The sequence below is a fragment of the Tinamus guttatus genome, unplaced genomic scaffold (genome assembly GCF_059628265.1).
Source record: "Tinamus guttatus ecotype Peru unplaced genomic scaffold, ASM5962826v1 Tinamus_guttatus_pri_ptg000602l, whole genome shotgun sequence".
Taxonomy (NCBI): domain Eukaryota; kingdom Metazoa; phylum Chordata; class Aves; order Tinamiformes; family Tinamidae; genus Tinamus; species Tinamus guttatus.
The window spans coordinates 1,139,451-1,427,808 of NW_028289136.1; the positions used below are offsets into that span (position 1 = coordinate 1,139,451).

Genomic DNA, 288,358 nt, shown 5'->3' on the forward strand with positions numbered 1-288,358 from the left:
ACAGCAAAAGGAAGATCAGGGAAAACGTGGGTCCGCTGGTGAACGGGATGGGCACCCTGGTTACGAACAACACCGAAAAAGCAGAGTTGCTCAATGCCTTCTTTCCTTCGGTGTTTACTAAGGGCAGCCCTTTAGAGCCCCAGGCCCTAGGGATAAGAGAAGAAGCCGGGGGAGAGGAAGACTTGCCCTGGGTAGAGGAAGATTGGGTCAGAGAGCACCTAAGGAACCTCGATACCCACAAATCCATGGGCCCTGATGGGATGCACCCCAGAGTACTGTGTGAGCTGGCAGAGGTCATAGCTAAGCTGCTCTCCATCATCTTTGAAAGATCCTGGAGAACGGGGGAGGTGCTGGAGGACTGGAAGAAGGCCAATGTCATGCCAGTCTTCAAAAAAGGCAAGAAGGAGGACCAGGCCACTACAGGCCAGAGAGCCTCACAACATCCCCCTGGGCAAGCTCTGGAAGTGTGGAATAGATGAGTGCACAGTGAGGTGGATTAGGAACTGGCTGGATGGCAGAGCTCAGAGCGTGGTGATCAGCGGTGCAGAGTCTAGTTGGAGGCCTGTAGCTAGCGAGGTCCCTCAGGGGTCAGTCCTTGGTCCAGTCCTGTTCAATTTATTCATCAATGACCTGGATGAAGGCACAGAGTGCTCCCTCAGCAAGTTTGCTGATGACACGAAACTGGGAGGAGTAGCCGATGGCGCTGCCATCCAGAGGGACCTGGACAGACTGGACAACTGCGTGGTGAAAAACCTCATGAAATTCAACAAGGCCAAGTGCAAGGTCCTGCACCTGGGGAGGAATAACCCTAGACACCAGTACAGGCTGGGGACTGACCTTCTGGAGAGCAGCTCTGTGGAGAAAGACCTGGGTGTCATGGTGGATGACAATTTGACCATGAGGCAGCAGTGTGCCCTCGTGGCCAAGAAGGCCAATGGGATCCTGGGGTACATTAAGAAGAGCGTCTCCAGCAGGTGGAGGGAGGTGATCCTGCCCCTCTACTCAGCCCTGATGAGGCCACATCTGGAGTATTGTGTCCAGTTCTGGGCTCCACAGTACAAGAGGGATGTGGAGATACTGGAGAGAGTCCAGCACAGGGCCACAAGGATGATCAGGGGCCTGGAACATCTGCCCTATGAGGAGAGGCTGAGGCAGCTGGGCCTGTTCAGCCTGGAGAAGAGAAGGCTGAGAGGGGATCTGATCAGTGTCTATAAGTACCTGAAGGGAGGCAGTGAGGAGGATGGTGCTGGCCTCTTTTCACTGGTGGCCACCGACAGAACTAGAGGAAATGGCCAGAAACTGAAGCACCAAAAGTTCCACAGGAACTTAAAGAAAAAATTCTTAACAGTGAGGGTGACAGAGCACTGGAACAGGCTGCCCAGAGAGGTTGTGGAGTCTCCTTCTCTGGAGATCTTCAAAACCCGCTTGGACGCAGTCCTGTGCCACGTGCTCTAGGTGACCTTGTGTGTGCAGGGGGGTTGGACTAGATGATCTCTAGAGGTCCCTTCCAACCTTAACCATTCTGTGATTCTATGATTCTATGATGAACCTGGAAACAGAAAGGTCCAAACCAATATTAAGCCACAAGGTGATATCCATCAAAATAACCCCATTTGTTCCAACGCTGATGAGAAGAGGCTGGTGTCCTGTTCTAGTCCTGTGTTAAAAGTAGTTATGGAAGAAAATCCTAAACAGCAAAATAAAGTCTCAATTTATGTGTTATGGATTGTCTTGTTCTCTGCCTTTGTGTACCTCGTCAGTCTACACCCACCTCAGTACCTGTCCAGAAATATTTTCTCTTAGAAATTGAAAGATTTCCATCCAAGGTGTCCTGAATTTTAATTCACGAGACATAGGACAGATCAAAGCTCCAGAGAACACCTCTGCTTTGGATCTCACCAAGCGTCTGGAACGAAACCCTTTCTTTTTCTTCAAACAGATCCAAAACCACAGTGAGCTGGGCAAAAGGAAGGAATCTCTGGCAGGAGAACTACCTAGCAAAGTTTGTCAAAATTATTTTGATGACAGGTGTTAGAAAGGTCTCATGATGGCTGGGACATAAAAGCCTTCTGGGTCAGCAGATTGTGAGAAACTGCTAGGGGAACAGGTTGTCCATAATGTAGAATGTATTTTAGAATTTTATGTTTAAGAAATGACATACAGGAAGGTGGAGTTTCATAGTTCACACAACAGAAAATACTATTTTCTGAGAGCAACCTTGCTGGGGAGGATACCTCCTGCAGAAGGCAGTCCTGCTGAGACTGTCCTCGAGATCTGCAAGCATAGAAGGGAGCTTGAGCTGTCACCTTCGGCAGTGAAATGACTCCATCCACTCTGATACTTCAGTCATCTTCCTCATGAAATGAGAGGGCTGTATCTACACAGACTAGGAAGGGTTGGTCTATACAGATAAAATAGATCTGGGCTTTCCATTCCCAAGACTGGTTTTATCAGGCACGGTGTTGAGGGGCTTATGGTTGGACTAGATCTTGAAGGTCTTTTCCAACCATAACAATTCCATGATTCTAAGACTGACACTGGCTGGGTGCTGGGTTCTAGCAAGTGTTAGAGGTCACTTTGCATGGGAACACTGCCTGGACTAATGTACTAGTCTCCTAGTCATTAGCAACCACATCACGAGCATTGAAGGGTGTTGCTTGTGACACTAGGCCTAATCATAACCAACCAGGCTTTCCAAGCACTTTTTTTGCTTGCCTTGAATGGGCAAAGGTAAATGATCCGGGCAAAGGTAAATCCCAGACAGGAAATGCTCTTTTAAAGAGCCAGTGTCATCTGATACCATTTTTGAACTTGTATCATATATACAAAACTGGCAGGAGACCAACAGCAACCTTTCTGGGAGGTGAAGCATCGAGCCAAGCAACTGGCCACATAGCTGAGTCGCACCTGGAACCTACCCATCTTCATGAGCATGACACTGAACCTCAGCTCTGGCTTGCAGGTATTTATCTAGGGTTTGTGTTCTCAAGGCAGCAGTCTATAGGATGGAAGTTTACCAACCTAAAATAGCAGAAAATTTCAGAAAAAAAAAAGTCATAAAAAACATGTGCTGCAGCTCTGGTTGTGCTAGTATCATTTTAGGACATTTATGCTTCCACTGTTACTGTCTAAAAATCTTCTGCCATGGCAGATGCCAACACTATCTCCTCCTCCAGCAAGGGCAGAGGAAACGTGATGGAGGTGTGGAAGGGGGGCAATTTCACACAACCTGAAAAAGCAACAGAACGAAGGCAAGGAAAGAACAGCAATGAGCATCCACCGAGCACATAAATCCAATGAGGGGAGTTTCTCCAAGTATATATACAACATTAAATGCCAGAAGAGTCATAAAACACTAAAGAATGCCCATGACCTTCAGCTTGGTGTTTTCCTCATCCATGCTGGTCATGGTCAGAGGGTCTCGTATCAGGAGGAGAACATGGAGCCTGCAGAATCCCGCTGCTCCCGAAGCAGCTCCGTCAAACCCGGGCAGGAGAAGCTCCTCCGCCCACGGGCCCAGCCGCGGTCCTGGCGTCGGTGCCCGCGCTCAGCCCCAGGAAGCGGCAGCAGCGGCAGCAGCAGCAGCAATGCGATGCCTGGGGCACCTGCCTGCCTGGCCTCCTTCACAGGGAAGGCTGCGGTGGGTAGAGACGTGGGAGAGATGATGAAATAAGATGGGTCGGGAAGTGGGGCAGAAGTCTGGGAGCTGCTGCAGGGAGAGCGGGGGGCAGGTGCAGGAAGGACACGCACCTCCACGGGGGGCTGCAGCAGGGAGAGCGGGAGACAGACGAGGAGGGTGGAGCAGAAGAGCAGCGAGGATGGGGACGGTAGCGAGTTCCCCAGCAGGGCCTTGCAGGCAGACGCCACCCATGCAGTTTTTCCCCAAAGGAAAGGCAAAAATAAATTGCACCACACAAGCAGATCCGCTCCCGCCTTGCAGAGCGCGGGCGAGGCGGTGCTCTCAGCACCCGCACGCCTGGAGGCTGCCTCACCGCAGCCTCGCCAGGGACATCCAGACCTTCCACCAGAAGCGCTGCCATCTTCCCCTCCTCAATCCCTGCCGTCTCCTCCGCGATTCTGTTCCGCAAAACACAAACAGAACCGGGTGGGATCAGGAGGATGTGAGCAGAAACCGCTGATGCCACAGGAGGGGATGGGGACATCTGCCACTTCAGTCACACGCAGCCCGGCAGTGGCTTCCTCTGCTTAAAGAAAACTCTGCAGCACACGCCAGTACTTACCATTCCACGGAAAAGGGCACAGCTGAGGCTGGCAATTCACCACAGGTTTTGCATGATCTCTTCACTTGCTAAGGCTTTACATTTTGAACAAGTATATACAATTTAAAAGCTCCACCACATGCCAAGCAGTCACTAACCGCAGAATATTACTCCTGTTATTCCTCTCCTTCCTTACTAACAACAACCACCAAAAAGCGATTATTTTTCAAGCAGCAACTGTTTATTATTGGGAAAAACATTAGGACTTTTATCTTTTTCTCTCTTACATATACTTGATTTGAATAAAAATAATTTATTTATTTTATATTACATGAAAATAACCGGAAACTTCTGGAAACAAGAACACTTAGACAAACCTGTTGTTTAGCTGCTGAGATGTAGCACTTGCATGTTTTAACTCAAAGAGAGAAACAATTGCAATTGTCATTCCAGTGAAGAAAATTAATCCATTTATAAAATATTTTGAAGTTTGAGAATGGTATATAGTCACATTAGAAAGTACTCATAGCATGTGAGTTACAGCATATTACCTAAAATATATACTTCTCAGACTTTACAAGGTCAAATATTTTAGACCACATTCCAGTGAAAAAACACTACAAACGTATTACAATCCTTTTAAGGTCCTTATGGAATTAACTTTTATTTCCTTTTGAGGAATTTAAATTTAATATCTCTAGCAACAAAAGATTGCATACAAACTAGCTTGGAGGAGTTTGTTTGCACTAACTTGGAGGACTGCTCTTTCAGCAAAGGATGAAGCACCTTTAGTAGCAACGATCAAGCATCGTCGGTACAGTAGCTGATGAAGAAGCAGATTTTGTGCACAGACTGGTACAATTTTTGTGACAGCTCTGTAAATCTGATAAAAATTACTGCATGTTCAGTAATAAGAAATTAAAGTAATAGGAATTAAAATATGCTTAAGGCTGGGGCAGGAATACGGTTATAAGACAAAGATTCCATTAAGTAATCCAATTCACATTATCTGATAAAAACTTCCAGCATAGAGACTGTTTTCTTCTTCTTCTTTTCCTTTTTAAAACACATGCACCGTACTCTAAGTTCCCTTCCCAGGCTTCCCATGGGTCTGTTTAGCTGAATGTGGGTATAGTTCCTTTTCTTTACAAGGCGAGGGTAATGAACGTCATTCAGCATGACCTGGATGGACTTTATTAAAAAAAAAAAACACACACGCCCCCCCAAAAAACAAATTAAAACTCCCAAAAGTAATTAGCACGTCAAGGTCTCGCTTTAGTGCACAAACTATTACCTGTAGACATCTGCAGCACAAAAATGAGATGGAATTTGCAAAGGTATTTATTTGCACTGAGGACCATATTAAATGCAATGTAATTGTCACGGTCATGGCTGTTTGATAGCCAACGGAAAACCATCCTGCATCGAGGACAAGGGAAAACTCCATCACCACGAGTGCCAAAACTGTGTTCTTGTAACAGCTGAACCCCAGGGGTCAGTTCCCTTTTAAAGGCCACTGAAAACACTGGCTGGTATTGCAGTCTCACAAACAAGCCAAGCCCATCTAAAAAGACACTGTCGAGCCCTTTTAAAAATAAACATTTAATTTCAGTATATTTTGTTTTTTTTTTGTTTCGTTCCTGCCTTCTTTTATTTTTGTAACTGCCTGCTGTTTCCAGCGCCATCTCATTCCTTCCTCCGCCTCTTTCGCCATTTCCCACTTGGCAGATGCTCCCCCACCCCACCCTGCTGCTCCTCAGGGCGCACGAGGCTCTGCCCTGGCCTTGCCGTGTTTCTTTGCCCGTATCCGTAAGGGCAGGGGATTTTCAGCCCTGGAATGTGCTTTAGGAACTAATTGCGTTTTCTTTTACCAAGGAATGCCTTCTTCCACACCGCAGCCGGCTGCAAATATTGTCATTTGAAAGAGAGCAGGTATCAGCTGTACAGTTTAGGAAGATGAGGAGACATTCTCGCCGGACTGCAGTAGTTTTAAGATCAGGTAAAAATCTGGACCTAAACTATGCAATTATGTCTTCCTGTCTAAATTCAGAATTACTTTTAATTTGATGAAGAAATATTCTACTGGTATGAGATCAGAGGTTTTGAAATTATTATGCATATTTATGCCTTACGTATGCTTTACTTCTCTTCTCTACATACATTACTCATTGATTTAATTCACTCAGGAATCTACCATACTGTCAACCAACTACAGCAATCCAGAAACATTTCTTACGTATGGAAGGGGCTTAATCATTAAGCCTACACCTTCCTACAAAGCTTCAATGTTTTTGATTGGTAAAAAGCATTTCTCATTGAAATAATACTGAAGTGGAGCCCAAGACCTCCTCCATTTATAGGCCTGTTAAGTTAATTAACTTCTCGGGACAAAACGCTGATCACACTTAATGACAAGACACACTATCATCTTCAAGACAGCTCCAGTGGCCGCTCTGGTGGGACGACAGTGTATCTGGGGTCCAGCTTGGGTATGAAACCCTGGAAGTTCTTAGAGGCTTCGGTACCAAAAACATCTAAAACTTTCCTATTCATGACAGCAAACCTGAAAACAAAACAGACAGGAGCAAGTGAACAAATTATGCATTTATTTGTACATAAACAGAACTCCTATTAGAAAGGTTTTACCATATGAGAGACTACTCCTATCTTCAAAATACAGGCTTCAGCTTGCACTGTTTATAGACTAAGGTTTTCATCTTGGGCAATAAAAATTAAAAACGTGTACTGGATTATCTGATTAATCCAGATAATCTGATTAATAGGGTAGATTTTTGTAGATATGTTTCACATAATAAAACGTATGGAAAATGGGAAAGGAGAAATTCTCATTCTACCTGTAACACCATCAAAAATCTCTATAAACAAAATATATTTCACTTCTTTTTCATCCAAGCACAGAGGAAACTGCCCTTGCCTACTGATGCCTGTATGGACAATTTTATGCATAATAAAGCATATTTCTATTTCTTTATTTTTCCAAATTGCTGAGTGAAAAGCCCTATGAATAACCAAAGAAACTGATCTAAATCTTAAAAATACTACTACAGAAATTTGCTTCAAATAAAATAAGTGAGCAGCAAGTCATGGAATTTATTTCTCCCCTTCTCTTTCAACTAAAGCAATTTTAGGATTAGCACAAGCACAGGATTAGCAAAAGGCAGCCAAAATTGGACATCTGCACTGATGCCACCCCCCCGTGTCACGTCTGCACGTTGCCTCCTGACATCCCAAGGAAAGATTCCCAGCATGGCTAGTGATAAGTCATCCAATGTCCAGCTAAGAGAGCACCAGGCCAAGGGGTGTGTGGGTTCACTGTGCTCCAGGGACTGGCCTCTGAGCTCACTTCTATTTTTATAGGCTGGACAGAGGGAGACTGATCTTAAAACTGTCCTTCAAGCTACAGCGGGTCATATCGGAAGGACTGAAAGCTGCCTGGCTCCTGGAGTGGACTTTATTCCTAACCTGATCAAAGTCAAGATTTGGGTGTCTTCTTCTGCCTTATTGTCAGTATAATAATGTTGACTTACCAAAATAAATCAATTACGGTAAAGTCTAGTTTAAAATATAAACATTTTAGATCCGCACAGCAAATAAGAATAAAATTTATTCAATAACACAAGGCAGGATAAGTTAATGTTTATAGTAAGTGAAAAAAACAATCTCAATTTTTCCAAGAAAAAAAAATCTCTCCTGTCCCAATAAAAATAGATGTCATATAAAAAACTGCTGAATCTTCAAAATAATTTTATTTTCATGGGATATACTCTGACATTTCTAATAATATTTTTAAACAGGCAGCATCACGTTGCAAACCCAGTACAGCGCTGGTTTCCTCATCTTGTCTAATTGTTTACTTGCTGTTTTACCTATCACTGAAATCTGAAAGCATTCTACCTGTCCAGGTGAACTGAAGGAAATGATTTAGAAAGCTGACCGTGAGCAATGGCATGTGGAGACAAGCCATAACATATCCTTGTTTACTGACCTGCCGTTCGTTAGGCGTAAAAGAAATTTCCAGTAGGAAGGTCGCAGGTTCTGAACTTCCATCACAGCCTGCAAAGAGAAAACTCTGTGAGCACCAGCTGTGGAGGGTCAGGCAAAAGGCACATCCTGCATATCAACTTGCCTCAAAAGTGGCCATTAAAGGATGGTTAGGTAAGATATATACATATATATTTAAAAGAAAAAAATTTCACGATTCATGGACTGAAAGCAACTGGCAACGTACAGCACTCTCAGCAATAAACCAGTCACAGCTGAACTCAGTGACGATATGACAACCAGCAGCGCAGGGTGGCATTTCCACCAGACTGTCTTTCAAGAGTGGTGCTAACTAACTTAGATCTCACTGTTGTGCAGAGAAAACAAAAATAATCCTTGTTATTGCTATTATTGTGCAGTTGTGGGTGCCAATTTTTTCCTGCTATTTTATCTCCCACTCATTCTGTGCTGTGTAATCTATCACTCTGCATACTCATCTTTACATTTTACTACCCCAAATAACGTTAGATAACCCAACCCTTCGTCTTCTCTCCAAGTTCCTTGTAAACACAATGAAGAGCAACCCCCTCAGCATAGATCTGTTTGACAATTGCCCCTTCTTTCCCCTCTGCTAAACCCAAGAATTTATTTCTAGTTTTGGATCCCTATGTTCCAACTCATTACCAAATAATGAACGAAACCCTTCCCACTCTTCTCATAATAACTTAATTTCCTCTTAAGCCTCATGTAATGGACCCTGCAAATAGTATTTTAGAGATTTCAGTACTGCAGTTCTTTGGATACACAAGCACATCTCATGTGCTAAAATATCAGTTCATTTTTGGTGTTAGAATAAGAGATATTCTGAAATATGTGGGAGAGATGAGGAGTTTTCCCTTAGGCATAAGACAGTAAAGATGTGTTCAGGTCTTTTTATATTCTCTTTATAGGGAGATAAAAAGATATTTCATTACGGACTAGAAAATATCCAAAAAACATTCAATGGGACATTTAGGCATTAGAAAGGGCGGAGTGTAGCAGAATAATGCAGAGCAATTTAGTTACTGCTGTAAAGGAACTTTTACAGCTGGTACGTCAGATGGGAATGAAACTGAGGATAAGGACATAGAAAAGACTTGGAAAGAGAAAAAAAAAAAGAAAAAAAAAACCAAGGAAAACTACAGCTTGTTTCAAATTTAAAGCTTTGAATCCTCCCCTCTCAAAATCTCCAGATTCTGTCAAAATACTCAATATTACTTAAAGTTACATGAGAGAGAAAATTTCCTTACTACAGTGTAACGTTAGCATCTTAAAACAGAACAAAACAAAACAAAACTTATGAAACTCCCTAGATTTCTATCCATATTTTGGGTCACTGAATTTGAGATCCTTTCCAAAGCAGTCTGCACTCAGTTGTGTATAAAAAATTTGAGACCTAGGAATGACCTTCCCCATACAGTAACCTTCAAAACCGGGATGTAGGAGTCCTCACTCACCTTGCTTTGCTCACTACATCATAACACCATTTCTACATCACTGTAGCCTTAACTTCCTCACTTTCAGCACCTGACTTACATCAAGAGAACTGTATCTGCTCTTAGAAGGCAACATACTTACTGCCTGAAAGCATATAGATGTGGAAATGGCATAGATGATGCTGTCTGCATGAGGAAAATAGGGAACTTTCCCTGCTTCAATGCCTTTGAAGTAGATAGTCTATCAAAGTAAAAAAAAAAAATACATATATACATACACATATACACTCAACAAACCACAGAAGCAAGTCATAAGTAACTTTTTACTTTTTATCACATTCCCATTTACAAAGTAACACATACTCACATACGCTCACGTGGTTCTGTGTTACGTCCATATTTCAAATGTGATATTGACTGAACTAACTTAAATAACTTAGCCAAGATCTGGAATAAGTGCCCGTAAATGCACCAAAAAGCACTTGGCAAAAGCTTGAGTATTGAAAGGGTAATATGTATCTTAGAGATAAAAAGAGAAAGTGTGTTTTGTCAAATACTTCATTTAAAAAAAGCAAAAAAAGAGTGCAATAGCGAGTCCAATAGAGTGAATATTCACTGTTCTTAAACAGCTTGAAATCACATACTTTTCTTTCTGAGAAAACATGTACAGTTTATTTTCCTGAGCACAGCTTGACCTTCCAAAGCAGCACACGCCTCTTTGGTCAGTTACCCTTGGCTTGCGTAAGATGATAAAAGCAGTTAAAAAAAGAAAAAAAAAAAGAAAGAACACACTGCACTTTTCTTATTGCACTGCAGCCACAATGTCTCAAAGCACAGAGAAAACCATCTGCAATACAAGATAATACTTTGTTTTTAGGAACTTTTAGCAAATTTTAGCAATAGTTTTAAAATTCAATAGGGATAATCAGAGTTGCTTTTATGTAACCATTATGAAAACTACCTTCTGAACTTGAACTAGGACTACAAAGAACAAGAAAAAATAGTGTATTCTCCCTTTTTATGTCTATTTTTTCCTGTTTTTTTATTTAACATTCCTTTTTAAATTTTTTTAAAAAAGAAGTCAGTGGTAGTTGTGAAAGTGGATAAAGGTCATGAAGGAATTCAGCAACGAGCATAGAAATAGAGCTGTGTCAATTTATTTCAGTGGTGGTGTTGTGGAAACGTGATTTCATGGAAAAATCAGAGTGAAACTACAATCTGGCGTGTGATATATATTCAACATATATCCAAAATCTACAATTTTTTTTTTGTCTGGGCTCCTAATTTTAACCACTTTATAGAAATAAGGGAGAAAAGGTCTTTCAAAGGTCTTTCAAACCTGAAAGACCTGGTAGCTTGACTGAGCTTCCCTTCAAAGCTGGGCAGTCCATCAGCTGAAGCACGCTGACAAACAACTGCAGCTACAGACTAAAACCTAAGCTATTTTGAGTTATCTTAAGACTGATGAATGCCAAAATTAGGGAACAAAGGCAGGAAGTTAAGCTGTAGCTTTTGGCTATAAATCTGCAATTAAGGACAAGTTCTGATTTATGTTTCTGGCAGAATGGACAAAATCCACATTCTTGAAACTTTCACATTTAAAAAAAAAATTGCAAAAGCTCCAAAGCAAAGACCTACCAAAAAAGGAAATGGAGAAAACTCAATGGAGTTTTCATGGATCCATGGAGCATGGATCAAAGGATAAGGGATTTTTGAAGAAAGTCACAGAAAGGAGGTGGACAAAGACATGAGACCACAAAGCAGCACATACCTACTCAAATGCACCTCTACTGCTCAATCTGCCCCTACCAGGAATGTTCTGACAAAGCCTGTGAAGTTTGTTGTCTTTTTCTGTCGTGAGAAAACACCTGAAATACAAACTCTGTTGTCAGGGTATTATCTTACCTCTACTAATTTGGAAGCCAGGTACATAGAGATAGTAGTACTTTTGTAAAACATCATAGAAATTCCTGCGAGAGCCCCTGTAATGAGTAGAAAACAAAACTATCATTAAGCTCTGATTTAGTGTGGCTGTTGCACTATGTCAGCAAAGCAGAACTGCACAGGATCGTGGTTTCTGTTGCTACACCAGCATTCAGTGATGATCCTGGCCTGCCTATCAAAGTCTGGCTTATGTCATTCAGCAGAAAAACAGAGGTTCAAAGGTTCCAGTGTGACAGATGTGCAAGTAGCAGTGAAGGGAGCTGTGGCAAAAGGATCCTTCTTTGAGTGGACAAATGCATTTTCTGTTACATGTGACTTGTTACATGTGGCTTGGAAACAAGGGGCACGTTAACATTTGTGCATACAGTAATTTATTATCCTTGAAGCTGAATATAAATGACAGACATATCGTCGAACTAATTTTTCCTTTACAAGTTTAAATGTAACTCTTAATTTGAAACCACTTGAAACACTACTGTTACACTGAGGCAGCCTTACTATACACAGTCCTATTTTCAACAGAGAAGTCTGAAACAGGAATTGCAGGATAAACACCCAGTGTGCTGGGCAGAAACCCTTGCAGAGCCCAACGGGGTCAATATTCACGTTGTATGGACTCACCAGCTACAAGTGCATGGAGCTCATCATCCAGGTTTCGTACCCAGCGCAGAAAGCAGCTCGTGCCCTGCAGCGAAGGGGGAGAAGCGCAGGCCTCGTTACTATCATATACTACGATAATATCTATAATCCACAGTATGCAAAACATTTTGCAGTGTGTTAATTAACAGTTTATATTGTTTCAAAACAAGAGAACAGAGCACTAATTTGAATACATCAGCCAGACATCCCAGCTGAATTCAAATGTGGCCAGAAATGCTCATCTTGACTTCAGAACATCTTCATTTGCTGACTCTTTCCCATGCCAAAATCTGTTTTCAACTACAGAACAAACATCTTGATATTATTCCATACATAGAATAAATTCTGGAAACAGGAAATTACATGAGTCTAAAAAGTTAGAACTGCATATGATTAAAAGTCACACCAAACTGCAGAACAACCTGCTTGTCCATACAACATCAATTCAGAGCTGTTAAGCCCAAATGGATGTAAGTAATTTGTGGCTTTGCCTTCATTAAAATATATTTTCTTTGGAGGCTGCAGGTTACCAAATGATCCACATCATTGTTCCATGTCTGTCACACCCTCTGTATTGCTCTTTCCAGCTGTTCTGGAAATCCACACTTCGCCTACAAATTTTAGCCCTGTTAAATTTCCATTTGCTTCCAAATGGCTTGAAATTTGCTAAGCAGGGTCAGACTCAGGGTTGAGGGCTCGGGATCATGTTATGTAATTCAGTATGATGGCCAGCTTCTCCTTGCATACCATGTTATCCACATTATCCATATTAACCCTACTCATCTTGCTGCCTTCCACTGAGCTCACACCAGTATTTCAACATCTTTCTTGCACAAGTGAGCCCCAAAATGCACACAGGAAAACAGATGTGGTCTTGTTAGTTATTTTACAACCTATATTTTTAATAATTAAATATTCTCCAGTGTCATTAATACACTGCACTTCTGACAATCAGCTTTATTACTCAAACTTGTAATCTTACACAAAAAAAGAAACCAGGCTAAAATCACTGACTTATTTTCCATAAAATGGTGTTTGCTGATATAAAGTAAGAATGGAAGAGAGTTCAAAATATTAGGACTGCAGCTATTGCACAAAGGCAGGTCAGACTGCTTATAAGGATTTTTTTTTAAACAGTCCATAACTGAATTCTGTATCAAGAGCTACATCAGAGTTCTGTATCAGATCTCTGGCTGTGACCCACTGCAGGATTAGGATCTCTGCTGCTCCATATGCTCATCTCAAAGTGAAAAAAATACAGTGTAACTGAAATCCACATAAGTGGAGGGCACACAATGCCATAAACAAATGCCAGAGTGCATGTCACCTTCATAAAACACGTATACCCATAGAGTAAATCATATTTGGCAGTCAGAGTCTTTAAAAGACTTCAAAGTCACCCTCATGTCAGCATTTGCATTTTAAATACTGTTTTCTCTAAAAGCACTTGTCTTAAAGCTTGAACAAAAATCTAATTATTAATAAACTCTGAACAGACCATTGGCACACTGCCACCAAAATGTTTGAACTCAGTACCTTGAAAAATTCTTGTGCCTCAATCTGATGGCAATTAAAGTGAAATTCTGTTTTGTTTATAAGTAAGACTTATTTATTTATTTATTTATTTTCAGTATGCGGTATTTACCTTGAATAATACAGAATTATCTCAACTTTTCAGAAGAAGTGGCAGTGCAAAAATATCAATATCGAACTGCAACAGCCACTTCAGCATTGCAGCATGCAGTACAAGACCCCTTAGAATGTGTGTTTGGCCAGATTCTATTTTGACATAAATAAATACCATTCAATTAACTTCGACAAATGTGGTACTAATGTGCAGTTCACCAACTGTCATCTTATGATGACAGGAGGGCAGATTTACAAGTGGTGAGTGCAATGTCTCCTCAGTTGTACATGATGTATGTTCTGCAATCTCCTGCTATTTAGTGTCAAGTCAGAATTCCAGGCATTTGAGCCAAAATATCTGCAAGCAGCTTCTTGGTGGCAATCCTGCTGCTACTGCAGTCACTAGTTGTATCTGGGCTGAAACATTTTTGTGCAGCAGAAAGTCCCTTTGAAATCTGAGTTCACTTTCTCTGAAATATTCCACATGTCTTGATCTTGAAATCAGGCTGTAAAATCCATCTCATTGACTGAGAAATGATAGAAAAAAACAGAAGAACGAATCATGGAATGGGAGACCAGTTTGCTGCTTGTGATACAGCAGATATCTTCAGTGACATTCTGCAGAATCCAGTAACAATACTAAGTGGCTAGGCCTTTTACCTCTTCTTGATATTTGGAAAATTATAAACAAAACAAAACAAAAAACCAAATCCCCCAAACGCACACTGCACTCGTCATTTACGTGTGTTATACACTTACTTTGTATATACTGACAAAAGATCCCAGAAAAGCTCCAAGCTGGAAATTTTCCTTGTTGTAGAAGAGCGAAAGGAGCCGAGAAGGTTCAGTGAAGAGATGCCTGAAGGTGGACGGGATCCGAAGGCAGCACTGGATCAGGTAACCGATGCTGAACATCCTAACGAAGCCCTAAGGAGACGTGCAAGAAACCACATCTTCAGGAAGAGAGAAAGCCAAAGCACAGGCTGTGCAAGCTCTGGTCACTTGTCTTTGACCCTGAACATTATAAAACCCACCCTGCAGCCCCAAGGGAGAACACATCCTCATCTTCAAACTCAAAACCAGATTTTTTTCTCCAAATTTCCTGTAAAAAGGCAAAGGCAGCAAAATCTGAGACAACTACCTCTCCTTTAAGTTACATAAATATTTGAGAAGGCCTCAAAGGACATAGACTGTTTATCTTCTGCTCCAATATTCTATCCTTCAAAATAACCCTGACGGCTCAATTTCCAGAACTGCTGAAAAGGGATAACGTGGGTTCCCATGAATTTCTCCTACTATTCCACCTTGGATGCACATCTGCTTTTTCACATCATCTCACCAGATTACACAGACTTTTTCATTTCAAATGATTTCCCCCAGTTTCTTGTAACTTCCTGCTAAGCTTCCTATCATTATTCTTCCCCTATGGCTGAACTTCTCTGAGAGGTTTGAAGAAAATCTATCCATTTTTTGGTTAGAAGATACCTTATCTGAAAAGTATCTGAACACTATGCAGTCCTCACTGGCAAATAAGGCAGGTACCCAATGCTCTCGGTTCCTCTAATTCATTTTTTAGAGCATACTCAAAGCTGAGATAATTTCAATTACAGAGATCTTTGGCAGAGGGTTGGATGGAGGAATCTTTCAAATTCAGAAACTAAGTATAATTTTGACTCCTACAGAACATTACAACCCCTCACAAAACTCATACAATCTTTTTTTTTGACTTAAATATTCACTAATAACCATAATAACCATTTCCTGTAGCAACTACTCTTCCTGAATGGATGCCTAAGAATTAGTGCAACTAAGTTGCAAAGTAGTTTAACTAATATGCAACTAATAGTGTTATGTGCAGATGAGGCTGGATGGTACCTCTGTGTTATGGAAGAAACTATAGTGTGCCATTAGATGATCAGTTAGCTAAGTATGAAGAAGGTAGAGTTTTTGTGGAGTCAAAGTTGAGATGACTGTATATTCCTATCTAAAATGAAGAGATAATCTTGTCTCAAGTACACAGTCCTCATCTTCTTTCCCTCTGCCCCCCAAAAATGATGATTATGAAAAATCTGTCATTATTTTAGGAAAAAAAAAGGAAAAAAATCTAAAAAGAGAGTTACGAGCAAAACTCAAACTAAGAGAAGGAGCAACAAGACTCTCTGAATATTTCAGACAGTTGTAGGAAAGGCTGTTTTGTCTGTGTGAGGAGCACTACGACACACTTAGGTTTCACCTGGCAAACATTCAAATATATCTGCAATTTCACTGCAGTATTTTTAAGCAGTAGCCCACTTAGAAGTGCTGAGCTGCAGGATTAAGGCTTTAGCTTTGATGTGTATCCACCAGCACTAAGCAGGTCACAATATTTTCCTCTTTCTCTCAGTAGATCGGCTGGGGAATCCCAATCACACATTTTATAGGTTTTTTTTTTCAGAATCAGGGCCTCAAGTGAAGGAAGTGGAAAAAAATACAGAAAACACAGGATCCTGTAAAAAATACAAGTGATAGAAGTAAACTCTGTATTTCATTTTTGCTGGGAGCCATTTCTCTAGAAGTTCTGAGTTAGCACTCAGACTGGCCAGAGGTAGCAGCCCAATGGAGCTATTTTTCCACAAAACTCACCAAATGTATATATTTGCAGAAACACATTTCTCAAATAGCTAATAATATTGTCAAGATACAACTCGGAAAAGACTATGGGGACACAGTTTCAGCAATATACCAAAACGCACTCCTCCTCTGGGAATATATGCAGACTTATTTAAGGTATTTTCGGTAATTCCCTTTACATTATATGCAGAACTATTAAAATAAAATTTCATGTATGCTTTGTACGCCCATGTTCCTTCAGGTGACAGAATACATGGGCCACAACGATCAAAATCCATATTCTTTTAGATCATTCTAGTCCTCAGGAGCATTGACAGAAAAAAAAGAAAAAAAAATAGTTTTGCCCATTGACAACTAAGAACTAGCTAGATGACTAGCTACTGGCTAATGTTTCTTTGTGAAATCCCAAGAAAGAGGAAGAATACTGTTCAACTGCTTCTGCTAGCATGGAAAGTTCTTTTAAAGCATTAATGAACCTAAACCATCTTAACTATTTAAAATTTGAAGGGTAGTTCATCAAATCAGGTGGTATGCCCACCTATTAAATGCTACACAAAAGGCTATCACGGATTGTGTGAAGTGCATTTAAATATGAAGGAGGAAGGAAAAAAGCATGCAAGGACAACTGAAACATGAATATAATGGGAAAACAAGGTGGTCAGGGGCAAGGGGAAATATGGGACAGATGGGAAGCTTTGGCAATAAGCAGCTCATCAGATCAATCTGGAATTAAAAAGCTCCCTTGCAGAAAGGGAATTTCAAAACATGCTCAATTCATGCCAGTAACCAGTTATTACTGACTGATTCCAGGAACAACTCCAGAGGGAACTGAGTTTTTGTATTTTGGATGTTCAAAAATTCTAATATATCAGCATGAAACAAAATAACAGAAAAAGCAGGAGATTCATAGAGCTGGCTTCCACCCCCTCAATATTTTCCTGATATTCTACTGCTGTCAAGAGTGATATATGCTAAAATACTATACCAAGATGGTACAAGAAGAAATGTTGTTCAAATGTACATCTACTTTCTCTAAAGGGTAACAGCTCCTTAGAGACTTATTTTCTTCATTATTAGTCAGTGCAAGACTTAGTTCAGCTCCATTTCTGAGCGGGATTTTCTTTTCAGCTTCCCCTAGACATGAACAAAACGTGAAAAAAAATGAAGCTGTATAAACAATAGAAAAAGATAGAGGAATGGATGCTTGGAATAGCCCCTTTCTTTCTTTCTTTTTTTTTTCCCTGTTCTTTTCATCATTAACACATCTCCTTCCAAAAAAAAAGGAGGAGAAAGTAATGTGGGGCCACTCAAATTTGAGGAACTCGTAACCTGAGGTCAGATTTGGGTCACTCCACCAATATATTCAACAAGGGTAACTCCTATGTCTTGTTCGCCTCATATTTTAAAGGCTTTTCAAACTTATTATGTTCCATAATGGTACAATCATTTCTCTATCTATAAAATAACAAACACAATTGTTTTTTCCAGGGGAAGATTATGACAGTTTTCTGGGAAGAAGAGGCACCAGTTCCATCAGCTCTATTATTACTACAAAGAAAATCCTAATTTGTTCTAGCTGGCCTTGTAAAATAATACACTGCTAGGAGTGCACTTAGGATCTGACTGCTGAGTATTCAGCACAGATCACATATGGATCCTGCATGGGATTTACAATCAGCTCTGAAAATAAAGTCTGCAACTAACAGTAGTTAAGCGCTAATTACTGAAAATATATATACGTAATCAAATATGATCTAATGAAAAGAAAATGGGAAACAAAAGTGTCCAGAAGGCTTTGAACAGCAAACTCACTGGGTCAGACACTGAACAAGCACAAATCAAACGGAAAGTTTGTGCCCCAAAGATGTTCTGCCCTTAGGAAAAGAATAGGCCAGGAATGAGAGAGAGGGAGTCACGGTGGACGACAAGTTGACCATGAGGCATCAGTGTGCCCTCGTGGCCAAGAAGGCCAATGGGATCCTGGGCTGCATTAAGAAGAGCGTCTCCAGCAGGTCGAGGGAGGTGATCCTGCCCCTCTACTCAGCGATGGTGACGCCACATCTGGGGTATTGTGTCCAGTTCTGGGCTCCACAGTACAAGAGGGATGTGGAGCTGCTGGAGAGAGTCCAGCGCAGGGCCACAAGGATGATCAGGGGCCTGGAACATCTGCCCTATGAGGAGAGGCTGAGGGAGCTGGGCCTGTTCAGCCTGGAGAAGAGAAGGCTGAGAGGGGACCTGAGCAGTGTCTATAAGTACCTCAAGGGAGGCAGTGAGGAGGATGGTGCTGGCCTCTTTTCACTGGTGGCCACCGACAGAACTAGAAGAAACGGCCACAAACTGAAACACCAAAAGTTCCACAGGAACTTAAGGAAAAATTTTTTAACAGTGAGGGTGACAGAGCCCTGGAACAGGCTGCCCAGAGAGGTTGTGGAGTCTCCTTCTCTGGAGATCTTCCAAACCCGCTTGTATGCAGTCCTGTGCCACGTGCTCTAGGTGACCCTGCGTGTGCAGGGGGGTTGGACTAGATGATCTCTAGAGGTCCCTTCCAACCTTAAGCTTTCTAGGGGGTCTGACATTGTGCTGAGAAGCTGAAAACAAAAACCTCATCTGAAGCAGCGGTCAGAATGTTTTGCGAAATATCGGTTTGTAGATAACATCTTCATAACCAGGAACTAAGCTTATATCTAATATATACATTTGCACATGGAATGCTGACTTAGCATGATGGTGGCATGCATATGCAACCACCAGGAATCAAAAGAGAAATCAAATAAAGTTATATAAAAAGTACAAAAATTATAGGGAAACTAATCCAGGCAGTTCTCAAATATTCTGTATCTGTCCTCTGAATACTGTCTTCCTTTAGGCTGAGAGCAGGCTCTTTCTATACTCAGTTATAGTTTACCTAAAAGTTTAAAGTTTTTACCTAAAAGTTTATAAAAGTTTAACTTTTACTAAGTTAAACTATCTTGGCTGATCTTTTGTGTCCCATTAAAAAAAAAAACAAAAACAAAAAACAGAAAACTTTCAAAATAGGAAAACTCTGAACAAAGTAATGGTAAATAAGGTGATGTATGATTCTTCTTACTGTCCCAATACAAAAACGTTTTGTTATTTAAATCCTAATTTTGTTAAATATGTGTCATCATACCTGCATTAGAATGGTAATAAAATTATCCTGAATATTTTGTGAAAGTTGTATTTTACGCTTTCATCCTAAATCAGCAGATTTAAGTACTCTCTCCAATACCATCAATTCCAGGGTGGCTTACGTACAAGCTACACACTGACAGGTTAATGTACTGCAGTGCAAAAAGAGTGAAAATAACTCAAAGCAGCACAATATGACACAGTACATACACATACAAAAAGAGCCACTAAAAATAACTGCTTGATCCCTTCTGATGCTAAATCCTAACCATAGCACTATAAGATAAAAATCCACATATAAATTTTGTTCTAAAATGTTATTCCTCAAAGTAAAAAGTGAATATAAGAAGAAGAATACTTAAGGATCCGAAAATCCTCAAATCCAGCTAAAAATGAGCAAAATATTGAGGAATGAAGATCTGGAGTTTCACTAGCTCCTCAAAAAAAAAGCACAGCAGATGGTACCATTTGCGCCCCCCTAACGCTAGCCAAAACCATCTCCCCTTCCCAATCCTCCTGGGAAAAAAATGTGCTGAGCACGTTAGGAAGGAGGCAGCCACGGCCCATGGGGAGCCCTGCGCCCGGGCAGCAACTGCGGCCGCTCTCTCGTTACCCAAAGCCCTCGAAACGCCCGGGCAGAGGAGCGGCGCGGACGGGCCCGACGCGCAGCCGAGGCTGTTGTGGACAGGCCCCGCGGCCAAGGGCCTCGTCACGCAGCCCAGCGAGTTCCTCGCCCGCGGGTCCCTTCTTCCCACATGTTTAACGCTCTTGGTTTCCTTCAGCAGCACTAGAGAACCCTAACTTCCTCCCAACCTGGGCAATTCTGCTCCCAAGCTTGTCATATTTTCAATAGAAAAAGAATCGGGAACAGGCTCCCTTCTCATATCCTAAGTTTAAGCTTTTTCAGGCTTAAAACATCCACCTTTCCCTTTGCCAGAGCCTGTCAATCCAACATCTTTTGCACTTACTTTAATACAATATGAAATGCAATTATCTTCATAGTGTTTACAGCAGCGATGCCTAGGGCCATGTTTGCACCTGCAAAGAACACAATGAAACACATATTAACTTGTAGCTGTTTTCAATGTAATCAACAGGAGACTTCATAAATATCTCTTGCCTAAAAATACATAAAATGCTATTTTCCAACTTTTCATTTTTTGCGTTACCTACTGAAGGGCCCTGTGAATGTTTACAATGTTATAGAAGTGCAATAAAAACAAACAATACTTCGGTTGTACTGCAGAAATGTCTGCACACTCATTTTGATCCAACCTCTTTTTCTTGCAGTGCTGCACCTATAAATACAAAATTAAACAACAAACTTTCTGCTGCAGCCGACGGGGAAAAACCATGTCACATAACTCCGGTGGAACTGTTCTTCCCAGTCTGTCTCCACTCCATGGTTCTGGAATTGTATTTAGGCAACTATCCATTCCCTGTGCCCTTATACAATTCACTCTACTTTAAGGTTTATTGGAAGGCAACGTAGAAAATACCAATGCATAGAGACTCCCAGCGAGTCTCAATCAAAATCCTTCACTTTTGGGCTAATATACTCCTACTGTATAGATTTTGCTGTGGCTCTTAGTTGGTGCTGAGAATTTAACCTTGAGCACAGGGAAGAGATTGGTTTGCTCTGGTGGGATGTGTGGATTGTGCAGTTGTTATCCCCGCATTATGCAGAATTAAAAGGAAGTAATGTCATACCAGGTCTGAACATTACATTTTGCTGTAGCCAAGCATTTAAGATTTAATACAAAATAAATTACACAATTTCTATACTGTGCCAAATATCTTAGAAGTTTCGAGTCTTGTAATATAAAGTCTAATGGCCATAAATCATCCATGAGGTCAGTCTGTGTAGCAAAAATTGCAAAGAGAATGTGATCGGGTTACAGGCATTTAGACTCAATTATACTGAAAAGAACCATATGGAAGAAAAACCTGTGAGAGCATGAGGACTGAAAATAGGAGTTTTTCTAAATGTCTGAATAGGGAGTTTCAAAAACTTAAAGGAAGAACACTCTTCTCCACCCTTACCCTCTTAGCTCCTTTAGGATATTTAACAAATAGACGGCTTTTTTACTACTCTAATGATATAAATAAGGGGGATTTGAGACAAACAAGATATAAAGAACTCAGTTAAAGGAAACTACATATAGCTGCACCTTTTTTCTTCTGTTGGTACGTCTTTTGCTGTCAAAATCCAGCTTTCCGTGAAAAGCCCGTGCTAATTTCCTTTATATTTTCATTTTAAAAACACAAGCAGTCATGTGATGTAGGCCAGCTTATGGTTGTTCAGCATCTGAACAAGTAATATAAGCCACTACTCTGATAATACAATGCACTCTGAAGTCTTACTTCTCTCCTGCACGTGGGCAGGTAAAGATCTGTTCCTGGATAGGTCAGTGGAAGTGAAGATTCAGATATGACATGATCAGATCCTTGTATTATTTGCTATCCCATCTTCCCTAGAATGAATTCTTCCTCATGGTACACAACATGCTTGAAGCAGACAAATCTTAGACTGAATCTTAGACTGAAATAAGCTACATGAAATAAGCTACATAGGCAGACAAATCTTAGACTGAATAAGCTACATGACGTCCCTTCTTTAAGCTCCTATTGAAAGATGGTAAATTGCACTTGGTAGACAGAGAATAATACCAGTGGAACCAGCTGTGAGGTGGTTTTGCACAATACTGCAGAAGAACCAAATACCCCTCTCCCACTCAAACCTGACCGGACTTACACCCTCTTGGTAGAGAACTGTGCAGTGCAGGTCATGCTGAAGCTCTTCCATGACACACAGCTCAAACTTAGCTTAATTATAGAGTCCATAATTTGCTGTTGACAGCTACTCAGAAAAACAAAATTCAAATCTCTTAAAAGTAAAGTGAACAAAATACTGTCACATACAGTGTAACAACCCATGAAAGTGAGCTAAGTAAAATGATTAGTTATGCTTTGTTTTTCCCTTGTTTTCCTTTGACTCACACTTTATCCATGAGCTTTTTTGTTAGAGCCAGTATGTTCATTGACTGTGAGATTTTTTCACGATGCTTTATCTTCCTATCTGTTCTTGAAAACGCTGTTTCTGGTGAAAATGAGTGAGTGGGGATTTCTTCTTTCCCTACAATGAATCTGAAAGAAAAAAATACCACAGAACAAAACATCAGTTATTCATATAAGATAAAATGTACAATCAAAAATCAATACAACTCTGTTAAGTCTATAAGTCAAGTTTGAAGTTGCAAGTCTGCAAAAGAAAATGTATCCTAAACAGGGGCCAAGTCTTGTGCCTCTTCAAAAAGACCAGTCCACCAACATATATTTATACTTCAGATATGGCCAAAAATGGTTTTGGTATTTTTTAAAAACAGAAGAAGAATGATATTGGGGAAGCCCATCTCTAAGGAAGAACACCGAAGGAAAAAAAAAAAAAAAAGGCACATATCTCAAGTTATTTGCAGCAATAGGAGTCAAATGAATTTTAATTATCAAAATCTTTAATAATCAAAATCTTATTTTAATAAGGTATCTTTTAACATCTTCAAAATGCTTTTTCTCCCATCAGCAGCATCAGCTTTGTTTTGCTTGGCTTTGTCTTCAGCTTTCTTTCTTCACCAGTTGATACCGTCTCCGCACGCAAAGAGGTTCCTGTAACAAGATGTACTGTTTTCCAGCCCTTTGCACTATAATCCGAGTTACGTGGTACTGTGGGAATCTTGTTGAAGGCTGGTGCAGATATAGATAAAATTTTGTCATTCAGCACAGTACAGAATCTCCCAGTAAACTGGTGGCTTCAGAAAGCCCTGATTATGCAGGTTGTCACATGAGCGCTTCATGCCCAGATTTCTAAACTATGGACTGACTGACTTAACTATTGGCACCTTTTATCACATTCCACAGCTGTTTCATGGCTGTAACCTCTCTAAAATACTTTCCACTATCAGCAACAGCAACACTGTTTTGCTTGACATCAGCTTCAGTCCTTTCATCACCTGGAGCTGATGCTGTCCATGCACTTGGCTATCTTGGTGGGATGGGAGCATACAGCAAGGGAAGGACAAGAGTAGGGTCTGTAGACATCACACTACTGACACAGAGCACTAAGCCAGCTGTTTACTACCCAAATGCGTGAGTGACCCCAGGCAGAACCTCACCACAAAGTAAATTCCAGGCAAGACACGCAAGGTTGAGTGGCACAGGGCATCTCAAACGAGTCTGGTGAGACTCCATGCCTGGTCTTGGTGCTGCTCACAGACCTACTGCAATTCATTCACCATTCCGAAAATACTGCAAACAACCTTCAGGTCAAAACACAGGAGTCATTTGCTTCCAGAGGAATACTGGGAATCATGCATCCCAATTTTAGCAAATGGAAAGATTAATGTTCCTTCAAAAGCACTTAACCGTACGTCTGCATTTTCTTTCTGTAATGGTTTCAAATATGAAGATCCTTTTCCTGCCAGCATATTATGCCTGCTTTAAAACATGCACTATATTCCAAAAGTTGGAAAAGTTTCACAATTGCATGTTGGGTGATTTTTTTCCTTAAAAAAACTCTGTTTTCGCATAACACGATTTCCATTATTCAGAATTCCTCAAAATCATCACTTCAGACTATGTACTCAGAGAACCTCTTTTCTTTACTTACTTTAGTGCAGAGTATGTAAATCCTTTCAAGCCATCTTTGCACCTGAAACACAAAAACAACAGTCTTTTCTGTAATGGACTGCTTGCAATGTAAAGTGTTGCACATTAAATATTACGTAGAAGGGCTCTGGAAAAACACCAGTTTCATTCATGGGAATCAGCGGGTCTCTAGCAAGTCTGCAGCAACTTCTGTTGTCACCACAGCCTTGGAACATCTCAGAAATAAAAGGTACATACAGCACAGAAATGCCAGTGCTTCTCTCTTTTATCAAAGGCAATAGTGGAGAAATTTTGGAAGGACGGTGACAGAATCACTAAGGTGGCAATGGAAACCTGTTACTTCAGGGAAAAGAAGTCACGATGGTTTTCTCTGAAACCTAAGTGTTACTGAAAAGAGAGAGTAAAGCTGGACCTAGAAAACACCCCACGGTAAAGAACTGCAGGGAACAGTTATTCTGATTGTGAGAAAAACCGTTCTATGTTGCACGGTGCTGATCTCTGCAATATCTCACTTGAAGAAAATTCTCAAGCTGAAAGTCACTCGTTCAGTCACGTAGCAGCCATTCTGATCCTGAGCTTGATTATATATATCCCCCCGTACATACTGCAGGGTTCCTTATGTGAATAATGACAGTAGTAAAGAGTCTCTGTTTGGCTGGGAAAGCTTTAGGTCATGGACGTTTTTCTGCACAGGATATGATGAATGGGAGGGGAGGTTGCAGCTGCTGCAGATTCTTCCTGCAAGACTTCTCAGAGCCCCAGTGGCACGTTGATAGGAAAGCAAAGAACAGATACTTTTTTTTTTCCCTCTGCTTCTCTCTTTATAGGATTGCAGGGGGAACAGATCACAGTATAAACTGCATTCCTCACACACTACACACTGCGCAAAATAGTAATTAGCATCACTGTTTCAAGAACATTGCACAACAGTTGCGAATCACCGCACCTAAAACACTGATCATATTGTATGTATGATCCATAGGCGTTCAGTGTCACCCTCCCCAAATCCAACTCTTTATTCTATTTTTTATTATTATAGAACATTGTAACCAAATATCCATAAATATTTTATTTTCTAATGATTCTTTACGCATGGAAAACAGAAGCTGAAAGGAAGGTAGACTTAAAACTCCAAATGAAATGAGCTGTACTCAAAATCATGGCATAAATCAGTGAGAAAAACAGAAACAGAACCCAAACGCATAGAGTTTATATACACCCACTTATATTTATATACTACCCCCAGAACCACAGCCCAGCACCATGATTCGTTTTTCAAACATACAATTGAATGAGAATTAAAGGCTCCTCTGAGTAACACGTTATTTCTGCAAGCTGTCAACTCAAGAATAGGTCCTTAGTTTCTACTTTTCTTTTTCATGGGCCTGTAAATTAAAACCATACACCAAGTAAAGTAAAAAGTCACGGGTGTTTCTATAATAATATTGAAAAGAAGAATAATCACAGTGTAAGCATAATTACGTTCCTGCCTTAAACAGTCCAAGGCAATTGCAGTTTTAGTTGGAAGCCTTCAAACAATTATTCCATTATTATACCACCAGATGTCCCTAATCAACTATTACTCAAAGCCTGACCCGATATGACAGAATTCAGGACGGCTGTTGTACAATTCATACAAATTCTCCTCAAAGACACTGCCGATCAAATCATTTCTTCACTAATACTGAAAGCCACAGACATGCGAGTTACTCAAAGATAAAATAATTTCAAGCCTCTAACACTCCTCCAAGAAACATAAGACTCCTAATCCCTGTTCTAGTTACATATTTCAAGTTGTTTCTATGCAGCAAGTATTTGCTGTAATAAGACTTTCACAGTTATTCAGAGATAGATCTATGAGACCCCATGCAAACACACTGAAGTTAAATATGTGATTCAATACAGAAACAACACTAAAGACACAACTCCAATTTTTTTCATATTGGCTTCCTGATCTCTGGTTAGAGCAGAGTAAAATAGTGCTACTTAAATTCATGTTGCTGGCTTCCTAAAATTTCTGGTGCAAAGCACTATGCCAGCTAGTAAGGACGTGAAAATACTGCACAAAAGCAACCCCTGCACTGACTCCAGACACACTTTCTTTTTTTGGAGCGTGCCTGGGTAGCGGGGACGTCACGTAGCCACTGGCTTCAAGTGTAACTCGAAGGCACAAGCGGCTGCATATGGTACATTTCATGAACACCTGGCCACTAATAACTGAACTAAGACTAATGATTTGCCTCATGCAGGCCACTACTAATTGGTAATCATAACTTTTACTCGCTGCTTCATTGCCCATGTGGTGAAAAGTCTGTAGGCTGCGGCTGACCCCCGTGAGCCCCAAGCCAGCGCGGTAAATGCATGTGCCAAACATGCCGGATTCCCACGAGGAGGGAAAAGCTCAGCAACACATTATAGCCTTTAAGCTTTTGAAAACGATGGTCAGACTGGAAAATCAGAGGCGCTGGCTCAGTTGTGCACTGGGTAAAACCTCTCAGTAAATTTCCTACCAGTCTCACCACCCTCAGCGTCCCAGGATGGAAGGTGGAGTTCCAGGAAGGCCCCACTTTTTGCTGAGCAAGCAATGATTTAAAGGGCACCTAATCTGCCTCCAGCTGCCCAGCAGAGAATTTTCCCATCGGAGGGGAATTTGCACCTGGTCCCGAGCCAGCAGAGCCAGCGCCCGGGCCAGCTGTCCCCGTCCAGGCCAGGGTACCTGGCAGCACAGCGGGAACACGCGGACGCCTGCCTCGCCGGGCAAGGCTGCGAGTGGGTCAGAAAACCACAGAATCGAGGAGCCCAGCGATCACTTGGGGTTCCCCAAGCTCCCCCGCCGGCTCTAGCCTGGCCCCTGAGCCGGCACGCGGGGGATGGAAGTTCCCACGCTGAGCCGCGAGGCTCGATGCCAGCAGCTCTGGTCTGGGGTTTTCAGCAGCGCCAGAAGCCCTCTCGAGATCTTCCCCGTGACCAATCGATGGACTTGGCGCAGACCGTCCTCGGAGGCGGCGAGTCGCTCCTCGGAGCTCGTGAGGAGAAAGTGGCTGAGGGCGGCGGCACACGCCTGTCCAACGGCGTTCCCGTATCCCTCAGGCTGTCCTTCGGGACAAGAGCACACGAGCAGCTCCTCTGCGGAGCTGCGGGAGAGCCGCGTGGGAAGGAAAAGCCCCACGGGCAGCAGCACATCCTGCCCACGAGCACGGGGAGGAGGGCAGAGGCTCCGCGCTCCATATCGATGAGACTGGAAGGGCAGATTAAGCATCAGTGCAAAACTGGATTATAAAGAAAGCCACTATTCCAGGACAGAGGCACAATCACTACGGATGAGAGAAAGGGAGGGATTATCAATTCAAGTGTATTAATTGAAGTGTAATTCAAATTTTTGAGACTAACTGGCTTATGTGGTGACTCCGAAATAAAAACACATTTTGAAAATGTTAGTTTTTCAAAAGGCTCTGGGACTAAAACAAGCAATCACTCACCAGTAAGATCTTAGTGAACTTTCCAACTATCTGGACAAGAGGGACCTAAGAAGGACGCTGTCCCTGTGCTAATAACGATGCCCAAGTCCACTGAGCTATTAGTGGTTTATGACAAGGCAGCACAACGGCACTTTGTGCCTAGATTTTCTGAACGGCTTAGAACAAGAACGCTCTGCTCAGATACTTTCCTATTGCATACGCAGTCCCTGCAGAGGCCAACAAGCCTGCTTTAAGGCACCACTTTGGCAAAATAAACAAATAAATGAAATATGGAAAATGGCTAAGAGAGCCTGGCTGCATCCTGCAGACAGCCAGGGCTGGCAGCCCATGCTGAGAAAGGCACGCGGTCTGCGCGGGGCTTCCCGCTACGTAGGAGCAGGAGTCACCACCTGCCTTCCCCTCTCCCGCCGCGTTTCCAGCACCAAGGTGGAGACGTGCTGGGACTCCTCTGCCTCCCCGGGCTTGGAAAGGAGCAGCCGGGCTGCTTAGCTGCAACGAGAGGCCCAGTGACAGCGATGGGCAGAGCAAGTTTTATAGGCGCCCTTGGAACCGGCTGCTTTAATGCGGAATGGGATCACGAGGCACAACTTGTGATTCGGGCAGAGGAAATCCGCAGAGGCAAGTTTAAGATGAAGAAAGGACTTGCAACCACACCTCCTTCCCCGCTGAATTAATCATCTTCTGGCTCAAACATTTATTTTCTTTCCGTCTTTACTCATAGGCCTCCCATCCAGCCTGTGACTATGAGAAAAGAAGTGATTGTAAAAGGTGTTGTTAACAAAAATATCTAATTTTGCATCTATGGACAACATGGAACTTTCCAAAGATATGTTACAAATTAAATTTGAGAACAGGTGAAGTCAGAAAAGTTGTAGCTGAAACATAAAAACTGTACTTCATAATGCACTGCCATGCAGCCAGGATCAAAACACAAGGAAGAGTCTCATTGCTGTGCTTCCAAATCTAACTGGTAGTTCAATTGTGTGTTTGAACAGAAAATGAACGAAAATATACATATATATTTTTTAGACTGCGCTTGATCTACAAAAGTGAACATTCTAAAAAGCTACTTTTGTAACTAGTATATGTATTGAAAGTAAAAGAATATTAAAAAATAGATGAATAAAGACAGCCAAGACAACCCCGTTGGGTGAAGGCGAAATAAGAAGCACATACTTATTTCCACGCTTACACTGAATGCATCATTTATAATATTTAGAAGAAAAGAGTGATTTCAGGTGGCACACAGTACTGCCAACAGCCAGCTAAGGTCCCATCACGCTTTCATGCAAATCCAAGGAATGACACTTTTTTAGAGAAACTCACAGTTCTGGCAAGAAAGTGCCATTGCAGGCATGAAGCAAGCTGTTCACATGAAAGCTAAATTACAATACCTGATCCAGACCTGTGCACCAAAGCTGTTAGCAATCAGCACTTCACGTTGATTGCTAATCAGGTCGCTACTGCCAAGTCGGAAATCAAGATTTCCAGCAATGTTCACCACCTGGCTCCGTCCAGCTCTCATTTGAGGGACTTTGGGAGGGGCATTATTACTTCCAGAAATGTGCATTTTTAAATAAAGAGGATTTCTCTCAGATTTAAAGCCCTTCCAAAACAAAACAAAACGCAATTATTATGTATTATGCATGAGACCCCTCTTTTTAGAGAACAGCAATCACGGTGCTACGGCCTCGAAGCTGGCAGGTGAGTGCACAGCTTTCTGACGCCACCAAGGCCTGGGTGGCCACCCGCCGTGTCCAGAATCCTCCATCCAGCCCCTGTTTCGCACAGCTGGTAGAAGAAGTCGAGATTAATTGAGGAATAAATGAGGAAGTGAAGAATTTATCTGGCTAACTCAATTTGTTTGTTGCATGTTGGAAAGTGATGCCTTTTTTCCGTTACCCAATTTTAACCTTTTAAACCAAGTTTTACAAAAAAAAATCCATAACTCTATGCTATTAAAACATCAAAGATGGTCTCCAAAACAGACACAGAACAAAAACAAACCAGTAAGCAAAGAACAAACTCCAAGGCAGCAAGTCGAGAAGTCAAATGGCCTCTAGGGGCATAAGGACACCAGGAAATAGATCTTCACACATGCACAGAAACATGTTGCCTACCCCCAGCTTTGTGATGGCACCAATTCAATGTTTTACTGCTGTTAAAAAAAAAAAAAAAAAAGTTTGAAATTTACAGATACTTGGTTCAAATAACAGTGACATTTGCAGCAACACTGTGTAACACTGAGAGCTTTGCTGGTTTCACCTACTGCCAAAGTCTTTTCTGGCTTCTTCTATTGCCCCTCTGCAATTGGGGGAAAAAAAATCTGTTCACATTTTTCATGCTATTTACAGATCATTCAACATTTCAGATAGCTAAGCTTACCATAGAGATTAATTCTAGCATTCAAATGAAATGGTACAACATTCACTTTTCCCAAATGGTCCTGGAATTGGATTTGAGGGTAATGTTTGGCCGTTTGCTTTGTTTCAATTGGGAAAAAATGTGATTATGAGGAGACTAGCCGTTAATAGCTTTAGTCTTCTGTGGCCCATTATCCGTATCGCTGGCATTTAATCATATTGGCATATATAATCAGAACAAACTTTCAATGAAATGAGAACCTATAAAAATGTTTTAAAGAAATTAGCAATCATTCTTAATATGCTAAAGTCATTGCTGAGTTAGGTCACAGAGGGAAAATGATATACCCATTTTAGACTAATGAACAATTATTTGAGTTACATGGACTTGAAGAGAGCTTTTGGCTCTGACTGTTATCCAGAACACTCTTGTTTATCACAAAATCACAGAATGGTTCAAAGGGACCTCTGGAGATTATCTAGTCCAACTCCCTTTTATACTATTTTATAACGTAGAGTGTTTGAAAAATCACCCACATGATTGCAAATCAGCCAGATATTGAGCCATAAGTGCTAGGACAAAGCCGTTTGGGTGCTACCATCAAGTTAAATGGCCTCAGTGCGATATCTGTTGGACTGTAAGTCTTTTATTTTTGCATAATGATATTTCTTTTGTCATCGCTGCATCGTGCAAATTTACCTGCTTACCCAGTACTAACACCCCCATCTCTCGCACAGATGTCATGCAATGCAGACTCACCTCTGAGGTTCATAACTTGAAAATACTGCCTCAGAAAACACCAGATTTCAATACTACTCTAGAATTTCAGCCCTTAGTAACTCCCTTGTTGTGCTGTAGGAAAGCACAGGGACAAACTTCATTCTAATGTAGTTATATTATTAAATTACCACATTGCTGTGAAGAATAGATCATATTGTTAGTGCTGCACATTGATGTGTTGCAACATTTGAAATGGTAAACAAACAAACCAACAAACCAAACTGCTCAGAAAGCTTTCAGTGATGTAACGTAAAGGCCAAGATGACAAGACACAGCCCTAGAAGGTCACTTGTGATAGACTTCTGGTCCTGTATAACTCTACAGGTTGCATACATTTGGCTTCTGAACAATATTCAATACTAACACTTCCAATTAACATTTTTAAACAATAAAGACAAACTGCTAAAAAAGAACTCTCCACTTACCAGAAAACAGTCAAGAATTCGCAATCACTAATGAAAACATAAAATGCTTCCAAAACTATGAAAAAAGCGATGTTCTCTAACCATGCAATATGAAAAGCTTTTTGCAATTAAGTAACTTTGTGAAAGAACACAGAATTTGTGAAAATAACTTTCCAAAACAAAATTATTGCTGGGAAGTCAAGCAGTGTTGATATCATTGTTTAATATTTATGACAGCGATAAAATCTCAAGCAATTATTCTCTTCTGTAAATATACAAGTTTTCTGTTTAAAACTACTATGCAATGAAGGCAAAGGGTGGCCATTTCTCAGATTTGCACTGAGAAGGCCACCACGCTCAGAGTTGTGGAAAGCTCTTGACCAGGTTTCAAGAAATTATCAACTTTCTCTGTTTCACTTGGTAGCAAGGTAATTTCTAGTCTCCCCAAGATGCAAAGAATGAGCAAATAAATTTAATACAACTAAAGAAATCAGAAGCCCTAAGCCCATAAGTGCTGAGATCTTGCAATGTCCAGCTAGTCAGACAATTTCTGGCTCTCTATAGGGTGATCTAGATATCTTTTTTGGACTCATACATAGGAGAAAAAAAATCAGAATAAAGATTTATCAAAGCTGAAAGAAGTATAAACCCCATTTTCCAAGCTGGACAAGTAAGATGCTTCACAGGGGAATTATAATAAGCATTTATTGCATTTCTTTCAAGGAATATTTCTCGCACGGAACACTGAAATTAAACCCCACAGCTGGGAGAACGGACACACTTTTTACCACCCGCATCAGCAGCACATACTGCTACTATAACATGCAGAAGCAACATTTAAAAAAAAAAAACTTTTGATGCTTTTCTAACCTACTCTATATATACAAATTATATTTTGCGGTTCTCCAGTGCCATGACAGCAATATGCTAAATATACACATAATTACATGGTTTTCCATTTCTGGACTGCTTCATCAAAATATACATCTACATGCTAGGGAAGTGCCTTTCCTGAAACATATGATTAATCAAGTGTTTAATGTCCGCTGATCAGATTTCAGCACTGTGCTAGTGTTGCCAAGGACACTGAATACTGGGAACTTGTTCCATCCTTGTTCCATCTCCATACCTTGTTCCATCTCCACTCATTTTCATATAAAAAACAACATTTCAATGCAAAAAAACTCAGAAATTCACTAAAGACAAATCTTAACAGTTAAAGAGACTTAGGTGGCCTCTGGGCTTTGTCCATCCGTTAAAAAACAATCTGTATCCATAAAAATCAGAACTTTACAAAAGATGCTTCCTGTTCCTTCTGGAAGTATAAGGATATACCTTGTTAACACAACTTTAAGAGCTAGAGGCAAGGTTTAATTAATAAGAACATGATATAACTAGAGAAAGCAAAAGGTAGTGTGTCGGGAGGGTTTGCAAGTAGAAAACACCTAAAGGGAATACTGAAGTTTGCCACATGCCTGACAAGAAAGGAGCAACTGCAGCTGGGATATGGGTAAAATTAGAGGCTCTCTCCTGATTTCTTTACGCCCTGTTATTCTGTGTTAGAGACAACAATATCCCCAGGAAACTTGTAATGATGTTTAACTCAGATGCTCTCAAATACCCACAGTTTAAAACAGGTACAAACTGAAGCTCAGTATTAAGGAAGGAAGGAAAAGGGGAGATCCTCTCTCTATATTCACTAGCATCCTATTATCAGAAGCCTGTGAGAGAGGTGAGTGAAGATCCAGCCCCCTCACTGCAGTTGGGACCTGAAGGGGCTGAGTTATGTTTCTTACCCCAAAACAAACCTTCTCGTTTTGGTTCTTCAGTTAGGAAGATGTGAAGAAAAAGTCTACCTGAGTGATCCCCAGGGCCTCCACAGTAACGGGCCAGCAAAAGAGACACAACCAGGAAAATAAATCCCCAGCATCCCAATACACCCCTGGTGACACAAGGGACTCCGTTTGGACACACAAGAGAGCATCATATATAGCAGCACCACAAGTGCGAGGACCACAGTGTGATACATTTCAGTAGGAAAGAAAAAAACAACTGCACAAAAGATTTGCACCAAGAACTATTCTTTCACCTCTAACAGCTCTTCGGAGAAAAAGTAAGTCCAGTTTACAGCAATATCCCAGACCTTTGGGCTATTTCTGCAGCCAGTTGTAATTTCTCCGTTCATCTGTCCCTGAGCCAGAGCATGTCCCTTTTCTAACTGCACCTGATGTTGACTCACAGACCACTCTGGATGCTGCAAAGCCATTAAAACAGATTAGACCAGGCTGCTTAATTTTCAATTTGCGCTAATTAGCTGGAGACAAACGCAAGTTTTCATGGCATGTTCTTGGCCTCTTTTTACAACTTTAATGTACTCATCAACATTATGTAAACAGTTTTACAAACTTCGTGTAGCAGATGCCGATTCTTGGCCCTCCACCATTTCAAGTGTTTATCATAAAGTTATAAAGCGTAATTCATGCAGAAGCCAACCATGGAAAGAGTTACTACAGCTCCAAAATATCACCCGTAATCCATCATGAAACTACAGCAATCGCAGAACATTAGTACAGCAATCACAACTCAACTAAACCATGCTAAAAGCTATGCTAGTTCATACGGAGCATGCAAACCAGGCAGCAACTACTAGTTGCATGGTCATTAGGTCTATCAATTAAAGGTAAATTTTTATTCATTATTTGCCACTGGCTGCTGGTGTATAATATTTCTAATAGTATCGTTATACATCTTTCACACACAAGATATTAATAATAGAAGGTAAGAAATAAATGTAGATGAAAGTAGAAGGAATTATAGGTTTATCAAATTAAATAAGTGTAGGTATGTGCAGATTCATGATAACAATTAAATATATACTCACTCAGTTTTCAGATACCCATTTTTAAATAACTTCTAAAAAAAAGGCTCTCCTGAAAAGAGCCTATTAGAATTTTAATTAACGACTTTAAAAAAAAAAAGTGAGGAAGCCATGTTTTGAAATGACGTGTTTCAGCCCATAACGCTGAAAATAAGGGGAGGATTCATGGAAAGGATTAGGATGTTACAAATCATATGGAACATATGAATAGGAGCCTGTTTCTGTGCATCAATAGGGGTTTAATTTCTGAATGAGAAGCTTAAGTTAGGGCACATTCTTTTGTAAAGCATTCCATGGGTTTCCTAGAAGACGCAGACTTTGGTAACATCCTGACTGCTAACTTAGCTCAATAGGTTCTTATAAATCTACTATAAATACTTCAGTTAATGCCCAAAACAGTAAAAGACTGGAATTGATTTTGGAGGGAGACAACGGAAGTAGAAATGAAGTTAATATAGGATAAAAAGAAAAGCCTCTCGTACTCTCCCCACCCCAGGAAGAGCTGATTACAACTGCTCAAGCTGTGAAACACACATCTCAACCACAGCCGCTTGCCACTCGAGCTGCTATCTGAACCCAAGGCTTTCCAAAGGAGGGGAAAAAAAAACCCTGAACAGCTGGACCCCATCCCAGAGATACAGAATAAATCACTTGCGAGGGAATTCCACACTCAAAAGCTCTAATCACTCCTCTCTGCAAGCAGCAAAACAAACAAAAACCAGAAAGGACCCCTGGCCCTGGCTGCTAGTGCAGACTAATTGCAGGGCCCGGGGAGAGGCTCAACAGGAAAGCGGTGCTGAATGGAAGAGCCCCGTAGATCTGCTCCTCCCCAGCACTCCTGCCCCTGTAAGGTCACAACCTTTGGCTCTCGAGTCACCCATGCAAAGGAGGATAAAGAGATTTGCCTCCTTCTGTTAAATCCATGTAGTTATTTGTTACAGTTTTGAGAAACACGGCATTATGCAGGGGGTGCTCTGGTGAGCGATGCTTGCTCCTTGCCAACCAGCAACGGGGTCAACATTCCTGGAGCAAATTGTGAACCTTTAGGGTAGTCCCAGCCTTTCTAAGTTTAGTTTCTTCTGTTTTTACCTGGCAGGAATTCTGTGTAAGAGACAAAATAGATAAAATATTCTTCCATAATTCTTAAACTACACAAATGTGTAGCTTAAGACACTCTTCACCTCTTTTCACCAGAGAAGAACATGAAAAACGTAAAGCTTAACCCTACAGCAAAGACAAGAAAACACCCACACTGAGGGCAACTGCACATGAAAGCCAGAGCAACATCAGAAAGCAGCACAGGCAAAAAAAAGTCTAAGTTTCCCAGGAAAAACACTTTGCTGTCAAATGTAATATTTCTTCTATGGTGTAATTTGCCTGAAATTTGCCAAGTGCGCTGTATAAAAATGATTATCTCACCGAATGAATCACTTTTCATCAACACACTTTTCAATACTGTGAAGCTGTTGTTCTAGAGAAAAAAAATAAATTGTGCATTGTTGACTTATCCATGATGGAGCAAAGGGTGGAGTCGGGGGATAATTTTTTTTTTGCTTTTTTTTTGTATCCATTTGTTATTTTAAGTATAAGCCTTCATAAATGGTAATCTGTGATGAACGTATCTCTTGATGCGCTTGCAATCCATAGCCATTTGAGTCTGGGGAAAAAGGGTCCCACCTCTAAGGTGCAGTATCAGAGCTCTGGACTTCACATGACATTCCGGTGAGTTACTCTGCCTGCTACCTAAAACATTCTGGTCTGTTGTTACGGATTTCCAAACATCAAGAAATTACAAGAAATAGGAGACAGTGCACTCAAGAATCAGCTGTTGAAATTCTGTTTCAAATTAATTAAAAAATAATATTAAACAACTCCATCTACAGCCCCTGATTAGATGGTGGATTTAAGAAGTCAGGACAGCCTCAGGTGCTCTTTTGGTACTGGGCTCGATTTCAATTTAAGAAAGAAATAATCACCTATCAATGCAAATAAAAACAGAATATCAATTTTTGTTTTTACTGAAGTTGGATGTTTTTAATGGAAAGATGGGCCAATGCTTGAAGTAACCTGTCACGCTGAGTTTGTTCTATGTTTTTATTTCCCTGTAGCACTGAGATATTTGCATGCCAACAGCATTTTACTGGTATTTAGTTAACCTGCTAGCATGTCAAAGGAACTGATTAATTTCTCCTCTTCATTATGCTTTTTTACAAAGGAATTTTCCTGTTTCTATTTACAGAAAAAAAAAAAAACTGACACATTGAAAAGGGTGTGCATAGATATGCCTTTTAATAGACCAAAAAAAAGTATTTTAAAAAATCAAGCATCTAAAATGGCATTTCTAACAGGAAAACAAGCCCTAAGCCATTTATGATAAACCATATTCAACTTCTGCAGACATGGACCTACAACAGCCAAACTATTTAAAAATGTTAACATTAAGGCAATAAGTTTTGCTTAAGTTGAAGCAATAAATGATTCCCGGAGCACACTAATGCACCCAGGGATGCGCACAAGGACGGGAGCCCACGAGCGCGACACCGCGTGCTCCCCGTTACCTCAGGCCGCGCGCTCCCCGCCGCCTCACGCGGACCCCGCTCGCCTGTGCTCACCACCTCATCCATCTTGTCTGTGCGGCTGGGACATCTCAAGCAAAACGCAGAACTTTCTGCATCTCCGCAACCTTTACGCTCTTGCGAAGACGACCAAAAGAGGCTACCGGGTGCAAAGGTTACTAGGAAGGCGACCGGCAGATACATAAGAGTGCTCTGGCCCAAGTCTCCCTTCGTTAGGAGACCAGGCTAAAAATGGCTGCAAGGTTAGGATTTCACTTGACAAATATACATGAAGTTTTGCAGTTATCCCCTCTGACAGAAATTATATCTGTTAAAGGATTAACGTGAAAAAGATACACTTAAGAAAAATACAGTCTCTCTGCATCTTATCTTTTTCACGTCTCGTCATCTGTTTTTTTGGCAAGTTTGTATTAACATATGTTCACAATATGATTTTCAGAAGTGGAATATTAAATTCAATACATTATATTTTGAAATTGAGACTCTCATAAATCTGTTGTTTTTACTCCTTTATTTCCCAGATTGCCTCACTACAGGCACAAAGCAGCTTCATTTTAAAACTGACAATGAAACTGAAAATTGCACTACTTGCCACCTAAAATGCACTAAATGAGCAGGCAGTCTTTTAAAGCTTACAGGTTTCTTGTAAACAGACTTACTGCAACCATAGTGACCCTTCACCACAGTTGTGTCTCCTCTTTCCTGAAACATTCAAGCAAACACTACAAAATGACTGTACTAAGCAATAAAAAATTGCAATAGCAACTGCAATAGTTTTTTCACAATTTTTAAAATCAGCACACTGCTTCAAAGGATGCAATAATTTGAGCTGTAAGTACTTTATAAAAAAAAAAAAGAAATTCTGTGTAGGCAAAATATTACCTACCTATGTACCTAAATATAAACTGTCCACATTATATAAATTTCCCTGAGGTCCTTACCCTTCTCAGTTCCCAGTGTTACCTAAGAAGTACAGCACTGCACCAGCATGCTCATTAACTTCTGCATGGATATGTTCATGCTCTAGGTGCCCCTGCTGGAGCAGGCGGGTTGGACTAGATGATCTCTAGAGGTCCCTTCCAACCCCAGCCATTTTGGGATTCTGTGATATATCTAGACAGAATGATTCACTTTACTGGCAACAACATACCTATTTCTACTGCTAGCGGATTGGACTCAAATAATGTTAGAAAGTATGACAGAAAAGAAAAATTGCCACCTTTGTTGCCATTCCTTGTCTACACTGATTGGAAACGCATTAATTCTAGGTTAGAGTAGCTGAGAGACCCCACTCTTCTTACTGAAGCGCTAACTATGCAGCCACAACATGAAAGAAATATTCTAAAGACCATTTTTTCAGATGTTCCACAGCAGATTAGTGCAGATTGACATAGAAATATGGGTGACACAGCAAAGATGAAGATTTGGAATATTCACATTTTCCTCATCTTCAAATGAGGTTGCTACATGACAGAAATATACTACTGTTTTGTTTTTTTCTTCTGTTGATCTGTGAAAATCAGCTTTTTAAGCAGAGAATACATAGTGTTTAAGTCTCTCATTCCATATGGCATTGTGGATATGCATGGAGCTTGACTGAATTTTCCTGAATACCTTCATGGAACACGGCATCCTCAGTACCAATCCTCACCAGCAAAAAAAACAGCTTACCCAGAAGGTAAAGAGTCTGTTGTCTGATCCAGCGCCTTTTCCTTCTTGAGGGACACACTCCAAGCACAGCGGTCTCCAGAGGAAATTAGCTTTATTTTCAGCAAGGCACACTGCATTTCTGCTGGGCAAACCTTTGCTGGGGCACTACCCAAGAAATAGACTTATTTCCCAAGAAAACTTTCTTTAAAGAAGACACGAAGAGAAAGAGACATGAAAAGATAGTCTTCCTTTTCTGCAAGCACTATATCCCGTTGGACACAGGCAGGCAGTTCAAGACTACCCGGACTCTATTTAGATTTAAGAGACATAAAGCATGACTTCAGAGCTGGGTGGTCTGCACAATGTCCAAGAATACACAAACTAACTCATCTTCCATCTTTTTTCTGTTTTCTTTTTCTCAGCTAATAAATTAAGTTCATTTTTGCAATAAATTGACAGTATCTGACAATAATGCTCCTGTACATATACTCCTAGGTATATCACCCATATTCACATGCTTCCTCAAAACAGTGATATCCCATTATTAAAGATATTATTGTAGTTGGAAGAGCTGATAAGAAGTTGGAAGGCCCTGCTTTTATACAACTTCATAAATTGATTCAAAAATTAATTTCAACCATGCCTTAAAAAAAAAGAAGTAAATGTCAACTCTCAATTTGTGGAATTGGTTGTGTGAGGGATATAGATTACATTTTTTGGCTAGATCTGTGCTGAAGCCAGAAGAAATCTGAAAAGAGCAGTCTTAAAACCCTGCCCTGAGTGGCATCTGTAAGGGAAATAAAAATAAAGTAAATAAAATGAGTGACTGATTTGAATTGGGTAACTTAAAAGGAGGTCAGGGCTCAGCTATCAATAAAACTGAGTACTGCCTTACATTGCTGAAGCAACCAACCCATTATCTCTGTAAAAAGTAAAATAAAATACAATAAAATAAAATCTGTGACAAAATCAGATTTTCAGTATAATAAGCAACTGTATAAACTGGTAAAGATCTTTACAGCACATCGATCTTAATCTACACTCCATGAATTCTGTAGCATATCACTAACATTCAGGTGTTTGAGTTGCATCAAATCCTTGTAAGTCGTACAATACTTCTGATTACACATCTCTTAAATGCATCAGTTAGTCTGCGTTTTTATTTTATATTCCCTAGCTCCCAATTATATCTGATTTTCACACAGGGATACACAAATTGTTCATCATGATACAATGAAATATTGATAGGATATTTTGTTTTCCTATACTACAATTAAAAGATATTTGAATACTAAATGTGCTATGTAAATTTAACTTGCTGAGACCAGAATCCATAGCGTGTCATCTTTGACTTTGCAGTAAGAATTCATATTAATCAATTACAAACCCTGCATCCCTGTGTAGACCAAATAATACATTTTAAGAAATGCTGTCACAATCACCTATTTGGGGAAGAAATGGCACAGGGTTGGGGAAGGATAAAATGAAAACCCTATTTCTTCTCCAGGTCTGGCATCCCATACATATACAATTAACCTGAATCTCTCCACCATCAACATTTGCTAACACGATACAGCTCTGAGAGGTCAACCCAAATTGACCAGAGTATCATTTGTTAGTACGACAGACATCCACAATACTCAGGAGCAGATACTCAGCAGTATCGCTGGATATCCAACAATTCCTGTAACTGCCGCAGAGCAGATCAGGAAACACAAAATGTTCTGTCATAAATGGGACTCCTAAATTCAGAACAACATTCGCTGCCCACTCTCATGTCTGCAGCACTGAGGAATTTCCCGGACTCAAAACGAGGAGGATCTACAGCTCCAAAGCTGTTCCCCAGCAGCGGTACCTCCACACGGTATTCTCTGTACTTTCTCACCCTATAACAACTGTGGGTTTAAGTCCTTTTAATGTTTCCTCCCGACCTCCTCCTCTCTGTTCTTCTTTCCTGCCCTCCCTCCCCCAGTTTCCCAGGACGCGCTCTCCAGCACCTGGAGACGCGTCATGTCTGCGGGCAGCTCAGGCCCCGTCCGCGCCCTCGGGCGAGGCCAGGCAGGGCCCGGCCCCTCCGCCGCGCGGACACGACTCCAATGGGCACTGCTGGCTCAACCGCCACGTTTTACTTCCCCCAGTCCGGCCGCTCTGCCAGGTTTTAAGTCACGGAAGGAGCGAGAGCTCTCGTTGGGGAGAAAGACGGAGGTAGGGGAGGTTAGTCAACCACGGTTCGGACCCCGCCGCCAGGCCTCCAGCTGGGGGAAGCGTTGCGTGACAGACTTGGAGTCCTTGATTTACGCTTTGGCATCCTCTAGTAACATTTCTCAGCAGGGCTAGATGAATCATTGATCTGTTCCAGTACAGTAATTTCTATGTATGTTCATAACCTTGGAAGAATCTATATAAAATATGAACGCACATTTAGACAGCACGCTGTTCAGCCAGATAAGTTGCACAACCATTAATGCTGCATTTTAAGTTGTGCAGATACATCCATGGTGTATATTTTCATGGGCATCTTTAAAATAAAATTTATTTTGGAAAAAAAAGACTGTCTCCTAACTCTCAATTTATACTTCTCTTGTGATAAGTATTTCATAAATAAATTCTACTCACTGAGGTTACTCTCAAAACTCCTTGACTTCAAAAATGTTTGATCTAAAGAGATGAATAAAATAAATGTAGTAAGACAGTCCATGAATATTTTTTTCTGAATTCTGCCTGAACCAAACTCAACTTTACCAGATACGAACAGAAAGACTACTCAGATGCAAATGGAAATAACACCAACGGACAAAACTCGGAGACCTCTTGAACAAGTCTCTACCATTGCAGGGTCAGGGGTTCACTAACATCACCACCATCTATCTTAGCTTGCAAACAAAAAGACTTGAAATGAGATAAATAAATAAATAAATAAATAATCCTTTTATTCTCTAGAATGGAAAATGCTCACCAGGAGTTCTTCAGGCATTTGAGAGACTCAGGACAGACTGACTGTCTCCTTAGTGAGTTCTGCAGACAGTTTTCTGTGTTCATAGCCCTGCCGTCCCTCTACATGGTCATCAGCCATAAGAGATATCTCTAAATACCATGCTGAGGTTTACTATGAGGTTACAGAGCATGGAGGGGAAAAAAAAAAGATCTATTTACTCAAGTAAAACATTATCCTCCCTTATATACACCTCAAAGCACTTGAGAATTAAACCAATGTTACCCATATGTTATTAAGCTCAGCAAAATAACTTCTGAAATGCTATGTTTTTCCTTAGTTTCTTGCTTTACAAGCACAACCCAATGACAGGAAAAGTGCCAGCCTGGAGAGCATCGCAGCTTTGAGCAGGAGCCCCCTAGCACAGGTCTAACAGAAGTGCCAGCCGAGTTTGGTGAGAAGGTACTTTTGTCACCCCTAACCTTGATGCAGTGACCGCAAAGGCACACAAAGCACAGCACAACCCTGCAGCATATTCCAGTCAGTGACAAACATGGCCCCTTGATTACTATACGAGCAGGATTTGATCTCCTGTTAGGCAATATTTTAAGAATCTCTCTATAAACACTTTTGGGCTTAGATGCTGCCAGATCATGACTGCTACACTTCAGTGAAACACTGGAATTTCTCACTTTGAACAGCCATGACTTGGGAATGGGCTGACCAGCTCAAAATCCTGGAAGTTTTACAGTCTTTATTTCACTTTGGATAATAATCGCTTTATTTTTCCAATACAGAGATGCTTCATCCTGTTTTGGGAAACTGAGGCCTCTTATGGACATGAATAAGGCTCAGTCCTCTTAACTTATTTTTAAATATCTACATGTGAAAACCTAGCACAAGATCTCTGTTACATTTAAACTGCTTTTCCAGACCACACAATGCTATTCAGAGATCATTAAATTCTCTCTGCATAAAACCAGGCAATTTTGGCAATTTTTTTATACATACAGAATCACTCCAATTGACAGGAGTTTAGCCTTCCTGCTATTTTAAATCAGGATCAGTGTTGATATTTCAGCTGATGTTATGTGGAAAGGAGTACTGAACTTAGCAACTGCATAAACAGTAGTCTATTTGGAAAATAACAAGAGAGCATGAAATATAACATTGGTAAAAATCATCATATGCTCCAATTATCATTTACATTCAACATAATGCTATAAAAGCAAAACCAAAAGCAAAACCAGTAGGACACAGGGATCAAGAAAAAATATATATATATTGGTTTTGAAAGATCAGAATGATCTTAGAGCAGAATGATCTCAGAGTACATGAAAATTCATCTAAAAGATTAGATGAATGGAAAGATCAATTAATCTAATTTAGGAATTTATACATTTACAATAAACAGGGTATTTATACACAGTAAAATTTCTGCTCAAAGTCTCAGTACAGTTTTGAAGTACAAAATACAAGTTTTTAGGGGAAGGAAAAGAGAGGTAACAACTGAAGAGCAAATTGTGTACATAAATTTTTAATACAATTAAGGAAAAAATAAGACAAATTGTTCCACAAACCCAAAACCCAATAAATTCTTGTTGAATTTTCATTCAGTTAAATTACTTTAAAATTTTTAAAGTGAAACATTTTAGATTCAATCTTCAAAATTTGCACTGAAAAGGAACTGAAAGATCAGATGTTCTCACATTGGTGTATAATGCTGATTGAGACAACATTTTAGAACTTTCCAAAAAATATTCATTTTCTATTAATTTTATCCCTCCTGAGCAATTAAGCCTAGGTAAGTTAAGTATGTAGTTAACTTAAGTTGCAGTTACTTAACTTAAGGTGCAGTTAAGTCTAGATAATTGTTTTTCAACACACCTGCACCTGTGTGTGTGAATTGTGCATCAGCACCAGTAATTTTGAACATGAGGTGGCCTGATCAATTTGGATTAATTCTCGGTATGTTTCTCGATTGCAAGTGCAACTGCAAGGGGAGAGCCGTGTATTGGATTTTGCCTAGCCTATATTTTTTAATATGACTTTTTTTTTGCATTTTAAAATTCATATTAGCTGTCTAGGAACCAAGTGAGTCTGGAAAATGGATATACAAGGGAAGGGAAACTTACGGCTAACTTAGTGCATGGTTCCCAAAGATCTTCCCAAAGATGATGAGCACCACATATAGAGACAACAAAAATATGGCAAATGACCATAACTACAGTTTTAGCTTACAATGCCAGCAATGTGTTTCTTATACACCCAAAGGAAAAAGCATGTATATCATACAAGTAAGAAACCTGAGTATTTTATAACTGCACTTTCTGCTCATATTCATCACTTACTTATTAAAAGAACCTAAAGCATTTTGTAACACCCCCAACACAGTTCTGATACCAGTGCAAAGAAGTGAACTGATTTAAAGCAGCACCATAGCCCTAGGTCTTTCTAATCACATTAGTCATGGGACCAGCGCTGCGCGGGGTTTGTACCGATTTAACTCAAACGTGCCCTGCTTCAGCAACGAATCACAGCACACAGCATAAAGTGAGAACTTTTACCACCTTTTCACAATATTATTTCAGCCAGAAATGATAAGTAAAAATGCTCTAAATATTTTAAGAGATCTGAAATACCTAAAGCTAAGTGCTATTTTGACTGCTTACAGCTAGCCTCCATTTGCTAGTATCTGAACACTTCAGCAATCTTACTGAGCTCAAAACTGAGCCTCAAGAGGGGTAATACTGTAATTTAGGTTATATCACGAGTTACATAGAGTGATTGAATAACGTTAGAGTAGGTAAGAAAAAAAGGGATTTCTAAATCCATTCCCCATCACAAAGCAAGATCAAACAACAGATTCTTGTCTGATCTGTACTTTCATCATAGAAGAAATACTTGATCTCCATATTCCTGAGCAAACTGTCCTACTGTTTAGCTATACTTAATATTAGATTTTTTCCCAGCATAGTTATTTCCAACCTGCATTAATCTTGCTTTAATCTAGTATTTCTTCTACTCTTCACCAGAGAAAGAACATGTTCTGCTCCTCTTCTTTCCAGAAGTACTGCATGTATCTGAAAAAAATTATCAGTCTTTTTTTTTATTATTTTTTCCCTAGACTAAACAAACCATTACAAGTGATTTCAAGCCGGCAAAAATAAGGTCTATAAAAGTCTGATCACTCTCATTCTTCTCTGGCTTCTGGCCCATTTGACCACATGCAGCTTTGAAGTTTGGTACTCCAGCTGAGGCTACCAAAGCTCAGCAGAGCAGAATGATAACTTCACGTATGTGCTGCACTCTTCTTTATACGCCATCCCATTACAAGTGCCTTTTTTTTTTCCATATCATGACAATGTTGACTCATGTTCAGGCTCTAACCTTGTTTATAGGCCTTGTTGTGAACAGCTGCTGGCTAGGGACACTCTCCATATTTTGTATTTTGCTTTATGCTTTCTCCCCAAACCGTTCATTTGCCATTACTGAGTTACATCCTATTTGGGGAAACATTTCTCCAATTTGCCAAACTGTTTTGAACTAAAATCTTGCTAAATATATGGATAAAATCAAACTTAGAACCTAAGGTTGATTGGGCCTAACTTAAATAATAACCTGGGTAATGACTTAAGAGTTTTATTCATTTTGTGGATGAAGCAAAGCACCCACAGAAGATAAGGTCCTTCCACTCTGATAATATTATGTTTTTTAACTAGCTTTAGAATCACCTGGTGGACTTTTCTTCTACAGTAGACTTCAAGAGCTTGCTTATGAGACCATCACATAAGAATCGGTCTGAAGACGTACTGAAGGGGAGATATGTGATATCCACTGTTATTTCTGAAGCAACAAACAGGACTGTCCTCAAAGAAGGAAGGTAAATAGTCTTGGCAGTTTATCCTTGACTAATATGCAGGCTGTTACTCAACAACTTGTTTCTCCTAAGTGTCTTCAAAGAGTTCATTTGAGGAACCATTCCAGAATGCTGTGGCACTTGCCTGATTCTGGGCCAAATACTTCTTTAATTGTTTCACTGAAACTAATCAAAGATATTTTCATTTAAGTTTGTACAGAAAAATTTTCTCTCACAGTATACTGACACAGCAGGAATTACTAAATAAAATTCTTTAAGTATTCATCCCACTTTTAAAAATATCATCTCTAACCTTAAGAACATTAATTCTTAATCTTTAAAGTAAGATGTGGGCAATGAATATGACTGATAAAAGTTACCATTTATTCAGGTTTTTCTCACTTATATAATTCTCTTGCTCCTACTGTAAGTGAAATTCAAGCTTCCTAAAACTCAACTGAATTTGACACTGAATTTTTTTAACCACAGTTTCACCTAATGATCAGATGCTAGGTTTGTTATTACTGTTAATAAGAGCATAGTCAGATTTTAAATCTGCTTGATATTATAGTAATCAGATTTGCTTACTCTGTGACAATATTTTTTTTGGCCAAAAAAATACTACAAGAAAACTTTTCCCAATATGTTTTCTAATCATTACATCAAGCACACAAAAGAGAATAAAGAATGTCTCGTTCTTCAGAATATTGGAAACGGCCCGTAAAGTCTCTGTTTCACTGAAGAAGCTGGTTTTATGATGAAGTTTGTTTTTCTGTGAAATTGAGACTTTATGAACTGAAAGTATGTCTGTGAAAATCATCTATGACATAATTTATATACTTCTAACAAAGGAGTGTATAAGGAGTAGGTAAAATGAAGAAGAATGAGGTAATTCAATGTTTATAAAGTACTAGGTATTTGACAGGCTTAAAATTATGTCCAGGATACAATATTTGATACCATTATCCATTAGTATATTTTCCCTGACATTTTATCTTAGGGCCAAAAGCCAAAAGAAAGACCACAAATATCTAACCACAAAGTAGCTCTTATTTTCCTATTCTAGTCAGCAATTAGCTCATAGGAACAGAATTCCAAGTATGTCCAATGCCTATAGTTAAAAATATGCTTGTTTCTAAAATGAAATATAAATGTCATGTGTTAAAAAACATAATTTTAAGGCTGAACTCTAGAAAAATTAGGTTGGTTGACTATTGAAATTGCACAACTGCTACACATAAAATAGTTAATGCACTATTAATTTTATAAATAAGCACCGAAACATGCAGAATGTAATGCAATGTAATGCCATTGCCTTCTACCTTTCATGAAATGGAGATTTTCTACCCTGAGAACTATCAGATCAGAAATCTGTGACCAGTTTGGGACATGTACTTCCTGACTATGGTGGTGCCTGCAAAGACTGCATCTCATTTTTTTTTTTAATTTGTCTTTTCTTCTCTTTCGGTAGCTCTTTTTCAATAACTACAGCTCAGGTTGTCTACAAGACCCGAGCTTGTCCTGTAACAGTTCAACACAAGCAACATTCATAGGACAGGCTGGGATTTCTGGAAATCTAATCCTTCCACTATCTTATCATTTACTTCTTAGATTGCCTCCATCTTCCTAGATGCATTTTGCAAATAATCTGATTATTCTTTATGATTTCATAACTGCTGCTCAAATGGATCTCTTCTTTTTTAATGTCATAAGGATTTTTTTCTTCCTAAATTAAATACACAACTGCATACATATACTCCTCAGCTCAGCAAAACTAGGTAACTATTTTTAATAGAGCAGCAACAAAAACAGGAAGAAGAGACAGGAAACAGTTGGGGAAAAGAAATTAAGGCAAGAGCAGAGAGAGTAAAGAAAACAAAAGAAATAAGAGCAAAAGCATCAAATCACCTTCACTTTCACCGTATTACAAAAGCACAGCTCTAAAATCCTAATTGGCATATAAAATTCTTAAGGAAAACATCGTGCAGGAATTTTAAAAGAAATTTCCTTTTCTCTTTTAGTCCTTCATTGTTCACCTTCTCCCCTTCTCTTCTCCTCTTTTTGTGAAATTGTTTTAAAAGGAAATACTAAGAAACTGAAATTCATGTTCCTACTTTTTCAGAAAGCCAAAATATAATAAAAGTATCAGATTCTGTTGGAAAAGAAAATAAAAGAAATAAATCAACCATGCTAATGTTTATTTGGTTTAAAACTGTACATTTTTATACGGCTACTCTTATACTGCTTCCTCCATTAATTTTCTCACAGCAAGTCTGTATCACATCCCAGTTTTTAAGGGTAAGTTATGGACTGTAAGAGGAATATGGGGAAGATAACCGTGTGATTTAAGAACTGGACTGGATGTCTAGGGCTCGAAGGCACTGTTATTACTCCAACCATAAAGTGAACACAGTGCCTCAAATACATGTGAAGGGATAAATCAATTAATTGCCAAATATATAGAAAACACATGCACAAGAAAGTCTAAAGGAAAATTGTTTTAAATTAAGGCAAAACCACTAACTTTCTGTAGAGTTTGGCAATTAAACATAGGCAGAAGTACAGCTAACAGTTCTGAAGCCACGCAAAAATAAAACCCTCTCCTTGGGTCCTGTGAACGGAGCTTTCCAGCTGGAGGACTAAAGCGGGAGGACGTCTCATCTGCACCGCGCTCCCACTCGGAGACCCTGACACGGAACGCCGGGATCAAAAAGCAAAATGAAATCTGTGGCGCTCCATCACTCGCTCCTCGTCCGACCCGTGACATCCGCCTCGCTCCGAGCGGCGCAGACAACAGGGACAAGGTGCACGCGGGTCCCCCGCGGCCGCGGGCGGTTTATTCCCCCAGCCGGGGAAGCAGAAGCTGTTTCCTCTCCTTTATTTTGCGTTTAAGGCTGACGGGAAGACGCTAAGCGGCCGGTCGGCTGGCAGGACAAAAGGCCTTTGTCACTGGTGAGGCACCTAAGTAGGGGAGGGGACACATTCCTGCCCTGCCGCTGGGGATGCTCTCTGGACAGAGACGCCTGAAATGTTAGACCTCAAAAGCTTCTCCCGTTACTGCAGGTGAACACCTTCCCGGGTCAGCGAGCCACGTATCTGGAGAAGAATCTCCGCTGAAAAGTGATAATGGTGGAAAAATCCTCCCTATTGTCCGGCTGTAATTTTGGCCTCGCTTGGCTGGAGGCCACGCACTTCCTCTCCGGAGGGGTCCATGCAACTGGATCCAACGGCTGCTCAAAGTGGCAAGATCTACTGCGGGCAGGAACAGGCCCACAGAAATTCCCAGGGGTATCCTTAACCCCTGCCCGAGAGTGACCAGGCATGGGAATTGAATTCAATCTCTTCATACGGGATTCAAAAGTTGGTATTTTCTACAAACTTGGTGGTTTAGCAACTGCAATGAGCTATTCATAATAACTGGTCTCTTAACTCCTAAATAAACTAATTATTTCTGCAAAGAATATTTAGTTACGTTTTACAAAGTGAATGCAAGTACCATAATCACTACTCAGCTGGTTTGTACCATGCATACATGGTTTATGGAAATACATATCACACTTTCATCAAAACCTGTTCCTTTGTTCCCATTTAATGGTAAATCTTTCGCAGGACCGAAGCCCTTAATCCACAGCAAACAGAGACACCTGAGTACAGTGTAAACCTGGTTTTGTTCCTGTTTAAAAGCAGAGAAGCCCAAGATGAGAGAATTCACTAACTTTCACTATCAGATTTTCTTCCTGACTTTTGAAAAGTCTCTTACTAAGGAATGGATGCACCAACATATCTCGGTTGGGAAAGCTGCAACCACAAAGAAACTGGTTTGAGAAAGCCAGGAAAGACTGATCAGATTTTTCCTCACTCCCGGGTAAGCTTTTCTACACCAGCAGGGTCAGGAGCAGCGTAAGTGACAACCAGTGGGAATCCTGTGACTGCCTGACCTCCTATCACACAGTTCAGGTTCTTCCTTCGGATCTAGTCTCATTGTAACATCAGTGAAGTGGCTGCCTACATATTTCACCCCACTATTACCTTCTCATCCTCATGGGCAACGTGGAAAACAGTAAGAACTGGGAGTGGAAAATCTCCTTCACCACCAACAAATGGAGTTCAAAGGATTCAAGGTGGTATCCTTCTTAAGAATAAATAAATAAATGAAATAAAAAAGACTGAAGGACAACAGTCACTTTTATTTTGGGGATATCATTCAAGTGTACCAGAATCAAAGCAGCAGAGCTCTGCAAGAGCAGGCTTCCCTACTAGACCAGGGGGGAGTAAAAATGACCAGCTAACTTGCAGATTAGGTGCTTGGATGATGCAATATGCCTTTAAATTAATACTCTCTAGGGAGCTTTAGTAAAATAAAGAACACAGAGCTGAACTACAGCAGTACCAATGCATCCATCCATATTCACCTGCTGCCGCTCCCTTATTTACATTTGGTTGATAGCTCTTGGAAAACCTGTCCCTTCCTCCTTCATTGTGGATGCTGCCTCTCCTTTCTCTCTCTCCTCCTCATGTTTCCTTCTTTCTTCTCTGGTAAAGCAGAATATCTGATACTGAAGGCAGGTGAGGGGGAAGCAGCCAATTTTGGCACTTAGTGTAGCACACTAGTCATCTTGGAGTCCATGTGGAGTCAGGGAGAGCTATTCAAATAAGTGATAGAACAAAAAAAGCCATCGAAAAGAGGGTCTCACTATCCACTATCCTAATCCAAGTGAGTTATCTTGCACTATCGTCACCCAGGTGGGATAAATCCCTGTCCCCCTCCTGCTGTTTCAACCACAGCTGTCAACAACTGACTGTGCCACAGGGAAAATGACACCAATAATTGGTGAGATTTTGCTTTCCTATGACAATTACGGTGCTGATACTTAATACCTGAAAGGCATGGAATTAGACTCTGACTCCACTTGTCTACCCTCTTGTTCCATTCTCAGAAAAAAAAACATAGTTACTTTGTGAGGAAGAGGAAGGGAGAGGCTGGGATGATGGCTCGGTTCCGCGCAATAGCGCGACTCAGGTAAAGGTGGCCTCTAAATGTGAACTTCTATTTGCTCCTTCTAAAAGATGCTTCTCCCCTTTCAAAACTTGCTATCAAAATGAGTGTTTGAGACCCAAGTTATTGACTGTAAACAACCAGACTGCAGATATTTATATTTACTTATCCTTTTGAAACTTGATTGTTTCTTAATTGAACTTAACTGAATTGTAACTTAATTGAAACTTAATGTTAATTGCTCAACTTCGGAAACGCTTGGGTGACACGAAGTCCTTTTCCTGTCGGTCTCACCAAAGGAAACCCATAATTGTTGGGATAATCAACACTTAAAAATTTTCTTCTTCACTCTCTCCTTCCTTCTTCCATTTTCTTTCACAATGCAAAAGCATAAAAGTCATGTATGCAGTATAGTTTAGAAAAATCTGAGAGGGGACCTGATCAGTGTCTAGAAGTACCTCAAGGGAGGCAGTGAGGAGGATGGTGCTGGCCTCTTTTCACTGGTGGCCTCCGACAGAACTAGAGGAAACGGCCAGAAACTGAAGCACCAAAAGTTCCACAGTAACTTAAGGAAAAATTTCTTAACAGTGAGGGTGCCAGAGCACTGGAACAGGCTGCCCAGAGAGGTTGTGGAGTCTCCTTCTCTGGAGATCTTCAAAACCCGCTTGGACGCAGTCCTGTGCCACGTGCTCTAGGTGACCCTGCGTGTGCAGGGGGGTTGGATTAGATGATCTCTAGAGGTCCCTTCCAACCTTAACCATTCTGTGATTCTATGATTCTATGACATAGTTGGGTACACATTTTATATTAAGACCAGGGTCCTCGTGCAGTTATCAACCGAGAGCCATCATCACAGTTCTGCAAAACTCTTGCAACCAAAACCAGAGTAATATTACACGTCATTATACACTTTAGAGGAAAAAATATATATATATATAAAGTGAAGTTCAGTGGAAGTCTGGTCACGGATTATGACAAACAGCAAGAAGGAACATGCTCCATTCGAACAAAGAAGGTGAAATACTTTGCCAAGATTTATTCTACTGCTTATATAAACATAAAGTGATATTATCTTACCTTTTTAAATGTATTTGTATTTGAAGAAAGCATATACAACTCTAAACCTCATGTTCTGCCAAAGCGTCTGCCAACCTGTAAGGTTATCTTCTCATCTACAAATTACTGCTGCAATACTAAGCTCTGCTCCTGCACACACTACATAGAGCTCACTGAGATTTATTTCTAAACTGGCATTCCTTAAACACTGAAGATTTTCACCTGTCAAGCAGATCATCTAAAACACGTCAACAATCGGTTTTCATAGAAGTGACCAACAAAAAGGTGATTTTTAATCACCTTATAATTCACTATCAAAGTGAATGTAATCCTGTAATTGTATAGCTTTTTATCTTCTCATTTATTATTTAATATACAAAAAATCAGAAAATATAAAAGATTATTAAAAGTAACCTTTATAAGAAAGGGAAATAGTATTTGATACAAACTCCTCATAATATAAACTCCAAGCAGCTTTAGCTTGTTCATACTAAAGCAAAAAACAAGAAAAGAATTACAAAGCAATTTTTTTCAGGCATTTGCTTCTGTACAGAAAGGAGCCTAACTGATGAAATGAGAGAGACACTGATAAAGCACTTTTACCATACATTTTAAAAAGAAAATAGAGGCACTTTGAAATATCATATCAAAAATACTTAATAAATTACAGGATATTTGTTTCACTGAGAAAGAAGGGTAAATAGCTGTAATTTAGGAGGCTAGAGTTTCAATAGCGAGATAGTATAAAGGACTACGCAAACAAAAGGACCTTTCTTAAAGCTCTTCAGTGAATTTATACAAGTTTCGATACTCCATATTAACAACAATATATGAAAACAAAAAATACAAAGAATGCGTCTCCATTTTTAGATGCACTTTTCCTTGCATTTTTCATTATCAAATTTTAATCAATATAAATTACTTTAAGAGACCAAGAGCTTTCTGCTCTGAAATATGCAAAGCCTAGGTTATGAAAAACACCACGTTATGCTTTGTGAATCATAGCAATAACTTCTGCCTGCCTAAAATTATTGTTCCAGAAAATAACATTTTAAAATGTAACCCTATAGAGGAGACAGGCACAGAAATTGCTGGATTTTCTAGGTTTGTGTGGGCAGGATATACACGTAGGTGTGTGTGTTCATTTATTGAGAAGAGATTAGAAATGTTGTGGATGTCTTCAGCGACGTGAAAAAGCAGAGCCATTGCGTCCTCTTGTAACAGTACTCTCAGCCACATAACGCCACAGCTTAAAATCCACTACAAAGCTGGTACTAAAACAATATTTATTGAATTACACTTAATAAATATTTATTTTACTCATTATATGCTTCTTCATTTTAATCTATCCAGCAATTCCAGAAAGCCACTCTTGACACCAAATACCATGTCAATTACCATGTTGAATACCAGTCAACTGAAATGACATGAAATCATATCATAATCAAAGTAATTCTGTATTTCCATAACCTTATGCCATGCAAACTGCTATTTTTTATATGAGATGAATTAAAAGAAAATAAATGGAAGCATACTTCCATTATATTCCAAGATATTTTTAAGAATTTAAAAATATCATACATGCCAGGATATGATTCACTAGACATTTCTTGGAGCAAGCAGTAAGTATTAAGTCCCAATAGAATTTAATGCTATGTGAAAATTAAAAAAGAAGCCTGTTTCAATTGTGATTAATTGTACCTATGTGATAAATATATATGATAAATATATACACAGTGGATTGCCTTATACAAACTACTGGGCATTACAGTAATTAGGAGTGCTGCAGAATTTCATCATTGTCAGTAGAACCAAGCAGAAACATTTTGAGACAAAATGGAGGTATAAATTAGCATTAAAATACCACAAAAGGAAGACTGAAGAAAAAACATAACACCAAAATACGCCTCCTCTGTCTGTAAACATAGCATTTCTGCTTAGAAACCTATCATCTGTGTTTCAGCTGTACTTTTTCCTAGTACATTCTTCTATTTTTTGTCTTCTCTCAGGACATCATCTTCTTCCCTCTCTTGCATCACTTCTTTTTCCTTCTCTCTTCCTTTCTATATTGCTCTTCTGAATTTACCTTTCTTCCAGACTAGCTCTTCACTTGAACTATTCCTGGAGTAATTCTTCTTTTTTAGTTCTACTACTTCATTTCTGTAACTTCACTGTTTTCCTCAGAGATTTAGCACTTTCTTTTTCTCTAGCCCTGTGGCAGATGCAAGAATCTGACAGACTTTGGAGGAAACTCCAATAAAAAATGCTGAGCCTGCTTAGTAAAGCTTTTAACTAGTGTAAAATAACTGCCTTTGGGAAGGGCTGAGAGGATAAGGGGTTGCAGGAGAGATGAAGGAATATTTTTGTGACCAGAAAACTTTAGCAATAAGCTGTTTATTTCCCAAAGTCCTCTGAAGGTCCTTACCACTTTCCTGAGTACGCTGCTGTTTTGATTTGACTTTTTTGTTTGCCCTTCTGAGAAAACTGAACCATGAAACATAATTCCAAGAGACATTAGAATGAGATACTGAGAAATTTCATTTTACTAGGAAAAGATTATACAAACAAACTGAGAAATTTCTTATTCTCTCATTGACCAAGATTCATGTATCTGTTACAGTGATATTTTCTACTGGTGTGCATCAAGGGAGAGAGAAAATCATTTTAGAGTTGTGTGCCAAATTGACTTTCTTCCTTTTTATCAAATAACTATTAACTGGAGCACTTTATTTCTTGAAGCAGCATTAATTGAGCTCAACTGGCCCAACTTGTTGAGCTTCAACAAGAAGGCTACACCAAAAGATATCCTGAAATGTGTATCTTAAGTCTTTCATGAAGAAGGTACCTTCAAAGGCTGCAACTTCAATAATCGTTTTTAAGTTATGGGTTCTGTCGAGGTGATCCTAGGCCCTCTGATACACAAACAAAAGTCCATGCTGATGTTGAAGGAGCACTTCTACCTCCTGAATTCACCCCAGCCCCTTAGAGTAGGGGCTGTAGCATCAACACTAGCTACTGGGCACCATGTTAGACACTAATGATCCACCTGGAAAACTCCCTGGAACAGAAACAGTGGCTGTTGGCAGGAATCACCAACTGCAAGAATGCTGGTAGCACAGGCAGGGCAACCAGAAAGAGCCTCTTTGCTTCAAATTTCAGAACTGTGAATAAACCTGGATAAGACAATTGACATGAACTTACATGAATTGATAAGAAAAAAGGAAAGCATACATTTTTAATTCTAATTTAATTGGATGGTTTTGAAATTCAAATTACATAATTTACATGGTAGGAAGAGATGTATGGACTAATTATGGAAGAGACGTACGTGATTTGGGGGACCAACTTTGCTATTGCTCTCAGAACCTTTTTGGACATTTTGGTAGTGCAGCGGAAGGTCAAAAAGCTACCCATGAAATAAGAGTTTTTTCCAGATAAAGCCAAGTAGGGTTTTCTGTTTGTTTTTCAGGTCAGTAAATGGTCTTTAGCAGTAAACAGCCTTTTATAGCCAATGTTAAAATCTTCTGTGCAGCCAAGCGGATTTGGCTTTCAATGAGGTGCTCTTCGGAGACTGCTCTCAAAGTCCTGTAATTCTAACACTGTTTTACGCCAGTTAGATCTGTTTACGATTAGAAAAGGCTGAAGTAATTTGGAGTCCTTGCACAGATGAGCTGCAGCTTCACGGCCATCCCGCTTCTCTTCTGCTTTAGATGGCAGCAGAGGCAGGAAAGGTCTCTGCCCCCGACTCGCTGCAGACTCCTAAAGGGTCCCTCTGAGCGCGGCACAAGGTCCTGTCTAACGACCTCAGTGAGGGGGACAAGACAGTGACAACTCAGAGTCCTAGGCTGGACAAGCAAGACAGGAATTCTGTGCACTGCTGGAATGACTCCTCGGTGCCTCCTCACTGTGTAGCTGCTCTTCTATTATATTTCTGTGACTAGAAATCATGGGAGAATTGCTTTATCTGCGGGCGGCAGAGGCACTGCTTTTCCTGGCATATTAATTTACGGAGTTGTCCAAGCTCACGTGCTGTCACTGCTTTGCTGGTCGGTCCCTATTCCATACATTCTAGAAAAATGTAATGATTTCTACAGGGCAGAGATGTAATTTGCTTGTTTTTTTTTGTTTTTCTAGGAGCACCTTTCATGATGCACTCAAAAAGCACAAGATTATCTTTCTCCAAAGACTTTACTGGCCACTGTCAAAAACAGCTTTTTTCCATTAATTGTTTCATAATATGACAACTATTAATGTGAATCAAAAAGTGGAAGAGAATCAGGAATTCAGTGAGTCCAATCCTTTCACTAAGTGATAACAGCCACATAATCCCAAACCTGTTCTTACAGATCTCCAATGACAGAAAATCTGTAACCCCACCAGAAAGGCTTCCACTGCTTCCTTCAGTGAAGTGAATTCAGGCCTGCTGCAACTTCTTCTTGGAGGAAGAAAAGTCCTGTTCTGTTATTCTTGTCCACTTTATCACTGTAAGAATGAACTACTCTCACCCTCTTCCCAGCAATCTTTAACATACATGAAGACAATTTTTGCTCTCTCTCCCCTGCTTCTTTTTGGTAATCAACCAGAATCAATTCTGTTAAATAAATCCCATTTTCTAGACTCCAGATCATCATCTCTAAGCTCTTGACTATTTCACATTATTCTCAGAGCATAATAATCAAAACAGCACAAGAAAGCACTGAGAACTTTCTAATTTTAAGTATCACCAAAAGACAGCTTTGTGTGAGCGCCCTGCAGCCTCTCATCCTGCTTATGCACCACATTATGGATGTCTCCTCAGACATTACTGACTTCAGCTGGCAGTTTACAACTGCTGCTCTTACCTATTTTTTTTAAGACAAATGCTGCCTTTGTCTTAAAAGGCTTCCCCTTAGCTGCATGTCTCCTATCTTGAACTTGTCCTCACTGAAGAGTTTTGTTTATTCTCGTGTCTCCAACTAGTAGTATCTACCTGAATTCCGATTCTGTTCTCCAAAGAAACTGCGGTCCTACCCAGCAGTTACATGAACACATGTAACAAGCATTTAACTCTGGTGTTACTATGTAAAGAAAATTGGGGAAAAGAAGGTCATTACATAAAATTATTCAACTGAGGACCCAAGTAGGTGCTTGCGAGCCTAGTCCTCTGCCTTTTTGGAGTAACTCTGCAGCCCTGCAGTATGGCATTGGTGTTGCTAGCAAGGGCTGTAACTTGGAACCACCTTTGCAAGGCCTGAGGATTTTCCGACCAGCTCCATCCAGAATTTTCTTCACCTCCTTGCAGTTCTGTTTTACTTGAGCTGTGACAGCAGTTTTTAATTGGCCAGGTGTCTATGGCTAATTTGTTTTTCTTCTATCTTTTATCTAGTACAATCATGGTTTTGCACAGATACCAGTAACAAGCAATTATTTGGTGTAGAAGGAAATATTTAGAGTGCTGACACGGTGATGCAAAGCAGAGCAGTGCGGCCTGGTACGATAGTGGGGCCTGGGGAAGCAGCACAGAGGAGGGCAAGCACACGATGTTACAAAAAAAAGTATTTCAATGTTTTTCTTGAGTGTTAAAATGAGATTAATAGACCCATAACGACCTAGTTCTGTATTTTAATGTCTCTGCTATGATATTAAGCAGAAAGGAAGTAAACACCCATGAAGATTGCTCTAGGAGATACCTATTAATCTGGCCACAGAGGCACAGATTTTAGAAGAGAGCAAGTGGTCTGGAATCCCTTCAGCAGCCAGTGTCACCTGGCAGGTTGGCAAGGAATTCACCAAGTATTTCTGGGCTCTAGTCAGGCCTCATTCAACTTAACACAGTGTCTTGAAAACTCAGAATGGATTTAACCATTTGAATGCTTTAAAACCAAAAATATAAACAGAGGACAATTAGCTACACCTTGAATTACACCTTGAATTATACAGAATTTATCACTTATACGAGAATTTTAGTCGTTTTTGTTCTTTTTCTTCTAAATGACACATAGGCAGGTGTCTAGCATCAACATGACAAGTAAAATTCGCAGAGGTTGCCATGCCATAACTCTGGATAGCAGTAAAAAATAAAACAAAGAGATTGCCAGTATAATGCTCTTAACGGGTGGCTGATGAAAGAAGGAATGCTTTTTAGAAGCTTTTAAAACAATATAATTCCCCCTATCCAGAGCCTGCACTCTTGGCCAATATTCAGAAGTAATTCCAAGGCCATGGAATTACGAAAAACGAAGCTAAAGCTTCTAGAGTTTTGCAATTATCAGGGGATCATATGGCTTTCAGGACCATAAATGGCTACGTGCCACAGAAATCTACCACAGATAATTGTGAGTCAAAGGGCTGTAGTTGGAGGTTACACTAACCAGCACCCCAGCAACCATCCAACTAGCGTTATAATCAAATAATTTAGGGAATCTGGTATTTAAAAGGGAAGAACTGAAGTGTTAAATATCTTTGTTATATAGTTCTTGCAATTCAAGAGAAAAGTTTTAAATGTGTGTCTGTTTGAAAAAGAGAATATTAGTGGTAACTTGTGAAAAAGTCCAAAAAGCAAACTTATTTAAAATTAAAAGGGGGCAGTCACACCTGCGTATCCAATTCTTGATACTACATAAATCTGTCAAATCCCAGTTTCCTATTCTCCAGAATTTATACTGAAAAATGAAAAGTTATCTCCTGACATAAACTATTCAAGAACTTGAATAGTGCAAGGAATTGCAGATTTTCATAGTTTTCATGTAAAGTTATGCAAAGTTAGATATTGAACGTCTAAATTATGAGGTGAGAGGAGGCTTCTTAAATTGCCAGTAAAACCTCCAGTGCATTTAAAGCATTCAACTCAGCATTTCCCTTTTTAGTCCAATTCTGTTTCCAACATTAGTTTCCTAATGACATAAAGCACTTAACTTGAAAGGCTGAAATCAAGAATACAGAGAAGTTTTTTATGAAAACCAAAGTCAAGAAAACTATTAGAAACGCTGTTTAAAATAATCTTTACAATCATAAACATAGATCATCAACATACCTGAAAAAGAACATGAACAGAGCAGCTGTGATGCAGAACAAAAGGACCTACAAGAAGGAGAAAAAACATTGTTACCTGCACAGTCACACTGCTGGTGCACATTCCTGGCTCATGAAGATTTTACAACTGTTAAAATACAAGAGCGATTTCCATTGAAGATGAGATTTGCATAGATTCTTTGGGTCGATCCTGCTTCAGTTTATAAAAATAGGAAATCCCTGGGTAGTGAGATGACAGACACAGCAAAAGATATCACTTTGGATAACCTAGAATTCTCTTTTTTCCCCCACAGGAGGTTTCACATTCCCCATGAGTAATGTATTTTTAAATATAATCAAGTAAAAGATAAATAGAAATGCAGCAAGATTGCACAGAGGATATGAATGACAGTGAGGAGGAACAGAAACTTAAACATTATCCTTCTCTCTTTCCCTTTGATTTATTGAAGCTCACCATTTGATTCAAACTTTTATTTGTCCAAATGGGGAAAGCAGTCGGTTTCCGATGCCTTCACAGACAGCTGCTCCTGCCTAACTCCTTGCAGCCAGCCCTGCTCCCAGCACGCGTGGCCCCCCGGGAACCCTGCACGTCCCTCGGGAGCACCCGCTCGGCAAGTAGCCCTCAGCCCATCCACCCGCTCGGCAAGGGGCCCTCAGCCCATCCACCCGCTCGGCAAGGAGCCCTCAGCCCATCCACCCGCTCGGCAAGGAGCCCTCAGCCCATCCACCCGCTCGGCAAGGGGCCCTCAGCCCATCCACCCGCTCGGCAAGGGGCCCTCAGCCCATCCACCCACTCAGCAAGGAGCCCTCAGCCCATCCACCCGCTCGGCAAGGAGCCCTCAGCCCATCCAGCAGCTCAGCAAGGAGCCCTCAGCCCATCCACCCGCTCGGCAAGGGGCCCTCAGCCCATCCACCCGCTCAGCAAGGGGCCCTCAACCCATCCACCCGCTCAGCAAGGGGCCCTCAGCCCATCCAGCAGCTCAGCAAGGAGCCCTCAGCCCATCCACCCGCTCAGCAAGGAGCCCTCAGCCCATCCACCCACTCGGCAAGGGGCCCTCAGCCCATCCACCCGCTCGGCAAGGAGCCCTCAGCCCATCCACCCGCTCAGCAAGGAGCCCTCAGCCCATCCACCCGCTCAGCAAGGGGCCCTCAGCCCATCCACCCGCTCGGCAAGGAGCCCTCAGCCCATCCACCCGCTCGGCAAGGGGCCCTCAGCCCATCCACCCGCTCAGCAAGGGGCCCTCAGCCCATCCAGCAGCTCCCCAGCCCTGCGAGGGGAACGTTTCCCTTCTCCCTGCCGGTCCCTCAGCTCCCAGCTCCTTGTTCTGGCCTCTTCCTCGTCACCTGCCCACAAATGCTGCGGAAAGCTGATTTTGGAGAGTTTTCTGTCAATGCAAGGAGAACCTTGGAAGGGCTTAAAAGCATCAGAGCAGGCACAGGCAGAAGGGGGACCTCAGTGCCAAGAGCACAAGAGGGATGACGAGGATTTAGACATTTTCCTTGAGGGGGCAACAGGCCATTTTAACAACCCAGGTGCTGCACACGGCTTATCCAGGTACAACCACCCTGTGATTTAAAACTATAATTTGCCTTAATGCTCACTACCTTTGCCAGATAAAGCCTGAGAAAGAAAATATTGTTCCATTCTAGATACAATGGCCCACATTCACATCAAAATTCAGGAGAAAACAGTTACAGAGGAATTGTGTGTGTTTCAAAAACAGTCCAAAAAACACTAACACTTGTCTTCAAGAGCTTGAGAAGTTTGAACACGATAGGATATGGATGACCTGGATAAATGAAATGCAAGAAAATGTTGGCTGGAGCGAGCACTTGAGGGCCATAAACACATGTGGACTAATGGATTAGTTCGGTGCATGTTGATATAGATCCAAAAGTGTGATAAAAGCTTGAACAGGGAAAGTTTCAGGGAAAAAAATCCTACAAGGAGACCACTATGCTTTCCAAAGTCCTCAGGCATGTGACTTTAAATTACGCCAGGCAAGACATTATAACATTTACAGTTTAAACTATCCATTGTTTTTTATTCCTTTTCCTTCACTAGTGCAAGGTTAAAAATCATGCTTTATTAGTCAGGATCAAGTATGTGAACATCTGAAATCATTTTATATGAAATCATTAGGGTAAAGTGAGGACAATGATATATTTCAGTTCAGACTAGAGTGAAAAGTAACAGGAAATAAAAGGTTTGAACCACACAATAGGGCTGGATGGGACATACAGAGGGAGATTAGCCCAACTGCCTGCTTCAGCAGTTAGTTGGAGCAGATTGCTCAGTGCCCTTGACCTGGTGAGTTTTGAGCATCTCCAAGGATGGAGAATCAACAATCTGAGGCTGAACGTGGACAGAATAATTAAATTATATCCCTCTATTCAGACAATCAGAGAATTGTTGAGGTTGGGCAGGACCTCTTGGAGCACTGTCCAGTATCAAATGCAACAGCATCTACATCACCGAGCGACCTGCTCCAGGGTCTCACCCTGCACAAAGCAAAAACTAGGGTTTTGTGTAGTCTGAAAATTTGCTGGAAACTCAGTCTGTGCACTCATCCAGGACATCAATGAGGATATTCCTGGTGCAGCCCTGACCCAGGGCTCCAGCACTGACCTCTAGGTGCCTGGGTCTAGGCTGACCACAACTGCGGAGCCTCACGATGCAGCCGGGCACCTTCCGAACCACCCCACCAGCCACCTATCAGTTTGTCTAAAACCTGCATTCTCCCTGGGAAAGCCTTAGTATTTAATCTTAAAACACTCAGAGAACTTGCTGAATCAGCCCCCACAGTTAGCAGCTGTCTACCAGAACTTAGCAGGCACCTTGAGAGAAATGGGATGCCGAACACCTTGGCTATGGGCAAAAGAACAAACTGGTATCTATCTTCCTAAATGAGAAGTCTGTGGCATATTAGATAGCCAGCCTGTCTAACAGCCAGAACAGTCCAGAATAAATCAAGAGTCAGTTTATAAACACCTAGATAACATAATGATAAGAAACAACCAACAGAGCCAACACATCACTCAAAATGAATCCAATTTTCTCCTTAGAAAGAAGCTGGCACTGTTATTTACCTGAACTTTAATGCACCTTTATGGCAATCTCATTTGCTACTTAACAAAGTGAGCACAGAGCTGGCTGGAAACAGCACAAGAGAAACTCTATCCATTAACAGGTCATTATCAAACTGCAAATGCATTCTAATGGCAGTCACAGAAGAGGCTTCCCTAATCTTGTCTTTTCAGTAATTACTCTAATTATGGAATACAGAGTATGTTATAAAATTTACTGAAATCTTTTAGAAGTTAGGTCTGTGTGCAAAGCAATCAAATTGCCCAAAGTCAACAAGATAAAATTCAATAAAAATAAATGTGAAGCACTTGGCAGGAGAAATCACATACACACACACAGAAAAATATGAAGAAATAACTGCACATGGAATATGAGAGTGTAAGAAGTTTCACGGATCACATATAAATATGCATCAGTAATGTGATGCTGTAAAATAGCATTGCGGGCTATGTTTGGGATTGAAGGAGGTAAGAATATATTAGACTGCATGCCCTGGTACTAGTGACTTTTCCCCTGAAATAGCAGCATTGGGCATTACTGTTAAATAAAAAAGTATAGAAAACAGGGCAATATAAGAAAGGACAACGAAAAAACAGCTGTGCAAAGAATCATTATTAAAGTATTTGCTTTAACTAGGAAAGATAAGGAGTAGCGTGAGACAAGTCTTCCAACAGGCACAAACTAAAATATTTTACCGTGCTAAACATCTCGTTGTCCATCAAACATAGAAAAAGAAAACTGAGCTAAACCTACGGCAAAGACCATTTCGGGTGCATATTAGGAAGAGCTTTCTCTACAGGACAGTGATACCAGATGTTTTAGAGATACTAGAACTAGTGGCCTAGGAGGCTGTTATCCTTTATCAGAAAAGACTCAAACCAGCAGAGGCAAATATCTATTAGAAACGATTTGGATATTCTTGACACTATATCAGTATGGAAGGCAAGTCAAATCCCTCAAGTGTTGCTTCCAGCCCAACATTTATACTATTCAAAGACAGTAAAATGTGAGGCTAAAATGGACTATTTAATACTGCACAGTACAACATGGAGAGCCCAATTATTGTGCTCTCTTCCTATCACAGTACAAAAGGCAAAGAAAGGTCACCGTGTTCCAAAATGAAGGTATCTATTGTCAAAACAAACCTTTTACCAGCTAAACATATACGTATTCAACATAATTTTTATATACCGCCCTCCGTATTTACAATACACAATAGCTATTTTGAGGCAAAGGCCCAAATTTAAGAATAACCATACTAAAATACTAAACCCTATGGAAATGTAATAAAATTTTTGAGTGAATTTAAGCCCCAAAATAGAATCCAGGGAGCAGGCAGACTGCTTTGGGGTTTTCTTGCCCAGTCCATCCCTTTTTGCCTTACAATACAAGGTCAACAAATCACACTTGGCAACATAGAGACCTTGAAGCTTTCCAGCTGTAGAAACAGCTATAGCAAGCAGAAAACCTAAATGTTTCTAATGAGAATGATCTGCTCTAAATGCTTTAAAATATATGTATCTCATTAAAAATATTAAAAGACACAAAACCCCCACAAAACTATGCTACCTCCCATTAGATGTGTTGCTTATACTAAACTTTATCAAAAAAGGAGTAAAGTTGCTGACCAGATTTGGAGGCACATTCTCCAGAAGGGCTGACAAAGCCAGATTTCTTTTCAGGGAAGCTTAACCTCATGTAAACAGTGTCATGAGGCAATACTCAGCCTCATGTTCCCAGTTCTGAGTACAAGAAAAAGTACAAGAAAAATATTATTAAGCACAGGATATAAAATGAGGAGGAGGGAAGAGCTACATAGAACAGTTAGGGTCAGGTAGAGGCCTGCTGAGTAATCTGGAATTTTCTCTCTGTTCACTCTATCATCACATGGTTGCTCTTGCAGACAAGACTACCACGAGGTAGGTAATATTCAGAGTGGAATGAGCAGGGGAGATAACAGACTGATAAGAGAACAGTTTTTCCCTTCTGATATTTGCAGAATGCAAGAAGCCCGTCCTACTCACCCAGCTGCACAGAAGGTTGAAGGTACTTGATTGCATGTGGGTAAGGATAAGATTTGAAAGCTAAAAATCAACAGAGAGAACCAGGGAGTCTTGTTTGTGAGGACATCCGTATGATTGAGACAATAATGAGAAAACAGGAAGCCCTCTTATTTTTTCCAGCCCTTTCAAAAGAAGATTATCCCTCATACTCATCATGTAGCTCCTGAAATATGAAACAGATAATTAGTCATTAAAAAATTCCTTGTGGTACCATCCCCACTTTGACATGTCCTCCAGACTCTCATTGCCAGGGTTTCCCACGCAGCAGAAACCCTGGACATTCAAGCCCACGGCACAGAAACAGTTCAAGATGCCACACGTTTATTTTCTTGTGCCCAAGATGACTCTTCCTCAGGTTTCCTGGACTTTATCACACTCTGCCTGTTGTCTCCTTAACATCCCCCAGCGCTTGACATTCTCAGATGAGCAGAAAATGGGCCGTGATGTTCCAAGCGAAAACGCTGCTCTTCGGGGCTTCGATGGCATCTCCTGTGCAGTCAGAACACGAGCGTGACAGAAGTGCTAAAGTAACAGAACTTGGTAATTTAAAAGAAAACTCACCAAAGATGTGTGTGGTGTATGGAAATGAAGAGAGCAGGAGTGAAGAGGGGCAGATCTGCAGCATTAACTGGCAGGAGTATTTAGAATGTCAGAGCTAAGTTCAACACTGAATAGTGTTAAAACCAACTAACAGAAGACAGGGCTGCTCCAGCTACCGGCACATCAACACTTGGCTTCAAGCGTATTCACGAATGCAAAAACGCCACCTTCTTAATCAAGCTCTTAGCAACTCATGTGAGAGCGGTATCTACACTTACCGATAGGGAAAAGTTACTCTCTTAGTTCTTGAAGCTGTGTGCTACTAAAAGCAAGAACTGTCAGCTCACATATGTGTGAAGAAAATGTTACTAGTGAAAACGATGGAAAATGAGCAGCCTTGTTGACACTTGACCAAAAGCTCTAAAGGAAAGAAGGTGGGCTTGCTATTGGGCATTTGTAATCAGTAACTAATGACTATGGCCGTATTTATAGAAATATTGTTAAGGTTTAATAGTAATATTCACTTGTTTTCTCACATTACTACCGTTTAATTCATATTTTCGGTTTTACAAGCATTTTTTGACCAATATACCTATAATTGGAAGGTTTGTATAGCAGGCGCAAACTTTTACTCCAAAAAATACATGACCCAGACAAAACAGCTATTTCATCTATTTTTTAATCCTTAAAGCAAACCACCTGCTGCTTATCCACATAAAAGAGCCTAGCACTTTCTCTGCTGAGAAAGATTATAAACACTCCATTGACCTTTACGTATCCCGCTGAACAGAAGGAGGGTAGTTGCAATATCTTTTATTAGACCATCTAACACAGAGCTGTAGGAAGACATTCCTTAGTCCTCTCGAGTCTGGATCCCATCCTCACATTCATCTCTTCTCAGACATGAGGAAAGGTTTACATGCCCCAAAAGATTTTTTTTTTCTTTTTCATATATATTACTTGATCTAATTACAAAAATACGAAGCTTGGAATTGTTATTCTGATTACTCTGGAGTCAAATCCTAACCTCTCTTTCTCACACTAACCCAAAACTGTGATCTACTTATTAAATTTATTTTTAAATCACAATCTTTACAATATGTTTTATATTAATAGCAGCTTTAAATTCCTAGGTCAGTAGCAAAAACGAGCTATTTGATTTTCACTATTGCCACTGTTTAAAAGTCATATAATTCCCATGCAGAAACTCTGTTATTGAGTTTCCTTTAAAAAGATATTTTACATTGAAAAGATACTTTTTCTTTGTATAAAAGTGTAGCTCCTTACAAAAAATGGTGATCATTTTCACCAAGTTCAAATTTCTAATAATCCCATATGCCAATTGAACTGATGTGTGCCAGCCATAAGACAGAATCAAATCCGGTGTTACGAATTATGCCACATTTTTCTTTCTTTGTACAGCAAGCTCTATTAAAACACAATATTTCTAACTCTAAAAACATCTCATGTTTTTCTGTACTTGATATCCACTGTATTTTAGATGCTTTTCATGAGCTATCAAAAGCTTTGGTGTCACCTTTTATCACAGCTTTGATGATGAGCATTATGATTACTTTTCTGTTTACACTAGGTATGAAGCAATACCACATTGCTACTGATTCTAAATTGATCTGCTTAAGGAAAACGTATAAAACCAATTAGTCAGGTGCTGGTTGGGCACATTGCCAAGTTAGCAACACCTTCACCACTGCATCTGCTAGAGACTCTGGATTTTTGCTGCCAGCAAGCCTCGAGCACTCTTCAGACAGATAAGATCAACAGAAAGACTAATATGTGTTACTAAACACAGGATTATGGAGATCCGTTTGATCACGATTAAACGATTAGAACTGGCAAATGTAAAACCCGCTGAGCCACGATGGGCTGCACCTGCCAGGGCGACACCACCGGCAAAGAAGGCGAGAGAAAATTAAACCCTCTAATTTTCTAATTCACAAACTCTGTGTGTATCTGCGTGTGCTCACACATAGATACGTGCAGAGAGCACTTCAGCAATCCTTCATTTGCCTTCTCAAAAGCACTTGTCAAGTCTCTCACTGTGCTTCTTATCTTAACTACTGCAGGGGCAGCTGTACCATGTAATGCAACAACTAAACAGCCTTTCTTTAAAATCTTTATGAGAGATGACTGTTGTTCGAGGTAAGACATTAAGAGACTGAAGTACCAGAAGCAACTGTCGAATGGAACAGCCTGTTCTTTTCTAGAAGTCCTGCTGTAAAAAATAAATACCTCCTACCCCTCAAATTACCTGCTATAAACACACTGCTCTTGTAGGATGGCACACAGCCCTCTGATTTCAAATAGTAGCTAAAACAAACAAACAGAAAAACTAAAACCCTACATAACATGTACACAGGGAGAGAAAATAAGGGCAATACCTTGAAGTTACAATGATAACAACTGACTGGGGGCAAGGGGAGGAGGCAGGAAGGTTGTTGATCAAAAATGTGTTCTTGGTTGCAAGAAGGAGAAAGCAGCAGGTTGTGCTCATCAAACAGATGCGAAATACCCAGAATCACCAAAAACAAACAAAAAGTTTTTTTGTAGTGTAAAGCATATTTACATTAAGCAAATTTGTTTTTTTCCATGAGCAAGTGTTTGCATAGTCCTACGGACTCTGTTCAGTAAACGGCTGTGGGGAGCTGCGTGTCTAACTTACAATTTAAAGGGGATAAACAGGGTCGAAGGACATCCTGGCTCCTCACAGGCAGTGCATTTTGAGCTTGCTGTCAGCCGACAGCAGGACCACAACGAAACGTGCCCCGAGTTCACCCCCGTCAATGGCCATGTCTCCACCGTGGCCGCGCGCTCGCGGGATCAAGGGCAGGATTGTGTGAGCACCAAGTTGGGCATAACTCAGATGAATCTTCCTCAACACAAGCTTTTTGTCACCGCCTTTTTTTTTTTTTTTTTCGCTTCCTTCCATTTTGCATTTTTCTGAGTAAAACTAAAGCACAAAGGCCAGACACTGATGTTGTTCCTTATGGTGGAAACAGCAAAGCGTTTCCCGAGCTCATGCACACCAGGCCCCTGCTCTGTTCACACCCCGCCTTGCATGACCAAGGACTCTTCCCTAACACTCTGCCTCAATGCCTTGAAGGTCTCACCTTCAAATACTGAATGAAATGTTCTAGCATGCAATTAGTCCCTAAAACAGGAGGGTTTTCCTTGGAGACACTGCAAATTTTTGGTTTACACACCACGAGGAATGTATTAAATGTGACAGTGCCATGTTTTCGGTTCATTTAGCATTTCCTGACATAGCTCAGCTTTAAGCCCCCCGACCATGACTTTAATACGCAAAGATGGAGATGTGGGGGCTTTTGTGCTCTGGGCTGGCTCCGTTTCTGGAGGCCTCTTGGGAGCCGACGGCACGAACCCAGCAAGGCGAGTCCTGCTGAGTTGGGTCTCGCTGGGTGGAGGTGACCTTTGATGACTTTTGAAATCTTGTTATTATGTTTTAATAAACTACAGCCATTAGGCAGATTTTATAGTTCATTTCATGTGTTCATTCCAGGCAATCTTTGACTGTATTTTTTCAAAAGTCACAGAGGTACTTTTCTAAAAGAAAAACTTCTCTCCATGTCTCCACAGGCCAAGAATTCACCGGTCCAAACTTTTCAAAAGCAAAAAGCATCACAGTCCATAGAGAAATCCACTGTCTTCTTGTAAACCAAAAAGCCTTTTTGGATAAAGCTTTACAGAGCAGAGCATCCAAAAATTCTCCATGAAATAAATTCAAAACATTATACAAATTACTTAGAAGTGTGTGTCCAGCTCAGTCTAAACACCAGGGCTTTTTCTGTCCAAGAAGCCCGTGTGAGACAAACGAGCAGCAGCTCAGCATGTAAAAGCAACTCGGCACGTTCATACTGTGAACATGACTGGGAATGGAGTCCTACGGTCGCGTGTAATCCCTGCTCGGCCGTTTGGAAGCTGAAACGGTCCAACTTTCTCTGGCTTTACATGTCAATGGTCCCTCGTTCGGACAAGGCTAATTGTGGCGAAGACTGGTGCAAGGACCTTTGGTATTTGATCAAGTGCTTTAGAGGCCTCCTGACAGATGAAACAGAAATAATCTGTCCCCTTCTTAACAAAAGTGACGAAGTTGAGCAAAAATTTGGCGAGTATGTTCTTGATGAATAACTTGCAAAAATACTGTTTACAAAAAGATTTAATATAGTGAATAATAGGCAATATCCTTGAGAACAACAAGTGGTTCCTGAAACTAGTTTAAGAGTTTGGTAAGACTAAAAATTGTTATATGCATGTCAGCACTTCTGGGCAACCAACTTGTCATTAATCACGCATTATTTCTCAAGTACTATTTGCAAATGTTAGAAAATTGGAAGAAATTGTGGCTACACCTGAGGGTTACGCTGCCGTTCAGCAGAGCTTTGACAGGCTGCAGAAGTCACAGGGGCCTCGTGAAGTTCAGCAAAGGGCAAAGCCAAGTCCTGCCTGGGAGAATATCCCGGGCAGGGGCAGGGAGACAGCGGGCCCGGGGGCTGGAAGCAGCTCGGCAGATGGGGACCGTGAACGTTGTGGCATCCACCGAGTCACACGTGAGCCAGCAGTGTGCCCTGGTGGTCCAGGTGGCCAACAGATCCTATATACTGGTTCCTATATATCCTATTCATCTCCTATACATCCACCACATGCAAAGGATACTAAAGCTGCAGGGAGAACATTCAGAGTCATTATTACTATGAAGCATACCAAATAGAAACACAACTGACAGATAAATGTTCTGTTTTTCAATGGCCTGTGGAACCTTACAGTCAATACTACACATATTTTACACCTGTAGCTTATATTTGCTGAGAGAAAAAGACAAAATTATGTCAAATAATGCTCTATACGATCTACGCAGCATCCACTGCCCCTGAATACATCACCAAACCTCACAAGCAAAACTTCAAACGATAGAATTACACCTCAGCATTTGTTCTACACATACTGCAGTTTTATCCTTAGCTATTGCAGACATCATCTTTAAACATATAATCCTCCTGGGACTAAATCTTTCCACTTTCCTTTGGAGCAAAACAGGTTTGAAGTGTTTTATCTGCAACCGGCCCATTTAACACCTCCCCAAACTCTACATTACAGAGTTTCCTTTTCCTGAGGTTTTAAGGATTTAAGAACTAGATCCATTTAAGAACTACAATCTGCCAAAGTACTTGCTTTTTAAAAAGTCCAGATTTCTTTTTATATAATGATAGATAAGTGAATAGATACAGATACCTTTAACATATGCTACAGCGTGCAAAAGAGACATGGTATCCACAGACTACGCATGTGAGTGTTTCGTATTGCACAGCTGAATGGCGCAGAATCAGGTTGAAAATGGACATTTTTCATCTATTTTTACACTCTGCAGCCGGGTCCCTGTGATACCAGCGGTAGGATGGCTGCACTTCTTGCTGCCCAGGTGTTCCTGGTGAGTGGGCCAAGTGCTCAGTCCAGGTGAAAGTTTCCTGAATTTCTTTCAGCTTCCACTTGTGCCATCTCTGCTCCCACTTTCTGGCACTTGCTGACACTGTCACGTGTCAAAGATGACTAAGAACCTGAAACTAAGAACTTATCTTATGAGTAAAGACTAAGTGAGCGGGACCTGTTTAGTCTGGAGAAAAGAAGAGATTTGATCAACGTGTTCAAGTGCCTGAGGGGAGAATGTAGGGAGGATGGGGCCAAACTCTTCTCGGTGGTGACCAGTGACAGGACAAGGGGTAATGGGTGCGAGCTGAAACACAGGAGGTTCTATCTCCATGTGAGGAAGAACTTCCTTCCGGTGAGGGTGACAGAGCCCTGGCACAGGCTGCCCACAGAGGCTGTGGAGTCTCCTTCTCTGGAGATCTTCCAAACCTGCCTGGATGCCACCGTGTGCCCTGTGCTCTGGGTGTTCCTGCTGGAGCAGGGGGGTTGGACTAGATGATCTGTAGAAGTCCCTTCCAACCCCAACCATTCTGTGACCCTGTAGCTCTGTGTCCTGCGCTGGCACACAGGGACGCACAGGGAAGCCAAGGCCGGGGCCCGTCCAGCTCCCAGGAAGCGGCGGCCGCTCGCAGGGACGGCGGGTTCCTGTGGCCACAACCAGCACCAGGAGCGAGGTCGGGAACGAGCCCGGCCTGCGCCGCATCCGGGCGCTCTGAACCTAGAAGCTTTGCCGCTCTGATGCTTTCCTGAGCAGAACAGCCATGTGCGCCCTATCCAAACCAAGACACTTTTAAATGGTAGGATTGGAAATCGACTTGGAATACGATTTGAATACTACATCTCTAAATATTAAATCCATATGTAAGCTGAAATTTAAATCTGGTTGCTTTTCCTAAGAGAACATTACAAATGTAGTAAATACTAAAAAAAACAATAATTTTTCTGAGCAGTCTGTGCAGATGTCTCATATTAGACTTCTGAACATGACTCCTGAGCTCATATTACAGGTACCATCCAAGACTTCATTTCCACCATGAGGATTTTTATTTGCCGTTATTTATTCTGGCGCTCATAATCACTGAAGAATTACAAGGCTTGACATTGCCTTAGTATCCAAAAAGGAACTCCAATAAATATTTGTCTTTAAAAGTTTACAGGTGTTGAAATGTTTTCATTACTGCAAAGCACGTGTATTTAAATAAGACTCTAAGTATAAACTTCTGTGCAAAGCAGTGTCATGAAAGCCGCTGTATCCATAACAACCCACAGGAAAATTTTGAATTATCTTAGAATAAGAAGAAATTCTGATAAGCACTAAAAACTGGTGAAGAGACATGTTAAAGGGAGTAGAAAAAAGTATGTGCCTTCATTACTGTCAGAAATGTACAGGAAAGTATCTGGTATTTTTTTTTGACTATTAGAGCAGTCTAAGTATTATTTTAAACCACATATTTAATGATTAGAAAGTGTGAATCGACAAATTTAGGTTTTACTAGAAAAAATTAAATGCCCAAACTTACAGCAAGTTAGTTGCAAGGACTTCAGAAGGTTGAGGTAAGTGGGTAACTGGATGACAGGCAAATGTGAATGAAAGTAACTTGAATCAATGTCAAAAATGTTGTGGTATCATCATGGAAATGAAACTGACAGCTGCCCATCTCTAAAATACCATAGAAGACTAGGAAATTAAGAAAACTATAATGTTTTGCAAGCTGCTATGTAAAGATACTTTGCTGTTATGAAAATCAGTATGAAGATTTTTTCAAGGTTGGAGCTGATAACATCAAGTACAGTATGCTATGTATGATATGTGTAAAAAATAAAACGAAATACTTCTTTCGGAAAGACAGACCTCTATTAAATTCATATCTGTTAGTTCTTTAATATCCACTTAAGATTCATAGTATTTTAGGGTTTTTTTCTTAATGAAAATGAAACCTACATGGAAAAAGGAAATTACAAGAGTTTATAATCAGCAAATAAAATTGTATTTTGGAAGTTACACATATAGTTATGCAAAGAATTGGGAACACAAATTCCCAGAATAAAAAAAAGAACAGTTGCTTTAACACTTAAGTGTTCAAAATATGAAAATGAAGCCCATGAAATTCCTGTGTCTCTAGGGGAGCTGTTTGCTAGCAGACCCAACCAATGCAGCAGGACCCGGCACTCCATGCGGAACCATCTCCTGATGCCCCTGCCTGAATCCAGAGCTGACCTTTCCGTTTTGCTGGGAAAACCTCAGGGTTTTGTGTATATGCGGACAGAAGTACCTTGCAACAGTCAAACAAATGATACTAAGTATAAAATGTAGTATTTTGATCACTACAATGTTTGTTTTCTTTTTTATCTGGATTTTGAAAACAGGGGTACTTCGGTGTTTACTGGTTCGAATAAAAAAAAATAAATTAATTCTAGTTATTTACAAACCACGCATATACACCATGCATTACACAAGCAATCGTATACACAAGTAGAAGCAGAACGATTATATATTTTGCATATATTTTCTACTCGTATCAAAAAACAGCCATGAAGTAATAGGTTTATTCTCCTGGCAACGAGCATTTTGGTCATTTAGAATGAGCAGTTCTGTATCTATCGAGTGCTTTGGCAGCTTTTTTTATAACACCCCGAGCTATAAGCATCTCCTTGTGAGTAAGGGCCTCCTGAGAATAGCAGGAAGAGAAATAGCCCGATAAGCACAGGACTAAATTCCCTCTCACATTTCCCAAGCTGGGAGCCTCCTAATGTACAGCTGACACTAGCTGTCATCGTCGGAGACAATTAACTCCTCCAGGTAATGAGGGCTCAGAACGATTAACATTTTGCACGCCCACAGCAGGCAAGACATGAGTGTATGTAACCAGCCCTCCCTGGAAACAGGGGCCTGCAGAGACCAGCTACTGAATGAAACGGCTCGTGCTGCAACCGAGTGACTTTGCCATGAAGCTGGTCGAGCTTCCAAAGGTATTTCTGAGTTTTTGGGAAGACCAGACTTCATTCCAACTATACTAGGATAGATTCTTTACATGAAGGCATACAGCTCTTTCACTCAGCTCTTTTAACAGTTTCTTGTTCATTTCAGCAGGTACCATTTAAAGGTTGGATCTCATGTCCATTTCTTAGCACATTAAGTTACAGGTTCAGGAAAAAGCCTTGGCACTAGCACAAAATACTAGAGGAGCCAGAATAATTTTCATTCCTTCTGCTAATGTTATTCTCATCTCATTACAGAAAAAAAATATTAAATCAACCAAATTACTGTGAGATTATGCATTTCTGTGATTCAATTTAAATATTCCCTTAAATGTTTAAAAGCTGGTCCAGAACTTAACAGATGTTTATGCCTAGAAGCTTTACTCTATTCCACTAGTACCATAGCGATATCCCAGGTCATATGGTAGAAAACACCAAATGATATCAAAATTACATAGCAAGATTATGAAAATCATCACAACTTCCCTAAAGCTAAGGCAGGGCACTACCCTGCTCTGCACCTTTTCAGCTGTTCTGTACTCCTGCCTCCCCCACACCTGGTACTTCCCCAACCCTGGAATTACAAAGCCTCTCTGCCCAAACAACGGGGAGGGCTCCAGAAGAAGCCCCTCAAACGGCCTCCTGCCCTGCAGCCTGTGGGGCCGGGTGAAGCCCCCGAAGCCAAGGCACGGCCAGGTCTCAGGTACCAGGAGCAGCAGGAAAAGGAGGGCAGGGCAAAGGGGACGAGACAGGAAAGGCCATTTCCCTGCTCTACCAACTCTTACTAGTCTGTGCCTTCAACATTTTAATAGATATTTATAATAAAAAATACAATACCATCACATATAAAACCAGATTCAAACAATATCGCTTTCTACTGCATACAAAACAACTCAAAAGAATGGGAGCCCCATAGTCACAAATACAGGTCGTGAAAACTCTTATAACTTTATCCGTAGTTATAAGGACCTAAAGCAATTCACTTCCAAACATTTTTACTTAGGAAAAAGCAATACTATGAAAACCATTATATATTGTGTAAATTAAAAGCTAGTTTTCTAAAACACCCACGTAATCCACTGATCTAACCGCAGAGAGAATCTGCTTCATGTAGCAGCCACAGAAAGAATCATTTACTAGGAATATGAAAGAAAAATTTGGAGGAGACTATCTGCATTTACAATTGACCAAATGATCACGCAGTTAAGTTTAATGATTTCATCTGATTACTCCTAAATACCCCAGAGCCCACCTCAGGTTAGCCTGACTGCTAAAACTACATCAGAAACATTCACATTGGGAAGAACTGCTCTGTTTGGGCTAGAGCAAAGGATGAACAATTTCTAGCCAAGTGTAACAAGCCTAAAAAGATTTCTCATGATAATGAGGAAAAAAGAAAAAAGTGAAGGCAAGTAAAGCACAAGCTGGAATTACTTAATATGCGGAACAGTGTAAAATGAGCTGATTTAACACAAGCAGCTTCAAATACAACACCAAAAGCTCCAGCAATTCCTTACGCTCCCAGACTGCATTCGCTCTCCTTTTGAAGTGTCTCGTTAAGAAGCGCTATGAACTGACACCGTCACTGCACTCAGCCGGGGTAAATCCCGGGGCCCTGCACGTCTCTGCTGCAGGGACCCGCTGTCACCTGCAGGTTCCAGCCCCGCAGGCCGCGGGCGGCACACGAGACTGCGCGACCTCTCTGGGTACCAGGAGCTACAGGACAGAAACTTGGAGAAAAGAAAGCACAAAAAAAAAAGGTAAAACGGACCCATGGCTGATCACAAAATAGTTGCTCTGTTCAATTAAAATTTGCTAATCCATCTCTGAGAAATTCTGAATTTCCCAGCATGAGGAGTGTGACCAGATTAACTCCCCTGAATCTCAGAGGCCGCTTTGAAAGACTGCTCTCAAGGCCACAAATGCCTTTTTAAGGCCACAAGCACAAGCCTTATCCCTGTGTCTCCCCACTGGAGCTGAGACCACCTGAACAGACGAACCCTCCCCAACCTGTTTAATGTTAACTACTGAAGCAAGAGGCAATTCAAAACGGGATTATACTAAGAAAATACTATTTAAGCATCAAAGACTACTGATGATGGTAAAATGGACCAAACCAAGCAAACGTCCTCATGTACACAGATGACCAGCTGGAAACATCTTTTCATCTCCCTAGACGCTCTGCAAAAACAGGATTAAGAACAGTTTGTGAAGCCAGTCCTCGACTCAGCTAAACTAGGTTTTAGCTTGTTCCTATCAGCCTGGTGCCACTTAACTAGCAAAAATGGTCTGTTCTAAGCTTGGTGTTTTCTTTTTAGGTAAAACTCAAGATTTAGCATTAAGGTATTGTTAATTATAAGAAGAATATGTCACAGTTCACTCTGCTACTGTATCAATGGGTTAACAAATTCAAGTGAAAAAGTAAAGCTAAATTTCATTTCCTGGAAATTTTAGCATGATAATTGAAATTAAACTGTTTTTAGTTTATATCCTGTTATCACTGGAAACTCTTCTTCAAAGTCAGCAGGTTTTGCATGATTGTATTTCTGGTCTGTTTCCTGACAACTTTCCTGTAAAATACAGTTGAAGTGCACACCCTATTCTGTAAAATGCCAAAGTACATAAAATTATGGTATCCTTCACATACTGAAGATGTGATTTTGTCACCTTTCATCATTTTGTTGCAAATCATGTTTATTACTTAACACCAGCTCACAGAGGCTGAATACTCTCAGAACTCACATTTACCCAACTCTCTATAATACTCCCTACTTTCCAAAAGGTATTTTCACCCTTGAGTCATCTCTCTTCTTCAAATCCCAAAGGAAATATTTTGTCTTCTCTATGAGGGCTCTCAGCAGTTATTAGCGACCAAAATTATCCCTGGGCTGGACAGGGCAGGGCAGAAGCAGCCGGCAGCACCTGACCCGGCACCGCTGAAATTCAGAGCAGCGGATCCGATTCCATCCTCTCGGGCACGAGCACACCCGTGTAAAACACCGACGGATAATTTTAGCTATTGCATTACAGAAAAAGCCAGTGGAATTACAACACCCCTGTATATAAAGTTCTTTCTTCTGGACAGTGCTTTACTAGATCAATTGTCTTACAGACATTTGGTGGAAAGTTGGAAAATAAACACAATAGCTTTGCTGAACAAACACGAACTGCGGGGCTCACAAAAGCCCTCTGTTAATAAACATCTTACATATAATACTGCAGCATATTTATTCCATCAAAATGACCCTGGCACAAAATAAGAGAAAAAACATACTTTGCATTAGAGGCATTAATAACCTGCTTTAAACTTCAGATTACTTAACTCGGCATCACTTGCATCTCCTTTTGAAATCGAAAGAAATACTCAAAGAAATGCAACATACTCTTAAGAGAATGGGCAACTAAGACCCTCACTTATTTTCTTTGAAGACCAAATGAATAAAGAAGATGCTGTCAGTAGATACATAGGGGGATTTACGCAGAGGGCAGGGATCAAGTAAAGCAAAAGCAGCTATAAATTTTCAGAGTAGGATTAGAAAACCACTTTGTTTCTGACACCAGGAAGCACTCAACCTTCTGGAGTGCCTATGCTCTACGGAAGAAAAATATCTAGCCTTTAGTGCAATGAAGATGCTTTAAACGTAAAACAAGGGGAAAATCATACAGTATTGCTGGAGTTCAATAAAAAGTTTCAAATACAAATTGGAAACTTGTGTCTTTCAGGTCTTTCTCTTACAGTACCTGAGTGCAACCAGACGTTATATTAAGCTGTGGCGGGGGGTCCGAACATGGAAATGCTGCTGTCAGTATAATCACAAAGAAATTGAAAGAAGACCTATTAGAAGTAAAGAAAATGTCTGGACGACATCTACCCAGTGTTGTAGAACACAAGTTACCTCATGGAGAACAAGTCAACTGAACCAAAATGGCAAGAACAGCTTGACCGCTGCCCCAGCACCAATGGAGCTAGAGATAATAAACCTGTCAAGACTGGGACGAGGAAGATTAGTACATCCATTAAAAGCCCTTTCCAACCCTAATTACAAGCTGCTTTTTCCTCTGTTAAACTTTTTTTTTTTTGGGTGGGGGGCATGAGGGCATTGCTTTGTTTGTTTTAAAAAGGTTTAGTTAAATTGCAAAAAGCAGAAGCTAAAGCCGGGGTCCTTTGCTTGGTATATTACAGTAATATACAATTACTGCAACATCAAAGCAACCCTCAGATTGCTTCCAGGGGACTCTCTGAAGAGCAAATACTTCACTAGTGGGGCAACAAAATGGTTCTCCAAAACTGCTAGTACTGAGGCCCATCACAAGGGAGAAATGTGTTTAAAAGTTTTTTTTTTTTTTTTTTGTGTGTGTGTGTGTGAGAAATCGCAGAACATTACCACCATTTCATTTTTTAATACAAAATACAAACTCACCACACAGACACCACATAAGAAAGCAGAAAAAAAAAAAGGCCATAAAACTAGTAGAATTACTATACAAAGCCTAAATGAAACTGACTCTAGGGATCTTCCGCTTTTAAGCCTAAATAAAGCCAAGTTACAAAACAGCCAAGGAAAGCAAAGAGGAAAAAGAGAAAAGCATTTCCCTGGAAATATTTTAGAATTTGATTTCTGTTACGTTTTGAAAATGGTTCTTCAATTGGACAAATTTGAGCTAAAAGTCAGAAGCCTTTGAAACACTTTCTGGACACGATCCTGTGCCAGGTGCCCCTGCTGGAGCAGGGGGCTGGACTAGATGATCTCCAGAGGTCCCTTCCAACCTCAACTCCGTCACCTTGCCAGTTCTATACAAAAAGAAACATCGAAGGAGTGTGTGTATATATACGTGTGTGTGTGTATATGTATATGTATCTATCTATAATGTACATAAAATCCTCAGATCTTTTCTGTACCTCATTTAAGACTGCCCTGTTTTTATCTTCTTGGTAGGTCACCTGAGCAAAAACTCCTTTGGAGTAGTGGAAAATATTACAAATCTGGTCTTATCTTCAAAGGTGGTTGCAGTGGGGGGAAGCCAAAGGAATTTCAAACCACTTAGATGTCAACACAGAATTTAATCATGAAGTGATTTACCACTGTATTTTGATACTCTAATCTGCAAGCCTACAATGCAGGAATAGGTCAAAGAAAAAAAATGTTTAACTCTGGTTCATTAGTGTATATTCGAAAGTCTGATATGTATATTTTCAAATGCTTAATATAACACTAGACAAGAATGTCGGTGAAAACATAATTCATATTAATTTTTCTTACAAGATCTCAAATAAATTCCTGAAGATACCCTGAGGAAACGAATATAGACAAATCTGAGCACTCCTCTCTACTCAGAAAATGACTGAACTTGGCATTCCTGTGAGACCTGCAGCTTCGCCTGCTTTTAGTTCCTACCTCAAATCCCTCCTTCTGGAAACATCCACGTTCAGCACTGGGGTCTGCAGACCCCACGGCCCAGGAATTGTGCTGTAGCTCACAGAGCAGGCCTCATTCCTGGGCCTTCTCCTGCATCCGCTTGGTGGTTACCTCAGCCCCAGCCTTCGTGGGCTGTCCCGGTGTCTCTGGGGACTCTTGGACCAATGCTCCAAAAGCAGCAATCTGGTGGGCTGTTGAGAGGCATGTTCTTAAACAAGCCTTAAAACACAGCTGAAATATTGGAGAATAAAATGGGGGACAAGACCCAAGGATGCCAGGTCTGAAGAGTACTATTTCCACATCTGCCTCCGTTCACTTCCATTGTGCAAAGGCCAAATTACACAGCTGAGATAGAGTCAAGTCGGTAAATTAAAAATGACTCTTAACCTCCTCTTACAAACAAGTTAATGAAGTAAAAACCAAAAGAGGTTAAAAGTCAAAGTACCTGTCCTACAAATTAAAAAAACAAAGAGAGAAGCTTTGTAAATAAAATAGTTAATCTCCACTGATGCTACTTAGACCACAAATGATGGGGATAGACACGCTGCCAGCTTTAGCCTAGGAAGCAGCAGGCACAGGACCAAGCTTTTCTTCTAAGGAATGAAGCTGAGTTTCCAAGCTCCAATGAAATTTGGGAAGGAAGCAAAGTGCTAAGATTTACCTAACATCCCAACAATACTATCTGCCACAAAACTTGTAGATTGGCAGTTCTGAACGTGCCCAAGCACTACCTTCGCTTGGGTGTTTGAAGGACTGGAGATGGTTCGGCCATTGGAAGCCAAGACCACTGAGACCAAAAATTGCACAAGACCTCTTGGGTTATCAATCTCAGTGCTCTACCATCTATTATTGAAAAAATATGCGATTTTTTTGTACGTCTGTTTGCTACAAAGATATCAGATATTCATCTTTTCAGTAATTCAATAAGAAGTCCTGAAAATATACCGTTTTCTTTTCCAAGAATGGTAAGTATCTGCCTAAAGATAGTGGTCATTCCAAGGCCTTTGAAGCCACACTTAATACAAAACAAAAACCCACCCACTGAAATATATGCTTAAATTATTCTTGCCAAGCAAAAAGTTTAAAGTCACCAATATGGTTAAATACTATTGAAATCAAGGGGGCAGATACACATACTTAAATTCATTCCCTACTGAGTAAAGCACTAGAGCATGCACTAAATGTGCTTTTGGGAATTAGTTTTACACTGCACACCCTTCCAAAAGCCCAGGAACATGTTTAATTTTGTTACCAGGAATATTTCCATGGATAAGCATGTCCATAACTTTTAGCAAGAACAAGACTTTGAGTACACTGAGTACAATTTATAATGAACAAGATGCAACTGCAACATTATTTCTCTTTGTAAATTAAAATTCCCATGGAGGCAAATGAGAGATTTACCTGCCCAAAGAGATAAGAGTAAGGGAGTCAAAAACCATTCGGGGGAAAAATGTATGTAAAAGTAAAGCAAACAGCAGGCAAACATTTTCTCTGCTATGCTTTAAATTCCACATTTCTTCCTGAAATCAGTATGCCACAACAGGGTATATAAATCGGCAACATTACAGTATTTACATTTTTAATTCTGTATAATTAATGAACAGCTTTACTGCAATCGAAACCATCATATAGGAAAATACAAGCCAATTGATGCCATATGTCCTCCTGAACTGTTTTTCCAGATGTATTCCTTGGAGTCACAAAATTGAAGTTCCTGTTTCCTTTAAATAACACATTCCTAAAAACTCAAATGAAGCATTTTTATTCCAAGTAGAAACTAGCTTGTTCATACGATTAGAATTATTAATTTTCATTTCAGTTCCTTTATCCTATTTTTTTCCTACAACCTGAGTAGAAAATTAAGAATCTATTTAACTGTGACATGGATTGTGAAGAAGCACAAGCGCACTAAAGCTCTAAGGTTTTAGCCTGAGATTTCTATGGCTAGTGGTGACCTTGCACTTACACAGGTATCTGAGAAATAAATTTTTAAGTTTTATTCTTTACTAGCACAGAGCTTCACCTTGCTTTTAAGAAGATTTCTTACCTTTCCCTTCGCCTTTAGTCATGAAACAAAGAAGAAATAACAGAATGCACTTTTTTGTGGGAATACTTGCTTAATTGAAGTTTAACACTGCTAGGCACTGCTAAGAGAAAATTAGAAATAGGGAAAGGAGTTTCAGCAAGAGCTTTCCCACATTGCCCTGCCAACAACCTCAGCCTCGTTGGGGCATTTTCTCTAAGGGCCAGAAGTAATTAAGTTTCATTGCTAAATCAGTCTTGAGCCTGTCTTGAGCAGAAAAATCACTTATGTTTAATTGCATGTGGTGAGGTGCTGAGCAATCTATTAGGCAGACTGCAGATACCAGCTCATTTTTTGCAGCTCTGCAGGGTACTTAAAAATGAAAGGTCATTATTTAATACAGGCAGTCACTTATATAATACATATACCCTACAGAAAACAGTGCCACGTCCGGGAAGGCTCATTACTTGAGTTTATTTCAACACTAACACATTAACTACTGTTTTAAGAGATGTATAGTTTGAGATAAGCTTCTGAAATGCAGGAGCTACTAAATTGAAACTGTTCATCATTTTTAATACACACATGCACATATCCCTCCACGAGCTTAAGAAAACGCACATATTGTTTGCTAATGGGGCCCACATATTTTTCACCTGATTCCATCAACAAAGAATTAGTTTCCATAAAATTGTATCTGACAGGAACAGATCGGTTTCATGGTTCGGGGCGGGAGGATCGTTCCACCGGGTTATTCATGCTAATATTCCGGCTGCTGGCAGAGCAGAGCTTCAGCTACCAAACTATCTCACACTCTAAGATGCTCCTCAGAGTCAGGAGAAACAACTTAGTCTTTTCGAAAAGAGGGTTGGCCTCTCAGAATCCACAAATGCATTTTTGTTCATTTAGAAGAAATGAAATAAGAGCAAAGCTTTTCAGGATGATCTGATTTGGGATCAGCAGAGCAGGGCACCACTCCTGCAGTGTCTGCAGGAGACACGGATGTTCTCAGCTGCATCCAACGCTCTGCCGTCCGATGGAGACCTGCAGAGCCTCCTCCTTCCTTCGACAATATTAGGATTACACCTTGTTTGGGGTATCAGTGTCCAGACGTGGCAGCCAAACTCCCTGCAAACTTGAGAAAACAAACGGCACCTTCCCAGGCTCTTTTTATCATTTGTAAAGGGTCTATATTATTCAATCCACAGAAGGGAGGTTAAAACCCTGAGGCTTTACTAATTGCGTTTGCCCTAGATTCTGTATTTGGATTTTTACAGAACTTAAAAAGAAAGTCTATATAAAGATGACTTAAATCTTAAATGTTGTATAATATTGATCAAACATTTTACATGATAAAAATACATTTATTCTGGTTTTACCTAAATACAGTAATACAGAGCAAAGTTTGAAAATGAGATCTTTATACACAAACAATATACTAAATATTCCCTGTTACTGTTTTTTCTATTCATACCCCTCTTCGTCTTAGTTTTCACCAATTTCACTACTCCTTAATAAAGAAACATGAACTATTTTGCATTATGTTCCCCGAGACTTTGACCAAACAGGAAACGGGAGGAGTGTGATTGCTCAGTGCAGCCCGTTCACCCTCTGCTTGGCCCACTGCAGAAAAGCAGTTCAATTTGTGTTTTAACATGTGCAAGATACTTATAAACAAGGCAATTTAAAATATTTTATAAATACTGAGCTTTTTGTTTGTGTGTGAACACAATATTTTAAAATTCTTACGTATGTGTAAGATCATAAAATAACTTGAACTGGAGCAAAAAGAAGAATAAAAACATTAGAAAATATACAGCCAGTGTTTTGCTGGCTGAACAGTGATTTCCTTCCCCACCCCCTCAGTCACTTGACCAGAGGAAAAAGCCTTTGATGAAGGAGGACAAAATTGCTCTTGGCTCCTCAATCATTCCAATCTATCTCGGTATTTGTTTCTTGTCAAACTGATTTGTCCCGTCAACCGCACTCTGAAGAAGGGTCATGAGCCTAAGCCTGCCATAGAAATGGGAGGACATTATTTAAATAATTGAATTAAATAATTCTAAGGAGCAAGCAGGAAATGCCAAATTATTAATTTCTTAAAAGATCTTTTCCACTTGCACTATTTTCCTAAAGGAAAATTAATTTTCATCAGTTGATAACTACTAAGCACGAGTAACACTTGAACTGAATTTTGAATCTCTTTTCTTCAAAGTAGTGGAAGCAATGGATAAACTGACATACATTTATCTTTATTGTCACATACCAGAGAAAAGGTGCATTCCTACATTGGCCAGACTGCTTCTCTAACATCTTCAGCCAAACGACTCGCACAGGAACCGCATGGATGCGTATGCCTGCTCACAGCTCCAGCCTGCGCTTGGCGTTCACACGCAGGAATCTGAACCGACGCGAACGGCTAAAGCTGAGTCTTAGCAGTATAAATAGCCTTTTACAGTTTCCTATTTTTTCTCCTTTATAAACGTATTAACATAACACTGGCAGCAGCACTCCCCAGCGGGCCAGAGGGATGAAGGCAGCTGCCCGTTGTGCCTCTGCGGGGAGCAGCATTGGAGCGCTCTGTCCCCAGAGCAGCAATGGGGCTGAAGAACGGGGCTGCCAGGCCCTGTCTGCGCAGGCTGGAGCACAAAGCACGAGGACAGTTTTGTTCCAAGGCCACGACACACGAGACCACAATTTGAATATTTCTAAAACGAATGCTGTCACAGAGAAGTCTCTATTTGAAGTGACAATCACTAATTACATCTTTTTTTATGAAAAGGGGATTAAGAAAAACAATTATCTTAACAAAGCAGTCTCATGCACTTCCCAGTACTGTACTTCTTGACTGCCAGAAACGAATGTTAAACAGAATGTTAAACAAAACCTGGACTGGGAAGTAAATATATTTTCTTAAATTCAGTTATGTTTTGTGGCCACAATTTTCTGTTGTCTGTATCTGCCATGTGTAGTGTTCCTGGTGGAAAAGAAATCTGGAATATACAAGCAATACATCAGATTTTTTTAAAAAAGCTAAATGTTTAGAGTATAAGTAAATGCCTCCTAACTTAGCTGCTTGCCAGAAACTTCTTGGTGGGAGATACATGGCAAATATTCCTGAGCATAATTCAGTTTTCATCTGTGCTTTGGATTTCACTTCACGAGGAAGAGGAAACTATGATCATGAATGATCATGATCATACTATCAGTCTGCATTAAAAGAAAATGCTTGTGATAAGCATTATTTTTGTATGTCAAACATTTAAGCCCTAAGCAGCACAAAATGTAAAAAAGAGACATTAGAATATTGATACATTAAAAAGTACAAAGCGTTATCTACAAAATAATGCAAACATATCAGAGACATAAAAGTTCTCGAAACATTCAGACTCAAGTTTTAATTCTCCATGCTACGGAATATGTGCCCACTATCCCATTCTCATTCCTTTTTACTTTCAGTTCACACCATATGATTCGTGCAACGTTATTCATTTTCCTGGTTCGCTTCACCTATAAATTCTATTGCTCCATCTCAAAATTATTTGGAAGATCCGAATTTTTACGATGCTTATCATCATTTTTCTGACAGGAAGATATAAAATGACAATAACATTCAGTCTCTGAGACCAGAACTAAAGATGCAGCGATGCTGACAGCCCGAGCTCCACGGCCCAGCGGGGCCGTTCTCCTCCGCTCACCCACAGCAGCCCCGGGCTCTCGTGCCCTCCCTCATCGAGCTGGGTCTGGCTGTTAGTTTCGTCAGCGTTAGCAGCATTATTTGCTCTGAATCCACCTCGTGACATGGTGAAGGTATGCCAGTCTCCAGCGTCTAAATTACCTTTGAACTGTTGCACGTTGTGACCTGTCAGAAGGATTTTCCAGATACCAACACTATTTTAAATAGTTCTGACACATATTCCAAACATAAACCTTAAGTAGGTACACTAAAAAACAGTTCTATTCTTATGTATATGTGTTATTCACTTGCTGCTCCTTTTACAAGGAGTTATAAAAGCCAGGCTCAATACTACTTCTGAAGAAGGCTTCTTTAAATGTAAAGGGGAACTCTCCATGTGAACATACAGCTATGTAAGGCCATAATTCAAAAGCAGTTTTTACTGATGGTTCAGGACACTGATTTTGAACAAAAATAAATTTCCATTAAAAAAATAAACAAACAAAATTCAAGGTAAAGATTATTCTCTCTTAGGACCAGTGAAAAGGTGACCTCCCTGTAGAGGAAAAGTGACTCAGACCTGCCTGGAAGCAGTTCTTTCCTTATCCTTGTGCAAAGTAACAGCCTTCAAAAACAAGTAAGAGGGAAAATACAGGAGAAATTAACGCTGAAACAAGGAGTTTGTTTCATTAAATTAAACTTTGTTTTGCAACATAATTTTTTTAAAGAAAAAAAAAAAAAACACATTTTTTCCGTGTGCTAACAACCCTCAGCCAGGGGGAAAAAACACAGGATAAGATCCAAGGGAACAAGGTAAGATCCAAAGAACTGACAATCCTATTTTGAAGGCGGAAAAGCCCTTCAATGTTATGACAAGGCCTTTTAAAATACTTAAGCTTCAATGTCATAAATCAAATTTCTTATATGTACATTATATATAGCTTGATAGGACATATTGTAATTTAAGTGAAAATAAATAAGACTTATTTTAACCAACAACACTTCAAATAAGTAGGCTTAGGAAGTAGAGTGCCTTCGGGATGTAACTACAGTGTCTCTAAATGCTGCAGGAATTCTGTGAATTTGAGAAAACATCTTTCCTCACATATTATCATGACAGTACCAAAGCGCTGGAGACAAAAGCAGGGAAAGCAGAGATGTCGGCTCGGCTGTGGGAGCAGAACTTTTGAACCCCGGATAATAATGACATCTTTGTGACAGGAAGGCGAGAGGGCCGGGGGATCAGATGCCGAGGATCACGTTGCCCTCTGGTTTCTAATGTGCCTGTAAGTGATTAGGCCTGGTTTGCCCTTGGGCTGGAATCACAGGAAACACAGTGTGCCCCAAACAATTTTACTTACATGAAAAATAATCCTAAATGAGTCACAATACTTTTCCCGATCTGAAACGTTATCATTTGGGAAGCCTCCCTGTTTCTCGCGCCTCGACACTCACGCACCTCCCGAGAGGGGCAGAAAGACAGTCAAAAAGCCCAAATTTAAAAAGCAAGTGTTCAGCTCAGCAATGTCTGTAACAAACTCTTTCAAGCAGGAAAGAAATCACTTAAAGGAACATCATTTCCCATGTCTTCTTAACGGTATTAAAATCTCTCAAATTGCTCTAATGACAACGGTTAAATCATAAATAGTCACTTCGCATGAAAAAAAAAAAAAAAATACAGTCCTTGCTGTTAATAGCAAAGGTTATTGTTCCCATAAGTTAATTCCACAGTTGCAGTTTCCAGGATTCTGTACCCAACTCTGCAGGGACTCGAGGGGTCAGGGAAAGAGGAAGGAGGGCAAGGAGCCCTAAGCAAGTCAGGGCACTTCAGCTCTGTCCCTCCTTTCCTGGGCAGGGGTTCCGCCTTAAACCAACAGAAAACTTAATTTTACAAGGAAAAGAACTCGTGTGTATGTATGTGCATAAACAGAGACTAAAGACAGGAATGTTTAAGAGATATAACTTCAGTGATTAACAAATGGAGACTGTAAGCCAGTACAAGCCACAAATGCAGAAAAAGGAATGTTTCACAATGTCTTCGGCTTTTTATACCATTATAAATGTATCGTTACCTTTATAACTTTATTCTAAAATACACGTATACTTCCTCTCACATACCAAAGTTGCTGGAGGTTTTGATTTCTTAAGAAAGGACACTATTCAACAAGGACTATCAAACAAACATTGTATCACAAGAACATAAGGATTTTTCATTTAGAAATAAGCACATTACTGATAAAAAGGCCCTTCATACAAGGACCAAAACCAAGTGATGTTATCTTAAAAATCACTGCACTGCAGTCAAGAGGACCTGCAGCACTTACACACCAGCCGCTGTGTCCTCTTACATTTATCATGACAGCAAACAGTAAAGCGGAAGATAAATGCTGAGGAGCTAATAGACTGTGTGGAAAAGGCTTCCATTGTAAGATCGTAAAGGCTGTTAGAGTGGAAAATACAATAATTATATTTCTACTTATATTCATACTTCAATTTTCTCTCCAGCCACCACTGGGAACTGCTGGACCTCTCGGAAACTTACAGCCATGGTCTGGAAATCCCTTTTCCTGATTTGTTTCCCACATGCACAATATAATCAACAGCTTCTGTGTAGCTGGCAAACTAAGCACATTCCCTGCATTAATGACATTCTCCAGTAAGGCTGGAAGACTGGAGATTCATTTTCAATCTTTGCCACTTTCCTTCAAAAGGTCCCATCTTTGCTCTTGCAGAAATTACAAAATTGAACCCACCAAGTCTTCCCGTTCTTTGATACCCCTTGTAGGCAGCACAATTTCCCAAATTCTCAATATTAAATTTAGAAACCATGTGTAAAAATCAAATAATCACTGTAATCAAGTTAATATCTTCAATACTAATAAAGAAAAAAAATCTGTATGCATCAAGACTTGAAAAGACAAATCCAAAAGAATGAGGAAAAGTTGGAAGCAGGACAAAATGATTTCCCCTGGACATTCAATATCATAAATGGTAAATACACCTGGGGACATCAACTGGATTAAGCCAGTCTTTCATGCACTTTGTTTTGTCTGCACTGAAGAAATGTTTGTCCACTAATCTTTTCAACACTGAAGACAGACTAAAATAATATAAACAACTTTAGTCATGTATTTATAACAAATAAGTATTTCCATTAAATTTTCTGAGTTTTGAATGGCTTTACCCTCTGCTAAATGTTAAATGAGGCTACATTTTAAGCATTGTTATGAAAGCCCAACAACGTTTCTGCACATTTGGACTGCTGCCTCCTTAGCTTGGAATTTCCAATAAACAAGTTGTGCTGCTTTGATTTTCGCTGCCAAGTTCACACTTCTCAAACAGAACAGAGTCAACTCGAACTTCAATTCACAATCAACTAGCTTTTCTGGCTCACTTTATACTTACACCCTGCACAAACATTCAGCAATTTCTTGGAAGAGGAAAAGAAAAATTATGACTCTTGGTAATTACATGTTTCTTCTGGAAAAACTAATTTCATTTTATTCATGTCATTCCTCATTTTCAGACTGAATAAAATATAATTCCACAATGGAATTTAATGAAAGCGTCTTCCCTGAGTCATCGAGATAATTCCCTCCCTCCCTGTATATAACCCAAATAAAGAAAAAAAAAAAGGAAAAAAAAAGTTTTTTTTTCTCCCATTGTTTTGTTATAGAAGGCACCTAAGCTCATATGCTCACACTCTTTGTCTCTCCTAGCACTGAATTAACAAACTTAGCAACAACAGCATTTATCCTGAAGGTCAAAACATCTAGGATGCAGCATGCTGAGCTGCAGCAAGCCAAGACACCAGGTCACCATCAAGCAGGGGAGATGGTCCTTGCACCCAGTTCCTTTGGTCCTGATCACACCATCCTCTCCCCACTGAGCTGGCTGCTTTTCTGGTTCTCTCCAGCCTTGAGGCAGTTGCACTTGATTAAAATCAAACCAGTATCTGAAGAAAATGGGTGGAACTTTTTCCACCCTTCCAGCAAACTGAACTGATTCGACTTAAGCTGCATCAGACACACAAATCACCAACATACTGCACACAAAAGGTGTTGTTATTCCTCTGATTGCATCAGTATTTTACATCTTATAATACCATTAATAACATTAAAACTTATTTTTTTTTCTTTTGATTTTTCCACATTTCACATGGTTCACCAAGTATTTACAAGGATGGAAATCCCATCTCCTCTCTGGGCAACCTGCTCATTAACACACAGAACATTAGGTACCCTTCACTGAAAAACCTGAACACAGAGAATTTGGGAGGGTTGCATGTTTTTCATAATTATCACAACTGGAAACTGTATTAAACTCTGCTGTAAAAAAAGAATGGAGAGCAGTACATAGAATGGTTAAAGGATCCATAGCCAGAAAAAGTAAAACTGGGGACAATAGTGTGGTAAAAAATCTCACATTATGCATCTCAGAGAGTGGTGGAAGTGAAAGAAAAGTTTTAAAAAATATAAAAACATGCTACTTTCTTCCAAAAGAGAGAATTAAAGCAATTTCATCAGCATTGGGAACGCTTGACAGCATAGCTGGGATTCCAGGCTAAGTGCTCAGTCTAGATTCCATACTAAATGCCATGTCTACTATATAAACTTCTCACAAAATTTATCTAGGAATTTTATCCAAATCAGATTGCCATGAAAAAGCACTAAAGTTTCTATACTAAAACCCCATCAGGGCCAGTGCCCAGAGCAGTTCATTTCTATACTGTCATGGCTCATGATAGCTTTTTCTTTTTTATTTTTCAGTGAAACTCACCCAAAGCATAAACTGCTTCCCATAATATTGGGGACATTTAATCAGCAGTTTCCAGAACAATATTCATGTGATATAAAACAAAAGGAGGAAAACAGCATTTGCTATCCGCATGGGTAACTTGTTTATAGCTTTAAAAGCCACATGAAGTTATTGTCTTCTTGAAAGGAACAAGCAGAAAGGGTCATGTAACCTGCCCAATAACAAAGCTCAACCTCACGTGAATTCCTACAGATTTTAGAATTTTTAATTCAAAAAATACAATAGAAAAGACCTAGATAAAAGATACTCTTCTGAGTCACTTATACTACAATGCTGAATTATTATTCAGGCAAAGAAAATCAGAGCACTTTTTGAGAAATACTTAATCTCCCATTGACCAGCATTTAAATATTCTATTTTCTTATTAAAAAGAAAAAGCACTTTAACTCAGGTACACGAGTCATGTATATATATAGTTCAACACACTTACCTGTAGACAACATGCCTCCCAGGAATTTATAAATCTACACATGAATAAAACTTTGTACCACATGTGCAAAAAAACATATATTTTTGGCTTACTTCTCCGTGTCTTAAAGGTGTGATAGCTCCTCTTGAGACTGCCATTCGAAACAGCGTTTCTGTGGCCTGCATCAATAAACATACATAAGAATTAGTTATTAAAAAAGAAAAAAAACAGCCCATGAAGATTTGTTTAAACAAATTTTTATCGGGAGCTCGGCCACAGAAGTGCTCAGCTCCACACAATGCTCTTCCACTAGCTGGCACCTAAAAGCAGGATACTAAGGGAAAAAATGGCTAGGGGATATTTTACAAACAATGGATCTCGCTTCTTTTCAATATTACTGTTTGATATTGTATGCCTAAAGTGACAAACAAGTATCGAAAAGGAAGAGTACGAGGCTCCTCTTTTCCTTAAAGCACCTGAGTGCCCTCGGACTCTTTGGCATTGTAAGATGCAACATTGATTATGTGAAGGGACAGGAACCCAACTGGGGAGATCTTTTATAATAAAAGCAACGTTGCTCAGGTTTCTGTGTCAGCTGTTCCATCCTTTCATGCAGTAGGACAATTAACAGGTATTTCTGCAATAAGCAGAGCACTGACTCTCGAGAGAAAAGAGCACAGGTTCTGCATCCCCGATGCTTCTGGAGAGACACACAAGAGGCAACACCACTGAATCACGCACAAAAGGGTTTCTGTAACTGATCACTACTTCCATTCATTTCTTAACTTAGGTTTTAGCACAGAGATACCAAATTGCCATTTTTTTTCTATTCTCGAGTTGGTTGCAAAAAGGAAGGAGAAAAAAAGCTCGCTGGTCACATGAAAACACAGACTGGTACATCAACACACACCAAAACAGATTAAAGACACGTTTCACTGCTTGCTATGAAGACAAGAAATTGGAATGGGGGGCGGGGGGGGGGCGGGTTTTAATACCCGATTTTGATCAAAAAATATGTTCCAACATTAAATAATCTATGCTAACAAGTAATTAACTGGCTGAAAAAAATCTATATTTTGAAATTTTACAAATAAAAATAGTTGATAGTAATAAGTAACTACTACTGTAATTGATTGCCAGCAATATATAAAACAAGGAGCCCAATGCTCCATGGTAGTAAGACCTGCTGGGTTCATGCTACAGCCCCATCCCAACAGATGTCCTATCAAAGGCATCTACAGAGAGGAATTCCCCAGTCTTTCTAAAGGCAGATTAAGCAGGTTTTAATGTACAGTGTTTTCCCCCCTTGTCTTTCCCAAATAATTGCCCACAAAAGAATTATCTTATAAAAGAGCCCTTAATGGCCCTGTGCATCCCGCCTCCCCAATCTTCAGAGTCCCCAAAGCTGGGCTGGAAACTTGTTACTTCATTTATGTCCCCACAAAGCCAGGCACTTCCAAAGCGGGATTCCTCTCCTTCACCTCGTGGGCAGTAAAGGTTTAAGAGGTCCTCACATTAAACCTTTTGTATTTCTCCAAATTGGCTTCTTTCATCAGCTCTTCCCACCAGTTTTCAAGGATGGTTCAAGCGAATTGAGCCTTCTTGTCATACAGCCCGGCGCCTTTTGTCTCCTTTGAAAACCACTGGTGTGTGCGACCCTCTTTTCACAGCTACTAGTAGAAGATCCCTCTTAATGCACTTGTACTGGAGTTAATGCCAGATGTCAAAACCATCCGGCAACAAGGAAAATTCACAGCACCAGCAAAGCTGGAGCCCCAGATTCCCAAATCTGAGCTCCACTCTTGGTGTGCTGGGGATCCCTACAAGGATTAGCCCTGCAATCCCAGCCTCCTACCCAGGGTGTGGGAAAGGAGGCCACTACAGCCGTTCACATGCCCACAACTCCAAGGCTGCAGGGAGAGCAGCCGGGGGGCAGGGGTTTAAGCCTGCAAAATCCACAGAAAGCTTAAAGAAACTGCACCTTCCCAAAGGGCAGCAGGTAGAGCCACGAGCTGGTGTAAAAGCGGAAGAGGCCACTAGCAGAAAATACTTCAGGCTGGTGTCTTCTCAAAAAGTGTAAATATGCAACAACCTGGCACAGGTCACAGGACTAGATGGTCTCTAGAGGTCCCTTCCAACCTCCACCATTCTGTGATTCTGTGATTTAGCCTGGAAGAGATGACCGGCAGCCACCTCGTCTGCAGGGAGCAGGTTGCCCAGGGCCCTGTCCGGCCACGCTCCGAGCAGCGCCAAGGACGGAGACACAGGGCCTCTCTGGGCAACCTGACCCGAAACTTGACAACCCAGTTGCCAGCGGAAAGTCTCTGAAAAACTGCAGCGTACAGATGCTTTGTAGAGTCTTCCCAAAGCAGCACAGCTTAATTCCCAAATCCTCCATCAGTGGAGGCTTCATACCAGCGCAATGAAAGACCTTCCTTCCTTCCCTCCTTCCTCTGTGGCTTCCAGCTGTGCCAACACAAGCCACATTTAAACTCCAAGCCTTTAACATTGCAGACACACGTCATTTGCAAAGTCTCTATATCATGCTTGAACATCAGCCCATGACTTACACTTATTGCTCATGTCCCAGCCTCACGCTTCTGAACTTCTGCATACAGTAATAGCTGCTGGTATTAAAAGCATCCTGACAAGGTAGTGAGCATATCTGGACCAAAATTCCAGTTTCTTGAATATAAATTAATTTTCTTCTGGTGTGCTGGTGCTTTGTCATTTCAGCCACTACAATAATAACTAATATTCATGCTATAATATTCTAATACAAATTGTTTCAATTTTTATGAAGTTCTAACCCAGTAATCACAAGTGTCACATCTTTAAATACAAGGAACTTCCAGTGGAATATACTTAACACTTTTTCTTTAAAAACTTAAGATTAAATCCAATGAAAACATGCAGAGTGCTGCCCTGCCACAAATTCATGTGTCTTTCAACACAGACTTCCTCATAAAATAACTTGGACATCTGAAGCAGTGGATTTCTGCTGGAAAAATTTAGCACATTTCTAGATACCATGTCAAAGCTCCCCAAAGTACAACTGTCACAGCCCTTATATAACCACCCCTCTAGTGAGTTATGTATCATTTTGATTAAGTTTGATTAACTGGTTCTAACGTCAGTCTTCTAAATTCTTAAGATATCTTCTACATTTCTTGCATATTTTTACATTAGACATTTTCCAAAGAAAGCTGATCTTTCTCATAGGGTTACATTTATTGTTTCCTAAATGAAACACACTTCCCAAGGTATGCCAGTTTTTAAACACTGAAAATATTAAAATAACCTGGTTTTTGTTGTGCATGTGTAACTATGACTATGAAATATGATCCATCAGTTCATGTGTAATATTTATCATCATAGCAGCATAACGGATTGAAAAGGTAAAAGGGGTCATTTAACAAATAGTAATATTGTTCCAGTGAAATAGTCAGCTAGGAATGCAGATAATTTAACTGCCATTCCCTCTGTTGACACTGAGTATTTCATTTTTAATCAGACTTTTAGGAAGTTGTAAAAAGTTAACATTCATTTTCACTCAGTTCACTGTGAATTTCACTGAAAAGCCTTAAATAGGAAGCATTGCAGGTTTAGGCAATCATTTGAGCTACTCTGAATTCCCTTCTCTGAAGAGAATTAATAAGAAAGCAAATTATTAATGGGTGGTTTTAGTGATCTCAGTGTAAAACCAATGTGCTGTCAAGCTGATAATCCCTGAATCTAAAACACTGTGCTCGATTTTAAGACATGCATATTATGTTGTATGGGAGGTGAAATGGCAGGGCACTGTATCTTACCACTCTGTCCTGGCCTGCAAATTCTTATGTCATCTACAGACAGAGGTGCCCAACTGATTTTTCTGTCCCTCAGAAAAAACAATCATTTCTGCCCAAATTTCATGCAAGAGAAAAAAAGGAATGAAACTTGTATGAAATAGATCACTTTAGACACCTAGGTTAAACAGTTAATGCCCACCATCAAAACTGAAGTGGAAAATAATTGTGTTATGGATGGAATTGTAGGAAAAACAGCAGGAAAACCAGTACTTTAGACTCCAGATGTTTTGAATTTTCTATGCCAAACAAAAATAAAATGGTTTTATAATATTTCAAAAAGTTACCATTTTACTGAAGCTGAAATTGCAAACACAGTGAGAGGGACTGCTAATGCAAATTAGTCTTAGAAACACTTTTTCACAACCTCAACACCTGTATATATCCATGCCGAAAGGCATAGACATTTTGAAGTTATTAACAGCAATCGAGGGATTTCAATTAAATAAAAAAGGAGTCATAAGAATAAAACAGGGTGGAGAGGAACTAAGACTTTCACTCCTGTTGAGTTTACTTACCGTGGATGCAACACTTGGCTGAAAGCTCTGCTCTGTGAAATACGTGGACGTGTCCACATATTGTTGACATGTTCAAGCACTCGCAACAGCATGAAATCATTAATAACAGTTTTCAATGTGTTTTTCTATTTGAGTAAATATTACACATCTATTGTTATAGTTCTTTTCAGCAATCCATCACACAGCTTTTCAAAACAATGTTGGAAAAAAACTGCAGAGCTGGCGAGGTTCAGAAGGAACGATGATCAGAGGCATTTATTTACAAGAAGTCTCTGAAAAAGTTTTCTAATTTATGGCCACAAAATTTCAAACATAAAGTGATCTCCTCCATCTTTACCTTAGCCTAGGTGACATTTCTAGTTAACTAACATTTTTTTCCTAAAACTTAACTTTATTAAACACAAAGTCCCCCTAAGTGATGAGCTCTTTATTGTTACAATTTTCAGTTAAACTACTGTAATACCAATACAGGATTTAGTTCCATGTTTTTATATGTTTATGAATCAAAATTTATTTAAATATTTTAGAACACAGTACTGAAGCTAAACTAATGTTTTTAAAGGAATAAATGTTACAAAAATCTCCAACTCTTAGAGAGAAGGGAATTCACACCAGTACAATGCAATGAACACACTGGTGCAATAAATGGAATTTTTCCTGAGGTTTTCAGGTAAGTTGGAATTTAAACATTTATTCCATTTTTTTCTTCTTTTTGGCGGGGGGTGGGGGAGCGTGTTTTGATTAGTTGGTTTATTTGTTTGGCTGGTTTATTTGCTTATTGGGGGGGAGGGTTTGGTTTTTTTAAGTGTCTAAATGTTGGACCATTTGTGCCTTACTTGTATAGTAAGTATTTCATTAGCTATGTGCTACCTGTGAGACATAAATCTTTTGTTTCATCATTAACAGATCAAATTCACTTCTTACCTTTATCTTTTATATTGGTAGCTTGCACAATAAACTCAGGACTGAACAGTTTATGTCCCTTGATAAAAAATAATTTACAGAGCTCATTATAGCCTTACTTTTTTTTTTTCAAAGCCTCGTATTTTTTTTATCATTTGTAGCTTTTACAAGTAAACACCAATAGAGAAATCACTATTTCATATACCCCCCTTTTCACTCCAAAGTCCTTTTTCTCTTTCTTTCCTCTGGTTACTTACACAACATTGCATTGTTAAAATGAATTTAACGTGTGCAACTTTAAGTAGACTATTGTAACTATAATCCCATGAACACCCCCAGCCCCAGCTAAAAACAGGATGCAGGTAAGGGATGACAAGACCCATAACTGCAGTATTCACAAGCCCCAGCAACTACCAGCTTCTGGGATGACATAGGGGGAGTTTGGGACAGCTACACACTAGAAGGGCCAAAACTGCTCTAATTTATGGGAGGAGATGAAGGGCAGCCTGAAGATTAGAGGGCAGAGAGCAAACCAAGCACAGCCCTGGCCATTTATCTTATACAACAAACATACTAACTAAAAACGGCTCTTCTTCCTCAAATAATAAAATTAGTTTTCCAACTAGACTTTAAGTCATAGCATTTTACTAACACAGCGCAAATATTCCAGTGCTAAAGCTATTGAGATCGTTAGCCTGAAGAGCTATTTAAGGAGTTAGGCTTCACAGATTTACAGTGCAAATTTAGATCAAATATTTGATCAGTTCAGTGAAATTTTTACTGCAATAACAAATTCCATTTCCTCCACAAACTAAAGCTGCCCTTCCAGGGCTAATTAACTTCCTTGGCAATTAATTTACCCTAACGACTACCTACCACCTAACGAAACTACCCTTTAAAACAAATAGAGGGGTTTAAGCCTCACAGCTGCAGAACTCGCAGCGCACAAATGACCCAAGTGCAAAACCAATAAAGCATCAGCACGTGGGCCTGCCAAGAGCATGAAATAGAAGCATTAACATTTATTTATCTTCATCTGAACCCAGTAGTCTGCAGTTGCGGTAACTGTAACTTTTTCCAAGATGATGACGATTCTTTTTTTTTTCTTCTCCTGACTTCATCTCTCCTCCTTTCTCTCCCTCTCCTTTCCCCAGCAATGCTTTGTGTTTCACTTGGATTCTTGGCCTGCGACTTTTACCTTTCTCTAGCTTTCTCCACCCAGGGGAATTAACAGCTCGATTCTGTGCAATTCTGCAATTAACCAAGTATCAGGAAACTACGAGGGAAAAGAAGAATAAGAAAAAAAAGGAAAACAGAAAAAAAGCAGCAATAAAATGCTCGTGAACTGAACTACCCACAGAGCAGGCCGGCAGCCAGCATGGGAAACCGGAGAAATTGGCCAGTTCGGCTCGCCGGCGGGGCCAGCCGCGCCAGAGGGAGGCCAGCCAAGGGAGGCCGCCCCTGTGCGATCCTGCGTGGAGAAACCAGCCCCCGGAGCCGGCCCAGAGAGCCCTCCCTTCCAGGGCCCTGTCAGGAGGCAAGAAGAGCTGCAAAGAGCCCCCAACCACAGCCCTGTCAGTGCTCCGGCCCTCACGCCGCCGCCCTGCGCGAGGGGCCGGGCTGAAGGGCGCCCGTCAACACTGTGGCGGGAGAAGGGAGCTCCTCCATCTTGTCTTCATGAACCAACTGCCTTCAGCTCATTCAGTGCAACTGCTGCAAGATTTACATCTGACTCGTTTCACGAGCAGAGGCCTTTTTCTTTAGAGGATTACCTCATCTTTCATGCTTCCCAATGGCAGCAGCTCTAAGATCTTAGGACTCACAAATAATCTTCTCGTCCCACTTGGTTCGCTTCCATGTATTGTGATTTACCCACAGAGTTGAAGTAATGCAAATCTAACATTAAAAAACATTTGTAAACTAGTGATTTATCATCATCGTGCTGTAAACAAGTAAAGCAGACTGCATCTCCCTCAGATCAGACATTCAACTCATTTTCCAATCTCACTGCTTTAACACGTGGAGACTGCACAAGAACCTCGGCCTAATCAGAAACGGAGAGCAGAGGTTAATGCTGTCTCACTCTTAAGGCAGTTCATGAAAATGCCTCCTCTTTGTCCAGGAAAGTTTAAGTTGTGTTTGATGACAACCAGGTTGTTTCCAGGAAAGGACCCATCTTCTGAGCATCTTCCTCCAAAATCGGGAGCACAAAGGTACCCATGGGATTTCAGAATAGCTTTCCCTTATCAGTAGTGCTCAGCCTAAACCAGGCTACACTGCAGCTGCAACTGCAGGTTATTTTCTCTTTTCAAGAGAGGATGAAAGTTCTTATCATAAGACTAACCATAGATGGAAGCTGAACTTCTCCTTCACACGCATCATCAGAAGGACCTAAAAGCCTAACCTTTTAGTAATCAAGTCTCTTTTCGCACCAAGAGCAAAGCAGTGCACTTCCCAGCTGAAGCCTTCCTGTAGCCAGTCCAGCAGCAGGACTGGAGGACAAAGACCAAATTTTATAGCAGGAAAAGCTGCTTCTAGAAGTCTGAACTAGTAAAGTGCCCTGAAAATCAGAGATCAGAGGGCCTGAGAAACACCCTGAGGTGTTTCAGGCTGACGCCGTTTCCTGAATACAGTAGATCTACAGAAGTTTTCAGTCAAGCCTATTTTAGCCTACTCTAGCACAAAAAATAAAAGAAGATAAATTCTACCATCACATAGCAGTTCTCCCACAGCACAGCAGGAGAAGAAGGTGCTAATAAAAGTTTTGCTACGATCAATGTTGGGTCTGCAAACCCTCTTTTTCACTTTGGTGAAATTGGTGACCAAAGCATGAAAAATACTGTCAAGCAAAACAAATAAAAAATAAGGGTCGTCTTGTAAATAAACATAATATAGTCTTCGTTTTGCCAGTCTCTGGAATCAAGAGATCCTAAAACAGAGATCTGATTTGTGCTACCATTGCAATTCCTCCTTTTTCAAAGGAAGGATTCTACTTTCCATTTACCTCCCAAAGTAACAAAACAAATCAAATTAACTACGTCTGCCTACATCTCTCTGAGTACATTCAGGACAATTAAAATTCCAGTAATCTGAAAAAGAAACATCAACAAATTTGGATAGAGCAAGGGGTAAATGTCAGAGTTTGTAACGATCACTGAGGCATGTGAAGTTATCAAACACAGTATAGATAATTCTAGACATCTATTTCTCATATGTAAAATGGTCACTATATCTGCCCATTTTGCCTGCGATTGGAGAGGATATATTTGTAACCATCTGTGAAGCATTCACAGACTACAGCTAATGACCACCACAGAAAGCTCAAGAAAAAAGTGGTAATAACCTGCATTTTAAAGAAGTTTAGCACATAGCCCAATGGCTATGATTAAAATGCTGAATAGCTGCTAATACAGAAGACACGGGAAATTAGCAGGATTCTGCAGTAAAAGGCATTAGACAATCACAAAGTTAAAGACTATTTTAATACTTCTTTTAAGAGAGGCAAGCATTTCATCCGTGCAACACCTGACCTCACAATCTGATAGATATTATTCAAGAACATTTTTTATACCTAATTTTAAAATAAAACGGGAAAAAACAGTGATGCTCACTTTAGGACAATAACTGTCTTCTCTTTGGCCTGTTCTCAAACATAATTTTCCCACTTGTATAAATGAACGGTAAGATCATATCATAATATTTTGGAGTTTCAGTTTCTGTCTGACGACAAGAATTGTATGGTTCAGTTGAAATACTGCAAGATATGCAACATTAAGACTGAAGCACCATGTCAATAACAAAACCATGAAACTGGGAAGAATATTATCAGCTACTCCTGAAATTAGCTTTAGGAAAAAACTAAAAAGCAATTTAAAATCATTTTTATATGAAAATGTCATGCTAAAGACATTGCTCCATGACTGACAGCTTTTAGATATGGACTAAAATTTATTACACATGTGGTTATTAAAACAATATTTAATCTTAAATTTCAAGTCTTTCAGTGATGTATCAAATTTTCTCTATCTTCCAGTCTATTAAAGAACAAATGCATGAATAGTGAAAACAATTCAAGGCTTGTTTAAGAAACGAACCTTTTACACATTGAGATTAATACACTTAATCAGGAGAAATCTGAGCTCAAACATGGTACTTCAATCTCCGTCAAAAAAAAATACTCAGGAAAGAAATGCTTTTCTAAAATTAGGATTTCGTGCACAATAAATTCACACTACTAATATAAGTATCTGTCACGCTAGCCAACTATTTTCATGCATAAGAGGATGAGATTAATAAAATCACATTAAAAGAAAGCTTGAAAAACACTTATGTGGAAAACCTTACTTTTGCATTTCATTTCTGTAGCACAAGGCCAAAACCAATTGAATTACTACAGGAGTCAGAAGACAAATGTCCAGAGGTACATTAAATGTAGCCAGCTATTTTCCGATATAGTAGCCTGGTCCTGAAATATTTTATTTATGAAATCAGGAAATCTGCACATCCCAATGAGCAATATCTGACACTCACGTGGGGCAAAGACTTTTACGCTTGCAGTTTATACATCCCATAGGACAACACAAGAACCACCACCAAATCCTTTGGCAGTCTGAGCGAATCCAGAAGCTATTCCAGTACTGGGAGAGCTAAGGAAGGCAATGAGAGCTTGAACTTTATATTTAAGCTTAGATTCCTGTTCCTCTTCACAAGGACAGGCAAACCACAGAGTCCCACTCTTGGAACACTTTATTTGCCCTAAGTGTATCCATTCTCTCTAATTCAAAACAGGTTAGGAACCTGAAAAACCTACAGGGATTTTGACAACAAATGCTTTAAACATGTAACAAGAAAGATTTCTGAACAATCGGTACAGTCATTCCTGGCTAAATTTAAAGGTAGCAAACACGTGTAGCGGGGCTGTTACCCCAACTGCAGTGGATACCTGGATAAGCATGTTCACTTGAACATCCTGTATGTTAGTGCTGCCAAATAATAGCTCATACCCCTTGGGGAAAAAGAGCATCCATCACCCTTACAGGAGAAGGAATCGGTAAGGAATGCAGCAGTGCTAAGAACAACTTGGAGACCGTGGCAGACAAGCAACTGAGCACAAAGTTTGCCGTGCTGCTCATCAAGCAAATTATTCCTGGTAAGTGCAGAAACTTCAAAGGGCCTCACAAATCAGGCTCTTCCAATGTCTTCATCTGGGCTCACACTTTTCTAGAGAGCTTACAAATCCCAGCTAAAGAAACGAGGCAGCGTTTGCAAAGGTGATAAGGAGGGTAGTTAAGAACAGGTTAAACTATCACGTATCAGGCCAGGTCTTGGCTACAGGCTCTTCCATCTTATCTGTCGGATGTTGTTGGAAGCCTTGCCTTTTTCACTGACATAAGATACAGGAGAACCCTGGTGCTGACGCTGCTGAAGCAGGCACGTTTCAGAGGCAGCCAAGTGCCGATCACGGGACCGCACAGTCACAGCACCAGGGCAGCCATCAGCAGGAAGATGCTCATGGCAGCCTGGGAGCGCAAGAATCACAGAATCCCAGAATGGTTCAGGTTGGAAGGGACCTCTAGAGATCATCTAGTCTAACCCCCTGCTCCAGCAGGGACACCCAGAGCACGGGGCACAGGGTGGCATCCAGACGGGTTTGGGAGATCTCCAGAAAAACAGACTCCACAACGTCTCTGGGCAGCCTGGGCTCTGTCACCCTCACAGGAAAGAAGTTCTTCCTCATATGGAGATGGAACCTCCTGTGTTTCAACTTGTACCCATTACCCCTTGTCCTGTCACTGGCCACCACCGAGAAGAGCGTGGCCCCATCCTCCCTACATTCTCCCCTCGGGTACCTGCTCTGGCAAGCAGCCGGAGCACATGAGGGCTCCCAAACCGCACGTGCCACCAAAACGCAGAGACCTCCACCAGGCCCAGGCTTCGGCAGCTGCTGGAGTCGCTGTGACCGGCACCCAGGGAGCCGAATGGCCCAGCATGAATGGATCCTTAGAGCTTTAATTAGGTACGCCTCCAAAACTGGCACTTTGACCGCTTCATCTGTGCTAATTGAGCGCGATGCAACACGCGGCTGTGCAGCGCCGAGCTGCAAGTTTAACAAGCTTATAAAGGAGCCAGCAGTATAGAACACTTTCTCATTAAAGGAAAAAAAAAATTAAAAAAGCACTGAACTTGTCACTACACAAAACAGAGCTGGAAGGCTTCCAAAATCGCTCTGTAAGTTTTGTTTTATTACCCTGAGACTGTTAATAAATAAATTGTAAATGAATTTATATTTGCCTGGGTGGATATCAAGAAACAATTGTATCACTGTTCTTGGTGTTTACAATTTATTCTAGTTCTTCACTTTTTTTTAATCCTAGCTACACTGTTTCCTAAATTAGTTTACCTTAGCAACTGACATTTATTTGCTCCATAAATTACTCTAATGCAGTTCAGTGTTCTTACATAAATTTTACAAACACAACACTTGCAGAACATAAGACTTTTATTAATTAAAACCAGACCACTGCAAATATAACATCCCTTTTGTGTTTTTACTTATTGATAATGCTGTAAAACAAAGACAGACAAAGTGTTTCTGCTCTCTTCCCTGGTTGCATTTGTAAAGTTTGCACATGAACACCCACATATATGTATATACCTTATTACCAACTGCCACAGCCAATAGCATACAATCTCTGAAGGGAAAAAGACCTTCCAAATATGTGGCATGTCACCCTACAAGTGAGACCCTTTCATTAAGAATAATGTAATTAAGTCTAATACTTCAGATCCCCACTTATAACTTTAGCTTCATAAGACTTTCAGTATTTACTTCTGCTTCTGTGCTAGAAATGATATTGAGATTTAGAAATAGCTAAAGATAAAACTGTTTAAGGACTAAAAGCTGACATGCAAAATAAAAGTTCAGGAAATCAGGAAAAAAAAAGTGCTTGTTTCTTACAGCAACTGTAAAGGTTGGAGGTATCTATGAACAGACAGGCAACGTTGTCAAAAAAAATCAAAGGCTGTCAAAATTAAAGATAATCTTGATGGGCTTTGGAAATTTCTCATGCCAAAGTTTGGTTTAAAAAGGGCAAATTAGAAGTATTTAAGAGTTTTATGTTATATCAAGGAGGAATATCTAAATAAGCAGAGCAACTAGACTGCATGAGAACGCCCAGCTACGGAGGGGCGGGCAGGGTAACGCACACGGCACGGCTTCCCAAACGCCTCCTCCCCTTGGCAGACACACGGACGGATGCGCGAAGCCTTCGACACGTCCCGAGGGGGCTCCGGGCGCAGGGCAGCCCCTGGCGCCCGGGACGGTGCCGCGAGGCCGGCGGGAGCCGCGAGGGGCCGGGCTGAGGCGGCCGGGCTGAGGCGGCCGGGCTGAGGCGGCAGCGCCGCGCGGGCGCTCGCCCCGCGCAGAGGCCTCCTCGCCGGCCCGGCCGCCCGCAGCCTTTAACCCCCACGGCCTCTTGTGAACGGCCTCAGCTAGCACAGCAGCACTTAATGCCACAGTAAAACCTCGGAGATATGATAAATAATTTACAACAGCGGCGCAGTAACTGCTGGTGTTTGTTTTCTCAGTGGGCTTTATTAAAGCGAGGCACTGAGATTAAAGCTGCTACAACAAAAACTGGAGACAGACATGAGTGGGTTGACAACTTTTTTTGTTTGTTTAAATTCAGCCTTACGGAGGAGACACAAGTTAAATATGAGCAGAAATAAATTTGTCATAATACGACTGCAATTTTCAAATATCTGGAACCTATTAACTTGGGGAAAGTTTCAAAAAGGCCACCCAGCAATAAACACAAAATAATTTGTGTCTGCTGTCTTGTTTGTGATAATTTTTTTTATTGCTACCTCAGTTTCAGATGTCAGAGTAATGACTTCCACATTCTGATTAAAATGGGAATTGAATCCATATGGAAGAGACGCTCAGACCCATCAAAATCAAAAGAACTCCCTTACTTCTAGCTTCTCATACCATCTAGTTTAAAAGCCTAACATTTTGACCATATATAACTGGGCAGTTATTACTACTAGTACTAATACTAGTACTACCAATAGTACTAGATGGCTAGTAGAAAGACATACTTATTATTTCAGGGCAATGATTAAGCAATCAATTCTAATTAAAAGTCTTGGTGAAAATACTTTCTAATCCTTTGAAAGACGCAATAGTCCTAATTCCCCAAATTATTTCATTTCCTGTTATAAATATTTAGAGGATTCACTTCTGCTCGATCAAGGATAAATAACGTTCCACACTTCCAGATATTCACGTCGCAGAACTTCAGAGTGTTTTTCCCTCGTATCTCCATCGAGGTTGCTCTTTCAACAGTGCATTGAGATTTGCTCGGACTTGGAAGCATTTTGCAAAGACGCTGCTCCCACTGCCCTTCTTCACACCCCGCAGCCTGATGTGTAAAATTAGGGATCTAAAGGTTTGATCCAACTAGGGAACAGAGAATGGATCTTGCTGGTATTTCTGGCGGGTAACGGGTTGGCGAGCGCTGCGCGTCCTCCTTGCTCCGCCGCCCTCCAGACCAAGCGCACAGACCGCCACGGCAAAGCATCTTCACAGGTCGTAGCCCTTCATGAAATTTTCTTTCCTCGCTTCTCCAGCGTTTTTGCTGAATTTGGTTACACTTTGCAGCGACCCCCTTACTTTGTCTTTGCACGTTGTGTGCAGCCGCTTGTTCTGAACCCTTTTTCCAACAACTTCCCCGGGGCTCCCTTAGCTCTTGCGATAAGGGCAGATCCCATTTGTGGGTAGTAGCAATTTTGCTATTTCTTCAGTGGAAGTTTTTCCATGCCAGACCTGTACTTGAGGCTTCTCTCCAATCCCCCTTGCACATGAGATGCTGATTAACACAGATCAGCTCACAACTCTGTCTTAAATTGCATGTCGAATCCGAGATGGCAATAATCTTATTCAGTAAAAATTCCAAAAATAATGTTATTAGTCCTATGTATATTCTTTGAGTCTCCACATGCACAATAAACATACAGGCTACATTTAAAACAGGTCAGATTTCAAAGGAAAAAAAAAAAAAAAAACAGAATTTGACCCATTAGCAAGAACTTCCTGACAGATCAACCCTACTGCAAAACTTAAACAGAACAGAAATATCTGCAACTTCTGGATTAATCAGATTCATAAATGGAACACAGGCAGGCAGGCAACTGAATTAAAATCCTATGTATTTTTTCCTCTTTTTTTTCCCAGGTGAAGGGCCGAGAGCTGTGTTATTTATGGTCATGGCAAAGTCGCGCAGCTCTCCTTACGCTGCTTCATCCCCACTGCCTCTTGCTTTGCCCAAGGCCCTTGCTGTGACTTGCAGGTACCATCCAGCAGGGCCCATATCCAGGTTTAGGATGCCCATTTTGATGCAAAACGTTACATATCCGTAGGCAGGAGCCGCCCCAGGGCCGGAGGGCCCAGGCTGCGGGAGCGCTCACCAACCCGGCGCAGCTCCCGGAGTCCGAGCTAGGCTAAGGGACACGGGGAACACCAACTTTCTAAATTACATCAAGAGGGTTATTCCAAAAGTCATTTTTCACTCAGCAGAGCATCCCTGCACATTAAAAAGAGCTCCTGTCGCTGACGAGGAGTGTTTTTACATGGGGGAACGACCACAATTCGCAAGTCTCCTGCTGGCCAGGAAAAACAGAATGGGAGTGTGTGCGCTGGGAGAGGAGAGGGGTGGCGGCTGCTTCGCGTTTTGAAAAACAAATACAATAATATTTTCCATATAAATACCCACAAAGTTTTAAACTAGCAAATATTCAAAACAAACATAACTGTTTATATATATTTTAAAACGGATAGTGAAGAGCAGCACACATACATGGAGTGCATGTGATATTGCTGAATTCTGGTCCGTCGTACAGCTGATTTTTTGAATTTTTTTTTTCAAGGTGACATATTTAAACACCTTCTCAGCATTCTGATACGCAAAACACTAAAACCATGCAAAGAAATACTGCAAAGCAGCATTTTGACTCAGGCTTATCAAGTAAACTTGAATGAAAAAGCTGAAAACAACAGTTATTTAACCCAGGCTACTCTCTACAGGCAAAACTCTCTACAAAAAGAATATGTATTTTTAAAATGAAACTAAATTGAAATCTAAAAGAAGAGTGTGGTCATTAATATTTCAACTACTCAAAAAGAGCTTGCTGCATTTGATAAAGACAAAAAAAAATCATGTTTCTAATTATTTAAGATTTACTGAAAGTCAACACTTCTCATTAAAACAGATGCTTAAAAAACACAAATTTTAGTTGAAACCCTTCACAAAATTGATAACACTTTATATCCATCAATGCACTGACAAATCAAATTCCATTACTGGATTTTTTTTGGACATTGCCAGTGACAAGATATACAGTATTCTACCCTACTTCCCAATCCCCATTGCTCCTCATCCTTTTCCCTAGGAACTCGGAACACAGGATCCAGATTTATTTTAGCAAGCCCACAAAAGCCTCTCGAGATGAATTACAGGCCTGGGGAAGAGCAGCAGTTTTTGCAGCACATTATGCAAGGGAGATCCCACTGCCACACTCATTGCTCAGTATTTTCCTAATTAATTCTGTTTAAGCCAAGCTGTCTTCTACTGTCTGGACAGCCTTAAAGAAACAACTCGATTGGAAATTTCACGTGTGAGCGGGGCTCAACCCAGCGCTGAAAACTGCACCGAGTCACCCAGGCGGCTTCACGCGCAGCTAAAATAACTTTCATTCTTTCTCTTCCACTTTCCCCACATTTGCTAGATGTGGTTTAATACTTTGTAATTACTTCCTTCTGCTTTAGCAAAAATGATCCTAATCCCACGTTTTCTTAATGCAATTTTCCTCCTAGGAGATCAGTGCTGAGAAAGGAGTTTTTCCTCTCACTTTTCCAACACCAATATTGTTTTGCGGCCGAGCTGCCTTCCATGCAGCCCGACATTTACAGGCCGCGCGAGATGTTCTCCTCCTCCCCTTCCCTACCCTTATTAAAGGCAGAAGGAGCGTAGCACCAAGACAAGATTTTAAATGAACCACCTCCCCCTGAATGCCAAAGCAATGACTGTTTACGCAGTTAAAACTCAGTCTCAGCCCTGTTTAAAATCCACACATCCTGCAAGGCCGTAGTGCAAGGAGCGTAACCCCGCGTTAACATCTGCACGTTCACACGAGCTCCTGGGCGTTCACCAGCCCACCCATTGCATCTGAACACGGGCAGGAGGAAAACACACTCATTTATTCACAGAATCCAAATGGCTTTTACACGTAGCCCTAAGACACACTTTATAGCACACAAAATACTTCCTCCTTAAAATGAGGAGGGATCATTTCCGCCTGCATACGCAGAGACGTGTCTCGTTTTGTAGCACAGAAAGTGGAAAAGGAGAGTCTAATTAGTGTATTTTCCACAGCAACTCCCTAATTGCTATCTTTGTATGGAAAAAGTTCTTTATAACTTTTAGATTAAACACTTTTTGCTCCAAAAATTTCCATGGAAATACTATCTACGCACTGCATAAATACAACTGACAATTTTGAAGGCTTACATTTTAGAAATTCCCTCAGTGCTGAAATTGCTCTGGTTAATTATCCGTATTCCTTAATTATCCTTATAAATATACCACCACCATGAGAGTAGAATTGCCTGCTAATACACTAATAGTGGATACAAATAATCAAAAGCATGAAGGAGCCCAAATCTCAACTAACACCCTTGGAGCACAGAAAATAATAAATAATGTGGAATTACTCAGGCTGAAGAAGCCCGAACTACTATTTTTTTTAATCTATGAAGTCACTGTGCACAACTGAAACCATCAGAAGTGTTATTTGTAGAAGACATGGGTTCCTCATAGCCCTTAATAACCTGAATTTAAACATTCCTTAGAAGTGAATTACTAACTAACAAAAACTTTAGCGTCCAAAAAAGTCATCTAGCTTTTCTTAGCATGCAATACATTGCTGATACAAAGTGCTGTGTAAATTATGAAAAGTAAATGCTTTCGTCTGCGAGAGCCAAATTTCAAAACTTATTTGTAATATTGACATTTTTGCTAATTCTAGAAAGTGAAAAGGGTATTTACTCACTGTAGAAGATGAAGTTAAGGGAGCATAAAATTTGTATAAATTGTTACATCAAGTTTCTGGTGAGTTACGCTAGAAAGCTTAAAAATGCAAAGCAGCTTTGCATAGAAAGCAAGAGAAAGTATTGAATGTTTTCTCTGATTTCTGCCAAAGTCTCTGCTCTGCAGTGATGGATGAGGTTTCCTCAGGCTAAGATGCCAAAACCAATTAGCCAGGTCACCCCGCAAGGCGGCCAGCTGCCAGGAGCTGCCTCTCCCTGTACGACTGCCATGTGAAGACATCAGCGCGGTTTAAGTTCACGAGTCCTCATCCTAAAACCGGCCCCTCAAAATTTAGCTGGGGGGGAGTGGTGGTGACCTAAAGTTTCAACCTTTTAACATCATCACAGAATGCCAGGAATTACCCGTAATTTGATTATGCAAAGTATTCCGTTAACTGAATTAGTTCACATTATGCTCCACTCAGACGACTTCAGCTGAGTTTCCTTCTTATATGAACTCCATGTAATGTTTATAGCTAAAAAGTAGTATTTTTAACTCGACATTGCTGCTTTCAGTCGCCAAACTGCCAATCCCACAAAACATGATCTGTGTAAAGCATATAGCTTACCCATTTATGGCATCCAGTTCTGAATTCCAAGATAACATTTTTGGAAAGTGCCTTGAGAATTTATCAAGTAGAGTAAAAAATGCCTAAGCCTGATTATTTTATAACATCTGCATTTAATTTCTAAGGAGTTTAGAAATGCTGATCACAGAACACACTTCCCACTGTGGGCAAAGTCACCACAATAAGCTAAATGATTCCATTAAAAGGCCATTTTTTTCTTCTGCTTATGTGCTGGTGGAATATATCTGAGCATTGCTGTCGCTCATTAAAGCACCCCTTTCTTCTGAGTAATTTCCAAATTCCTCCAAACCACTCAAAACTTGCTCCTTTTCAAGTAAGCTACATAACTTTATTAATACCTTATCAGAAGCCGTTTGGGTTTTACTCCTTTTTGCACTTCTCCTGCCCCACTCCCACGAGCAGCAGGGCAAGAGGCACTAACAGCATCTCCTCTCAGGCTCCTCTGTGCCCTGCAGGTGCTCAAAGGATGAGACACAAAAGCACAGGCACAACAAGGTGCTGAAGAGTTTCCTTTTTCCACATTCTTAATTCCAAACATTTAACTTTAGTTACGTCTAACCAGAGGATTTTTTTTTACTTCTGCTCTGAAGTTTTATCAGTTGCTTTTATTCCAGAACTCATTTCAGCAAACACAGCCCTACCTGCGTATTATAGCACAGAGGAGCTTACAAAGAATAAGTTAGTTCTCTAATAGTAATTCTTCATACCAGCATGAAAATCACAGACAGAAATGAGTAATATATATATTCTAGTCATTACACAATATTTAATTACATAAACATTTTGGTCCCATTAGGATTTTTCTTCCTTTGAGACAGCTTGAGAAAGACCACTTTGTATTTCACATGGAGGTTTTATTTGCAAAATAATCTGAGAACGCTATATTTCATTACCCTTCATACTGTAATAATAATAAAGAACATAATATAAATATTAAAATTACCCCCCAAATCCCTGCCTTCTCACTAGAGCACATTATCGTTGAGGCATCAGCGTATCACTAGTTCACTAATACGAGATTTGCTCTTTAGCTTGAAGGGAGAAAAAAGATTTTCAATCCTGAAGCCTTTTCATGATCTTGGTAAGTCAGATTATATTCAAGTCTTCTGCTGTCAAATTGGTTTTTGACTGAATCTCTACCCTATGGCATGACTGAATCTCTACCCTTTGTCATGACCAAACCATCGGGGATTTGGGGAACAAGCAACAGACTTTAACCATAAGACAACTGCCTGGCTTGGAAAGCCCATGGTGTGAACGCCAGATGACTATCTAAGTATGTCTTCTATGGAAAAGATGGATTACTTTCCTTTTTAAGTCCTTTTTCAAGGAAGGTGCAGGCAATAATGAAGCAGAAAATACAGAGGAGGCTCTTCAAAGTGACAACTTAGCAAAAAAATATTATTCCTCAAAAAGAGGCAGGACTCAAAGGATATTGCTTGACCTGAAAGAAGTGTAAGCAAACATCACTTCATGCAACTCCAAACTACCAGCTACAACACAGACTAATGGTCAAATGTTGCTATTAAAAGGAGACTCTCAAGTGATCTGAAAGCTTAAGAGACACCAAGCAGAAGACACATCTTCAAACTTTACCCTCAGAGCAAACACGACTCTTGATATTGGTGCCTAAGTTGAAACCAGAACTGCAGCGAGCACAGGGAACCAGGGAGGCGTCGTGTGAACTTCCCTGCAGAAATCCTGCCAGGGGTGACCCACTAAAACCTCCCTTTGAGCAACAGTTGTCATTTTTGCTCTTCTTTTACCCGAGCAGCAACGACAGAACACTATCTAAGCTGCAAATCATTTCAGTTCACTATCACAATATAAGGGTTTGTCTGCTGTGTAGCAAAAACTACGGCTTCACTGCTCAGAGTCTTATCACAGAGTGGTATTTCAATGAGGGGGAAAAAATAAAGGCAGCTTCATGGAAAACTTTCAAACTCAATTAGGAATATCAATGTACACATGTTTTTGATTTATAAAAGAGAAAGTGAGAGGTCAAATCCACTTTCCTGGAAGCCAGCATATCTAAAACATAGATCAGGTAAATCTATCAGTCTTCCTTAACTCTGCATTGCCTCCATCTTTTTGGCAAAAACTGAAATGTTCCAGTGGAGAATTAAAAGGAGCAATGCCACTTTTTTTTTCCAATATCTGTTTGGTTAAGTTTAAGCAGAAAACATTTTCTTGTGTTACAATAAGTAAACTAATATATTTGGTTACAAAGTTAATTGTCAAAGCAACAGCAACATATTAAATACCTATGATTCTACAGTACTGTCAGTGAACGGGTGACAACAATAAACCTATTTTAAAGGATATCTCTCAACGGCTACAGAATGTTCTGGAGCATATGACAACATGAGGTGGTAATTTCTCAAAAAGCTACAAATTGCATAATATGACAAACATGGTTATATAGACAAACAGGACATTACTTGAGAAAACAAAACAAAAAACCCTTCCATCTCTATTCTTCGTAACATCCTCCTCCATTTAATTGCAACAGGCACAAGGGATTTCTTGAAACAGTTGCAACAATCCAAACACATTTGCAAACTTGTGCGAAAACCCTTGATAAACGGGTGAGAAAGAAATCCCTCAGGAATGCTCAGCCTCAGAGGACGTTGGGTGCTCATGAACCATCCTTTACAAACTAACGATTTGCCATCGGCCAAAAGGCCACAGGACCAACAAAAGCACAGCTGGAAAGGGGGTTTCTGCTGCTGCTTTTTCTCCTGCCCTGGCATCTCTCACGTCTCCTTTCGTTCCTCCACATCCCTCTTCCCCAAAGCATGAAACAACAGGAACGAATTTACTGCTAATGGAAGGCGATGTTGGAAGGCCCCTGGGCTCAAACATTTAAACCATGTTCTACATTTCACTACAATTCAGCCTTGATGTCTACCATGCTGTTTAAGTGTACCATATATCACTAGTGCTTTTGGTGCAGTATTTAAATATTAAATATAAAAGCCTGAAGATTTAGAAATCACAAGAACTTCCACCCTGTAAAACACACACAAGTATCTGGAGCAGAGGCTGTCACTGAAGTGCACTGGTTACTCTACTCACGTCTCATTGCATCCTGAGGGATTTCCTTTTAAATGTATATCAAAATTGTGAGCACACTTTTGGAACAAATATTTCAAGCCGTAAGAGCACAAGTAACCCCCCTTCTTCACACTGAATAGTTGCAATAAACAAAGGTATATGGCCAAAGTGAACCCTGATTTGTTCTTCTATAACTGAAGAAGAATTTGGGAGTGAAATTGCTTGGACTGTTTTAAAAGAGCAAGATATTTTCTGTTCAATTAAACCATTTGTGCACTATAATTAATATACAGGACATCACCTCAGAATGCATCTGATCAGCTTATTTAGTTCAGTATTTGCATAACGCAAACAGTACTTTTAATCACCTTTAATGACTTCTTAACTTGATTCCAAATATTAGGAAGCAATATTTCTAAAATGACAAAGGAAGAGAAGTCAGTATGTCCAAAAGGAATAGTAATTACTTAGGTAGGCTCTCACCTTTATCAACTTTGCTCAGGAACTTTGCAAAAAAACATCATGTTTGGATTTACAAAACTGTGGAGGACAAACTATTTTCTCTCTATATGTATATGTATGTATGTGTGTATATGCCTACATATATATGTATAGATATAAGTTCCTGCCAAATTTCTCCTCATGTCAACTGCAGCAAAGCTCACCCCCTCCTCTCCTTGCACCCCCCTCATTCCCCTCCCCACCTTCCCGCTGCTTTCACCAGACCAGACGGGACCGTCTCCGCGTGTCCCCTCCGGCTCCCACTCCCATCCCCACTCCCAACCCACCCGGGCCTTTGGCTGCAATAACTTTTATCCACACATCTTAGTTTTCACTTGTACTTGGCTGCTTACTTCTCTTCCTACCTTTCTCATCTCATTTTCTGAGCCTGTATTTTTCCGCTTCCTGAATCCCTCTCCGACTGGAGCAGTTTCCTACGCCTGTGTCCTGCAGGGCACTTGGGACACCAGTTGCCAGCAACACTGCCCTGAGTTTCCATCCAGCTGCCGGGTGCTCGACCCTTGTATTGCTAAACCTGGGACCTCCAAGATCAACTCAGTATTAACATTTCCCACTTTGTAAGTGTAAAGCCAGACAAAGTCATAATAGAAAACAAGGAAAATCTCTGATATAATGATGCACTTTACATTTCAAACATGACACATAGGGAAATTTCTTTTTTTCCTCTGATAAAGGAAATCAACAAACATTATAGTTCGGCATATGGGAGAATAATTGTTTTTCCGGCACAGCATTTCCATGACAACCTAATTCCCCCAGATTGGTATTTCTCATCGCTTTTATCAAACTGGGCCTAGATAATACTGGTCTCTCCTGTCTTGCACTTCTCTTGGTATTAAAGGCAGCCATTCACCCTGCATGTAACTTGCTCCTCACCACAACCACCTTATTCAACAACATGATTTCTCCAGCTTAAGAAGCCAAACCCGAAGTGCTGAGCTGCTCACGGTGAAGGGCATCCCAACTGTTTGCAATATAACATCTATATTTCCTATTTATGGGCACTCATATAGTAATATCATCACCTTTTCCAATAGAAATAACTTGAGCAGTTGCATTTCACTTCCACCTTTGCTGGAATCCTGGAATTCCTTTGATCTCATATGATCCATGAAGGATCATCTTATATGTTCAGCACTTGGGATTTTAGAAATTTCTCAACACATGCCATTTAAATAGTACTTTAAAGGTTCTATATTTCTGTCTGGTCTATGGGAAGGACTTCTGCAACTCTGCTTCTTGGCATTACAGAGGTCACTTCTCAGACCACAACTGGTTAAAAATGCCCAAGTCTCTCAGTGCTACAGCTCAAGAGTATTAACTTACTTCTAAAATATGTTGACTGTCTTCCAGTGAGCTCAGATGTTGATTTTAGATTCTGCATATCAAAACTAAGACCCTACAGATTCTTCACTGCTATGTTTAATTCCAGTTCTAATTCATCAAAAAAAAAAAACAAAAAGTGCATTGCTGCAGTAGCCTCAGCTTAGCAGAAGGCCAGTTTAAGAAAGCACTTTCTTTCATTTTTTTCCATACAACATAAAAACCTTGTTTAAATCTATCATTTTATTGTGTAAGCGGTAACAAACTGCAAGGAGGGAGCTCAGCCTTGCACAAATAACATAATCGCTGCCTTCACACCAGCCAGGACACCTACTTGTACCTTTTTGGTAAGCACCAGAGTAAAATCAATCCAGACATCACCTTTCAGAACAAGAGCAGGGCTCAGACCTCGGGCTTTATGTCCTGCTGCACTTCACCCCTTTATCGTGAAGCAGTCACCATACGTTAAAGGAATTTAACACGTCTATGCCCCTTTCACCGAGTCAATTCACTGCACAGCATAAGTTGTCCAGGACTGTTAAGGGGACAGTAGAGTATAGAGAGTTTTCTGATTTTAAAAGTTCTAGTGTGGCCCTAAAGACCCCCTGCAGCAATAGCCAACACACGTAATTGGACAACGTGCACATGAAGAATCACACAAAAACCCTCAATACTGCTGGCTGCAAAGCAGAATATGAACTTCAGCAAAATATGAAACACACAGACAGAACAAGCTTTGTTCAAGGAATATATGAACAGATATTGACACTAGTTTTATAGGAAGCAAGAAAGGCAGTGCAGTGTTGCACTGCACTTCCATTCTACATTTCCATTTTGTAACACCTAACGTAAATCAGACACTCTAGGTTTAAAATCTAGATATCATCAATAAAAAGATTTTTTTCCACCATTCAGAATAGGGTTCAGTGCAATCTCCAGGTAATTTAAAAGTATTTTAAAGGCGCAGTAAATTTATGAGTAAATCTTATCAAGGCCTATAAAGCTCTGCAGCAAAGGAGAGCAGCACAGCAGGGAAGCACTTTGCCAGCGAGGAAATTACACCGTGAGCAGGGCGAGTTTGTCAAGCACCCTCCCTGTGGCTCTGAATTCACCACAGATCCACGACAAATATAAACCACACAGAATCACAGGCTGGTTGGGACCTCTAGAGATCATCTAGTCCAACCCCCCTGCTCCAGCAGGGACACCCAGAGCACAGGGTGGCATCCAGGTGGGTTTGGGAGATCTCCAGAGAAGGAGACTCCACAGCCTCTCTGGGCAGCCTGGGCTCTGTCACCCTCACAGCAAAGAAGTTCTTCCTCACATGGAGATGGAACTTCCTGTGTTTCAACTTGTACCCATTACCCCTCGTCCCGTCACCGGCCACCACAGAGAAGAGTTTGGCCCCATCCTCCCTACATTCTCCCCTCAGATACTTATACATGTTGATCAGATCCCTCTCAGCCTTCTCTTCTCCGGGTTAAACAGGCCCAGGCCACGCTGCTGAAGAGCATGTCCATGGCATCAAACGCCTTCCACAGGACAACACAGCAGCAGCTGCCACCTCCCTCCTGCCGCTGCCAGCGCCGCGCGCTGCAGAACGTGGGAGCTGCGAAGGGCTCGGGGCGAACGCGAGTCTGTGCCGCGCTCACCGGTAACTCCCGCCCGTGGTGACTCAAAGGTGCTTCTTTTCAGCACACCTAATTCCCCCCTGTCCTGAAAGCTCCATTCCAAAAGGATGATGACAGGTCCATCCAGTTCGCACCATCTCTCTAACCTATACTCCCTTCTGCGCGTTCTTTCTGGGCAGCTGCTCTTCTGAAGTCAAGAAAAACATCAAGTTTACAAAGCTCAGCTATTCATCAGGGAATACAACTTTCTTTCCCCTTTTTGAGGGTCTGAACATCTAATTAGAGAAAAGGATTTATCAGCTTCTCAAATTAGAAAAACTGTTTAGAAAAGTCTTAGAAAGAAAAAAAGTCCCAAAGTACAGGCTATGAAATAAACCCAGCACCTATATAAGGTTTTTTGTAAAAGAAGTAGAAAAATAAAATTTAAGGTGAAAATTAGTTTCTTTACTTTTGAGGTCTATAAGCTACAGTCATGAGTATCTGTAATGACAGGCAATATGTGAACTCAGAAGAAACCAAGAAACAGTTCCTGGCTAAAAGAAATTATTAAATCCTAGAATCGAAGAGAAAAAAGTTAACTGGTAATGCAGATGCTTATAGGGAGATCCCACAACGTTTATCTGTTTGCATGCATAAAATAACACCTCCAAAAGCCTCCTCATGTCCCAAACCCTTCAGATTGCAGGCGTCACCAGAATGGTGTGTTACAAGGATGGAAGTGAAGGTCTGAACTTCACCTCCAGTGCTATTACCCTGCCGTAACACACTGCTCTGCACCACCACCTTTACTCCTGGATCTTGAAGGAGGAGGCTCCAAGTTTCTGTTATTCTACTGGGACCCCAATAAGTTTATACTGTATTTTAGAGCACACACACTGAAATCCTTCCTTTAATAGTTTCTATGATTCTTTAGACAAGCCAAAATTCATAAAAACTTAAGATAATTCTTTTGGAATAATAAGTCCTCAAAAGAACAACCATATATTCATGGTCACTTAGGTAAGCACTTAATGTGCTTACTAATATGTAAGCATATGGTCAATATGCTTATTCACATATAAGCAACATATATTCAGAAAACAGTAGTGGAGAAAGCGCTGCTTGCATAAATTCACTACTCATTTATTTGAAAGAGATTGTAAGGAATATGTCAAAAAATTTAATCAATATATTCAGATGATAAAAATGTTAGCACGTACAGCATTTGAAATCAGTTGGAAAAAAATAACTACAAAATTAATGCACACAGGTGTTGGATACTCATCCACAAAGCAGTGTGATAGCCTAATTCTGAGGAGACTAAGACATGCACTTTCTTGGGGTTGTGAGCACAGTACAGTGAACTGCATTTCATCTTTTGCTCTGAAGCAACTTCTACTGTCAAAATTTGCTCTTAAGATAATTCTAGTTATCAAATTATGCAGTTCTTAACGAAAAATTCTAGAAGGATTAAAAAGGCAGTAAATCTTGGTATCAACCCATTTTAAACAAGATAGACTTGCAGAGATCTTGGCTATGTTTTATTCTTGAAATAAAGGAGTGCTTACCTGATTGGCCATGTAAATTGTCAGCAGGCCTCTCCTGCAAACAAAAATGATAGAGTTAGTAACTGAATTAAACATTTCTTGAATATTGAAGGACATTTAAAGCACAGAGTATTGTATTAAAGAGGAGAGATTAAGAAACGGTGCATTGATAGAAGATGAATCATTACTACCCTGTAAAAAAGTAGTATGAAATCAAAATAGCAGCTTGATGGCACAGTACCCAAAGCAGCAAGGAACTGCAGGAACAAATTATAAATAGTAACATGTCAGTGCACGTGAGCCGGGCAGCTGACACGGAGGGGTAAAGCACCTTGAACGACACAGCCCTTACCACAAAATACAAACCCACACCCAGACTGCCCGGAGCTGCAGCACTCCCACCTGAAAACACTTTCCACGATTACAGAAGCTCAACAGCAGTGGCCATGGGTTACACTGGGTTGGGAACACGCAGAAGCTGCTGCTGTGCAGGCTTTTACTTTGTGATAAGTGTACATAACTCAGGGTGCCTTACCTGTCCTGCTAGCACTATGATGTAGGAAGCAGTAGAAAGTGCTTTCTACTAGCAGCACCGAATATGTGTATTTATAGTACTTTATACCGTGTAGTATTTTTATACTATTACATGATGGACCAGTCCAGGTTTGTTCTGCTTGGCCCCAAGATTCTACATTCCCTAATTTATAAGCACGTAGGAGAACTGTACATTAACAGCACTTATCTTGGAATCGCTTCAATCCTACAAGCAAGCAAAACAAAATCAAGGGCAGTAGGAAACAGCAGGTTTCCTACTGTGTAGTTCCCAGGCATCAATCAGACACTTCCCCTTCTCCTCCAAAAATAAAAAATAAAGCCCCCAAAAACCCCAAAACAGTAAAACACACCAGCACACTCTATTCAATCTTTCTAACATCTAATCCCATACAAAGCATCCAGATCAAGGTTTTTCGCAGATATCTAAGGCAAAGGGATTTACCCCCCTAGCAGCTCTGGGGCTTTCACCCCACTTTGCAGCTCCTCTTCCTACACAGCCTCCTCGCATCGGTCGTGCTGGCTCCACAGCCGAGGCCCTAGCGAAGAGCGAGGAAATAGGAGGCCAGATCCAAAGATTTGGGGAGGGCAGGCCACAATTTTTTCACGGGATCTAATCTATTAACTCAATAAATGTTGAGTATTCTGGAAAACATTAGAATTCTATCAGCATCCTGCTGTAAAACACACACCAGAGAAGCTACACCAGTGACTGATCGACAGAATACACAGATACAACTTTATAACTTTACAGTTATTTTGTGTGTTGCACAACATGATCGTTATCTGTGCACGTAGTTTACACAGGGGATTCTCCCCCGCGCTCTGACTTGCGCACGGGCTGCTACAGCCTCCCACTTGTGTTGCACCACGTTGTAAGTACTAAAAATGTAAACTAGGAACTTGCTCTAACAAAGTTTTAGCTGAACAGGACTGAAATAAGAGCTGAGCATAAAACATGACCTGCCAACTGCAAAGACAAAGAAAGGAAAAGGGGCTAGGGAAGAGGAAGGAAAAAAAGTGGAAGCTACAATACAGCTGCAGCAAGACTGATATGAGAAGTCGTCAGAAGGAGGGAAAACGTTCAGACATCCAGTGTGCACAAGGAAGCAGCTTCCGGAGCTGGGAATGCAGAGAGCAGCCGGCTGACATCATCCCCCAGGGCCTGCAGCCGGGCTGCCCGCTCGGGGCTGCGCGAGCTCGTGCCAGGCAGCAGCAGCAGCTTGTTTTCTCCAAATTCACAGACTTAAATAGCCCTGGGTTTCTGAAGAAAAGGACTCCAACTGTCCCCCTGCAAACGTGGGCCAACAGGGCAGACCTAACTGCGAGCTCGACTGTTCAAGAAAGTGGGTGGAAGTTCAGAAAACATTGCACTGTTTTGTAACAACTCACAGAAACCAGGGCAGAAAGACGGAGCTCGTCCAAACAACAGGGTCACTGATACAACTCAAGGACTGCATTAAAGTTGCAGCTGGTTAACAAAACTGAGAAACAGCATGACAAAAACAAGAAGTGATTAAATAACAAAAGATAATCACTCCAACACATATAATTACTAGCTCTGAGGACTTTTACCAATACTGAGGCTGACATTTCACCCAGCAGCCCACGTGCCCCATCCACGTGCCCGGGGTTGGACGTGACCCACGGGAGCATCCGCATCAGGCAGCAGCGTCACCGGGGACGAGCAGGCAAGGTCACCAAGGTAAAGATCAGCCTAACGCACACAGATCCCTGCAGCGTTCACTCCTCCACGCTTTCTTCTTTGCCCTATGCGAGTCCTCTTTCAGAAGCAACTCTTTTAAGATTTTCATCTCAGCACAACCACATCAGGTTAAAGGACCCTGAGAAAGGCCGTAAGGGAAGACAGGAGCTCCCAGCCCTCGCCCGCCACCACTTTGGCTGCCAGCATCTCCCACATCCTGCTCAGCTTGTAATGACAGAAGCAAACTTTAATTTGGGAAAGAAAAAGGGAAGCTTGGGCACAATTCATGAAAGGCTGACAACACTGAGCTAGAACAGGGAAGTAAACCAGCACCCCGAAGAGCTGCACCTGCGGGGCAGAGACGCAGGGACGTGCTGTGCTCTGCTCCCAGGCGGCTTCAGCAGCTTAAAGAGCTCCATGCTTTTCCATAAAAGGGCTAAAAAGGTGTGTTTGGGGTTTTTGTTGCTTTTGGTTTTTTAAACAAGTCCAATATATTCCACCTGAAAGGGGGATTGGATGAAAGCAATCCAGTTTTTAAAATACTGTTTGAAGTATCAAAATGCTGTAGTGCTTACCTCCCTTCCATCTGTTTGTCTTTCCTTGTGTGTCAGAGGACACATCTCAAATTCCTTAACAAAGGGCATGTCATCTGTTACTGTGCAATTCCAATTCTCTGGATTCACTTTTTCTATTTAAAGTTCCCTCGTTCATTTGCACTTTCCTCCAATAAAGGTTTCATTTCACTCTGACAATTTGTGATACGCCAACCAAGATCTGAAACGAACAGCGCTCAAACTATGGCCTATAAACATGTTCTTGGGCTTGTACTGCCCAGAGGAAAGGGCAAATTAAGGGTAAATTTTAAAAGGGCAGGAGCATAAAAACAGCAAGGAGGCCTAACATTGCACACTGGCTGTATGAACAGAGCTGTAGGCAGGAGGTCAAGGGAAATGATTCATCCCCTTTCCCTGGCACTCATTAGACCCCATGTGGAAAACTGCATCCGTGCTCAGCTCCCCAGCGCAAGGAAGCTGTGGATGAGCTGGAGCGAGGATCTGCCCCACGAGGACAGGACCAGGACCTGCCCCATGAGGACAGGAGCCCCACAAGGACAGGACCAGGACCTGCCCCACGAGGACGGGAGTCCTCCAGGCTCTGATAGAGGAGCACAGTGGAAGGCTGAAAAACAACCACCAGGAACCAACAGACGGGAGAGCTTGACCTGATGTGAGGAAACACGAAGGACAGCCAAGCTCTGAACAGCGGCCGCGGGGCCTCCGTTCCCAAGAGCTCCCTGGACGCTCCATTCCCAAGAGCTGCCGCGCTGAACCTGCTGCGAGCCGGACAAGACCCCAGCTCCTTCTGCCTCAGCAGGTCTGAGCACAAAGAAGGTGAAACGCCACTTCAAAACACTACCAGGTCCTTCCGCCACAGCCACCGACAAATTATGGTCATGCTCCTTACCTTAATAATTTGCATCCTGCTTCTGTCCAAGAACGTGCACAGACACTGGCACTGCCTACATCTTTGCCTCCGCCTGGTGTTTTAACATTTCACATTTGAATCACGACAAATCGGTCGAACTAACCATGGCGTTTCAAAATGCTTTCTTCTGATTCACAAACACAGTTAAACGTGCTGGAGGACTTCAACAAAAAGTCTCACTGGTGGAAATCAAGTGACCCAAATCCCTATTAGACAGTATAAACAAGCAGCCAACCCAGACTTGAAATGGATAACGCAGGAAATAGGAATCAGATTAAACATTTATTGCCTGTTGTTTAATCAACAGCACTTCAAAAATCAAAGAAATCAGTAAGATGAATTTCTGGATATTTCTGTTGTCGGCGGCCAGGCGCGCGGTACGTCCCGACGCGCTGCAGCAGCAGCAGCGGCAGCTCTGCTCGCGCTCCAGCCAGCGCGCGGCCGGGCAGAGGCCGCTCAGCGCTGCTTCTTGCTTACAAAACCTCCAAGAACCTTCCTCTCACACGCGGTGAGGGCTCTGGCTCCAAGGAAAAGCAAACCAAAGCAAACATTAATTTTAAAAACCACAAGCAAGGTGTGTTTTTCCTACTCGCTGCCCTAGCACTTCGTTGAAGATCAGAATGTTGGTTTTTTTTTTAAAGTCCGTCCTCTCTCTTTATTTATCCTGATTATATCCTGATTATTTATGGTTTTCCTTAAACACACTTACGGTTTACCTTAAATATAGAGCTGTTATTGAGCTAAGACAACACCTTTGCCTGAAGGTGGGATGAACCTTAAACTATGCTCATGCTAGCAGCATGTTTTACACCAGTCAACCATATTCTTTTTGCTTCACTCTGAAGGAGTTTAGGATACTTTAAATAGCATCTGTATGGAGGGCAGCACTGCAGAATATTTCCAGCAGAGAGCAAAATCTATCATACACAAGCATAAAGCATACTTATCACCTATTCTCTCCCCACAGGAGAGGTAAAAAGCTGTAATTTTTTAAAATCTATTTACCTCTCACTATTCACTCCTCTGTTTAAATTTTCTCTCAGACTTTCGTGCTTCTTATGATTGTGTTTTTTGTGGTGGGAACGAGTAGGACTGCAGCGAGGTGCCCACAAGCCGCGTGCCCACAGCAAACAGGCACCTCCTCCTGTCAGAGCCGCTCAGAGGTGTCGGCCACAGCTACAAGGCACTAAAATCACATGAGAGAGAGAGAGGAGAAGGTGCCAACAGTGGGGCCATTATATCCAGACCCCATAACTCGCTACCGCTGCCGCCGACCAGCAGCGGGGATGGCTGCAAGCAACACAACGGTGGGTGAAGAAGCATCTTTCTGTCTGAAACGAAGAGAAGAGGTTCTCTGTTCAAGCAGCCTCCCTGGCAGCTGATGTTCCTCCCCGTGCAAGTTGCGTTTTACAGTTGAAGAGAGAAAACAAGCAAAGCTACTAAGAGAAGCACAGGGCTAGCTGTGCTGTAAAGCCTTCTACACAACGGCCCAGGCCAAAGGCGCCTTCCTCTTGCCCCACTCTCACTTTCGAACTTGTTTTGCTCATGACCTGCGTGACAAGATTTGAACCACATATAGCTTAATACGGCGAAGGTTGCCGTTCTGAAAAAATACCAATTTGGCAAGTTTCCTACAAATTCCAATTTGAATCTTACACATAAACAGTAAATATAGCACATTTGTTGGGTCTGCTCCATATTCAAATAGTTATCACCTTGGTTTAAGTGGAAATCATTTTTCTTATTCTCTAAATGTTTAAGAAACCCTCGTGCAAAAGTACTTGCAAAAGAAGCAGTAGATTCAAAGGCAGCTATGGAGAGCAAGTTGTCCTCTTGTTAGAAAAAAAGACAGCTTCTGTCATCCTGATTTACTACAGTAAAACTTGAAAACGTTTTTTAAAAAGGAAGAAAGGAGGAGTTAACTCTGGCTCTAATTTCTGAACATAAACTAAGAAGCTAACATAATAGCTTGTAATGGCTCCCCAGACAGGATTTGTGGTCTGCAAAAACAGGAAGAATTCCCCCCTCAAACACACTGTAAAACACACTGCTTTACAACTCGCAGGACTAAATCAAACACAAATCACAGGTTTCTCAAAAATAAAAAGGCAGAATTAAGGGGCTTTTCCTCTGCTCTGTAGCAGCTTGACACCAAAGCTAACCAAGCAGAGATCTGAAGCTGCGATTGCATCCCTGTAATAACAGAAGTGCCACAGATTATGTGGAGGGTATCGTTAATCTCTCACACCCACCAATTTCCTACTGACAGCTGGCGGCCAGCAGTGAAATCCTGGTGCACAAGTTCACTTAAAATCAGCAGGAACAGATAAGCTTTCAAAATAATACAGAAAATTATGAAAACAGACCTAAGCAATGAGTTTTCAAAAGAAGAAAACGATTAGTTTTTGAGCTTAGTGAATACTAGTAGCAAATCTTTCACACAAAGATAATGTGCCAGCACAAATCTTCATGTCAAAAGACACGTTTTAAGGATCCACAACCTATTTTTTTTTTTAAATAAAAATCTCCATTTCACATTTCTTTGTTTAAAGGAGGAAAAAGACATTTCACAGTTTGGGAAAAAAGGAAAGTGAAGCTGCTCAAAACTAAATGTTTGCTTTGAACATGCTACATGTTAAACAAATTGTGGGTTTTTTTCCTCCCAGATACTCAGATTTTGTTATTCTGAAAAGAAATTAAACTCCACACGGTCTATGATTTGAGCACATGCCAAAGAAATAGTATGAGGAAAATAGAAAGGGACAGAAGCCAAAAAGAAAACACATTTATAGTAATACATTCCAGTTAATTTAGCACCAATAACTCTTACCGAGTTTTCAGCTAGCACACCGCAAGATAACATCGAATGTTTAATTTTTGAACTGTTTTATACTCTAATTTTATACAGATTTTCTTCCACTATTCCTTCCCTCCTCCTCTCCCACTTCTTTAGTGTCTATCAAGCTGGAGTCAAAACAAAGACTGACCTTCAGAGGGAAAACAAACCTCTTCAGTAGAGGGGGTTTGACCTCCCAAGATTTCTCAAGAGATAAAAATTCAGATTAGTCTCATAAAAGGAATGATGAGTTGATAACAGAGGATAACAAATTAAATCTCTGGAAAAGAAGTGAATGATTTTGAGAGGTTTTTTTTTTCAAATATGAATATTACCTGGTATGGAAGGCATTAGACAGGACCAAAAATATCCTCCAAAAAAACAAACAAACAAAAAATATTTTCTTTGGTCTGTTGACAGTAATACCGAATCATTATCATCAGCTCAGTCAACCAAATAGAAAACACCCCATTTTTTCCCTGGGCACCCTGTCAGTCACATACAACGGAGGCTGCTTGGCCTCTCCATCACAGAGGTTGGAAAATGCAACCACTTTGAGAAAACTGGGGGATCCTCAGCAAGGGAGAGCAATCACTTCTGTGCATTTTGCCCTAGCAGTCACTACTGTGTCACAGCAGGGACCCTAGGAGAAGGAACCACATAAAACTCTTTATAACAATACCTGAGCAACAAATACAGTTTGCTGAACATTAAATAAAACACTAAAAAAAAAAAATCATTGCTGAACAACACAGCCGAAGTACTAACCATGCAACAGAGCTGGGGCAGAATGATGCAGCTACAAGTTGAAGCAGCTGAATGATGTTTTGCCACCAGAGTTTTCACATTGTTTCAGCCTTTTGCCAAGGCAGGACCCATTTGGATTACAAGGACAAATACTTGGTTTATGAAACTTGGTTTATGCTTGTCCTTCTTTCGCCAGGATCTGCTTTCCCTGCTTTTCTGTCAGGCTGCTTTAACACTGCACACTTGCGTTATCGAGAAGCTTCAATCTGGAAGGGAGGTCATCTGATCAGAAGGAACACTCTGTAATTCATAGGAGTTAAAGGAAATTAAATGCATCTCCTCGGTGCCCAGGGGAATGGAGTGGGATCTCTGACCACAGAAACCCTTGTGTGGCTGGGCACGAAGGTCATTGCCCAGAGGAGGCTCCCACCTCCCCGCAGGAGTTGAGGAAAGGACACTCCCCAGCACAAATTAGGCTTCAGCTACGAGTCACCACAGCTAATTCTCTAGGAGCGTTATGAAATTAGAGGAGCTTGTTATTTATATATTTTATTCCCGAAACAGGATCTATGTGCATTTCACATGGTAGAAAAAAGCTTCCAAGCACCTCTCATCTGAACTATTTAAAAGATGATAACCCCAGAGCAGAGCTGAGGAACCTGTGAGAGAAGGTTCCCTCAAAAGACCTAAGGCGACTGTAGCAGGGGCACAGCAGGCCTGGACATTCTCTCACAAGGTGAATGTCAGGATTTTCCCTGCTGCATCAGCCAGCACTGTTGCCAGTTCACCTGAGCAGTGCTTGAAGTTTGGTCCTTATTAACAAAATATCTGTTATTCCCCCTCTGGGAGCTGCGTGTTACATCTAAGCAACCAGGCACCGAAGATCAGTGCAGAAGATGGTGTTGGCTTAGGCCAAGGGAGGCCAAATGAGTGTCTCCTGCCTGCCAGAGCGGAGCCTACAGAACGGAGCAGCTACCTCAGCACCTGGACTGTGGAAACCCGGGTCAGCCTCGCGGAGGCATGCAGTGTTCAACAGCATTCGGTATTGTAGTGTTTTATCTGGAGTTACTTCCAGCCAAGGAAGGACTGCAACAGCAGTTGCTGTCATATGCTGAGAAGGCAGAGCGAAGGCAGAGCGCAGAGCCCGCTGCCACGACGGCACCGGGGCGCGCGGGGACGCGGAGCTCCACGGCGGCCGCGTCCAGCCGCAGGCTGCACGGCGCCGAGCGCTGCAGGCACAAAGCCACGGCCACGCTCCCTGCCAGTTCCAGTCACATAGAAGTTTGAGATGTGTAAACTGCCTAAGTGGCAAGAGGTACGTAGAGTCACGTACTCAAAGTGCAAAAAGGACAAAATGGTTTCCAGAGTTCATTAAATGAGGCAGTTTCAATTGGGCAGCTGCTTTTACAAATGGAGGACATAGGCGACACGTGGCAAGGGCCGGTGTCTCTGCGTGACCGACCCGAATATCCAAGGAGGAGGATGCGACCCGGCCGCAGTCTGCAGGGCACCGTGGATAGCAGGAACAGGCAGCACAGTAAGTGCTACAGACAGCACCGCACAGCCGCGTTACCTGCACCGTCTGCCGTGGAGGTTTGTCCAGCTCCTCTGCCACATTCACCCTTCCGCAGTTCGGGTATGGGATTTACACTGGCCCTTATCTTCTCATTCCTTCATGCCAGTTGTGGACACTGACAATCGCAGGTACATATGAATCCTGCAGCCTGCCCCACGCTTCCAGGAAACCCGGCCCCATGGTCATTTTTTTCTTACTTAAATGAATGCAGATGATAATTACTTTTGCTTTTAAGAAGTTGAAAAATGAGACGATAAAGTTTAACCAAAAAAAGTTTCATCTGTGTAACGTCCCAGAAGAGAAGTAAATTTCATAACAATTAGCCAAGAAGTTGCAAAAATGAACAGCTCAGGAGAGGGATTAAGTGTAATGCTATGGGGCAGATTAAAAACGCCAGAATACTCAGACCAAAGATTAGCAATGAAAGTTACTATTATTTCATTACAACCTAATTTGTACAAAGTTTAAATGCTCTTTCCCTTCATAAGATTAGACTACAGTAGTCACTGGTTTCTCACTCACTTCTAAACCATACACAAGGGAGGTTTCTGAGCAGGTAAGAGTGAAATTCAGTCTAGCTGCAGTGCAGTGAAGGATCCAACCCCCTCCTGGCTGCCACCCTGTGCCCCGTGTCCAGGTGTCCTTGTTTGAGCAGAGTGGGGTTGGACTAGATGATCTCTTGAAGCCCCTTCCAACCTCAACCATTCTGGGATCTCCCCTCCATGTAATACCTAACAGCATCCCACGTTCACAGCTTGGAGTCTGCTCACTGCATTGATTTAACTCCACGCAATTCATCAAACTGGTTGTACACTGACCCTGCTTGGGCAGGCGGGTTGCTCTAGACCATCTCCAGAGGCCCCTTCCAATCTCAACCATTCCATAATTCTGTGAAATTCAGGGGTTTTTTTCCTGGAATTGACACGCAACGCTGTAACAGGAGAGCCCTGGCAGCCCTACCTGCTGGCACGACCTCCCGCAGCCCCACACACGTCACAGATCTGCTCCCGCGCCCCGGACAGCTGGAAACCCCAAGGCTTCCCTCCCTCCAGGAGCCTCGGGGCAGGCATCGACCGAGGTGGGTTTTTGGATGGCACTGAAGATTAAGGCCATAGCAGCTCCCCAAACACGCCGCCAAACGTTTCCGAACGCACAACAAAGGCCGACCTCGCGGCTGCCATCCCTCACCCAAAGCAGGCCATGAAGCACCCATTTGAACACGCTTTGGTTTGGAAACAAAACGAGCCGCTTGTCCCTGCTACAGCTTAGCTCCGCGTTTCCGAGTCATAAACACTCTAGGGGAGTAAACACTGAAGTAATTTGTTCTCCCTGCTGGCTCTGTGTGCCAGATCCCAACACAAGGTGCTCGTGTGAGCGGGCCAGGCTCCTCCACCTCCACAGTCCCAGGGAAAAGCCTTCCCACGGCGCAGCCCCCTCGCTCGTCTCTCACCTGCGGGACACGAGACTCGGGTTGGCAAAAGCAGCTGCTGCGTCCTGATTTTCTTTGCCCCTTTTCCCTTCCTCCCTGCAGTGATTCAGGGGCTTCCTTACAATTCAAGGTCAATCTAAATAGCTGTAAAACCCTCGGAGAAAGGGGAATTGCCATCTCGAGTCTACATACACCACACCACTATTAAAAAGAAAAAAAACAAAATTTGTATTTAAACGCACAGAGCCGCAGAAACCACAAGAAGGCTGCGTTTGTTTACAGCATAACAACACCTACTGCCACTGCCACGCTGCCACGCTCTGCCTTTATTCCCATGGGAGACCTGGGCATTTTTGGCAAGCAAGGAAACCTAAACAGCAACGGATGTGCTACAAGAAGAACAAATATGCAAACATTTGCAAAAATGCAAAAAACTCCACACTGCTCTTAGAAAACTAAGCAAAGCATTTATGTAAGCAATATATGGTCATACATTTCTGTTTCCAGCAACACTAAACATACACAGAGATGTCCTCTATTAACATGCATTGTATCACTTCTAAAATGCATGCAGACTCTGTAAATATTTTTCTAAAATTCCAGTATACTAAGCTTTTTTGGGGGGAATGAAAAGCACCCAAACTTTTCAGCTAAAAACACATTGCCAATAGTAGCCCAGAGCCCGATTTTACGACCAAATTATAAGAGCCCTAAACGTTGGGTTTTATAAATCCATCAGCGACCCAACTCTGTGCGCGCGGCGAGCCAGGCGCCGCTGTAACGTTAACAGGCAGTCTGTGACACTGCTGCAGCCCCGGGGCGAGCGGGAAATCCCACAGGGATTTTCAGCACTTCTCAGTAGTTGCAGTTAAGACTTCTCTGGCTTAATTACTTACATAGTGCGCGAATGGTAAAATGGTTAGGCAGGCAGCAAGGCAATTAATTTCATTACAAACCCAACTGTGGTTTATTTATAGCTTTTGAAATTCATCAGCGCATTATATTTTAGACAAGAAGCCAACAAAGTGAAGCCTGCTGATTAGTTATTAGCTAAATACAACTTCAATGTTTCTGAGCGTTAGCAGGGACGCAGAACACAGAGAGCTCCATCTTGGCTTCGAGATTCATCTCATACACCTCAAATGCTGGCTCCTAACTGAACTACCAGACTTGGTCTCAGAAATCAGATACAACCGATGTAGTAAGGTAGAATAACACACTGGCTTCAAAGCCTCAAAGAACATTTCAACTCATTCCAAAATGATTTTAGCAAATATATTCAGTTATTTCCTTGCCTTCTAACAGTCTCAGTGCTTGTACAACAAAGCAAAACTGTCTTTCATTCTGAGCCACAGCTTTCCTTCTCAACAGCCTCCATTCCTGTTCACGCCACTTAATAGATGTTAAAATAAAAAACAACTTTGAGTTTCAAAAAGCAGTCAAAAGATAGACAGAAAATAGTCATTTTTTCATTTTTGCAAAATTTTAAATAGTACAATTGCTCCTTAGATAGCTTGACACAACATCTGTAGGAGTAAAGGAGAACAGTGGTAAAATGATCCCATACAAACTTTAACAAAATTAATGCAACCATTTACTAAGGCAGCTTAGTGGAATGAATATAACAGCCATTTTACACTTCTAAACTTAATATACATTAAGAGTAATGAAAATGTTGATGCTACTGCCAACATCAAAAAGAGTTAGAAAAAAAGCATATTCAAATGAACTGCATCCATTTCTCCAGGAAACAGCAGTACTTCGTCCTTTACAAGAACATTTTCTTTCCATGTAAGAAGTTCAGTAACAGTAACAGGTACTGGTGGTTGTTTGTTTGTTTTTAGCATATGACCCAAATTGGAGTTTTATAAATAAATAAATACAGAGAAAAGAAATAAGATGCTGAGAAAAATACCTGCATAAGGAACACTATCTTATGATACAACCAGCAGCCAAAATTGGCTGAGATTTAACCCTTCTTAGCATTTCTAAGGTAGAATTCCAACACACAAGGTGCAACACTCAGAGGACACCTGATTTACAAGCTTCTTGTTCCAAAGTCTAGGACTGACAAGGATGCTGGGCAAGCAAATGCCTGTGAAGGACTTAAAACAAGGTATCCATTAGGGAAGAGAGTAAGAGAAAGTTTGAGGTTGCTGCCAGCTGCTACTTGCAATTTAAAGGATTCTGGTATCTTTATGAACTAAAACCAGGACTTCTCCCCCACCTCTCTGATTTTTCACTATACTTTTTTCATCAGCCATACAGGGGGCAGGCAGGCAGATGGCAACACGGTGTGTGTGCATCTGCAGCCATGCCAAAGTGACCGTATAAGGATGTTTCAGATACCCACAGTGCTTAAAAGCATATTCACATCACTGCTAGCCCTAAAATTCCCATTTTATTTCAAGATGAAGAGTAATTCCTCACCCTACCCTTCTGTCATTCTCTCTACCGTGATTAAAGTGTTCTTACTGGATGATTAAAGCATCATTTTCATGTAATTGAGCATTATATTTTGCACTGTTGCTACAAGCTTCCAATTCGAGCTGTATTTCAAAATGCACGCATTCTATAACCCAAGATTTCATCCACCACTTTTCCACTGGCACGTCACAAAATGCAGTATTCAATTAGCCCTGGATCACTCCGGGCTTTTCTTCCCCCCACTACAATCTTTTTAATTAATGACCTTCCTGTTGATAGCAGAGGTCTGGCATTTTTCCTTAAGTGAAAAGTTTTGCTTTTTGTAACAACATTTCACCCTCTTCTAACTCATTTTCCCTCAAACACAGAAAATCCTCTTATTCCTCCATATTACCTAAAATCATATTGTCAACTCAGGTCATCAGTAACTTTCACTAGCAAACTCCTTCCCTGTGACCAACTACAAAGACTATTGAAAGAAATCACGCACACACAGAGCCTATTTGGGCAATGACAACCAGTCTAGACATTAAACAAGGACAAATAAAACTCACAGCTAAAGAAGCTGTAGGTTTATAAATTATTTCTCTACTGTGTTTTCTTAGACTTCAATTTAGGCTACCAAATATACTATTTCAAACGAATTCGTTTTCCAGCATTCTGAAACAAAAATGACTGAATTACCAAATGACAGAAAGGAGGAATACACTATATAAAACTGAAAACAAATAAACACAGGTTGTACCTGCTTTTTCTTTCGATGAGAATAGCCATATATGAAGCTGGTAGAGCAGCACCAAAGCCAGGAGACCAATAGTAGAATTTTCCAAGCAGTTTCCTGAAAAGACAAGTTACATGCAAATTACATGCAAAGACACAGAGCAACTGACATGCAACATAGTGCAATTTACCATAAAATTAGGGCTATTTACCATTAACATTAATTATACCCCCTTTATATTCATCTTTATTTCTAAATAAGTGCTAATCCTGGTATATTTTTTTACAGTTTAGTAGTTCTCAAAGGGGCTTCCTAGGTGCTTCATAACATTACACTCCTGAACACTAACATATCCCTTTCATTTAAGGGATTTCTTTCTTAAAGAAAGCAGTTCTCCAAGAGACTTCCAAATACATGTGCAGGAAGACGTGAATTTTGGGGAATATAATAAAATGAGCGGAGCCAGAAAATCAAATCAAATTATTGCAATATACATTATTAGACAGAGGAACTAATATTAAAAACACGAAGTCACTCATTTACTATAAGGGAAGGAATCAACCTTCACTCGGCTCTTGATCCAACAGCAAAACCCCAGTCCTGGGAGGGCCAACTGAAAGTCTCAATTTTTGCAGCAAGATCAGAGTTTCTTTTAAAAGCCCATACAATTCAAGGATCAGAATTCTTCCTTTTAAAAAATATTGGAAAAAAAACAAATAACTAAATAATGATTATATGTACAAAAATATTTGTATAAGTTGGCCACTTAAAGCAGGAAAAACCTCCATCTCCAGACTGACTCCAATCAGGACTTCAGGTACAGGGATGCTGCTCAAGCAAGTAACACTATCAGCCAAGCAGCACACGGGGCCACAAGGCAGTGTAGCCTCCTTTAAAAAGGAGGAAAATACAACAAACCAAATGCCAAACACAAAGGGTAGGAAAAGGAAGGCTTTTTAAGTGGAAATTCTCACTGAGAGCATGAAAGAAGGAACCAAGATAACTCCTCCACACTGTCTGGGTTAACTCACTCCTCCATTCCACGCTGCTCCTGCACGAACAGCCCTGGCAGCCCCAGCTCACGAGGAAGCCAGCGCGGGTGCCTCGGCAGCCAGGACGCAGCCACGACCACACGCTGCGCGTGGGTGACTCCTCGGGATGGCACTGCCAAACGCTGCAGGAGCTGAGGGTCATTACTAGGACCCTCTTGGAAAGCAAGGGCTGGATGAGGTTTCCGAGAAGTCCTTTTAAACTGTGTAGTAAGTATGACCACATCTCACTAGGCACACCTGTCAAATAACATAAACGTCTCCTCTGTAGGAAAGAAGCAGGAATTTGATCTCTTTCTGCATGGTTTTGAGGGTCTCTACTAATGCTTACGTGTTTAATGTGGTAAGATTTCAGAAAAAAAAGCAAACAATACTTTACACTATGTGAAAATATAACATGCCCACTGAAAGTCATTTAAATTTTTGGAATAAGCGGTGGTGGTGTTATTTCTATGGCCATTATTACATGCTCTATAGTTAGAAGTGGGAATGTGGAGTAATGCTTCTTTTTTGGGTGATGCAGAAAGCTCTTCATTGAACAGTAGTGGTTGATAAGTAAGGCTGAGTTTAGAGTGAACCTGTTCATGGACAAACTGAATTAATTTAGGTGCTAGACTAACAGTGTCTTCATGGGGTTTCCATTTGTTTAATAAAACTGAAAACTTTTTAAAAAAAAAAAAAAAACTTTTTATTATTTCAGCCAGCCTGTCACACAGGCAGAGATCATCATCCCCACTCATCTGCCAGCAGAGCACTCTGTGCACATCCCTAATTCACTTGAAGCAAAAATAAGAATCAGCCAAGTCAGCTCAAGCAGTTTAAATCGCTGGTCCTGGTTAGCAGGACTATTTTTGCCTACAGGAAATCAGGAGAAGCTGATACGGCCCCTTGCAGGAGCGCAGCAACAGGCGACTGTAACAGTAACCCCTTCCAGAACGAGACCATCTATCCACAGCCCAAGTCATTACTGCAATTGGATTTAGATTCTTTTGAAATTTTACCCACCTATGAAATGGAGAGGGCATACATTACACAATTCTTGAAATTACTTAAATGGCAAGTTCTTGCCTAAAATATTACATCCTTGAAAATATTTGCAGCTGTTTCAATTTTGGTGGGCTTTCCTAGTGGAAAAGCATCAAAGAGACAAGCACAAGCCAGGCTTCTCACTGACAATTAAATTTCATATTTAGGTCTTTATTCAGACTTTAGACATTCATGTACAAAGGCAACCAGAAAACCTCTTTTATTAATTCATAGAAGGCCAAAAATTATTTTCTATGGAGTGTTTTCTATGTCATTAGACAGTGACTAGTGATTTACTCGGACTTGAAAAAGGTGCAAACAGATGAAGGGGTTGCTTTCCCTAGGAGACCTGTCAATAAATCTCCTTGGCAGTGCAGAAGCAGCAAAAAGGCAACTGCTTCCAAAGCAGCAACTGCCACTTTGGCCCAGCATCCCAGGCGAGGAAGAGGAGGGAAGCGCGTGCAGCTTGTCACACAACGCTGCTCCCGAGCTGCTGCTCCTGCTCTCTGCAAACTCTCCTGCCCAGAACAACGCTGGTAGGAAACTCTCCACCAGCCCGAAGGCCCGAGCTGGCTAGAGCTCCACAGAACACACACACATCCCCGTACAAGGGCTTGGACTGAGGTGGTCTTATCCCACAAGGCCAGAACACGCTCTACAGTTAGAGAAGACGCCCAGAGCGCAGCGCGCACGATCACATCGCACACATCTGTTCTATCCAACCCTTGTGCCCACGCTCTCACAGCACCTCTGCGCCGTGGCAAGCAGGCCACGGCTGTGTGAAACACCAGAGCTCTAGTGCTACTTCTTCCGTGCATTGAAACGCGAGACAGCAAAGAGCAATCCGGCCTGGAAAGGAGACAGTTACTCTGCTCTCAAGTGCTGCTGAAAAGTCAAACACCCCTAGACTGCAACACATAGCAACGGATTCAAGGGATCACACGACGCCCTCCCTCAACCAACCGGGAGAAGAAAGGAAAGCAGGGAAGTCTCCGTGCAGTGAGTCAATCCCATCCTCTGCCTCCCACCTCGCAGGGGATGAGGGAAGGCAGCTCCCGCGGCTCCCGCGCCGGAGACACGGAGCACATTCCGAGGGAAGGACTTCTCCATGCCAGGAGCTCAGGAGCAGCTCTCGCAGGGTACATACAAGCATCCAGCGGCAACACGCAAATAGAGCATGCGTTTTTACAGACTATTAAACCTTTTATGGCTTGTTCTCAGCTTCTGTTCAAGTAACACTCTTTGACCATATCCAAGCAGTAACTGACCTTTTCAAAGCCTTTATCCATGATGGCTCTCAACATCCTCCTCATTAAGTAGCTAATTTACAGCCCATCATTGTGTATGGGTAGAATTGTTCTTTTTTTGCCCTTTGGTATGTATTTCTTTGCACTTGTCAACATCAAATGCAGCATATCATTTTAATTGCCAGATCTTTCCAAAACTGTTTTTTTTTTTAACATCCTAAATAGTCTCATACAAGCAAACACTCACACTATTCTTCATTCGTTTTTCCAGATTTTTTTAACGTCTCTGAAGAACAAAGAACAGAGCAGGAACACTATTCCAACCTCTTTCTATCATGAAAACTGATTATTTCTCCCTCTTTCTGTTTTACATATTTTACCCACTAATTAATGATTTACTGATTCCCAAAAGTCTCGACAAAAGCCATGTGGGAACCTGTACAACAATCAGGTCAGGCAGTTCTGTACTGCTCCTTCAGGCAGCACTAACAATTTGGAAAGTGCAGATTTTTTAATAACCATGTTATCCACTGTTTTTTTGTTTAAAGTGCCATTTATTGGCTCTTAAATATCACATTCAATCGCCAAGGTCCAGAATTTTATTCTCATCATAAAGTCTCCAAATGGTCCTTTCTTATAATTGGGCTTTCATACACTTCAACTCTAAGTATAAGCCTTCCTAAATACTTCCTTATTATTATTTTGTCTTGTTAGTGACTTCAGCTGAACAGAGTCATTTATTTCCCCATCTTTGATTTCCAAGTCCCTTGGGACAGGGAGTCTGCAGGGACCCTACAGCAGAGACTGTGCTGCAGATGAGAACTCATCACAGAAGTCACTTTGCACCAGAAGAATCACACAGCTCTCAGGAGATAGGTTTGCTACATGCCTGCACAGTTGTAAGAACAGCAGTTCAAGCACCTGAATCTATCCACTATTTCCCTCTTTTGCTTCCCATAATTAGGGGACTTAAGAAGTGTCCCATAGTGTCCGACACGCCGCCCAGAGATCTGCAGTGTAACTGGACCTCCATGTGAGGAAGAACTTCATTTCATTACTGTGAGGGTAACAGAGCCCTGGCACAGGCTGCCCAGAGAGGCTGTGGAGTCTCCTTCTCTGGAGATCTTCCAAACCCGCCTGGATGCCACCCTGTGCTCTGGGTGTCCCTGCTGGAGCAGGGGGTTGGACTAGATGATCTCTGGAGGTCTCTTCCAACCTCAACCATTCTGGGATTCTGTGAAATCTCCATTAGAGGAAGAGCTGAAAACAATAAAACTTAGAATCACCCCAGCTAAATTTAGAGGGCAACATCCTTGGCATTGCAGTGAGGCGGCTGCACGGCACAGCAAGGAAGACCACGCTCAGAAGAGCAAAAATAAAACAGCACAAAAAAAAGTTAGATTACTTGGAAAAAATTCTAATTCCTTAGAGTTTTTTTTTTTTACTTAAATTTAAAACTCACTTTGAACTTCCCAAATAACTGATTTTAAGGAGCTGCTCGTGTCTCCTGGGCCAGCTCCTCTCCCATCTTTCGGGGCGCTCGAGGCGGCTGGGAGGCCTCGCTGCAGATGCAGAGTTTGATCAACTGTTGAAAGAGGCTGCTGCGTTTGCATCAGATAACTCCCAAAAATCCACAGCGTCTGTAGGCTTGACATGTCCTTGCATAATAGCCCTTACAATAAGTATAACTTACCTCATTCTTAAAAGGCTGTATAATTCAGAACTAGAACATAATGTTCATAAACAGGAAAGAAGGACCATTTTTAACTATTCTGATAATTACTGGCAAAATTAACTGGAAGAAGCTATAAATTCAGATGTGCCATTTGCAATCATTTTTCAGAGCAAGACTGTATCCAAAAAAAGGCAGCTTAAACTAGAAACATGCAAGCTAGAATAAAAGGACTGACCATTGACAACTTCCAAAATAATGACTCTAATAAGCAGAGATATTTTAGGTTGGGGAAGGAGAACCACACATACAATTCTATCTGAACAAACTACTCCAGAGGACAACAAACTGCATTTAAGCCATTGACTTTGTGGCAAAAGTGTGTTATTTCAAGATAAAGTCACCTCTCAGGAAGAGAGCTGGTTGCTACTCTCACCCTAACAACAGCAGACATGTGCCATTATAAAGGTTCAAATTAAAACAATTACTTTCTACTAGCCCCCAAGGAAACCCCAGGAGCTATAATGGGATTTCCTTCATTTATGACCATAATTAAGAAAAATATAAACTCGGAAGGCTACATTGAGTATAGGATAATTAAAACTCATCACCGCCCCTGCATCTGGAAACCAGGGAAAAAAAAAGCAAATAAAATCAGTTTAAAACAATTCTCTGCAGAATAGAAAGATCAAGTTTCCTTGGGTATCCACCAGCATATATTTGCACTTACTGCAAATGTATTTTTTGAATCAGGAAAAAGGAGAAAGGGAAACAAAACAAATGCAGTGACTTGTTTATCAACTCAAAAGATTCTACAAAAGAATATTTTGCAAAATAAAAATGTGCATATTGAATTGGCAAGCCCAGAGAGAAAGACGATGGCACAATTGTTGCTTATCTTACTCCTATTCATTACAAACTTGCCTATTTTCAAAAAGAAACTGTATAAATTAAGAAGCTACATTAAAAAACAGCTTTCCACTAAAAAACATTCAATTTTTATGATAGTATACCAACCTTAGAATGCAAAAGCAAGCAATATACAAGGCCCCATTTGCTGTCAGAAAGGAAGTTGATTGCAAGATCTCAGGTAGCAGTTTGTGCAAATAATAGTCAAGTTTTCGTTTCCTGAGAATAGCTGCAATCTGAGGAGGAGGGAAGAAAAAAGGAGGGACAAATTTTAATTCCATCAGTGGTTTTTTTGAGCACATTGTAAAGAAAAAAAATAAATAAAAAGGAAAAGGAGACCTGCCCATTTAAGTAGTAAATCAAAGCCTCTTAAATATGTTGGGTTTATGAACTATATTACAAAGGTTTCCTTTGAACTTGTTCCAGCTGTTGCAATATTTATACCAGGAAATAGAACAGGGAATCCTAAATTAAAAGTATAGGAGGAGTTTTATTACCTTGTTACCATCGGCCACATCCGCCCAAATTGTTAGGTTAGATATAAGTTTATTAACATATTAACATATGATAACTTTACACGGCATTTTTTTTTCCAGGTTAGAATACACTAAGTAATCCAACTACTGGCCTTACACAGTGCCTACAAAATAAAGGATTTCTACAAAATTTCTACTCCAATTAATGGTCTGCAATCCTACAAAAGCTTCCACCACCCACAGGAAGAACAACATCTTCCTGACACATTTTAGAGAAGGACTTGTTGTCTCTTACAAAAATCCTATAATAGGAAACAAGCAAGACCTAAAATACGAGTGTCGTTTTTGGTCACATTAATGTCCACTCTGTGTTTCATAACGAAAATTTAACCAGGACTCAAATCCTCCAGTTTCTCAACATCTTTCTGTCCACCCAAATTCTACAGCTACCTAGGAAGGAGATATACAGAAAAAGGAGCCAGACTCTTCCCAGAGGTGCAGGGATGAAACAAGAGACATCACACACAGGTTCCAACATAAGAAGCTCTATCAGATCTAAAGACGAGATGTTTTCAGTTCAAGGTGGCTGCATAGGGGAAGTTGTTCAAAGAGGTGGTGAAATCCCCATCAGTGGAGAGGCTCACAGCTCAACGGGACAAGATTCCAAGTGACCTTGTCCAACAGACCCTGCCCGGAGCAGCAGCTTGGGACCACGTGGCCTCCAGAAGTCCCTCAGACCTACGAGCTCCTGCAACTCTACGAAATTAGATGTTGGGTCAACTGGGAGAGTTGCTACATTTGAGCAGGGAGGAGGGTTGTTTGTGTTTCAACAGCAACATCATTTTTATCTGGACTGATCTCCCGTGGATTCGCAACACTGGCAGGAAGTATCAAGGATGGTGGAAATTCAGTCAATGAATTAGAAATTCAGACTTAGAAAATTTCTAAACGCACAGGCTTCAAACCCTTAACACTAACGAGAGACGGGCTGTGCTGTGTAACACCTCTCCAAGGCCCAGTTCCTCGAGGCACAGATGTGGAGGAGGGCGTAGCTGCTTTGGAGCTGCTCAGACCGAGGAGCAAGGAGCTGTTTTAGAGAGATAGGACAAGGAATCTCCTACAATGAACTGTAGCAGAGTTCCGGCAAAATTAGTATCCAAAAAAAAAAAAAATGAAGCTTGAACTAAGGATTACAGAGAAATGTATGCATGGGCAGACTCCTAAGTGTTTTACACATACTTAATCAAGTGTCAAGAGTAGTTAAACCATAATGGACTGGGCAATGATTCAATCCAGCGAATCTTTCTGTTCAACTAAAGCCTTCATGTGGCCTACACACTGCACAGGGCACTGGTCTCCACCTCATCCGCTATTGCAGGAAAGACATTAATGCCATGGAGTGAGAATTTTCTGTGCTTAGTAAAATAACACTAACTTATGTGTCAGAAGCATAACAGCAAAAGACTGGAATGGGAATAGAGTACATTAAATTATGTTAACAATAAAATAATGTCAATCAAAAGTCAGATCTTTATTTCTGTAGCTTTTCCTGAACTTTTACTATTACTATAAATTTCTGCTTTCCCTCCTTCCTATTTTACTCCGAACTGAAATACAGAAAAGACTGAGGAATAGTGACACATGAAACAGTTTAAAGAAACACAGCTAATAATAAAAAGCAGCTAAATGTACGAGGCCAATGCAACCTGATGCATGCCCATAAAAAAAAAATCATAATTTTCAAAGTTTTTAACAAACATCAGCTAAACCAAATATTGCCCACAGCTGACTAAAGACTGCAGAACGCTTCAGCTGCTGTGCAATGGGCTTCCTCTTCCCCCGCACCACCAACATGTGACTACAGGGGACAAACAACAGAGATGCTTCTAGCTTCCACCTCAACCTCTTTCGGTTCCCTGTACTGCAGGGAAATACTAAAGTTCACATTAGCAAGAGAGAAAGATCCTCCAATCTGCCAGGCTGCAGCAGTGCCGTGTTCCCACTGGGATAAACCCCACTCAAGTGGATCCCTATGAGCCTTTAAGTGGAGGAGATGGTTGCCAAAAATTTCCTGACATCAAAGAAGAGGAGACGTCACCAATCTGAGCTGTCACAAACTGCGCTGCTTTCCAGGCCAGACAGTGACCCATCTTCCTTACCTCCACGCCACAGAGCACCCATTAAAAACACAGAGACACTGTGTCAAAACCATCAAGCCATAATTCCACCCTGTGCAAAACACTCTCTGGGAAGAGAGTAGAAAGGCCTCAAGACCAATATCCATCATATACCCTACACAGACTCCATCACACAACCTTGCATGCCTGTTACCAGCACTTAAAGCATCAACCAGACACTGACACTTTCTTGAGCAGATTTGCTGGCTGCTGGTAAACGACATCCACATTTGAAATACTTACGGAGTTGTAAACATTCATTTAACCAGCAAGAAACATTTCAAACTTAGTAGGAATTCAGCACTAGTGACAGGGTGAAATATAACGACTTAATATATAACTTAATCTGTAAGAACTCCAAGATATCAAATAATAAAGAAAACTCTAATTTCAAAATTAGATGCAGAAAGCTAACACGTTCCTCTTGCCACACTTGAAGTTTTTCTATGCTATGAAGTTTTATGCACTGAATCTTTAAATTTAAGCAGCAGCACAGTCCACAAATGCAGCATTTGGCCTGTATAAGCATTAAAAAGTCTCAGGTACGTTATCCACAGGCTCCACTGCCAGCTGAACTGTTTGCCTGCAGCCCTCCTTGCTCCTCCACTTGCTTCTCTTCCAAATCCGCAAGATGGTAGAACCCTACAGATAGCATTTTTCCAGATGCCCAAAAACCTCCATAACTAAGAGCAAAAAGGAATTTACACAAGTTGTGCACTGTCACAGGGCAGATGGCCTGAAAATGTACAAAGCTTTCAGGACTTTGGCTTTCTGATTTCCTTTTATTTGCATCCACAAGCTACAGCTCTTGATCTCCTTTGGAGCTATCAGAGAAACAGAGAGTGCAGAAGATTCAGAAAAACTGCAGAATAAGAAATACATGAAGCCCAGTTAGGAAAAAAAAAGGATCAACAGAGGAAGGGGAGAGGGAAAAAAAAAAAAAGGCAAGTTAAATACTTCATGAGTAAAACCAGAAACAACAGAGCTATGAATACAGCATAAGAGAAGTTTCAGGAAAAAAGGCTAAAAATAAACAGATTTTTCTAAAGAAAATCTAAACATATAATAAATAAGTAGTCTGAATAGCTTCAAGCTCTCAAACATTGTAGTAGAGCAGTTAAAGGATTTTTTAATATTCTAAATTGTTACTTTTTCTATGATTTACAAATCCAAAAGACAAGATTTTTGTTCTCAATGCAAGAGTAGACATTTATCCTTTAAGAGACAGCCAAGTAGCACACACTTAACTACAAGGAAATTTTAAGAAACCAAAAAAAATCTCATAGCAATAAAAATTAAGAAGGGGAAGCATAAATGGAGATGATAAAGCTAACAATTTGTAATCCATAATCTATGCATTTATAATCTATGCAGAAGTTTTATATCACAGCTAAAAGCCAGAAACACCTACCAGATTATCAGGGCAGGTACACATGCACCTGGATGAAACTTAGATCACAGCACTTGAGCCTGCAAGCAACCAAACTTTTGCCAGCTTCAATAGCCTGACAAGACAAAACACATTGCTCTCCAGTGACAGCGCCGCCAGCGTAAGCCGTTGATTTGATGAAATGTGTCATGATCAAGTGTGTAATCTGTGCTCTAGGCACACGAAGAAGGTGTAGAAAAAAAAATAAATGAAATAGTGAGGCACCTGCCTCCATGGCTTCTAGAGAAAACATGCATCCCTAAATAGGATAATTTGCTTGAAAGGAAGAACGTCTTTAGGAAAAACCTCTTAAGTAAGGCCAGCACGTGGAAAACATGATTTCCTTTCTACCTCAGAAGGCTGATCCAGGGCTGATCCAGTGTCCCATTGCCATGTGGGGAGAGTTTCTGAGGAAAACTGAAAACAGGAAGCCTCGAGCCTGCTTCTGAGAAAAAAATAGCTTTCTCCTCATTTCTGCAGGCAACTGGTTAAAACGTAAATGCAAAATTAGATTACGCTTTAGTGCAGCCTGGCAGCGTTAGAAGACTTTTCAAGGCAATCCCATAGCCTTGTTGCAACAAACAGAAGCATTAATAGATCACGGGGAGCACAGCAAAAGACACAGTCCCAAACCAGTCCTCCCGCACTCGGACATGAGCACCACGAAGCTGCCCTGGACAGCTGAACCTTTTACATGATTAATCCAACTAGGAGATTTCTCCTGCCCCTCCTCTTGTTCAACCCAACTCTGAAAATACAACACGGATAATCTGCACTTGCTCTATGGTTCAAAACAAGTTCTGATGCAGCTTTCACTAAAACACTCTGACCATTAAAATAATGAAAGTTTCATATATATGAAAACCACTTAATGTGTTCTAATCAGGCCCGAAAGTTTTTCCTATGAAATTAAGTTTAGCATAGGTGGAAAGAAAAGGAGAGACAGGTTACTACATCTCCGAGATTATTTTCATACAAAAACAGAAGAGGGTAGGTACTTTTTATTCTTGTACACGCAGCATGATTTTACACATGGCATTTGGGAGGGGAGAAGGCACAGAAGGATGAGAAAGAACTTAAAGTGACGCACTGGTCAGTTAAAGGGAAATAAAAAGACTTTTTCAATAATGATTTGAGCTCTATTTTATGTCTGAAATCTTAAAAAACCCATTCACTGAAAAATGTTTTCACTGACTATTCCTATATCAATAAATATGTAATTTACACAACTACATTTTGACCCTCAAAAAACAGAAATTATGAAAACAGAGGCAAATAGATTCAGGACACTATCAGCTTTCCACTTTTTTTTTTTTTTTTTTTTAAGTAGTGCTTATAAATGTTGTAAATCTAAGAAATCAGAACTATCAGAACTGGTTTAATCTGTCCTAACTACGGCACAGCATACACATTTCCAACACCAGGTGTAGCCTGCCCATCATTAAAATGCAATTACATACTCTAATGCAAAAAAAAAAAAAAAAAAAAAAAAAAAAAAAAGAGCTAGGCTATCAGTGTGTCCCAGTGGAAAATTACCGCTGGGATGAAAGACAAGTTCTTCCATGATGAGAGGCATCAAACAGACCTAGTTATTTTAAGGATGTGTCCTACATATTACATCATCCAACCACAACAACCCAAGTTCTCACCCGCAGCATCCTCAACTTTCACCTACGTCTCTTAACTGTGTCATTAACAGAAGAAATTACACCAAAAGGTTTGCTCAATAATATCACTAATTGGCTGACTCATATTCACAGGCTACTGGGTCCCATGGGCAGGCTCAGAAAAAACACACAGAACTTGCCTTGATTCCACAGCAAATTCACTACTTCATGCCCTCCATCAAGTTAACATCCTCCCTGTTTGGACAAACTTGATGTCTTTAGAACACATCAGAAGGATGCTCGAAGCCTACAATGTTCAACAAGAGCTTATGTATTTTTAGACATGTTTAAAATGCAAATTTAGAGGCTATCAATAATGTTGCCTACTTTACATGCCCTGCAAGTCATTATAAAACTACGGAAAACTTTACTCTCTTATGTCACATGTACATGGTAAAAGATAAGCACTCTCCAGTCCGTAAACCAGGTAAGAAAGTACCTCAGGTGACTTTAAATGACAGGTAGAGAGACTGAAGTCAGATTTCTTCCAAAAATATGTATATTTGTATTTTATAACTGTTGCCTGTTTTGTAAGAATTTTAAAAGAACTTGACTCCACAGCTTGTAAAAGTTATTTTTTTGGGGAATTGGGAACTATTCTCAAAACATAGCCAGGTTAATTGAAAGACACTCTTATCCAAATCAATGTCTCCTTTCTCATGGTTCCTCTTAAACATACAGATTTACTATTCCTCAATAAACTTGTCCCATCATGATTTCACAGATTCCCAAACCTGTGAAAACTTTCCAGACTTCTGAATTATTGCATTTCCTGCAGTATTATGAGGAAGACTATGCGCCCCTCCGCTCTGGCTTTCTCTGTCACCTCAGTGAGATATTCTATGAGGATGATCATTGGGAATTTAGGGGCAGGAAAGAAGCATATTCTCTACTACTTCTTCCCCATGAAAAATAATGAACGAGAGTACTCGTGTACTCCTTGAATGACATCTAAATTGCATTCAATTTGACAACCTCATTACATTGTAGCCCATCTTTGTCATTTCTCACTTATACGCCTGAAGGGCCATTTTTCATTCCCCTTGAAATGTCTAACTCAGCATAATTTTCCGCAATTTCTGTTTTAACTCTGATATTCTTGCACCGTAAAACACAGCTGAAACAACAGATTTATGTTTCGTTGACAGCCCTCTTAACCGCTTTTCCTGGTTTCTCATATTTATAGTGCCCTTATTAGGATGTCTGTTGAGTCATAGACAGTTCAGGCCTTCCCTTTTTTCCCCCTGTTTACAATGGAAGCTGCAGGTCATTCCTTGCATTTGGAGCATAAATTCTTTAGTCCAGCTAAATCAACCGATTCTTTTAAAGTTTTTCAAACTTTTTGTAACATAAACATCTTAATAAAAGACTTTTTTGGTTTATTTTTAAATTTATAGAGAACTATGAAGATTTTTACTGGTCTGTCCTCAAAGCCAACTGTAGAGAACACCTACGGCCTGGAGTGAAGACATGATTAAGGTATGAACCTTGTTACCATTTTTAAGCTGTTCATGGTCACATTTAAGCTGCCTTCCAGAAGGATCTGAAGGCAAGGGACACGCTGAAGGGCACTGCATGCCACTCATAACACAGCACAGAGATACAGGACACCACAGAGTAAGAAGACAATCAGACACCCCAGCACAACCCGGCTACAGTGCTACTGCTACAGCAATCCCACACGGCAGGTACTGACAGCAGCCACACTTCTTGATGGTCTAGGTCCATACTGACATAAAGAACTAACAAGGACTAACGTCGTTCTTAATCTCCCTACGCTACCTCCAAATACCTAATGGTCCACAGCACGCTCAAAAAAAGGGATGTGACCAGGTTTTAATACAACCAGGAATTATGGACCGTTTCAGAACACAACCAGGACAGCAGCGCCTTCTCACGCATCTTAGGCACACTGTGGCTGTCTCTGCTGACAGAGAAAACAGGATGGTTTGGGTGGGAGCTTCTTCCTTCATTTTGCTCAGCACCAATCCATATAGCTCTTAAAGAAAACAACTGTAGAAGCAGCCAGCCTGAAACAGCAAAGATAAGGTCCTGTCTTCAGTCACTTGGTCCACTGGCCTTGGGGTTGATCTCCAGCTACAATTAAGTGACACCAGTCAAGCTATAAATTGCACTTTAGTTCTGTCCCACCTTGATCTTTGGCTAAGTCATCCACCCAATAACTTTTGAAATTATTCATTAGCCCTGTAATTATGGTTCGCTGTTGTTATTGCCTCTTGTTGATCAGTGACTATGCTTCAAGGCAATCAGTCAGCTGCCATGCACAAGACTAACTGGCCCATGCTGTTACTATTATCAATTTCCCTCCCGTGTCTATACAGGAAGACAAGAAAAAAAAATAAATCTTATACATTTGCAGCAATGTATCTTTAGTAATATTAGAGAAAATGCTGCCCTGGGGGACTTACAAAATAAATAATATAGCTTAAGATAACATGCACATTTAATGGTCTAACAGTGCCAAAAAAGGTATCAGCATTGGAATGCTAAGTAGGAAAACACTTTTGAAGTGATTGGCATTTAAGAAACTGAAAACCATTACAAATCAAGTGAGCCTCGAAGATCGTTAAAGACGGTGGAATAGCAAACTTTGCAGGCACTGCCCAATAGCTGATGGAACAATCCCTGCTCCTGAAGACGAGCCAAGCAGAGCAGCTGGCATCCTTGCTGCTGTAAATTCCTCCCTGCCAGCACATGGGTCTTGGAGAAAAATACCTGGAATTAAAGCCAGGAGCAAGCTAACAGTTAATCAGCGTAGAGCACTAAGGGAACAGTTCTCTTTATTTAGCAGTAAAGACGAACGGGACGAAGGAAAGGCATGAGCTGTTGGGTGGGAAAGAGAACAACACGAGGGGTGATGGTTGAGGACTGAGAAGACTCTGCTTAAGGACAGAAAGCCAGAACAGATGTTGGCTTGGGTGGGGGAAGAGCCTGGCTTGAATCCCATCCAGTTTCACACAGCTGGGCTTTTGCACCACACAAGTCTCCCAGTTGCCCAAAGAACAGATTTGTCACTAGATACTTTGCTACCCAAGTGGTGCTGAGTCCAGTAAAGTATATTCCCTGATTCCTTAAGTACTGAAAGGAGCTGAAATTGCCCTGATTAAAACTAGTAATCAGGACAGACAACACGTCAAGCGGTGAAGGGCAGCCATCATCTCCAGCAGCACAGATTTCTTAGACAAAATATCTAGAAAAGACTGGACCATGCCCTCAAAAAAAAAAAATATCATCCATGAGTAACTACAAAATGGTTGAGGTTGGAAGGCACCTCTAGCGATCGTCTAGTCCAACCCCCTGCTCCAGTAGGGACACCCAGAGCACGGGGCACAGGGTGGCATCCAAGTGGGTTTGGAAGATCTCCAGAGAAGGAGACTCCACAACCTCTCTGGGCAGCCTGTGCCAGGGCTCTGTCACCCTCACAGGAAAGAAGTTCTTCCTCATATGGAAATGAAATTTCCTGTGCTTTGATTTGTATCCATGAGTAAAAGCTATATTTTTTTTTATGAAGACTGCAACAAGCAGTCTTCATAAAGACTGCATCAGGCTGCTCTCAATGCTAGAACATCTAGGGATTTAGGAGTTGCAGATGCAAACTATAAAAGATGCCTTAGGAACAAGAGGTGACTTCCAGTGCTTCTGAGCCCACAAATAAGGAACATGGGTTTCCTCTCTTCAGTTTACTGACATAGCCCTGCCAGAGCCTCAAGCTCGCCCGTTGGGATGGTCACCTCTAGCACTGTGGAGTCGCAGCCTCAAGGATTAAATGCTTGATGTTGACAGCCCTTGCTGTTCTTGAGGTTTTACTGATAGCATGTGAAGAAGTGCTGATAGCCTCTAAAGAAGCATCTGAATCAGAATGAGAATAAAGTTAGAAACTCCTTCAGCATCTTTCTTACAAGAGGATCCTATACCATTTCAACTTCCAATATTGCCAGTTTATTTTCACCTATTGATTCTAATTCATTTTCACACAAGCTTCTGCGAGAGGAAACTGTTTTGATCTACTTCCCTTTGTCCTCCGCTTGCGGCAGCAGCAGTAGCAAACAAGGAGAAGCCATTTTACAATGTTGGAAGAGAAAAATTAAGTGCAATTTTTTGATGTTTACTACAAAAAAGACCAGCACTAAGTAGTACTAGAAACATTCCGAAAAAATCATCCAATTACATGGATCTAAAACTATACAAAACGACTAAATGTTTGTGCTACGTGCTATGAAATTCCATTCACAAATGGAAGTCTTTCAAACACAGCTTTAAGTCCTATAAAGAACTGCATTAGTGACCATTAATTCAGGAGTGTTCTTTCCCTGCCAAGCTACTTAATGTGTGAGGCTTCCCACTTCCTCCTCTGCTGCCCCTCACACACCCTTTCACTCTCTCGCATCCATCAAATCCCTCTTACCAGTCATTCAGCTCATTAATGCGGCTGAAAATTAACCCAGCTGAAGAAAAGGAGAGTCTGGTAACCTATTTTGGGTTAATGAATTAATCGATTCTGCACAAGGGGAGTCACAACAATGTCCAAGACCACCACAAAGGACGAGTACAGTTATGTGGCTCTGAGAAACACAAGGCAAGTGGTTTCTCTCTCTTCAGGGGCACCAAGATGTAGACCAGATCAGCTATTCATGAAATCAGGTTTAAAGTACTCAAGTAAATTGAATATAGTCAACAAAAATTTAAGGAAATTAAACACTCTAAACAAGACAGCATGAAAATCTATGCAGACATTATACAGTGCAGCAAGACACTGACTGGTTGAAAAACTTCTCATTCTGCCTTCAATTTGTCACCTGATTTAGCTGTTTATGGGGGCAAAATGTAAAACAGAGCAAACTATTTTTGGATATATATGTGTGTGTATTTATGTATATAGATATATATGTGTGCATATACACACACACTTTTTTGAAAGAAAAAGAGAGAACTTTCTTCCTCACCCACAATTCCACAATTGAGCGAGCTACAAGAAGGTAAAAATAGCCACTTAGCAGGCTTGATCATTGAGAAAAATTCATCCAGCAATGCCCTCGCTTTGATTTAATGACAGTACTGTTTAAGCTGCTTTAACTCGAGCAGATCTGACAGACTGTCATCACCCTGGTGGCTCATTGCATGCCCGCTCTCTCGTGGTAGTGGTATTTACACACCTGCACACTAAACTGGATATTCACCTAGATCCAAAGGATAAATAGCTGGGGGGAAAGAAAAGGGGAGTGGAGGGGAAAGCTGGAGAGGGGAGATGTTTTTTCCAGTTGTATCCGTTTCCCAACCCAGCTCACTGTGTGCTCATACAAACTGCTGCTACTTCAGTTTGTGCCAGTCCAGTATAAAAGTTCGGCTAGCCAGGACAGCTGCAAAGTCCACCCTGCCACAGAAGTTGTTACTCATCCACTCCTTAGCACGCAGCCCTGTCATGTCCCAGTGCTCACTCCAGGCACACTTCAATCGGAGCCTCGGCTGCACCGGGCCTGCTGCCGCCCTCCTCCTTCCCCTGCCCTTCGCCACGGGCCGAGCGCCCTGCGGCACCAGCGCTGGTGCAGAACTGAGTAGGACAAACCCCTTTTCTCTCACACTTAGTTTGCAGCCAGCTCAGTATCCAGGGCATTGCTCACTCTTCCAAGCACAGGTACTAACCCAGGAGAAACATGCAGGTGGGGAAGAAGGAAGCGCTCACCTGACCTGCAGCAATTCCAATTTCGTCAGCTTCCAGGATATGTTTACACAGATGGATACAAACGGATGCAAGCTCCTCTACCTACACCCTGCTTTGCTGGAAGGCAGCCATCTGCAACCGCGGTGATATAACCACGTCTAGCAGCATGCTCAGATACCTCACCTGTAGGATTCCCTCAGATTACTTATCCTTAACCTTACCCTTAAGGTTATACCCTTAACCTTAAATTTTTTTTCAGTCTAGTTTCTTCAATATTCAGTGCAGTGTCCCTGGGTAGTCCACTGATTACCAAGATTTTTATTTCCCCATGATGGCAACATTATTATTCCTCCTGCTAAAGGCACAGCGCTAGTCTCCGAGGCAGACATTTAAGAAGGCTTTTTTGTTCCTATTTGATAGGTACTGACAAATTAGGACAATAAGGTGAACAGACCATGCCCACGCTCTCTTCCCCAGGCAGACACATCCTCCCCTGGTAGTGCCAGGCCAGCAGACCCTCCGGCAGCCCTCTTGCCCTCCTCCCCTTGCCCGGAGGGGGTTATGCACATGCACACACCCCCCACATCCCTTCCCTTTGAGCACCAGGATCTCCCTCAGACCATCCAAGCTCCTCCCCGAGCCAAGTCCTCCTACCCCAGCACCAATCACACCCGTCCTCTCCCAGACCAGGCTCCCCACTACACATCTGCTCTCCCCTCCAAGCCAGGCTGCCCCTTGACATCCTTCCCATCCTCCCTCTCCCAAAATCCTTCCTCCCTTTCCCTCCACCTCAACAGCCCTCACAGCCTTCTCCCCTCACCCGTCGTGTCCTTCCTCATTAACCCAAGCCAGGCTCCCCCAGTCTCCTATCCCTTGCGCCCTTCTGCAGGCCAGGCCTGACAACTCCCATATCACAGAATCACAGAACGGTTGCGGTTGGAAGGGACCTCCAGAGATCATCTAGTCCAGCCCCCTGCTCCAGCAGGGACACATGCTCAAGCAGCCAGGATATCCTCCTGCCTTTTCCCTGCCAAACCCACGCCAGGCCCCTCTCATCCCTCCTGCCCTTACCCACCCCCCCCCCACAATATCTCTCCTGTCCTTAGCCCACCACGTCCCTCCTGCCCTTATCCTCCTCCCCACCAGTCCACAACTTGCCATCCCTCCTGCCCTTCCTCAGCCCCACACCACCAACCTCCCTCATGTCCCCCTGCCCTCCCTCTACTCTGCCAGCCCACATCCCTCCTGCTCTCTCCCCCATGTCCCCCCACCACATCCCTCCCATTTCTTCCTCCCCACGTCCCTCCTGTCCTGCCACCCCCCGTGCCCTTCCTGTCCCCTCCGCCGCAGCCCGCCCCTCTCTCCGGCCGCCCCGACCCACCACGTAGAGGGTGCCGTAGATGCGCAGGGACTCCGCGAGCGCGCTCTGCGTGACGTGCAGCGCGGCCTGCGCGCAGCGCGGCTGCCAGGTGTGCCCGATCTCGTAGCAGCTGTGGGGGATGGACTTGCTCAGCGCCGCCATCTTGACGTGTCTGTGTGGTGCTGGGGGGGGGGGGGCGCGCGCTCCCGCCGCGCCGCGGCCGCTGCGGGGAAAGGTCGCGCGGGGCGGGGAGCGCGCGCCCGCGGGGTTACTCGCGGGCAACTCCCCCCCCCCCCGCGCCTCGCGTGACGCGCGCAGCCAATCCGCGGCCGCGGGGGGCGGGCACGTGGCTGGGGAGGCGGGGGGTGCTCGTGGCGGCCGCTGAGGCCGTTAGAGCCGTTGGTGCCGCCGCTGCGGAGGGTTCCTCGGCGCTGCCCTCGGTTATTCTCGTGGCAGATGGTGCTTTCGCCGCGCGTAGCTCGCGGCTCTTTCTGCGCGTTTCGACACCTCCCGCCCCCGCTGGCGGAGCGGCGGCGCCCCGAGCTAACGGTGTGGGGAGGCCGGAGTGGCGCCGTGAAAAGGCCTGAGCTCCGCCGAACGCCGAGCTCGGGGCTGCGAGGGGGGAAGGAAGCGGCGCAGCCGCCGCTGAGAGCAACCCAAGCTCCGCTCGCGCGTCTCAGGGCAAGGAAGGGCGGCCAAGTGCAAGGAGGGCTTGGGGAGCAGCGCTTCGGTGATGCACCTCGGGACACCCCCAGCTTGTCTACAGCATGTCTTGTGTATAGCACAAAGGCCTTTTAGCACAGGAGAGTGGAAAAAAAAAAAAAAAAGGCAGAGAAAATGACCAAGGAGGTGGGAGAAGCTGCCTTATGAGGAGAAACGAGGCAAGTCGATTCTCTGTGGTTGGGAGAGAAGTTTGGGGGTAATGTGATGGTGGCTTGCAAAATCGTGAAGGCAGTGATAGATTACATAGCCACAGTTCAACTTCTCTCAAGAAACCAGTTGCAAAACTGGCACTGGGGTCCAGCTTGACATATTATTATTAGCCCAAAGGTGCCTGGACCCTACAGTTTTACATTGTGCTTCTGTTGAGTAACAGTTTGCAAGTGCTCAGTTCAGAAGGAGCGAGCCTGCTCTGTGCAGAAGTCCAGCCAGGAAAGGTTATTTCAAGAACTTCCCTGGAGACAGATGTATCCCCCAAGACAAATAGGAAGCAAAGCGAATGATGAGCAAACTACCCTGCAAATGAATAGAGGCTTGGAATAGTTCCTTTACAGCGTGCCTGCAAGTTTTTCTACAGATACTGTAGCTGATGTTGTAGCACTCCGTTAGGGAGTACTCTGCGGGCAGCAAAGGCGGCCACTGCTAAGATAGAGATTCTGGCTCTCGCATCTGCATGTTTTGGCTTTGAGACTGCTCTGGGCTTACAGCTCACTTGCTGCCTTGTGCTTGTGGGCAGGGAGTTATGGCGAGCACAGTGCTAATGCACGAGCTAATAATTTTGCCTCTGACACACATTCCCACACACAGTCCTAAGAGGACATGCCTTGCACTGTGTGATAAGTTAAAGAAAATGCCTACTGCTAAAGGAGGACCCAAGCAAAGATTCTGTTCATTACTCCAGCAGCCCTGATTTGGCTGAAAAGCCTGCTTGGAGCTGGAGACTTTCAGATCTCTGTTGCTGGGCTGGCCAAGCGAGCCCAACTGAGCACGAGTGAAGGAGACACAGGCCTGACCTGACCTTCCTCCAGGCACTGGGCCTGGAGTGTTGCAAGGCCCTATTCTGGGAAGAAGCCCTGGGGTAAAGCAGCATAGAATTGCAGCTGGTAACCCATTGGATGCCCTCCCAGGCATCCATGGCCATTGAAGGAACTTTCCCTTTATTGGAACTGGGATGAAACAATTTCAGAGTAGGAAAGAGTCACTTGAACCTAGGAACATGTTGAGCACCTTTGCTTTTATCCCCTTTCTGAGATTTTTCAGGATGTAACTTGGTCGCATGAATAAGGCTGCATACTGGGAACAGCAGGCCAAATAGAAGGCAGCCAGGGATCAGTCCCTCGGTGCTGGGCCAAGGTGGTTTACACTGTTCAGGACTAGTCAGTATGCCTTGGAGAGAGTTACTCAGAGTAGTCCCAAAAACCAAGCCAGAGAGTGAGCTAATGCTGCACAGCGTGTGTGACTGGGCAGCCGTATGCTCAAGGGTGCTTCCTGCTCCCTGCTTACACTGACAGATAGACTCAGATATTCTCTGAATAACAACTGAGGCTGACAGAAAGTTCCAAAATAAACGTGAGCCTTGTTCAGCCAAGACAGCCACGATATCCCAGTTCCTGTAGCTCATGCCGCAGAAAGGAGTGATGTGGCCAGCATCTCCTGACTGCATTAGGCTTCTCGGTCCTGTTGCCTTGCAGCTGGGATCGAGATTCCCGGAATGCAGCTTGCAGCACAAGTCCCTGGTGAACCTCAGATTTGGACCCTCACTCTTGAGCAAGAGCCCATAGCTGTCCCAGCACTGCAGTCCGCCAGCTTGTACTGATGAAAACCGACGAAATGGGGGATCAGATGCCTGGGGGCATGTGCTGAATGGAGAAGTGCCTGTTTTTCCAGGTTTCGGTGCATCTGGCAGTCTCAGAGCAGTCTCTGCTAATATCTTCAGCATCTGCCAAATCCAATATCTGTAAGTGAAGCTATGCATCTCTCAGCCTGTGTTGGTAGCTAGAGGAGAGAAGAATTCTGCGTTCCTGGGGTGCAGGTTGAAGTGTTAGGAAGTTGGGAATCCAAGGTAGAGCTAATTGGAACAAAATTAAACAAAAAAAAAAAGGCACTGGAAATAGGATGAACAAGGAGCTTCACGTTTTGCATTCCAGCTGCATTGGGATCTGGTAATTCTTCTGTCTAAATATCTTTAAATATCAGATCAATTTGGAAACATTTTAACTCGGAAAAAAAATGCAATGCTTTGCCCTCTGTGTTTTCTTATATTGCTTTCCAACTCATGTGCTTTTTCTGCCATGTATTTGTTTTCTCCCTTGGGATAGGTGATCCAGCCTTTCATGGCTACACACGCTGCTCTAAGCGCCTAACCTGCACTTCTGGAAGTAACTCTTGTCTGATAAGAACTGCACTTTCCAGCAGAATGTTTCTGCCATCACTTCTTTTCCTTCTTTGCTCATTCATTCTTTCTTACTGCTTTTCTCCTCCATTTTCTTACTGTGTTTTTTAGAGCTGTACGAAATCATGACAAAGTTATTGTATGACTAAAAATGTTAAGAATCAAATTAATCCTTTATTTTGTACTGCAAAGGTACCATGCCTTTGTGCACAGCACCTTATACTTCCTTCAGTAAGCTGCATAGTAACTTAAAGATGCTGCCAAGCTGGATGTTGTCCCGGGAATTGTCAGCATGTGGCCAGGGAATCTATTAAAAAATAGCACATTTCAGCCTTTGATAAAGCCTGGAGTTTTAGGCCTTTACGAATGTGTCTAGGGATAGTCAACTTCAATCCCCATTTCTTCTCAAGATCAGGGGCTAATAGCAAGTTCAGCTCATTATTTTCCTTACAGAAGTAAATCACAAGTTTACAGCACAGATTCCCTTTGTGTTTATTTCTGCGCTTTGAAAGGGCTGTCTAGAATGGCAGTGAATGGCCATAAACTGACCTGTTTGATTCTTTGGTGATTTGTTTTGTCTTGTTGGTTTTATTTTTATCCAAGCAAAGAGGACCCTTTAACAACTACATTATATGAAGAGGGAGTTTTTTTAGTGACTTACAATCATGAATGTTACTAGGGTTTTTTTTTTTTTTTTTTTTTTTTTTTTTTTTTTAGCAGGGAATAATCTTAAAATACCCTTGTTTGCTGATATTTTAAGGTAAGAGAATTATCTGGAAGCTTTCCCATTTTCCAGATAAAATAATTTCCAAAATAAATATGGGATGGGATTTGGGATAATGCCATGTGAACATTTTGATTCACATAGTAATATTCTCCAGTTAATAAAATCTGGATTTTTTTCCAGGAATAAATTTTGTCTTCTTTCTTAGAGAGGTACCAAGGCCTACACCAAGAAACCAAGGTCATAACCACGTTGGCTTTGCAACCCCAACTAGCACATGACAAGCTAAGCCATATTCAGGCTATTGGTTTCAGTGGATTTTTGCCTTACGGGTATTTGGCCTATGGTGCTGTTGTTTCTGGAGACTCTGGGAGTTACTCATTCTAAATCAGGTGATAGAATTGTCCGTTAAAGGCTAAATTAAGTGTTTGGATTCAACACTAAGAAAAGGAGAAAGGGCATGGGCCCACCATGCCACGAACAGCCCTAGACAGGAACTGTGATCTGGATGAAGTAGCTGTTTCTCCATTTCTTTCTTGTGTTTCAGGTAAATACATTCTGCACCTCCGTGAAAATGCAACATCACGTCTTGCATGACATGGATATGTCTGTCTACTCCCATGCCCTTGCCCACGTAATCAAGGCCAATTCTTACCTTCCCTTGGCTGAAACCTCCACATCCACCACCAAGGAATAAAATTTTATGATGGAAAATTGTGTGCTGCCAAAACATACGTGTACCCACCCTCCCTGCAACCGCAGTGCTGCCTCTGCAACTCGTGTCCTGCCATCGCCCCTTCTTGGCATTCACCCAGCTGAGCAGTTGGAAACTACCTGTCCCACGTAGCTTCAGCACCTTCATTTCCCCAGGCCAGGTGGGGGCAGCAGCCCTGGCCGTGCGGACAGGGTTCCCTTCCCGACTGCCCGCCCGTGGCCTGCACTTGCTCTGCCCGGCCTTGCCGCCAGCGCAGCCGCCACAGCTCACGCCTGCGCCTCTGCTTCTCCTGTCTGCACTGCCTGTCCATTAATTCACTCTCCAGCTACTTCAGGACCTCTGCAATGAGTTGTGAGACAAACACACTGCAGCAGGAGCTGGCTCTGAGTCCAGTCGTTGCTATTTGCCCCCAGAAGCAGTGATCTGTTCCTGGATGTTTTATCAGTAGAATAGATATCACCGCTTTCCCAAAGCAGGAGAGAAAAAAGGCAGGAATGCACAAGGAAATCCTCAAATGAAAATCTTGTGTGTCCTTCCTTTTCACCCACTCCCATCTTACTTGAGGTTATTACTGCAACATTATTTATACTTCAAGTGTAGAGATTATTTCAGATAGCTCTGAACTTACAGGAAAGACTCCAAAGGCGCTATCTTCTCTGTGTTTGAAGTGCCCAGCACTTTAAAAGATCCTGTACTAAAACTGCCAGGCCACAAAGTTGGGCTGCTAAGACTGGGCACGAGAAGCTCCTTTAAAAAGAAACAGTAGCTTCTAGGAACTTAGCACTTTGGAGAATACTTTCACTTTAAGTCTTGAGTTTTCCAGGAAAATGAGGAGTACGTTTCAGCAACTGAATTTACAAATGCCCATGTTGAAATAGCCTGAAGACTCTGATCACTCCTGCCAGCACTTGGATGTCACAACTGTAGAACTTAACAGCCTGTGTACAGCTGCCAAATCACTGCATTTAACAGGTCCCTGCTTTCCAGCAAGCTGGCAGGGAGTTCAGATCGTCCCGCGGTGCTGGGTCCTTCAGCAGGACCCTGGACCTCCTCAGCCGTGATGAGGACACGGCTGGGAGGGGACTCCCTCAGGCAGGCGGCCCCCTTCGCCCTGCAGCAAAGGCTGAGCAGCCGCCCTTTTCAGAGGCTTCTTGAGGGGGTTGCATTTGCAGGTGAAAAAAAGCAACAGTAGTAGTGCTTTTGAAAGCACTGCTTTAGACAGATTCATGTGAACTTAGACATCCATGTTTGAACTTGCCATTAAAGGTCACGGTACTGTAATAAACCAGGCATGGATTTGATGGGACTGTACAGCTAGTGATCATACCAGCAGCTCTGCTTCTGGTCTCCCCACTGGACTGAGTTGTGAGGGTCTGTTAAAAAGAAACAAGAAAAGTAGTAGAGCAGGCTAGTTAAAACTCTCAAAAGAACCATTTTTAAACATAGAAGCATTCAGAGAACAAAAAGTCCTTTTCAGCACCCCTGACTCATTCCTAGGGGCTATTTCTTACATTTCTGCTAAATTAGTTGAGAAAGGCACTAAAGCATAGCAACGTTGCAGTGTTCCGATGAAACGAGCACCAAAGATTCTTGAGAAAACTCTGAATTGCACAGAAAGCAAGAACAAGTGTTTTATATATGTGGTATTGTTAAAACTCTCAAGTGGCATAAATATAATAAACAATAGTGAAGAATGGGATATTTCTGTTTGTTTCCCCACACTTGAGATGACCTAACCTACCTCAGGCATGGTTCCACTTTGTGACTTGTGAGTTATTTGATAGTTCCAAAGTTGTGAAAATAAACACTATTATTCTACTGTTCTACGTTGCACATTCTTTTGTTCTCTGTAAATAGACTGAGAACTATTGAACGAAAGTAAATTACAATAAAATACAGATCCAAATAAAAACTGCAGATTAAACCAAAACAGCACATGGAAATATGTAGGAAAGATGAAAATAATGAAACGGTATCACTGAACACAGCTTTTTTATGTTCCAAATGCCTATGTCAGCATTTTATGGTTGAGTTCTGATCTCATTTACAGAAGCCTCCCGCAGAGACTTCCCTCATGCTAACTCTGGCATAACCGAGAAAAAAAAGCATTTTACAGTTAGTATTTTCAAAGAACCCTGCAAGGACAAGGTGATCAGATCCCATTGCATTTCCGTGCAGGCTGGACACCTAACTGTATTTCTTTTTCAAAAATGCAATAGGTCTTTTCTCTGGCCCTCCCAGTGTTCATCTAGTTGTAAATAAAACTCAGTTTCAGCCTGCCTTGGTGTCTGAGTACCCAGCTGACAGAGATGAATTTGAGAAGTGTTACTTCTTCATTGGCTCTTGACTAAGCCCAAGAACCTGTCTAGGTGCCTGTGTAACAGTAATACCTCGAAAACATGTTTTGAAGATTATTTAATACTTGTTCGGCTTTGTGCACGTCAGATGTTAAGAATTACTCTTGTTTATAACTCAAATGAAAGGACTTTCACTACTCTCTGGGATAAGTTATTTTATAGCCTGATATATGTCACCATCAGCTTCCTGTGATATTTTTAGTATTTCTTAGGATTAGAAATCCTTGAAAGATAGGGAGCAGAAAACTTACTGCTCTGGCCAGAGTTCAGGGTGCATTTACTTATGTATAATGAGGTAATTGGTCAAAGCTGGTATTATTTTACATTCTCCTCCCATACCAGGAAAGCACCTTCTTTTTATATTTTTTAGGGAATTTCACTTGATTTCTTTGCAGAAGAGGAGCAATGGTGATATTTTGTACAGATCTCTCCTGCCAAAAACCTAGGTGGGATATTTGGAAGCAGCCCTGGTTGGGAAGCATACTGCCAGTAATCAAAAGACTCTAGGGGTGGCAAATGACAGCAAATGCCCTGAATATGCAATTTCAGTCTTAGCACCCAGAAGCAGTATTAACCCAAATTATATATTTTAAGGACATTCCCTGATACCAGAACTTCACTAAACCTTCCATAGATCATGATATGCCCCCAAAATTATATCTCCTCCTGCCACTCCTGTCCCCAGTGAACTGCATTCAACTTCTTTGCGAGGCAGATTTTATACAGCAACACACAGTGAGGAAAAGCATATTTTCAAATGATGAAGGGAAATTTTAACTAAACTGAATAGCTCAAGAGCATACAGTTTTTATGAATGTATAGAGGAGATATAAATTAGTATCATTATTGACTGACCAAGAAAGATGAGAAATTATGGCTTATGGTACATCTCACCAGACGTTCCCTGCCTCAAGGCAAATGACCTTTAATCTCCTTTTATTCCGGACAAGGAAAAATTAGTTCTACTCAAAGACCATCTCTTCCCAGTACCACTTTCCAGAAAGAAAATCTACAAAATCTTTTTTGTCCATGTGTCTGCCTAACAAATGATTTCTAGCCTCACGCTCACTGAAATTATGGGCCTGGCACCCTCATCTGCCTAAGGCTGAATCATGTAGCGTTACACTACGTGTGTGAGCTTTAGATTAAAGGCATTAAAATGATTATCCAGTCAGACTGACATCAAGAAATCATCACCATGAAGTGCTAGCTTGTTGCCCAAGGGTTCTAGGATAAAATCTGCCTCAACTCCCACTTTCTCATTACTCTTGGGCCTGTGTCATTGCCTCTTAGCTTCACCCAGCCATCTGGAACAACTATGGAATGAGAGATACCTCAAAGCTCCTCCATTAGTCAACACAACCAGTATTAAAGCTGAACTTGACTCTGGGGCTGTTTTTGTTTTTGTCTGAACAACATAGGATTCAATGGCAAATTGAAAAAATGTTAACAAATCTGCTGACCCTGTGGTTGCACCAGATATGTTGGAAAGAGATGGAATATGTAGGGCAGCATGGAACGCCAGAGCCTGAGTGGCCCCTTCAGTGGCCGTTCTTTACCATGATGGCCTTAGTGTGATGGCAACATGACCCTTCAAGGCCTTTTCTGGAAGATTGAAGTAAGGAAGGGTCTATCTAGGCCTCAGGGCCTATCAGCGGCCTATGCGCGCCGTGAGAGCCTGACTCTTCGCTACCCTGTACTTTCCATCTCAAAGCAAAGCATCTTGCATGCTGGCTTTCCTTCTGACCAAATATCCATACCCGGAGTGATTTTTTGTCCAGCAGTCACAGAATTGACTGACTGACTTCACCTTACCTCTCAGTACAGCTCTATGCCCAGCAGTGGCCTGAAGTTTTCGTACTTGGAAAATAATTGCCTTTAGTTTTGCTCATGGAACATTGGGTTAACAGACTGCTTTCTTAGGCTTTTTTTTTCTTCATGTTTTTGGGAGGTTTTTTAAAACATTTTTCATCGTTCCCCAAGGATGTGTGTATAGTGTCAACAATAATGAATGACATGAACTTCTACCATAAGAAACTGGAATATCATAGTAATCTAGTTTTCATGCTCATTTTGCCTCACGGAAGTCTCTCTGAGGAATTAAAAAAGCCTGAGAAAAACAGAATTCACATAAACTCTCTTTATTTTCTAACTTCATCTACATGCCTATGGGGAACTAGATAAATTGTCAGCCTTCAAATACAAATTACACTGCTCAAGAATGATAGATCACTTCATACTCAAATATTCCATCCAATAATAATAAAAATAAAATATTGCATTTGTTCCACTGATAACAAACCCTCTTTGCAGCGCTAACATACCGCCATGGTCAGCTCTGCAGCAAAGAAGGGTGCAGCCCCAGGACGCTTGAAGCCAAACTAGGCTGGACTCTTTTCTTCCACGCTCACACCGCTGCTTCTGCTCAGAACAGGCCTGTTTATTTTATTTTGCTTAGTTAGCTACTTGCCAGCTTAGTACCTGAACCAACCCTGCAAAGGAGTCAGAGGAACAGCAATACCTCCTCAGCGAACTGCATGGGACAGTAGCAACAACATTTCAGATCAATTTAAATAGTCATGAAATAGCTGCCCTGGACAGATAAAGAACTGTTTAGAGAGAGCGATATGATTTGTAGGTCTGTTTCTTAATTGCTTTGCATGCTTTGTAATCACCTGTACTATGCTAAGAGTACAAGGCAATTATAAAGTGACAGCAAAGCCTTCTGGACCTGCATGAACAATATTATTTATGCTCAGACTAATTTTAATGTGTGTAACAGTAATCCCTGTGATTAATTTTCCAGCTTGGGTGGAAATTAAGAAACCTGTTTGCCTAAGACTTGCCAAACCAGTCCTTCTCACTGTCTGGAATGAATTTTATGTGTCTCTCTTCATACATAAGAAGCGCTGCTTTACCTGTACTAGAATAAATTAAAAAGGGAAACTCATGAATGTCATGTAAAAATGTTCTACAACAAAGCAGTTGAGTCTGCATAAGAAATGATGGAAAACTATAATGGAATAGGAAGTAGAATAAAACAGATATCTTTTCCTACAGACCATACTAAGCACCATGCTAAGCAGTCTCCACAGAGTGCTATCAGCCAAAAAATCACATCCTTAGCAGGAACAATTATTCCAGTTCCCAGACTGAGTGTGTGCTATGACCAGCTAAAGAGAGAACAACTGTGAACAAATCCAAAAATTAGCCTTTCAGGGGTAAATGGAATTAGGAAACAGCGCCAAAAGACTAAGTAGCTCAAAGGTAAAGAATAGTGCTACTGTAACCTGGGCAGTTTCACTAGAATTGGAGAATTTGGGTATTACTGAGCACTTACCCTGCTCTAGAGCTGAAGGCAGAGGTGAGTATAACTCAGTGCTGCTGTGTTGTACCCACAGCAGGTGAAGGGGCTTCTGATGAACATTGTGCCACTAGTCCCTATCAGCAAGGGGGCCCATTTCAATGCTGTGTCCTGTCACCCACTGGGTATTCACAGCCCCCCCAGAAGTAGTGTGAATAAAACTAACTTCAACTCATCGCAGACCTAGAATTTTTTTCCCGAGAGAATGACCCACCGCCTGCCTAACGTAATACAAAGAAGTAAGCTGGTTTTTTTTCAGCCATGCCCTGCAAGTCAATACTTGCTGTTATGTAATTAAACACAGCTTATCAGCTCACATGGGCTTTTTAATGGAAAAAGAGTACATTTTAAGATTTGTGGCCAGATTCATCAGCCTACTTTGACAGCTCTGTGCTGCTCCAGTGACACAGAACAACCTTAAGCCTGCAATAACTGCTTGATTAAACCAGCTTGTGGCTGAATCACTGGAGCCATGCAAAACAGCCCAAGCATACGGGCAAACCTGGCTTCTCAAGTACTATTTTGTGGGATTTATCTTTCAGCCTAACTTAATTTCCAGGATCTAGTTACCTTTAAAAGGTTGGTCGTGACTTTTCGGGTAATACATCTGAGGAGAAAGCTCTCTACGATGCTTTCAAGGAATCAGTAACACCTATGCCCATACGCAGTCGTGTACCATGTGAATAGCAGCTGCATTTCTGCGCCAGGATGGCAGTAACACCCAGGGGCCGTGCTGGGCAGTACCATGGCATAGGGAAAGGCAGGAGAAAAGCCGAGCACAATGTAGCTTGTGGACGGCAAATATTCCGGAAATAACCTCCGATGCTGCTACAGAATTAAACCAAAACAGGATGCAGAAAGATCCAGTGGGAAAGATGACTTTGCAAAAAGGAAACTAAGCCATATTTATAAAGCGAGACTCGTGACCTTGCCGAGAAGTAAAACTTCATCCGTCATTTTCCACCGTGGTTAAATAATGTCTTGTGAAGGATCCGACTATTATTTCCAAGCTTCCAGACTAATTTGCTGTTGCGAAATCATTGAAATTTCTTCAAACAGGACAAAAAGTGCATTCCTCCTTCAGGACTGCGCTCTGTACATGCCAAATCTAGAGTTATAAAACCAAGCTGTTCTGGAGTAATCCGAGCATAAAAAATGGTTTCTGAACAATTTTCTAAGAAGAAAACTGTTTATCATTTTTCCAGAAAAAAAAATCCCTTGGGCAGACTTCAAGTGTGGAAAATTTTAAGCTAAATGTGGCTCTCTGAGCATTATAGAAGCAAATAAGAGAAGCATTTCAAAGCGAAGGTCATCTTGCGAGGCAGTAGCAGTGGTTCCAATGTTCAGGCTGGATGTTTCTCCCACTGTGAGGCCGTTTTCAAACCACAGTCTACTAATTTTCCCCGAAAAGAACAGATTTTCTTGACATTTGGCATATTGTATTTCTGCCGCAGAGCTTTCTTGGGAAGTTGGCAAAATCAGGTGAGGGAGGGGACTGGTTGTTTTGGTTGAGTTTGTTTTCAGCATTTTATGAATGTAGCTACACTGAGAAAAAAAAAAAATATATATATATATATATGTGCAAATGTTTTTTCTCTCACCAGATCCTGCAAGTGACTGTTCTAATCACTTCTTATCTGCTCTGCTAATCTGGCTGGGGGTATGAGCCCCTCATTATTAGAAAAAAGGAGTTTGGGATGTTGTATAGACATATATCTATTTACATATATCTATTTGTGTATATATACATAAATACAAATGCAGCTCACTATATCATTATATTTGTCCTGAAGTTGACTATAGCCATGCTCTTTGGAAGTATCATAACAAGCCAAAACCTGTGAATATTACTGGATAATTTGAATGTGGATCGTCATTGATAAATACGGCAGCATAAATGCAAATCGGGGAGAAATGCACTTTTTACCTTGCAAAGGCCTCACAAAATACAGAAGTACGTATGAGAGAGAATTTACGTTAAACATGTGACTAGCAATTAGGAAGCAATTTAAAATATTTTAGTAGATGCTTAAAAAGCCATCCCTTTACAGAGGAAGTGATCCCCCTTGATTGGAAAAATCACCTAACTTTATAGATGAAAAAAATAAAAGTTTAATACTTTTTTTTTTAAAATAAGTAATAAAATTGAGAAAAATAAATCAAAAATGAACTACAGAAATGTGGCAAAAAAAAAGATCTATAGACAGAAGTTCAAGGGCAATGGAGTTTTGTGCATGCTAAGACAAGGAGAAACTCACTTATTTTGTTTCTAGATAGAAGTTGGGGAATTGTCAACAAAAATGTCCCAAAAGAGCTATAAAAGTCACACTTTAAAAAAAAATCAGCTTGCTTAGATAATTTGTAGCCAAGAACTGGAGAGGAAATCCCTGGGCTGGCCCAGTCCATCTCCTCAGGCACAGGTGAGCAGGCGGCAGGGACTGCTCTTGTCCAGCCTTGGACACCTCCTTGGAGAACCCTCGCTTGAGGGCTGCTCAACCTCCCTTCTCCTGTAGCTCAACTGAGAGGAGCAGGCGCTTTAGAATGAAATTCATCTGGCCAAAAGTAGACTTGCAAATGTGGTTTGAAGCATCTCATTCTAATGCACTATCCATAAGGTTGTCCGAGTGCCTTACGTTTCTCAGGATGGCTTGTGAGGCATCAGTCCTGGCTCCCAGTGTGATCCTACAGCCCAAAGAGTAGATGATATCCTTGGATGTATAAATAAGGTGATCTTGAGTGGGAAAGAAGAAGTTACTTGATCTCCACATTTGACACTCATGTCATTCCTACCGGAAAGTTGGATCATGTTCCAATACCTACAAGAGAGGAAAGCGATGCTGTGCTGAAAACATTCAGAGAAGAGCTGGGAGACTTCTCAGATTTCCTTCAGGACCATGCAAGAGTTGGAGAGACACAGGAGAATATCATTTGTTTTTGTAATGTAAAATACAGTCACCACATTAATAAATATGCAAATAAATATACACACATTTAAGAGGGGAATAGGAAAAAACAGCAAGGTAAGAATAAATTAGGATTTTAAATTCACGTAATTTCTACTATCTGAATTGCCCTCTGGAAGTGTCTGGAAGTCCTGGTCGACTAGGTGATTAGGCTGCTTATTCAGACATTTCTGATAACACTCAGCAGGGCGGGTTTGGGTGAAAGAGCTTTTCAGATGGCAGAGCCAAATCTCACTCCCCTAAAATCAAAAGAACGATTAAAGCGTTGGAAAAGACGCCTTGCAGTAAGAAGTTCCGGAAGTTCAATCTCTTTTGCTCGCTATGGGAAGGTCAAGGAGTGCCTTAATCACAGTCCCACGCTACCTACAGGGATAATCTCGGTAAGGACTCCTTGGCCTAGCCAGTGCAATGTAATAAAAGCCCGTGGCTGGAAGCTGAAGGTAACTCGGACTAGAAACCACATATAATTGTTGGCAGCCACAATAAATAACAATTAGAGCTTTTTCACAGGCTGGCTGCTGCTCCTTTAGCACAGGCCGCTGTTAAATCCAAATAAGATTTAAATGTGTGTGTGTGTTAGCATGTGTATGTATATATATATATATATACACACAGATATATATAGGCTGTCACTCAAATGACACTCGAAGAAGTAACATGGGGTGTGCAGTGCCGGATTCAGGCCAGAATCTCACAACTGTCCGGTAATCTAAGAATCTGTAAACCTACTATCCCGGAGGTTTCTTACTTTGATCTCTTTAAAGAAACTGTTATGCACATGCTTATCATGTTGACATTTAATCACTCGTAATATACGCACATGGTTCAAAGCAGGGTAATTACCATTTTTTCCAGCTCAACCTTCTTGTATGATTTGCCACCGCCTCTCCCAGCACTCTTGTTTTGAAAACCAATTCCCATTATCTAAAAGACCTTCCAAAGCAAACAGAGCAGTGCAGCACTTTCTAATATTTATTTTGCGTTCTCAAAGAAAAAACAACAGTGATAGTTCAGGGGGAGGGGAGTTGTTTTTTTTGAAAAGATACTTGGATCTACCATGGTCTTAAATGGCCTCTCTGTCCCTTTTCCCAGGCAAAGGAGCAGCTCCAGGGCAGTTCTGTGGTGCAATCTGAGATGTTTCATGGGAATCAGCACCCAGCTGGGGCAGGAGACTGCAAATGGAAAGGGGTTAAGGTCACCGCGATCCTTCCCTTTGCTCTTCCTTCCTCCAGGTCATGGACACGAGCACTTGCCCCGCAAGAGCCTCCTGCCTGGGTGCTCCGGCCCGCGTGGCGCCCATCACCCGACTCCACATCTGGCCTTCCCAACCTTATCATGGGCCAGGATTGGCGTCGGGCACAGCCTGCTCCCGGGCAGCGCTCCGAGGAAAGGCACCCGATAGGAGCCGCGCTCCCGCCTCGGCCGTCGGCTCCTTGCGTGACCTTGGGCTGCAAACCCAACGCAGATAACATTTCTCGTCTGCCTCACAGGGACATTGTGAGGTCGCTGCCTCCTGGGCTCGTTATTAGCGTGGTGAGGCCACGCTAACTTCATCAACTCGCTGTCCCATCTTGCTGCAAGACAGCCCCGTGGGGACCACCGCGTCCTCGTGCGGTGACGTGCAATCTCCCGCCTGCAGCAGGGATAACCAAGGGCTGCCTCGGCCTATTCCCGGCTCCGCTGCGCTGTGATGCCCGTGCTCACAGGGCACCTGAACAGCGACGCCCGCGGTGACGGGCCTGCCCGCGGACACGCGTGCGCGACGCTCGCAAAGCCGCGCGCACGCGGGGACGTCGCTGAGACGGGGCTCTGCGCATGTTTTCAGAGTGCTTTGCAAACAGTCCGTTAATAGATGACATATTTTCACTGAAGGCACAACCCGCCCAACCAGATTTTATTGCAAGTCTAAATAATCCCGGGAGAATCCAACTGCGAGCCCCGGTGCTTCGCCCTTAACCCCTGCTCCGGCTGGAGCTATGAGGGTCTCCTCGCTTCCCCAGTCCGCTTCCCACAGCGCAACTTAGGGAATAAAACGGGCAGCTGGGACCCCCCGGCTGCTGCAGGGCTTTGGGGAGGAAGAGGAGGCGCCTGCCTCCCCCTGGCAAACCCAGTGTGGCCCGGGCAAGTGCAGGGACAAATCCCTGACGGATGAGCCGTATAACGGGACATCCTCGAGCGGCACCAGCCAGTGATTCGGCAAGCGGTAATTGCAGCCAAACGCCCCCTGCCCCAAAACTGCTTCACGTTTTCTTAATTACTAAAAATGCAGAAAATCGTCCTTGGCGCCAGCTCGACGCCTCCCCGAGGACGGGACGTCTTTACCAGCCTGCAGAGGAAGTGGAGCAGAGGGAAAAGTTGGGAGATGGGGAAGGGCTGGAGGGCAGCAGGAATACTCCAGAGGGGGACAACGACATTTTGGGGGATGGGGTGATGCGGGTACAGGACACGTTGTGGGGACATTTCTCAGAGACACCGGAGAAGCCTGGCAAGGCCTCCCCATGGCGGGATGGCCTCAGGGACGTGGGGGACACGCTCAGGTGTCCCCATGCCGGGGGGAACACGTTTCTCAGGGATGCCGAGGCTGCTCTTTGACGCTCCCTCCGGAGAGGCGGGATGTTTTTCAGGACCACGGCGGGGCTTGGGGAGGACACAAGAAGGGCTCTGCACTGCGGACAGGGACGGGGATGTGGGAGCCGGAGCTCCGCACACGGCGGGGGGACATTTCGGCGCGGCGGGAGAGGTTTCCTTGGGCCCCTCTCTGGAGCGGGGGTCGCTCCTCGGGGACACGCGGCTCGCAGGCAGGAGCGGGACGCTGTTTGCGGGACGCAGAGGGGTCGCTCCGCGGGGCCGCGGGCAGCGGCTCCCCGGGGGCCGGGCCGGGCGGGAGGGCCGGGCGCGGCGGTGAGGGGCGGCGCGGGCCGGGAGGGGAGGGGAGGGAGGCGCCGTCCCGCCTCCCCGGGGCCGCTGCTCGGCGGGGCCGCTTAATAGCGGAGCCGCCCGGCGCCCCTCGCCGTTGCAGCCGGCCCGTGCGGCGCGGCCGGGGCCGGGGGCGCGGGGGGCCATGGCGCGGGGCTGGGCCCGGCCGCTCGCGCTGCTGCTCGCGCTGCTGCTCGGCGGGGCGCGCGCCTTCGGCGAGGACGAGGAGCGCCGCTGCGACGCCATCCGCATCGCCATGTGCCAGAACCTGGGCTACAACGTCACCAAGATGCCCAACCTGGTGGGCCACGAGCTGCAGGCGGACGCCGAGCTGCAGCTCACCACCTTCACGCCGCTCATCCAGTACGGCTGCTCCAGCCAGCTCCAGGTGCGTGCGCGGCATCGCCCTCGCGGCCCCCGGCACCCCCCGGCCGCGGGGCCCGCTCGCCCTCTCCCCGGGGCCGCTCGAAGGAGCCGCGGCCCCGGCGCGAGCCCCGTCTTGGCGCAGAGCCCCGCGGCAGCGCGGTCCCCTCGCGCTGTCACAGCCGGCGTGGCGGGACCGCAGAGCCCGAGCGAGCAGCCGCGTTTCATTGCTGTTATAAACACAGCCCGAGCCTCTCAGCAAAAGAAATTAAAAAAAAAAAAAAAATCCACCCCGCGTTATTCCAGGAGAGTCGTGACTTTGCCAGCTGCCTTTCCTGCCGTTTGCTCGCTAGCTGCGAGACCCAGGCAGTGCCCCGAACAAATAGACACGTTTGTTTAAACTGCTTCTGTAACTTGCTTTTTTTTTTTTTTTTTGCTCTCCTCAAAAATTGCACCCCTGAGGTTTAGGTCTGGCTAAACTCTGCTCACGTTATTGAAATCGATGCACTGAATTTGCATGGTGCTAATCTAGGGAATAAATGCTCAGGCTTTGGCTTCGGACCATTTCTGAACCAGAGGGAGACAATTTTTTTTTAGTTTTTTTTTTCTCCTTTGTTTTTATTGTTCTTGGTTTATTTGTTTTATGCTGCTTCCTGTTTTTCAAGGCAAGCAACCAAATATTACTGCTAAAAAAGACAAAAAGAGAACTTGTTATATTATATATACGTGTAATTTTCTTCTAACTCAGCTGCGACTTTTGTTTTTTCCTCTCCTAGTTCTTCCTTTGTTCGGTCTATGTTCCTATGTGCACCGAGAAGATTAACATCCCGATAGGGCCCTGCGGTGGCATGTGCCTCTCCGTCAAAAGGAGATGTGAACCTGTTCTGAAAGAATTCGGATTCGCCTGGCCGGAAAGCCTGAACTGCAGCAAATTCCCTCCCCAGAACGACCACAACCACATGTGCATGGAGGGCCCGGGAGACGAAGAGGTTCCCCTCCACAGCAAGACGTCCCTGCAGCCCGGAGAGGAATGCCACAGCATGGGATCTAACTCAGACCAGTACATCTGGGTCAAAAGGAGCTTGAACTGCGTCCTCAAGTGTGGCTACGATGCTGGGCTCTACAGCAGGTCAGCCAAGGAATTCACGGATATCTGGATGGCCGTGTGGGCTAGTCTTTGCTTCATATCTACGGCGTTCACAGTCCTGACCTTCCTGATTGATTCATCCAGATTTTCCTACCCGGAGCGCCCAATCATATTTTTGAGCATGTGCTACAATATTTATAGCATTGCTTATATTGTGAGGCTAACTGTGGGCCGGGAAAGGATATCCTGTGATTTTGAAGAGGCAGCAGAACCTGTTCTTATCCAAGAAGGTCTTAAGAACACAGGATGTGCTATAATTTTCTTGCTGATGTATTTTTTTGGGATGGCTAGCTCCATCTGGTGGGTCATTCTCACATTGACGTGGTTCCTGGCGGCAGGACTCAAGTGGGGCCACGAAGCTATAGAAATGCACAGCTCCTATTTCCATATTGCTGCCTGGGCCATCCCTGCAGTGAAGACCATAGTCATTCTGATTATGAGACTAGTAGACGCGGACGAGCTCACCGGCCTGTGCTACGTTGGCAACCAGAGCCTGGACGCGCTCACGGGCTTCGTTGTCGCGCCGCTTTTTACCTACCTGGTTATCGGGACGCTGTTCATTGCGGCCGGATTGGTGGCCTTATTTAAAATCCGGTCTAACCTTCAGAAAGATGGAACTAAAACCGACAAACTGGAAAGACTGATGGTCAAAATCGGTGTCTTTTCAGTGCTGTACACCGTCCCAGCGACGTGTGTCATCGCGTGTTACTTTTATGAGATCTCCAACTGGGCTGTTTTCCGCTATTCGGCCGATGATTCCAACATGGCCGTGGAGATGCTCAAAATCTTCATGTCCCTCCTGGTGGGTATCACGTCGGGCATGTGGATTTGGTCGGCCAAAACTCTGCACACGTGGCAGAAGTGCTCGAACAGGCTGGTGAACTCAGGGAAAGTGAAGCGGGAGAAGAGAGCGGACGGGTGGGTGAAGCCCGGGAAAGGCAACGAGACGGTGGTGTGAGAACGGTGGCGCCCCGGGCTCCCCGGTGCCCTCGTCACGTGGAGGGGACGCGTTGCACGGCCAGGGCTGGTGAGCGGAGTGAGGCAGATGTGGAACCTGTCTCCGAGGGAGGCAAGGGGGAAAAGCCTTAAAGAATAAGCAACAAAAAAGTCACGTTGCAAATGCAATAGCCATAAAAATATGCTGCCCAAAATAGGAAAGCCCAGGGAGGCTTTAAAAGCTGTGAAAAAAAACAAATGCATTATTTTTATTTGTATTTTCTGAAGCAGGATGCATATGCTGGAGTCTCTAGAAATGGCAGGACTGTAGCTGTCCCGGGGGTGTGGAATGGGGCTTTTGTTGAGTCTTCTTACTGATGGTGGAAGGGCAGGCGGGGGCCAGATCCTGGGCCCAGTTAAGGTCCTCGTGTCCGAAGGTGGAGTTTCCAGGAGCTCAGTTAACCTCTCTCTGAGCTGAGCACCGGGAAGGAAGTTCCCATTGAGGAATTTGCCTTTCCACCCTGGAAATCCTATTGCTCCCATTAGTGTTGCACGTTGCACAGATCCGTTTTGGCCCTGCTTTGAGCAGAAATTTAGACCTTTCAAGGTCCCTTGCAACCTGAATTACTTTATGATTTTATCGACATTTCCTATTTTTATTTTTTAAAAAAACGCTCTTTACTCAAGGCCATTAGCAGAAGCAGGGGAGTAACTGAGAGCCTGGAAGCTGCGTGCGCTGTTCTGCATCCATCACCATTACCCACCCGCCTCTTCCTGCCCTTTCAGGTGCTCCTGCTATTTCCAGCAGACTACGTTATTGCCCTGCGTTTGATAGCTTTAAATAAAGTCTTATGTTCTAGTATTCCTTCCTACAGCAGAAAGAAAAAAAAATGCATGGAGGGTCTCCTCAGAGCGGTGTCAGTCTCCTCCGTGTGGGTTTATCTGTGTCTCTCTGGAGATCCACTGCACGAAGCAATTAAGTCTTAATATATTTCATTCAGTGCGATGGTATCTCTGCCGACGCCAGGCGAAACGCTCAGTTCCTTGGCAGCCTCGTGTTCACACAGATCACTTGTGTAATTATGTGTGTCGGTTGCAATTAAAAGAGCATTCTCAGCCCGTGACATAGCAGCAGAGCTGACGGCCCCAGAGCGATGCTCCCATTGCTCGCTGACGCCTCCGGAGTTTTGTTAGCCCATAGATACGAACCGAGCAAGGGCAGGCCTCAGTCGCCAGGAACTGGAGACATTTTCAGCCCTTATGAAGGGAGCCAAAGACAAGAGATTGAACGTCTTGAGGGACAGAGCTATTTCATACCCAACGTTGAGCTCTTTTATCCCTTTAGTTGGCCGGTTGTGCTCATGGGGAGCTTGAACCTTGTGTGTGGGGCTTGTTTGGCTGGTAAGAAGTGTGATGGAAATATCCGTAGTCCCTGAGCACAGGGACTCGATCCCTTTTGAAGGATCTTTGGTTTTGACTGAATTTTTACTTCGTTTGTGGGGAGCCTGGTCAGCTGCAGGGTGTCCCCGCCATGCCCCAACTCCTGTGACCTTGGGGGCAGCTGAGACCGCGCTGCTTCGTTACAGCCCTCACTGCACGTACAGGTGCCCCGTGTGCTTCCCAAACCACATTTCACTCCAGCTCTGGCTGTGAGCACTAATCTGTCCCAGAAGCGTGTATTGTTTCAATGTCAATGTTGAAACATGTGCTGGAGCACATTTGGAGAGGAAAAAAATAACCAAACAAACCCTAATTGCAGTCTTTGCGGTTGGGCTCCCTCTCTAGCAGAACAAGTGACAACTTGACACGTTCTGCTCCGAGCGCGCGCGGTGTTGGCCGGCTCCGCGTGCCAGCTGTGCCTCCCGATCCTCCCTGCAGAGGCTCTCGCTGTGAGAGCCGCGTTTGGACCCGGCCGCTGCTCCGTGGACAAGAAGCTCTGTGTGCACGAGAGCTGCTGCATGGTGGAGCTTTCCCCACCGCGGCGAGGGCTGCAGGAGCAGCAGCCACATCCTGGCTTGTGGGGGGTGAAGGCACCGTGTGAGGCTCCTCTTCTAACCCTACATTGGCCAGGGTGCCACGTTCTTCCAGGTGTCCTTCAGCCTCATTCAGGATTTTCATTCAGATCCCTGCCTCTCCGGTTATGACCCTCTGGGCTCCAGGCAGATGTCCCAGTGATTTATGACGCTGGAATTGCTGGGTCCAGGATGCCACCGCGCTGCCTCACGAGGGAGCTGGGAGGATAAACCAGGAGCGAGCTCTCCTCTCCAAGGGCTCGGAGGCGGTGCGGGGAGAGGCACGAGCTGTTCCCAGAGGAGCAGTTTTCCCAAGCTCTCCGTGCCAGCCGGGAGCAAGGCTGGCTGGCTGCCTCCTGCTGTGGCAACTCACCCACTCCGCGCGTTTATCCAGCCATTCCCCGTGTCCCGCTCCGGGACTCGCGAGGGGGAGCCACGGCAGGGAGTCGCAGTGCGGGGAGCCGGGACGAGCGGCTCTCTGCAGCTCGGGCGTCCTCTCCTTTCAGTGCTGTTAGGAATTGCAAGCCAAAAAAATGTGTGACTAATCCTGGCTCGGAAGCGCCGCCGCTGCGGCTATAGGAGGAGAGACGCCGCGGCGGCACCTTCCTCGCGGGATCCCTGCTCCTTCCTGCCGGCTCCCCGATCCCGCGGGGGCCGCAGGGGCGCGAGCGTCGCTCCTGCGTTGCACAATCAGGTCGGCTGCTTCTTCCGAGCTTTGTTACGTGGGGGTGTGCGGAAAACATAGCTACTTGGATGTATGTACTGTAAATTTCTAATTTATCACTGTAAAAAAAAAACACAAAACTTTGCTATTTAATTTTTATATCGAAATAAAGTTTTACCCTCTGTGGAGAACTAAGGTGTTCCTGGCAGCCCTCGCGTTTTGGTGACTGACTTTCTCACACCATCCCCATTCCTTCCTCCCAAGGGAACTCCAGAGGGCTGCCCTTGCAGAAGGCTCCTCTTCGTCTCGCGTGTGGCAGCGTCTGCCTCCAACTAGGAAGCAGCTCCAGGAATTACGATGGAGAGGAGCCATGTAAGCGCTGGCCTGTTAAGGACACCAGAACTTCTAGAAAGAGAAATCCCATTCTTAGTGATTAGCTTGAAAAGTGTTTGCTCCTCAGGATATTTTCAGCCCTTCAGAGCAGAGTTTTCGTTTATTCTCTACATTTTATTACTATTTGTTTTTAATCAGGGTCCGTAATGCTCCACTTGGTTTTATTCCTTTTTACCACCTCTTTATCGGTTATGAGGAACAGCTGAGTTCCTCCTTTTGTGTACGTCCTTCACCAGTTCCTTTGACACTGATACTACATTTTATTATATTATCTTAACCCACCTGAACATGATGAAGCATTTGGTATGCAGAATTACTTGGAATAGCATAATTTTATTCTAATAAGGAACTAATTCAAACTCGCATGGATAACACTGAGGATGTGCTATGAAAGAAGAACCAATTGACACCTGGGTATCAATACCTAGCAACGCTCTGAAGAGCAGCATCTAAACCTGGTAATTAGAGCTATTTGCTTTTGCCGCTGAAATTAATGAGATCTCTGACTTGAAACTTGTAATTTGCAGGCTTTGATATAGCTGCAGTTAAACAAAACAAGCTTCAAAGAAAAGAGCTTCTGGGGGAGGGAAAGGGATCTCCAGAGCTGTTAACACTGACCAAGAGCCTCCAATGCGATGTGCAAGATGTTGTCTACTGCAGGCCTCTCTGATGTCCTTCTGCCCTTACACAAGTCACCCCAGATCCGGTGTCTTGGAGGTCACCTGTGACCAACAGTGGGCTGCTCTAGTTGCTCCAGCCTGGTGTCAACCTGCATAAACCACTATAACAATGCATCAGTTTGACTACAGAGGGGAGAAAAAGTAGCCTTTATAAGCACTTTTTTAGTGATTTTCCTAGTTTATTATCTTTTTTTTTTTTTGAGGATTTTTTTTTGTCTTGTTCTGCGGAAAGTCTTTAAAGAGAGTCAATGTTAAAGAGTTGGTGGTCAAGGAGAGTTGAATTCTGCTGCCAAAAATCAAAAATGTGCTAAGCCCCAGCACTGTGGAAAGGCTGTATCATGATCTGGCGGTGAAGTTTCCACCACACCCCCTCCACCCTCGGCTCCTTTTCCCATAATTGCGCTGCCGCTTGTCTCTTCCTCAGTTCCTTGTTGGTGCAGCTCTTTGTGGGGCCGAGCTGTAACGCAGATCAGCAAAAAGATCTGGGTTAAAAACAACCTTCAGGGTTTGTGCTTGGTTACGTTTTGAAGCTTATTTTAAGCTCATCTTTGATTGCCGGTGATCTGATGGATGTGGCAGCCCCACAAGCAGTTGCACTGGGCAAACGAGGTTGTTTGAACTGCTGGGACTGCCTTACGTAGTGCTGGATACCAAGGCCAGCATCCCGATGTGCTGAACCTCCGAGTTTCCCCCACTGCCACCCAAAGCCAGACAGATCCAGGAGTGAGCAGGGAAGAGCTGCAGCTACCTAGGTGGGTTCCAGCACCTGTGGCCACTACTAAAATAAAAAATCCTTACTAAGGCTGGTGGTAGCTCTGTATGATGTTGGAAGGTGAGGCTTAGCTTTGGACTACGCACCCTCAGGTCTCATCATACACCGCTCCGCAGCCGTGTCTCTGATGCTTGCCAGTGCTTTTTTTTCTGGCTACACTTGGACTAAATGGTTCATAAAACACGTGCCGAGACTTAACCTAGGCTGGTTCAACCAGATGACAAAAGATGAGTCGAGCTGAGCACAAAGCATCTTGCTGAGCCAGTGCCGTGTGTGCCGTGTGGTGCCGAGCTCCTATTCCAACCGATCTGTGCGCGGGACGAGAGGATCGTTGCAAATGGAGCAGCTCCCGGCTGGTGCAGCAGATCCCATATCACTGTCATTTCCTGCAGCTGGGAAAGGATTTCTGGCTGGAGCTCCCTGAATCCTGGCGAACTCCAGCTGTTGTAACAGCTTTTAGTTGTTAATTGCCAGATGTTTTGATTTATGCTCTGGGAACAGCTTACGAAGCAGCGGCTGGAGGAGCACTGAGGTGGCCCAAGGGTAGCGGCAGCAGGGGGGGAATTGTCTGAGACAAATCGCTGGGACGATGCTCTATTTGTGTAGCTTTTTTGGACCGTGGAAACTGTCCATTTTTCAGATATCAGGTGCAACACCAGGTTAAATTCCACACAAAAACATTGCTGCTCTGAGTGGTATAATGTAATTTTTAGCTCTCGATTTTGTTCCTTACTGGTTTTGCTTGCCGAAACTGAAGGAGCTTATTAAGTAGGTGCATTTCAGAGGGGTAAGGAGAGAGAGATTTAACTTAATATTTTCGATTTTTTAATCACCAGCTTAAATGTTACAACAAAATCACCTGTGGTTTGTTGATAAACTGATGAGATCCTGATTTTATCTTGTATTTGCATCCGTCCTGAGCTTTCTATTTGGCCCATAACTGCAAAAGAAGAGGATTTTCTTCTGTGACCACAGCAGCTGCGTTTTGCGTGGAGCCGCTTTGCTCAAGTCCTGCAGAGTGATGGTAACAGAGCTGCGTGGCAGGAATTAAATTTAGACTTCACAGGTTTTGCTGCGTTTGTGGCCTGTTGCTTTGCAGCAAGGAGTGGGTGACATCTAGCGGCTGGTCCCAGTCCCTGGTCCCAGCCCTTGTCCCTACTCCAGGCCCGAGTTCTGATCCCAGGTCCCAGCTCCACATCCCAGGTCCAGGTCCCAGCCTCAGCCCCAACCAAAGTCCCAGTCCCAGGTCCAGGTCGCAGATCCAGGTCCCAGCTCCAGACTCAGCCCCGGCCTCAAGTCCTAGCCTGAGGTCCAAGTTCCATGGCCCAGCCCCATGTCCCAGCTTCACATTCCAGCCCCATGTCCCAGCTCCAGATCCCAACCCCAGCCTCAGCATCACGTCCCAGCCTCAGCTCCAGGTCCCAACTCGAGTCCCAACCCAGGTCTAGATCCCAACCCCAAAACGCATCCCTAAGGAAGTCCTGGCCGCAGGGCCTCAGCCCCTGCTCAAGCTCTTTCCAGGCCCAGGCCAGACGCAGCAGAAGGGGAGGTCTCCATGCTGAGACATGGCTCTGCTGCCGCTTGGCAGCGGTAGGAGAAGGCTGGCAGGCCCAGGCGGAGAGCAGAGAGCACCTGCGCAGTCACGCGCGGGAGAGCGGCGGGGAACTCGCAGCATCTTCCTGACGGGCGGCGGGTGCGGGTGAGGCCTGGAAATGGGAAAGAGCTGCTCTCAGGGGAGGAGGGGATATATGTGTAATGTTCAAAATCAGTTACACGGGCCGCAGCACATGAAAATATAACAAACAGTAATACCATTCCCCTCACAAAACTATTATGTTTCTACAGCTGTGGCCAGACCAGAGCCAAAAGAAGTTAAGAGCCATCCTCGTATCCCCAGAGAACAGTTTTATAACTGAAGGAGGGAAAGGGGCAGATCTTGCCCTGAAATACTAGTAATTTATCCAGAAGAGGAGACAAAGATGTCCCAAAGATCTGGGTTTTGCTCTTGCAGGACTTTGAGGTCCTTCCCATTCAGATGATGCTGAGAGTGGATTCCACACCTGAGCAGACACCTCAGGATGCGCCACAAGGATTCTTATCCCTTCCTCCCTCCCGGCTCTTTCTTCAGAGTACAGGGCACTGTTTTTTTTAATTTTTATTTATTTGTTTGTTTATTTATTTATTTATGTTGCAAGGAGGGGTAGGGGGAGTGTAAAATGATTGATGTAAAGGGGCTCACAGTTCTGAAAGCTGTCTCTGGAATAACACAGCTTTCAGCATTTTATTTTCCCTCCAACCACAGCAGACTCCTATTAACCTTCTAGCAGCAGAAGGAAGACCAAAAGGTTTGAGAATCAGTTGGCCAAAGAGACACCCAGAACAGGGTGATTAGGGGAAATTCTCCATTTGGATACATTCGCAGCAAAACTAGAAAACAGGATTTCTGGTCCCATTCCTCGTTGTAGCCCTGGGGTCATCTCTACCAGTTTCAAGACTGAAAGGGATTTTCATTCACAGGGAGCAGACCAGGTACCGCTCCCAAGTGCTTGGCCCCACCGAAGTGTCAAGTCATTGCCTGCAGAGGGGCAAGTCCAAAGACTGAGAGCACTGGATTTTCAATAAATGCAGCCATTTACAAAGGGTAGGTCTGTTGACAGCTGAAATCTCTAGTTCTTCCTCAAAATGCTCTGATCATAGCCTTACATGAACAGGATGCTTAGATGCCAGATGTCATTTGAACAGAACAAGACTAACATTTTGGCTAAATGAAAGGTCTATTTGGAGGCATCTCTCAGTTTTCAGCTACAGTTTCCTGACTGATATTTTAAGCTGCGTCACATCTGCTGGAGGTGGGTAAAAGTGGTTCTGGGTGTGACTACGATGTAACATATCTGTGGAGATAAAATATTTATTTGTGGAGGCAATATATTTGTGGAGGTAATTTGTGGAGGCAGTTTATCTATCTAGTGAGTAAAGAGGAAAAATAATAACTATCCTTCTTGGCTGGATTCTGTAATCACTGACTTGACCATCAGGATTAGTTATGATTCATCCTATAAATTAAATTCTTATAAGTTAAATCCCCTGGGGGCTAGGCTTGGTTCTGGCAACTCTACCTGCAATTCAGCAGCATCCCAGGAATCTAGATTTCTTCAGGTAGTGCTCGTGATGGAAGAATCCAGTTCAGTGTGCATTTTATTAATAAAAAAAATAAAAAGAGAGTTTAAAAACAGTTAAACCAAGCTCTCAGGGATGAGAACTTGATGAGGAAAGGACTGGAAGGGGAATTTGCCTAACACTTGTGTAGCGACACCATGTAAATTCTATTTCTTCTTGAAATTGGAAGGTAGGAGAACAGATAAAAACTAATTTCCATCACTTTTTATTAAAAATCAGAATATGTCAAAAATAATTATTCCACATCATGTGAGTATAATTTTAGCTGAATGGACCATCTCACCAACTTCACCAAACAATACATCACCAGGGAAAAAAAAAGATTTATCTTCAAAAAGATTGATTTTGTCTCTTAATTCAAAACATTTCGAGCAAAATTTTGTGGGAACGAATACCAGCTGATTGATTACTTCCAAAATATTGACTCTGATCTCGAGTGTTTGCTCAGCGACCAGCCTCAGAGCACTCTGAAATCCGGGCGGTTTTATTTACTCCCTTGACGGATGCCAGACCAGCGAGGAGGGGAAGGCTTCAATAAATCATTTCTGACGTTAACCTTGCACAAACAAATTCCCACAAGTGTTTGTGCTGGTTCTGCCACCACTGCTTGTGCAAACATTGCAGCACAGAATTCACACCACTATCTTTTTGTCGCTAGTTTTGCAAACAGAAGTTCCTCAGAGGAATTTCCAGGCAAAGTCAATGAGAGAGGCACAGATGAAGCAAAACACACTTTGTTTGTTCAATCCACTGTGAGGATGTCATTAGCAAATAAACACAAATGATTCATAACAGACTTTGGTTTTGGTAAAGAAAAAAAGAAAGAAAACATGAATTGGATTAAGTAATAAAATACAATTTTATTTCTGTAAACAAGTAGAATATTCCAAATATCTGGCATCTGACATCTGTATGCTTTTGTATGAACTATTTTTAGTGTAATCTCCATCTGTTTTACAAAATTTACCCCACTGCTTATTGTTTATCATGTCGTCAATACTGATGTGATTAAGACGTTATAGGTCAGACTTCCTTCACATTGGTTCTGAGCAATGGCTGGATAAAGAAACCTCTGTTTTCAAGGACAGCAAGTTGGCAAGTGCCATCTATTGATTACACATGTATGCTTATATTCATTTGTATATGTTAATTTAGAAGTTCTCCTAATTATAACCTTGCTGGTGAGCAATGTGAGTGACTGGGCCGGTCAGTGCAGACACCTCTCTGCTGAGAAGGTGTCCAGGGACAAGGATATTTGCTCTGACGTCATCCCGCAAGGTTCTGCTCACACACGGACATGGTCACCTGGGATTTCTGCCTGCTGGTTCACTCTGCCCATGGACCAAGATGGGTGTCCCAAGGCAGGAAGAACTGTTGTCTAGGCTGAAGGAAGAACTTTCCAGGCTGGGCTGTCCATCTGCTATCCCCAACACTGCTAAATAACACCATTTCAGCCAGCCTGGGGTGAACTTTTCCATCAAATATGCCTCAGACGTAGATAAATCTTTATTCCTCTCTAACTCTGTCCCACAAAGGCCAGTCCCTCCGAGGGAGAGAGAAGAAAGTCTCTAACTTCAGCGGAGACCAGTAAGGACAAACAGACATTAATAAAACAGCACAGTTTCCTGACTACTCCGTAACTTTTGCCACATGTTAAGACCCTCAGCAATGGGTTGGTTCAATGATTTCAGACGTCCTCTTCCTTCAGAGATAAATAACATTCTGCCTTTGACAAATTAATAGGAAACTGCCCCACTGTTTTTGAGCAGGTGGTTCTTTCCACATCACAGCACTCCAAATCCCTTGAAAACACATTATTTTTACTTGGCAGAAAGGAGAAAACAACAGAACGAAACGTGAGAACCCAGCATGTGGGCTTGACACACCAGCCTGCCCACCACCCCGCTGCCACTCATTCATGCAGCCAGTTGCGGTGAGAGGGAAGGGAATGTTTTTTCCCCTCTAGCAAACACTAGTCTGGAGAAAACGACCCCTCTGAGCCCACATCCATGGCTGGGCTATGGCTCGGGGAGCTCAGCCCAGGCAGCCCTGTGCTGTCCCGCCATTCCTGGTGGGATTCGCTCTGAAGACAAGTCTGTAGTTCCGACGGTGAGAGAAATCTCCGAGTTATACTCTGGAAACTGAGGTTCTCTGGGGGGAACACAGAGCTAAACAAGATGTTCAGGCACTGCTTCAGAGGCTGTTTACCACTATTCCCAAGTCAATCTTCTTCCCACTGTGTTGAAATGTTTACTTATCAAATCAAAAGTGCAATAGTTGCAAAGAGGAGACAAACACTTCTGAGCAGCACCTTTCACTCTGTGGGCCACAGGCTGCTGTGTTCCCACACATAAAGTCCTAAAGTGCCTCTAAGAACAAGCCTAGAGAAGCCAACCTGTTGTCAAGAGCACATCACATCTGCTCTTGAACATTTGCCAAGCCTGCACACTGAAAAAGAGTTAAAATCTGAAGCACCAGTTAGCATCTTTCATGATTCCCTTGTCCCTAAATTAGTCAAGGAATGAGGAATAATCAACAAAGTATAACCATCAGTTTAGCTATGACTGAAAAGTGTCGCCATCTGTGCAGATGATGCTTGTCCCATCTCCTGTTCAGAGGAGGGAAGCAAGTTGCCCCTTTCTCCAAGTCTGAGCATCTCCAAGATCTCATTGTCTCCAAGCATCTCCAAGATGCTCAGATTTTAAAGACTGTTGTAAATCTTCAGCGTGAAGCGTTGTGTGTTGGATAGAAAAAAATGGCATCTCAGAAGTGACTGGAGAGGAGACCTCTGTTCTCCCTAACTAGTGCTATTTTTATGTTGGAATAATTGAAGAGGTTGCCATCATGAATGAAAAGAAAGCCTTACCCTAGAGCACAAGCCTGGCCATATGGAAGCAGGAAAGCATTTGCTAAAATGACATATTAATGCCTGGAATTCCACCTGCTGAGGATGTTTTCAGGCCGTGTAAGTGGAGTCCTCAGGCAGCGAGTGGCTGCTCAAAGCCCTTTCCCTTGTGCTTCTCTTCCACGCTCCAGCTTTGCTTTCCATGCTCCATGTTGGTAGGTGTTCAGGTTCAGTCACCCTTTAGGACCTTTCTCCTCTCGACATTTTGAAATGGCACTTGCACTTTACACTAATCAGAAGTAAAAATATTTTTGTGTTCTGATCTGAAAGGTGCACTTTTAAACTTTAAGGTTGAGCACCATGATTTCCAAGAGAAGCCTCCTGACACAGCTAAAAGAGAACTGTTTGAAGAAAAAGAATCTGTCATCTCTTGATTCACACTAGATCCTGTACCTCTTCAGTAAAGGATCATTTTTATCTTTGTACAAGTCTATGACTGAACAGCTGGTTACTTTGTCCTGTTAATGCCCTACCCAAGACACACCTGCCTTCTGGTCCATCAAAGCAAAAAGCCTATTTGACTCTAAAAACTGTGTCTGCTCCAGTGACGTACTGGGACTAACTGAAAAACAAGCTGACCTTAATTCCTCTTCTTGTTCTCTTATAGCAGAAGTCCAGCGGCTCTCTTGGTTCCATACAGCCAAAGCAGCTTTGATAAAGGCTTTGTTGTGTCACCTGCACAAGGCACTTAGGGACAAGCTGCCTCCCTCACAAGTAACACATTTTTGAATGTTGCTAATCTAAAAATTTTCTGTGTCTGTCAAGAGAAGGTTTTGAAATCATGACATGAGAGACATGGAGAGTCAAAGTAAGAATCCCTAAAGACTATTTAAATGTTAGCCTGTGACAACAAGGCCTCCTTAAAACATCACAACTAGACTCCTAAAGACATCACTCGCTTCTGAAAATGGAGAACTACATCTTTCTTCTTGCTTTTGACAAGTTCTCTGGGCTGCTCATCTCCTGCCAGTACTCAACATTTATACTGGTCAAAATTTTGCCTCTCCTTTCCCTTCCTACTCAGGCCTTGTAAATGTTTCACCAAATTAACTCAGATTCTGCCATGTATTTACGAAGGTTTGTGCCCTTTCACCGTAGTCAATCATTCCCCGTGGCCTAATTTGTCTCTCTGTCCCCGCAGGTCCTCCATGACCCTTCTGTTGCCTGTAAATGATCTACCCAGCTCTTGAGGGCACACCGGTGTCCCCTGGGCCACACAACTCACACAGTGCTGCTCTTCTGATGTCTCAGATCTCTGCCCTGAGTTACCTGAGAGCTCGTTCCCCACTTCCATGGTTGCTGCTTGCGCTAGAAAGGCTCTGGATATATGAACGGTAGTCAATATAAGTACGAGTTCAATATAAGTCAATATTGTCAATATAAGTTCATTTGGGTGGAGGAACATAGATCACTGGAGGGTAGTTCTGTGAGCTTGCCTTAGATGTATATACATATATATATGTAGTCACAATATCCGTATGCAGTATTAGTCCTCTGATGCAGTTTGCACAAGCTCAGTATTAGTGATTCAAGGGAACTTAGCTCTACCTCGCATCCTCTGGGTAAGTTTATCAGCAGGTTCTTTAAGTGTTCAAACAATTTTGAAAGTGAATTAACAAAAATGAAATCAAGGATTATAATTCAATGTTAAGATTTAAGTTTAAATATTTAATACATTTAATTAAGAGAATTTAAAGGAAAAAAAAAGAATATTTGGAATAGGCCTCTTAAAAGCACAGTTAGCCCTGGGAAGAATGTCTTTTCTTTATACTCTGCACATTTGCAGCTGTTCATAACAGCTATCATCACTGAGGCTGGAGCAGGATCCCCAAAGCACCTGCACCTAAAGCAGGGGCTTAAACGTCACTCTGGAGGCCTGGGAACTACAAGTTAGATGCTACCCTTCTCAGCATTGCTCCAAGCCTCTTCTTAGGTTAGTTTTTAAATAGCAGCCTAGGGTGGCCAAGGGGAATACCTACTACTGCCTCTGCCAGTGGAGTTTTGAATATAAAAATCATATCTTAGGAGATGAATCAAGACTAACAGTTCATCTTGCTGCTGGGAGAATTAGGATAAAAAGGAGGATAAGCCTTTGAAAAGCAAACCTCTAAAATAAACCAATAAAGCTTGGCCAACAAAATGATTTACCAGCAGAAGCTGCTGCAGTCACTGGCCTGAAGCCCAGGGTAAGGTACAAACTAGAGGTGCTACCACAGCAGTCACTGCAGGTGGCCTGAAGAGACCTGAAGGTGCCCAGACAAGCCCACTTGCTTAGATAGTGTTTGAACATGAGATTTTAAAGTCCCTTATGGTTATATGTGACATGAAAGACACAGGTGTTTTCACACGCAGGACAAATATGGATTTCAAAATCAAACCAAATAACTGTCATTATCTAAACTGACTTAAAACTGAGAGGCCCTGTTTTGGTGTGTTTGCTGCACATCTGCTGTAGCAGACCTGGTTCAAGGAGGCCAAAGCCAGGCCCTTCCAGGGCAAAACCCAACAGTGTTGAGCATGGTGGACAAGACCACCTTCTGAGCAGAAGAAAATCTTCCTTAAATACATGGAAAACCTGTGAAAGCATTTTCTGAAGCACCCAGGGGTGATCTTGCAGAAAACTCATGACTGTTTTCCTTGCCGGGTCTTCAAGGTAGTTTCCAAGAGCAGGAGACCAGCTCCTTGCTGCCCAGGACCTGGTGTGTGCGACCACTAGGTGTCACGGTCGCACAACAGAAGTCACATCGTCCAAGCGCTCTGGAAAAGCGAGAATGTCCCGTTCTCTCACCAGACACCAGTAGCTGGATCATCGTAATAAAACTGAGCAGAAGAGGCAAAAAAAGTGCATGGGTCTATCCTTCCTCCACGGAAGCAGAGACCAGTGGACATGCCAGGGCTGCGGCATGATCTCCCTAGCACAGGACACCTCTGCCAAATGGATTTATAAGATAAAGTGTCTCTTAAGACAGGTTCTGCATTCCCCACATGTTTCTGTTTGCAATCTCTGCAAATGCTCCATTAGAATATACTATTTCTTTGGCGTGTCTGTCCAAAATTGTGCCTGGTATTTCAGGCAAAGTTTCACACATGCCTCCCCCCATGGCAGCATTAAGGCTCTCAAGCCTCTCTCCTTTCTGCAGTGTGTTTTCCCAGAATGAGTTTCCCCAGTTGATTTTTCAGCTCTGCTTTCCCACAAAAGGCGAACAAGCAAATACTTCACATTCCATAATTTCCACCCAAATCATAAATCAGGTATTTCAGACAAACTGGACTGCTTTCCTCCTAGTCCTAAATAAGAGGTTTAGCTAATCTTTTTTTTTTTTTTTTTTTTTTTTTCCCTACTGTGTTACCGTATTCCTCTCTAAGTGTTCAAAGTCGTCTGTGCTGGAGATTTGACACAGTTAGGCTGTGAGAAAAGACACTGTTTGAACATTTTCTTCTCTTTCTCTCAAGCACCTGCTTCCTTGTTAACAGGCATCCTGCAGGCCTCCAGTTCTCTTTTAGCAGAGAGCAAATACCTGCAGCCAGCCCCTCTATTTACTTTCTGTGCCCTGGAGTTAGGTTTGCTCTCGCAGGGAGGCTGTGTGGACCACTTGGTCCCCAATGCGATCTACGTAATTATTAAGGTCTCCTGTGGGTCTGTTTTCAAGACAGCATGTGGGAAATCTGCAAGAGCTCCCACTAATGTAAATTAATAATAATTGAGCTATGTGACAGTTATCCTGGCAGCTGCTTTGAAAAGATGCTCCTGCAGTGTATGTCCGGAGCTGTTAACACATCAGCTGCAGGACATCGGACTCTCTAAAAAAGATTTAGGAGGAACTAATCCCTCAGTGGCAGAACTCTGGTGGCCTTTGACAGAGCTCTGTTGTGGGTGCATTTGGCCCCGTTGTCTAGGAGCAGACAGACTTGTCACCAGGGAACAACGACTGCAGTAGCGGGGAGCATTACAGGGCAGTGCTCGGGTGGCTGAGTATCACTGATCCCCGTCCTCTGGCCGCTCCAGAAGAAGTCCCTGCACATTCAACTATCACACGCGTTGGGAAAATTGAGGTCAGCACATGGGGCTCCCAGCAGGGCACCTCACAGCGAAAGCCCTGGGGCATGCGAGCAGCTTTTCTCTCCTCTAATTGCATACATCCTTTCTAATGACAACTGCCTGAAACGGAACGTAATTTTTCATTTTCGCTCTGAGAGTCGCTAATTGAACTGATTGTTACGATTTGCCACCATGTGGCTTGCAAGGATGAGAAGTATGGAGATAAGCAGGGAGGAAGCTGTCATTTTCTGCGGCAAGCACAGACTACATCCAGTGTCAGTAATTTGTGCTTTCATTGATGGCATTTTGTCTGGGGGTTGAGCAGTCATGAGAAGTCCGGTGCCTTAATTACAGACGAGATGGAGCTGGATGCATTGGTTTGGACTTGAGTCACATTCTGGTAAAGGGGGACCAGTCATCTGTGTCTCTGCTCTGCTGAGCATCGCTCTTCCTTCCCACCACCTTCTACCTGACAGGCTTTTCTTTCTGCCCCTGCAGCACCAGGCACAACAGGGCACTGTCTCAGACAAGGATGCTGAGTGTGTCATGGTCTGATGGAGAGAACCGCAGTCTGCCTGACCTGATGCACTGGTGGTTGTTTGCCCTGTATAAGTGTGAGCATCTCTGGGCAGTATCTTGGTGTGAAATCAGGAGAGCCTGCAGATGTATTTGGATGGCTTCACATGGAAAATGTACTGAAGTCATATTTAAACGGGTGTAGGACGATAGGAGCGTTTGCTGTGCTTCACTTTGAGACTAATCTGCCAGAAGTTTGTAGCCAAGGCTTGCAGACAGGAAGCTTTCTGGACTAGGGTTTCAACACAGAAAACTGACAATTAAAACTGAAGTCTATTGAACTACTACATAAATATACCACACTCCTGTCTTTTTACTTATGAGTCATAATAGTCCATTTTCTTATGAGTCATAATAGTCCATTTTACTTATTTATATAAGACGAAGTTTGAAGAAAAGATTTAAAAAACAGAAGTGTGATCACTGATGATGCTAACACACTTGTCTAAGGAAAACTAAGATATTTCTGAAGGGATAATATTTGCAGATGGACTGTGCTTATTCATCTTATGACAATGTAACTGAAATAGCACAGCCTAACATTTTCAGACATGAATTATGAAATTTAGAAGGCAGCTGGTCCCAGCACTAAGCAAACACGATGGGACGTTCGAGCTCTCTGCAGGGCCTTGTATTCCTGTGTGGGCAGCCGGTCATCTCACAAATTTGTTTCATAACCAGTCGTGTCCCTGTGGCATTTGCAGCCTGTAAGAACCTATCTGTCAAGAGTCAGTGCTAAATATCACTAAGGACAAGCAAAGCCATTTGCTTAGAGGCTTGGGAACCCTCCGGATCAGCACAGAGAATACAGAGAAATATATAATAGACCGTTACTCTTCATGGAGTCTAGCTGTATGTTGCAGATACTACCACTTAGCTGATCTAACAACAGCTGGCTTAGAAAGCTGGATCTTATTTCCCAAATTGAAGAGCAAAACAAAGATTTCATTAGTCCGAGGACAACTGGTCAGTACACAGGAACAGAGGCAAGTCAACAATTTCCCAGTGGCTTTTTCTGAGGACTAACAAAAGCTGCGTATATGGCCTTTTTACATATGTAGGAATGAATCCAGCGAACCTCTCAACAACTTCTACAAACAGCTTCTCAGCTTCGGTATGGGACCAGGCTGCCCAGAGAGGCTGTGGAGAGACTTCTCCAGAGATCTTCCAAACCCGCCTGGATGCCACCCTGTGCCACACGCTCTGGGTGCCCCTGCTGGAACAGAAGGGTTGGACTGGATGATCTCTAGAGGTCCCTTCCAACCTCAACCATTCTGGGATTCTGTGATCCTGGCTAAAAATGAAGTGATTTTGATCCAGAACAACTAATTGATCAGGCCATTAATCTGGGATTTGAAAGTTTTGCAAAATGCAAGCTTCTATATCTCCCACTGGCTACAGCAGACGACGCAGGACAGTTTTGTTCACACAGCAGACATCTGCCAGGCCTTGCTGGTGTTTGCACAAGCCAGCCTGAGGTGGCCTTATCAACACACATCATCCCTTCAGAACTAAAAACAGTTCTGCTGGAGTTGAGCAAGAGCTATTGTAACTGCTGGTAAGAAGAAAAGGTTCAGAGATCTCTCTAAGGATCAGCTCAGTTCAGCATGAGTAAGTATTAATTATGATTGTAAAGACCATAATCCAATCCTTATCCTGAAGTAAACATTTGCAGCCCTTGACTGTTGTGCACTGTAACAACTGAAACACAACAGACTACCATACAGTTTCGCTCAATCCTGTTTATAACCCACATATTTACCACAAATAGCTCTGTAGAATGCAACCAGTTCCCATCCACTTACCACAAAAGCAAACATATCAGAATACCACAGTATCATACATACAAATCAGCATAACTGACATCCACTCACAATCTTAAAAGCAGAAACATAAAAATGTCGCCTAAAGAAATCAAACCCCAAAGGTGTAAAAAGCAAAACTGCATTTTGCAAAGCTAAAACCATACAGTGTTTGGCTGGGGACACAAGGCACAAACATCTAGAGAGTCTGCATCACAGCGTAATGTAGTGGATTGACCCCACTCAGTGAAAGTGTGAGAGTTAGAATTGACACATCTACTGCTGCTGAGCGTCCAGCACCTGCCACGTGGTGGTTTGGTAGGGCTGCTGGGATGGGGCAAGCTTTGCCCATGGAAGAAGAAGGCAAGGTCTGAAACAGAGTAGAATAGACATAGTTCTCTGGAGCTTCCCAAAAATAGCTCAAAGTCCCATTTAGTGAGATGTTTGAGGTCAGAACTGGAGAAGAGCAGGAGAGGCAGCTGCAGAGGTTTTACACCAGGGTGGCAACACTGGCAAAGAATCTTTCCTTCATCTTCAGGTCTTAGTTGCACTTTGCTCCAGCGTACATGGACATGTAGCCATTTCAACTTCTGATCTCATAGCAGCGCTGTCATAGCTCATGCTCTGGTTGCCCACGAGACCTGCCAGTATTCCCGTTGCAGACACAGCAGCACAGTCCCACGAGTGCCAATGTATGCAGCAGGGAGCAGCACCCTTGCTGTTGCCGCTCGTTGCAGCAGCTTTCACTCAGCCAGGTGTCCTGTCCCCAGCCCCACTACCATCACTCTTATGGTGTATGAGCCATTTACCACCCGCTACAACCAGACCTGCTCATAGCCACCTGAACTGCTGCTGTCTCCTCCTGGGGCCCCCAAGGGATAATCTAATTAGCTTCAACCAAGCCAAGGGCTGTTTTGCAGAGCCAGGGGCAGAAAGTCAGCAGAGCCTGGCTTCTCACCTGGGTTGTACCTGGAACATTCCACCCATGACACCCATGACTGTGGAGGAGGCTGGACAGAAACGTCCCCTCCCAGGCAGTTGAGGCGCTGGTGCTAGATACCGGCCAGTGATGGAGATGTGAAACCAGAGCCTTTGACAGGGCAGCTTCCCTCTGTTTTAAGAGTGTTTTTATTAAGCTGTTTCCAGCTTATCTGTGGGATTTGCCACTATTCTAATGAGAAAGTCACATTAAAGACACAAGGACCATCAAAGCCTCTTGGAGGTGGAAGGTACTCAGAGCAAAATTCCCTAACAGTAGCATTTACAGATTCATTGCGGTGAGCTGATAGACAAAAGCACATTTACTGTTCACTGAAATAGCAGGTTTTTGTATCCTTCAACCTTCAGAAGAAGCAAATATTGTTGGAAGAAAGCAATTAACACAGAAGAGCATGGGGCAAAATTAATCTCTCATGTAGTTTCAGGGGAGTTTCATGAGAGATAAATCTGCCTATACACTGTTCTGGAGAGGTGAAAAAATTCAGCAGAGAGAACATTTGTGTCTAGAGGTGACATGTAAAAACAGCCGTAGGTTTAGACACCAGCATCCCAGAAACTGTAACTTCAGCCATGTTCAGAAAAGAGTTAGGTTTACATATACACGCAAATACATATTTCCCTGTATATATGAAATGAGGAAGAAAGGTTTCCCCCATACCCAGTAACAGACCCAGAGGGTTCAAGGTTTTCCATGGCAGCTGTTTTTATTTATTTATTAGATATTCCTGATGAGAAATATTTATTAGATATTATTAGATATTCCTGGTGAGAAATGGGAACATGGGTGAAACAGTGAACATTTTTGGGAGTCAAAGAAAACTCTTTCCTGTCCATCTTTAAATACAGCTCCTCACCCACACACTTGCTCGTGCTCTCCATAGCGTGCTCGTGCGGGAAGGCTCTGCAGTGGCGTTTGGGTCCTGGGTGTCACAGAGGTTACGGCCACGTTGAGGGGCAGGTCTGAGGCCAGCAGCTTCCCCATGTGCTGCCCGTGTGGGGTGAGGGACTGACCTGTGTCTGCTGACATGTGAACCCATCCGCTGGGCTGGGGCACGTTCCCAGCGCGCTCTGTGGGGACCTGGGGCAGCCAACCACAGTCCAGAGCAGCCTGCAAAAGGCTGCGTAGACATAGAAAGTCACTCCAAATCCACACCTGTTGGTCACTTGAAAAAATGGGAACAAAGCACTTGTTTTCTTCATTCTTTATGTTTGCAGACTAGGGGATTTTTGAGTCAGAGTTCACCTCTAACTCAGGGGTATATTTAGGGCTGGCCAGGAAATGTTTGTCTTGACCTGTGAAAATACTCACAGCTCGCAAATGTTTCCAATCTCTCTTCCAGGGAAAACAAACACCTTTGAAACAGGAGGGGGCCCTTGATTGCGACTGCGGCCTCAAGGCTCTGCAGTGCTGACCACGCAGAACACGAACGAGATCCTCTGCCCCGGGGAAGCATCATATCCGTATGCGCACGCAGTCAAGGGAGACCCCCTAAAGCACCTGCTTGACTCCAGGAGAGCCTGATGAGAGGTGTGATATCTATCAGAGCCTCCTGCTGCTCTCCTCAGGAGAGGGAAGGGGTTTCTCATCATAAGCACTCCCTGCTGGCACCATGCATATGGTGCTTCCCTTCAAACCCTGGAGCAAACTGGGCTTATAGGAAGACCTGGGGCTTTTGCTCCATAGTGTTTCAGGTACCAGCAGCAGTGACAAGCATGAGGAGCTTGATGCTGCAGCTCTTCTTCTCCTTAGGAAAAGATCGAGTGTTATTGTTTTTATGTTTTCCTTCTTTAATCCGTTATCTGTAGCCTGAATTACCCGTCTGCATTTTATTTGAACAGAGACAAAGCCAGGATAATCTGCTGTCAGCCAGAGTCAATGACCTTCAAAAATACAGTCCTGTGTACCACCGTAGTCACCCCATATGCTGCCCATTTCCTTGGGCTGAGAGCAAAACAAAGAAATAAAAATAAAAGGTAGCACGTGTTGCATTAAGATGTCTGTAAGGGAAGCCAGAGAAAAAATGACTCACACACTGGGAAGGATTCCACCTGTTCTCATCCAAATTGCATTTCCCTGTCAGGCTGCAAGCAGTTGATGTGCTGGTTCCCATGGGAACATATTCATCTTGAACAAAACACACATTTTAAACAATTTCCTGATTTTGTCCTATTCACGTGTATGTTTGCATTAGATGGTGTTTTCTAACAAGCAGACCCCCAGACCTCAGCTCTGCTCTGGCTTTTGGTGGAAATAAAGGGTAATCAGTGTGAGAAAGGTGTTGCTGTCACTAGGACTGGGAAAGCCATTTGAAAGACCCCTGTGAAATAGGTTTTGTTGTGAAAGAGAAATGGGGAGAAAAAAATGAACTTGCTTGAAGGAAGACATGCTGAAAGACACGAAATACAAAACAAATCCATGTCAAAAAGTCTCACAGGGTCATAGGATGCTACAATAAAGCCTTAAAATGCCCTACCTAGAGATATCTTACAATTATTTATTTCAGTAATTAAGACTCCCTTAAAGAATCCAAAATTAATTTTTCATAAAAGAGTATAGCGTCAGTTAAGCATCACACAACCATTGGATCCCAATGCCAGCTACAATTTTCTCCTCCTATGCTACATGTCCAGAAAAGAGAAATAGATAGATATGGAGGCAGAAATCTGCCTATGGATAGGCAGATTTATAGGCATCTTTCCAGATTTTGGAACTGTTCTTCCAGATGCTTCCAAGTCACAGTTCTTTAGAGGAGCATCCGTCTTGAACATAGGGAGCAAACCAAAGTTGCTCCACTGCATTCCTTTAAGGCCTTGGCATCCGAGATATGGTGAGCAATGACACTGCAACTCGCTTCTGCGTCATTCTGGATGGAGGAATATGAGTTAGAGAAATAGGCAGGAGACTGAAATTTATGGATATGTCTGCACAGACACAGACAGACAGACATGAGCTTGTCCTGCAATGTTCTGAACTAGCCAAATACCAACTAGCTGAAGAGTTACAGAGCTGTCTTAAGAGCCACATGCTAATGTGGTTTTGCTGGGCAGATCTGCATCCAGCTGCATAGACATCTCTGATCATCTTCCAAGTGCTAGTCTTCATGTTCCCTGGTGTTCAAGTTACAATTTGTCTGTGACTGTATGACAATCATTTCTGCAACTCAAACTACGTTCTGCTTCAGAGCTTTTTCAAGTATGAAGTATATTTAAGAACAAGTTCTCTGTTCTTGAATCTGTTTTTACACAGACGTTGGGTTGGCTCTGAATGGGTCATTCCTTAGCACTGCTAATACTCCCTCTTTGTCATTAGTCATATTGTTTTTTCCCCTAGACACAAAAGAAGGATAAATATTTCACTACTTGAAAAAGGGATCAGAAGAGAATATCTGACATGTGAAATGTATGAGCTAAATAGCTTAGCAGTGATTTTGTCCTAGGTAAGCATCCACGATGGAGATGAAAAGATCTCTTACTAACTTCAGCTTGTGCATGATCATTATAAGATATTATTATTATATATACCTACATTGTCATTACTTATTCAAAACTTCAAGAGAACTGTTTGATCCCTAATGCAATGGAATGGGGAAATAAATAGTGCTTGACTATTTTTTGAATACTGCAGCACAGTGCTATACTCAATTTGCCAGTGACCAGTGGGGGTGCCCCAGTTATAGCACCGGGAATCCTGTGGAATGTTTCTCAGTGCTTGTGCTTCAAACAAAAGTTATCTTCCCTAGGAGTGAATCCAACGAGTCTTTAGATTAAGGTCATGAATTTCTCCATAACATCTTCATAGCATAGATTTTGGCCAGATGTTTTACATGTTTCTTGCCTGAGTCAGGAGCAGAATATCTGGCTATTGACTTAAGTTTTGGAATGGAAACGTCAAGAAATCCTTTGCGGTAAATGTAGTTTCCTATTAACTGCAAAAATGTTGGAAATCCTTTCTCATGAACTTCTGTTCCTTAGTGGCTGTATTTCCTGTCCACGCTCATTCCAAGTGGGTTGGCATGGTGGCAAACCTTTTGCCAGTCTAACGTGCAACCTCTCTGATTGGAGAAAAAGTCACTGGGACAGAAAAAAAAATGTCAGGTAGTGACAGAAAAAGTGACATATTAGAGGAGAAGACAGACAGGGTAATTGGCAGTTTAGACAATCTGTCAGGAAACTGTTGCTCCTAAATCCGTTAATTTTTCAGGACAAGAACGCACATGGCACAAGAATATTATAGTTGCAATTTGTATATCACCCAGTTTAGCACTTTCAGAGCTAATTTGTGAATGTTCACTGTTTCACTTGTAGACAGAAACTAGGATATTTCATAGTAGGGGCAAATAGGGAAAAAAAAAACCCAAAACATAATGAGAGCTTGAAAAAAAGGGAGACAATATTTGTCTGGACCTGACCTGACCTTCATCAAAACCTATAGAAAGAACTGAATTAATTACGTGATGAATCAGGACCAAAGGTGTTTTCTGTACTTCTTTATTTTCAATTATGAAGTGAAAAAGGACGGGAAGGAATTTGGGAGCCCAAGCCTGTGACAGAACAACAGTGTTTGCTTGAAATCTCCTGCCACCTCAGCATTTGTTGACCATGTTTGATAAGGAGATAAGTGAGTTAATCTGACTCGCTGGAGCTGAAGCTGGTGCTTTCTTAATTTACTAAATATGGCAAGTTCTTTGAAAAGAGGAGATGGAGACTGATGAGTTAACCTCCCTGATGGATACTCTAGAAGCAGCTATATCAGACTTAGAGATTCGGTGGCAAGTTGATTGATTACGTTGCCTCTCCATTGATGTTTGGAGAGTGTGTGTGGGGAGAGATGGAGTTAATGAAAATCAGCTCTGCGAAGGGGCAAGTCTGCAGTTATGTGAGGTGTGTTTGCACAGGAAGCTGCATTATGAACCTACCCGCAAAGTTCATTTATTCTCCCAGATTTAATGACAAATGAAGGCTGGCCCATGCTGATGACTCTTGTGATAAGAATTTAGGTCACTAGTTTTTGCAGTTGTTTTTCAGGAAAACCTTGAATTTAGCTTCCTGCATGAGGTACACTGGATCAGGCTCCGTGACATTAATGTGTAATGGTCACAGTTAGAACTGGTCTCTTATGGGCACCGTTTACCTCTGAAAAGCATCTCTGGAAGGTAAAGTTTTGCCAGGACAAATTTTGCCACTATCACAACTATAATGTCTGTGCTGGAAAAACACCAAAAAAACCCAACCAACCAACCAAACAGAAAAATCCATAGCAGTATCATCAGAATTTACCAGTATTCGGTATGAGGTGGAAGAGAGGATCAAAAAATTTCCAGGCTTTAGTCCACAGTTCTTCGCATTGTTGAAAACTCATTTACAGCTTTGCAAAGCCAAATCACAGTCAAATGCCACTGTGCTAATTCACACTGATTACTCAGACCATAACTGCCTCTTGGCTAACTCACTCCCTGGTCCGATTCTCTAATTACCTGCTGCCTCCCTTCCATGGCTATGAACATAAAATGTTGAAGCTTAAGGCACAAAACTGGAACATATATATACTGGAATATATATATATATATGTGCTGGAATATATATATGCCCTGGAATATCAATGGAGCTAGCTGAGAAAGCTTGACACTACAGACCATGAGAAAACAGACCTCATTTGTCAAGAAATGAATTGGTAATGTTGGGGCACATTCATGCTTCTGGAAGACATTTTAAGGTCTCTCAAATTTAGATAAGCTGATAGTCATCCTTTAACTGCTTTGGCATTCATGGACAGACTGCAAAGTTTTTGGGCCAGAAACAGTATCTTTCAGTTAGGAATTGGGCAAAATCTAGCAAGATAGAATAAGGGACAAACACAGTACAAATAATAAAAAAGTAGAAGAATAAATCAACATACAAGGCAGTAAAAAAGAAAGACTCCAAATTTTTAAAGCTGCCACTATGATAATAAAAATATGTGGGCAGGGAAAAGCTTTTATAGAACAAGAAATCATTTGCATCATTAAGTAAAATCAAACTATTTTTGTGATACTGAAAGAAGTGAATCATAATTAATTCTGTACCATAGACCTTTTCCCATACAAATCCACTCAATGAAATTTTGCTAATTTATGTAAAAATAATTTAATGCCTAAATGATCTAGCAAGAGAGGTTTCCAATCATGGAAAGCTTTCCCTTTCTTCCAGCTGAGATGGGAGAGTTTTAACAGAAGATAATACAGAGAATGTGCTCTGAGCCCAAAGAGCCTGCAATTAAAGCAATCATGAAATATAAAATCCATTTTTCAATAAAAGTCTCAAGCAATGCAGCCTTCAGGTGGTCTTAAACAAAAGATGTCCACTGCTCTCTTATACAATGTGCATTCCTTAAAAAATGAGGTATGTAATTTGCAGGTAATTATCTTGTCTGTCAAGATTTTTTACTTCTGTTACTGTTTCATTATCCCATTTAAGCAAAAAGAAAAATTCTTTGCAGTACATATACAGGTTTTTAAATTTCTCTGCTGAAATGTAAATAGATCCTTGTATGTACAGTGTAGCTATCCCCTCCTCTTCCACCATATATCAGGCTGTTCTTTTGAATCTGAATTCTTATGAATCATTTGCATAAAGACTGGTAGATTTTTTTTTCTGTCATTTTAATATTACCAGCAGCCTCAGATCAACTCTGCTCTAAGCTCCATCTCAGAGCAGAGGAGACCAAACAGTTTTGCAGGAACAGGGGGAAATTGAGATTGGTGGTGTTGAGAACTCATGTTGGGAGAGAAAGAGTGAGAGCTTTTGGATGTCAGAGAGTTTGGCTGCTCCTTTGCTGGCTTGGAGCCTAATCTCAGACCACACAGCTATTCATTTCTCTCGGCCCCAAAAGGAGGGTTGTGAGAGTGCAGGTAGGAAGGTGAGATAGAAGAATCACCTCTAGTTCCTGGAAAGGAACCAGAATCACCCTAAGAAACACCTCTACAAGGTGAGACCATAGCTCCATCTTTAATAACATTTACTGTGTAACATTTGCCAAAAAAAAAAAAGTCTATCAATAATGTTATTTTCAATGCAAGGAACATACCTGTAAAAAGATGATTTCATATCAATGCATTAGTCGTACAAAAAGAGTAGAGTTAGCAACAGAGGACATCTAGTGGTGTGTAGCTGTAAATTATAGGAATGAACAGGAATCTCTGCACTATTCCACTGGCAATGCTGGCTCCTGGGATAAGGGACACAGACCTGTAAGGATATGGTACAGACGTGTACCTGCAGGCATCATTTGTGTGTTTGTTCTTTGCAACTCAAAAGTATACATCTCCATTGCACAAAAAACATGTATTTGTGTTCACAGGCTGAAAGTGCAGTTACCCTTTACATTCCTACTGCGGGCTCGTCTTCCAATGCAGCCCTGCTCTAAGCTTATCCAAGTGTGTGAAAACGTTTGTTTATTATTATTATTCATTTATGTTCTGTACTTACACAAACGTAGTATTGCATAAAATGGTGTTGGTGTAGGAATAAGACACTCTGCTGTAAAAGTTCGGCTCATGGTCACATCTTCAGCAGCACCAGTGTAGCACATCCATCTTTCCGTTACTAGGCAGTCCATGTGGTATTTGATGTTTACTGAAGGTCAACAGAGAGGGAGCTTTTCATAATGTCTCTGCCAAAGAGCTAGAGAAAATAAACATCGGGTAGTTTTATTTATTTACTTATTTATTTATTTAAAAATGCGGTTGAAAATGGAGGTAAGGACAGCCTTTGAAAAGGTTGCCTTTTCAGCTTATCTACACAACAAACACACCTCTGGCATGGATTTTCAGCATAGTACTCTCTCTGACCCTGATCTAGAAAAGCGCTGAAGTCTAAGGTTGAGGTTAAACACATACTTCTGTGCTTTACTGGAACTGGAACTGAGGATGTCGGTCATTCAAATCTCAGGAGCATTTGTACAGTGAACCCAAAATAACACCAAATAGTCTCATAAGGCTCCAGAAGTTCCAGCTGCGCCCCAAGAATTTGTTTACGTCCTGGAAAATTAACTTGAGTGCTGAGCAGAAACAAATCAATAGAATGAAAGCTAATGTGTGTACAGACTTCTGGGTGAAGCTGCTATTGTGAGAGTTTGTCTGCAATTTGGTACAAAATATCCAGCGTGGTAAACTAGAACATTTTTAATTGCCCTTTTACAGAAGACAAGGTCAATTTGACAATTAGGTGATTATCACAGTTGTCAAAACTCACATAAAAACAATGTTCTGGGAGTGACTCATTTTCTTTTGCTTGTTACTTTGAGGGAAAAAACAAAAGGAAGAAAAAGAAGCTTGCAGTCCAAGTTGCCTGTTCCAGAGCTATGTCTTGAATGTTATGAACAGCAGTTGTTTGGGGCCAAAATATTGACATATAGCAATAGCAGAACAAAAGAAGTATAAAAATGTTCATGCAGTGCTTTTTATGCATAGATCCTATAAGGGGTAGAAAAAAAAAAGCAACTCACTGGGAGAACAGTCAGTGTTTACTTATAGTCCCATTTGTAATAGGAGCAGGCAAGAGCAGAGCAAAAAAACAGGCATTTTAATTTTCAAGTAGTTACATGTTGTTTAGCATCATTACATAGATGATTTCCTCATGACCCATAGGTCATGAATACTTTCCGTATACAGTATTACACTACATTTCAATTTGTTCAACTCAATCCTCCTAACCACTATGCCTCCATTACCTAACTATTATGTATTGGTTTCAAAATGAGGAGAGACATGAAGGTTCTCTACATTGTTTTAGTATATCCACAGAGAAAAATGTTAGAGCAAAAGAAGTTTACAGGACAAGATACTCTGCACTCTGGGAAAAAAAAAAAAAAAAAAAGAACTTACTGAATTTCTAACTAAATAACTTCTTTTTTTTTATCAGAGGGAAAAAGGACCAAGCCAAAACTAATGGTGGCTAATATTTAAAAAAGAAGACACCTGAAAAGATGATGAAAAAAAGAAAAGATAATTAGGAAATCTACTTCAGAGAATGGTGAAAGATAATACATCAGTATTCCATGTGTGGTCTAACATGCTGAGTAAAGGAGAATAATCACTTCTCTCAAACTTCTGGATACACTTCTGTTAGTATAGCCCAGTACGTTGTTAATTTTCATCACTGCCAGAGTAGACTACTGGTTTCATGTTCAATTGTCTACCATGACCTCCCAAGACCTTTTCAGCAGAACCACTTCACAGCCCTCCAGCACCATTGCAGTGGGTTCTTCCCATGGCGCAGATGCACGTGCAGGACTTTGCATTTGTCTCTGCTGAATTTTACATGGTTCTTGTTAGCCCATTCTTTGTCACCTTAGAAGATAAAAATGGATAACTCTTGGTAAATCCATGTTGTCTATAAAATGCATACGACCTTATGCTACTCTCCAAGTCAACATAAAGCCACTTATATCAAGAAAGTAATACTTACAATATGCTGCATACATCATCTTCTTGTCAACAAGTACATATGGGAAGAACTGACAAAATGAAGGATAATAGTGGGAATGAGACACTTTATTTCACTTAGACTATCCTAAGAACTCAGAAGTATAGCTACAATCTCTTCAACAAGATTATCATTATCTCTGTGTCTTACCAGTGCTGCTTTTTAGGTCAGATATAATGTGAAGTGAGACATTAATCTATGGTTTCCTTTCTCTTTTACAAAAATAAAAGCAATAAATGGATGCTCAGCAGAGAGGAAGATGAGATAAACCAAGGGTCATTCCTTTTGTGTTTCTTGAGAGAGAGAGACACTGTTTGTTTACTTCCTAGCATAACTTTTTTCACAATAAAATTGAGCCCCACTGCTGTGTGAAATATCTTCCTGTCACTCATATATTCTCTCATGAGAAGAATTTGCCATGATATACATAAAAATAGTTAATTTTATCATGTCAGAACCAGTATCTGACTTGGAAAAAAAAGTTACCTTTTCTGCCTTTCTGTCTTATACACCATAGGGAGTTTCTGCTCCCTTAGTTGAAGCACAGATTCACAAGCAATAAATCTGGCATAATTGTGAGAGCAGAAACCTCTATTTGTGCTAGGGTAAGGTGCGAATGAACAAATGGGAACTTGGACAGAACTTAGTATAGATACACTGCTGAGTGGAAAAATAATCTATTTCCCCAAGATACAAGCTATACTCAGATTTTCCTTCACTTACCCTTTTGTTCTGGCCTCCTCACCAGAACTAGATCCAGACTAGACATTATTAGTGCAGAGGGCTGAAAAATAAACTGATTCTTGTTTGTTAATACCACAAGCAGTAAGCTGGCCGTGGCTTAAGACCATCCTTCCAAATGGCAGAACAGGCTGTGCAATGTGTCAGTACCCAGGCCAGTCCTGCGCCACTGCTGCACCTGCATGGCCACCAGTCCCATAGGTGGTTATCTGCTCTGCCGTGGTCCTTCTTCTGAGAACGTGTCTATCAGAGGCTGGAAATATGCTCTCTCCACAGAAATCAAGGTTCTGAGAAGGAAACAAGACTGCACATCCCTCTGTGTAAGGCAAATACTTCTTTAGTTTTCTGCAAAATCTACATGTGCACTGGCATTTAAATAAATGGTGGCAGGGGATTTACACGTGTTTGTTTTTGTGCCCGGGCTACATTTTTTGTACTGGGCTAGACATGTTATTCACTGGTTTGTGCATTAATATTTGAACCAGTTATAACGACTTAGAGTCCCTAACCACAGTGATGTGTTTGTATTAAAAGTAACAGAAAACAAAAGTCTTAGGAAATGTCAAGTTACTTTGCTACGACATTTCAGTCTTGTTTTTTTTTCTTTTTTTTTAATGCACTTCAACTAACAGTCAATTATTACTGCTTGCAATACTTTTTCAAAAGAAAAAGAATATCCATGACCAAAACAGTGCTTAATTGCTTTAAGATGTGAGTATAAGTAGATGTTAGGATTATCACCACCCAGTTCGTTACAGGTTATCAAAGGGGAGAGGATGAAAGGAGGGGGGTTGGACTAGATGACCTCTAGAGCTCCCTTCCAACCTTAAGCGTTCTATGAAAAGTCTGCAGTATGGAATCCACTAAGACTACCAGAAGTTCCTAAGTGTGCAGCTCTCTAGCAGTGTCCCACCTGTCCCTGTCCACTGGGTCTCAGATCCAGATGCCCACTGGCTCCTTCAGCCCCTGCAAGATGATGCTTAATTCAGTTCCTCATGGAGTTCAGTGTTTTTCCTTACACACTCATTGCTCTGATGGCTGGGTAATGCCTGCAGCTGCCACTGCTGTTCACTGGTGTCCCCTTGATACTGTCCAAAAGTTACCTGTGCTGGTGCCACAGGTTGGCACAGAGCCTTCGTTCCCTCATCCGCCTCACAGCCCATCTCATGAAGACGTGTCTTTCCCTAGAAAAGCCCTACCTGACCACCACCTTTTGGGGTCCCCTGTGAATTCAGTGTACCTTGGTCCATTCCATGCTATCCCAGTCTCCTTCTCCCGAGACACCATTCCTTGGGCTTCTTCCTCGAGCCCAGATTTGCTTCAGCTCAGAGACTTCAGATTTTCTTCAGCTCAGAGACTTCTCGGCACTGAAAGACCTGGGGTAGGGGGTGAATGAGGAGGATGGGAGTGTAGTTATACCCTCCACCAGAGGCTGTGGGGCGCAAGTGGAGGAACACTCCTCACCCCTATGTTGGGTCAGGAGGGAGCTACCACCCTGCCTACGTCTCCATGCCATGTCCATGGGATGTGCCTACCAACCATGCCCATGGGGCAGGGATGGTGACTGCATCCCACCTCCTTCTCCCCATCTGTACGGGACAGGGAGGAAGAAATAACCTGTCCTCCTCACCCATGGCCAGAGCAATGGAGAAACAACCCACCGCCCTGCTGACGGTGTCTGTGGGGTTGGAGCAGGGCTAACCCTTCCACTGCACTCCCTCCCTGCAGGGCAGGAGGAGGGACAACCCCCCAGCACCTGCGGGGCACAGGAGGAGAAGACGAGCCTAACACCTGTGAGGTGGCACAGGGACAGTGCCACAGCGGGGAGACACAGCCCCCCTGAGCACAACGGCGGGTGCGGGAGGCCACATGCCGCTGAGCAGCAGCCGGGGGGACTCAGCTCCCTCAGCGCTGCCGCTCCCGCGCTCCCTGTGGCGGCCCGGGCGCGCTGAGGCAGCTCGTGGCGCCGTCAGCCCCGCTGCCCTCCTCGAGCCATGCCGGCTGCGCGGGGCAGCTCCCTGGCACCACCACCGCCACCGCTGCTGCTGCTGCTGCTGGCGCTGCCCGGCCCGGCAGGTGAGTGCAGGAGGCACCAGGACAAGGAGTGGGGCGGCGGGTAACGCGGGGCGCCGGGAACGCGGTCACAGCTGATGCTCTTTTCATAGTCCACTGAAAATCAAGCCTGAGCACGGGGTTTGCTCTTTCTTCGGGGCAGCGCGTGCGTGTCCAGGGCAGGAGTGGGAGCCTCGTATCGCTTCCTCATCCCGCTTCCCGACACACACGGGAGCGCTGCATGGACAGCACCTGGGAGCTCCCCGAGTGCGCTCACCCTCCTCTCCCTCCACGGATGCTACAGTGCACAGCGTATCTTTATCTATGCTAGGAAATGTATAGAAAGGTAAGAAATATATACTCATTTCTTATCAAATTGGGAAGAGAAACTTTAATTACAGACTCTCAGTGCAAATCTCTTTTTGGGAAAAAAAGCATGCAAATATATATATATATATGGTCTATAAAATAGACTATAAAATAGACTATATAGTCTATAAAATAGATTATATATACAGTCTCTAGGACTATATATATATATTTATACATATATATTTATAGACTATAATATATATAGTCTATAATATATATAGTCTATAGTCTATATATAGACTAGAAATATATAAATATATATAGACTATATTATATAGACTATTATATTGTATATTATATAGACCATAAATATATAAATATAAGCTATAAACATATACATAAAAATGTACACAATACATCTATTCTAACAAATTAGGACTGCTGCACCGATGCACAAGAAAAGTGTTAACGCTTGAGGGAAAGAAGAAAACTAACAGCAAAGAGGATGAGCCATTTTGCCTGTTCCACTGCCTGTCACCCTGTGGCCGTGGGTCAGCAGGATTGATGCTGACTGGAGAGCATCCGAGGTCTGTTGGACCACGGAGCCCAATCCGTGCTCACCAGAACATGGGAGAAACAGAGGTAAAATGACCGGGGAACAGAAACCCATTCCCATGAAGCACATTGCCATGGAGATCTTTCATGCTTCAGAGTAATGGTCCGATTTAGGGCACGCTCGTGGGCTTGTTCTCAGTTGATCATATTCTAGATTAGTGTTTGTCTGCCTAGCACTTGGAGATAATAATTGTTGTGAGGATGTTGTTGAGAGCGTGGAACAGACAGAGGTAGCATCTGCTATACACTGTTATCGACCTATCAAGATACAGTTTTATTTGATCATAACTAACTGCACTGTACACAGTGCAGTTCCACTAACAAACTCAGAGTAATAGAGCAGCAGTTTAACCTTTTTACCACCTACCACCTCTTTTTACCTCTCTCTACCATCTATCAGAAAAAAAAAGTATTTTCAGTTTTTCATATCCAGAGACCAGTTGGAATAGTCTGATTTGGGTAGGAAGAAATCAGCTGACAGTGGAAAGGATTTAGAAGCCCTTTTAGAGGAAAGTCACAAAAGGGAAACTGATTCCCCTGACTGGCCAACGGAGAAAAATACTTTGAACTCCACGGCTGGTTTACATCAGGGCCACCCTTCCTTTTTGTTATGACTTGTTCGAACTGTTGAACTGCCCAAGGGAAAGGCACAGGGAAGCTCCTGGTGCCCTGGGAGCCCTTCAGGTACCCAGAGGCTTGTGCCTGTGACTGAAGGTGCCTTCAGTAACCCTACGAGGCGAGAGCTGAAATTCAGAGCACCTGCTCTTGAAGGCATCACTGTCCAGTGCTCCTCCCAGAACAAACCTGTACCAATGAAAGAAAAAAACTTTGGAGCCAATTTTTGATGGAAGTGGTCCAGAGATCACTCATATGGGGAACTGGAATCTCAGTTATTACATGCTAATTTGGCAGCTGGTTAAAGGCTCCTGATATTTACCATCTGTTTATTGTTTCTAACCTTTGAGACACAATCACTGGAAACCTCTCCAGCAGAACCATCAGACGAGCCAGGCATCCTGGAAACAATCATCCTGGGGGTATGCAGTGCTCTTTTTAAATGACACTTCTCCAGGGGACAGGGACTTGCCTGCCTCCTGTGCAGAGCTGCTCAAGGACACACAGACAAGAAGGAAGCTTGCTGCACTCATCCTGAATCAGGAAGGCCATTTTCCTGCATTGGAGCGGACTGAAATATAGATCTTAAACTGAAGGTACGGCAAAGGAGGCACATCCCAGTTACGAGGAAAGGGTAAGGGACTACAGCTGCCATAAGACCTCCATACTACCATCATTGATTCAGTTCAGGCTGGATATGCCCCTGTGGCATCAACGAAATTGGGATGGAGGCCTCTAGAGACTTCTTTGCAGAGCTCAACTTTGAAACACCAAATGAAGAATCAGTTCTGAGATATTACACTATTTCCCACCTCACCTAGAAACCAGATATAAACAAGTAGTCCCACCAGCAGCGGAAGTGATGACGCCTGGTTTCCCGTGACCTTTTGTCTCCTGTTTGGATTATCCTGTGTCCATCGGCTTTGCTCCAAGCATTTCCCAGTGTGGACTCAGTAGTACTTCTCCTGCCCTAGAGGAGCCCTTCCAGAATTGAAGGGGTTAGATATGTGCATAGGCTCATGCAGGCACAAGGCTCACAGTAGTCATAAATATCCAGCAGTGCAACAGATATTTCAACACACACTAGCTGTGATAGTGACACTATTCAGATACTCTGCTTCAAACGATCTCCTGTAGGAGCAAAGGGACCCTTTGCTTCATTTTTTCTTTCTTCATTTGTACTTACATAGGTGCTTCTGTAGTTAGAGTAGACATCCCACAGCTCTAAATCTGTTTGGCAAATGTTATGTTTCTATCTGGAACTCGACCTGAAAAGAATAGTTTAGAAACAGCATGTGGAAGGAAATATTTAGAAATAGAGATTATTGGAAAAAGTGTATCTTTGTTTAGGGTTTGGGTAAAGATGGGTGACAGATGTTAAGAATGACATATTGCACCAGATGTTTTATGCATGCTAGGAAAAGGAAGCGTTAAGTTATAGCACAGTGAGTCTATTTGTTAACCTTCTGGCAGGTGCTGAAGGGAGGATTTTCTAAGTCCTAAGTGGAGTTGAGATCAGAACATCAGCAATGTTCACCACTCCTATAGAAACTATTCCATTATTTTAATTGGTAGTAGAATGAAATACCATAACTCTCACGTCATATATTGAAATGCAGTAGGGAATTGCACACAAAATCTGAATGGCTGAATGAGAATGGCTTATTCTTGGGAATCTAAGTTTGTAATTTTTATTTTCAGTCTTTGGGGAAATTAAAAACAATGCCCCAATGGCTGCAAATCCGGTAATAGGCAAGGATACAGCTTGATAGGATGTAAGTTTGATAGGATGATCATAATAACAGCTTGCTCCAGGTCTTGAAAAATTAATCAAAAATTCAGAAATAATTTACAAATTACTTTCAGTCTCAAATCAATCCCTTTGAAGTGTGTTACCTACTGAGCTTGTAAATTCCTATGACTTGCAACAATCTTAAAAGTAGTTTTATAAATATTCAAGACTTCCAAAGACCATAAAATACACAAAAGCAAAATTTGTTAAGCCACCTGAGTAACTTTCAAGTCATATATAAAGAAGTGGTTGATTACCTAGGAGCCTAAAATATGTAGAAATGAATGGAGTTTCTGTTGCTTAGCAATTAACTGCATCTCAGCTGAGCCTACAAAGTGCCTGTGCACTTGGTCTATCTGCAAAACATAGTGGCTTAAACCACAAAAAGGCAGAATAACTTGATTAATTAGTATTGTGTGACTTCCATGAATGTCTCACTGACATGTTTCTAAGGCTGCAATTTTAAAGTCAGGTGGGAATTTGTGAAGAAAAGTGTCCCCAGAGTTTACAGAGCCCGTTGCAGGGACGCACTAGAATCGGACCTCCAAAGGGACTGGGAGCTGCTGCTGCCACTTCTCCTTCTACTGTTATTGTGGAAAGGGAAGCCTCACTCCACAGTAGCTATTGAGGTTTGTCCAGAGAGCCTCAGCACCCTCAATATATGCTATAATTTAGAGATGGCCTTTGCTGACAGCTAAAGGAAGAAAGATCTTCTGTAATCTGTTAGGGAGTGATGGAGGGTTTTTTGCTGATAGTTTTAAACCCACTGTAATTTTCCTACTGCTTCTGCAAACCTATTTTCCTGCTTTCTGACACAGTGCAAACTGTGGCATCTTATTCCCCCATGAATGTTGTCTTCTCTATCACTCACAGACAAGGAAGGATACCATCCCAGGTGGCTGCTTCTTAATCTTACCTGCCTGATCAGATGAACTGGAAGGTAGTCTTTGCAATTTGAAGTGCACTATTTATTATTTTATATGATAACCGTGATCTGTCATACCAGAAATTGTCAGAAGTTCCAAAGTTCTATTTACAGTATAGTATGGTATGCTTCATCCTCTCTCTAAAGGTTTGTTTGCCACAAAATAATTTTATTCACTGCAAGTCTGGTTTAATGATGCACATATGCTCTCTTCCTCTCTAGAGATTACGTTTCAGAAATAGGACACACAATCCCTCTTCCAAGGCGCTTTTAAAAGAAAACACCAGGCAGCTCCATGTTTCTTTAGGCTTGCAGATACCTTAGGAAATCTAGTCTGAGCCTTTAGACAGACAGGCTCACGGAAAGGTGAGTTGATTAAAATGTTCTATTAGATATCTACAGGCTATAGTGCGTAGCAGATTGCGTGCAGGTGACAAAAAATTGGGGATTTTCCTGCTTCCTTTGGTAGCCTAGGAGTCTAAACTACTTCAGTGGAATTAATTGTTTTCCTGCAATTCATCCTGAAGTTCCCCTTGCATATCTTCATCCTATTACTCATAAGCTTTCCTCACAGTCTATCCTTCCTTTGAAATTTCAGTTTACACGTGCTTATATGGCAGCTACTTCTAATGTACCCTAGCACAGTCATCAAGTTATACTTGGCTACATAATCATGGTTTCCAGGCAGGTAATTAATAGCCTTTTTACTCTAATTTTCTAACAGTTAATTAACATCTTGCTGTTGCTCAATTGCCAACCACAACTGCACAGTTTATTTACCTATACTACCCACTTCTTGCACCAAAGCCACTCTATAAACCCACACAACCCTAAGCAAATAGACATTTAAGTGGCCTGATAAGTGTATTTAAGAGGGACAAATCAACACATCCCATTTCCTCGCCTCCATATGCCCTGGTCTTCCAGCAGGAGGCAATCTTTCCCTTGACATGACATTCCCTGCCTTCCCAGCTGTATGAAATATGTTCTTTAATGAGTAATAGAAGCAGAGTCTTCAGCACAGGGGACTAAACAGCCTCTGCAGTATTTTACATTTGCAAGGAAATTTAAAAAAGGCAAAAAACAACCTGAAGTGGAGCTGTCTGATCTCTAGGCTCCTGGCTCCTCCTTCTCACCCGTTTTGTAGACTGCAGTGCCCTTTGCTTTCTTGCATCCTCGGGATCACCATGACCTTTCAAAGATGGTTAAGAGTGGTCCAAGTTTCATTGGGTTTGTGATAAACTTTGCAGGTTTATCTGTGCGTGTGGCTGGCACTCTTGTTACCATAAAGCAGACCTGATCTGGCTACCTCTGGAGCTCTTTTAAGCCGTTAGGCTCCCAAAGCTAGAACACAGCAGGTCCTCACTTTTTCATCTCCAAGTGTCTTGCCCAGCGGGTGATATCTCTGTAATGGCAGGAAGATGGAGCCAACTGCTACACCTTTTCCTTGGGCAGGATCCAAGGGTCTCCGCAGGATCACAGTTTGTGCCACTCACGTGGTATCTCTCAGTATGTTTTTCTCCATGAAAATGCAAATACAATGTTTATTAATTTTGAACTTACAAGATATTTGTCCTACTATTGTCCTCAATTTTCATTTGGAGCTGATTTGGGTATCTCAGAGAACTGACATCTCTAACTATTTGTCTCACCTCATTCGGACTGTAAAAAGAAGCCTAATTAAAGTCCTCTGATGCTATGTATGCCTTGACGTTAGAGCAGAGCTGCAGTATCATTAGCACGATATGGATCTGCTTTATGAACTTTATCTGGTGTTTCAGCATGATAAAAATAACCAATCTGCTACTTGAGCTAGCAGAAAAAACTTTAAACGAAATTAAAAATAAAAAATAAGTTGCATGGATATTTTTAATCAAAAACTTTCTGTTTCAGTGGAATACAAAGCTTTTCAATCAGGAAGAATAAGCCAACAGTAAATTTTCAAGAAACTAGCAATCACAAGGGACATCCCTAAGATAAAATTTATCATTTTGAAATACATTTTCTTATCTGTGTTTTTAATAATTTGGATGACTACAACACACAAAAAAATGTAAAGGGCTGAACTTATTTTGGAAGTTCATAATCCAGCTAATAAAATTCATTACGTGGCGGGAATCTCACGAGATAAGTTTTATGAGGGATTTCAATCATTCCGAATGGCATTCATCCTGCAAGATTAGATAATCCATTATCATCTGTACAGTTTTGCAGGAGAAATATATCAGATCTCAAGCACAAACTTCTGATGATTTTGAATCTTGCCCAGTTTCAGGGGAGGTCTGAATCCTTACACAACACAAAATTTCACTCTGCGTCCAAGCCTCATAACATGGGCAAATTGAAGACAGAAGCAAGTCCTTGGAGAGTATGAGAAGGCAAATCAGTATTGAATTTACACTCCTATAAGCTGATTTTAAGTCACAAGTATCAGATAAGACAGATATTTAAAACAAAGATGTAAAAAATTGAAGAAATGAAGCTTCTCTGATATACAGGTGTCAACTGCTTGGACAGGCAGTTCAATAGAGTTTCAGCTCATATCTGAAGCACAGGGAAACTATGCAAAAGGTGGAGAAATATCTGCTCCATTTCAGGGGGGAGGGATGCAAAGGATGAGCAGCCTAGGACAGGGTCAGTAAATGTGGTTTCTCAGAAGACTAGTTTCAGACCAGGAAACACATGTCAACATTAAATAGTTAATGTTAAAGGGATATAGGACTCAATGAAATAAGAGATAAATAACTACACTGACCAAAAAATCTGAAGTGTCTGAGTTTTTTGCCTTTTTTTTTTTTTTTTCTTCTGTCCAGACAAAAGCAAAATAAAATTCTGCTGGCCAACAAAAGAGACTGAAAGAGGTTTGATCTCTAACTTCTTTAAGTAGCAGAGATATTTGCCACATCCTTCTTACTCCCTGCAAGCTGACTCATGGCTGTTCCCCCTCTGTTCAGTATAAAAGAGTGAACAAAAATATTGTCAAAAGGCCATGGTACAAATATACTTAGCAAAGGAGTCAGGGCTGTATCTACTCAATAGCATCAATAATCAACTTCAATAGGTAGAGACATTAAATACATATATATATATATATTTACTGGAAACATGGTTGAGTGCATTTTCTTTAGATAAACAGTTTAATTAAGAAGGCTTATCATCATGTACTGGGCAGAAGATATATTTGCAATCAACCCAGTGCTGCCAGTCAGAACAAACAAGGTGGTCTTTTCTCTTTGTCCTTCTCCACAATCAATCATGTATAATGTACTTCTTCCGTCATCCACTCTTTCTTTGGATATTTGTTTTTATTAGTGAAGCACATGTCCTCTAACATGCTCATATATTTACCAGATTGCAATTTCGTTTCTTATTGCCCTTAAAGAAAAACTTTGAAACTCCTATATACCCATACTGATAAGGTTGGATTTAATCTTTTAATCTCATTTAATTCCAGATGTCTATTCTGTAGAGGTCTACTTCCGAGATAGTCATCTAGACTCACCTTGTAGCAGGTTCATCTGCTCTGTTTAAAACTTTTATTTTAGGATAAGATCATTCCCACCCTACAAAGTGCATATTTCCTCCTGCTTGCCACAAGGATAACCTCGCTGACTCACTCAGATCTGTATCTGATGTTGCAGAGGTCTAACCTGGGAGAGACAAACCCTGCCCCAGATGTCTGTGCATTTTATTGGTTTCTGTTGCTGTCTTAACAAAAGCTGGAAGTTCCAAGTCACCAGTTTTCTCCAGCTAAATGAATTCTTGCAGCGCTGGAGGCTGAGGACACCTGTGGCAGCCCCATAGGAAGGCTGAGTTCCACATGAGCTCACCTCAATGCCTGTTTGTTGTCCTTGGAAGCGTTTCTGTGCTCGCATTCCCATCACACGTGGTGGCTTCCCAGCACTGCAGCAGCTCTTTGTCCGCGTTGTGCAGCACAGCCTGCAGCTGGGTCAGGGTGATGGGACCTGTTTACATCAGAGAGGGGGACAAAAGGAGTGCACGTAGGTCACCTTGTGTCCTGCTTGAGGACCTGGCACAGCCTTCCCTCTGACTAGCCATAACTTGTATTCACCCTTTCAGAGCTCATCAAGGCACACGTCACGATACAAGCCCTGGCACACCCTTGTGACCATTCTCTTTCAATGCCAAGAACCAGAGGAGCCTGCAGCAGCATCCCCCCTTTTCATCATATTTGCAAATTGGATGAGAAGGACGCACCAGCATTCCACTGGTGAAGATTTCTGCTGGAGCTCAGTAATAATTTTTAGTATTGAAACATATCCACATGCAAAAAGATTCTGCATCTAAAATGTTGTTTTCTTGGTCCTGACTATCCCTTGACTTGTACCTTAGGTCATTATTTTCATTAACATCTTTCTGATCTGATTTTAAGGGTTTGTTTATCACAAACATAATTGACAGAACAAGATGCAAAGAGAAGCGGGTATTTGTCTTCTATACTCTTTAAAGAGCTGTGGGTTTTGGCAAGGCTGCAAGGGTGCAGGTTTGCAGATGAGGAATATGTGCTCCACACTTCCTGCGATGGCAAGCTGCTTCCTAATGCTTGGACTGTACCTATTTACCCATACAGTAACCTCAGAGTCCTGCAGCCTCGTGCTCAAGGTTAAAAATACAGGACTTACTTAGCTGCTCTCTGCTCTGGAGGAGAGCGGTCTCCTCTTCCAGGGGAGACACTGGGGCACCACCAATGGCCACTAGGGCATTCGTGCTTAGTCTATGTGGGTCTGAGTTCACACATGGTCTGGTTTGGTTAATCTTGAGCTTGATTAAGGCATTCTTGGTTTATATTGCTGGTGTGGAAAGGAAAAAATGCAACCGAAAGGGAATTTCTTCATTGCCAGTATTGAATGTTTCAGGGCATACATTTAGCAAGCTCTCAGAATCATAAATAAAGAAATACAGAATTTTACAATGAACTGCTTTCCACGCCAGGCTAAGCAGAAGGATTATTATATAGACTAGGCAATGGAGAAGGTTTGGCAACTTAGAACTAGGCTGGACAACTGAAAGAGGTCCTGGGTACCAGACCCACTGGTTGTGCACTGCACAGGTTGAGGCCTTATGGCCATTATGTCATTGTGCAGTTGTGTGTTAGACATGTCCTGGAACACTTAACATGGGGGTTACTGACAACTTTGTATTTCTGTGGTTGTAATGACAGTCTAAGGACAGAAAAGTGCTAACAAAAGTGTTAATATTGATTTTTTTTTCCTGGCAATTTGGGGAGAAGAGAAAGGAATGCAAAAGTAGGCTTTAGTCAGGCGTGCAGCTAGTGTTTACTTTGCTCATGCCCTTTTTGCCTTGACTTTTAGTAAGAGAGGCAACTATACATCATTTAAGAGAAAACTCATATAACAGTGATTGACTTTGAGAGTCCTTTTCTTTATTTGTTTTGTTTTCTTTTCCTTAGGGAAGAAAAGGGCAGGACTCTAAGGAAATAACTTCTGTCAAGAGCAGGCTGCAAAGGGTTGCTCATTTAAATTCTGGCAATGTAGACTTCAGCATGAACCCAGTTTTGCCACCTCAGCTCAGATGGAATATTCACATGGAAATTGGTGTTATATGCTCATTTTTTTACACAGTGTGTGGTTCTCCAAAAAGAGCAGTGATTTATCAATACCATTAGGAAAAAAAAAAGCAAAGAAGGTAAAAAAGCTATGATGAGAGGCTTACGCCATGCAAAACCAGCATTTCAAGGTAATTTATTTTTGGAGATATGGGTCAAAACTGATGGTGTTGGTGTTAATAACCCAATAATGTCAATGTTGTTAATCTATGGAGTGCCTTCTGGTTATTGTTTTAATCTGCTGAGCTCTATCAGCCCTGCATGACTGTATGTCTACCCAGACATACACCTGTCTACAGACAATTTGACACAGTTCATGAAGGAACAGTCAGATTTGCCTGTAGCTTATAGACTGTACATAGCCACTATGCCTTACTGCTGCAAATGTAACTAACTACCCTGAGAAAAGTGTCCCATGGATAGGACAGTGAAATGCATAAGGTGAAATTGCTTCTTGACACCACCTTTGAAAAAATGTATATATTTGATTAATCAACATTGGTATTAACCTGCTGAATTACAGAACGGACTGAATATACAAAAAAGAAAAAAATCACGTGGTAGATCTTAGCAATTTTAGTGCCAGGATTTGAGCTCTTTAAACAGCCTCACTTCAAAGCCTGTAAATATATCAGCATTTTCTGCTCACATGGCAGCTCACAAGCAGCACATTTCTCGAGGCAAATTGGGCTTGTTTTTGTAACAAAATATAAAAATGTAAGGCCAGAGTCAGAGAACAACAGCATTCTGATTTGCTCTGTGCACCTTGAGAAATACAGTACCTTTTCTGAGTCCTGAGCGCTGAAGTGGTATAGGTGTACGACACTCTAGGCTTTCTTGTTAAGAATATTTTGGGTCCTGGGGCTTGAGAGGAAAACTCGAATCTTCAGTGTTATGGACAAGCAAAAGTAAAGCAAAAAAATAATAATAAAAAGACTTCAAATGTTTTTTTTTTTTGCTTTCAAAACCTGAAAATATTTTGGTCTGAAGCCATGGATTTGGAACATTTCCAATTAGCATTGTTTTAATAATTCTTGAATCCAGTTGTCTGCACAAGTATGCAGGGAATAATATTTATGGTTTGAATTGTACCAGCAGATGACTACAAAGAAATGGTTGAACAATTGACTAATTTTTCTCACCCACGTAGCCATGACTTTTGCTGTCCTCTTGCTCCAGGAGGAGCTAAGCTCCTGCCAGAGTCTTGGATGTGGCTCCTTGGATGTGGCTGTGAGTTGGAGTGGGGGTGAATGCAAGCTGGAAAACCAGTCCTGACTCTTATTTCTGCAGGTGTCTGCTCCCTCCCTGGCCCATGAGTGGACCAAGAACTTGCAGTCCTTTCCAGTGCTGCTCGGTCTTTGCCCTACCACTAGCTACCCTGATCGCTGTAAAGGGTTGTTCTACAACGGCACTGTCCAAGTCGAGGTACCCTGTGACCATTTAAGCCTGACCCTAAACCTGGAGCAGGAACTGAAGGACTAAAAGCACTCACACTGCGCACCTCAGAGACAACTGATCTGCTCCAGCAAACTCGTATATCAAAACTGCATTCAATTTACAGGAACTTGAGTCTTTTCTTGCATCCTTAGTCCACCGACATGAGTAAACACGATCAGGGACATTCCAGCACAAGAACCTAGTTTTCCTTTTCTTTTGTATCTAGTTTTCCTGGGAAAGAGATTACTCTGGCTTCAAAGGATATAGATGCATTCCTTTGGGTAGTAATATGGAGCTTGAAGAGACATTTCATCAAAGTTAGTGTTGCTTTGAAAAGACATCAAGTTATTTCCTTCAATTGCCGGAGGCCATCACTTATTGCAGGAAATGTATGGAGGTTTACTTAAAAGTACAGCCACCTCCTGAGATTTTCTACCTTTTCCGTGGTTCATATTTGAAAAATAAAGTGTTAGGCTGGATTTCTGAGATTCTGAATGTCCTGGACTGACTCCACAGGAATGAGAGCTATTGTATAAAGGGTGGCAGCATAGGGACGGCCAGGAAAATGCCCCTTGTTGCCTACTGTTTGTGCTGGCATCTTTGCTGTTTGCCTGACAGTCGTTAAAATGCAATGCTGCTTTTCAGGAGTATCAAGCAGTGGCAAATGATTTGGAATTCTGCTTAAATTCCACTTGGGGTAAATACACGGGGAGCTTCTATTTTTCCTGTTATTTAACAGCTGTGGAATATGATTCTTACACGATATTTTCTGCAAAGAAACACGGAATCCGACTCCAACATAAAATGTTCCTTGGTTCTTCCTGTACAATGCAAGCACTAACAGAAATAAGCCCTTAGGCTTTTAAACTTCTTTTTAACTTCAGCTTTTACTCTCTGAAGCAAAACACCAGCCATTTGTAAAAGACAAGCCAGGCCGAGGGGTCTGCGTTTGCATTTCAGTGCTGATCAGTGTAACGAACCTCTTACTTCTGCAATAATGTGCTTAGATACACCCCACTAATTGCAACTTAGTGCAACAAGCCCACGTTCCTTTGTATTTTCTTGCTCTTAGCACCACCAAGCTGATGATGCACGAGACACACAAGTTTACATCTGGGCTAAACAAAAAGTTCTTGACACTTTTGCTTCACCCATCTCCAAACTTTTCTTTCTTTTCCCTGTTTTCACTCTCACTTGATGAATTCTCCTGCTCTCTGACTTGCTATGTTATTTCCCCTAGATGATGCTGACCTACATCTGGGACAGAAGCATTTATTTTTCTGTCTTTATGTCTGCATAATATCTGGCACAAAATTGACGCACATATAGAGTTCTTTTCTGCTAGACAGATGAGATGAGTTTTGGGTGATATGCTACTGAACTTACTGGTTTTGTCTCACTGGTACTTCCTCACCTACCAGAGACACTGGGAAATCACTAATAAAATTGGAGATGGAAAAGAGAGTGATTTGTTAAGGACAGTCATCATCACAGGACAAATATTGGCCTCATGCTGTTATGCAGAATTTGATGGGCAGGTGGCCGAGATTGTTTCTGAGTAGTTGCAGGGCTGAAGACAGAAAAGCACACCTGGAGGTAATGACAATCACCTCATATAGTTGTTCCAGTGATGTTCGTGCCATCTGTTTTTGTGACAGAAGAAAGCAGTGTCTTTCCTAGCCAGAAATACCTGAGCCTCAAATGCACCTCATGCAAGGATAAAGCAAAGACTGCTCAAAGACTGACTCCAGAGCCTAGGACAGTATGCACATTAGCTGTCATCCATGCAGCTCCAGAGCTCCAGAACATGCCACCATCGTGTAAATATCAGCACGAGGAAAGGGTTGGCATGAACAAGACTTCTGTTTTGGGGTCTGCTTCATAGACCTGCAGTCCCAAAGGAAGAACAGAGTACAGAGGAAGGGACCAGCAATAAACACGACCATTGCACGCATCTGAAAGCCAGACTTCTTGTGGGCTGAAACTTCTCAGTGCCTTTAATGGTCTTTAATTTGAACAGTTGCCATAGTCTTATTACTATTTGTGCAATGAAACAGGAGAGAAACAAAAAAATCCGGGCACAGAAAGGTTTCCAGACAAGAAAATCTCCAACACATATCCTACATTTGTCTTCAAACAAAGCAAAAAAAAGAAATCTAGAAAGTCTAAAGACTTGAGCTAACCACTTAGAACAAAATATATACAAATACAGCAGTGTGTTTGTGCATAGTTCAGACAATCCATTATCTCAATTGTTCTCCTTTCTGAATTGTCTCAAAATGCAAAAAAATCCTTCCTGAGTGAGAGACATACACCTCCAAAATTAGCCTGGTGTGTTTTCCAGAACCGCACTTGCTTAGTGTCTAGCCTCATTTCTGCTTGTCTTACCTCTCTGCATCTTAACAATTTAAGGGACTATGGAAATGATCGAACGAGTGAAACACTGAACTAATGAAACTCACTGAGTGATCTGACCAGCTGTGGCACGAACTTGCAAAGATAGAATCTACATCTCATTTTATCTAAAAACTAAGGGGCATCTGGCATTTCTGCCACATAGGACAGATGCTGTATTTTACAGCGCAAAATGAATTTACACAATCATTTGCTGGCCTCCATCTCCTCTTCCCAGGTCTCTACGGAGGGTGAAAATAACCCAGAGGGATAAATTTTGGACCATGTGTTCTGTCCCTCATGATCATTGAATGTTTTTTCATGGGAGCCCAACACTATTTTTCTTTTCCCCAGAGAAAACTTGTATTAACTGAGTGAGCGACTCAGAACTTAAGCAATGATTCATCACTAGTGCTTTTTCTCAAGACAGCATCCCAAAGGCTTTTCCCTAGCGCTGGGGTATGAACTCTGAGCGTGTTTGTCACCACCTGGCTATCTCACCCCGGTGCTAAGATCCAGCAGTGGTTCTCATGAAACAACACACAGGCTTTCACCTCACAACAGGTTTGTATTGAGGAAGCCCTAAACATCAGATCTCACTGATACCTAGGCTACTAGAAATGAGGCAAATCCCAAATCATGGGCATATTCTCTAGCTTTGCTTCACAAACATGCCTGTGCAGAATTAGTCTTTTCCACCCTGCTAAATATAAATCTTGCCTGGACTCAAGTCATTCAGGAAAATTTGTCCTAACAGGAAGGAACAACTTTTAAGAGAACAATCACTTAACTTCAGTCTGTGTTAGATTCCACTGTACTCCGATTTGGAAATGATATTTTGACCCCATTTACTGTAGATAATACTCAAAATGAAGGAATGACTCGCCAGAAATACCTTCAGTTCTGATCTCAACCACTATTCAAATCATCCGACATACTCAGAGTGAAGGTCACATATTAGTCTATTAGTTTCTATAAAAGGAAAACAAAACCAAGTATCCTTTAGGCAATTCTGTGTAAATGTGATCTTCCATGACCAAAGTCTTTATTTATCTTTCAGTGACATCTCAAATCTATTAAGGCATTTTCACTCTGAAAATTTTTACAGCATAAAAAGGCAAACAGCACAATTTGAGTAGAAAAGGCATAAACATTCAAAATGCATACAGTTTTACATACATGAACAGTCTCATTTTCAATGCACTGAGTGCTGAGAGTTTTATTCACTCTTTCACATTGAAAGATCTGAAAATTTAGACATTTATGAACTCTTCACAATATCTAATACTCTAAATAAATAAACAAACAAAGTAGGACTGTGCTCACTCCATCCAGGCTAGGGATGGGAAAGTGGCTGATTTCTTGCAAGAGATGGAAGAATTAGGTCTTCAAGAGGAATTTCTTGAAGAAATTGAAAGAAGAAAAATATAGTAACTTTAAAGCTGAATTCAGAGTGAGATTTAAACTGCAAGCAGGATCAGGGAAAATACAAACAAAAAGGGGCTAAAGTTGGTTTTTGTAACAGAGAGACAGGAACAATTTGGTGAGGGAGCAGAAATGAGAAGGCAGAGTAGAGCTATGAAGGTGCTTGACTGAGAAGGACAAATAGATGAACAAACTTGATGAAAAGAGAAGTGAAACTTGAAGGGCTGAGATGTCACCCTCTGCACCTCTGCTCAGGCCTGTCTGTGGCGGTGAAATCCATGCAGGGAGGGTTGGCATGCTATTAGCATGGCATTTATTCAGTGAAAGAGGGGGCTCAGCAGCAGCCCGGGACAGTTGTATTCCCTCTCTCCAACGTGCTGCTGTGCTTACACACCCACAGGCTCCGAGATGCAGGAGCAAATGGACAGGCTAGGTCAAAAACGACCTCCTACTTGGAACAGCAGAAAAGAGGCCAAAGGAAACGGACGCCTCCTCTGTGGCATTCACCAATGCCACTCGCCCTAGTGTGATCATCTGAGTTCTGTGGCAGCGCTTTGAATTTCACCTCAGCTTTGTTTTTTCAGTTAGCTGGATGCAAGGGCCACTCCTGGGGTCCTGTTCACACTAGTGCTCGTTTGCCTTGCAGGAGCAACTGTGAAGAGCAGCCTGCTTTGCAGACCTACCTTTTCTGTGGCTCTGGGCATCCATTTAATGAGTCCTGGTTCTATGCAGCCTACAGGGCAAGAAAGAAAAGGCGGGGGGAAAAATGAATGGACAAAATGACAGTGAAATGGTCATAAATGTAGCTAGTTACAACCACACTACATGCAGCAAGGCCCAGGGCTGGCAGGCAGAGCCTGGCTCTGCTGGGGAGTGCTGGGCAGAGGTGAACTTTTAATTAGTCAGATCTCGCAATCAGTGGGGGTATTAGCACAGTAGGAGCAGTGGCTGCACTTCAAGACCTTCCATTTAAAAATAGACTAAGTGTCGGTGAAAGAAACTTTAATGAGAAACACAAATGAAAGCCACAGTATATTTCAGACTAAAAACTTGAATTGCAATCACTGTTCTATTCACAAGATGAAGAACGGAAAAATCTGGCCCCTACTGAAGAAAAACTACTACATAAAATGCTTATTTTAATGCTGTTTTTCCAAGAGAAATCCTATTTACAGCTTCTGTTTCCTCATTTTGATAAATTCCCCTGGGAAAGGGGCATAACAGATAACTTTTGAAAACACTGAGTGCTGTACTTTGAACTTGTATAAAATTTCACTTTAAAAATATAACAACTTAATATTCTTTTTGCCAACAGAGTCATCAGGTATGCAGGATGTGTGTAAGTTTGCAAAATACCAAAATAAAGGATCACCTGGGCCAAAGGAGAGGAAATAAGCTCATGGTTAAAGACAGATAGGAAAAGGGGAGTGTGTGGATTTAGTTTCTGCTCTCCATCTGAGAACACGATTCTGCTTGTCAGGTTTGTGGTATCATCCTATCTGTGCTAAGAGGTTGTGCAAAAATCAGGTATATTGCCTGTCGTGCAGGGCTAAGCACACTAAGTAAGTGAATCATTAAGTATTTCAGAGAGAAAGTCCTATATTCATTAATAAGAAAAAAAAAAGAAAAAGCTGTAACTAAATAAAGGCAATTGTTCAACAGTGCTGGTCAATACAGCACCCCCAGCCAGTGTGGGCAATGGATTTGCCCATGAGCAGATATTTAATGTCCTTAAATTTAGGGAGTTTGGCTTGCAGGGAACCCCAGGTTAAAGGTAAAGATCAGCACCCAGGAGAGTCGAAATGAACTGCTCAAGCCAAATCAAAGTCAAAGACGTGTCAGAGAGCTCCTTCCCTCTCTATAACAGGAGTTATTTGAAAAACGTTTTCAGGGCCTGGTGGCTCAGGGACTATTACAGTCTGCCTGCATATTTATGGCAGTGATTTTGTTTCGTGCCACCATACGGCACAAATAGTTGTTCTACTGTTTTCTTTTTACAAGAATGAAAAACATCGCGTGTGCGATTCATTTGACCAAATATAGCCATTTGTTCCTAAACTAGTTACTCCCTGACTTCCTTTAGAGTCTCTGAGGGGAAAAAATACTTTGAGGGAGAGGTTTGACGCATGTCAAATACAGTTAAAATGGGGCAAATTACTTGTGTCCTCAAAAGGCATATTTCTTGCCTTCCATTGTCAGCAAGCTGAGACACAGTGGCTCAGACACACGTGCATATACACTGCCCATGTACATGCTTATGGGAGATGATTAATCCCAGGGAACCCTATTTTGCATTTCTTTTTCTTTCTTTTTCTCTCAGTCGCCTCAGGGTCACAGGTTCCTGGATTTTGCACAACCCCCAGTGTGGTTGCTGATTTCTGCCTGCTCTGTCGTTACCAGGTGGGAACACAGAGCTGCCGCCCTTCTCTGCAACAAGAGGACATGGCTCTGGGCTGGAGGATATGGTGTCACCAGCTCTTAGTGCCACCATCATTATCATCGTCACCGTCATTATCTCTGGCAGCGCATACTTGTGCTTCCTGAAGTACATCTGCTCTGGATGTTGCAAAGCTACTCAAGTAGTGCCAGCCAGAAGACTTGATCCTAGCAGGTCTGATGAACAAGTCTAATCTCACCTCCATTAGTTGATTTTCTGGGCTGTTCTGAGAGTAGCTGGGCCTGGAAATAAGAGGAAATATTAGACGGCAAAGGAGACATGAGATTCAATGCATAATTCAGTGCGTGATACCACCTACCAGATCCCTGCTTAATACCAGAGATTTGCCATGCTCTCTTTTTTTGTATCTTTGGTCGATTCCTCCTAGGGAAACTTCAGAAATGTTTTGATAAAGTGCTACCATGGATCACACATTTCCAGCACTGTCTGGCTCTCTTTGACAATGTCTTTCACCCTCTCCTTCAGTATGGTTTACTGTGGTTCCCCTGTTGGCTTCTGTCCTGCATTTTTAGTGATATTTCTCTGTTCTCATATTTGATTATGGATCCAGAATGTCTGAATTTACCATCTGTTAAGCTGTCAAGACAAACCAGATGCATTTCTGGAACATCGAAGATCAGGGTTTGGGCTCCATGCACAAGTATGTGCGTGACATACTACAGCTTGGGTTATATTATATGAGAGGACAAATACATGATCTAATGATCTTCTGGTCTGAAACTCTACCAACAAGTACTCATATTTCTTTAATAGCAAATCTTTCAAGTCCATATGTTACCTTTTTGCAATCGAAACATTTTACATTTGCCATGCAACCAAGCTGCTATTAGGAACCTGTTGGAACCACAACTATATTGTGACTTTTGTAAAAGTCTCGTCTGGTAACTGGCCATGCAAGTGCTGTTCTCCATTTCCATGTCCTTCTCCATGAGTGAGACAAGATGGAAATGTGTTAGCTATGGAGAAAACATCTGGACCATATAAAACTGAATCTTTCTGATATTCAGCAGACATTTTTTTTCCCTTTCCTGGGATTAGCTGAGAAGATGAAGTTCAGAAAAAAATATCAGTGAAAAGGCTCTTGTTGGGTCACTTTGGTTTATTTGAACAGGCAAGTAATAAAAATGTTTTTTTGGAAGATCTAATTATAGACATTTTTGCTCAACTCCCAAAACAAAGAGATATATAAAGATAAATAAATAAATGAAAGATAAGTATCCAGACATGGCCGATTGGAAGCCTACCTGTATCAAGCATTTCCAACAAGTATTGGTTATGACCAATACTCATGTTAGGCAAACTACAGCTATATTTGCTATCTAACAGTCACCTCTCCTGGAGACACTGCTTTAACGTCATCCCCTACCCTTCCCGTTCAAAACCGCAGACATTGCTGGTCTTATGTATACAGGCATATATATACATTTATGTATATATACGTAACCTTACCAAGCTAGTTTACATACATAAACAATACATATGTCTGTGTGTATGTGTATGCATATACATACATAAACAAGCTTGAAAAGGTGATGCTTGAAATGCTCATGTGGAAATTTTGGAAGAGAAACCAACTCCTATACTTAGCAATTTGATGCAGTGGGAAGAGCCAGTTCCCATTTTTCCGAAAAGCTGGATTGCCAGTGCTGTATGCCAGGCAGTTTTTGGACACAATCTGTGTCCCCTGGACATCCAGTCAAGAAGACGATGAAGCACAAGAGCCAGACGCACTGTTATTTTGGGAAGAAACCAACCAAAACTAAAATCAAAAGTAATGCAAATCTTAATTAAGCCCTGTGTGTGGATAAAATCCATTATTTTTATTCAGATTTTAACTGCAGATCAGAAATATCTATATTCAGACTGAAATGGTTTTCTCGGTTGATCAAAACTGAATTTTGTGTTTTGCCTCTTAAATTTCCACATATCTCAGTATCTCTGTGGAGCTATGTGCCACCAGCAAGTAAACTGAACAGCTGCTTTTTTTTCTGAGAAAAGAAGACAAATTTGATCTTTCTACTTTACAACTGTGTGTATTGGTAAAGACAAGAAAACAGATCTCAGTTTCTTTTTCTTTGTAAAAAAGGATGGTCGTATTTGTGTCTGTGAAAGCTTCTGTGACTCTTCATTTCATACCAGAGAGTTATTTGCGAACATCACCCAACAAGTCCCTGCAGTCTGAACAAAGCCCATGAACTCTGCTGATAGCTATAAGTACTGCTGATATTTTGACAATTATATTTACAGTGCAGTATTTTGTGTTTTTCCCAGACTGTTTTCACTAAGCCTTTTCTCACATCTTAACTGTTTCTGACTGATACCTGTAAATAAATTCATCAGATCCACAACTGATTTTTCTTGATTATTAATGTGTTTGTCTTTACTAATGTGTTAGTGTGCTTCCTTCCTATATATCCTTGGGATAAGTGCCTTAAATCTTCCAGCCAAGAGTCCACTTAGCAAAGTGCTGCTCTTCCTCCTTTGCTCACATCATACTCTTAAAGACAGCTTGAGTAAAGGGGTTACATCAAAAAAAAAATTCAGATTAACGTGGCCACCAGAGGGAGATGCAAGAATGCGGCGAGACAAGGCGGGCGCAGGCAGAAATACAAATGGTTAAAGTGCAGGATTGGAAGAGTGGCCAGGGCCCCCGTGGCGGACGGAGCGGCCTGCGGACGGTGCACAGCCTGCCGGGCACCCTTGCGACGCGGCCTGGGCCACAGTCGGCCAAGTACCTCCACAATCTGCATAATCTCCAGTGAACACGCAGTGAACTCGAAGGAATCGCTCAGCGCGTTGCACTGAGTGAGGGTTTTTTATTAGGGAGCAGGGTCAAAAATGCTCAGCACTTTGCAAGAGCGGATCAGGGAAAGAAAGGGCCCTGTTTACGCCTCAGCTGTTGTTTTTTCCCTCACTGGTTCCCTTGTTCGACACAAGGCCGGACAAGGGCGAGCCTTGCTCCTGGGGCCCGCCGAGGAAGTTGGAAGCCAACCCAATCGCTTCCACTCAACAAGAGCTTTTGAGGAGGCTCCGTTCTGCCATGCAGCAGCAACCGTGGCTCAAAGTGCTGCTCCCACAGCACCCCGGGGCAATGGCACGAAGGCCGAGCCAGCGAAACGGTGACCTCTTGCCATAGGCCTCATCTGCTTCCAGCCAAAGCTCCCTTTTGGTCCAACTCGAGTTATTTTCAGCAGACAGGAACAGTGAGTACTGTCCCGTCACCAAAAAAATCGCTCCTGCCTTTCTCTCCGGGGCAGAACAGGCAAGAGCAAGAACAGGTAGCAGAGCTAGCAAACCGCCATGGAAATACCCCAGATTAAAAAGACCATCCTAGCACCTGGAATTTTTTTTTTTTTTTTTTTTTTCAGGAATGCCCTGGGTATCCCAGGGTCTTGAAGAGTTACTAAAAGATATTTAAGAAAATGCAGGAAATTCCTTAATCTACCCTGCTGGAGACCCCAGTCCCAATAAGGGAGCACAAGCAGTTAATCCCAACTTTGATGCAGCTCCTGGCTGTGGGAGATGAGGCTGTGAGAATATGTTAAATAAAGGTGATTCCTGCCTGGATGAGATTATTTTCTATAAGAGAAGAAAGCACCACAGTATTCGGAAAAGGAGTAGACTGCTATTTCTGTGGGCAGGAGACCCGTCAGAGGAATGAAACGAGCTGCAGAGGCTTCCGCATTGAGACATTCCTGAGCATGAACTCCAGCCCTGAAACCAGCCAGCCTGAGAGCCTGGGCATGGCCCCTGGTCACCTCTGCACCTCTGCTAGACTGGTGTCCTGGTGCCCTCCCGCCCCCCCGTTCTGCTGGAATGCTAAATAAAATACCTTGAAGATGAAGTGCCTATAGAATTGTCCCGCTGCCAGCCCTCCTGCTCTCAGGAGATTCCTAGGGTAACGGGAGCCAAGGTCAGGGAAGCATTAGTCACTGGATTTGGCAAACAAGGGTGTCGGTGTCTGATATCCCTTGGTCGCAGATTAGATTAGTGTGAAATGCTCTGCCCGGGCTATCCTTGAGACTCACTTGAGCTACTGCAGAAGATGACTGTTCATTTTGCTACAGTTGAAAGCAGGACAGCTACTTTCAGCATATCTTTATTGCTGCAGTTCTGGCTTTCTGGGTGGTTGGCACTGCTTTAAACCCATATTATCTGAATGTACGGATCCCCTGGCTCTTTTCTGGTAGGTTACCAAGCTGTTCAGGCTTAAGCTAGTACTCCTTTTCCCTCTTCCTTCTTCTCAAATTTACCTGACAGGCCCTTTTCAGTGCAGATGCCCTCCCTGGAGGTCTTGCCTGCCCTACATCTCATGGTTTAAGCTTTCTACAAGCCAGGGCTGCACAGAGATATGATTTAATACCACAGAGCCCAGCAAAGCCTGGCTTCCACATGAGCTTTGGCTAATTTCAGCTAATAAGCCCTACGAGAAGCCGTGCTCATGAGCTCATGTGCAATGCGCTGGGGCCAGCTAGCTGGGCACCGGCCATCCACACCATGCTCCGCTGCTCCGTGCTATGAGACCGCTGGCAAGCTTGGATTTCTCCAATGGACTGGAGAAGACAACAGGGATGACGTCAGGGAACTTCGCGCCTGTGACAGGAGACGAGTAGGTCAGGTCTCTGGGACCTGGTTTGGGCATATCAAGAATGTCCACGGGCCCCCTGCAAATCGAACGTATTTCTTTTGAAAATACTTTGATAGAAAGTCAAACATTGGAAATGAAAAAGAGAATGCCAAGTGGGTTCTCAGTGCGCTGTTTGCCAGTCACCTTCAGCCGCTGTCACTTATGGTCTAGGAGAACGGCAAGTCTTTTTGAAGCACTGCTGATATTATTAGAAGTCTAAATATTTGCACGGCCTCACTGTGTCTCCAAGAGTTTCAGGTAAGACCCCAGCTATTCTGTTAAGTCACTGTGGAGGTGAAAGCTCCAAGGCCAGACAAGCCATACTTACCATGAGACTGCGACATGGTGAAGTGGGGAGGGAGTGGAGATCTAAGTCATCTCTCTCCTTTCCTCCCCTCTTGCATAAAATATTGCAGCTGAAAAGATATTCTGAGCAGTGGGGGCTAAAATACAGACCACTGCTTCCTGGTTGGCAAGAAGCCTCAGCTCTGTTGTCTTTTATCTTTTCTACCCTGTTCCAAATACACCTGCCTAGTTTTTCAAAGCAAATTTTCATCGCCTTTGCAACAATGGAAAAGCACAAAGTGAAATGTCAAGCTCTGGATCTATGTCAGTATTAACAACGCATTTGGGGGAAAATGCCAATAAACCTGTCCTAGAGCATTTCTCAAATAATTCAGTGGGACTCTGGCAATAAATACATGTTCTCATGGGCTTTCCTTCTAGTCTACAACACTGTCCCTAATAGGGTAGGGGAGCGTGAAAGAATCATCCTGAAAAGGAGGCATCTCCCAGCTCCTCATCACTCTGATGGAGGTCTGCTTTGCTCTGTGCAGGCAAATCAGCTACCCGAAAGAAATATGTTTCTAGGGGAACAATACTAACAAAATCAAAACACTGTATGGATGATCCATGGTCAGGTCAGAAAGGAATACAGTGGCTAATAAACACAGCCTCCTCTTTATCCTCTCCTGCTCCTTTCCCCTCCTTTTCTCTTGAAGCGGGGAAAAAAAAAAAAAAAAAAAACCCTGATGAAGCACAAGTGGTCCAGGGCATATTTAGAGTTTGCAGCGACACCAGTGTGACAGCATCAGAGTGAATTAAAGCCATACTAGCTGATAGTAAGACCAAGTGGTTTTTTGTAGAAGCATCCCAGGATACTCATGACACAGCTCGAGGCTGTATAGGAGCAAGGCCAAGAGTCACATGGAGATTAGTCCTTGCAAAGAGTAATCTCTAATATAATCAAAGTCAAAATACAATCCAAAGTGAGACTGCTGTAAATAAAAGGAATCTTTATAAGTTCCAGATGGCATCATAACAGGACAATTCAGAGAAACCAAAGCAAAAATACTGAAGAAAAAAGGGAAAATGTTTCTTTGGCTCATCTTGCTGAATGAGTTATTGGCATAATACAGCCTCCTTGGAGATGGAGATGGACACGTGACCCTTGCAAAAACAACAACAAAAATAAAGCACTTTTTTGTACCCATTTCTGCTACAGTCTGGTCTCTGCAAATTTCACTGCATGATACCACAGGTGTCTTCCTTTTTTTTTTTCTCCTTTTTGAGATTTTTGGTTGTCTCTGCATAAGTCACATATCTCAGTCTGAAAAGTGAGCTGTACTCTGCACTGCTACTGTCAGGAAATAGAAGTCAGGATCATCTGTGCCTTGGTTATCTTTGAAGCAAGAGTGTCAAGTTGATGAGAAAATCAAGGGTGGCTCCACGGAGCTCAATGGCATGAAGTCTGTGAGCTTGGGGTCACCTCAAGCATTTCCCCTGTAGTCTATAAACTAGCCCTGAATGTAAAGGTCAGGTCTGTCTCTTTCTCATTTTTCCATCACCAATAATCTGTGTTTGCAATTTAGTAAACAGTTGTGTTTAGAATCTATAAGCCAGAATTCCATTTTAATGCTGTGAACTGTGTTGTCTCGGCAGTGCTCACAAGACAAAAAAAGCCCTGCAAGTTTTTCTGAGTCAATCAAGCCCATTGGTAAGGTCCTGTGTAAACACAGGCATTCACTCTACTGCATAAGCAAGGACCAGGCATGTTTATATGTTTCCATAGTCACTAAATAGCCTCCACATACAAAATCCTGAAGATTTGCATACTCCTGTGATTCATTGTTTCACTATAGGACTGCACCCTTCTCCTGCAAAGGTTTTCCTAGCCTTGGCTGATATTCCACCAGAATAGTGGGTACAGCTCAGCTTGCCCTTATTTTCTTACTTCTGCCTGAAGGGCTTCTATTTTTGCCTCTAATTCTCAAACGCACTATCAGATAGTCCATTCATATTTTCAAAGCAGTGCTGGGTTCCTGTTTGCCTTCATCTGTGTGTGGCAAATTTCTGTTTATGCTCCACCCTGTGGCTTTTTGCTGGTGCTTTTTTCTCTCCATAGTTGGGACTACTGTGTGTCTTCCGGGACCGGAAAAAAATGTTTAAACCATCTTTGCAAACTATACTCGTAGATAATAGCTTCTAGTGTTATAAATTCCTTTGTTTTGTGCGCTAGCTGTTGACTTCTCCACAAAGAACAATACTGGTAAAACTATCTGAAAGCATGTAATACTTCACCAGCACCTCAGGAAGCCAATAGTTCACAAGATCTCTCGTCAGGCTCCATATCAGTTTCTTATCTCTTAGACTTTAAAACCCAGAAATCACTGAATTCCAAAATGATGACAAGTGTCCTCTAACACATTTGCTACAGGAGGAACACGGACTGCAGGGAGAAATCATAAAATCATTGTGGTTGGAAAAGACTTTTGAGATCATCGAGTCCAGCCAGAAGCCCTTCAACACCATACCTACTAAACAATGTCCCAAAGTACCTCACCTACATGTTTCTTTGACACTGCCAGGGACAGTGACTCCACCACTGCCCTGGGCAGCCTGTTCCAATGCTTGACTACTCTTTCTGTGTAGAAGTTTTTCCTAATGTCTAATCTGAACCTTCACTGGTGCAACTTGAGGCCATTTCCTCTTGTTCTATTGGTAGTTGTTCTGGAGAAGAGATCAACCCCTGCCTCACTACAGCCTCCTTTCAGGTAGTCGTAGAGAGCGATAAGGTCTCCCTGGAGTCTCCTCTCCTTCAGACTAAATAACCCCAGCTCTCTCAGCCACTCCTCGTAAAGTCTGTTCTCCAGCCCCTTCCCCAGCTTTGTTGTCCTTCTTTGGACTCAGTCCAGCACCTCCATGTCTTTCTCATTGTGAGGGGCCCAAAACTGAACACGGTGTTAAAGGTGCAGCCCCACTAACACTGAGTACAGAGGGTCAATCCCTTCCCTGATCCTGCTGGCTACGCTGTTCCTGATACAAGCCAGGGTGCACCTGGGCACCCTGCTGGCTCATGTTCAGGTGGCTGTTGACCAGCACCTCCAGATCTCTCTCTGCCTCGCAGCTCTCCAGCCACTCTGCCCCAAGTCTGTAGCGCTGCACGAGGTTGTTGTGGCCGAAGTGCAGGACTCGGCCCTTGGCCTTGTTGAACCTCATACAGTTGGCCTCAGCCCATTGATCCAGCCTTCCCAGATCCCTCTGTAGGTCTTATGTAGAGACTAAAGGACCCTGGTGCAGCTGTGGCCTTGATACAACTGACTTTCATTGATGGACCTGTCTTCAGCCTTGTCTGTCTAGCACAGTAGGACATTTGAAGTGGTAGTGTTTTTGCCTAGTGTATCAGGGAAATATTCACACTTGTTCCACATCTCTTTCGTATTGATGTAACACTGGTGTCCAAGACTGCAAATCTTAAACACCATTCAAATCCCGCCTCCAGAATCACTGCGAGGGATTTCATGTGTGACGATAGCTCACATGACCCAAGTGGGACCAAAGGCTTTAGGAACTACCTCAGGCGCTGACCTCCCATCGCTCCATAGCATACATCTCCCCACTATCCACGTGCTGAAGAAGTGTGGAGCCTTTTTCAGAGCTCATTAAGTTTGCATTGGCCACAGGACAGCACTGTCAAAAGCATCTACTTTTATCTCTGTCCAGCTAAGAAATGTCCTTATTTCCTTCTGAATGAGGCCTTTGTGACCCACGGCTTCATTACCGCCTGCCTGAGCTGCTGGGACTCTCTGCTTGAATATGAGCATGGGGATGATACAAATTGAAGCAGCTATTTGCTCCACACTTTAGGTTTCCATGATTACAAGGTCTCTCCCCTGGCTCCCAGAGCTTCTGGTACCAGTGGGGAAGCCCATTTTAGCTTAGGAACCATTGTGCTGCCTTGGGAATAATGAAAAGCTAAGATGAAACTCAAGATAAAGCACAAAAGTGTTGTTTTTTTTTTCTCACTGGAATTTGGCTACTAGAGATCAGACAAATTCAATCCCTGGACATGTCTAGGAAATTAGGTAAACACTTCCTGCCAGGATCAGCTCTGTCAAAGTGTGACTCAGTCTGTCGCTGCAAGCAACTGTTGTTTTTGTCTCAGCTGCAAGGTCATCTCTGGATTAAAATATTTGCACTTTACTTTTGATGAATATTCACTGTCTGAAGGAAAATGACACAGGAATCTCATTTTCCTTCAAAACACGTCATAATTTATACAGGTCTAGCCAGCCCTTCCTCTGGGATAATGTGACTTACATAAAACCAAACTTCCTAAAAAAGGCTAAACAGCACTGGGAGATAAGGAAAATGCCATTAAATATGGGTATGAAGGACACTTAAGTTATTTTTTTCCAAAGTTTTGTATAATAATTCTCACTTTTATGATAGCACCTATTTAGAGCAATGCAAGTAAGAACCTCTCTGTGATAAGCACTGTGCAAAGTACTTACAGCACCATAATAGCAAGAAGGTTAATATTTAAGAAATAGCAGTGAAGGGCCTGTCTGGAAAGCAGGATAATAAGCCTTCTTTTCATACACCATTTGCCTTCAATGCAGGAGAGTTATTAACCTGCACAGGGCACCACACTAATGACTTTCGATATTCCAGCTAGATCATCAGATAAATCTCCACGGGAGTCCACAGGCAGACATGAAGTCACCTCCTGGCATCCAGAGCAGGTGGGACATGCTGGAATTTGGCAAATTGCAGCTTTGCCCGAAGGCTGCGAGACCATGTCCACATGGTGCTGAGGTTGCCTCCCTCTGCCTTGTTGATTTAACGAACTGAGCAAAGCAGAGCATAAGGGGGAAAGGGTTATTCTGTAGATGGACAAAATTGAAAATAAGAGTGTTTAAGTGACTTTCATAAGGTCACCTAGAGACTGTGAGCGGGGATTACAGAGCAAATTAGTGCAAAGCAGCAAGACAAACCTCTCAACCATGAGCAACACAGCATCGTCCTATCTGGGTTTGGAAAATATTTTGGGCAGAGTATTAATTTCCCTCTTTGTGTGCTTCCCATAACTTTATCTCATGTTTTTCTTTGTGGATTTCTTTGTGGTTTTCTGTATTTTAACAGAGCCCAGGGTGAGGTGTTGGGTACCAAGGGGGAGGTTGAGAGCACGTAAGAAGAATGCAAGTGTTGGGGGAAGCAGGGCTGCCAGCAGAGCCTGAGACTGCTGCTGGAGCCTATGCTGCTGCTGACACATGAGGTTATTTCTGCTGTGATATTACCCGGGTGTCTAATTAAAGACAAGGTTAAAGAACACAGCCTGGGGTCTAAAGTCAGCAAAATTTACGAGTGGAGCTTTCAGATCTTGCTTTAGTGGTTAAAGGATCAGTAGCTTTATCATACCTGCTAATCTCCACTGAGATGAATTGCGAACCATCCTCTCAGGTAGCACCAACAGCTAGGGCTCTGCATAGCAGAGTATTCCTCTGCCAAGGCTAATGCAAGGTCCTACAAAGTCAGTAAAGGTTGCACTAATGAGAAGGTTATCCTGATTTGTTTGACTCAGAAAGCTTAGCAAATCTTTTTTTTTTAATATGGGGAACAAAGTTTTATAATAATAGCCAGTGTGTTGCATAAAGTCAGTGTAATGCATAAATTTAGGAGATAAATAATATTTTTCCATTAGACTTTGTTTGGAAATCAAAAGCACAAAACCATGTTTTAAATCTAGCTACTTAGCCATGCCAAAGAGCATGAGTCATGCGTCATGGTATTCATGGAGAAGCCAGCAGAGCTTGGAGAAATAGTTTGGTGTTAAGTTTCTGTTCCATATCGAGAATGAGACAAACTGAAATGTCTAGAGGGTGAAATCTGAGAATAATAACAGAGCTCAAAATTTTCAAATCCAGGTGCTTAAATGCAACTTGATAAAGCCATTTTTTGGCAGTTTAATAAAAGCTAATTTAATTGCTTGAGATTCCTCTTTCCTCTAATATCCAAAAAGGTAACCAGAAATGATGGCACACACCTCAAAGGAAATGGGTGAGATTTGGGTGCCTACTTGCAGGCACCTGTATGCAGACAAGGATCTAAGCTCCCATTACAGTAAACAGGATGTAATCTCCAATAAAATGATGGTCAATGGAGTCTAGGAACAACTCTATTGACTAATTACTAGGAGACTCCTTTAGGGTGAGCCAAGTTATGCTAAAGGCTCCATGCTCTGTGGAGCTGGATCTCTGGATACATCTCCATTGCTATAATTGGACCACAGGCACTTAGTCCACATACAGACACCTACACTAAAGCGTAATGTCTAACTGAGTCCCATACCAGCTGTCTCAGCAGATGTTAAAATAAGGACTATTTGTGAAATTGTAGTTGGGCTCTCTCAAGCTGTGTCTAAACTGGTTGCATATCCCAGGCACATCCATATAGAGGTTAGTCCTTTGTGTGCACGATTCTCTTCCCCACGCACAACTGCTTTTCACAGCAAGGAAACAGGATCATGAGTGAGATGTGAGCTGTGGAGTGTGAAGTACCATGAGCCAGATATCGTGCTTCCAAGCAAAATGTTTCAATACTTTCTAGCTGTGTCCTCATCAACAGCACAAGCCACTTTCAAACTTGAAGAATTACCTTATGCTGCCTTGCTTAAAAAAGATAGATAAAAGTCTCTGCTTGCTTAAAACCTAAGACTGGAGATTGGGTCCCAGGCGCGGAGAAGCAGAGTCAGCACTAACACTGGAAGTCCTGACGTTGCACTGCATTGACATGAGTGATGTTGAGGTTCCGGACCAAAACCATATACTATTGTGCTGTTTCCATGAAAGTCAGTCTTGGAAACCAAACATATACAAACCGCAAACCCACAGTGCTCGAGCCCTTGTCACCTACTCGAGCTCATCTTAGAACTGACACCAGCTTCCAAATATTTTTCCAAATATTTTTAAGAGCTCTTCAATTTTTTTTGCTTTTATTTTCTCTCTCTCTCTCTCTTTTTTTTTTTTTTGGTTTATCCATAACAGAAGCCTGTTCACAGGCTCTTGTTATAACAGCCAGAAAACTCTGGAGATTGGTGCTGGAAATTGAGGGTTTATCACATTCCTAAAGCTCCCTGCAATATCTAATCTATATAACAAAGGACAAGAAGGGAGAGGAAATCGGCCCTAAAGTCCACATATTAAAAGTCCAAAAGGGTGAGGATGCTGATGGAGGGGGAGGTGTGTGTACAGCCCAACAAGATGAGATGCAGCATCTGCACTGAACCAAGTGGTTCTGCCTGCTGAAAACATCCAAAGCCCTGGACTTTACTCTTGCTGTAAAAAACATAAGAGAAGCATGTAAAAATGACAAGTGGGTTTGACAGAGCACATGTAGATAAAGTGATCCGAAGGGAAAGGCAGAAGGTGAGGGCTAGATGAGTGGCAGTCAGAGCTCCTTTTGGTTCTGCCATTGCTAGGAGCCAACTGAAGAGCTGGAGCTGGAGAAGTGTTGGGTCCCAGGGCCAAGAGAACCCGTGGGAGCAAACCCAGCTCATGCCCTGGGATCCGCTGCCACCATGAGGGTAAATCAAGGATAAATGAGGGTAAATCTGTGTCATTCTGCTGGCTTCATGGGATTAAGTCCATTTCCTAGACAATACGTGCCCCATTATACAGCCACGCAGCTTAGATGATCCCCCAGAGATGACATGTGAGTTCAGAAATTAAATCTGGCCAGTGTTTCCTTGGGAGGGATGGGCCTCAACAAACCTATCGTCCACTTTTATAACCCTGCACCCAGACCGAGATCAAGTAAACAAACAAACCAATCCCCACGGGTTGCATTGCCAAGTAAGGCAGTAGAAGCTAATGATATAAATACATTGCACACGAGCCATCTTTATCAAGAGAGGAAGTATTAAGAGCTGCAGTGACCAAGCAACACAGGAGAAAGGAGGATAAAGGGGGACTGAGATAAGGCTAATGAAGAAGGACAAATAGAGCCAAGTGGCTTTTTCCTGTTAAAAAATTCCTCCTGTCCTTATCTAACTTGAGGACAGAGAGGGGAGCTTTCTCAGCCAAAGGAACTGTGTGAACAGGCTCCAGCAGCCAGAGGGAATAGCATGGAGGAGAGAAGGGAAGCAGGGGCACAAACCTAGGGAAAAACATGAAGGAAAAAAGGGAATGTGGGGCACAAACCTGCTCACAGTGAAAGCTCTGGCCTGGCCTTGGGTCCGTGCAGCCAGCTCACCCCAAACCATGGCACGGTCCTCGCTGCTGCTCAGCCCAGGGGTGCTGCTCCTTCTGCTTCCTCGAGGCCAGTAGGACCTAGACACCCTCAGACGCGGGTTTGGCCCTGAGAAAGCACATTTCATGGGCCAGAGTTGTTTTGTTATTCCAGGAAGGTTCCAAGGAGGACAATAAACTGCAAAGATTAATCAAAGAGGCAGAAGTAATCAAAACCAGGATGATACCTCTGGCTAACATTCCCTATTAAACTTACAGCAAGAATTGTCTTTAAATTCCTCCACGGTGTGTTTTAAATTTCTGATAATTAAACTCAGTTCAGCCATTTGGTAGCAATATAAGCCTGGCTGTCACCCGACCTGAACCTCCTCACAGACGACTCACTTGCTCGTGGCTAGCAAAGGCCGAATCCTTCGCAGCAGGGACAGGACACCAGGAAGAGCCCGGCCCCACACCCGGCCTCCTCAAACAGAGCTGAAGCCAGTGGAAAGAATCCAAGCGACTTTCGAGGACACTGGCTCAGTGCTGGGATTTCAGGCCATGGGGACAGGGGTAGGAGGCAAAAGGACGGAGCAGGTGTGAGGCCAGGGAGGGATTTGTGTGATTGCACACATAAGCCTCTTGCAAAGTCACCCTGCACCTGCCCAGCTCCCCGCTGGCCTGCAAGCAAGTGAGCACCCATAGACCGATGTCACTAATAGCCCGTGTTTGCCCGGGCTGACCTCACCACCCCAGACCCGTGCTGGAAGTGGCCTTGTCTCCAGCCCTGTCCCAGCCCCATCTCCTGGTTGGGCTCCCCTGGATAGGCCTCATCTTGTGTAGTGGCCACACGATCATGGATGGGGTCAGTCACTACCCGGCTGCTGCGGGACTGCGCGGTGCTGGGAGCTTTCTGACTCACCTTCCTTCATGGAGCTCCTGCCCTTCCTGGACAGGGAGTTAAATATCATATTTTCCACCATATTTTTCATTAGTTCCCCCACCACAATGTGGTGGTAGATGAAGAGGGATTAAGATTCCAGGCCAGTCAACCCAATAATTTGTGCAATTTGAAATTTTGAAGAAAGGGGTTTAATGAAAGCTTGGCTTTGCTTTTAGATAAGATTAGTTTAAAATCCAGAGTTATGTCATGGAAAGTTGCATGTTGCATGCAAATTTAGAAAAGAACCAGAGAGCTGCAGATGCACATATCCATGCACTTTCACACCTTCCTCTAGCTCAGCTCTGTGGCATAAGAAGCTGGGCATTTTTATCATTCAGCCTGAAAAACAAATTCACGTGGATGTGCCATTTGTTGCCTAATTTATCCAGCAGTAAGGTAAGATTATAACAGTCCTTATTATTTCCCAGAATTCTTGTCAGTCTTAACAAAATAGAGATTATAAGTATGTGAACAACCCAGATTGATGTTCCCTTCCAACGACACACAGTAAGATCAGCATCTGAAAAGCACAGTTGAATTACAAAGCATGATTAATAACTACTGTATTTTGATAAGACTGAAATATTTTGTGAGAAAGAGCTAGTGGCAATAAAAAACAGGTGATAAACTCCTAGTAGCTCTTCTTCATAACTGGAAGATTTATAACTTTTCGAAGAAGATGGAGAGGGATTTCCTGACTTCTACCTTCAAGCAATGGAATATATTGCACTGAAAAGTGAGAGCTGCTGAGAATTTCTGAAATGAAATATTCCACGTGGCATCCCCTGTGTCCCCACATGGAGCCTCAGTTTGCCTGTAGAAGCTAATCCTTCTCAGAGCTTTTCTCACATACATATAGAAATGCTCACCATGGATGTCTGTGTGAGCTGACCCAGTTTCACAGCAGCCCATTTCTTACAAGCTGAGATGAGCAATACAGGAAGGCCTGCGTTTTATTGCAGAACTAGAGCATCACTCAGGATATTTTGTTCCAACAACTTTTTAGTGTGGTTTTTAGCAGTAATTTAATTTTGTGTTTTAATAAAAATGGCAGATGTAGGCTGCTGTGGAGCAAATCCCCGCATGAAATACACTCTGAATTCCAGACAAACATGTTTTAATAGACTTCCCTCATATATCATGCAAGAAGAAGATTTTCAGATGCACAGATGCTATCCAGTTACCTCCATTCTGCTGGCAGCTGCTTCATAGACCCTTGCTGCACTGAAAATAAGCTCTAAAAAGTGACAGCACAAGAAAAATATGGCAAAAGTGATTGCATTTGGAACAAGTGCCATCTGCCCATTTAAAAACCACAAGCATCTAATAACCTGTAGCAATCTTGTTTTCCCAGCTTTTTATTATTATGAAATATTTGCAGGACAAAAGTCCCAGAAGTCCCAGGCAAGATGAGCAGGTCAGTGCTGCAAAGCAGAGAGAGATCAGCAAAGATGGACAAGATCAGCAATGTCCCTTATGCCATCATGTCACACCCCATCCTCATTCAGAGCTGCCCTCTGGCTGGGAACAGCCTTCCTGCCCGTCCTCCATGGAGAGGAGAAGGGGAATGAGCTTAAAGTCCATGCAAAGAGTTTGGAAAACACTAATTCATCTCACTCCATGCTATGCAAGGGTTTCAACATAAAGGCAGCATAGGGACTTCACAGATCTGCACATGTGGAAGTGTTTCTTTGTAGATGTGAAGGTTTTATGGAAGCTAAAGCAAGCTTATTATTGAATTTCTTTTTGTATGCTGTAAATTACTAAAGAGAGGTCCCAGATTTCAAAATCTAGCCTGGATTTCAACCTCCCAGAGTGCTGGGCTGATTGATTTCATGGTTATAGTTCAACTGCTGTCAAGGAGCCAGCTGAAAATTGGCATGTGGTTCCAGCTTCAGATTTTGATTATTTTTGGACCAAGATCCGGGTGTGTCTGGAGTTGGGATTTTACATTATGTCTCTATTAAGTAAGAGTTTGCAAAAACTCAGCCCAAGAGGAAGGATCACATTCCAAGGAACACAGACTATTTTTTAACAGAATTGTTCTTTACGTCTCAGGTCCCCTTGCAGGAGGTGATGTTGCAAGCAACAATGTGCTTATGAAGGGGGTTTGCAGCCTGAAAACTACACCCTGCTCTTGCTCAGGCAGTACAGCAAAAGGCAGTAGCATTTGGATCCAGTATTGGAACATGGGATCATGGACCTCTCTGTACTGTCCTGCACAGCCTGGCAGGGGATGTGAAAGAAGACTCATTAGCTAATTCTTCCAAACTTGGTACAAATGTCCAAACATTATAGCAACAAAATGATCAAGAAAAAGCTACCTGTCTCAGAGCCAATAGGGAAATTGAGAGAGATGCCCACATGCCCCAGGATGGCAGTGATGTCCAGAGACATGCAGCAACATAGGCAAAGAAGCTCAAAGAGAGGGAGAATGTGGAAAGCAGTGCAAAGCTCCCTTCCCACTGCATTGGAGAAGCCACTCTTCAGCCTGGCTCCAAAAGTCTTCTCTCCTTGCCTTAACATGGAACTTCCCACCTTAACACCTTCTCAGCCAAGCAAATCCCGTAGCTGCAAGCACTGGAACCAGGGACATGGGAAATCTGGTGACCTTCCAGACCCTGGAAGACTTCTTGCCTGTCAGAGTGACAGGCAGATGAGGGGAATAACAGGTTCTCATGGGTCTTATACGAGCAAAAGAAAGCTGTTCTGTGGCCAAAGCAATGAGAAAACTTCCACATGGCATCCATTTATCTCTGCATTTATCTGCTGTAAGATCCTGCTAAAGGTGTTGCAGCTGTTGATGACTGGCCAGATGAGTTTCTGCCACTTCACATAACCAGAGTTCTTGAAAACACATTCACTAAACATGGCGTGATCCTCACACTAGCACCAGGAATGAGTGTGGATACATACAGCATGAAATGACTGGCTGGATGGATGATGGGAGAGCTGTGGGTGTTGTCACCTTGACTTCAGCAAGGCTTTCAACACAGTCTCCCATAATATCCTCATAGGAAAGCTTATGAAGTGTGGACTGGATGAGTGGACAGTGAGGTGGATTGAGGACTGTCTGGATGGCAGAGCTCAGAGGGTGGTGATAAATGGGGCTGAGTCTGTTTGGAGGCCTGTGGCCAGTGTCGTCTTGCAGGGGTGAGTACTGGGCCCGGTGCTCTCCAACTTGTTCATCAATGACTTGGACAAGGGCACAGAGTGTGCCCTGAGCAAGTCTGCAGATGATAAAAAACTGGGTGTAGTGGCCAACACTCCCGAGGGCTGTGCTGCTATTGAGAGAGGCCTAGACAGGATGGAGAGATGGGCAGAGAGGAACCTTTTGAGGTTCCACAAGGACAGGTGCAGGGTCCTGCACCTGGGAAGGAGTAACCCCAGGCGCCAGAACAGATTATGGATTGACCTGCTGGAAAGCAGCTGCACAGACAGGGATTTTCAAGTCCTGATTGGCAACAGTTGAACCATGAGGCAGCAATGTGCCCCCATGGCCAAGAAGGCCAATGGGATCCTGGCTGCATCAGCAGGAGCGTTGCCAGCAGGGCGAGGGAGGGGATCCTGCCCCTCTGCTCAGCTCTGGTGAGGCTGCACCTGGAGTATTGGGTGCAGTTCTGGGCTCCCCAGGACAAGAAGGGCATTGAGCTTCTAGAGAGGGTCCAGCATAGAGCCACAAAGGTGATTAAGGGACTGGAGCATTTGTTGTATGCGGAAAGACTAAGCAAGCTGGGCCTTGGAAAAGAGAAGACTGAGAGGAGATTTGATTAATGTGTTCAAGTACCTGAGGGGAGAATGTAGGGAGGATGGGGCCAGGCTCTTCTCCATGGTGGCCAGTGACAGGACGAGGGGTAACGGATGTAAGCTGAAACACAGGAAGATCCATCTCCATGTGAGGAAGAACTTCTTTCCTGTGAGGGTGACAGAGCCCTGGCACAGGCTGCCCAGAGAGGCTGTGGAGTCTCCTTCTCTGGGGATCTTCCAAACCCGCCTGGATGCCACCCTGTGCCCTGTGCCCTAGGTGTCCCTGCTGGAGCAGGGGGTGGGACTAGATATCTCCAGAGGTCCCTTCCAACCTCAACCATTCTGGGATTCTCTGATTCTGTGATGACCCGTGACCACTTTGAGGGTAACTGATAGACACTGTTCCAAGCACAGCACGAGTGGCTGCTTTGTACATTCTCTGAATTTTCAATAAAAAGAATATTTGGGGGTTGTCTGTGTCCCTGTGGCTTCTTCATATCATATGTGCCATTCAAAGAACAAAAGGCACAAATCAGTAAATGGCAGCAGCTCCCCAGAGAAGAGTCACAGATGCACATACTAGACAGCAACTTCTCCAACACAACTTAGGAGAAGAAATCGGAATCTCCTGTCTTTCTACTAAGCTGTGGGTTAATCCCCTGTCCCCACGCCCTCTTACTACTAATGAAGTCAGTGTGCCTAATCAAACTTGATTTGGAAGAATTATGGTGCATTTCTCACCCTAAGTGACTGTCAGAATTAAGCAGTTTTTTTAAAAAAAGGAGTTTCTTGAAATACTAATATGTAAAAATGTTACTCAGTAAAGAGCACTTTTAAAAAATCATTAACTATTAATTACAATATGATTTTCTTATCTTCCCCTCCTGGTTGCCAATAGTGCTATAGAGGAGCAAACTGCTTTTTAAGTCTGGATTGCAAACCATCAACACAGCTGCAAATTCATTTCCAGATGCAGATTCTTTCTGGTTAATGAAGTTAGAGCCAGGAGAAATCTAGTTTGGCTTTGATGTTTTAAACAGTTTACGCTCTTCACTGTTGGAAGGGGAGAAAAATAATCTTTTATTTGTACTTTGGGCAAATTAATTTCTGAAATGGCTGAAAGGCAGACAACGAGCCCTGAGCTATCATGCTCACAGAGTTGCTCTTGAGATTGAAGCTACACATAAAAATTTCTTGGACAGAAGCCTGAATGCTCCCCAGGAAATAATTGTGCAACAGCAAAGGGATGAACCAGATGATGAAATAAATCTTTTATGCCATTACTGTTGGTGATTCTAAAATTATTAGAGGGCTATTAAGGACATGATAGCAGAAAGGACTTGTGAGAAAAAGTCAGCTAAAAGCAGCTTGAATAGCCAAATGTACTGCCAGGCCTGCTGATATACTATGGGGTCCAAGAAATATTCTAATTCTGTGAATTTTTAGAATTCCCCCCAAACCACTGGAAAAAGGACAGAAGACCCAAATGGCAGACCACAAAGACAGAAGGGGCTTAGGTGCTGCCATCAAGGAATGTCAAGGTGGGAATGAGGAGAAACAGAGATGGTAGAAACCAAATCTCCTGCCCAGAGGACAAAATGATGTTTGTAAAGGACAGGAGCTGTCTGGTTTGCTTGTTCCACTTCATGTGGTATTTCAGGGATCAGATCAGGGATGAAAATTCTTGTTCAAAGAGATGGAAATTACCCATTCCTGGGAAGGAACTAAGTTATCTCAGAACAGCAAGAGAGTGTCACAACTCAGAGCTGGGATCCCTCTGGGAAAACCGAGATGACTGAAAAGAGAAGGAGCAGAGTGCCAGGCCTCCAAAAGGAAGGGAGGAGAAGACTGTCCACAGCACTCTGTGCAATTTCCTACAGCTCAGAAAGTCCCTGCATTAGCTAGAACCTTGCTGGTGATGTCTCAGTGGTTCAGAGATAAGAAGTGAATTCTCAACAATGGTGGAGAATGAGTAAGAAGGAAATTCTCAGGGATGACAGTTGTGACAAAGGCAGATGTGGAGACTAGATGTGGAGAAAACTGGTGGAAGAGAGGGAGTGATGAGGGAGAGACCCAACGAGTCTGTGGAGGCTGTGCTCAGAATTTGAGAGGAGACAACCCGTAGAAAGGAATGAAAAACAGGTAAGAGGCCTTTGAGGGTTGACTGTGGAACTGAACACCATCATACTGCCCCAGTTACTGGAAGAAGAGTTATCCAAATCTTGCAGGCTTTCTCATGCTGAGAGATAAGAGAGAATTTGTCCATATTTCCCCCAACCCTATGAAGACCAACCATGAGCAACCTTGCATATACTTGGGAATTTTGAAGGCATGTGGGTAAATTCTCCCCTTACAGCATCAATTCTTTCTCAGCTACTGTTTTACCCTGCAACACGTGCTCAACGTGCGGGTCTCCAGAGCCTTTTAAATAGCATATTTTGCATGGTTTCAGGTCTGGAAGGTCTGTGTGGCAGTCTGACAAGTGCACAGACTTTGAAAGAAGGAGATGTGTTGCTGAGATGCTGTGAGTTCCCCAGACAAAGCAGATTATACTTTGGCTTTCAGATTTATATTATAATGTCTTACATGGGTTTGGAAAGATCACATGCAAAGGGAGAAAATAGTAGCTAAATGACACAGAATGCAGCTGAGAGGAAGCACTCAGACAGGAATGACAGATGCCTTTATTACAAAAATCCTGAGTATCTGGGGTAGAGACACGCACCTCAGAATCACACCAGAAGCACAGGAAATCCTTTTTGAGGGTCTTAGCCATTTTCCTGTTCCTGAACCAATACAAAGAGATTTGGTGGAAACAGGCCTGCCTTCTAGCCAAAATGGACCTTTTCTTTGATGTATTCAGAACACTAGAGCAGCACGAAATGTGGAATTAGTTATGAAGTAGTTTTCCTAAATCCAAGGTGTTTTTCAGAGACGGGGAAGGGGCGTGCGCCAGCCAGCATGAACCGGCAACATTCCTTGCAGGAAGAAGAAGGGAAGTTTTGGAAAGTGGAAATGTAAAGTAGACTTATAGAATATGATGGAAAGGCACAAAGCCCTGTTAATATCAGTCGGGGGCAATTTCAATTTCATTTTTTTTCAGTACTGCATTTCAGTACAGTTTCCTTAATGTATTGTGCCTATGGCATATAAGCAGATTAAGGAAGAGGAATGACCTGGGGTCCATCCCAGGGCTGGCTGGAGATTAGAAGAGTGCTGAGACTGGCTTGCATTTTCTTTTGAGGACTTCCCAATCAAATGTCAATGGCTTTCATCAGATCCCAGAAAATAAGAATTCACAAAGGTGGTCAGAATCACTCAAGATGTTCCTCAGAACACACATCTGACTCAAATCCCTTTGAATTTTAAAGAAAATGATGTACATTCCAGACTGACCTCTCTATAATACTTTGATGTTGCTGTAGCAGTGTCTAAGTACTTTCCAGATTTAGCAGTTTTAGCTATTGGCTACCTTTCCAAAACAGGAAAGTTCTGTTCTCCTTTATTTCCACAGTGTAACTGGGCTCAGCTCCTTTTAGACACAATAGAGAGAAAAAAATATCATTGAGTGATTCATCTGACCTATTTTAAACATCAACTTTAAAGTAGCTTGAATCATGACCTACAATATAGCTTCTTCTCTCCATTGACTGTAAAGAAGTGTTTATCACATCTTACACATCTGCATTTACTCACTGAGAGAAGCTAAAGCCCACAGTATAATTACCTTTATTTTACTGGAGTCTGACATTTAAACATCTTCCAGATCTGTGCATGGTTACACAGACTGGGGAAGTAAACCCAGGCCTAGGTTGCAAACTAACTTCTGACTGCTGGATAACTCTTCCTGCTGCGTCTGGTACAAAATCAGCAATGGTCTATTTTCCGCTTCCCCTTCCCTTCAGTTACAACAAAATACCCTGAAGAGGCTGAAATGGTTTAAGTTCTCCTGTTGAATCGGGCATCAACGTCACCATAGATTCAAATCTCAATATTTTCTCAATGTTAAAATTCTTGCTCAGCATCAAATTACTCATTTCTTCACTTGAAAGTTAATCCTAACTATAATTTGTCTCCAGTTTGGACACAACACCAAATCTATCTGAACTGACATCTTCCTGCATAACATGGCTTCAGAGTATTTACATCTGAATCGTTACAGCTCTTCCTATTCTTGTTTCCCCTTAGAGCTGTTCTAGGGCTGTTGCCCTCTCCCATTTCAGGTCCTCTGTTCCCTATTTCCTGTCAGCCTGCAACTACAAGTCTCAGAACTCACCGATTTTTTCAGTTCTTGAGGTTACCTGACACTTTGCTTTATAAAATCCTGCCTGTAGGCCCTAGGCTCTTTTCAAATTCAAGCTGCACAGTCTGACATTCAGACTTCACCTGACATGGTAGGGCAAACTTCACTCACAGTTCCCAAACTATTCCTGGGACGAACCAAGGAGAAGAAATAAATTGTTTCACATGTTTTGTTTTGTTTTGTTTTAAAAATAGCAATTTGGGTAAAAAGGCGGTGTTCTAGTCCAGTCATATTTGGAAGAAGAGCTTATTTTTTATCAGGCCAGGTGTTTTTGCAGAAGTTGTATTTCATGTTTTCTAAAAACGTGCCCAAAGTCTCTAAGATCTTCAAAAATGCATACAGACTCTAAAGTGCAAAGAGCCAAAGCCTTGAAAAACCCATCCTTACTGTACGTGCTCAAACCTTTCACTTTTATCTTAGATGTTTGCAAGCCATTCACACTCGTGAGAATGTGTCACTAGCTGGGACCTGATGCTAAGCAGACTGAAAAGGCATCGAATCCACAAGAGAGCTGAGAATGTTCCAGTTGAAGATAATGGGACAATTTTGGACTTTCTGAAGAATGAGGACTTGTGGCTGGTGCTGGGACCGGGAGCTGACACTCCGTATGGTCTCTGGTCTGTGTGACTGCTTCTTGCAGGTGCTCCCAGGAACACAAAGACAGAAATAGTCTGATTTCAACATGGGAATGATTAAGTAGGAGTGAGCAGAGAGGAAGGACTAGGAGGAACTAGAAATTTGAGATTAGGAAAGAATGGAAGAAAGGTCAGGGAAGTTGAGGAAGATGTAAAATTTTCTGTGACTCTGCTACTTATGGGACTTGGTTTGGGACAGATGGTCAAAGATAATGACTTGGAATCACTATGGAGGTTGACACAGGCTGAAGACATGAATCCATGGCTAGAATAGAAACTCTCTCCTCTTCTATGTCTGTGAAGCCTACTTGGACTGCTGGTGATAGGAAGCAGCCAGAGGTGATGGCATGAGGTTGAAAGGCGAGGGGAAAACCAGAAAGGAGGTGATCAGCCATGGAAGGAGTTGGGGACAGGGCCAAGAAGGCTGGTGGCTGCGACTGTGGTCAGAAAAGTTTTGTATTCAATGTGCTCTCAAAGGAACTTTAGCTTGAATTAATTGCTTCACAAAGACAGGGGAAGAATATCTCCCACTGAAAGACAGCAGGCATGGAAAAGAGTTCCAGGGTAGCTTGGCTCATTCGCAGAAACTCTGTGTACCGTGACCTTATGATTTTCAGCTTTACTGATGCCTTTTTCTGTCTGGATAGAGTTTATAGGTCAGGCCCCACTATGGGAGCCAGGCTGTCTCCAGACAAGGAGAAGTCTCCCCTCTTCCCATCCTCCTGGGCTAGGACTTTTTATAGGCATCTCTTGATTTTGACCTTCCTGGAAAAAGCTCTTGACGTTTGGATGGTCATCACTCAAGGAAAGGGCTGAATCTCACGCATTGCACTGGGGTAGGCGTGATCTTGCCATTGGACCCCACACGACATAAATCCAATACAGTTTTTGAGACATGATTTGTGTTTTCAGTGTGCTGATATCCCGAACTCACAGCAGCTGGGGGATATTGCCATTTTTGGTATAAATTCAGTCATTGGGCTTGACACTGTTTGTTTGACAAAAAAAAAATATGATTTTGTTTATGAAAAGATTGCTTCCTCATCATTTCCTTCTTCATGAGAATGGATTGAATCCAAACATATTCTTATCTTCCTTCCCTTCTTAGGCTGGGCTGGCTTATGCCTGTGAGTATTTGAGGAATTGTTCAACACTCCAAAAGAAATGGAGCCAGCTTTGTTTCCAAGCTCCCATTACTCATCTTCTTTATCACTTAGCTAAAAGTTTTAACAGATACATTTTATTAAGCCACTACGATTGGAAGCTATGAAGAACTTCAAAGATTTTTAATAGCAGCTTTATTACTGATCTTTTAAAAGCACCATCAAATTTGATTAAAAGAAAACCTCACTCACAATAGTTCATAAAATTTTACTGATCTATTTTTACTGCATCACAATTAGACCTGCAGAGAGGGAGAAATCTCACTGACTAAACAGGACATGAGTGGGCAGGATAGAGCATCCTTTATTACCTAGGTACTCATTAACTTTTTGATAACCAGTTTAGACCACGTGAGATGAAATATGTCCAGCACCAGGTAGTACTGATGAGGAAGAAGGAGGAGTAGAGCAGACCAAAAAATATGGGAAAATATGCAGGGAAATTTCTGCTCACTAGGGCAGAGATCAGAATCAGAGAGCCCTTAGATTAACCACTCCTTCCTTGTCAGGAAATGTCTGAGAAATGTAAGGACAGACATAACTTACCCTTATTGGAGTGCTGACCCACCCTAAAAAAAGCAACTAACTGGTGATAACAGTTGCTGACTTAGCTCAAGTGATGGTGCATCTGTGCTGCAAAACCATAACCTACGTGTGCCACTGCCCCACGTGGGTACCAGCTGGATCTCTGTAGAAGAACTTAAGGTTGAAAAATCCCAACCATTCCGGAGTTCATAAATGTAAATATTCTCTTTGTCCACACAGCTTTAATTCAAGTTGATGTATGTAGGATAAAACCAGGTAGTGGTTTTATTTGAGTATGGTCAGGTACTTTCAGTAAAATCTTTCCAGTTGCAGGAAAGTGAACCATCATAATGAGGACAGCATTTTTACAAATTTAATGAAAATTTCTCTCTGAATAAAGGAGAAAAAAATTATTGATGAGACATGGACTTTCATATACTTATTGTGTGGATGGACAGATATTTTTGGAATGCATCTCCTGATGAGATATGAGGGTTCTTATTAATCCTGTCTGTCATTTTTATTGAAATACAGATGGATTGGGTAGAGTATATAAAGATCTTTGATGGCAAGTAGCGCAAGAATCCCAAGGATGAAAGCAAGTCATACCTTCCCCTTTAAATGTGTTTTGATATAACATGTTCTGTCTTGGTAGGAACATTTTGCAGACACATATGCAGTACCCAGATCTACATCAAAAACATGTGCCTGGATTTTGCAGCTCCCTTGGGGCAGTTTGCCATCAGACTGCAAAGGGAATTATGCAAGTGCAGAGGACATGCTCAGCCCTGTATGGGACACAGAACTTGTAGCCAGAGAAGGCAAATGTATGGACTGCAGTCGAGGAAACCTGCTGAACCCCTTGAGGGCACAACAGGGTGAGCTGTGAAGGGGACACGTTTCCTGCCTGACCACTGGCAGGGAGATGTTGCTCTCTATCACTAAGCAGCTTAGCTAGGATTTTATACTGCTAAAATATTGCTCAATCTCTAGGGAATCTCCTTCTAAGCACTCCAAAAAATCCTATTATATCAACCATTTTTCCCAGGCGCTCCCTGTCAGCAGGGCTACAGTTCCTTCCCTTCTCTCTGTAGGCAAACGTCTGTCCGTCCATCCCACCCCACCACAACGCCCTTTCAGAGTACTCCTGGATTTACATCTTCACTGCAGCTACAGCAAACAACAGATGAGCAGAGAAAACCCCAAATGAGCCAGCAGAGCGATCTGGCAGCACTTTAGTCAAACCTAACGCTGGCCTTTGCAACAGGCCTTGTTGCAGCAAGGGCGCAGCGATGCTCCTGCTCGTGGTGGTGGGGACCCCGACCAGCCCTGCTCGCACTGGCCATCCGCACATGCAGGTGGTGGCACTGGGTGGCCGTGCAGAGGGGACAAGGTGACGGGCTGGGACTTCCCCTGTGCGCTCACCAAGCAGATCCCCACAGTTAAGGCAGATGTTGGGGGCTCCAAGGCCATGGCAGAGAAGGGCAGTTCAGAGGGCAGCGGAGCTCGTGTTGGCAGCATCTCTGAAAGAGCTGGGGCAGGGGGATGGTGCGACCCAGCACGGACATTTGCCACTTTGGTTAGTGATTTCACTCTTCTGCTCAAATATGCAAAATATTTCATGTTCCACACAGAGGATTTCTACTAAAGCCCTCCATAAACCGACTTCACAAACTGCTACTGTAATCCTCCCAGACTGCAAGAGCCGAAGCTGGGAGGAAAGAGAGGGCAACACTACTTTTTATGGGTAGAACAAGAGATTCTTTTATTTCCAGATGTCTCACAGCCTTTTCAAATGTAAGGGAAGATGCTGTGACAGCAGATTTTATAACCCTTAGCTTCAGAATCACACCAAAATTGTGTTTTATCTGAGATCAAAAGAATAAGCTGTTTTATCATCATGACGATGCTAGAGATCTCTTATCCACTCGGATTAATAACAATGCAAATCAGGATGCTACAGAGCCCCAGAAAAACCACCATTCTGTTCTTAGGTTTCATTTGCAGCTTATTAGCTTCTAAACTATCAACTGTATGAAAGAAGAGACCCAATATGGTGTTTATGTTCTGGATTACAGCTTAATAAAAATGAAGGTATACAACTAATTAAGTTTGAACTCAAGATGATTTTGAGGTTTTGTCTCATAAGACTCAAAATTATTTTGTTAATATTATTCTAAAAGCTCTACCATGAGACTAAAATCTTAATTGAAGTATTTATTTCTCATGAACATTAAAATGAAGTTGGAAGGGAGAGGGAAAAAATAAGCCATCTATTTTGGACATAATCCATTGTAGATTCTCAACATTGCTGGAGCAAGGTTTTCACTACTAATAATTGGTTTTGGTGAACCTCATCTAACTAGATTTCAGCAAAACAATTGAGATGCTGCCATGCAGGGAATTATTAGAAAAGGGATCTGGCTGAAGCAGAGACAAAAGGAGCTGAAAGAAGAAGCATCAGAGTAGAAGGAGTTTATGACCAAGTCCCTCAAGCATCATTCTTACTCTTAAGCAAATATACTTGCCAGCACCATCTGCACAAGGAGGAGCACATTAAGAACATTTGCTGATGACACAAGGCTGGGAGGCATCTTGGCCTCCCAGAATATCTTACGGAAGAGCGGAGGGTGCCAGCTGCTGAAGAAAACCCCTGAAGATATTTCTTTATACAAACCACAAGATCAGGCACTTAAAGGGGAAGAGTGTTTCCTGAATGGGCTCTGGCAGAGAGGAGATCCAGGGGGTCTGTTACGATGAGGACAGTGTGAGGTCCTGACGTGGGTGCCTGCCCCAGCCCTCTGCTATCTGCAATAGCTACAATGCTGGGTCCAGCTAAGGCATTTAAGCTCACTAGGCATAGCCTTTATTTCAAGGAAAATACGTGTCAAAGTTCTCCGCACATCGGACGCCTTCCCGCTGGCCTGCACCGCTGTTCTTCCCCCACCTACACGTTCTGGGAAAGTCTTCCCTGCCCTTTCATTGCCCACAGGGCTCCCTTGGAAGCGCTGGTTGCGCGGGTGCTCCCACGCGGCTGGTGACATTTCAGCTGGGCAGCAGAGCCCCTTGCACGCCCCAAACACAAAGGCAGAATTCGCTGGGTTTAGGATTATGCCCAGCATGACATTTCCCTCCACCCCACGCCTTCTTTGCTGACTGCAGGTTTTCCAACACCATGCAGGGCAGAAAGCCCCCATCATTCCACCTCCCTAAAGGCAGTCTGAATCTGCTGGCTTTGGGGATGTCAGCAGCCAGTATTTACAGAAGAAAGGCAGCTGGGCTTGCAGAGCCATCCTCAGGACCAAGACCTCGTGCCGGGAAAGTGTGTCAAATAAAAGTGTGACGCTCCCTTGCAGAAGCCATCGCAAAGGCAGCCCTTGGGCTCCACTCCAAAGGAGTAAGCTCACGGCCAAGTCACAAGTTTTGTTGAAACATCCTGATTTCAAACATGATTTTATCAGGGAAATTTTGAGTCAAAACTAGAGCGAGTGCCACCTGTCTGACCACAACGATCAGAACAGCCAGGCACTATTTCCCTGTATGGGAGTTGACCAGGCTTGGCTGGAGACACTGTTTCTCCACCAAATCAGCATGAACAATGATTTCCAGAACAGAAATGAGTGAAAATGAGCAAATGTCACTTAATACATATCAAATATTTTCTTTATTCAAATGGAATGCTTTATATTGTGGCTATTTGCTTCGTGAAGTAATAAAAGCATCTAATTCTTGTATATCTCTACAGACCCGTAGTCACCTATTAAATAGAATTTATTGCCCCAAAATCAACCCTGACCACAAAATGTTTGTAAAAGAATACTGGTAGTGTCCCACTGAGCCACAATCATTTGATTATTGTTAGAAATCAAGCTCAAGATAAAGAACAGCATGACTCTCCTTCATGATCCAGCCAGTTCTCATTGAGTTCAACAGCAAGTTGTGAGGATACAAAAAGCCTCATGGATAATTTTGTCCTGGGAATAAGCACTGATGATGTTTGTTTGGGGTGTGCTGTTTCTATTCTAATTCAGTCACTTACCAAAACGAGGCCACATTACCTTAAGAGCAGACAGAAACCACATGCAACCTAAAGGTCACCATGTGACATAGAAAAGATCATCCTCCAGGTAAAACAGGCAATTTAGATAGAAAAGATCAGGTCTTTAATTCTCTTCTCACATCTACAGTTTTCATGGGTAAACATGGTCAAGCCACAATCTAAACTTTCTGCATGCAGGTGCTTAAAACAGGCCTCAGATTTTGTGTCTAAGCCCTCATCTTAAGAGGCTTAATCTACTTCAGTTCATAAGTTGTTCTTTTGTTCCTAGGGGAGCACGGAATGGAAGGGAACATTAGTATTTGCAATAGCATTGGCCATATGCATGTCCATATACATGCACATATACACAGCGACTAATAGCTACTTAAAACCTTCCTTTTGTGATACATCACATTGCTCCTCTGCTGCGCTGCTCTGTCCACCCTTCCTTTTCACTCCAGGAAAGCAGCAAAGTTTTCACGCCCCCATCGTACTTCATCCCTTCTTTGACAGCGTCGCTTCTCGAGGCCTTGCGCGCCGCGCTGGCACTCCACCAAGCCTGGCTAACAAACGGCAGATTAAGTGGCAACACGGACAAGAATTTCAAGCATGTATTATACTTGCCTGGAGTTCAGCGGGCAACTTCAAGAGGAGAGCAGCCCTCTAAGCAGGCAGGCCTGGGAATTCAGAATTGCAAAGCACTTACGGATGCAAGGAAAATACCTTTCCTCTGAGAAAGAGACTAGCTGATATTCTGCAGCCTTCAGTGAACTGTGTGTTCTGGAAGAGCTCACCACGTCCTGCATTTTCTTGATACCAGTGCTCCCATTTCCAGCGCTGTCCTCTGTAGCTATATCAGATTAACTAGGATTTATTTTACGTCAGCCTTTAAAAGACGCAGTAACAGAAGAAGATTATCCATTTACAACCAAAACAGCCTCTCTATATCCATCCTCTGCTCTGCATAAGATACAAGAGTAATAAGGCGCTTGATTACATTCTGCAGGTTATCGGAAGCCATGATAGGTTGGGCAACAAAATTTCCAGCCTGTAAAGAACCTATGTCCTACATGAATTGGATGAGGGCACAAGAAAGAGAAAGGGAAATAAATAGGGAAAGAGCATTGAGAATGTTGATACATCTGTGCAGTATTTAAATCTTCGCAAGTAAGCAACTGTGAAATACATTTGATAGCACAGCCCAAGTATAGTACAAATACAAGGATGTCTGCATTAGAATTCCATAACTTTTCTTTATTCACTGTGATACATTCAAACAAAAGTGCTCCAGATAACAGCCGTAAGAGTAAAGGAAATCTAAATAAAAAGGCAGAAGACCATCAAATACATACGGTGATTATTCATATTTCAAAGCATTAGTAACTGCTTGTATCCGAGTGCACCAAAAATCCACATGGAAACCCACATGGAAACGATGGAAACATGGGGCCATGTTTCTGTATGCTGCACCTATAGAAATAATAATCATAGGCAGCTCTAGCAAGAATGGCCTTCAGAAGTAGAGTCGAAGCCATCTCAAAGATAAAGCACCATCAGGCATATGTTTACAAATGCCACAGTAATTAGTAGAGTGAAAGAAAGGCTTAATTGAACTAACGTTTTCCTCATCTAGCGCAGGGCAACTCTGCCTAGCCTCATTCCTTCCCAGCTCTGGCATTTCACACAAGGGGCTGGTGGTGGCCCCAAAACACCCCTGCCAAGTGCAACGTGGTGAGTTCAGGAGACAGGGAGAGATGAAGGGAAAAGAAACTGGAGCCAGAGTCTATCCCCCTATCAAAAGGGTGCTGTCATGGCAGCATGTACTCAACCACGTTACTGCAGTACGGTGGCACCATCCACCTGAGAAACACCACGCAGACCATGCTGACTTCCCAATGCTGTTTGCTGAACTACAGGTACTTGGCTGGGCTGATTTTTATTTTTTTCTTGTTGTTGTTGATGTTCTTGTCTTTAAACTACAATTCTGCAGCAGCAAAATAAGTCACTCTTGTTGATAAGAGACAGCAGGACATCAATTCATCGCTAACTGGGATTACATCCTATAATCTGACTCTGTTCCAACTGCAGAATTACTGAACTGTGTGTATGGCAAGAACCATCGGTGACTCCAAAATCACATTGGGGTGGAGGGCACCCTGCCCCAAACCCCACACACTCACACACACAGAGAGAAAGAGAGAGAGAAGTGAAGATGCTGTAAAAAATAGCTTTAAAAGAGGCACGATGGAGAGACATTCATCAATCTAGGGTTATTCTGCTATGTATTTGTGGGCAGGACAGCACAGATCTTCAAAAAAAAGGAAAAACATCAGTAAAACATTTGTCCTCCTCTCCTCTTTACCTGCTTTGCAACCAGCAATGCAGATGGCCAGCAAGAGCAGACAGGCCTCCCTTCCAAAGAGTCTCAGTTGCTGGCAAGAGGCTTTCCTTAAAAGACCACAGGTCACAACAGGAGACGAGCCTCTCTCCCCACGTGCTTTCCGTAACAGTATATTAACAGGGATCCTGCTAGGTGTAGGGCTGTGCCTCGGCTGCTGGAAAGGATTTAAGTCACTGCGTAATTTGTGTTTACCGAAGCAGATTGCAATGGCACTGTTCATAGGACCAACATCATCTTCACTGTTAAGACCTTGCAAGTTCAAGGTCTGTTTGCTCAAAAAGTATTTTTCTTAACTATGTTACTAATAAAGTCTCAAATCACACAGGCTGAGGGAAGTTTATAAATCTTTATGTAGGTATTTACCCTTCACGCTATCTGCGTGGCATTTGATCTCCCACAGTGCCTGCCTTGCCCTTTTCACACTCCCTTTCTCATGCAGGAACACAAGCTGTAATGTTTGGGTTGCAAACGCCATTAAATGTCCCTCTGCAGCCCCCAACAGCATAGAAATATTTTCTTTTAAAAGTTCAGATCAAAGCATTTCTACTAATCCTAGGATTTATTAAAACAAACATTGTAGGCATGAGATAGTCAACAGTGTCCCTTTTATAAGATTCTTTGGAGACGGCCCCGATTTTGTCCTGTTTACTGACCTGCCCCTAATTGGTCTTCAGTTGCCCACCCGCAAAGCCAGCAAGTCTACCTGCCCCTTCCCCACCCAAGAAACCTTCCTCTGTCCCAAACAGTTTCTAGCTATAACGTCTGCACCACGCAACCACTGTCCTGAGAACAAGGTGGCTTGCAAGGCTACAGATCACATCCTGGTGTTGCAAAAGAAAATCACATCTCACACGTTTGCAGCAGAAGTCTAGCCTTTCCTCAGAGGAGTAATTAAAACCAGTCATTAAGTGCTTTCAAGGAGTTTAATTGTCTTTATCCCTCCCTGCAGTCAAGGTAGTTGCCTTTGATCCAGTAACAGATCTGTGCATATTTGAGGGGGGTGATGCGAACAGCTACATTGAAATCTTGTGGCGTGCCATTCATGTCCACCCACTGATGGCCAGAAAATATTCCAATAATTTTACGCTCCCACTTGTGATTCTGCCGCTTCCACATCCTCACATAGACCCCAGAGCCACTGGCACCTGGCTGCGCATCACACTGCTGGTACAGCAGGTCATACGTTTCGTCCTTGACGTCGCAGAATCGGTAAACCAGGTTTCCTGGCCGGTCGTTGTCGTAGCCAGAGAAGTGAATCCTCCCTCCAGGCAAGTGCCGTGCTGGTGGGCTCACTCCTATCTTCATAAACTTTCTTTTATGAGGCTTCTTGAGCTCCAGCAGGGCATAGTCATAATCCATGCCAATATCATTGGCATTTCCTTTGATCCATCCTTTGGGAACGTGTGTTCGTTTCACTCTGATCCACTGGAATTTCATTTTCTCAGGCATTGCCGAGCTGCTAATATTGGCCCCTTTGCTGCCGTCTTTCAGTTTGGGCCTCAAGAACCCGACCCGCAGTTTCTGAGCTCCTTTGACATAACTCTTGCCATCATGGATGCAATGAGCAGCAGTAAGAACATGTTTTTCAGCCACTAGCGTCCCCGTGCAACCTGTAGACAGCTTCACCGACGTGGAGAATGGGTAATTCAACAAGAAGTCCTTCCCAAAAATGCTAAACCTGCTGTCATACCCATAGATCTGCCTCTTAGTTCGAGATTTGCCTCGAGACCCCTCACCGCCGTTGTTCAGAATATAAATGCCCACTTCGGTTTCCGTGAGGCTACCATTAGCATACAAGGTTTCATAGGACAGATAGTCCTTCACTTCTTCGTAGGTGGGCAGCGGGGAACTTTTGTGGCACTCGGGGCCACAAGGAGATACCACTTCCAGTTTGGTCTCCGCGTCAAACCGTGGCTTGTCCAAGTTCAGGGTAGACTGCGGCAGGATGACTGGAACGCGGTAAGACGGCCAAGTTGGCTTCCAGTGGGGACTGGAGGGCAGCACCTCTTCTGCAGCACACAGGAGGAGGATGAACGTCGACAAGCCTGCCATTCTGAATGCCAGCCTGTGGAAAGCAAGAGAAAGTTCAGTCATTCATCCAAATACATCCAAGATTAGGCTGCGAGGTGATGGCTTGCTAACCAACCACAATTTTTAGTATTGCTTTAATGTTTCTTCCTCCTGAAATCGGAGACTGCAAAGTTTGTTGCCCATGGAAGAAGAAAAATGCATCAAAAATAAAAAAAAATGCTGGTCCTTGGAGATGTGTGTGTTATCAGTCTGTTAGCAGGTTACATCAAGGTGTTGGTTTCTTGTTTTTAGGAGACTTTATTAAGTTGTATATTCAAGAGATCACAGGTTATATGGCACATTGCATCGCGAAAACTGGCCCAACAAGTCCTATAATAAGCGTTAAGTAATTTAAATGGTCCCAGATATTGTAAATTCCTCAAACCCCTCATTATTAAACTAATGCCTTAATCTTCATCTTGAAACAAGTGCTGCAGATTAAGACTTGAAACACAGGATATTTAACCCTTAGTGTGAGAAGCACCAATTCCCTATTAACATAATGGGAAGTTAGAACAAATTTTCTTTGCATTATATAGAGAAAATACCATGTGTGCAAATTCCTGCATCAAGAAGCCATAACTCCTGCAAAGGATTAATGTCTAATGTCTAAATTAATTTTAGCTAGATTACAGCATTCCCTGGAAGCTCCCACTTACTCTCTGTCTCCATTGAGGAAGATCTTCAAAAAAAGGCCCTTAAATCACTTTACACGGTTTGCTGTCCTAGGCAGAGGCACCAAGCTGATGACAGGAACAGGCAGGTGGAAAAAGAAGGTAACCTAAACGTGAAAATGTTTCTAAAACATTACTGCATGGGCAACTCGCTTCCCCTTGCAGCTCACACCAGAGGAAGGTTTCTGTTCAAAGTGCCATTTGCTCTCCCCTAGGCTTGGGGAAAGAGTGATACGATTACACAAGAGCAGCTAATGAAGTAAGTTTACACTTCCTGAGGGAATTTTCAGTTAATATACTGATTTATTCCTTCATAAACGCAATTAATTAGAAATGCAAACCAACCCCCTCCGAGCACGGGGAGGCAAATGGGACTGTAAATGTGTTTATGAACCGCAGGCAGAGCGCCTCAGGCTGCAGAGAACAGCGTGCACTAGTGCTGTGTCAAGAAAATGTGTAACTTTAGTTTACTTGAAAATTAGCCATACAGCTGAATCGCTGCGGGAGGCATTGTGCTCTGGGCAAGAAGGCGGGCAGGATCTCCCTCATACAAAGATTATTCAAACAAAACTTCACAATTATGTTGAGCTTACGCATATTTAAACCCTGCTGAGGTTACATTGATCCCAACTGCAGGATCATTCCTGAAATACTTCAGACAAGGAAACCAAAGCAAATCACGCAGGAGCCGACCACAGCTATCTAAGAATGAAAAGAAAAATCCGTTTTGCAGGAATGTTTCATCCCTAAGCTGCACTGAAAAAGACTTCAGGAGCTGCAGCCTGCTAAAGCCCGAAGATGTCCAACGCAAATATTAGCCCTGGATTCTTTCGTAGTTGGTAGCATCATCCTTGGGAAAGGATGCTATAACTAAATCACACACAGCTCAATGTTCAAGATATCAACTGACTCACACGGGAAATCAAAACATTTTGAGTCCAAAAAAGCACATGTAGATGAACAGAGTTGATGCTACTTACGCCCACAGAGGCAGGTACCAACTTTTCCAGTTAATATTTTGATATTTTGATATCAGATGATATTTTTCATTATTACACAGGCTATGACCTATCACAAGAGCCATTTTTTTTTTCTAGAAGGGCTAAACTCTCTTGAATGTGTTATTTAATACCAAATGGGCAAGTCATACTGGAAAATACAGACCTTTCTAAACATGAATCAGAAGTGCATAATCTTGGATGCCATAAAACTGGAAAAAAGTTGCTTATTCACTCAAGGAAAACTATTAGCTCCTCTGGCCCCTTCCTGGACAAGGGAATACTCAGAAAACTACGACACAGATTAATACTGGATGCTGGATGGGTTTTGCAAGCAATCAAATTAGATACTAGTTGGTATAAGGACGGCCCAAGAAACACTTGCTGTGCAAACAGTGTTTAGGAAAGTATAGAAAGAGAGGATAACAGGGATAAATGTTTCCACTCCATCTTCACAAAGAAAATATACACTAGCATAAACCCACTGATAACTGTCCTAATTTGTGACAGCAGGGACTGTACATGGGAATGTTTACTGGTCTCACGGCTCAGAGCTGAGAAGAGACTAAATCATGGTTAGGCTGTGTCTTGTGGAATATTAAGAGCACGTATTTACGTGCACAATCTGCTTCCTTCCAGATCACACCAAAATTATTCCAAAAAGAAGAGCATCTTGTTGGATGCTATGGGCGCAAACAGCCAGATTGCCCTGTGCCCGTCAGCGCAGCGACCCGAGGAAGGGCCTGAGCGTCCAGCAGCTTCTCTGCACCCCCGGGAGCAGCGGCAGGGCTGACACGGGGTGACCCGTCCCCGCCACCTGCCTCCCCTCTCCTCCGCGCCCGCGCCCCGGCTGCGGCCGCCGGCGCTGGAAAGGCGGCTCCAGTCGGCAGAGGGCAGCCGCCCGGTGAGCAGGACAGGCAGGAGCCCCAGCTCAGGCTGCTCCCGGGAAAAGGCTTCGGAGGAGCAGATCGGATCGCTGCTGTGCGCTGGTTACCTCGCTGGACATCGCGGAGCACCCTCATCCCTGCATCTCCTGCGCCACGATCACACTGCTGATATAGGCGAGAAAAAATAAGTCTTTTCATCAGCCTCATAACTTCTCTGTTATCTCAGTTGCTATTAAAACCTAAGCACCATAAAAGACGATTGTGAGTTTATGTCTGACCAGACATGCTAAACAGTGCTCACAGATGAGGGCATCTCCTGAAGTCTTCACAATTAATTATGTCTCCAGACGATACGTTACTATTGTCCCATTTGTAATGGATTAGCCCTGGGCTGCAGTAAACAGAACAGACGTATCTTACTTATTTAGAACAGAATGCCAAATGATTGCACGATATGTCTTTTGATATAGAACTTTCCTCTTAAAAATAAATAAATAAATAAATAGAAATGCTCTGCAGAAAAAAAATGAAGGAATTCTAAAAAGTGACGTCTAAATTTAGAGAGACCTACCAGTTAACCCCTTCTTTCCCTTTTCAAGCAAAGAGAAAAAAAAGACAAAAATAAATTATCTATGTTAAAACACGTTGTTCATCTACTCACATGGGGGTGAACACGAAAGCTGCCTGCAAGCAAAACAAGCCGGCAAGGAGCGAAGCGCTATCGGGATGCGATAGGGACTGAATCGCGACGCGCTGCCCCGCTGCAGCCCGGTCCCTCTTTCCCATTTAAACCGCGCCGTAAACTCAATCCACCCTTTGACTCCGCACAAAGCCCCGCTCTGACGCCCAGCGCAGGAACCCCCTCGAAAGCGGTTTGTACATAATCGCACTTGCTAATGGCATTAAAACTGTTTCGAGAATGGAAAGAGTGACAGCTACGGCGGTGAAAACACTTTGCAGACACGTTTCCCGGCCGGCTGCGGGCACTGGTGCCTCTGGAGAGATGCTGGCAAGAGAAAATCGCCTTGTCCAGCACGGACAGGGGTCATTTTCTCACAAGCAAGCCAAGGGATCCCCGAATCCAGGCTGGATGTGGTGGGAGGACGGCCAAGTGACAATAAATCTCAGCGCGCGCCGTCACTCCTGAAACGAGGGAAGTTTCTCCACGGTGCTGGAAGTCTGGATGATTAACGTGGTAGGGGAGAAAATGAAGGAGCAAGGGAGGAAAACCTGCCTCAAACCAAATCGCAGCAGTGAACCAGGTTGCACCCGGCCATGAAGTACGAGGTGAGGAAGGGGAACTCACGCCGTGCCCTCAGCAGTCAGCCCAGTTTAGACAGAAACATGGCAAACGCATACTTATATACTTATATATTTTAAAAGCATCTGGGACGCTGTGCACGGCGGAGGGGGGCACCCTAGGAGGCGGCAGCCCCCCGGGGGTGTTTTCTCCCTGCGGGGCTGATGTCCCGGGGCGCCGGCGACACCCGGAGCCGCCGGGGCGCCGCCGCCCGCTCCCGGGCCACGCGCCCGCGTCCCCGCCGCCCCGCGCGGTACCTACCCGCTCCCCGCGGCGGCGGCGGCGTCTCGGCGAGCGGCTCGGGCAGGTGGCGGCGCCGCGGCCAGCGCTGCCGCCGCCTCCGCGGGGCTGCGGCCGCCTCCCCTCCCGCCTCGGCGGGGCGGAGCGGGGCGGAGCGGAGCCGCCGCAGGTGCCTCCCCGACACCCCGGGGCGCCGCGCCCGCCCGCGCAGGCGCCCTGCGCCGCTGCCTCTCCGCGGATCACCCGGTTTTTTTGCTCTTTCTCTCCCATTTTGGGGTCTCTCCTGAGGAAAACAGTGGTTTTTTTGTTTGTTTGTTTGTTTGTTTGTTATTTGTTTGTTTTTTCCTCCCCTTCCATCCTTCTTTCTCTGGTAGCTCGGCCCGTGCATCCCCTCCCTGCCACCCCGCGGCCCTGTTGCACTTCCCCCATGGTGTCCCCTCCTATTTGGTTCTTTCTCATCCCGTATTTGGTGCTTCCTCACTTTTTTTTTTTAATTATTTCTTTCCTAAGGAAAACACACTTTTTCCCCTTCCCCCCACTGTTTCTTTCATGACTCACCCCCCATGTCCCCTGCTGCCACACTGCAGCCCTGCTGTGCACTCTCGGCAGTGTCAACCTTTATTTTATTTTATTTTATTTTATTTTATTTTATTTTATTTTATTTTATTTTATTTTATTTTATTTTATTTTATTTTATTTTATTTTATTTTATTTTATTTTATTTTTCTCCCCATTTTCTGCCTTATTTTTGATTCTTTCCTGAGGAAAACACTGTTTTTTTCCCCTTCCATGCCTGTTTCTTTCTTGTCTAGCACCCCACAGCCTCCCAGTACCGGTCTGCAAGGTGCCTCTCCTCACACCTGGGGGTGAGTGGGCCATCAATCATGGTCCCCAACCATGGAGGGACCATGGCAGGTCCCGGTCCCTGCAGTGTCCACCTCTCTGTCCGTGTGCAAGCATTTGGCAATGCCACTGCCAGGGCCTGGAAGCAGATGCCCGGGGAGCTCCACAGTCACTCGCATGCGTTGCCTCATCAGGCAGATATTTGACTTTAGTTGTCCATCACATTCTTCCTACAGGCTTTAATTACTCATCCTCGAACCGTTCTGATGGTGTCTGGCAAGAGAAAATGGACCTGGAGCCAAGCAGGCAAAAGCCCTGCAATGTATTTTAACTCAGAGAGAAAAATCCACAGAGGTTTTTGCCAAAATTCCCAGCTGATCACTATTACCGCAGAAAGGAAATATAAATTTTGCGGGAATCAATTTATGTGCTGCCTTCTGCTGACCCCTTTGCTGCTGCAAAGGGCCAGTGAAGCGGGGGGCATCCAAGGGTCTGCCCTGCTTGCAGACCTAGGTGAAGAGCTGAGGTGGAGTGAGCTTAAATTCACAGATGGGATTAAACTTACACTTATTTGGATCTAGCACCAACTCCGTTGAAGTCTCCAAAGAGATTTTGGCAGAAGATTGGAAAAAACAAGTGGTACAAAAAAATGAGAAATGTTCTAAAAAGTGTAATACCAATTCAGCTGCTGTTAAGTCACTAGGAATATATGATGAAACAGTGAGGATGATACCTGGAAATTCAGTAGTCAGCTAACAACTGACCCTGAGCAAGTAGCACACAAGTAGCAGTGTGTTGGCGTGATATTAATGACATATTAAACCTTAATGATGTCATATCACTATACTGAAAATACACTAATAATATCCCACCCTCATGGGGCATCTGATATCTGCCATCTACTTGCCTTCTCATCAGAGACATGCAGCCCCACTGCTCAGGATGCTTGACTCTCTATACTTTGGTAGTTTTGCATGGATAGTGGAATGGATCTACATCTTATAGGGAGGGAGCTTCTTAATATTTTCTCACATAGTGGGAGTCAGAGTTGCAGAACTGGTCCAAGTGGGCTGTTGGTTTCCAAATGCATTCAGTCTTTTCTGTCACAATTTCTAGATTTGTGTTTGGACCTTCTTTGGGTCACCTTTCCTGGCTGTTGTAGGTCATCATGTTCAATCAGGCCTCTTGACCACTCTTCCAAAAAAGTACACATTGCCCAGTAGTCGCCTCTAAGTGATCCAAGGTCTTCCACTGAAAGCCATCTATGTATCACAGAATCACAGACTGGTTGAGGTTGGAAGAGACCTCCACAGATCATCTAGTCTAACTCCCCTGCTCCAGCAGGGACACCCAGAGCACGGGGCACAGGGTGACATCCAGGCGGGTTTGGAAGATCTCCAGAGAAGGAGACTCCACAACCTCTCTGGGCAGCCTGTGCCAGGGCTCTGTCACCCTCAGAGGAAAGAAGTTCTTCCTCACATGGAGATGGAACTTCCTGTGTTTCAACTTGTACCTATTACCCCTTGTCCTGTCACTGGCCACCCCTGAGAAGAGCTTTGCCCAATCTTCTTTACATTCTCCCCTCAGGTGCTTATACATATTGATCAGATCCCCTGTCAATCTTCTCTTTTCCAGGCTAAATAGGCCCAGGTCGCTTAGTCTTTGCTTATACGGTTAGCTCAGACGTATCCATCTTTATCACACAAATTTTCAAGAGTGTCATAAGGAAGAAATACTAGCATAACTGTTTTGTATGTTTTCCCCCATTTTTTAGTTACAGTGACCATGCATAGTCTAACTACCGATTGAAATAGATGCCATCTTAGAAGATACTATTGGCCCCTACAGTGGGATTCAAGTCTTACATCTGTAAGGGCCTATCCTTGGCTATCTATGCTTAAGAGACTTCGAGAATAAAGTCTTAAAAAAGCATTGGGCAAAAGTTCTTTCATGTCCAGTTCTCTCCTCCAGCTATACGGAGAGCCTAATGTCGTAAGGAGAGTCCTTGTAACAAAAAGGAAGGCAAAAAAGCAATTACAGATTTTTGAAATGTATGTGATTCCTAAGAAGCAAGAGACCTGGTGAAATTGGATTGTACAATTTTTTTTAAGTAAATTCCAATATCTGCGTGTTACTATGAGCCATTGTTAAGGCAAAGAGCAATAAGTGACAATGTATGTAAGGGTGAGGAGGTATTAGTTGTTCTATATTGTCAAGTGATAACACACATGCTGACTTTTCACCACCTTGCAAGCAAGCTGAAAATGAAACAGTCTACAGGTGGGAGCCCTAATGAATGGCACTGTCAGGAGATGATTTCTCATGGTTGAAGAAATCTTTTATTCTGCGGGGAAGTGAAGTAACCTGGCATTATGGGCCAGAGCCAGATTCCGCCACAGACAATGGGCTGATTTCAGAGGCCACTGAGTCTGGAAGGAAGAATGACAACCCACAATTGGCTCAAATGAGTCCTGCCATTGCTCACTGCTGATGTAATGCAACAGAAAAGGTCTGGAGCTTCCCAAAGCTATGGCACCTATCCAGCAGGGTTTTTTATTTTCTTTGCTTGGGTTAGAGACTCCTGTGCACAGATACCCTATTTCCCAAAACTCTTTCTAACTGCCCTTCCACTCTTGATAAAAACCTTGTCATCACCAAGTGTGGTGGAGCAGAGTGGAGACTCGGTCACCACTGACAGGATTACCCTACCCAAGGAAAACTAAAAGTTAATGATCACCTTATGATCACCTAATGATCACCTTAGGCATCCTCTACAGGCAAGAGCCTTCATGGGCTTCCTCACAAGGGGGTTCGTTATCTCCTAAAATGACATCTAAGATATGCCAGATTCATTGTCTAGAAGGAGAGCTTAAATCTAACTTTGAGATGCTTGCAGTGAGGTGAGGCGCATCCCACCCAACGTGTCCATCTTCTTCCTGGGCAAATGAGAAAATCTGAGCATGCAAGTTGCAGTTTACACCAATAGGGTAAGATTTAGACTGCACAATTTCACTTGCAAACTGAACTATGCAGATAAACAGCTTTGACTGAGATGACTTAAGCTTTACAGAAGACTTCTAAACTTATAGGGAAAATTAACTTACTACAGCATGAGAGACACCTACTACATAGGTAACATTGGATTGAAAATGCAGTGAAGGCCAGTGAGGGTATTTAGGAATAATTTCACATATTTTTTCCCTTCAGATAGGAAGTGGGATTCTCTGAATACTTGCTTGAAAGTTTGATCAAACCATGAAATACATAAACTAACTGAAAAAAAATAAAGAATAGTATTTTAATTCAGCATGGTTCAAAAGTAACAACAATATACATATTTAACATATGCTCTAAACCACACAGATCTTGTGACTTACTGATAATTACAGTACTGAAAGCCTTTTTTACAACTGATACTTAAACTAACAGTGTCCCTTTAATTTCATGATAGTGAAAACATGTTGAAATAAAACAGACACCTGGATTTGCTCCAGCAAGACTGAAGTTCTTGCAAGACACTGCATCTTCACCATTTGGATAAACAGCATATCAATACAGTGAAGTAATCCCAAAATAACACCTTAAAAATAAAACATTTAACTGCAATTGCACTCACAGAGAACTTTGGGATTTTCCAGAAAAAGAGATATTTCAATATTATGCAGAGCTGGTTCCCAACAGTGATATCACATGGCTAATGCAGGATGGGTTCTTTCCTAGTCCTGTTTTGCAGCAGGAGGTGGTGGGATTTGTAAGATGCTTGAGCTGAAACTTAATTTGATGCCTGGTCACGCTGTGCGCAACGTGAAGGCAAGCTGGAGCTAGCGTGTGGAGTGTAAGGGAGAGACCACATCATATTGTAGCTACGTTCTAGCTACAGCCTATCAGGCAGTGCAGGCAGAGCCGATGTAGTTAAAATTCCTTAAAACTTAAAGGAGAGGAAAGGTTGTGGTTCTGTTCTTGGCAGGAGCATGTTGTGAGTTATTGTGGCCCAATGGGGATGTCTAAAGCAGGTCCGTCTCTGTGGCTTCCACAAATGACAAGCAAAAGGTTAAAAAAAAAAAAAAAAGACAGGGACTGGGACTGTTCTAATTAACTTTTTTTTACTTAATTTCTCTGTCAAATAAGCCTTTGCTGATAGAAATGCAGCAAGCACATATCTATGAATCGGTGCTCCCAAGAGGAGTGGAGCTGCAGGCCCAGAGTGTGAAGAGGGCAGGTTCAGCCATCACAGCCAGCACAGGAGACTGTGTGGTGGGAGTATCTGCTCTTAGCGTTGGAAAGGCAGCATTTCAATGCCAGGAGAGATCAGTTATGATTAGCTTGGGAAGAAGTAAACAAGATTAACCTCAGCTAAATTTAGTCACCTAAAAATTAGGCTGGTAGCTGCAGTGAGGCCATCTTTATTCAGTGGAGAAGAGGACTGAGGCTTCTGGAGGGCAATGCATGCACCCGTGAGAGATGCTGCACTTATTACTGAGCGAACATACCCGGGCATGATTTTCTCTTGGGGGTGCATAGGTGCAACCTTGAAAAGTCATGTGGAGAGCACCTTTGGGTTTTAGAGTTAGATGACAATACGCCATTCATATTTAAATCCTCCACAGCAAAGAATTACTCTTAGGCAGCTCTTCTTGACATCTTGTCAAATGAGCTTGGCTTGTTTTCCAAATCATGTATATCCAGTTATGAAAACAGCAACGAAAAAATTTCTCCCAAATAGGCAATCTGTTTCACTAACTTATGGTCCTTATCCTTTCCCTGTGGCAGGTGACATCTTGCATTTGCAGGGTTGCAATTGCTCACCTTGTGCCCAGCAATCCGTGATTGCGCCTGCACGTTCCATGTGAGACATAGACAAACTGGAGGCAGTTGAGAAAAATAAACAAAAGTGATTAAGAGTAAATACTTGTGTAGTTTAGCAAAGGGAGAATGCAACAGTCTACACTTGCAGCATACAGTCTTTAGAGTCCTAAGGAGGAATTATTTCAGATGGAACAAAAGAGGATGAGAGGAGAATAATGTGATGAGATAAGAAAAGGCATGTTTGGACTAAGCGTCACCAGAAATTTTCTGACTTTGCAAGCTGGTTGTGAAATAGTTTCCCAGGGGATTTTTTATTTTTTTTCCCAAGGATATATAAATTAGGGGAGGCAAAACATTAGGAAGGGGCACAGTCCTGAATTCCATGTAGCAGTTTAGATGATCTAACAGGTCTTTCCCAGCAGTAATTACTGCAGTCTGCAGTTCAGACCCTAGGAGATTAGAAAATCATATGGTGATATGCCTTACTGAGACATCCCCATTTATAGCCAGTCTGAATTTCTTATAACTTATTTCTTCCACACAGGGTCTTGTAATGCATTTCAAAACTCAGAGATGAGTGTCAAAAACAGCTCTTTGGTGCTCCATACTACAAACCTTGTACTTACTGGTGTTCTGTAGATATTTTCTCTTTCAAATATACCCTGCAAAGACTGTTTTCCAAGTGTCAAATCTGCACTCAGTCTACCCTATTACCCTTAAGTTGGATTCTCTCCTGTACTGAAGAGAGAGGTTTAAGTAACCAAAAGTAATTTTTAATGACCTGATTCAACCTTACAGAAGCTACATATGAAAGATGTGGATTTTACAGGCTAGGGCATCAACACAAGGAGCCGTCTGCTGTATCAAACCTGTCCATATCATTCAGAATTTAACATGACTCATCCTCATCCTCGTTGAAAACATGAACAAAAGACAAGTGGGGTATAGATATCTGCCTACCTTTAGCAGTAATAACTCTGAGAATCATGTTCCATATAACTTATGGCACTGCCACCTTTGTAGAGTACTTCATGGGCAGGAAGGACCCAGCCTAGACATCCACACAGGTACTCCCTGAATGGTAGTTTGGCCACCCTTGGTAGAAATAAAGGTCCTGACACTGCCTTCATACTAGTGTGTGAGTGGAGAGAACCCCTTATAAATACTGTTTGGAGGATCAGACCTGGGCCATGGGGAAAGAACCCGTGAGGAACATCTACAACTCCTCAGGTGTTCCAAAACATTGTAGTCTGTTTTCATTTTGCCATTAGGTTGTCCTCACTAGGGGGGTTTTATAGCTAAGGGAAACTACTGTGATTTAGTCTGATATGCTGCACAACCTGTTGGATTTCTCTGCCCCAGGTCCCTAGTCCTACTTAAGCTAAAAAGAAATCATTTTAAAGAACAGTCAGTCTTAAGAGAGAGGTTATCACAGAATAGTGGTATATTGGTTCATTAATGTCTGATGATGAATTATCTCTATTTGTATTTCATCCAAGATTGGCATTGGGTATGCAAGCCCACAGTCATCTGGGTAAGTCCATCTAGCCTATTCCAATATACATATTGTTTTATTTCTTCCAGACCGTTACGGCTTCCCATATACTAACTTTATCGATTTAGAGACTTACAACATTAACATATTTTAAATAAGTACTTAGCAAGGAATTATTAAATAATTCCGGTATTGCCACTGGAATTGCCACATAATTCCAGTATTGCCACAAGGAACAAGGACACAGTTCTCCATTGTACTGTAACGAGCATAATTATAAATGGAAAGACAGTTCTAAAATAACTAATTCCCTATTATGTTTCATTAAAAGCCAGCTGTTTTCAGCTAGCAGCAAACACACAATGATCAGTGACGACAGTGCTCCAAGTTATACTTCATACATGTGTACCCTGCTTATTGATATGCTGGTAGGTGCTGATTTCTTTCATTATATGACTTTCAGACACACTTTTTTACCCTTGTGTGAAGCTAAGCACATTCCTTCCAAGCTCTTAGTAAATAGTAGCCATATCTCCATTTGCAAAAATAGAAGGCAGCAGAAATTCCTAAACGAGCCTGTGTAGCTGGACATGGACGAACTGTTATAAATGTTTAAATATTTGATTGGAAAAATGCCAAATTTTGAATGTCATGGAGAGTGGCCAGTGCCAAGCATCTGACTCTTCCTCGGGATCTGCATATTTGAGCTGGAGCTAATTGTTTACCCAGTCTGTCGGCCCAGGCAAACAAGCTCCTCAGAGCTCACGTCTGCCGGATTCCCGTTCCTTGGCCTTTATGTACTTATTAGGCTTACAATAAAGAGCAAGCACAGATGTTAACAAAGCCAGGGGAATGCCAGGCCTGGCCAGGATTAAGTCAGTGCATCGTGAATGCTCTTACTCTGAATGTGAATTTAGGGCTTCTGTTGTGCGGGTAGGCAAGTGGCAGAAGGAGGCTGAGGTAGAAGTTGAATCCCCGGTGCTGAGCTCGGCAGGCAGAGCTGACAGCTGCCTGAATCTTAATTAAGGCCGGACGACCTGATCCTATGGACAATATTCTTTCCTGATGAAAAAAGTGGGAGCTGTGCCTGATTAAGGGCAGAATTGTATGAGGTTACTGTGTATCCTCTTTGCCTTGCTTCAGAGTCCACAAGTTCTGACTTGGTTTGGGGCTGCATTGTGCTATGCATTATGAAAAAGAAATAAAAAAGATGGTTTCTTGCCCTGCAGAGTTTGCAGTCAAAGTAGAAAAGAAGCAGAGTTTATCTGCCTATATTTGCATACCATGTTGCTAGCACAACTTGGAATACAGCCAAGGTCTCCTGAATCCCGGTCCAACACTGCTGTAATTTCCTTAGGCTTCCCAGCTACATCAGCTGGATGTAGGTGTAGGTACCAGTTTGATATTTTAGTATGTAATTCCTCTTGGAGTCTTACATTCTTTTTCTTTATACATCAGCTTCAGGATATTGATGGAGAGCCCATAATAAACCCCCTTGTGGAATTCTATGAAGAAAGAACTTTCAGTTTGCCTCTAATGTGCTTGAGGAAATAGCAATAAATTTGTAGAGCTGATTTCCTTTCCTCCAGGAAATGTTTGCAGGACAGAAAGCAAACAACTGTGGAGCAGGAAAAAAAAAGAAGCCGAGAAAATGTTTGTTTTCTTGTAGTGTTTAATTCCTTTTATAGCTTGACCAGAGACCATCCCAATGATAAACTTTGCAGAAATAGACTCTTAGTTTAGGTGGCAAACACTGATTGCCCTCTAGGATCCATGGTCTGCCTTAGGATCAGAGGTAACTCACGCGCAGCAGCAGCAGCTGCGTCGTCGCTGTGCTGTGTCCCTGCACCAGGGTAAGGGGACCCTCTGGTCTTCAGTGCTCACTCAGCCTCTGCCCTTTCTGCTGAGACTATGGATAAATATGCCAAAAAGTGGTAGAAAAATGGGTTTAGGTTAGCAAGCAGGATGCAGAGGTCATGCACAGCTGCAGAGCTAGGCCATCGCTGGAATTACAGAGCTGGTGGGGTCTGTGTTTGGCTGGAGTGCTGCAGTAGATCCATACTAGCTTTTTTAGGAAAGACAGTGAAGATGGGCAAAAGATTAGATGGAAGAAGGTTGTACTCACTGCAGAGAGAGCTCTGATGTGTCGGAGATGGGGCTAGGTGATCCCAGAAGTTCCTTCCAACTGAATTTCTCTGCGATTCTCTATAACATGTTTCTCGGGGCGGATTACTGTTCAGCCTCCCAGATCTCTAGCCAGGAGGCCAGTCTACATTCTCCCTTGTTAGTGTTTATTCCCCCTGCGTTCTGTCAGATAAACCTTTTCCCTCCTGGTGGCTTGCCAAAATCAGTGATAGAACTGGAGTTACAAAGCCACTGACATCCTGTCTTGGAAAATCTCTCGCATCTCGGAACATCAGAGTACTTCTACCAGTTAAATATTTAGTTCTTGTTTTGGTAGAACCACATGCAATTACTTCCTACAAGTACTGCATCCGTAGAGGATAACAGGGCAACATAAGACTGTAATTAATTAAATACTAGTGTAGAAACAGGGCAGGTTTTCTGGGAGTAGGCATTTTATTAGTGTTGTGCACTAGGAGAACCCAAAGAGTCTTTTAAGGAATAGTCACACCAATAATTTAAAGCTATTCCATGAAGGGCCAAATCCCATGAAGAGCTGGGCTAGGATACAAGAACTTTAAGCTAACGGGACAGGGTAATCTTGGGAAATGGCATTGCATGGGGAGAATGGCCTCTGTTTTGATGACAGATCAGTCAGTTGCCCCCAGTTTGGGGCAATGCAGGGTAGTTCTGCAGCCTTAGAAGTGTCTGGATCTCAGTGCTGCTGGAGCCCATCAGAAATGGATTTCTGACCCTTTATTTCTACCATCTTGGGGCTTCTTATGTTGGATTCAGAGCTTCTTATGGAGAAGAGAGGCCATGAAATGTTGGAAGGATGCAAAACAGTACTGTAAAGATACTAGGACCAAGACACCTGTAGCAAAGAGACACAATTTTACTGAGTTTATGGGGGTGCCATGCAGCACAGGGAAGCAAAGAGGAGTTGCTGGAATACAGCACTCAAACCAAACCACAGGTAAACTTGAAGTGTCTCAAGGACAAGGAGCAAGTGGCCAGACATGGGCTGTGCCAGCTGCTTGAAAATGTCAGCATTTATCTTGCTCCGTGACTCAGGGATACGTTACTGTTTCTAGGTCAGGCAGACTGAAAATATCCCCGTGGTGAAGCAGGTGGTTCAGAACCTGGCAAGTTTGCGTGCCCTGTATATGCAGAGGTAGCTGCGATGCCAGCAGGGAGTGAGGAGGCAGGAACACGGCCTGTCCCATTCAGGGGTGAGCATGAGCCCTCATCAGATAGCGCTGGTGAGGAAGGCAACTGCCTCTGCGGCCACCTCTGGGTGAAGGGTGCCAAAAGACAGCTCATTCCTGCTGATCCCAGCTTCTCCGGGAAGCCAGAGACTTTCCTACTGAAAATTCAGCACAGAGTTCCTGGAAATCTATCGCTGGAGAAAGTTTTTATCCACCTGTTTGCTGGATTGCACCAAGCACCTCTGGTATAAGCAGCTACATCCCTTGCCAAACTCTGTCGACCCTGTATAAGAGCAAACTCAGTATCAGGATTTCAGCAGAGAGCCACGCATTTATTTCATCTGTGTCAAACTATATCTGTAATTAAAGCCTCACTTACATCTACAACTGCCCGAAAATATTCCAACAGCATATTTTCCCTTTCTGCTCCATCTATATTGAAAAGTCTCTCTATGACAGTGCTCACTTTGATGGTATTTTGGTTTGACTCTTTTAACTAATTCTTCATTTCACAATGGCTTGTTGTCTCCGAACATATTTTGTTCTATATTACATTATATTAATACTCCACAAAGCTAAAGTCAGAATAGCATTCTTTGTTTTTGCCATAATAGAACTGGAATTAAAATGTTGGCATTTCTTGTGGAATGGAAACTTGAGGTTTCAGCTAAATCTAATAGCATCTGTTTCACAGAAAGGGATAAAAGTTTCCTTTATATCTATTCCCTTTATTCTTTCGATATAGACTAAAAGTTTTAAAACACAAACACACCTGTTTTTAGAATCTAGCTGTACCCTCACAAAAGCAGGGAGCCGTGGTTGTTTCATTAAATGATCTTAATCTCCATCAAAAATTTGGTTGGAAATCAGAAAATGTTCTCCCAGCCAAAATGAGTCAATAGCGATTCTGTCTCTGTGTTGCCACTCTGATTAGTTTAAACTTCACATGTCATGGGAGGAAAATGGGATACATTAGCATTGACGAGAGAGGGTGCCAAGCTATCTCAATAGGTTGGATGGAGCCAGGAACAGTGTGCGCAGCTCTGCTTGCCACCCCTTTGCTTCACAGCAAACTTCCTCCTCATTTTCTGACAGTGTTGGAGGAATGATTCTGCCGAATCATTTTATTTGTAGGCCAACGCCAAAGTTCTTGAGTTTCTCTATCTAATAAGATGCAAATCAAAATAAGGATGACAGGCCTCCTGCACCTTTTAGTAGATAATCATTTAAATGGACTTTGCCAGTTGTGAGCTGGAAAAAGGAGACAGTTTTTTCATGCCAAATAAAGGTGAGAGGCCAGGAGTTTAGCCTGCATCACATATCAATTTTCCACATTCCCAAGCCAAACCACTGCTGTAGATTTCCCCACTCCCACCTATTGGACTTTCTAATGTGAGAAATATCTGCCTACAGAAAGCAGTGGTTTCACAGTCACATGGGATCCTGCCTTACTCACACCACTGGCTTTTGGCTCTGCTTTATGAAACCAAGAAGAGATGCCAGTTTCCCTCAGGCTGTGATCTTCTCCAATAAGCAGCGACAAAATAAGTCAGGAGGGAGAAGACAGGCCTCAAACAAAACCCCCAGTCATTGTAGAAAGTGCCTTTTGTTTGACTAATCAGCAGGCAAAAAGCCAGTTGTATATGAGGGCACATGTACTGCCGGAAAAGCAAGGGATATAAAGCTGAAGACCAAACCATCCTCAATTCCTGAAGTTTTTGTGATCTTTTTGAAAGACATAGCTGCTAATTTCTGAGCCTCAGACAAATTCCACTTTTCCTATGTGCCTTGACAACAGTGGTTGGATACATCCCCTTCGCTCTCTGTCCTTAGCAGCTCCAGGGCTGTTTACATAGTTAGACCTCTGTCATGCAGCAGCCTGGATGAATATTTCAATGCCAAGCAGAGTGTTCTAGTTCAAGCACTAGATTTTATTAAAGCCTTGGGAATGTTACACTTGCACTTTGCAAGCTTAATGAAAAACCGGATGAATTACCAGATTTCTGCTAAGACCGTATGGGTGAGAGAAATTCAAGGTAATACCTTCAGACTAACAGAAGAGCAGGCAGGAGAGGTAGGAGCCCAGAGCCTGGTGACACAGCGGTGTCCCGGTCCCGTGGTGTGTGGAGCTCCTCTCCACACTGGCTGCTTTGCTCTGCCTGTCCCTTGCTCAGCACAATGACATTTCCTTCCCAAAGCGTCCTACTGAGACACAGCAGGAGGCTGAGCTGCAGCAATATGAGTTGCACCCTCACCTGCAGGAGCAAAGGCAGGGATAGACAGGCTCTATAATTTTAGGCCTATGTTATTTGGTCTATTAAGCCTTTACAACCCCCTCTTTGGGATCTCAGTTGCAACTCAGGGTGGGAAGGACAGCAGCAAGTCTATCAGCATGTTCCCTGGAATGATTGCACAAAGTAGATCCCACTATAGAAATTGAAGTTAGTGCTAACTGTCCTGGTAGATCTGTACCTGTTTCAGTCTTCCATTCCCAATGGAAGTATCAGCATTTAATACTCAGACCCTGATTGGTGAGTTGTAAAGCGTTATACAACACCTGTAAGAGACATTTTTGTTCCTCATAGAGCCTCCAGATCCATCAGTGAGGCCCTAGCCTCTAACTTACTCTCTGTGGAGACGGGATGGATCAGATACTCAGTGAAATAAATGAATTTCAGGCTTCTGCCCCCACCTTTGGGCCACTGTGACTAACAGGAGGCCACAATAATGCCTAAAATGCCACAGTGGTTTTGTTTTCCGTGGCATTAAAGCAACAGTAACAACAGAGTATCATGAAACCAGCACCAAACAGGAGAAAAAATCTTGGCAAGTGAAGCTGTACTCATGTACAGCTCAAAACCAGCGAGGAAAGGAACTGTCCAGAGACTAAAAGATTTCCCTGACAGACTTATGATTTAAAACTTGTTTAAGTTAGATATTAATATGGCTAAAGCAACTTTCAAAACAGAGCCAGTGCAGAGTTGATCCAAAAGTCAATAGAACAAAAGAGTCTGGAAGCAAAAATCTGAGCCAAACCACTGAAGCTGATAATGTCTGGCAAGAAAATTCAGCTCAGAGAAGAGCTTGAGGACAACAAAAATCCAGTAAAGAACAAAAATAATCAGACCTTGTCCTTCGCTGACTGTGTCTCTGATTTTATTCTGACCAGATGTAAAAGACTCGGAGGTCTTGGAGGCCAGGGATCTCTTTTATAACCAGGCTTCAGGATCAGATTTGCTTTTGCACTTTCAGATCCAGCTTCCGTGCTCCCTGTCGGCTGGAGATACAAGGACAGAAAATTTTAAGTGACTCTGCTTGGCCAAAAGTATATTTACTATGGACAGAGAGCTGATCCTGAGCTTGCCAGCTACTAATTGTACTTCAGCAAATTACAAAGACTTCCTGTCATCCATTCGGGTCTCCACTTTTCATTATTCTGGACTAACAGTCTGGAAAATGAAATGGCAAACAGAACTTCATTAAAATAAAGTCAGACACTTTCTCGGCTGGCAGGTTCAGAGAGTAGGAATTGAGCTCCTGGGGGTGCACTTCCAGCTTTGTCTCTGACTAGCTATATGGGCAAAAAGAAAAAAAAAGTCCTCTGAGCTCCCCGTACACATTCATCAGGCAGGGACGCTAATTCTCAGTTCCCTCTTGAGAACTTTATAGAAATGATTTGCACTTTGGAAAGCATGGATGAATGCAAGGGGGCAGATCCTTACTCTAAAAACATCCAGATTAGCTGTCAAAACCTTTAATGTTTTTACAGTGACTGAAGACCCGGGATACAGGTATTGAAAACAATAACAATTATTCAATTAATTTCTCATCTGGTGGAGCACAAGGAAAATACATTCTTCCAGTCTAATCCTATATACCTTTTTATTAGCCCTCCACACGTATATATTTACTGGAACAGGCCAGATTGGTCTGAGCTCATTTTAGGCCTGCAGCTAAGGCAGCCGTGTTGGAAGATAAAACTTCAGCCGCCCTGTAGAGTCAGCGGAGACAGACAGACGTCCCCAGGAATGATTCAGATCCTGTGGGCGGCCTGACTTGGTCTCTTAAAGTATACTTATCTTTCTAAACCTTAAGATTTGCCTATATATTAGTAAATTAAGTATGTCCAAGCTCCAGCCCTGAGTCCATACAGCACCATGCAGCCCCATCCTGGTGACTAGATTTTGCTGCCCAGAGCAAGGTGTCTGTGCCAGTGGCACCTGGGAGCTGCCCCAGCCTGCATGGGCTCCCAGGTCATGACCAAAAATAGTTTGGGACAGGCTGGTACCTCTGTTAAACCATGGTCTGTGACCATTCTGACAGCAGAGCAGCTCAAGGCCCAGTAACATTCCTTGGCCTGTTTAATTTGCCTGTAGAGGCGAAGCCTTTAGATGCCTGAGATAAGTGCTCCGAGTTGGCTGAGATGTGTCCTGTGAGAGTTAACTCTTTCCATCCTGCAGCCATGTGGCAAATATCTTCATCAGAAAGGAGGGGCAGACCAAAATCTCAGGCAAATCTTTAAGGCCTATATGCTTCAAAGGGACTCAAGAGAGCCTCCTAATAGATCTCAGTGCTCTTGGAAAGCAGCTGTTTATTAATGGATTTAAGCCCATATTATTCTCATAGCCCCATTCTCAGGACCACGTTCTCAGCAGTCGCCAGTCACCTGGGTTGGGGTCCCTCATCAGGCGCTTCTGGAATATTTTGGCTTGTTACTGCCTGGTGTTTCCACCCTACCTGCCTGATCACGATATCTATACATGTGTTCAGTAAAATGCTTCCCCCTTCATCACGCGTATGCCAGTTCTTTGCATTTAGAGCACTTCTCACTGGAGCATCTCTCAGCCTCTCTGTACAACTGGAGAGCACTGTGTGAATCAAGAGTACAGGTAGGAGGAATCTGGGCACAATTATGGAAATAGCAGAAATCCAGCCTGCCAGTGAGTCAGCATGGCAAAGCTGGGAAGGCAGGTCGGGATGTCTGACTCGCAGCCCCCAGGCTGAACCAGACCCCAGTGCTTCCCAAACATAATCTGGGCTCTTGTGGTCCTGTTGCCACAAATACCCCCTAATCAGTACCAGTTACATCCACCTCCACAAGGAGATGTGGTAAAGGAGGAAGGATTATTCCCCCTTAATGCTGTACTGTAGTTCCTGGAATACTTACCGAGCCACTGAACCAAACCTTTTTTTAGATTCCAGCTGACAGTTTTTCAGTCCTTTTCCAGCCCCCTTTTTTTTGCATGACAGGCATTTTATAACCGAGATGATTATTATATGTATTAACATATAATAATGTTTCTGTAATGGACCATACTTGATACAGCTATTACAGCTTTCAAGGATTAGGTACTATCTCGAGGGACTTCTTATTACAGTTAATCAGAGCTCAGGTAAATCATATAAAGTAGGAGGTGTGGGAGTATTTGCACATCTGAGTCTACTGTCTGTAATCCTCAGCATTTGAAATACTACTTTTAACTTGCCTTGAGATATTATCCAAAAGAATAAAAATTTACATGCCAATTAAGACAACCGTTCTTGATTTGGCTCTTGGAGTGCTTTGATTTGATTTGAATGTAACTATTTGTGTTGCATGGACAGCAAAAGACACAGGAATCAGAGGGGTAGCTTTTATTCCTTTAGGACAAGAAGCATCCCCTCAATGCAAAGGATTAAATCAAAAAGAAATTAAGAGACATACTACAGAGAAGGCTGGCTGGGTACTTTTGAATATGGACAAAGCAACCCTTCTCCCTACTGGTAAAAATTCACACTAGTGCAGAGACCCAGTACAAAGCCTAGATGCCACTTAAGCTTCCTGCTGAGGGGCTTAAGTGTTGGCCAGGCTTTGTGCTAAGCCTCAGTAATGGGTTGAATATCATCCACAGGAAAGAACTTGGAACAAACTGCATTTGAATTTTAGGTCTGATGCTGTATTTCCACATCCATTACTGTATTTGATGAGAACTTGGAGTTAGCATGAGATATAGGATGTGGCTTTGGGTTTAACTTCATATGTACAACCTGCCTGGGTAATGAAACAGATATATGGATATGTTATCCATGACATTATTTCTTTGATGCAAATGTACACTGCACATAAAATACTCCCAGACCTATTACCACCCATCAAAGGTCGTGCCACTCATCTGAAGGAAATGGCGTGACATAAGGCATTTTGGCTCAAAGTCTCCAATGAAGATTTCACAACCTGTGTCTTCATTCCCACACTAAGATGCATTGTGTCCAACCATCTAAACAGATCTGCAGTCTGCCGGGATCCTGCTACAGACATCACGGGAACTGCATGTAGGAATAAGACTTCCTATGTAGATTGTTTTCTAAGATTGACTGCTTATATACACACACACACACACACACACACACATATATATATATATATAAAATTGCTACATTTGTTCATTGTTTCCCAGGTTTTGCCCTCAGGATAGGAGGTACAGACATTGTTTGTGCATATTCTGAACCTCCCATAATCTATTGCCCCTTCCAGCCAAGGGAATGGTCTGGGCTGGCTGCTACTAAGACTCAGTGCCTTTGCTGGCTGCACGCACCCATGGTGTGCACAGCCGTGGCCTGGAATAAGATCTGGAGTTTTGTCCTGGCTGTACTAGAAGGCACCCAGGAGACAAGTCATATTGTGTATGCATGTGAGAGACAAAATGTCTTTGTTTATTTGGATTTAAATATGAAAACATAGGAAAGGCGTAAGCTGTATCGCGGCCAGCTCAGAAGAATTCAGTTCAAAAACCATGACAGACACAACTTAGCAGTGTAGTCCCCACAAGTGTAAAAAATGTCAAGCAGTAAAATTACATTGCAATGCAAATCTACGTTTTTCCTAAGCATTTTCTCAGATTCTCCAAAGGATCCTCACTCCCAGCCACATCAACCCTTGTAAAAAGCTACAGCTCTACTACACATTTGGGATAGTTCAGACCAAGTCTAGAGCAGATGCTTGACTGCAGTTTTCAGTCTGAACAAGATAGAAACACAAAGCTACTAACAGTTAAAATACTTCAGCCCACACAAGGAGCTGGGGAGATGTACACCACAGACTGAAGCATGAGGTGGACTTTCCTCCCAGAAAAGGCTAGATAAGCAGTAAGTCTCCATACCTCTTGCCCAAACTGTAAAATTGCATGGCAGTTAGCACCAGGACTGCCATCGTGGAGCAGGCAGAGGACCATCAAGTGCAGCTTCCTGAGAACCCTTGGTGCTGCAGGGGAGCACACCAGAAATACTCCAAGAAGTATTCCTGTGTAATCTGTTCCCAGAGGAACCTGGCGCTTGGACCACTTCCAAAACTCTTGCTGTGGTTTGGTTCTTCACTTTTGCAGTATTTTTTTCTTCTTATTCTGGATATTATTATTCATACAAAGTAATTGTTCATGTCAGTGTTCTGCTAAACTCTTGATACTATTCAAGACACTAATGGCTGTATGTAGACTAGTAAATAAAGTAGGGCCATGACTATCTCTCACACTGGTGAGAGATATTATATTGTCTAATGGTCCCTTGCATGGTTTATTATCAACTAGGAGACATTACCTGGGCCTGATTTGGAGAACAGCGTTTTGTGGGACCATGGCCAATAGACAGCATGGCCGTGACCACCCTGGTTTTAGGAGGAAGATAAAACTATCTGGAAAAACTGTCTTTATCTGGAAGATAAAACTATTCTGGACATGCAGATATGGGTCATAGCATGCCTCTTGGCTTCAGGCCAGGCCATAGTCACTGCTCTGTTGCATTTAGTATTACAGAGGTACCCAGGGGAAGGTTTTGGAACAAGCTCCATGGACTAGTTAAGCAATCTGTGAAAAGCACCATGAGGTACCATGGGGGGAATGCTCATAGCCATGCACATGGTGTCCTGATCCCTTCAGTGGAAGAACCAAACGTTTCCACAGAGAACTTAGTGCTGTGTCAAAGCACAGACTGTCATGAAGTTTTCCCCACATTTCTTAAACTTTATCATCCATCAGAGATTAAACATGTGCAAAGGAGATTTAGCACTGTCCCTCCCAAATACCTTTCCGTGCCTGTGGGCATGTTCAAGGCTTGTTCAAGACAGGTTGGATTGAAACTGATCAGTTGTGATCTTCAGAATAAACGTAAATATCTTCTTACCTGAGGCACTATTACACAAATAACTAAACGGAAGGATTTGGATAGCCTAGGCCAGTTACCGCTCTAAATGGCTCTAGATTGACAGTTTATAGTTACTTTCATGGGGGTAATGAATATCTGCTCCTTCACGCAGCTTGTGTAAAGAGCTTGGATGCTGGAAAGGAGCAATCTGAGGGCTCTGTTTCCTCCAGCATTCTTTATTGCCTCTGTTGAAGGCTGTTGAAACAGGCAATTTGTGGTGCAGATTTGTGGGCACCCAAGGTGGACAAGGGATTCATAGTGAAAGGCAAACCCACATCACTATTAGAAAAAAATGTTGAGATAAAATATGCCTGGTTAGTTTAATAGAAAAGTCATACTTAATATACATGAAAAAGAGTTTATAAACAAAATTCTGTAATATTTTCATTTTGTTTCAGTGTTGTGTATTTGCCATATAAAGGTCAGTTACACGCAAGGGATAGCAGAAGTAGTATACATTGCATGTCAGAAAGCATGGGCATTACCTTTCACAATGAGAATTCTGGTCTAGCATGAACTAAATCATTCGGGGAGGTGATGACTGGCAGCACACGGACCCAACCATCAATTCCTATGCCAACCCATGCAGAGATTCTTAGTCTCTATTTAAAGATAAGTGGAGAAGGGGATTCTTGTTTAGGAGGGGCTTAAAATAACATATACAAGCATCTCTGTTCAGCTTCATGTGTAAACTAGGAATACACAAAATTCTTTCTCTGGACTGCAAATGTTAAAGTCTAGGTTTATAATGGAATGTAAGTGCCAAAATCCTTATTTAAGTACGTAAGTCCAATACTGAAGTGCCACTGGCAGTCTTGGAGCCATGTCAGCTGCTGGCTAAAACCACAGGGAAAGTCCTGTGCTTAAGAGGAGTTATTCTAGTGGATGAATAAAGCCTCCTACAACTTAGTGCCTTATCACTAAGAGTCTTTAGTAGAGATGCAGTTCTGGTGGAATCCTCAAGATGAGCATTCCTGTGTTCTTCCCAGGGCCCAGACAGATCTACCTGCTTGTCTGGTACAAAACCGGCCAGGACAGAACACCTGAGAAGTGTCTCTGTTTCATGCATGTCCCTCTTACATCTAACACCTCTGTCACATACCTGGAGCAGAAGGAAGCTCCTATTTAAATTCTTAATTTGCCTGAATTTTTCCAAATTCCAGGTGAATGGTGTTCTTGCCAGGAGCCTGTTTCAGTCACTCCATCCTCTTTTAACCTCTCTGTTTTGTACAAACTATTATATATATATGTCAGAGGGGGCACTCAGAGCTGGTACACATTTCTGCCAGAAAAAAAAATATTTTTCTTTAATGCAACATGGGAAATAAGAGAGCTCAGGAAAGACTGTTTCATAATGCCAAATAAGATAATGCATGGGGCTGTCACCAAAGGGGGCAGTGGCTGCCCAGTATGTCTTTGAGTCCAGGTATCCTATGTATCACAGGTGTCCCCTCGCCACGAGGCCCATTCAGCACGCTACCTTCTTCCTTCTCACCATCTCCAAATGCTCCCCATTCATTGAAAGGGAAGTCTGGATACCTAACTTTGGGCTACAAAGAGTATGAAAGGCAGGTTCTTCAATACAGAGCCACATCTATATATTGGTTTGAATCTATTCTCACATTTTCACCTATCTATCTGGGGCCCATGGTTCTCCCCTAGTTTCTCCCCTTCATCCTCTGTCCCTTCCTCACATGAAAAGCCAAGAGGTTTGAAAGTTCCTCAGCACTGGCCTTTCTTTCATAGCTATTTAATAAATGTATTTTGTGGAAAGAAGCATGACCTTGGTAACTTCTTAGGGACATATTTCTGTGTTCAGTCACTGTGGGTTATAAGTTAAAACTCATGACCTGATCCTGCAGTTCAATCTCAGCCCAGTTTGAAATGCCTGAATATTAAGCACTCTTGCATGTACTTTTCTAAGAACAGGAGAAAATTGTTCACAGGGTCTCTGTTGGCCTTTGTAACATAAATATGAAAATATTTGCAGTCAAGCTAAGTAGGAGAAAATGAGTCCAAACAGTATTGAGTAACTTTGCTTGAGCAGAAAAGCATCTATAGAGTCAGTGGGAATTGATAGTGATGTCCCAAAGGACATGGGAATAAATCACCAAGACAAGCCAAAAAAGGAATAAGTAAATATTTAACTGAAGACTGAAAGTACTTTCCCTTTTAGGTAAATCACTCTTCATATGTGAGTTCATCCCAAGGTGAAAAGGCCAAAAGGCAGTTAAGTGGGCATCACCTGAGTAATTCCAGAAGCAAGCAGTGTTGTTCATGGAAAATCATTAACAAAGAGTGAAACATAAGCAGTTAGAAAAATAATTAGTTAAATGATGACGCTGTCATATATAGACGAGAGGTCGATGCTCTGTTATCACATAGACCTCAAACAGATCTCTCCCTCTGGCAGATCCCTCCGCAGACACTCTCCACAAGGAGACAGAGATAGATACATCTGGGAAAGTGGAGCACAGGAGATGCATCCCCCTTCCTAGGGAGACCAAAGTGAATTTTGCCTCCTGAAATTGGGAGGTCTTAAATACAGGCATACATTTCCATACATACATGCAATTTCATTGGATTGCTCTATTGGCCACATCCAGGCCCTCGCAAAGTGGTTGGATGCTCAAAGAAGGAGAAATTTGAAGTTGGATGTGTCGGCCCATGGCCTGTCTTGATCTAGTGACGGTCAGAGGGAGATGTACTACGTTTTGTGTGGTCATCCTGAAAAATTAGTGCTTAGTTTCATATACCTATTAGGATGATATAGGTGAAAGTATGCCGAATTATCTTATTAATATAACTTTCCAGGAGATTTTGGTTGATGTAAGGTACATAGTCCTCCGCAAGGCAGATACTGGTAGGATGCTAATAATCCAAAACTCCAGAGAAAAAAGGTGAAAAAACTGAAAGTCAAATCTCCTCGTAAAATCCAAGCACCACTGAAATGACCTGAAAGAATGCTCTTGGATCCTGGAAAGAATCCAGATAGGAACAGGAGTTCACCTTCTGGAGGCCTAGTTCCTTCTAAAGCATTACAGATGGCAAAAATCTTAATTCACTGCTGCTCATTTTAAAGCTTCACAAATGACATTTTTATAATCAGTTATCTTCACTATAATGAAAAACTGTTTTATTCACTTTAGTATTAAACATTGTGTAAACTCTTCTGGCTGAAAGGCTGGTTGATATTTTTTTATGGTGGGTAATTCTTATGACAAACAACTAAAATATGCATCTTGAGCTCTTTGGCTTATGAGACTTAAATCATTAAAAATATTTTTATGAGAAAAAAAATATGAGCGCAACACTGCAGTTTGCTCTGAGGGGAAGTTCATTCCAGGGTACAGTATTCAAGGTACATAAAAACATGGTTTAAATGTGCATATGCCTCAGAAGCACTATTTAACTGTGCATATGGTATACATTCTCTGTGTATGAGTGTGTGTATATAAAATTTACTCGTATTCTGATGCATTTGATTACGTGTTTTTGTGTATCCAACAAACAGGCCAGCTTGAATTGAGACCAACTTTTTTTTTTTTTTTGCATAGATATGCATCAAAGCTTCTTAAATCACTAAATCAATACCTTAGGAAGAATAACGGAGCCCCTTCCACACCAGATGATGCTGTATGAACACAAGGCTGGATTCAGCCAAGAGGAGGATGTGTAGGATTGGAGTAACTGGATATCACATTGCTTTTGTGCTTTCTTAAATGCAAGGATGAGGTTCATTTTTAAAATTGCCTAAATTTTTTTAAATTTTAAATAGTGTGTATTGGAAAGGATTTGATACCCTGTGTGTTCTCAGCCCAAACCTCTCTCACTAACTAAACGGCAAAGCAGTGCATTTTGAACAAAACCTCATCCAGGCACAGGTAATGTAGAGACACAGAGGGATACAGAACAGAGGGATATTCTGACTCCCTGAAGCTCAGGAGAGTGGGTGAATGTTTCTAAGCTGCTCAGAGCACAAACCATAAAGCAAAAGGTTAACAACCCCCAACTCGCCCTTCCTTTAAGGGGCTTATGATTTATGTAAATGGTGTGTTTTATAGCATACAAGGGATGCCTTGTGATCTGGACTTGGTTTGAACAAAAAAAAAAAGTGTAGCCATAGGGATAAAACTCAGCCCTCTCTTTTGTTCTCAAGGCAGTTTTATAATATTCATATTTCTTGTTAATACAGGTTCTGAAGAAGAAAGGATGAAAAAATGACTTTGAGGAGAGACTGAGCTTGTTCACTGTATGCTATGAGGAAAGTTCTCAGATCATGCAGTGTATGGGGCAATAGGGGACAACAGGCTATCAGTACAACACAGGGATGTGTAGTGGTTTACATGGGTATGTCAATAAGAGCAACATGGTTACTGAGACTTCGCTATCTGTCAGCTAAGGTGCAGTAACCTTTTCAGGTTTGCCGTGAGTGTGTTTGGATTTGTTAAAATTCCCTCATGGTGCCTCGGGGAGCATCCACCTTTACGTTAAGTTAGATTCACACATCTTGTCTTGCAAGTGCCAGGTTCGGCAGCCAAACCCGGGCAGTTAGGAAGCTCAGCTGATGGGCAGTGATTCATTAAGCTGTAGTAACTCAGCCCATTTTTTGCATTCCTGTGCTCAGTAAGACGCCTGAAATTGCAGCCCCCCTGCCAATCCCCAAAGCACAAAGCTGCAATTCTGCTCTACAACATGAAAACACATATTTCGGCATCCAAGCACAGATGCCCACATGAGAGGGGCCTTAGTAATGCCATTAATCTTCATTTCCCTGCCAATCCCTAGCATTAGGATGGAGCTGCTTGATTTATTGCAACTGATCGGGCTTTGCACAGTCACTTTTCTATATCCACTCTCTCCATGACCTGCTCTTCTCCTCCCTTTATGTATTTCTGTTGTATTCATCCGAGCAACATACAGAAGCTTATTTTTTGTTTCCTTATCCCTCTCTCTTTCCTCTCCATGACTCCTTCCTGGTATCCTTCGCCTTCCCCTTGCTGTTGTCTCCTTTCTCAATAGGAATCACGGGCATTTCTCTAGGAAATAGACTCAGGCTCAGTGTGCTTGTTGTTTCGCACTGTACTCAGTCACGCAGTGGCCAGGACACAGTGGGAAGGGGCAAGGCACAGAGAAAAGCAGAGGCAAGCAAAACAACCCATGACTTTCAATGGTTCTGCCAAAAGATATTCTTTGCACTTTAAAATGAAAAACGCACTTAAAATTCTCTGCACTTAGCCATTTGCCTCTGTGCAAACCACATCTTAGGCTTTAAACCATGTAACATACAACTAGACCTTGTTACATGTAACTAAGTAGCATGCTAACCCGGGAAACCAGCTGCTAAAATGCAATCTTAACACCTGCTTGTCCCTTAACTCTGAAATTGTTTAGAACAGATGTTATTTTCAAGTTATAGTTACTTAAAAATTCACACAGGAATAAGCATATGACTCAGAGCTCTGTTACCAAAAAGAAGACATTTGAACTAAAGGAAATGTCTGATAGCTCTAAGCAGCATGGGATTTTATGAGTCAGAGTTCAGAATCCATCTGGTAGAAATCGATGGCCTGGATATATGACCATAGATACAAGAGATTAATTATGGGCCTATTTTTACAAAGAGTTTCAGTGCTTGAAAGCAGTGGAGCAAGGACTACGAGATTAGAGAGCTTTTTTCTTCAGTAAGATAAAAAGGAGCTATCCTTAACTGTATTAAAAAGCTAAAAGCCAGACCATTTGTATACGCGTTCAGTGTATTACAGCAGACTCCTCCACAGTCTCATATTCACCTAGAAATGTAAAACTCATCTGGCTAATATGAATCAGGACTATTCCTGGTGGGTACATCAAGATCTGGATGGGTTTGTCTGGTCTAGCATTGGACAAGCAATGAATTTTCCTCTGATTCCAATAGGTAACAATTTCACAACCCAGTAGGCACTTTTTGCAAAAGTGTTGTTTGTTCTACTCTCTATTAATATACTATGGGATTGTTGTTCTTGTTGTTCCTTATTCCTCTATTCATTTATCCCTATATCATTCTTGATCTTCCATGAGTACATTAGACAATGGATGTAACATCTGGTATTCGGTATTTCATCCTTCCCCTGTTGGTATAGGAGAGCACACTGCAGTTCTCCTGAGGTGTGTTAGTGCTTTTTAGAAAGGTTGTCTGGTTTTATAATGTGGGGGATCTGGGACTCAAGGTACTCAGGATTCAGGGGTTAGTTTTGTTTCCTTTTAGATGTTCATGATGATGTGGGTTTGTATTTCTCCTTCTTCTTATTTCCTTACACAAGTGCTTGCCTTTCAGACATTTGTGGAATGGACTTCATGCAGTTAGTAAGAGAAGTGTGTCACATGCAGCCGGAGAACAAGATCAGCTGGGGGCTGGAGAGAGTGCTGGGGCTCCAGTGACCCATCTTCTGCTGCATGCAGCTCTGCCACAGCTCCCTACGTGATCACAGGTTAATCACAGCACTGCAGATGCCTTCCCAACTCTCTTTCCTCCCCTATTTAGACTTCCGTTAAGAGGTCATGGCACTGCTTTAATGAAATATTCCCATGGGAATTTTGTTTCAGTCTCCTAGAAATCATAGAATCATAGAATGCTTAGGGTTGGAAGGGACCTCTAGAGATCATCTAGTCCAACCCCCCTGCACACGCAGGGTCACCTAGAGCACGTGGCACAGGGCTGCGTCCAAGCGGGTTTTGAAGATCTCCAGAGAAGGAGATCCAGCTCTCCCAAGTAAGTGGCATGTGCTCATCTAACCCATTCTGGAGTAAAGTGTGCTGAGAACAAGCTGAGCTCACAAACACAAAACTAGGTTACCCAAACTGCCCCCACAGTCTCACCTCCAAAGAGCTGAGGTCAGAATCTGCCCCAAAGGCCAAGTGAACCAGCCAAAAGGGTGACAAGGACAGGACAGGACCCAGCTACTTTTCAAATAGCAGCACGAGATGGACAAAAACCTTCCTCCATTGCGACTGTTTCCCACAGTTGGGCTTTTTAAACCTTTAAAAGAGGTGTGTGTGTCTTGCTGTACCTCTGCCAAGATGGTAGGCAATATGCAGCCACCATCCACTGCACTCTTGCTGGATACAGTCCATCCAAATGGAAGGAATGAGTCAACGTCCTTCAGACTAAGAACATGATTAACACCTATTTCATGTGCGTTCCTGTCTCCTTATTTTGCTTAGGGATTTGAATCATTGGGGTTTTCAGCAGAGAAGCCTCCTAGGTGTCCTAAATGCTACCTTATCAGTATATTAGTATTGATAGCATCGGTACATACACACTCAGAAGTGCAGACTTGCCCATGTTTTAGGGCTATGAGGAAAATTCTCCTGCTTGGCACCACTTCAAAGGCTTCCTCTCCGGGCCAGCTAACACAGATCATCGGTCTAGGATGCCTTTAGCACAGCACCGCAGTGGTTTCGAGCCTGTTTTCAGCACTCTGAGCTGTTGCACCCTGACAAGATTGATCGCTGGCACTATGAACGCGTGTGTGATCATGCCCAAGTGACGATGGTGCACTACAAACTGCTTCCCATAGGTGGAGTGATTTGTTTAATGCTCTGTGGCTGCTCTTCATATTTGTAGGTTAATTTGGTACATGCTGCAGCACTCATGGCAATCTGACAAATCCACTTCAAACAAGGTTTTTGAAGTAAGAAGAAAAAAGAATTAACTTCAGCATTCAGCCAGTGGACAGAAAGTTGCCTGTTAAAGGAAGTAAGGAAGACCATGGAAGACACAGTTCATCACTAATTAATGGTGACTTGAAGAAATACTTCAGCTCTTTCTAATCAGTCATCCTTCTCCTACATGCCCCAGGGACTCAGGATGGAGGGATCCTGTGGCCAGGTCTTTCTTATTTAGAGAAAAGCACACCACTGCTCCAAGATTTCTTCACTCCAAGTACGCTCCCTTCTCTTCAAAGCTCTCCTCAAAACCCATTTATTGGTCTCTCCCACCCTCTGCCAATGTCCAAAGTCTTTTCCTCGGGGCTATTGCATGGCAGCCCGACCACCCTTACTCAGTGGGAAATGTGAACTGGTTTCAGGGAGGTTGCTCCTGGTCGGCTGCGGATGAAGCCTGCACGGCAGCTCTCACCACGGAGCAGCTCAAGGGTTGCAGGTTTGCTGTTGGCAAAAGGTGCCCCAAGTTCACCCTTAGAGAAACTCCCAGTAAGTTGTTGGTGAACAGTACTGTTGAACAGTATCCTGTTATTATGCTCTTCAGCATAAATCTGAAATATTCAAACAGGACTTTTCCCAGGCAAAGGAAAATAACTTCAAAGAAAAAGATAAAACAAACAAAAAATCCAAATCCTAGCATTAGCATAAAAGGGAATAAATAGCCCATTGTAACTAAGACCGGATTTTGAAACTAACTTTTCACACAGAGAAGCAGCACTGATGTAACTGTTCTATTCCTGGGTGTGGACAGAAAATGCTGAATCTGGCTGAGGTCCCTGCGGCCCCTCGAGTGTCCACACTTCCCACACGGTGTCTTTTGTGAGGTGTGATTCACAACAACCTCAAATATAGATCATGTGCAGGTAATTGCAGATACCTATTGGCCCGAGGGAAGAGTAGCTGAAAGGACTATTAAACCAAATCATAATAAAGCTATTCCTGCTGGTCAGGTCTCATTAAATTTTCTATTAGTCTTGCTTGCAATTTTCTCTATATAGGCTTTGCAGATGATCTTCAGGCTGAGCCAAAATATGTATCGTGAATCATTCTGACCTTGCGCAGAACAGTTTTATGTGCTTCCATGCATGCCTTTAAAAACTGCTTTTTCATAAGCCATCTCTGAACATTGCCAGATGCATTTGCCACATTGTAAAATGCAGAACATCATTTACCTCGAGGGATTAAAGGCAACGCTATTTAGTGACAGGAACTGAATGCATCACGCTTGGTCACAGCGGGCCATGTCCCAAGCAGTCTGTTTAACAGAGTTCATTTTGCTGACAGGGGTACTAGGTCCATCCTGACAGAGAAGGCAGCAAAAAATGGAGAGGCAACATCACAAGCTTTCACACAAACCAAAGGCTAAACCCTACACACAGCCAGGGACATCCTTTCTCGCTAGAGTCTCTAAGGTAGTGTCTCTGCTGCCATCCCTTTAATGTTAATGTGTATAGCTTTTTGTACAATATTATGGCTATTTTTTTGTGCTCAGATATATTGCACTTGCCATCATAAGCCTGATTACACTCAGTGTTGTAACAGTCTATAACAGAAAAAATATTATTTTCATCCAAGAACTTAAAGAAAATCTGAATGAGAAAGATGGTCCTGGGCTTATAGTACTAGCTTGAAGAGGAGGAACTCCTCTGTTTTGACACAGACTTCCCATGTGATCCTAAAATAGGCATTTCCTAGTTATAATGCAGCCCCCCCAACCCGCCTTGGCAAATGGGGAGTACAGGGGACTGTGGCAAGATTTATTGGGTGGAGGACTGGGAAGTGCATCGACACCAGGGCTTCTCATGTGGAATACCCAGCTATTGCAAATAGGATCATTTCATGCCTCGAGTTGTTCAATTACAAACCCTGGAAAGAGATATTATGAAAAAGGGTCAAGTTCAATACATATTTATTATTTCACTGCTGTTCTTTTGGCAGCTGCTTTGGTGATCAATATTACTGTAGAGCAGGACTGTCGCTCCCTCTCAAACTCATTAGAGAAATGCATGACTCTGCAATCTTTCCAATATACTGCGTGCTGCTTAGCTTATTAGCAGTCATGTATATTGCCTCTGCAGAATTAAAATTGAAATATTCTTTCCTACGTGAAGGTCAGGGAGTTGGTTTGTATGCAGACATAGAAAGTGCAGTCTAAGGGGGATTTCAATCCCCCAGTTGCTGCAGTGTGTAGTGAGAAGATTTGTGGAGGTAAACAGCCTAAAACATTAACACTTTTTGGTCTTAGTTATGTTACAAAGCAGAAAAGACTGGTGGTTAATACCCGCCTTGGAGGTCAAGCTGTGCGAGAAGCAGATGTAGTTGCATATGGGCTTGGCCTTGATCACTCAAATGTGATTCCTGAAGGATGCATAGAGAGAATGAGAGATGGGCAGAGATAGTGGGGTATTAACCCCTTATTCTATCTTCTCTCCACACTGCCACAACAGTAGCCGACCCCATTTCCAGGGTTCATGTCTCTTATCTAAGGTACAGGACTGTCTTGTTGCAAAATGGTTTGTGACAACATTATAAATTTGCCTGTCATGGGCTGCCAGTTCCCAGCAGGAATGGTCAGTTCAGCGGACCTTCAAGTTGGAGCATTGTCTTGAAATAAAGCAAAGAGAGTGCACCTGGGACCGGTACAATCACATCTATGATGTGGTAGTGACAAACTGTTCACATCTGTTTACTTGAGCAGACTTTCTGGGGTTAAGCTGAATATCACAAATTAAGTAGGGTATCAGTGGGCCACTGTAGAGAAGACCACATTTAAAATAAGTTAAAATGTGATCACAGAATTACAGAATGGTTGAGGTTGGAAGGGACCTCTAGAGACTACCTAGTCCAACCCTTCTGCCCAAGCAGGGACACCTAAATCATGTGGCACATATGATGTGACGCATAGCTGGATTAGGCAAAAAAAAACAAGTCAGGGGACAGTTTCTAGTGTCTTCCAAAATAATCAGTTTATAGCTTCACTCTGCTGGGTGTGGGCATAATCACTGCTAACAAAGCATTTTGTCTCAGAAACTTCAAGCATCAGGCGTTTGGTACACACATGTGTGTGAAACAAACCCCCTTGCCCTTCCAAAACACTTCATAAGGGTGAGCGAAGTCGCATGCCAAGATTTTACACAAATCTTGTCTTTCATTTCATCCTCAAGCTAGAGAACAGCTAATAGCAAAAGTCTTTCTCCAATAAAAAATTTTAATCACCTTCAGGGGAGTCGAGTGAGCACTTCATTTCCACTTGGGACTCACATTCCCAGATAAGTTTACTGACACTTGGCTATAAGGGTATATAGTCCTAGCAGGAAGGTTGTAAAGACTAGTTAAAAAACAAGGTGGGTTTACCTGGTGGCTGAGAGGACTGTAGTTCACAGCTAGGAACAGCATATATGAATTTTGGCAGCATAGGGGTGGTGGAATATGAGTTAATGACTGTGCACCAACCCACCCCTTATGACTAAACTGGTTTATTTTTGTGAGTCCCAAGACTCAGGGCATACAGGAAGTTCCATCTCCACATGAGGAAGAGCTTCTTTCCTGTGAGGGTGACAGAGCCCTGGAACAGGCTGCCCAGAGAGGTTGTGGAGTCTCCTTCTCTGGAGATCTCCCAAACCCGCCTGGATGCCACCCTGTGCCCTGTGCTCTGGGTGTCCCTGCTGGAGCAGGGGGTGGGACTAGATGATCTCTAGAGGTCCCTTCCAACCTTAACCAGTCTGTGATTCTGTGATTGAGGACATCTTTAGGATCTTAATACTCCAACTTCATCTCTCCCACTCTACCTGTTAGCTTTTCCCATACCTGCCACTACCTTTATGCCATGCTATTCCATAAGGTTTACAAGGAAATGCTAAGTGCTCACAGCTGGGCAGGTGGTCAGGAGAGGCCTGACCATCTCTTTTTCTTTGATTTAATGCTAACTACTTCATATTTAATTTTTGTAATTATATGTCTTGAAATGAATCATTCATTCATTAGAGCTCTGTAAGCCTGTGTTTTCCTATAAGACATTATTTTCTTGCCTCAGTTCTTTCTGACTGCTTGTTACACCACCTTTGCATTTTTCCATAAATCAGATGGAAAGTTTGAAAGGGGGAAGGAATAATGTCTGGCTTGGCCCTTTATAGAGCAGTGCGAGTGTGCACAGGCCTAAGCCAAATTTGCCCCCATGCAGACTGGGTAAAACTCCCTGCCATGCTGCAAAGCATCTTAGCAGCTGTCCTTCCAGAACAAGATGAGCAAGCACAAAAATATTGAGACTTCTACGCTCAGTTTTATGTTCCCTAAAAATAACATTTTCCCCTGTGGTTTGGCTGCATGTCATGATCCTACAAGTTCTCATGGAAAACGCTGTCTCTGAACAGTGGTGTGGGAGATAACAAGCAAGACCTAAATATTGCAAAGGGTGCTGAAAGGATGTCAGAGATGGGGCTCACGGGGTGATATTTGGCCATTGAAGACTCCATCACCACTTTTGCAAAACATCAGAAGGAGATGTGCATCGACACAGACCCGAGATGAACCTTGAATTTTACCCATCTGGGGAGCAATCTTTCAGGAGCAAGAACCCACTTGACTTGCATGGTCAATAGCAAGAGGTTAGTGCCTTTGGAAACCTCCAGAGGGAGATCCTGTCCACCTAAATTAGGTGCTCAAGCACTCAGGCCTGCTGGAGGCCTCAACAGCCCCTAGCTCTTCCATTGACTCTGCGGAGAGCTCAACCTAATGGGGAAGATCTGCTTTCCTAGAGAATTAAAATTTCGGGTGCAAATTAGGTGCTTAAATTATTCAGACTAAATTCCATCCAGACTCTCAATAATCACAATGCAGAGGCCAAATTCTGCCACAGGCAAGAACAATTTACAGTTCACCTTTCCATCTGCATTTTCTGCTCTAAACCCTGCTGCAGTGCAGGTGTAGTTCACCATTAATATTTGATTCTGGTCACCATTAAGATTGCTGCAAATCAGCAGTGAGCGACCAAGATCGTTCCAGTAATGAGATTCTTTGCATTCATTCAGAATGATTTTATACACCATGAAATCTTTTTTATTTTTATTTCATATTATAAAACAGCATTTAGCTACACAGTAAATTTCTAAGTCATATAATTTCCTTCAACTTTTTTTTCACCCTGTGAAAAATAAAAATGCCATTTTTAAACAAGATATGGAAATAAGGATGGATTCCAATGATTAACAGAATTAATGAACAAATCTCTGGGTTTCTGATATTCTCTCTGTCATATCCATAGGCAAAATGTGTAATACTTAATCCTAAATGCCTCAATTTCTCTTTGAAAAAAATGTTTAGTATCTCTCATAATGTTATGAATCTTAATTGACTATTTTTTTCAAAGGACTTTGAGCTGCTCAGATGAAAGACTCTGCCTAAATGTGAAGTATTACTACATGTTCAGTTCAAGTCTGGAGCAATTTTTTTTAAAACAAACCATATGAAAAATAGAATTAAGACTGGAAATGCTGATCCAGCCATTAATTGCTTCACATCAGAGAGTGGGCAGAGGGTCTCCTTTTATGTTGTTTATTTCAAACAAACAACTCTGGGAATCTCCTGTGGAAATGAAATGCAAAAACCAAAACCCTTTCATGGGTATTTTTGGTTTATCTCCACATGAATCTTAAATTCATCATGTGGAGAGAATGTGGAACACATTTTTTCTTCCCCGTATAATGCTCACTTTCCCACAAGGAATAAAATCCATTTTCTTACACAGTTTGTTCATTCACCCCAGGGTAACAAAATAACTCAGAAAGCAGGAACACCCTGTCCCTGAACTATGAAAAATAATGAAAAAAATAAAGAAAAAGGAAAGAAAAAAAATCAAAGGAATGAGGGCTCCCAGGAAAACCTGCCCTATTTAACACGGTGTATACAGTGACCACCTACACATGAGCCCGAGCTCCTAATTCCTTAGCTGTTGCTCAGCGGTGAGTAATAAATTCTAGCTCCATGACTCACACAGGCTCTGAAATGCAGCTGAGCTTGTGTCAATAAATGTCCAGGTTTTAGAAAATCTGAGTAGTAGGAGGAAGTCAATCTTTGAGTGTCTGTATTTGACCAGAGGAGACTTTTGGCAAGTTGTAAGAGTACTCGTGCACTTTGGTTGCAGCTCTTGGTATGCAGAGCATCATAGCAGAGTTTACCAGCACATTCAGTACTCCAAAGGAATTTTTCTCATATATTTTGTCTTCTCTTCTGTCCTCCTGCTGCCACGTGCATGTTTACCTCATCCCTTTTCAAATTAAATTCTTAGCTAAAAGTTTTCATTTGTAGCACTACAGCCAACTCCCATTTAGATGCTATCTGAAGCCTGAAAAACTTCTCTTGCTGCATGGAAAACTTAACTTGAACCTAAAACACTTAAAGCTTAACTAAGCTCACAATGAATACCAATTTGACTGTGGAATGAAGAAAGCAGGCAGCTTCAAGAAGAGGTAATTTTTATTTTTTTTTAATTTTATTTTTGCTATAGTTCAGTTCCTAAACTATAATGAAAGAGGCACTCACACCAGACTGGTCACAAGTGGTCCCAGAGGGCAGGATTAATCCTGATCCATTTTGCCTGCTAGGATATCAGACGTCAGATCCAAGCCTTCAGGCTTCAGGATCACAGGAGCCAGGCCTCTCCACCTGGTGATTTGTGGCCCCTTAAGCCCCTGTTTTAAGCTGGGAGAAGGTGCCCTTGGGAGACATCTTCCTTCATCAGCTCAAGAGTTTCTCTAGGTAAGTAGCTTGGACAAATCATCCAGTTTTCAGTGGTTTAGCAACAGCTATTATCTTAGGAACATTTTCTGTGGCTCTGGGCCTCAGGAGATCATTCATTCATTTTCTGCAGCTCTCTGAGTTTTGTTACACTGCTCTGGCCCAGTGACAGTTCAACTTGTGCTAAAGAGATGATACCACTTCTTGTTTTGTGCTGGTGATTTGGTTTTGGGAATTTGTTCTGAGTATTTGCTCCATAAACATTTGTTCCATAAAAAAAAGGGAACATTTTGCTCCAAAGTGGTTGCTCACTGGCCTGAGCCCCTTTTATATGCTGCTGATCAAATGTCAAAGAGGGTGTTTAATAGTTGTTCACAGCCATGTTTATATTCAAGGCTCATTTTCAATGAAATATCCACTACTGAATGCGATATCTACTACTGTGAGCAGATATTCCACCCACATGTTGCTTTTAGATGCATGATTAATCCTGTGGAATCATTTGGATCTTAGCAGATCCCATGATTTTAGATCATTAGTTTGTGTATAGACCTTGAACTTTGCATGTCTCTCTACCTTTTTTTTTTCCCCAGCTATTCCTTACCTCGGTGGTTGCAGTGACGCTGAGATATAGATACACTGTTTGTATCTATTTTAACATGAATGTATTTTGAAGGTATTTTGATATATGTTTTTTTTTTAAGATTCTGTGGGAGTGTTTCCTCACCAAAGAATGGCTTACCTCAATCTTTGCTTTTTCTAGATTTCTCTCTGCTAGTGATGAATTGCCTCCACTCAGTGCTGGAGACTGAGCTTATTCATCAGCACATGCTGATAGGGGTCCACGATATTCGTTTGAGCTTCCCAGTGATGGACCTTCGGTCTGCCCTATTTTCCTCTCCTATCTATAAGTAACACAAGTTAGTTCATCTTTAAAGATTCACCACAGCATAAATCAGCCACTTTGCAGAGTTTGTCATTATAATGATCTACAATTTCCACAAACAGTAGATGACAATAGATGAAAAATTAACTTTCACATATGGACATTTTCCATGGGCTGAAAATGCTTTTGGATCCCTCCTAGAGTCCCACATGGATCCTCGGGCCTGCGGCAGATGTGCTAACATCCCTTACAAACTACAGTCACTAGTCAGGGCCACTTCTTTTCTCTGCCAGTTTATTCACCCTCTTTGCATTGTCCAGATTCTTCGCTGTGATCTAAACAAGGTCTGTTTGCCAAAAACATCCTCTTTTATGCCTTGTACACTGATTTCTCTCTACGTTTAAATATATATATATATATATCTGTCATCTGGCACTATGCTCTAGCCCATGTGCTGCAGAAATCTATCTATAACAACAAACCCAGCTGTTGCAGAGGTTGGTTTCCCAGAGCACAGTCAGCAGATGCAAACATGTGCCTATTCCCCAGCAGCTTCAGTGCAAGGCCAGCTTTGGCTGGAACTTGTCAGGTCGCTATTTCTAATGATAACGATTATCTAATGATAATTACAAAACAACTACATTGATTAAAATTGCTTGATCCTACAGCTGGATCATGCATGCAGCCTCCATGACAAATAAATTAGCTAAACTGTGTGATTCATGCCCTCTCAGCATGTCAGAGTAGCTGAGATCTCTCTTAATAGAGTCTCTCAGTCTCTCTATTCAGAGAGATCTCAGCAGAATATCAGATCAATTACCTTTTTTTTTTTTCAATAAAACTTTCCTACTTTTCTCATTAACAGCCTTTTAAAATGTTAATTTCTTATTTTCTTTTCCTGTTGTTTCTATAATATATATGAATTTATAACTACAAGCACACAGGTAGAATGCTCTTTGGAATGAATCAATTAAGTCAGCACATTAGTTAAGTCTGTTTAGAGCAACTTCTGCTAATGTAAGTAGGAGGAATACTGATGTCAATAGCGCAACAGTGATTTACATGTGTCAAAAATATAAGCCTACTGACTTCAAAAATTTTTAAGTTCAGAATTATCTTAATGGACACAGGAGATTCTAAGTCTCCTAAAAACAGAACCAGAGAATTTTGGGTGATTATTTTGGCAGCTATAGGGCTGATTGAAGACTTACAATTTATGCAAACTTTTGTATTGCGAAAAGACAATGCTTAATGATAAAACCAGCTTTTTTCCTGTTTTTTTTTAACATAAATGGCATGCTTTTATGTTGTATGATTAGCAAAGCTCATCACTTATGTTGCTGTAGAAGATATAGGCTGACATTACACACAGCTTTTAAACGTGCAGCTGGATGGCAGAGCTGAGCCTCTCTGCACCTATTCCAGAATCCAGCTGACCTTCCTGGCCACTTCTCACTTGCAGGGTGTTTGCTTTCCTTATCAGTTCTGTATCTTGTCAATATTCCTGCAAAGAGCTCCGTAACGTATTGCCAGGTGCAAAAGTCAAATGGGAGGCTGCTATCCTCTGTGATCTGCATATCTCTTGGGAATTTATTGCAGTCGTTTTACCCTTGCAAAAGAGAGGAAAGCAAGCAGGCTTCGTGATACGGTGCATGACTTTATGAGCACATAGTGGGAGCAATTTCACTAGACAGATACTGATCATTGATTATAGAGCTAATATATACAGAATACTACAGAACATATAGAATATATACAGAATACAGAAGCCAGATTAGTTAAAGTGGGTTTTTAGGCAGCCCTGAACCATAATGATATGAGGGACTCCAAGAGCCTGAGAAATCTAACCACGTGGATTTTTTCCAAAGTTTATTCTTACTACAGTTCTTACTGGCTTGTGCTTAGATGTGCATGATGTTATTCAGGGAGCAGTATCATTGTGCCATAAGTAAAGATGTTCTTTACCATTGTATGAAGAAATGTTTTTGAATAAAAGATGGCTACATTTTGTAGCTGGACTACGGGCCCAGAACTATAGCCCTGCTGGAGGCAGTTGTAAAACTCATGTTACCTTCTATTAGAGGAAGTTCAAAACCTGTCTGTGGGGAAAAAATATCACAGATGAAGTTGTTATCACAGAATGGTTGAGGTTGGAAGAGCCCTCTAGAGATCATCTAGTCCAACCCCCCTGGTCCAGCAGGGACACCCAGAGCACGTATTTTAAAATAAATCAAAATTGTATGCATAGGTTTCATTATAAATTGATTCTGTATTAGGAACTAAGACATTGCTAAAAACTGTATCATCTGTGCTACACTATTTCTTTTCAGATACTTAGATACTTGTTTTTCCCAAGACAAGGTACAAAAAGGGGCAATTGCTCTTTTTGTCTGATGCGCTTCCATTGGCTCTCTCTTGTATGGGAAAGCATGAGTATTCAGATAACTAGGAGCAATATCCATGGGTAAGAGGGACAAAAATAAAGTATATGGGCTGAAACAAGAAGTACTGATCTTTTTACTACCACCTACCAGGGTTCAGCAGTACTAAGTAAATTATGCAAATAAAGAATTGAAAGATATAAAAGACAACAACAGGAAAAACAGAGATGCATGAGGATCTTCAGATGCACTACAGGGTTAATGTGCTGCTAAGAACATCAGTAATAACATGGCAGGAAAATAGGAAAAAATATATATGAAAGAAGACAGGATAATTTATTAATTGAAGCATATTTATCCTCATACTCACTTTCACTCTAAGAGGTATAAGTGTAAACAATCATCATTTTCATTTAAAATTTGCCAAAGCCAGGAAAAAGGTCTAAAGGTCTGATGAAGGCCTCAATTGCACAACTACAGATGGTTTTCCCCTGGCTGACAGCAACGTCTCTGGCTGCTGAAAAGCAGCGTCATGAGAACATGTAATGGAGGGAGCCTTGCCGTGGATGACAGCATCAGCGAGGGAGCGACAGAGGGATGTATGGATGTTGTCTGCAGCTCCACCATGGTCTGCATATGTGACCGGGTACAAGGAGCCCTGCAGGTCCCTGCATCCCTAAGGGGACAATACAGAGTTATCATAGTGACATTTAGCATGTTGATATCCTCCCACAAGAGATTTATCAAGTTTAATACAATTGCTTGCAAGCATGAAAGGTTGAGCTGATGCCCCCTGTGGTGCCATCACATCCCACTGAGCTTCCAGCTGATCAAGACTATATCTTTATATGGATATATAAATTCTGCTATAGATTCTGCAGAGTCCACATAGACTTTTTAGATGTTGTCTCCTTCCTCATATATATATGCATATATGTATAGATACATGTATATAGAGACATTAAGTAGAGCAGTAGAACCAAGAACAGTCTAAACACCACAACAGACGAAGTTGTTATCACAAACTGGATGAGGTTGGAAGGGACCTCTAGAGATCATCTAGTCCCACCCCCTGCTCCAGCAGGGACACCCAGAGCACGGGGCACAGGGTGGCATCCAGGCGGGTTTGGAAGATCTCCAGAGAAGGAGACTCCACAGACTCTCTGGGCAGCCTGTGCCAGGGCTCTGTCACCCTCACAGGAAAGAAGTTCTTCCTCACATGGAGGTGGAACTTCCTGTGTTTCAACCCATTACCCCTTGTTCTGCCACTGGCCACCCCTGAGAAGAGTGTGGCCCCATCCTCCCTACAATCACCCCTCAGGTACTCATAGATATTGATCAGATCTCCTCTCTAGCTACCTGTGATTCAGGTGGCTCCAGACTGCTGCACTGCATTCAGAGTTACTCTCACCACTGTTCATCATACACAGCCTTAGTGTGTAGCTTTTTGTGTTACGATGAATTACCAGCCTACATGAATAGATAGTGTTTA

General features: G+C 42.5%; 3 protein-coding genes and 1 long non-coding RNA gene across 6 annotated transcripts; 1 reads left to right on the top strand and 3 right to left on the bottom strand.

Annotated features, from left to right (window-relative positions):
• Window positions 1-6,259: 6,259 nt before the first annotated feature.
• Window positions 6,260-147,195, bottom strand: TMEM135 (transmembrane protein 135). Of its 2 annotated transcripts, XM_088534984.1 has the most exons (15): window positions 147,044-147,195; window positions 134,342-134,469; window positions 128,355-128,447; window positions 114,874-114,907; window positions 88,903-88,968; window positions 58,315-58,361; window positions 24,330-24,371; window positions 22,667-22,813; window positions 20,635-20,704; window positions 14,666-14,833; window positions 12,263-12,326; window positions 11,603-11,679; window positions 9,840-9,938; window positions 8,227-8,294; window positions 6,260-6,783 (listed from the first exon to the last, which is right to left on the bottom strand). In XM_088534984.1, the coding sequence occupies exons 1-15, from the start codon at window positions 147,182-147,184 to the stop codon at window positions 6,651-6,653; spliced, it is 1,377 nt and encodes a 458-aa protein (XP_088391110.1). In that variant the 5' UTR covers window positions 147,185-147,195; the 3' UTR covers window positions 6,260-6,650. The 2 variants fall into 2 exon arrangements, with proteins under 2 accessions (XP_088391110.1, XP_088391111.1); XM_088534985.1 differs by lacking the exons at window positions 134,342-134,469; window positions 147,044-147,195 and adding an exon at window positions 130,385-130,447.
• A 14,016-nt stretch (window positions 147,196-161,211) lies between these two features.
• Window positions 161,212-162,553, bottom strand: LOC148592416 (uncharacterized). Its single transcript, XR_015913940.1, has 2 exons — window positions 162,516-162,553; window positions 161,212-161,429 (listed from the first exon to the last, which is right to left on the bottom strand). It is a non-coding gene; the product is annotated as an uncharacterized LOC148592416 (long non-coding RNA).
• An 841-nt stretch (window positions 162,554-163,394) lies between these two features.
• On the top strand, window positions 163,395-169,421 carry FZD4 (frizzled class receptor 4). 2 transcript variants are annotated; one of them, XM_088534914.1, is made up of 3 exons: window positions 163,395-163,561; window positions 164,313-165,485; window positions 169,216-169,421. In XM_088534914.1, the coding sequence occupies exons 1-3, from the start codon at window positions 163,430-163,432 to the stop codon at window positions 169,225-169,227; spliced, it is 1,317 nt and encodes a 438-aa protein (XP_088391040.1). In that variant the 5' UTR covers window positions 163,395-163,429; the 3' UTR covers window positions 169,228-169,421. The 2 variants fall into 2 exon arrangements, with proteins under 2 accessions (XP_088391040.1, XP_088391039.1); XM_088534913.1 differs by lacking the exon at window positions 169,216-169,421 and having other exon boundaries at window positions 164,313-165,659.
• A 74,976-nt stretch (window positions 169,422-244,397) lies between these two features.
• Window positions 244,398-246,421, bottom strand: PRSS23 (serine protease 23). The gene has a single exon (XM_010225749.2). It carries the CDS (start codon window positions 246,393-246,395, stop codon window positions 245,277-245,279), a length of 1,119 nt encoding a protein of 372 aa, XP_010224051.1. The 5' UTR covers window positions 246,396-246,421; the 3' UTR covers window positions 244,398-245,276.
• Window positions 246,422-288,358: the final 41,937 nt, after the last annotated feature.

Bases quoted from the DNA above. Each gene is read 5' to 3' on its own strand.
- TMEM135 (XM_088534984.1), bottom strand. From the start codon at position 147,184: ATGGCGGCGCTGAGCAAGTCCATCCCCCACAGCTGCTACGAGATCGGG. The intron at 128,448-134,341 runs GTTGGTATACTA...TTGTCTTTTCAG, and splicing joins GCTTGCTTTTGCATTCTAAG to GAAACTGCTTGGAAAATTCT. The intron at 12,327-14,665 runs GTAAGTGTATAA...CCTTCGCTGCAG, and splicing joins CTTTTGTCAGTATATACAAA to GGCACGAGCTGCTTTCTGCG.
- FZD4 (XM_088534913.1), top strand. From the start codon at position 163,430: ATGTGCCAGAACCTGGGCTACAACGTCACCAAGATGCCCAACCTGGTG. The intron at 163,562-164,312 runs GTGCGTGCGCGG...TTCCTCTCCTAG, and splicing joins GCTGCTCCAGCCAGCTCCAG to TTCTTCCTTTGTTCGGTCTA.
- PRSS23 (XM_010225749.2), bottom strand. From the start codon at position 246,395: ATGGCAGGCTTGTCGACGTTCATCCTCCTCCTGTGTGCTGCAGAAGAG.